This window comes from Oxyura jamaicensis, chromosome 3 (genome assembly GCF_011077185.1).
Source record: "Oxyura jamaicensis isolate SHBP4307 breed ruddy duck chromosome 3, BPBGC_Ojam_1.0, whole genome shotgun sequence".
NCBI lineage: Eukaryota > Metazoa > Chordata > Aves > Anseriformes > Anatidae > Oxyura > Oxyura jamaicensis.
In genome coordinates this window covers 82,529,448-82,817,805 of record NC_048895.1, presented here as the reverse complement: position 1 = coordinate 82,817,805, position 288,358 = coordinate 82,529,448, and the positions used below count along the sequence as shown (strand labels likewise).

General features: G+C 39.2%; 4 protein-coding genes and 3 long non-coding RNA genes across 16 annotated transcripts in view; 3 read left to right on the top strand and 4 right to left on the bottom strand.

Annotated features, from left to right (window-relative positions):
• DOP1A (DOP1 leucine zipper like protein A) overlaps positions 1-52,682 on the top strand; it is a 64,722-nt gene extending 12,040 nt beyond the window's left edge. The window contains exons 4-39 of one of the 6 annotated variants that reach the window (XM_035320529.1): positions 1,914-2,084; positions 3,582-3,771; positions 4,309-4,407; positions 5,500-5,599; positions 8,036-8,118; positions 9,958-10,066; positions 11,694-11,814; positions 12,533-12,652; positions 14,340-14,454; positions 14,872-14,901; positions 15,292-15,525; positions 18,319-18,943; positions 22,002-22,276; positions 22,710-22,862; positions 26,610-26,710; positions 27,918-28,177; positions 28,865-30,872; positions 30,982-31,093; positions 32,054-32,233; positions 34,800-34,925; positions 36,907-37,041; positions 37,572-37,627; positions 37,816-37,920; positions 38,635-38,701; positions 40,263-40,407; positions 40,664-40,743; positions 41,288-41,397; positions 41,556-41,705; positions 42,136-42,197; positions 42,792-42,944; positions 44,019-44,155; positions 45,459-45,514; positions 46,404-46,568; positions 48,016-48,145; positions 49,985-50,044; positions 52,088-52,682. In XM_035320529.1, the coding sequence (XP_035176420.1) occupies positions 1,914-2,084; positions 3,582-3,771; positions 4,309-4,407; positions 5,500-5,599; positions 8,036-8,118; positions 9,958-10,066; positions 11,694-11,814; positions 12,533-12,652; positions 14,340-14,454; positions 14,872-14,901; positions 15,292-15,525; positions 18,319-18,943; positions 22,002-22,276; positions 22,710-22,862; positions 26,610-26,710; positions 27,918-28,177; positions 28,865-30,872; positions 30,982-31,093; positions 32,054-32,233; positions 34,800-34,925; positions 36,907-37,041; positions 37,572-37,627; positions 37,816-37,920; positions 38,635-38,701; positions 40,263-40,407; positions 40,664-40,743; positions 41,288-41,397; positions 41,556-41,705; positions 42,136-42,197; positions 42,792-42,944; positions 44,019-44,155; positions 45,459-45,514; positions 46,404-46,568; positions 48,016-48,145; positions 49,985-50,044; positions 52,088-52,393 (7,129 nt within the window). In that variant the 3' untranslated portion in view covers positions 52,394-52,682. Of the gene's footprint in view, positions 1-1,913; positions 2,085-3,581; positions 3,772-4,308; positions 4,408-5,499; positions 5,600-8,008; positions 8,119-9,957; positions 10,067-11,693; positions 11,815-12,532; positions 12,653-14,339; positions 14,455-14,871; positions 14,902-15,291; positions 15,526-18,318; positions 18,944-22,001; positions 22,277-22,709; positions 22,863-26,609; positions 26,711-27,917; positions 28,178-28,864; positions 30,873-30,981; positions 31,094-32,053; positions 32,234-34,799; positions 34,926-36,906; positions 37,042-37,571; positions 37,628-37,815; positions 37,921-38,634; positions 38,702-40,262; positions 40,408-40,663; positions 40,744-41,287; positions 41,398-41,555; positions 41,706-42,135; positions 42,198-42,791; positions 42,945-44,018; positions 44,156-45,458; positions 45,515-46,403; positions 46,569-48,015; positions 48,146-49,984; positions 50,045-52,087 lie in introns of those variants that run through there. The other 5 variants (XM_035320528.1, XM_035320533.1, XM_035320530.1 and 2 more) reach the window with 5 other exon arrangements.
• A 1,008-nt stretch (positions 52,683-53,690) lies between these two features.
• PGM3 (phosphoglucomutase 3) lies at positions 53,691-63,884 on the bottom strand. Its single transcript, XM_035320534.1, has 13 exons — positions 63,804-63,884; positions 63,162-63,367; positions 62,314-62,498; positions 61,835-61,902; positions 61,396-61,529; positions 61,033-61,228; positions 58,498-58,655; positions 57,537-57,620; positions 56,912-57,010; positions 56,463-56,579; positions 55,671-55,793; positions 54,453-54,626; positions 53,691-53,906 (listed from the first exon to the last, which is right to left on the bottom strand). Exons 2-13 carry the CDS (start codon positions 63,363-63,365, stop codon positions 53,820-53,822), a joined length of 1,629 nt encoding a protein of 542 aa, XP_035176425.1. The 5' UTR covers positions 63,366-63,367; positions 63,804-63,884; the 3' UTR covers positions 53,691-53,819.
• Positions 63,885-65,149: 1,265 nt separating this feature from the next.
• On the top strand, positions 65,150-67,438 carry LOC118163854 (TOX high mobility group box family member 3-like). Its single transcript, XM_035320885.1, has 3 exons — positions 65,150-65,153; positions 65,418-65,519; positions 66,345-67,438. Exons 1-3 carry the CDS (start codon positions 65,150-65,152, stop codon positions 67,427-67,429), a joined length of 1,191 nt encoding a protein of 396 aa, XP_035176776.1. The 3' UTR covers positions 67,430-67,438.
• Positions 67,439-80,740: 13,302 nt separating this feature from the next.
• On the bottom strand, positions 80,741-255,563 carry ME1 (malic enzyme 1). The gene is made up of 14 exons (XM_035321390.1): positions 255,332-255,563; positions 208,001-208,134; positions 200,533-200,682; positions 178,662-178,737; positions 176,386-176,547; positions 152,329-152,432; positions 115,390-115,499; positions 105,413-105,510; positions 103,571-103,684; positions 93,291-93,396; positions 90,582-90,724; positions 88,091-88,264; positions 82,514-82,612; positions 80,741-81,101 (listed from the first exon to the last, which is right to left on the bottom strand). The coding sequence occupies exons 1-14, from the start codon at positions 255,434-255,436 to the stop codon at positions 80,943-80,945; spliced, it is 1,734 nt and encodes a 577-aa protein (XP_035177281.1). The 5' UTR covers positions 255,437-255,563; the 3' UTR covers positions 80,741-80,942.
• A 13,260-nt stretch (positions 255,564-268,823) lies between these two features.
• Positions 268,824-269,993, bottom strand: LOC118164888. The gene is made up of 2 exons (XR_004749722.1): positions 269,889-269,993; positions 268,824-269,023 (listed from the first exon to the last, which is right to left on the bottom strand). It is a non-coding gene; the product is annotated as an uncharacterized LOC118164888 (long non-coding RNA).
• LOC118164886 lies at positions 269,945-277,236 on the top strand. 3 transcript variants are annotated; one of them, XR_004749717.1, is made up of 5 exons: positions 269,945-270,232; positions 272,917-273,369; positions 275,600-275,775; positions 276,035-276,149; positions 277,148-277,236. It is a non-coding gene; the product is annotated as an uncharacterized LOC118164886 (long non-coding RNA). The 3 variants fall into 3 exon arrangements; XR_004749716.1 differs by having other exon boundaries at positions 269,947-270,232; positions 272,987-273,369; XR_004749718.1 differs by having other exon boundaries at positions 269,948-270,232; positions 273,192-273,369.
• Positions 277,237-277,647: 411 nt separating this feature from the next.
• On the bottom strand, positions 277,648-287,050 carry LOC118164887. Of its 3 annotated transcripts, none has more exons than XR_004749719.1 (3): positions 286,917-287,050; positions 286,261-286,320; positions 277,648-277,669 (listed from the first exon to the last, which is right to left on the bottom strand). It is a non-coding gene; the product is annotated as an uncharacterized LOC118164887 (long non-coding RNA). The 3 variants fall into 3 exon arrangements; XR_004749721.1 differs by lacking the exon at positions 277,648-277,669 and adding an exon at positions 278,790-278,858; XR_004749720.1 differs by lacking the exon at positions 277,648-277,669 and adding an exon at positions 283,058-283,188.
• Between the last annotated feature and the right edge of the window lie 1,308 nt (positions 287,051-288,358).

The following is a 288,358-nucleotide window of genomic DNA, read 5'->3' as shown; positions in this document are numbered from 1 at the left end:
CATGTATTTACGTAATTGAAGTAACTGAAATGCTAACATTTATTTCAATGTATTTACACTTTTCTGTGATTTGAGTGTAGCTAATCAGAAGAAACTGTCTCTTCCAAGCAATCAGGGCAACAGAACTGAGATTAATTGTCTGTTTTGTTAGAATGATGCGCAGGTGCAAAACTTTTCTTGCTGTCAATCTCTAGAATCGACTGTAATGAAAGCAAAGGGTAAGCTTAAAAATAAAGTGTACTGAAAATATACTGATTTCTAAACATCCAACAGGTTCTTGGGTGGGTGAGCGAGGGCAAAATATTAAGTTGTTTATTATGCAAAGAATAGAAGGATGTGTGCATAGGTGTATATTAACAGTCACATATTGATCTTTAGCTATCCCTACATAATAATTTTTTTTTAAATTTGAGAAATCATAGACTTAAAATTGAATTCTGATTAGGTAGCGAAAATGTGTATTAATGCTTGGAAATAAATTGTGTACCTTAACTTCAGTTATTCTGTCTTGCATTGGCAATACGTTTATGTATAGTTACTTTTGTGGAGGGAGAGATCTCAGTTTTCTGGTTTTATATATTTTTTTTTATTTCTATTTTTTTTGTGAATTCAGCTCACAATTTTTTGCTTGTGTGGTAATTCAGTAGCTGCAGCATCTTGCTAACAGGAAGTTCTAGGATAGTGAAAAATGCTACCTTGTGTAATGTAACTAAGAGCCATTCTTGCTGATGCTTTGGAGGAGTTGAAGACATTCTGATTACAGCATTATCAAAGATTCCAGTATTTTTCATGTAAGCAGAATGTGTCTAAGCATCAAATCTTAAAGAATGATTAGTAGCCTCACAAAGAAAGACTGTGGGTAGTGTTACTGAACAAAAAGGCATTTTCTGCAGAAAAACAAACTCATTGACAATGGCGAGACTGTAAGTCTTGTAGATAAAGTCAAAATAAATTTTACAAACGATTCTGCTATTTGCAAATATTTTCATTTCTTTGTGATGTGTGCAAACTTTATATCCAGAATGATTTTTTAATAGTGGATCTGTAGGTATGTAGTTTAAGTCTCTTGTCTCAAACGTATCTTTTTTACTGTTTGTTCTTTTTTTTCCTCTACATGTCAGGAGTATTCTAACTTGAGTGCTAGCTGACTGAGAACTAAAGTTGTGTTCAAACACCATTGATTACTGGTGTTATTTGTAATAATTTGTTACATTTAGTTGCAACAGCAGAAATTATCTTAATATGTAGGATAATCTCCTTTATTTAGCTGATCACATTTTTAACTTCACGAACCTACGTTTTCATGGTAAACTCAAAAATATACTCTTTTTCTAATCCTTTAAATATTTCAGTGTAAACAGTAGGCTTATTTTTAGGTTGAGAATCTTTCAGACTGAATTTTGAAGTAAATTTTGTTGCTACTTAACAGTACAAAAGCCTTAAAAATGTATCTTCAGATTATTTGGTGAAGTAAAAGGTCATTGTTTTTATTTTATTATAAAAAATATTTTTATAAACTACCTCAAAGGTTTCCATCTATTTTTGTTTGTTCTTAATAAGTGGAAAGAACGCATTTTAAAATAGTTTTTCCATTGTGATGTAGTTTGACAAAATTAGCATTCTATCTTGCATACTTGCTTCTAGTTTGATATTTGTGTCATTAGTGAAAGGCACGTTCATTTCTTGGCCTTTGGTGCTTTACTGTTAAAGCTCATGATATTAATCTTGATATACCAACCTGTCAATCGGGGAGGCAGTTGTACAGCATGGTAGTCTGTGTCAGTGCTACCTTCTGAGATTAAAAATGTGACATTTAGAACTAAATTGGGCATATCTGCAACACTTTTATGATATAAATGAAACTGTCTCATGTGAGCAGCTTCCTAAAAGAGGTAAATTTTATTTTTCCACAGTTCTGGGCTATTTCCACTCCTTGCCAATGCCGCTATGTCTGTCAAGCCAACATTATTGAGTCTGTATGAGATTTATTACCTCCCTTTGGGGAAAACATTGAAACCAGGTCTGCAAGGACTGTTAACTGGGATTCTGCCTGGTTTAGAGGAGGGGTCAGAATACTATGAAAGGTAAGGATACATATGTTAATAAAGCAACATGACTATTTTTTTCCCGCAACTTTTCATTACATACATATTTGTGGATTTTTTAAAGATAAACAATACTAATTTAATTCAGTCATATTAATTGCAACTGAACATTACAATGTAAGATTCCAAAGAATAATTATGGTAAATTAACTGTTAGTTGTTCCTGATATTGAAAGGGAATTGACATTAAGTAAACTTAGCATTATAATTTAGTTATGGAGGTATATAGCATGTTAAGAACAGAAACATCAGGAAGCACTTCTTTACTGTGCAGGTTGTGGAGCACTGGCACAGGTTGCTGAGAGAGGTGGTGGAGTCTCCCTTCTTGGAGACCTTCAAAAGCCACCTGCACGTAGTCCTGGGCAGCCTGCTCTGGGTGTCCCTGCTGTGCCAGATGACCTCCAGATGGTCCTTCCAGCCTCAGTCATTCTGGGATTCTGTGAAAATACTGCCTGTTTCTTTTCATGGGTTGTCGCTGAAGTTATATTTGCTGTATTAGTTTTGGTTTAAGATACACAGACCAAGCTTCCATGGTTAAGATTTGTTAGTTACCATATCCGAGTTATAATTAAATCACCTGTGTGAGAGACAGGCAGCAATGATCCACCAGTCTGAATGGATTATTAATATGTTTCTAGCAGAGTGGCCTGAGAGGTAATAGCTCTTCTTACACTGACTGGGGCTTAGGCTTGCTGGTTATTTTGATCATAGTAGCTGGGGCACTGGTGTAGACAAAGTTACAGTCCACAGCTTTGAGGTTTTGGAATTGATCATGTGTTTACATATTCTTGATATTTCCATAGAATATTGCTTGGAGCTTCAGAAGCTAGAATTTTGCAACTTGTATCTGAAGAGCAATTTAACCATACCTCTTACCATTTCTGTGTAGGCAGCTACAGCATAGTTGGCATACCAACTACAGTGGACAAGGTCTACTTCTTTGCTGTGCAGTTTCCATCACTCTCCAAGGGCTGCTCAGCTTGCCTCTCAGGTCCTGCCATACTGTGTGAAGGTGCTGCCCTTGACTGGGGAGAAGTGAGGGCAGTGAAAGTGATTGCTCTTGCTTAAAGAATTGTTACACCTTGTTATTGCCAGAAGTGCCTGGTGCAAGGCATCAGAGGGCAAAGCTGTTTCCTTCATTCTTTTCTTCAGTAGCTGTGCTTTCCTGTTCTCTCTGTCTCTCAGCCAACAGTTGGCTTCAAGTAGCAGATGAAAAAGTTATTTGGCCCATTGAACGTAAAATGTTTGTAAGGTGAAGCTGTGGGCAGACAGAAGTGCTCTGTAAGCCAGGCTGGCCCAGGCTTGCTACCTGGATTGTTGTGTTCAAGCTGCATTAAGAGGTTCAGGATCAGGGCTTCTCTTAGCCACTCAAAGTAAAATGCTGATCTTCCTGTAAGGCTTGATTATTAATTTATTAGAATTAGGCAAGGACTGTGATGCATGACCTAATTCAGCTGACTTGGTTTTATTCTGCAGAACAAACACGCTGTTGGAGAAGGTTGCCTCGGCTGTGGACCAGTCAGCGTTCTATAGTGCTCTCTGGGGTAGTCTGCTCACAAGCCCTGCAGTTCGCCTGCCTGGAATCACTTATGTCCTCTCCCATCTCAACAGGAAGCTTTCAATGGAAGATCAACTCTATATAATTGGCAGTGACATTGAATTAATGGTAATGTTTTACTGACAGCAGTAACATTGGTGTTAGACTTATTTACATACTAAGCTGCTTCTGGGAGTTTTAGATATCTTCCATATCTTTGAATGTAGCCTTTGAAAATAAAAAATGGGCATTAGTTTGTTACACCTCCAGTTAAATTGATTTTTTTGAGTATGATGGAAGTGTTGTAAAGCTGAGTTAGTGTTTCAGACCTGCTTAGGTTTGGTATAGAACTTTATCTCCATTCATGACTTCACTTAAAAATGGTGATTTGTATTTTTTTTGAAAAATATTGTCTTACATTTAATATATTGTTATTTAAAGAAAGCAAAAGCTTAGTATTTATACTTATATAGTTCAGGGAACCTGCTGGTTGTGCTTTTTCATGTTTTCCTGTTTTATTTAATTATTCAAAATTCTAAAACAACTTTATTTTCATACATTTCACCATACTTATAAGCAACTGTTCCTATTTTGTGAGAGTTCAGTTATATCTACCTACTTAAAGATAGAGCAAATAACTTATTTTTTGTCCTGCTGTTACTTCAGGTGGAAGCAGTAAGCACATCAGTGCAAGATACCAGTGTCTTAGTACAACGGAGCACATTGGACCTTATCCTTTTTTGTTTTCCATTCCATATGAGCCAGGTAGGTTATTAATATAAGAGATACTCCTAAAGGTACTCTGTTTCTTAATCAGTAGCAGTATTTATGAAGTGTTTATTAGTGATTTTTCTCCGAGTTGGAAAAGTCATCTATAAGACATTCTCTTACAAGTTTGGCTCTTCTCATGTCATGATCCTCTACCATTGTTCTTTCTAACTTGATGTGTTAACTTCCACTTATGCATACCCAAACCCTAATATACGATATTGTGTCTAGTCTCTGAAGAAGCTTTTAATTTGCTCTAATTTGATTTGAAAACAAATAATCTGTTTATGTGCAAGTGTCTGATTCTCAGCATTCAAAAGCAGTGAAAACTAATCCTTTTAGCATAAGTGCTTCAGAACATGAAAGAATTAAAAAATAATTATTGGTTTTGGGTCAGCCCAGTGGAGCTGGATTAGTGGGAAATAAGACCTAGAAACTGTAAGGTCTATTTTTTATTTCTTTAGTTGTTTTTTTAACACAGATACACAAAATTGTCACTTTGTTAGAAATTATGTAAAGCCTGCACTTTCCTGTATGAAGAACTGTGTTTTTTTTCATGTGGAAGTGTGTTTTCACACGGAACAGTTAGTATAAGAATATTCTTTGTGTCCCTTTTTAGGTGGTAGGATGATGAAATTATCTATACATTTTTATTTTATTTTTTTAAATATTAGGACTTACACAAACCTTCAAAACAGTAACAGATGGAAGTTATTTAAAATTCTTTCCTCTGATTTCTTTTTATCTGGGTTTTAGTTGAATTTGCTTTCAAGGCTTTTGTCTAATAAAGAAAATTAAAGTACCTTGTAAGAAAAACAAGTTGCTGATGAAGTCAAGTATTTTTGCTATTGATGAAGTGTATATATATTTTTATATACTACAGAGTGTTTGTCTAAATAATTGTTTTGGTTTCTTAAAAGCAAGATTGTGTTCTTGTCCTACTCTGAATTCATATATGAATTCAGAAATAATCCATTAAATAATAATCCATGAAAATCCATGAAATTAACGATGTTTTAATGTACACTAAGCTGCTACCATAGGAGTGTTACTTTTCGTAGTTAAATTAAGTCTTGTTTCTAACTTCAGGCAACGCGTCCAGACATGATCAGAATTTTGTCAGCAGCCCTTCATGTAGTACTGCGCAGGGATATGTCGCTCAATCGAAGGCTTTATGCATGGCTTCTGGGTAGGTTTGCACTTTGATTTTTGACTGAAAGTAGAATAAAGATTATACATTCGTTGGTAGTGTTTTGCTATGTTATGGAGAAAGTTGCTTGCAAAAAATGAAATGCATCATTTGTGTCATGAGGAAGAAAAGCAATCTGTCTCTCTGGGCATAGATGAAGAATATCATGCTGAAACTCCTACCTGTTACATAAATTATTTGGATGTTTTGCTATAGCAGCAGTTAGGGGCTGCATTCAGGCATGCATAGACGCTGAAAAGCAAGTTTTGTCTCCCTAAAACCTTACAAAGGAAAACCAGAGAACAGGCATTGTAGACCGTGACAGTTGGAGGGTAACAGGACAGAAGGGATGAAAATAAAATGGAATGTTAAAATATGTTGATACTATATTGGTAGAGGCTTGAGCATGCAAACCTTAACTTTAAGCTTCATTAAATATTTGCATGATTGAATTAACAAATCACCAATTATTTTTCATGTCTTCCACAGGCATAAAACATTATTTCAATCCCATTTTGGGGTAAAAATGGATTACTGAGAAGACAGACACTTTTACTACTACCAAATGATAGATTATCATATATTAATTTAGGCTTACTCTTCTGTATGAAATCAGTTTGTAATCAGAAAAGGATGAGAGAGAAGAGCAGCTATTTAGAAGACTTTAGAAGCTACCTAGGGAATATTTAGAAAATTAGAAAATTTTCTAAATAAATAAAAAAATACTCTTATTCAGCCTTTTTATTTTGAGAAAATGAAATCTGCGGTCACATGTAGCTGGTCTGTTACTCTTGAAAACCACTTTCAGCCCACTTTGAGAGAGAATTCAGGATCTTAGACGTAGGAGTTCCTAAGTGTGTCATAGAAACCAGAGACTGAATGGAGGGAAACGTTTTCTTCTCTGGAGGGAAGACACTTATGCTATGCTCTTACCTCTTTTGTTTGGCTTCCCATCTCACCAGCAAATACAAATGTACTACTCAGGCTACTGAATAGTACAGAACCCTTCCCAGCAGCTGTAATATCTTTCCTAGCAGATAGATAAGACATCAGAGACAGGTAGCTTGTGGGTGAATGGGGAAAATAAGTAGCCAGAGGACATAAGGGAGAGAACTGAAGGTACTAAGGGAGGGATGAAGTAAGCAACACTATTTTTCATGAGGGAATTGGTTTTGTTGTAGAAGTTGCAGGGATTTAAAGGATTAACATGAAAAAATCTGGGCTTCTTTAGTTTTACTGGGTTTTTGTTTGTTTGTTTGTTTGTTTTTCTGCAAAACTACACGGATTCTTTGTTTTTAGTACTGCATATTAAATTCACACAACTTCTTGCCAGATGGATGTCATCCATTAGATGATTAAATATGTCAACTTCAGCAAAAATCTTTTCATGCTTTAATCATTTTGCAAGACCCTGACTTGCAAATTATTCATTTTTTAAAGAAAGACCATGAAATGCACTGTCATGCTGCATGCCTACATTTTCCAATTTAGATAAGTTTTGGGGGGATTAGGTATGTCTTCTTCTGTCATTGAAAAAGATATTTATGCTTTTAAAATTGCTTTTTTCTTGGTTGTGGAAGCTCCTACAGCCATTGCATGAGTGAGGTTCCCACTGAAAGATACTGGAACTTGAGAAAATAGTTTCATAATGACTATTTCTGGTCCTGTTCTGCAAATAGTTAGTGCCTCCATTAAATATATTTTCAGAGAGACTTATTGGCATTTTGGCTTTCTCTTTTTACACTATGCTGCTTTTATATTACCATGGTATTCTGCTGCTAGCACATAGTGTATGTGTAGGGGAGTCAGTTATGTTTGAAGACTCTCTGAAGTCTGATGTTCTGCACGGATTATTTGATTCTGGTGTTAGCTATTCCTTCTATTGTTTTATAGCTGGCAGTGGTCTTAGTAACATTTTCTAGGCATAATAAATGATGTTCCATCTCTTTTAATTCTGGTTAGCTTAACCATTGATAACTGGTCATTTTAGGTTGCTGCTGAGCAGAAGTCTCAGACTTCCCTTTTTTCTCCTTTTGTCAAATCAATTGTGTGTCCTTGTAATATTAATATTGACATATTCTTATGGGACATAGTCCTAGAGTGTCTTAAAGCTATAAAGTTTGTGCTGTGGTATTGAACACTTGTTTATTTTCTGCAAGAAGTAATTTGATTAGCAGTGTTGAATAAAGTTAAACTTTGTAATTTGTGTGCAAACTGCTTGCATGGAAGTATCACTTAGTTTCCTGTATTAAACTCTCTTTTAAAATCATCTTTCTCTTGCCAACATTACCTGGACATCATCTTGGTAAGTTACCAGTGCTAATGTGTTAATTTGTAATTTAAAGAAGTTGATAAAATATTCTATTAAGAGACAAATACTTATTTGCCTTCTCTTTTGTTTGCTTGAAGGTTTTGATAACAACGGTGCCCTTATAGGACCCAGAAGTACAAGGCACAGCAATCCCGAGGAGCATGCTACTTACTATTTCAATACCTTCTCTAAGGAGATGTTAGTCCAGGTAGCTATACAATATTTTATTGTGGCATATATCTTCATAAATAGATACTAACTGAAGTTGCTGTCTTTGTCATGTGACTTGACATTTCAGTGTGACCGTGTAATTTCTGTCTTATTGTGGTATTATATCTTACTCTTCTAAAACCTTCTCAGTGAAAAATGTAGTAAAGATATGAGACAATGTGTTTCTTTACAATAACAATATGATCAGGCAGGACATATGTTAGATTTCTGCTTTTCCTATTCTTCCATGAATGCAGCATACATGGAAGATACTTGATTATAAGCCTAGCACGCTGAAGCCTTTCCTATCACAGAATAGAACAGGGGAGTTCTTTTCTACTAATGTAGATACAGACAATTCCTCTATTTTGGGAGTTGGAAAATTGTGATCAGAGAGTCATTACTCAGAAGGCCTGTGTAAGAAGGATCTTATTCCCCTCTAGGCAAGGGGAATGTCTTTTCTACTGCCCACTGGCAGTCAGGAGTAGTCAAGCAAGTTGGCTGTCATACCGTTTGACCCTTCAAACCTTGCTGAGTGTGTTGGGATCGCCTTGTCTCAAGAAATGTGCTCCTTCTCTCACAGTAATTAAAGTGTACAGACTTCTTTCAAAATGTTGTCTGACCTTGAAATCAGGAAGATGTTTTCTCAGTAAGGCAAATTGATAAGGTCAGGATTTTTCTGATATTCAGTTAAATTGCAGTACTATGTATGGGAATTAGAGTGGGGATTCCAAGATTAGTAGCTGACAAGAATATTTAGCTTCCTGCTACTTGAAGCTGATATCCAGCAGAGAGCTGGCACTTCTCAGTTTTATCTGAAGTTAATGAGAACTGCTGATGCAGTGATGAGGGAAAGAACTGAATTCCCATAAAGCAGGGAACTTTATGGCCCTCTTTACCCTTTTCTTGCCTCTTCTGCTTTCCAGGGCAGATGATGAATACCTAAATCTTGAGGAAAGGTTTGGATGAGATGCAGTTTCACCCATACTATCTATACAAAATGTAGTGATCTTTTACCATCCTTTAGGCACTTGTTCTTGTTCTCCTTTTAAATCTGTGTGTCTTAAGGTCATTAAAGTTTTTTCTGTCTGAAAAGACTAATGGCAGTGTAAAATTGAAACAGTCCATTTATTATTTATTTTTAAGCATACAACTACTGTTACACTAGAATGGAGAGTGGCTATTTTTGACAGTGGGGATGATCCATTTGTTTTTTGTCTTAAAATACTTCAAGGGCTTTAAAAGCAATGGTTTGGTCTAGAAAACATATATATATTGTTCCGTTCTGCCTTCTTCTCTAGTAGTCTCTCAATGAATTGTACTCATTGAGAAAAATTATTGAGAGTTCGGGCCTTCTAAAGACATGTTAAAGTACCAAAGCCTTTCTTTTCAGGATACCGGCTGATACCACCTGATTTGTAGCAGATATAAAAGTGGTCTGCCACGTAGGTAGGCACAGAATATGCTAGATGGACGGATTATTATTTATTCAGTCCTTAATTCTACATGCCTTACCTTCTCAAACAATTTCTTCATTACTTTTTATGTCTTCTTTTTTATTCTCAGGATTGGTATCTATTTGCAGTATGTTACTGGGCATTCTCTATTTCGTTTTGAATTTTAATATATACCTATTAATATTTCTGTGGATCAGAATTTGATCTGAGGCAAAGCCAAGAGAATAGTTAAGCTTGGAGAGAATGAGCTGCACTGAGATAATGGTTTCCACTACTGAGAATTTTCCCTTTTATATGCGCAACCTTTATTGCGTCTTTCTTTTGAAAGCTATTTTCTGGTGTTCTTTTTCTTTTTCCTGTTATGCTATTGCTCTTTGTAGGCCATGGTTGGAATATTACAAGTTAATGGACACGGAGAAGAAAGCACATTAATGCAAGACTTAAAGCCTTTTCGAATTCTTATCAGTTTGCTGGATAAGCCTGAACTAGGTAATTGTCATATTACTACTCCTAGTCTTTATTTTGTCTCACATGTTTTGCTTAACTGATTTTTTTTTCTTTTGGTGGTCAGATTGAAAAAAGCTTTCTTAATGACAGTGCTAGTAATGTCAGGTTACTGGATTTCTAGATTTTCCAAGCTAATAATTTTAAATAGTTGTTAGATTTACCTTCATCCAAATGCAGTTTCTTCTACTTTCACCGCATGAAATAGGAAATTAAAGTCATAGGCAGAAATGACTGCATGTTGAAAGAAATGCTCATAGGATCTTTCTCATTTCTTTAATTGAACAGTGAATTTACAGTTTCGAATCTCAGGTGTTGCTTTTGGGAATAATCTCATTCTGCTAATATGCACATAGAGTTCAGATGTTATTAGCAATAAAACAATTATTTTATTTCAGAATTATCAATAAGGAAGCGAGTATTTTTTTAATTATTTATTTTTTATTTTATTTTATTTTTCCTTTCTGCTCTTTGGAGTGTTAAGATGCAGTTTTTCAGCAGTTTAAGGGCATGGGACTGAGACAAAAGTGGATTAGGCAAAGTATTGACAACAATTAAGACTCTTTGTAGTAACAGTTTGGGAGGTGATGATAATTACTGAAATTCTGTATGTCTGTCCAGAGGTTTGGGGGCAAAATAATAAAAGCATAAAAATACAGCAATTGTAAGAGTACAACTTGAAAAGGAAGTGGTTAAGACAGACTGCAAAGAACAAAATATCTGATAAGAATTTGATGTCTTCCTGGTAACTTGTGATTTTGGGGGTTGGGGGGATCAGTAATGTTTTCAGAGGCAATGTGAGCACATGAAGTTTTCTTGAAGTAAGCAAAGCTGTGAGCATTCTTTCAGCAAAGTGAGACAGAAGAAGCTAGTAGGATTTCAACTTGACTCAGTGACCATAATGTCACTGAAGGTAATTCAGTAAGGCTAGGAGGCAGCAGGAGAAAACAAGGGATATTTCCAGCAGGATCACTTTGGGAACTAATCTCAAAGTTGGTTTTGGTTGTTGATTTTATTTTTTTTCATCTTAAAACTCAGGATATAGCTCAAATCTGAAGGAGGCGCCATTTCAAAAAATATCCTGTAGCTTGCATCTGAAATTAAAGAAAACCTACCTACATTTAAAAGGAAGATACTCAAAATATTTTATCTCGTATTACTTACATTTAAATATTTGAGTGTTTTCTGTATGATAATAGTATAAACTAGCTTCTGGGTAGGTATTCTAAAATGGTTGTTTAAGAGCTACCTTTGATTAATAATCCATGTAATTATATGTAATAACACCTCAAAGACAGTGTTTTGGCTTGAGCATGGTCCATGCTACTGTGCTTGCCTAGATTTTCAACTAGATGTATTTGTGTTGAGCCACCACTGTACACATATGGACCAAGAATTCCCTTGTGTTTTAGGATACTCCTAGTTATAGTAATTACCTGTATGTTTCTGGAAAGGAAAAAAAAAATTAATCTGAAATTGTGGTAGTTTACAAAATTGAACAAAATGACTTATGGCTTCAGTGACCAAAGTTAATTAATGATGTTTAATTTCAAGGGTGGATTGTTGTGCTGTTATAACATATAACACTGTCATTGCTGGTATTTCTCTTTAGGCCCTGCCATACTGGAGGATGTATTGATTGAAGTGTTTCGAACATTATATACACAGTGTAAAGCAGAACTGGAGCTTCAGGCAGAGCCTTCTTTCAACAAAGATCACACCCAGCTAAGCAGGTAGACAGTGTATATAATGTATTTTACATTTGAAAAGAAATGTATCTTTCTGTTGCTGAAAGCATGTTGTATCTAGGCCATGACTGTGAAGCCTTTGAGACTGTGACCTTGTTTTCTTCTTGATACAGGTTCTATTGATACTAATTGCAACTTCTCTGTTCACTGCAAAGGTCTGCAGGGCTCTTTTTTTTTTTTTTTTTTTTTTTTAACATTTAGAATGCAAGTGATATTTTTTATCCATGACAAAATTGCTTGTTTGATACAGCTGAAGTTCAGTATTTTGATGGTATAGATTAGTTGTGGCATACTTTACATCTGTGTTTTTCTCACTTCCCTGACCCTCATCCCCCACTACCCTCTGAAAAAAAAAAAAAGTGTGGGCTGATGAGCTTTCTTGTAGAAAAAAAATGAAGATAGGGAGAAGCGTTAAAAGTATTTTAAGATTTGTGCTGAATACCTTAAAATACAGAGGAGAAGAGTTCAAAGCAGGGAGGAAACAACTAAACAACTATAGGAATGATAATGAGAAAACAGTCAGGAAACCTGGGAACCATACAGAGACATTGGTATGCAGAGCCTGCCCTACACCTAGCCCTAGAGCAACAACTGTAGGGATGGGGGGAGGTGTTTTGTCAGTGGTGACTGGCAGCAGATAAACTTGGTGTAGTTATGTAACTTAGAAGTAAAGTCTAAAAATTTAATTTTTTTTTTCTTTTAGCAAACTGAGAGAAAATAAGAAAACAGCAGAATTGATTAAAACTGCCAATCTTCTGTTTAATTCCTTTGAGCCTTATTACATGTGGGATTATATTGCTCGTTGGTTTGAAGAATGTTGTAGGTAGGTTATAATGCTCTGTATTTTTCTGTGTGTGTGTGTTCTTTGTTTTTTTCTCTGCCTTTAAAGCAGTTACCCTAGTAAGATCTAAGCTGTAAGTCTGACTAACCTGATTTCCTTCTGTGATAAGATGACCTGCTTAATAGCTGAGGAAGAGGCTGTGGATGTTGTTTATCTGGATTCTAGTAAAGCATTTGACACAGTTTCCCACAGTTTCTCCTGGAGAAGCTGGCCACCCATGGCTTGGACAGGTGTGCAGTTTGCTGGGTGAAGAACTGGCTGGATGGCCAGGCTCAGAGTCAGAGTGACTTGAGTTCATTCTAATTGGTGGTGCGTCACCAGTGGCACTCTGCAGGGCTCAGTCTTCGGGCTAGTTTAACGTTTTTATCAGTGATTGGGATGAGGCGACTAAGCGCACCCTCAGTAAGTTTGCAGATGGTACTGAGTCTGGCTGTACTTTGGTCTGCCTTGAGGGTAGGAGAGCTCTGCAGAGGCATCTGGATAGGCTGGGTAGATGCACGAGTCCAATTGTACAACATTCAACAAGGCCAAGTGCTGGGTCCTGCATTTGGGTCGTAACAGCCCCATGCAGGGTACAGGCCTGGGGAAGAGTGGCTGCAAAGCTGCCCAGCAGGAAAAGACCTGGGGGTGCTGGTCAGAGGCTGGCTGAGCATGAGCTGGCAGCGTGCCCAGGTGTAATTTCTGTTACATGCAAATTTCTGAGTAGCAGCAGAGAATGTTAGCAAGAATGTGTCACAATTTACACAGGACTGTTTCACTGAACTAAAAAGTTCACTGATCTAAAAAGTTCACCTGATAGAGGTGTGGGTTGAGTACATGTTTTAAACATATGTCAATGACATAATGCTGTTTGTGTTGTTATTATTTAATCATTTGATAAGTACTTACTGTCAATGTTTTAGACTTGTCTTCTGTGATATTTCTATTTCAAATAAATCACTTTTTCAGTCCTGGGGATATATGTTCATGTGCTCTTCCAAAACCAAAAGGAAAGATTAGCATAATTAACTATTATTGAGAATGTGACACTGCCCTTACCACCACCCCCACGAATGAGCTGGAGAAACAAATTCCTTTGTTCATATCCTTTGTTTATAATATCTTCAGATTGCAACATGTTTTCAGTGTGTCTGTGTTCTGTCTAACTTTATTCAGCAATGGCGCTCACCAGATTTTGAATTCTTGTTGATAATAAAACAGTGCTGGCAGTTGAAGCTGAAGTGGACATTTTTAAAAGCCTATCTTGTTTTTATCTTGCACAGCTTTAAAGCTTCGTGGGCCTTTTATTTCATTTTTGGTTAACTTAAATATTTAATGCCTTGGGTATAGATCTCTTCAAAATGACTGCTTCCAGTAGCCCTGGTCCTTTAATTCTATCACTGGTGCCTATGCTCATACCAGAAAATATTGCTGTATGTGGTGGAGTCTCAAATGCATTTTTTTTTAGCCTTAATTTTGTTATTTTATGAATGAAGGCTGTGTTACAGGGAGGCTGGTTGCATGCTTTCAGAAGAAGCCACAGTGGGGCAAGTGTGGTACCAGGAATGGGAGAGACTCCTTTTTATATGTTTATAAGAATTCTCCTTCATGTGTACAGCTTTTTATTAATTAACAATGTGGTCAATGTAGTGGGGAAAAGATGTCATGAAACCCTATTTGAATTTTGCAGGAGGACATTACATGCCAGACTTCAAACTGGGCCTGGAGGTGGTAATGAGCAATCTGAGTTACCCCTGACAAATTTCTGCTTATTAGTAGATTTTTTGTTGGATATAGTGTCTTTGGTAAGAACTGTTTTATTTGTTGCTAATCCTGGCATACTGTCTGTTTATAGTCTACAGAAATACCTACTTCATTAAATTTTCTTACCAAAATATACTGTCATAAATTGGTAGGCACCTTTAAAAGAAATTTTTATTTCAGTGCATGATTTTTTGATGGGCTGGTTGGATATTCACAAACTTCTAATGATGCTTATACCTGAAACTGTTTTGTTTGTCCTCAATTTTGTTTCTCTAAAACTGCACTGTATTAATTACAAGCAGTCTTTTGTAGTGTCATATGCAACTTTCTTTTAAACCTCTTTTAAATGTCGTGATAAGATGTATCTTTCTGTTGGCATTGCTTAATGTAGCAAAGACTGTTGGAACTGTTTTTTTTCTACCTGTCTTTCCTCAATTCTTTGCTTTCTCATTTCAAAGCCTACTAGAAGTATGAGAGTGCTGTGTCAGGTATGGCAATCAGCCTGTTTTCCATTTACTTATACTTACTAATGATTTATTTTTACATTATTTTCCATTCTTTAGTTTGTATGTTAATAATATTGAAATAATAGTATTTTTAGCCTTACAACTATATTTTGTAACTTGTACGTAGTGAACAAGATGTAAATTTCTGAAAGAAGTTAAATATTTATATTTGTTGGTTACCCAACTGTAAAGATAATTTTGTAAATTTTGGGAAGGATGTAGTTCTTAGTCTCTGATATTAAGATGTTCATTTTTCATTTTCCATGTGTTTAGAACACAGTTAAGCAAATGATAGGTACCACTGTTATAGCTAATAACTTTTAGGGTGGGATTTGTCTTACAACTCATGAGCTGTCTTATTTCTTTTTCTAGGAGACTTACATTGAAATACAGACAGAACACTTGCCTCAGCTGTTGCTCAGAATGATTTCTGCACTGACAAGCCACCTTCAGACTTTGCACTTGTCTGAGCTTACTGATTCTCTGAGACTCTGCTCAAAGATCCTTAGTAAGGTCCAACCTCCACTGCTGTCTGCAGGTGCAGATGGTACCCTGCAGCTTCCTAGTGGACACAGTAGCTCCATCAAAGAATGGGAAAATAAAAAGGTAACTGATTACAGCGTGCAGTGTCTTGGAAAAATGATACTTCTGTGTGTGTGTCACTTTCCTTTAATGAAAAGTGGGCTTTCTAGGTCGGTGTTGGACTGCTTACAGGCCTTCATTGGATTTAGCTTAACATACAACAAAAGGTCCACATTCTTAAGGGTTTTTATCTATATTTAATAGTATACGTATATAAATCACTTCAGAATCAGAGAATTAGAAAACTAAAACTCCTGTTTGATATTTTAATGCACTTCAGAAGTCTGATCTCATAGAATAACTGAACTCAGAAGAATTCTTCACCTTGGTTATATATGAGGCATATGTTAATTCTTCTGTCACCCAATTTATATGCATCAGATGAACATCTATCAATTGTTTTACTGTCAAGTTCTTAGAGTTATTTATTAAAGAAATAGAAGTACAAACCAGCCAGCAGTTATTTCTTTTAACAGTTTGTCTAACGTGTTCCAGGCAACCATGGCAGTGGAAATTATTTTAAGTGACATGCCCTGAAATTGTTGATCTGTGATGGATCCAGCTGAAGAAACTAGAGGAACATCATAGAGTGGTTTAGGTTGGAAGTGACAGTTGGAGGTCACTGCTTTGGAATTGCAGGGATAATTTCAAAGTTAGCTTGTACTTTAAAGCTAGGTCAGGTTGCTCAGGATCATATCCAGCTCAGTTTGGGGTATCTCCAAGCACCAAGTTCCCACAACTTCTCTGTACATCCTGTTCATTTGCACTGTTTGGCTACATTAATAGGGTGAGGGATTTCCAAATACTTGGTTAGAATTCCCATTGTTGCAGCTTGTGTTTGTTGCCTCTTGTTCTTTTACTGTGGATTTCTCAGCATGCCTCCATCTTTTCAGCTAACTAATGGGAAGTCTTTGCAATAAAGATGCAACCCTTAGCATTTTTTTTCCTTGAGACTGAGCAAATCCAACTCTCTCAGCTTTCTTTGTATGTCAAGTGCTCCTCTGGCAGCCCTCTACTAAGCCACTAGTTCATCAGTGTCTGTTTTGTCCTAATTATCACAAACTTGGGTACAATATTCTAGCTGCAGCCTTAAAACTGATGAACAGAGGGGAATAATATCTTCCCTTGACATGCTGCTAATACGTCTGCTAATACAGTCCAGCAAGTGGTTTGTATTCATCTCCAGAAGGGTCCTCTGCTGGCTCACATTCAGCTTGTTCATTAGAACTCGTACATCCTTTATGTAGGATCCTAGCCTTATCCTTTTTAGCCAGCTGACACCCAGCCTGCAGTGGCTTTCTTTTTTTATAAAACCTGGTATAATGGAGTGTTTTTGCCCCTTGAACCTTCACAGGCCTTTTTCTTTCAATTACAACTGACTGCTGTGTGACCATAGCTTTTACTAAAGAGAACAAAATTAATTCCTTTGTTTCTAGTCTCTTGCACAGTGTAATTCAAAAGATAGCATCGCCTATTATCTCTTCACATACTTTTTACTGTGTATTAACACAGGAAGCAATGAAAGCTATCCCAAACAAATTTTATTTTTGATTCTTACTCAGTCTCTGGTAAAGCAAGATGTAATGCGCTATATACAGAACAATGTTTTTATTTATTTATTTTTATTTTTATTTATTTTATTTATTTATTTATTTATTTATTATTTTTATTTATTTATTTTTTATTTATTTATTATTTTATTTTATTTATTTATTTTATTTTTTATTTATTTTTATTTATTTATTTATTTTATTTATATTATTTTATTTATTTATTTATTTATTTATTTACTTGCTCAGATCTTTAGATTATGCTTGAGACTTGTACTGATTAAGAGATTAGACAGCAAGACGGAACTTCTGGGCCTGATGGATCTCAGGCAACATCTGCTGTCACTGTTAAAACAACTTGGTGACAAGTCTGTAGGCATGTACTTTACCTGCACTTACTCCCTCTGATCCATGCATTGCTGTTTGAGCTGCATTCTCCTCATACCAGCAAGCAGAGGCTGTGCCAACAGTTACCAGCAGACTATGGGAGGTTAGAGCAGTATAGAAAGCCGCTGTGAATTCCTTTTTTAGTAGGAATCATTCATCAGTTATGTGCATGTTCAGAACTGATAGGTATAGGCACTTCTTAGATTTTAATGATGAAGTATCTAATGTAATTATTTACTTGTGCAGTGGGATTTTCAAAAGTGTCAACAGAGAAGTGTATACTTTTTTACTCGTTAGTGTTCCCATTCTTCTTTTCTGACACCTCCTTTTACCTCGTTTGCCCGCAGACACTTTTTATTCTGTTGCGATTGCAGCAGTTTTCTGATCAACAGATAAATATTTTTTCCTTTTGTAGAAGTACATGCTAAAATCTAAAGTGTTAAAATAATCTTGCTGGCTACAATGACAATAAGCAACATCATTTAGTGTTCTGCTTCATGCTGGAAGTGAGGGTGTTTCTTTGGTGTATGAATATCTCAGTTTATGATGCTGTAGTAAATACCTTTTCATATGCATTTCAGATTCTTTAAACATTATTGCTGTTAACATTTTCTTCCTATCATGATCATGTCTGTTTTTAATTAAAGTATTCTGCTTGTTAAACAGTGTTTTTAATTGTTTTTATTGTTTGCTATGTCAAGCTTACTGAAAGAACTCCTAAAAGAAAAACCCAAACATTATTTTTGCATAAAATGTGGTTATATGAATAGATTAAAAACTGGGGGATAAAATTATTGCTTTCAAATGGAGAAGTAGATAAATAGTTTCATACTAATAAATAACCCATTTAAAATGGTCATTAAACTTTTATCTCAATTAGGTGCCATCAGCTTCGCTTGACAATCCTAATGACGTGTTTGAAGATGGTGAAAATCCTCCAAGCAGCCGATCGTCAGAAAGTGGATTCACCGAGTTTGTGCAATACCAGGCAGATACAACCGATGACATTGACAGAGCACTGAACGAAGGTCACGGTGCACCTGGCATTCCGATTATAGGTAGCACATCCTCAGAGACTGAGACGGCATCAACTGTGGGATCTGAGGAAACCATTGTACAGCCTCCTTCCGTAGTAATGCAGGGGACAGCAACTCGAAGCGGGAAAACGATACAAAAGACTGCAATGCAGTGCTGTTTGGAGTATGTCCAGCAGTTTTTAACCAGATTTATCAACCTGTATATCATTCAGAGTAATTCCTTGTCTCAGCCCTTGGGGACTGAGCTTCCAGTAGACCCCAGCAGAGAGCAAGGACAGACCACAAAATGGGATAGAGAATTGCATGGAGATGCTAAGGCAAAGAAAATAAACAAGAAAAAAACACCAAAAGAATACCTTCCTGCCTTTATTGCTGCTTGTCAGCTGTATCTTGAATGTTCAAGCTTTCCCGTTTACATTGCTGAGGGAAACCGTACTTCAGAATTACATCCTGGGAAGCCTGAAGTTGGTAAGCTGAACTCTTTGTTCTTCTCTTTTAAAGAACTTGTTTTCAAAACACTTTTAAAGTAATATTATTAATGTTGTTTTTGTGTTGCAGCTTGCCATTCCTCTTAGAAATATGTTTTCCTCTTCATCAGTTGGTTTGCTTTTTGAAAACTAAATTATTTCCTGATAGATTTCCTCAAGAACAATGCCAGCATGGGGTTTGACATTGATAACTGTCACACCAATATTAGTTAATTATACAGACTGAAGCCTGAGAGTAGAATTTAGACCTTTAGATGTTCCTCTTTACTATATGGAATGTTTTGTTAATAATACAGCTTTGTCATACCTGATATCAAGTGTTGCTATTACAGAACATGTTTTTAGCTTCCTTTAGTCGTTTTGGACTGATGTGCGTTTTGATTACTTTGTGGAGTATATGGAAATATAAGATTCTGACCACTAAAAGTCATACCAGATAAGAAATTCATTAATTTTACTTCACTCCTATTAAAGGTGAAGTAGTTGTTTCCTTGAGGGACAGTTTCACTAACGGTTCTTCTAACCGCAATTGCATTATGTGCAAATAAAAAAGAAATTTAAAGTGGTGGGTTTTGTGAATGTGTTCACAGGTAGGTGTCTCTGCAGATACAGGAACATGATTAAACTGTTGACAGTTCAGGATTACTGTAGAAGTGTGACCTTTTGATGGATAATCCTTTTGGCAGTTTGTAAATTCTTCCATTTACAGTTCTAATTCTGGCTGTTCTTCTGGTCTGTAGCTTGACAGTTGTATTAAATTGATATCTTGGTGAATAAGCTTGAAGTGTGCACAAAATTAGAATTACAAGAATTTTGGCTTTGGTCACGTTTTTTCTTGGAATCTTCATATTGGCAGCTTTTTGTTCTTATCAATAACTTTTAAAAGCAGTTGGCACCTCTTGGAGGATTATAGTTTTTGTGGTTTGGTGTTTCTCTGTTTTGTTTTATTTGAAACAGGCACACTGATTTAACATGATTTCTCCTGTTCCTGTAGTCTTTAAGATGAATTATATATGCCTTAGCCAGGAGCGGATTGTCACTATAATTTTGTGAGATCCAAAAATATCCAATATCTGGATATTGAAGTTGAAGACAATTTGGTTACAGTTGTTTATTAACTAAGGGTATTGCAATGCTAAAGGCGTTCTACCTTTTGTAAACGATCTAAGACGGGTTATCATCTATAACATGACCTTGAGATACATAATTTATGATTTTTTCAAGCTCTAGCAGCCTACAGATGAGTGTTATGTCAGATGACTGAGAAAGCTTAAAAATATCAGCTGTCTGCTTATTGCTTTTCTGTGGATTTAACACTGGATCATCACTGCCTTCTGAGCTCCATAGCAGAAAGCTGGTAGAGCTTGAGTAATAATGTGTTCTTGTGAAGGCACTGATCCTAGGAATCGCATTCACTTTGCTAAATGTCTTATATTTGCTTTGCTTATTCGGCATCTGAATTTTCCTGTTCGCAGTCTATTAAACAGTTTGAGGAATAAGTATGAATTGTAGGTGGTTGGAGTCAGCTGGAAGGGTTTTGTTTCAGATGTGAACAAACGTACCCAGTGGCAGGGCAGACAGGAACAGCAGTGGGAATGGGACTGCAGAGCTGGCCAGGGAGTCCTGCTTCCCATAGCTGCTGCAAGTGGGATGGAGAATGGGAGAAGGTAGTCCCCATAACTTGCACACCAGCCTTTGCTTCATTTATTGGTGTGTTTTTCTGCTGCAGAGGAATCTGTTTTATCGAAGGGTTCCTAAGTTTGGAACATGTTTTTGAGGGGTTGTGTTGGTGATGATGACTCAATTGCCTTTAATCAATAGAGTCATCAGTCCAATGTGAAGGAGCCAAATTAATCTGGAATTGATAGATTATAACTGTGCTTAAATTTTGCTATATGCTTATTTTCTCAAATGTATCCTATTTTTAATTGAAGAAATTTAAAAATGGAACAGTCAATCTCAAAAAAATGTTTGTATCTGTAAACAGTCGAATATTATATGGAATTTTTGGGTATATTTAGGCTCTAAATTGTATTTTAAAATTATTGTGTATATAAATTAGAAATCATATCCTCCTGTTCTTAATTCTAAATAGATGTTGTATTTATGCCTAATATAATAGGCATACACGCACATCTTCATCTGTGTCCGGTTGTAGAAGCATTTGCCTGTCTTAGGAATGCAATCAACAGAGTCTTTCTGTTTTAAGAAAAATTAGTTTGGTACCTCTAAGATAAAAGGGTGCATTACTCACTTGTAGAGTTGACTGTAAACTGAGTAAAGAATCTGACTTCAGAGAGAGACACTTAGATTATCAGGTTTTTGTATGGTATTACGTGAGGGGACAGGTATAACAGGGACAACAATACCCTACAGTGAAAGCAGAGTATGATCTAGTAGGATCAATTTTCTCTCACCCAAAACATCAATTTTTGAAGATGTTTTTACTTAAGTTTAACGCTTTTCCTGCAGGTTCTCTGTTTTTTGCCAGTTTAGTTTATATATAATAATAATAAATTGTATTATATACAATATATATTAACCATATATATTTTATATGTAAATATCATATACTTAATACATACGCACACATAAATAATATTTATATATAACGTATAATATTTATATTATTACTATTTTATAATTTCTGGTTACAAATTTCCTGAAGGAGGAAAGTGAATGAAGGGTTATGCAATCTACTAAAAGTCCAGCCTTGTCTAAGCATGACATTGTGTGGATGCAATTTCATACAATGTATTTTTCTCTTCCTTGTTCAATTTTTCCCATTTATTTTTAGTTACTAAAGCTTTGATTGAAGTGATACAATATTGCTTTCTTGATTAGCTAATTTTTAAGTCAAAGATACATCAAGAAATATTTCTGTCCTGTGTGTACTTTCCTAAACATGTACGGTGAGCAGGTTGAAATATGAAAGATAAAGGACAAATGTACATATGGTTCTGAAATGTAAGATGAAAAATGCATAGCATTTAGAATTTTTGTTAAATGCAAATAACGATCTCTGATTTCTATTTCAGACTGTGAACAAGTACAGCCTCCGCTGTGGCTTCAGACTTTAATGAATGCTTGCAAGCAAGCAAGTGATTTCAGTGTTCAAGGTGTTACTATTTCCCTTGTGATGGACTTGGTTGGATTGACTCAATCGGTTGCTCTTGTCACTGGAGAAAATGTCAACAGTGTGGAAACCGCTCAGCCTCTTAGTCCTAACCAGGGAAGAGTGGCCGTGGTTATCAGACCTCCTCTTACTCAAGGCAATCTGAGATACATGGCTGAAAAGACAGATTTCTTCAAGGTACAACACAGCATCTCACTGATGTTTTTCATCCTTAATTAGCAGGGGCATGAAATGGAGATATACATAACGTAGGATTCTGATAAGCCACGCTCTGCATTTGAAACTATGTAAGAAATAATTTGCAAAAGATAATCAATATATTATGTAGTTAGTTATATCCCAATGGAAGTTTATTTCTGGAGATGCCTGTGATCTCCATCTCTTAACAGGATTTGTTTTGTGTAGTTAGTCATTGCAGTGTTTCAAACAGTTGCATAAGTTCATACAAAGAAAAAAGAACAGTTTCATAGATTGCCTATATGACTGTCATATGCTGTCATCAGATGTAACATCTTCCATCATTGCAAAGAGCTCAACATAGTTTAGAAGAAAACAAGGCATGACACTCATTCACTTCTCTGTCTTGCAACTTTTGTTTTTATGTCCAAAGCATATAGCTTTAACTCTTTGGGACCAGTTGGGTGATGGAACTCCTCAGCATCACCAGAAGAGTGTGGAGCTCTTCTACCAGCTGCACAACCTCGTTCCATCTTCTAGCATTTGTGAAGATGTTATTAGTCAGCAGCTGACTCATAGAGACAAAGTAAGTTGTTCGTGTCTGTGGTTGTTGAAAGATGACTAAAGTATATGGTTATTCACGGAGAAATATATTTGGAAAAAGGATTTGGTGCCTCAGTGGGTATTGTAAATAACTTCAGTATTTTAAAAATGTTGCATTATATTGGTAATATTCTTTTAAATGTGAAAAGTATCATCTTTTACTTGTATGCAGAACATCAGATTTATCCACTCTGACACTGCCACCCTTTCCTGTATTCCAACTCACAAAAAATCTTAACCATATCTCTATATTTGATGCCTGTTTTTATGATATTTTGGTGTTTCACAAGCCTATAAAAAATGTTTGCAGTGCTAGTAACTGAATCTAGATTTTCTGTATTCCATGCCAGTTCTCCTGACCACTCTTCTCTCCCTGTACAGCTTCTTTAAATCTAAGCACACTTTATTTTGCTGTGCCCTTACCAACTGTAGTTCAGCTTTCTGTTTCATCTGATTCTTGTGTCTTGGTCTAATGCCCTCTGTGCCTTTCTGCTTCACTTCCTCCATAAAACTTGGAGAAGTTTTTATTGTTGCTGTGCTTCTGCCACTTCTCTTGATAGTGAGGTTGGATTTTTTTTCTCTCAAGACAGAAATGTGTGGTTCTTTCTCTTTGGTGAGAGGTGCCCTCCTTAACTGCCTTTCTTCTTGTCACCGCCTTTCTTGTACAGTATGAGATTTGCTTTCAGTTCATTTCTCTTTTTGTGAGAAGCATCCTTATGAGTCTGCTGCATTTGACATCGTTACTTTGCTGCTTCTGCCTTGATATCCTTTCTCTTTTAGGCAGCAATGAATTTTTCTTTTGTCTTTCTGATTATTCATATGTTACCTGATTCTGGTTCTTTTTCTGAGAATAGATGTAAATAACAAACAAAAGAGTAGCTTTTAAGTGCAGATTCCAAGAGCTGTGCTATGTATTTCTGAGCTCCATCTTCTTGACACTTCTCTTTATTTCCAGCTAAAGTGTTCCTGTGAGATTTTTTTCCACTGTTGGGAAGTAGAGGAATTGCAATAAATAGATTATTTTCAATGAAGAGTCTTCCGTACAATTTTATTCTTTGATCTCACGTGGCCTCTCTCTTCTGTAGTAATTTGTCATTAAAAGGTTTGAATTTTGAGTGTTCACGTGTTTTTCAGTTCCAGAGGTTTACTAATAAACTGCAACAGTAATTGCTAGTTTTCTTTACATCAATGCCTGTGGAAAACACAGTCCTTGTCTAATCTACTCTAACAGATGTGGCAGCTGGGTTGTGAGTTGTCTGTGCATTTCTTTTCAGTATGCTACTAAGGCTGCTCTTTCCTTGAAGGTCTTTACTTGCCATCTCTCTCTCCTGTCAACAGCCATGCCCTTATAGTCTGAGTAGAACCTCTTGAGTGATGAGAGAGCTGTTTCTCTGCTTCTACCATAAGTGTTTGGTTTCTGGTTATTACTTTGTTACTTGTCCTGTCTCCTATTCTGCTGCCACAGGCTATTATGTTTGCTCATGACCCAGCTTGGTGGATTTCTTCCTTTCCTTCTTGCTGTTCAGAGGTCTATTGGCTCACTGCTGGCTGTTTTTTAGAAACTAGTTTGGCTATTGTATTGACAATCTGTTTTGCTGTCAGTTTAGCTAGTGCAAATCAAATACATTTTTAAAAGCTTTTGAAGCTGGAAGGTGCTCACATTGCAGTTTCTTTTATGTCTATGTGGTCCCATGCTAGAAAATGGGGCTTTTCAGTGTTAAGAGACATGTAGACATTATGTAGGAGATTTTGTCCCTTATCAAAAGTTATGTTCTGCTGCCCACTATATAAAGCAAATGGTTAGCTTTTGGTTAATAGGTATTCTGTTTGTAATGGTGGGTACTTTTTTTTCCTAGAAACTAGTTCTAGATAGTGGCTGTCAACATTTGAGTTGAGGCCTTTGTACCATTTAAAATTTTAAGCATATGAACTGTGTTCACGGCCCCAGCAGAATGAATGGTAGGAAATTACTTGCTTAAATGCTTTGACATTTCTTGGCTCTGTCATTTAGAAATAGTTGCCTTTTTAACTTTCTACGAGAGAGTAACCAGATCAACAAAAGCAATTATGAGCCAGTTTGTCAATCACTGCAGTTCACAAGTTGTCATATTGATAAAGCTGCTAACGATTTATGTTGTGTTGGTCTGTGAGTTGCTGTCACTGCCAATGTGGTATTCACTCATTTTTGTCAATCTTACTGTAAAGACAGTAACTTCTTACATCTTACCAGTATGGATTGCAAGGACTTACATGGAGTCGTCTGCATGTGTTGTAGAGCTGGAATTTTCACTCTTTATTTAGCAGACAGGAGGGAATTGTTTTTGGACAGCTGTATAGATTTTGCAGCAGTTTTTTTTTTTTTTTTTTTTTCCCTGAGAAATATGTTTTTTTCTTTCTAAATACAGGTCACTTTTTTTTTCTTTAAAAAATTCCTTTGTTTCTTTTCTTTCTTTCTTTCAGTATACCTCTGTATCTTGTATCCGTTCTGTAACTTTCAGATTTATTTATTTTTTTTCTACCTTTTGCTTAAAATTTGTGATATTGTGGCAGATGTCAGTTGTGTTAGTTGTGGCAAAGCCTCTCAGGCTGCATGTTGTAGTTTAAATCTGGAATTATGCCAGATTATCACAGTTGCATTAATAGTTTGATTTGGTCTCATTTTGCTAAGAGGTAAATATACTTACCTGTTCTTTATAAGCACATATTTTAAAAACAAACAAGTGAAAATCTTCATCATCATCTTGTCTCTCTTTATCATTCAGTAGCTTAGTTTAAACCCTGACTGCATTTTAAATAATTTTGCCTGATGCTTTACTCAGTGTACCCATTCTGATTTTCATGTTTTGTTCAATCCTCCTAGTGCTTAGTAGCTTCCTTGTCTCTTGGATAAAGCTGTCTTTAACAGATGTACCTGTGTATTACAGTGCATCATTTACTATTGTTTACAGCTGTGCTCAACAACTCTTTCCCTTGATCAGCCACAGTAAAGAAATGAAGGCATAAACATTGTTAAATACCATTTTCACCATTAAATATTCTCCATGTTATTAGCAGTCATACGAAGTCATCTGCTGCTAACCATGTCCTTTTTGTTACAACAAAACTATGAATTCCAAAGCAAGAATTGGCATTTTATTGATAAACTGTTCTTTATCTAGCTGGAGAATTCTTACATCTCTCTTTCTAGCCAACCTATTTTCATTCCCTTGTTTCCTTGGTTACTGTATTTAATCCCATGATTCCAGACACGACCAGCTGGTTAACTATCTATAAATATTTTTTCTCTGTCTACCACTTTTCTCTGCGTCTGTATCCTTGACTGTTCAAAAAGCCCTGCATGTTTCTTCCTGTTCTCTCCTCATGATCTCTTCTAGTGCCTTGATATAGATAAGCTCCATGAAAACAGAGCCATTCAACTCATGAGAGTAAGACAAGTATTGCTCAAGTTACAGCATTAAGTGTGGCTTAAAAAGGTTTAAAGTACTTGGAAACTAAAGCAGCCAAGATCTAGAGGGAGAGAGAGGGAAGAATCTTTAATGTTGCTAAAATTGTTCACAAAGATCTATTGTTGTCTATTGTTTTTACTATTTGAAAATAGGATATGAACATGCAGTTAAAGGTATCTTTAATAATTTCTTGTCATCTTTTAGGCTGCTGTATAGCTCTGTTTTCCATTTCTTATCAGAGGCTGATGTATCTTAACAGAACTAACTTACAATTTTGTCCACAGAAAGTAAGAATGGAAGCTCATGCAAAGTTTGCAGTGCTATGGCATCTCACCCGGGACCTTCATATTAACAAGTCATCTTCCTTTGGCCGTACCTTCGACAGGTTGGTGATGGCAAGCATGATCCAGTGAAAGACACTGAGGCAAAATTATTTTAACTATGTCATAGTGGCAGCATATAGTGTCCAGAACTTAGAGAAATACACTGTGACTGAGATCCAGGAAAAAGGCAAAGAAATTAAAGGTTAGACAAAATGATTTTTGCCATGAGGATTATGTAAGCTGTGAATTGTTGCAATAGCTACAAACGTTAGGACAGGAATGGTCATGTGATGCATTGACTAATGCTGGTTAAAATATTTCTGTATTGAACATACTATCCTATCTCTTTGATTCAGTAAAAACAAGAGAGAGAAGTGAACACAGAAGTATTTCGCTTCTATTTCATTATATGAAGCGGAAAAATAACCATAAAGAGGAAAACTTAAGAACAATTGCAAGTTAGCACAATTAAAAAGTTATTTTGTTTAATCTGTTTTTTTTTTGTTTGTTTGTTTGTTTGCTTTAATATAAGATGTCACTTATACAAGAGCAGGGGATTTCCATTTTGCATTCTGGTATCAGACCACCTTCCCAGAAGAAGCTGAATGATCTGGACTCTGAACTAGTCTCATCTTCCTAAGCTAGCACAAATGCTGTGGCGAAAATGCATGTTTAATTTTCCAGTACATACTTGACCGTAGGAAGCAGAGTAAAAAGGTTATTTTTTTGGCTTGACGCTGTCACTCATTGCAGAAGTTGTAATAAATTTTGTATTTAGAGTTAAGAGCTTATGAACACTGGAGGACATGAAACAGTAAAATTTAGTCATAAACACATACTGTTTTTCCAGAAGTCTGGAATGGATTTGTTGGTTGAAAGGATTTGAGTTGTCAAATACATTTATCCTCCCGGTTCTTGAAGGAAAGATCTTTGAATAAGTTATCTTCTTGTCCATGCAGCTGTGTGAACTGGCATTTTAAGGTTTATCATTTTGTGCTGCAGTAACACTTAAAGGCAACCAGTCCTTGCTATGTTAGTAGCTGTACAAATACTGTAACACTCTGTACTACTATTACTACAGCAGCTGTGTTAACTGACTTTATTACTAGCTTTTCCTGGCAATTTCTTCATCAGGCTGTAATAAAATATAGAACTTCAGGTTGCACACTGGAGTGTATTCTGACATGTAGAAATTTATCATATCAGACTGAAATGGAATTATACTGAGTTGTATAGAATACGTGAGATTCATTCTTCTTTCTGTTCTAGATCTTTGTTCATCATGCTGGACAGCCTTAACAGCTTGGATGGTTCTACGTGGTCAGTGGGACAAGCCTGGTTAAATCAAGTACTTCAGAGACATGATATTGCAAGGGTTCTTGAACCTTTGCTCCTACTGCTGCTTCATCCAAAAACTCAGCGAGTTTCTGTTCAACGAGTACAGGCTGAGTGTTATTGGACTAAGTCTCCCTATCACCCTGAAGAAGAAAATGAAAAACACTTTATGCAGAAGTTCAGTTGTGCTGATGGTGTGTACACAACAATACTCTAGGAAGTTCATTAATGAATTTATTAATTTGCTATTTATATGCAGTATTAAAAATACAGATTTTTTGAGCATAACTAGCAAAATAAAGTGCTAGAATGGCTTAGGTGTGCTTTTGTGCACGTTTTCTTATTCAAATCTAGGTGTCCCAAGTATCTTTAACTGCTCTCAGATTAAGACAGTATACAAGTATTGCCATGCAGAGCGTGTTATTATGTCTTACATACTTCAGTAGAACTTAAGCATATGACCTGAAGCTTAACCAAGAAGTTAGATGCTTTTTCAAATTAGGAACACTGATGTGGGGCTGACTGAAAACATACTGATTCAGTTTGAAGGTGTTTGCATGCATTCTGTATTCTTAGTAACATATTACTAATTTTTTTATTTTTTATTTTTTGTGAAAACACAAGTAGATAAGACTGCATAAGGCTTCATGAGGGAATTATGCTTTGTTAAGGTCTACTACTAAAGTAATTTTGGCTTGCTTATGAGAATGTGTTACTTGTTATTTACTGTTTTTTCCTGCTTTAAAGTAAAAAGGAGCTATTTACTATACCTTTATTTAATTCGAAGCCTTGATAATAGTTTAAATTCTAAATATAAATTCTAAATTCTTTTCTGAAAGACAAGGTACCATGTGTATAACTTTTTCATGTTTTTCTTTAAGCATTTTCCCATGTGCCTGTAAGCCAAGGACAACTTATTATACCTAAAGAAGGCAATGAAAAACAGCTTGTTATGGATGAAATGGAGAACTTCAGCCTGACTGTCAACCCTCTGAGTGACAGGCTTTCCTTGTTAAGTACCAGCAGTGAGACCATTCCAATGGTTGTGTCTGATTTTGACCTTCCTGACAATCAGGTTGAAATACTGCAGAGTTCTGATTCTGGCTGTTCTCAGTCATCTACTGGAGACAACATCAGCTATGAGGTGGAAACAGAAAGCCTGAGTGCTCAAGATAGCTCTCAGACTCTGAGAGAGGACTCACCTGATGAAATTGTGCAGCAAGTCATTACTGACCTTATCTGCAGGGTTGTAAGCAGTCTTGGAGAAGAGAATGATCCAGTTAAACATAGTCTGCACTCTGAGGATACTTCGTGTAATTTCAGTCCTTTGGATAACCCTGAAGAGATGACTAAAAGTGAAGATCAAAATATTCAAAGTAGCCAAAGTAGTTTGCTTAGTAATGACAGTTCCCAGTTATTGTCAGCCTCAACTGAGACTGGACTTGAGAGCTTAAGAGATGAAATTTCAAGAAATAACTCCTCACCCTGTATCGCAGCAAGCCAGCAATCCCTGTCAGATCTCACTCTTGCTTCCACAGAGTCCAAGTCCAGAAAGCGGAGCCACAGTAGCATTCAGTTCAGCTTCAAAGGAAAACTACCGGAAAAAATGTCAGAAAAAGAAACAATTGTAAAAGAGGCTGGTAAGCAACCAGGTGCAAAACCGAAGGTGAAAATAGCCAAAAAGAAAGATGAAGAGAAGAAGAAAGCACAAACAGAAAAGCTTAAACAAACAAATGTCTTTTTTAGTGATGGCCTTGATTTAGAAAACTGGTACAGCTGTGGAGAAGGAGAAATTTCAGAAATAGAGAGTGATGTGGGGTCCCCAGGAATGCGGAAATCTCCCAATTTTAATATCCATCCCTTGTATCAACATGTACTGCTTTATCTCCAGCTGTATGACTCCTCAAGGACACTGTATGCTTTTTCTGCAATTAAAGCAATTCTGAAGACAAATCCTTCAGCTTTTGTAAGTGCTATCTCCACTACCAGCGTCAACAATGCGTATACTCCTCAGCTCTCACTGCTCCAGAATCTTCTAGCCAGACATCGGATATCTGTTATGGGCAAGGATTTCTATAGTCACATTCCAGTTGATTCTAACCATAACTTTCGGAGTTCTATGTACATAGAAATTCTTATCTCCTTGTGTTTATATTACATGCGGAGCCACTATCCAACTCACGTTAAAGTAACCTCACAAGATCTAATAGGAAACCGTAATATGCAAATGATGAGTATAGAAATTCTGACACTTCTCTTTGCTGAATTGGCAAAAGTTATAGAAAGCTCTGCAAAGGGCTTTCCTAGTTTTATTTCGGACATGTTATCCAAGTGCAAGGTTCAGAAAGTGATCCTGCATTGTCTGCTGTCTTCTATCTTTAGCGCACAGAAATGGCACAGTGAAAAGATGGCTGGAAAAAACATAGTGGCTGTAGAAGAAGGTTTCTCTGAAGACAGCCTTATAAACTTTTCTGAAGATGAATTTGACAATGGGAGTACTCTACAGTCACAGCTTTTAAAAGTACTTCAGCGGCTGATAGTGTTGGAACACAGAGTAATGACTGTGCCTGAGGAAAACGAAACAGGCTTCGACTTCGTCATAACAGACTTGGAGCACATTGGTCCCCAGCAGCCAATGACTTCTCTTCAGTATTTACACTCCCAGCCAATAACCTGCCAAGGCATGTTTCTCTGTGCAGTGATAAGAGCTTTACATCAACACTGTGCCTGTAAAATGCATCCTCAGTGGATTGGCCTTATCACTTCCACTTTGCCTTACATGGGAAAGGTTCTTCAGAGGGTGGTGGTTTCTGTGACTCTTCAGCTCTGCAGGAACTTGGATAATTTAATTCAGCAATATAAATATGAAACAGGATTATCGGATAATAGGTATGTGCATCTAGAGGTGTATAATCTTTTTAAGCAAATTTGATTATGTTGAATTACTTTGCCCCTGGATGAGCTCATTTAAAAAAATAATAATAATCTTTTATTTTAGGCCTCTCTGGATGGCATCAGTCACTCCCCCAGATATGGTTCTTACTCTATTAGAAGGGATTACAACAATAATTCATTACTGCCTGCTAGATCCATCTACACAATATCACCAGGTAAATTTACTTGGGCATCTGAGAAGTTCCTATCTATGCAGTGTATGTCAAATTAAGGACTGTAATTGTATTAACGTGCTTGTATTAGTTGCTTGCACAAAGCTGACGGTCTGAGTGGGGAAAATAGTAGCAATGTAGTAATCTTGGTTATAAATGTGTTTTTCATGGATAGTGTATACATCTCAATTAAACGGAACAATAATTTTCTACTAATTATACTTCAAAGAGAGTATTCTTAGGCTTTTCTGTTGTTATCATTATTCCCCTAAAACAACTAACTTTCGGACCTCTAAAATGCAACTTTTTGGAACTTCATTGCGACTTCATTGTGGAACTTTGCAGACTGATGCATATCTGGCACTTTCTGGCTGGATTATGTTCATCATGCAATATGTCAAAATGTTTTCTTTCTGCTTCTTAGGTATATTCACAATTTTTCTTAAGCAATATTTTCAGATCTGATATTAAGAGCATAGTCTCTTTAAAGAATTTGGCCTAGATTTTACATGAAAACTTTTGTTCTGCTGTCTATCTTGGTTTTGTCACTTTTGTTTTTATTCCCCTTTGCCTTCCATTCATTTGAAAATAACCAAGAAGTGTTTATTGCCTGTGCAAGTAAATAATTTTACTTAGTGTATTAGTTAAACCTCGAATTCTGAAATAATTATGTTTTGCAAAGGTATAAGCAGATGATACAAAATAGATTGCTGTAGCCATGATGTACCACATGTTCAGAATACATTCCATTCTTAATGACTGAGAGTCAGAAGATTAGTTAATCAATTATTATTTGATAAACTCAAAGCCTGTACATATTGAAAAAATTACTGAAAAGCTGTTTTGAAAAGGAGTCATGGTTTAAAGCTTTCACATACATTGTCTCAATTTACACTATTTTACTAATGTTGTTTGTGTAGATATTTAATGCTGTTCTTGCCCTCTTCGCTTGAAATGTTCTAGCTTTTGGTTAATGTAGATCAGAAGCACTTGATTGAAGCACGCAATGGGATCCTGTCTATCCTGCACATGATCATGTCTTCTGTGACTTTGTTGTGGAGCATCCTTCACCTTGCAGACTCTTCAGAGAAAACTACTGCTGCTGCAGCATCCATTACCACTATTAATCTTGGGTCAACAAAGGTCAGAATATCAGGGATAATATTGTTTACATTGTACATAAATACCTTCATCAAACTAAATCCAATTACATTCCCTTAAATGTAAATTGACTTCTAATACATTTGTCCTAATCTATCCACCCACCTGAGAAACAAGACCCAAGAAAATAGGTATTGACTCTGCTTTTAAACTTAAATGTATCAGCTAACAAGTTTCCAATTTGCTTTCTACAAAGAAAATTAAATCCATCCTGAAAAATACTTGAACCATTTAAGCCACCCTTTTATGTCTCAAAAGTTGTAAAATGCTCACATAAAATCTTAACAAAAGAGAACTGTCCTCTTAGAACGCGTTGTATTCCGATACTTTTAAACCAGTTCATTTACTCATTCAGTGCCCATACTGTGATATCCTTATACATGGGGAAATAGCCCAGCAATCACAAAGATGAGAATTGGAGAGGGTGTTAAATACTGAGAGTGCTGCCTAGCCTTCTCATTGGAAGCACTTCAAAATTCAGATGTTGCACATTTTAAAATAGGAAATTCAGTTAAATCTGAAACTTTTTAAAATATTATTTCCTAATAGTTAATTTGAATATTATCAGGTACTGTTTGTGATGATGCTGTTTTACGGCATTTTCAACGTTTGTCATTCAGGTTGAAGGAGTGATCACTCCTGAAGACTCCATGTCTTTCCATAGACATTATCTGTGGTCATATTTGTGCTGCCAGTAGGGCTTCCTGCTCAATGAAGGGGGGTCTGTACCTGTGGATGGCATATGATGTTATGCTGCTTCTGTGAAAATAAGATAAGCTTTTTCACGCTGGTTCAATATTAACTTTTCTGTAAGTCCTAGGTTTTCTTTAGTTTACCTAAATCCATGCTATTCAAAAGAGCATTCAACATGTGCTGTCCATGAAAATGTCCTTTATAAAGGCCTTTCCAGTGACTGCAACCACGCTCTTGGCAAGTGTATGAATCACATAGTCAAGTTCTCGGATCCTATATAACAGTCTTCTGCAAGATTAGACAATTCCTACTCAAATATATCAGACCAATGTAGAAACGGCTTCCAGAAAACAGATAAAGTGCAGTTTTCTCTGAAATCTTCCTGTCATAGAAAACAGGTTGAAGAGCAGGATGAGAAGGTGGCTTATGAAATAAATGTCTAAAGAAATGGGGCGTGCTTAAAAAACCATGATGTTAAGAGTTTCAACAATGAATATTTTAGTCTCACAGAGTAGCTTGTTCTTTCTTCTGTGTTTTTTTTTTTATTTTATTTCCTACTAGTTATTTTTTCTCTCACTTCCTATAAGGCCTATCCCTATTTGTAGCATACACATCTTTCTTTTGTCATAATAATAATAAGCACTTGATAATTGTCATAATTTTGTCATAATAATAAGCACTTGATAATTGTTATATTTCCACTTAGCCTCTTGCCTCCTGCCTATACATACCCAGTTTTGCCTCTTCTCATAGGTCATCTTCTGTATCACTAATCTTTCTTATTTTTTATGGTTTGAGTTTTCTCAGCTTGTGTACATATCTTGAAGTAAGGTGTCCAAAACTGGACATGGTACACGGTATCTTCTTTCAAGACAAATATTTCATGTCTGTCATGAAGTGCTGCTATTTATGAATGCTTTTTTCCACTTCCTTGCAAAGTCGACGCAGTGAGTTTGTGATCCACAATAGCCCCACAACTTTATTTTTTATGCAGCACTGCTATCTTAAATAGTTTCTCATCCTGAATAGGTAGTTGTTTATTCCCTACCTTTACATGCAAAGCTCAAGCTGTTATTGCTGCTTATATTTTTCAGGACATTTACCCAGTTTGTCAGATCACAGAATCACAGAATTTCTAGGTTGGAAGAGACCTCAAGATCATCAAGTCCAACCTCTGACCTAACACTAACAGTCCCCACTAAACCATACCCCTAAGCTCTACATCTAAACGTCTTTTAAAGACCTCCAGGGATGGCGACTCCACCACTTCCCTGGGCAGCCCGTTCCAATGTCTAACAACCCTTTCAGTAAAGATGCTCTTCCTAACATCCAACCTAAACCTCCCCTGGCGCAACTTAAGCCCATTCCCCCTCGTCCTGTCACCAGGCACGTGGGAGAACAGACCAACCCCCACCTCGCTACAGCCTCCCTTGAGGTACCTGTAGAGAGCAATAAGGTCACTCCTGAGCCTCCTCTTCTCTAGGCTAAACAGTCACAGCTCCTTCAGCCGCTCCTCGTAGGACTTGTTCTCCAGGCCCCTCACCAGCTTCGTAGCCCTTCTCTGGACTCGCTCAAGCACCTCGATGTCCTTCTTGTAGCGAGGGGCCCAAAACTGAACACAGTACTCGAGGTGCGGCCTCACCAGAGCCGAGTACAGGGGGACGATCACCTCCCTGGCCCTGCTGGCCACACTGTTTCTTATACCGGCCTTATACATCACCTTGAGTTCTGTACCTTTCTATCTGTTGCTTCCTACTTCATTATCACTTTCAAACTCGAAGTATATTTTCTTAGCTGTTCTGAATGTAATGCTGGGATACTTAACTAAAAGTGTATGTGTTCCTCCATGTTTCAGAATCTGAGGCAGCAGATTCTTGAACTGTTGGGTCCAATTTCAATGAATCATGGTGTTCACTTTATGGCTGCTATTGCATTTGTATGGAATGAAAGAAGACAAAATAAAAATGCTTCTAGAACAAAGGTATGTTTATACTGCCATGGTCACTTTAAATTGCAGTAATAGCTTTAAGTGATTTGGAAGCATTAGGGATAAGATTTGGGCATTCCAGTGAATAATACATATTATGTAATGGAAAATATTTATGTTGTATTTTTAATTAGCAACTGTACTGTTGGGGTGTTACCAATTTAAAATTGATTTTATCTAAAACCTGGTATTACTTCCCTGTACTTTTCTGGAATCTAGGACAGTGTGTGCCACCGAAGTTGCTCTGTAGCAGAGTAATAGAATGATGATGATTTGTGCAGAAGCTTAGGGACATGAATGCATGCTAAGTGTCTTCATGAATAGTCAAGATTTTAGTTCATATATACTATTTGCCACAGCTGGTTAAAAGCATGATTTTGTTGAATAATTTAGTTCGCTGTGTTCATTCTCAGATGTTAGTTTAATTACTACGATTTTTACTCATCTAGTTTTGCAGAAATAGAGTATTTGCTGCCTTTTTGCTTTTGAGGCCACAATTATAAATTTGACCTCTCTGCATATGAATTATACTTCGGGCCTTATTTATGTAATTATCTCATACATTGCAGCAGAATATGTATTCTTTGCCTCAGCACCCTCCCCAACCTCTATAATGCATCTTTTTAAAATTATACTGTAAGTTCAGTGATGACTTTGTAGGAGCTCTCAACTTGCATCATGTCCTGGATAGAAACAAGTTACATAAACTCTTGTGTAACATCTCACATATAGCATGAAGGTGAGGTAAACATTTCACAGAAAAATGTGTAGTGTTTTGTGAAGTGGTGTGTTTCCAGTTGGAAACCATGTGGTCAAAGTTCAAATTGTAGATGACAAAGCTAAACTGATGCTTCCAACCTTGAGTTTCAGATTTTCAGATTTTGTATGCTTACCTGCTTGATTGCTTAAGGTTTTATTGAAATATCTTGAGCTAACCTGAAGACTACCACAGAAGTAGTTGAAGTCAACATGTATTCTTGAAGGAAGCTTTAAGAGTTATTTTTACTCTGACTCAGAAATTTGTCAGGATGCTCTTCGTCACTTGATAGAAATCTGCTCATCATGAGCTTTCTTAAAAGCATCGCTCACAATTGTACTGGGTCTGGCTGGGATGTTAACTTTCCCTGCAGCAGCCCATACAGTGCTGTGCTCTGCACTTGTAGCTAGAACAGCAGTGGTATCACACCAGTGTTGTGTCTGCTGCTGAGAAGTGCTGGCACAGCATCAGGACTCTCTCTGACCCTCCTAGGGGGTGGGCAAAAAGTGAGAAAGAAACATCAGCAGGGCAGCTGACCTAAACCAACCAAAGGGATATTCCATACCATATGATGTCACACTCAGCAATAAAAGGTGGAAAAAGGAAGAAGAGGGGAGGGGTGGGCTCCCATTGCGAAAACGTCTGTCCTCCTCCCAAACACCGGCTACGTGCGTTGAGGCCCTGCTTCAAGGACGTGGTCAAGCATGGCTCATTTGTGGGAAGTAGAGAGTAATTTCTTTCCTCTGCACTTCCACATAGCCTTTACTTGTTTTGTTTAGTTATTCCCTTTCCCCCTCCCTTTTCCCCTTTCCCTTTTTTCCCTTTAGTTGAATTGTTTAATTAATAATAATATTTCCTTAATTATATATATATATATTTTTTTTCCCCTTTTTAATTAAATCATCCTTATCTCAACCCGTGAGTTGTTCTTTCCTTTACTTCTTCCCCTCCTCATCTGAGGAGGGGGAGTGAGAGAGCGGTTGTGGTATTCAACTGCCTAGCACGGTAAAACCACCACAACAATATAGGCAGCTTTCTAAGATCCCTTTCATAGTCTGTAAAGACATGTGGCTCTAAGAGGCATTTCAGGTCTGGATCCTCTTGATCCTTCATAGTAGTAGGTCTCTTTCCATTTACCTAAGAAAAAAGCCTGTGAGGCCTTAATTTTGGGATAGGTATTGCCTGTGATGGTAATGTGACATACATTTTTTCTTCTAGGTTATTCCTGCAGCAGGTGAAGAACAGCTTCTGCTGGTTGAGCTAGTTCGCTCAATCAGTGTTATGAGAACTGAGACTGTTATACAAACAGTGAAGGAAGTTTTGAAGCAGCCTCCAGCCATAGCAAAGGACAAGGTATGAAAACTGTAGAAGTGCTATTGATTTATTGAATGTCTTCTTAGTAAAGTTTAGAACACCGATGTAGGTACTTGGTTGGCTTTGTGCATGAAGTAATTGTGTACTGTACTTAGTGTGAAAATTTTGAATATCTAGTAGATAAGTGAGCTTTTGGAGGGAAGTCACCTAAGTTATTACAATTTTTTGAATGACTCCAAAATCTTGTTTACTGCTTCTGTTCAAAAAGTGTTTTGTGGAGATAGGTTACTTGTTACTTACATGAGGGAACCCCTAGTATAAGGTTGATTTTTCTTTTGGGTGGGAAAGAGAAGTGAGGAAGAGAAGAAACAAGAGAAGAATAATTTCATAAAGAGATACCTTATTGGGTATTCATAATACCCTGTTAATGAATTAAGTTGCATCTTCAGACACTGCAGTAAAAGTGTTTTCATTTTTGCTCTAGCAAAAGGGGGGAAAGTATTTTGTTGTTGTTGTTTTTGTTTGTTTGTTTTTCTTCCTTATAACTGTTTTCTTTCTTTTTTCCCTAGAAACATCTTTCACTGGAAGTTTGCATGTTGCAGTTTTTCTATGCTTATACTCAAAGGTAAGTCAAGAAGTTAAACTTCATTTCCGTCATCAAGAAGCAGTTGGGCAATCTCTAGGAAAAGAAATGGCTTGTGTAATATAAGTCATGAAGAAAGACATGACAGGAGACCTGTGAGGTAAAAAGAAAGTGGGAAACGCTGAGGGAGATGAAGCTATTTTCATTGCTGTTATTGCTCTCTATTTTAGGATTCCAGTGACCAGCTTAGTAGATAGCTGGGCAGCACTGCTGCTTCTGTTAAAGGATTCCATCCAGGTTGGTCTTCCAGCTCCAGGACAATTCCTCATACTTGGGTAAGGGTTCTTGATATTTGTAGATTCTAAAGAAGCTCAACGTAAGCGTGTGAAATCATACTGAAGTGTTGTTAGTGTGTTCACTCAAAAATAAGAGAAAAACATCTGAAAATGAATCCCTGTTACCTCTGTTCTGTTCCTATTAGCTCCTTCTCTGAGGAATGGTTATGTGTAGAGATTAAATTTTGTATTAGAATGTTACATAATATTTTTTTATTACCTTACTGATTATTGGAGCCATTCAGCTCTGTAAACAGTAGATTAACATTTCTCATTTTACTTACGCAGTAACTAATAATAATGCCTATTTTTTAGGCATTGTAGATTTGCAGCCTCCCAGAAAGGATTTGCAGCCTCCTAGAAAGGATTCATTTCTAGCACAGAAGCTGTTTGTGGAGCATTAGAAATAACATGTTGGATATGGTTTTCTGTATAAAGCATCAAGCACCATTTTCTTGAATTTATGGAATTTAACTTCACTAGTAAATTGTCTCTAAAGATACTTGAGTATATTCTAGTAAAATATGTGATAAACTTTATGGTATAATCAAAACTAACTTAAACTTGCAAAGATGTTTTCTAGAATTTTGATAAGGAGTAGTGACATTAAGGTTTAGTAAACAAATACTGTGCATATAAATTTCTTCAGATTTGTCCTGGCTTTCAAAATTACTGGTTAACTTACAAAATCCGAATTTATTTCAATTTTTTCAGTGTTCTTAATGAATTTATTATGAAAAATCCAAGCTTGGAGAACAAGAAAGACCAAAGAGATCTTCAGGTAAGAAATTTTTGTAGGTTTGTTGCTTTGAAAATACTGAACAATAAATGCCTCATTTGATAGAATCACATGAATAACAAGGCAGTACCCACATTATGTTCCTTGTAAAAGTGTTTTTAAGCAATTAATAAGTGATAAACAAATTTTAAATATTTATTGCTGGTATGTTGACTGTTTCATTTAGTGTAGTTTCTGAAGGAAATTAGACCTATGTGCTGTCCTTCTCCATTCAGGCCAAGGATTAATGCCCAATTTTGAGCCAAGTCTGATCAAAGGTGTCCTAAAAATATTACTTTAATTGACTGTTGAAGGATAATAAGTGCCCCCATTGAGGGAGAGACAGCAGCTGGACAAGAGCCAGGTGCTGCTAGTTTTCCAGCAAAGCAGGAGGGAGCTTTAGAGGGAGGTCACAGGGTGGGGGAAGAGAGAGAGGGAGTTGTTAGAAAGGTGGTCACAAGCAAAAGGGTAGTGGGACTGGAAGGCAGACTGAGGAAGAGACAAATGTCAAACAGGTTGGTAATAAAACAGCCTATATTGAATTTGCTGGCTGTGAAATAATGGAGTCTTGACAGTTTTATTTGATACTTATTTTCCTCAATTAAGTGTATCTTCTTATTTTACGTTTTTTGTCTGGAGTGCTTTCTGTAAGCAGGGCCTTGCCTGTTCCTTTAATTTTATGTCAGTATTTTTCATTCCTAAACTCTCTTAATGTTACTGTGTTTTCTGAATTCTTTGCTCCTGAGAACAATGGTTTGAAAAATTCTAATGTGGGGCCACCCAGGAAAGAGTAGTTTTCTTGCTAATCATAATAGGGGTCCTGTTATTATTAAAATCATAGAATTTATTCTGATGTGTGTAGCAGCACTGTATTACAAGCTCATGTTCAAATTATGCTTTGGCTTGTTCCCAAATACTTGATTACTAATCAAAATTATTCCTGCTTAATGAGCAGATGTGTGTAGTTAGATGTGCATGTGGTTTGGTTCCAAGGTGATGTAATAATATCTTGTTGGAAAGCATGCAGAGCCAATCCTGAGTTAAGCAATTGTTCATAGAATATAACTTCCTTAGTCATTTTCCAGATACTAATTGTGTCTGTGGAGTAAGGCTTAGATATCTTTTTAGATGTCCTTCTTATCTATTTTGACATGTATTTGTGAGAAGGTTGCTACCACAACCAGATGTGTGTTCAGAACTGTGGTCAGCATATGTGGGAGGAAGGATTATACAAAAATGCTTCAGTCCTTCAGGATGTGATAAACACAGTTTTTTATTCTGTTGACTTCAAACCTTTTCTTGAATGTACTAGAATTATCTTATATATCAGTTCTGTACTATGGAAGAGAGCTGTACTGTCTTCTACTTAGTACTGTTTGTAATCCATTCAAGATGATCTCATTTTCTGTGGAGTTCATCATTGATAATATTGAGCAGAAGTGATTTAAAGCAGTTCTATACCTGATTACTTAGAGATTTTCAACAAAAACGTGTCAGGACAACAAATGTAGCCCTTCTACACAAAGTTCTTAAAAGCTTTTTTTTCTTTTTTTCCCCCTATCAGGATGTAACACACAAGATAGTGGATGCCATTGGAGCAATTGCTGGTTCTTCCTTGGAGCAGACTACTTGGCTAAGACGAAACTTAGAGGTCAAGCCTTCCCCCAAGATCATGGTTGATGGAAACAATGTAGAATCAGATATTGAAGGTGACTTCACTTTCATCTTTTATTGGAAATAAAACTTTTAAATAAACATTAATTATCACACCAAAATTAGCAAAAGCGTAGCTTTATTATTTGTATGTTTGTATTTGCTTCAGTATTGTTGAGGCATTAGTGCCTTACATGGTGTATCTGGCAGTCTGTACACGTTCAAAACATAGCTATTAAAATATGCTTGCAAGGGGAATAATAGCTTAAGAACATTAACTTTGAACTTTTTACTATTATTATCTTCATTTAGACATGTTGTCTCCAGCAATGGAAACTTCAAGCATAACTCCATCTGTTTATAGTGTCCATGCATTGACCCTGCTTTCTGAGGTAACTATCTCCTCAAGTGTAATAAATACTGTCTTATAATAATCTTTTATATCGTGAAAAGCCTGGGGAATGCGCTTTGATGGGAAACAGTGGTATGAATGCATACTGGTTCCTATCATATAACAATACAACTTTGTTGCTAAGCTAATTATAAATATTCAGTGGGATAGATGAGAAGCAAAGTCTGCCTTTTCAGACATGTAGTATAGGGAACTGTTGTGGTGGCCCACTTCATGTGTTGTTAGTTCTATGTGTTATTTACTACTGATAATCACAGTCGATCCCTGGATTTTTTTTCTTTTCTAGATTGTTTTGTAGAATGATTTGTCCGAGAGTTAATGGTTCTGTGTTTTTACCTCATTTTGTTTTAAAAATGAAGGGATATTTTTACTCTGGATTTTATATAGTACCTGAAATTTGATAACCTCTATCATAAACTTGGAACACTCAGTGGAGGACATTATACTAAAAAAAAAAATTGCTGTATAGTAAATAACAAGCAGTTTGGGAATTCATGGTAACGTAACTTCCTCACCTTTTGTAGGTTTTGGCTCATCTCCTGGATATGGTTTTCTACAGTGATGAAAAGGAGAGGGTTATTCCTTTGCTTGTAAATATTATGCACTATGTTGTTCCCTACCTCCGTAATCACAGGTATCTTTACAATGTATTTATGTAGATCTCTAGCACCAATTGAAACTTGGTGTGTTTGATACTTCAGTTGAAATAGTCATTACAAGGATTAGATATCTATTAAAACTTTATGTAAAGCAACAATTTTAAATTCTTTCGTGTTGACTTTTTTTGTTTAGTGCTCACAACGCATCCAGTTATCGAGCCTGTGTTCAGTTATTAAGCAGTCTCAGTGGGTATCAGTATACAAGGAGAGCATGGAAAAAGGAAGCGTTTGACCTCTTCATGGATTCCAGCTTCTTCCAGATGGATGCTTCTTGTGTTAACCAGTAAGAACTTCTTTTATCTGCTTATATCAGTGTTTGTTTCAAATTTTACATAAACCATTGAACAAGGCAAAGGATGATGTGGTCCAAAACTTCCCAACACTGGGATGTAGTTCTGTTGAGAGAAATTAGAGGGACGTAGTGTGTTTTAGATTACCACTTAAATTATGAAACTCACTTACCTAAGGTGCATTTCTTGTGCAGAAGTCTGTTTTTTCAATATAATTATTTTTCTAAAGTAATTCCTGTGAGAAAGAGGGGCAACCATTTTATAGTTTCAGATCAAACTGCACCAGGTAAATGGTACCTATACAGCAGAGAGCTTGGATTGTAAATAGTAGTAAAAATGGCCTATGTTAGTTAAAAGAGCAGAAAAATACTTCCTGTAAATATTTCTTGCTTTTCTGATTTGTATACAATCTTTCTCTTTTAGTTGGAGAGCTATTATGGATAATTTGATGACACATGACAAAACCACATTCCGAGATTTGATGAGTAAGTATTCATTGATGTAGTAATGACTTCTCTCCTAGGGAAACATTAAAAAAAAAAAAAAAAGGAGGGGGGAGAGATAAGTATCTTGAGGAAAACATTCGTTCAGTGCTGATTCAAATTATTCCATTTTGTTCTTTTTTTCTTCAACTGCTTGTTTCTAGTGATCTGTAAATAAGATTTCCTGAAGTGAGAGAATCTGAGACCATCCTGGAGCACAGTGACTTTTGCCTATATGACACAGTTCATTAAGCAGAACAGTTTTTTTTTTTAGATATGACAATAACTCTGTTTCAGGAAAAAATGATTCTGCACAGCTTATGAGCATCTATACCTGAAAACTGTCTTTTTAAAAAAGCTACCTGGTCTGCCTCCCAAAGCCCCCAAACCCAGCTGCACTGTGTATACCTCTGAGTTTTCTTTCAATGTATATTTTAAATTACTGTTGTTAAAAGCACAAATTGCAAAATGTGTGTCGTCTTAATGGCTGCTTTTAAGCTACGTTAATGCAATGGAAGTAACAGTTACTTGCTCCTTCAAGTGGAATGGAAGGGAAATTTGATGTTAAGTCTGTGTGCTGTTCGTTTTGTCTTTCAGCACGAGTGGCTGTGGCTCAGAGCAGTTCGCTCAATCTGTTTGCTAATAGAGACGTAGAGCTGGAACAGCGCGCTATGCTCCTCAAGAGATTGGCTTTTGCGATTTTTAGTAGTGAGATAGACCAATACCAAAAATACCTTCCAGATATACAAGGTCAGTAAAAATGTAGCAGTTCACCGAGTTCTGGAATCTGATTTTTGACTGAGGAATATTTGTATCACAGGGTAACATAACAGTAGGTAAATTTGTCCCCCAGAATATCTGTGTGCAGTACTGTTTCCATGGTTGAAGACAAAACTTCTGCAGATTTTGTTCAGAACTCTTTCAGTCTTAAATGATTACAAAGCACATGAACTTTGATTAGCAGTTACCTAGATTATTTCACTGATTTGTCACTGTATACCTTGGTTGATGTCCTTGGGCACCTGAAGGGTGCTTTTTGACATGACAGCTGCTTATACCTTGAATGTTCAACTAGGGATGAATACGAAGGCTCACGTTGAAGAGCTTTGGAATTGTTGACTCTGTTGTGCTTTTTGCTGCTTTTCTGTTTATATGTCCTTTTTATCACTGAAGAATATCTCTTCCACTGACCCTTTTAAATGAAGAGATTGGGAATGGGGTCTGGTTGATTTTCTAAAATGATGCAAATAGTTACAGCAGCTTCTGAGATATGTTGTCTGCTACTGCTGCCAAGATGGCAGCAGTAGCTGCATTTACTATGTTCAAGATAAAAGATGCTTCTCACTGATCCAAACTGCAAAGTGCGTGTGCTGGCTTGACTGATAAATTTGTTTGCCTCTGTGTTGAATGCTTAACCATGCTTATGGTTAAATGTGAGCGTATTATCCCTGTGTAATATTAATGTACTGTGATGATGCAGCCTTTTAATAATATATATTCTAGCTGTTTGAGCCCTTGTTGTTTTATGTGGAATCTGTTAACTCCTCTTTTTAGAAGGAATAAAACTGCAAAACTCCCAGATGCAACATTGCAGTAGCGTGGAGAACTTGATTGAAAATACACAACTGTTATGAGGCTTCTTGCTTTTGTTCCTTGCCCAGTGAAAGTGGTTATTTGCTACAGCTTTATTCTGTCAATGTAAAAAAGATACTGAAAGAGTAACGTGGCCATACTTCAAAAAAAAAAAAAAAAAGTAAAAAAGGGAAAAAAATGCTAGTTGGAATTATTCTGAACTGAGAAAACCTTCTTGGCTTTTTGTTTCAGAAAGGCTGGTAGAAAGTCTCCGTTTGCCACAGGTGCCCACCCTTCATTCCCAAGTGTTCCTGTTTTTCAGAGTATTGCTCTTAAGAATGTCCCCGCAGCACCTTACTTCTCTTTGGCCTACCATGATCACTGAACTGGTGAGTTGCAGATAGCATACATGATTTGGAAAACCGGTGCAACTTTGAGAAACAGCTCAATTCCATAGTGTTTAAGAAAATTTTTTCTTGATAGCATGCGTGTAACTGAAAGCTAACTTATTTTCATAGTCTGCATGTCTATTTTTTCCAGCCAAATAGAACACGTTAGCTTGTATTACTGAAGTTCAAATGTCTCCTGAGTTAAACTTGCATTTATTTTCATTGTTTCCTACTGACTCTTTCAATTTCTGCCCATGTATGTGTACTTAGTCCAGCATTGCCAGTCCCTGTAGCTGCTTTCCTGGTCATTCAGCCTTCTTCTTCCAACAATGAGGCTGAGAAGCCCCTTAAAGGAGTCAGAATCCATGTTGTGCTGCTCATTCAGATCACGTAGTGGCTGAAATATTGTAACTAGCTTTATACAAGGCTCTGTTCTCAGCTTTTCTGTTTCTCATTTTACTCTGCCTAAGACAGGATGAACACTTGTTTTCAGAGCTGCTAGCTATGGAGCCTCCAATGTTGACCATTTCACATGCTCTTCTGGGTTTTGGCTTTGGGAACAGGAATGGAGGAATGCTTGGTGCAGCCCATGGTCCATTTAGCTTGTTAGTAAAGCAGTTCCTAAGGGGCTAGCTAACACAAATAGCAAATTGGAATAACTGCTGTGATTTTTTGATATCTGTTGGTGCCTACTGTAGCCCTTATTTAACCACAGATTTAAGCAATAGATGAGAAAAGCTGTATATAGTATTTTAAAACTCAAGTGTATTTTTTTAGCCATACAGGCATTGAATTTTAAGCCTGTGAATTAATTGTATAACTATCAGAAATTCCATTCTGCCCTGTAAGATCTGCTAAGAGCTGGGAGCAGCGTGGCTCTCCTATTCCTGTGCTGTCCCCTGGCGTTTATGCAAGCTACAGCAGTCAAGGAACTGCTTCCAGTGAGCAGCACTGTGTCATCTCCAGGAAATCACACCTGAGCTTGACTGCTTCTTTATGTGATTCTTTATTCTCATTTCCTTCAGGCCTTGCTCTCTGCTAGGCACCCTTTCTAAGAAGTGGAGGGAATTAGCCTCTGAGAGCTTCCCTGGCCGTAAGAGAGCCAAGTGCTACTTGGGCTATACATGAGGGATGAGTTTCAGAGTGTTCCTGTCCACTCGTTGTTCAGTGGGCATCACCCAGAAATAGAAATGAAGCTCCAAACAATAGTTCCTCTAAGGCCTATTACCCACACTTCCCTACAGCGTTTTCCTGGGTCGCAGTCTGTAAAAAATGGTATTAAAATACAGCATTTGATCTTCAGGTACAAGTATTTTTACTGATGGAACAGGAGCTCACTGCAGATGAAGACATTTCCAGGTAATTTATGAACTTCCTGCTTTTTTAGCTTAATATTGGTTTCCTGGCACGTTGATGGATAGATGAGCCATTCTTCAGAGTAGTTTGTCTTAGAAACAATTGTCAAGCTCAAATGAAAAGGGCAAGTGAAGAGTGTCCAGTCTGACTGCAGTACCAGGAACACATTGTTCAGGGCAAAACAACAACAACAATCTGTTAGCTTGCTCATAAACATCTAGGGTATATTATGCGTTTACAAGAATGTTAGTTCTTAGTGTCTTCCTGCCTAAAACGGCCCTGATTTGTGATTAAAACACATGACATGACTATAGTTTTTCTGTATTATACATATATTTAGAATAAGATTGCGCCTTTCAAAATGACATTTAAAAGGTGGTTTCTTCTAGTGTTAGAAAGACACAAAGATTAGGTAGAGCTTTTAATTTTGTTGTATTGCCTATTTCTATTGCAGCTACCCTCTGTGTAGTGTGGTCTAGTTTCAGTCAACGTTAGCAATAGACTCAGATTTCTCAAAAGAACAAGAGGAGTTATTTGCCCAAGTGGTGTTCTTCACTTTTTTCCTAGCTCTTTTAATTCTTTTGAAGAATTTTCTCTAAAATAAAGTAATATCCACATAGTGGGCAAGTTAAAACTCCCTCTTAAACTGGATGACTGACAGGAATCAGATACAGTTTAATGTTTTTATTTTTATATATATATAATATAAATAAAAGATAAAATTTATACACACATATACTAAACTCCAACCATAACACAGACTTGCAATGTTCTGTTTTGATTTATGGATGCTGAATTGCTTTGGTAAATAAAGAGTTGTGCGTTTATAAAGGCAAGCACAGAAGGAGGATCTTACCATGATGACTTACCTGTCTGCGGTACTTTATTTTAGGACTTCTGGCCCATCTGTTGCTGGTCTGGAGACAACATACACGGGAGGCAATGGTTTCTCCACGTCCTACAATAGCCAGAGATGGCTGAACCTGTACTTGTCTGCTTGCAAATTCCTGGATTTGGCCCTAGCTTTACCATCTGAAAACCTTCCTCAATTTCAGATGTGAGTAAAAGATGCTATCATCTGAGTTTCTGGACGTTTAACTGTGCCTCTTGGTAAAATTCCAGTGTTTAAAATCTGAATTTTCCGATTTCTTTTCCCTTTCTGGCTTTCATCCAGAGTAGCCCACAGTCCAACCCCTGCCAATGTCAGAGTGGCCCCCAGAGCAAATGACACTGCACAGCAGATGATTTCAAGCTGTTTTGATTTAGCCTGTGGCAGGAAATTCTCCACACCTGCGAGCTAATCAGCAATAGAGTCACTCAAATATTTTGTTTTTCAAGTATTTAGTTGCAGTAATGTCTGAGAACCCAAAGTACACCCACATGTCTCAGTGACTAAGTCATCAGATCAGATGACTGTATGATCTCAGTATGATTTCACTTAAATTACTCCTGTGTGAGCTGACTGGAATATGCAGCAACAAACCTGCTTGTAGGGGGGGCTCTCTAGGTTGGTTTTGAGCAGCAGCATTCGTGCATGCAAACTGCCTGGCAATCCTATCCTAAACAGTGCTGAAGACTGCAGAAGTGAGAGGCAGCACGGGACAAAACCAAGTATTTCGTCTCTTCCCTTATGCTGCATGGTGGAGATATTTGGTCAGCTCTAATTGACCCATCATTCTAAAGATCCTTGTGTGTGCTAGAAGGTGGAAGGACTTGCATGCTGTCAGTTTGTGTCCTGCACTATTCATAAATCTGAAGCTAAACTTAAGGGTTCCTTGATTTGTTTTATTTTCTGGGGGTTTGGCTCATAATTCCTGCCAAGCTCTGTATGCTGTCCTCATCTCCGCTATTAGTCAAACCAGCTTTATTAAGGTCACTACTGCGCCTTTCTGGAAAGACAGCTGCCATGCTGAATCACGCTGACTTGTATAGCGTTCTCACAGAGGCTTGGACAGGAGCCTTAAGGATGGAAACTTCCATTGCCTTTATAGCTTACAGTGCAGGTAGCCAGTCTTGGCAGCGCAGTGAGCAGGAGAGGGAACAGTTCTTTTTATCCTTTTGGCCTGTGAATAGATAAAATAAATGAATTCCTGTTATCAACATGGTATATAGAGAATATTCAGTGTGTTATGCAAAGTATCATGAATGTGCAAGTGTTTTAAGTAACATACATATTTTATAATTCAGAATTACTTTTGGTTCCCTTGCACATAATACAGATGCAAATATTACTACTTTTGGCTTTGCTGCCTTATCTTGATTTTGACATCCTTAAATACTTGAAGAAACTCTAAAGGAAAAAGACAATGTTACCTTTCTCAGCCATATTACCTTCTGCTTTTCAGAATATGACTTTGCTATTCCTGTCAAATACTGGGGTTTGGGTTTTGTTCCTTTTTCTTTGATATTTAACTAGATTTCTTCATCCTCTCATGTTCTTAGATCTAGCAGAAAAGGCTGCATGTTCGGTAAGCATAACGTCTGCTTGTATTATCTCATGACAGGTATCGCTGGGCTTTTATTCCAGAAGCATCAGATGATTCAGGCTTGGAGGTACGAAGACAGGGTACACATCAGAGGGAATTCAAACCTTATGTGGTGCGTCTGGCAAAACTGCTGCGAAAAAAAGCAAAGGTACGCCACTTTTATTCAGCTCTGCTTTTCAGTGGGAGCTTAGTGCTACAAGTTACTGTATGTCTGTTTGTTTATTTCAATGGAGAATGGAGAGGAGTTTACCTAGCATGGGAAATTCCTGCTGGTGTAATCTCAGGCTAGCATCAGACAAAAAAAACATAAGTAGGTATTAAAAAAAAAAGTGACTTTGAAAGATATTTTCTATTCACTCAAATAATACTTTTATTTGGAAACACCAAGGTCTAATATGAACATAGAAGTCATTTTCAGATAGCCAGTCATGTATGTAGGAATTTGTGTAATTACCTTTTGAAATAGGAAAGCGTTTTGGTTATAAAAATCACACTTACGTATCTAGAAAACTGTTTTATTTTCAAAAATGACAGAACAGTTTCAAAGCTACACAGAGCCAGGGCAAGTTGGGTTTCTTCCCCAAGGCAGTCACCTTGAATGGAAGAAGGCAGAGAGTGATGGAGGTGGTTCTGGAGGGAATCTCAGCTGCTGACTTTGAGAGTGGGAGCAGAATTAGAGCTGTCGGTGCGTGAGGTGTGTCAGAACCCAAGTCTGGCTGGGGTAGAGGCCTGGGCCGCTGTTGGAAGCTACCAAACCCTGTCCAAGGGAGCTCCCATCTACTGCCACGAAGACAGACAATCACTGTCAGACACTTCGCTGCCCCCGCTGCCGGGATAGAGGCCCCCAGGCAGGCACTTCGCTGGGAAAGGGCCCTGGGTGGGCCAGGGAAATAAGGAGAAAGCTCAAAGTCACAAGGGAGAAAGCTTTGAAGTTTCATTTTTGGGGATCCCTCCAAACAAAAGACATTGTCAGGGCTATAATACAGGTACCTTACTGTAGTCACTGTATTTACAGTCTGTTATGAAAGGTTTTTGTTGAGCAAATAAACTATTACTGATGCACAAGTGGCTACATAAAGCCTAGTGATATCTTAGTTGCAAGCAGACCTGAACTTTTCCAGCAAGGCTCAGGATGATAGGGGATAAAACAAATATCTGAAGCATACTCATATTCTTCACTGTATTGTCCTTGAACAGTGAAGATTAAAATTTTCTTCCTCTCACCTGTGAAAGTGAGTAATAGGCTGTAACTGACTGCTAGTCAGGTGTAGCTGGTAACCCTGATGTTTGTACTGTGCTGTACCTGCTAGAAAGTTGTCATGCTCCAAATAATCTCTACATGAGCTATACAAAATACACATGCTGTATAAAATACACATGCCGGTAAGTACTGTATGTTAGGATAGATGTTTGAAGTCAGGACTTCCATAGTGTGCTTCCAGGATATAGAAAACTTCCTGGGATTTCCACAGCCCCCTGCTCGTGGCAGCAGTTGTATGTTGTGAACCCTAACTCGGGATACGGGGTGAGATGACCACGAGGTAATGAATATGGATTTCCAGGCCATTTCTTCTTGGTGCAGAGGAGGATACTGTTGCGTATGGCTGTGTGTTTTTCTTGGAAAATACTGTTTCTGAGCAAAATGTTTCAGTTGGCTTTAATTCTGCCTCAGGGCGCTCTGACTAATGCTCTGACTGATGCAGCGGGGTGTTTCTTAGGCTCTGTTGTCTGAAGGGAATGTGCTTTAAAACCTCCTTCAGCACTGCTGGCCATAAACAGAAGAACAAACTGACAGTGCTGTTACTGCCTAGTAGTGTCTCGGCCCCATGAGCCCCCGTCTGCCGTTCCTGGCCAACGGACTCTTGGGGGCAGGTAACTTTCCCTGCTGAAACACGGCACCCAACCAAGCAACGGCACAGCCTTCATGGCAGCGTATGATTTCCATATATGAAATGCAGTCTGAAAGTTCTCCTCTTTCCTTCCACAGGACAAACAGGAGGACTTTAAGACGGTGGTTTTGGAGGGATTGGAGATGGCCAAGCATCAGGTGAGGGTGGCCTTTGATGCTTGAGTTGTGAAATAAGCTCACCATAATAACACCATCACCTCGAGGCCCTGGGTAGCATTTAACTTTCTGTAAGAACTGAAAGAGAGAAGTCTTTTCAGAGGACAAAGGGAGCAATTTTTGAAGTGAAGTAATCCTAAGGGCCCTCATCTTTATAGATAACTCCATAAATTTATTTTTAAATTGGTTTCCTACATGAAATAGATCACAAAGTTTTCATTCTAAAAGGAATCATCTTCACAAATCCTTGTGAAATTAATTATGCCAAACAGAAAGCAGGTGTGAAACAATCCCTAATGCTGTCTCCGTCAAATTAACTGTTGCTTTTAGTATCTGAGGAGTTAGTGGTGTTCACAAAGATACTGCTGTGAGGAAATGGCTTGGACAGGTTGTATTTCATTGCTCAGAAGCACCATTGGTGTTTGCACGTGCGCCCACGTAGTTGACTGCTGGGTACGCTGCTGCTGGCTGCATGCTGGAGCCGCTCAGTGCTCATCGAGGGACCGTACGGAGCACGGTGGAGAGTGGTACTGAAAAGTCTCCCTTCCATGAATCTGACAGGAAACTTTTAAAGGAGATATTACAGACTAGAAATTTCTGTAGAAGTAGGAGGCATCATCAGCTCTGCAACGCAGTCTTCCCTTTGTTCAAGCTTATTTTGCAGCCTTTCTTTTCTAGAAATACTGTAAAGAATAAGCAGTATAGCTGCAATAATTGTGTCCTGTGACAGGGAGCCAAACAACCAGACTGAAATACTGAATGTGTTCGTATTTAACCTAATTGCTTTGTGAAACAGATGTCACGGGCTCCTGATTTGGAACAGGCAGTTGCTTTTATTTGAAGGACAAAAATTGTATTTGTAAAATACCATATCTTGAAATCTGGTTGCTCAAAGGCTGTGCCATCACTAATCCTTACTTTATGCTTCACTCCCCTTCGCTCTCCCTTCGTTACTGAGTCTGCTCCTTGGCAGCAGGGCCCATACCTGCGGTGGCTGCACAGCCCATGGGGTTCTTGGATGCAGAGGCAGGGAGGAGCAGCTCGGGGCAGGTCAGGATGTTGTGGCCTTTGTGCTGCTCTTCCCCTGCCTTGCAGAGTAAAAAACTGTATTGCTGGAACCCTGCTTTCATGGTAGTAGCTCTCCATACTGGTTTGTCAGTAATTGTCTGAACGAGGTATTTCCAGTGTTGGTATTGCCTTGCTGTCTGGATTTGAATTGTTTCTTTTTTGTGAGTCAAAACAAAAGAGTAAAGATTCCTGTATGAGCAGCTGGGTGTTAGTGCTTGGGTATTTTAGTGTGCAGACATTTAAGGCGACCCTAAACAGTTATACCAGGACACTGACTGCAAGCATTTGGTGTGTGACTGCTGCCTTCACTGGCGGTGCTCCTGAAGTTCTCTCCCTTGAAATTCTCCCCGTGAAGTGCAAGGTGTGTAATCGGGGTCTTGTGGGAACACGCGATGAGCAGCTGAACTGGTTTGCATTGTGAGAACTTCCTGGGATGTTTGTGAGGTGTCTGCTCAGAGCCTCCGGATGTGTTAGTTATATTTGAAATAGCACTGCCTTTGCTCTTCTGAAAACTTGGAACTGTAGCTTCAGAGTGAAAAATGCCTTATTTCCATTCTAACACCCTCAGGGGTGTATTGTCCCTGCTACTGGCCCATAGGATGCAGCCTGAGGGCTGTCATCAGAACGCAGCCTGCTTTACAAAGCAGCTAGCCCACGGCTTCCCAGGCAGCCCCACCACTGGTCTGCAGCAGCTCTGGAAATTGGCATTCGCTGTGCACATGGGCCTGGGGCAGTAGAGGTGAGCATTCACCTGGTGCCACCTTTCCCAGGCTCCAGCTGAGTGGTAACAGGGAGCAGGTCTGCTCCAAAAGCTGCATAGCAGCCTCTGCGTACTTTGTTGCTGGGATAAATATTTCTAGAATAAGGAAAGATACTTTATCGGGCATTAGCCTCTTATTTGTGCTTGTGTTTCTTCTGTTTCGTCCTGCATTATGTCCTGTTTCTCTGTATTTACAGAAAAACCCAGAAGAGGACAGCTCAGGGAAAACACTAAGCTGGGAGCCAGGCCACTTGCTTTTAACCATCTACACTGTTCGCAGCATTGAGCAGCTTTTGCCTTTCTTTAACGTACTCAGCCAAGTTTTTAACAGCAAAGTCACAAGCAGGTGTGTTGGACACTCAGGGAGCCCTGTCCTTTACCCCAACTGTTTCCCGAACAAGGACATAAAGATGGAGAACCTCAAGCAGTTCTCCAGCAAAGCGAGGCAGAAGATAGAAGAAATGGTGGAGAAAGATTTTCTTGAAGGGGTCATAAAAACATGAACCACAGCGGTACTGTTCAGCCTACATGTAATGTACCTATTTAAAAGAAATACTGTATCTTTCCCAGCTGTATAGTATTCTTTTCTTACTTTGTATGTAATGAAATACTTAATGTTGTATTTAAGTTAAATATTTGTAAATAAGAGTTCTGGATGTGGCCTGAATCAAGTGTAATTATTGGTGGCTCATTGATTACGGTGCCTACTATTTACAGTACACATTTTGTTGTCTTGAGTTCTGTCTTTAAAAAAAAAAAAAAATCCTAAAAAATACAAGGTGCACTTTTTTTCACTTTGTTTCCAGTTTATTTGTCTTGGCGTTTTTGATCCGTTGAAACTTGTGCTTATTGAACAGTCTCCAAAAGGCCATGCTGAAAGTTAATGCAGTTAGTATCTTTGTCCGAGGTAGGTAACGGAAAGATGTGGACGAGCAATGCCTGTGTATTCAAAGTGTTCCCTCCCATTAGCTCAGCCCCTTCACAGTGAGGGGGAGTAGGATAGCTCAGAAATCAGACTTAAAAATGATCATAAACACTATTACTGCATTTTTTTAAACCATACATTAATTTCATAAAAAGAAATTAAGCTATTATTGCAATAACACATTATTTGCAAATGCTCTCTCATTAGTGCTGCCCCTGAAGTGAACTCAGGCTCCAGCCCAGCGCTGCCTTGTGCTGCCTGCCTGCAGGTGACACGGGTGTGGGGGCAGCACAGGGCCCTCAGGGTGGTGGAGCTGGCCTTCAGGCACAGCGTGACAATCTGTGAACTGGGGAGGGGGGCAGGGAATTTGTCACAGTAACACTAAAATATGACTGCAGCAGTTAACTTATGAGAGTCCTGGTAATCAGTGAAAGCTGGTCCCTTTTAATTAATGCCTTTTAATTAGTCTGAGTACCAGCTGCTGAATGCTGCAGTGTCATTACATACCTGTTACTACCTCATGTTAGAATACAGACACCGCTGTCTGGCATGCCTGGCTGAAGGATGAGCTGCTGGCTCCCGTTACAGCTTTCCTGCCGGACAGCAGCCAGGCACTGTAAGGCTGAAGGGAGCCTCCCCTACAGCAAGCCAGGCTGCTGCTGGTAGAACACATGGTTTGTCGGTCTTAGAAGGCTGGAGCTGCAGCTCATTTCTGGATGCGAACCACCCACTGGATGCTGAGCAGTGACACACGGAGTATGGTTGGCACTGCTAACAGGTCAGCTTTAGGTGTCAGACAAACAGAGGAGGGGAACACCCAGCAGCAAGAGCATCGCAGTAAGAGGTAAGGTGCCAGAGGTAAGAAATAACCGGAATAATATTCTGCTCAGTTCTGATTAATCCTTGTGACAATCAAGAAGAGTTCAGTACATCCACGTTAGCAAATGGTAGGGAAAATAGTATTTTAAGAAGTCCCATTATGAACTTCAGGTGCAGTTGTATTGTTATAGTGGCTGGGGTGGTGCTCCTCTTCCACCGGCAAGGTGGTAAACGGCCAGGCTTACTTCATGGGCAAGGGCATCAGCATTCTCCTGTGGAATATTATAAAGTTAGTTACACCGGTGTCGGGATTGGAAGTTTAAAGACGCAATGCTACAGGCAGAGCCTTGAACAGCCAGTTCATGCAAATAGTGTTGTACCCCTATTTTTGTGTCATGTTGTGCTGCCTTATGTGACTGGGCGTGTGAGCTTCTGACTGTGTGAAGAGCTTTAGGTGGCAACTTTGCAACTCTTTTACGTTCGTGTGATAGAACTAATAGACTAATAAGACTAATAGACTAATTCTTAAGAGCATCCACAGTTTGCTTTTTTTGCCTCTTAAGAAATCATGCAGCTACTGTCTGCCTACATAAATTTTGTCTTAGTCCTCAGTTCTCAGAAGGCTGACTTTCTTTTCAAAATAAAGTAGTGTCTAACTTTCAGAGGTAGATGTTAAGAACATTAAACATTGCTTTTATAAATAAAGGAAAATCTGAAGAGATTTTCTTTTGATCACTAAGACCTTTTCTAAATCTAGTACTTATTGCATTTGATTTATTTTCCATCCCCCAGTGCTTACACGTTGCTTAAGTTCTGACCTGTGTGTCTGCCTCGGCGTATATCCTAACAACATCTTCTGTTCCCGATGGACGGACAAATGCTCGTGAGAACTTGTACTTTTTCACCAAGGCATCAATTTTCTCTTGTAGCCCTGGAGGTGTAACTGCCCGTCTTTCTGCGTCTGTTGTGTCAATAACTTGTCTGTCGGCAACCTGCAACAGAAACAGACTTACTGCTACAGCATGCAGATGGACTGCCCTGAGGGCAGAATGAAGCAGGTCACCCGTAGGGCTTTAGGCTTTGGTGTGTGGCACTGTCGGAACGAGAGCTCAGTTTGTCCCCTTGTCTGGGGCTACCTTAAGGACACAGTAAGAGAGCTCTGCGCTCTAAGCCTCACGCAGAGCTACTGCATGGAAGCCTGTTTTGCTCAAGCACTTTGGGAACTGGAGAAGGTAAGAGGAAGAAGAGCTTAACCACTGGAGTTCTTCTAAAGTGGCACAGAGCAGCACTTGAACCTGCCTCTTTCACAAATGTTCTGATCTTTTCAGCCACAGGCAAAGTGAAACAGAAGCACTGATTTACAAGGTAAAATTCTACCTTCACGTAAACGTATTCCCAAGAAATGTACAGCCCTTGAATGTTTGAAAGAAGAGCTGCAGCCAAGCTGCAGTCCCCTCCCTAGCACTTAGGTCCTGCTGAAGAATATCAGACAAAGCACTCCAATTCTCATTTTATGTACAGAAAGCTACTTGCTGGAAAACATTTTATTTTTCCTTGTGGCCCTGATGTCCTAACCACCTGCTCTGGTTGCTTCCTTTACATGAAAAGCGTAAGTTCTATTTTTTTTTTCAGGTGAGGAATAGGAGCACTGTTAACAAAGCCACTCATCACTAAGGAGAGCAGGCAAGACAGCACTATGAAACACCAGCACTACATTGTGTAACTCATCACGTTAACTCACCCTGACTACTTCAAAATAAATAACGAGCTACTTCCCTGCCTCGGTTTTGGGCAGGTTTTTCCATTTAACAGAGGTGACTATTACTTCATCATTTGCTTAAGATGTTTTTATTTGAGCCTAAGTGAAGGTCTCATCCCTTCTCTGGGCTGTTTCATGGACTGTTTGGCCTACCCCGATCCCTCTGTGGGCCATTTCAGCTCTAAGATTAAGATCATCTCTCTATACACAGGCAATACCTGCTCAGCACAGGGCCCCAAGGCACTGCTGTGACCCGAGGCAGCGCACTGTAACTAACCTGAACTTTGAGCAGCCGGTTTGGGAAGTCGGTGTAGAAGGCATCCCACTGGTGCAGAGTCAGACCTTTCAGAGCCAGGATGGCTTCGATCACCAGCATGTCTGAGATGGCATCACCCACTGTCTGTGAGCAGGGAGGGAAAGGGAAGAACTGGAGAACTCAACAGTGCAGAAATGAAGGCATGACACGACCAGTAAGTTTCCACCTGAATAAACATGCAGGCAGCTGACTTGTGTCTGGGGAGGATTTTTTCCTTTTTTTTCCTCCTGTTTTTCTACACACTTTGTGGTAAGGAGAACTGCAGCACACTTGTGCAGTTTTCCTAGTGAGAACTGGCACCTCACCACTGTTCTGGTGTTAGGATGCTTAAAGCTGGCCCGTGAAGTGTGACTGGTCCCTACTCCTGGAAAAACACGGGCTGTGCTAGGACACATGGAGATTCCCATGGCTGCATGGACATTGGAATGTCTCTGGCCTCCCATACCAAAAACGTCAGTGAAGAACATCAGCTGAAAGATTACTTGCTATTGAATTGTGAACAAGTCCCATACTATCACTAGGTTCTCCTGCCATCCTATTCCCTCTTTTGGTTCTGAACCCTGAGGCCTACACCAGATGATAGCAATACACACCCATTCCTGAGAAAGAAAGTATAACATCTTCTGAAGACTGCTACTGCCCCTTTCCTCTTGCCTTCCATCATGACGTGCTACTTCCTGTTCCAGCAGTCCCTGAACAGTGTTAGCCCCATGACCGTCCTCATAGTGATTTATTATTTCCCTCAGCTTTTACCTGATTAATGAGGTCAATCAGGTTTTCAAGCACCTTCGCTGCTTCTCTTTTTGCATCATCTTTCTCTTCTTTTGCCAGCTGTCTTATTGTATTTTCAGCAGCTTTACTAAAGAGTACCTAGAATTAAAAAAAAAAAAAAAAGCTTGTCAAGACCAGCCCACATCAAGGAGGAAAGCCTATATACCAAGGGGGAAAAAGAGGAAAGCCTTCTATCACTTAGGCCCAAATAATTGTCATTAAGTTTTGCTTCCATGAATTCACATGCCCTCACAGAACAGAAAAGGCAGTGGCACTGCTTTGATAAAGAAAGGAGAAAACAAGCCTGCTCTCAAACTAGGAGAGAAAAGTCTCTTAAGTGTAAGCAGATAGTGAAAAGAACTTTCTCAGGCTAATTTGACATTTTTGTATGTCTTGGCTGCATATAAGATGCACTGCATGCTCATACTTACTGTGCCATGTCCATTTGCCTCAAAATAAACACCGACATCAAACTCCTGAGCTTTGTGATGCAAGTGTTTCACTCCAGTTTTCACACAGTGAACAGGAACCTACAACCGAGAGACATACAGAGAACATGAATGGTGTTACAGACTCACTCTGGTCAGCAGATGGTAACTGCAGCTGAAGTGACTGGTAACAATCTGAAATATAGGAAGGGCCAGAAACTGGGTACCAGCCCAGGTGGGCTGTTACTAACTAACCAAGCTGCGTTTCACAGCTACTAACTTCCAAGAGCTTAAATTATCTGCTACTTCTGCAAGCTGCATGAAAATGGGGATTTAATTTCTAAAAATGGAAATAACGGTTGATTCAAAGACAAAAAACACAACCAAGAAAATCCTGATGTTGTTTAACTTTTGCCAAACTTTTTTTTTAATTAGTAAATGCTGACTAGCATTTTTCAGCTTTGCCCTTTCAAATCTCCTTTCCTGCCACTAATTTAGTAACTGCTGCAGGTTTTAAAGAGTCATTTGTTTTAGCATAGGTTAAATTCTCCCAATGATCACATTACAGTAACACTTACTAGAAAAGTAAACATCTGCAGAACACCACCAGGGATAAATTAGAGAATACCTGCAGCGTTTCCTCAAGATACCGTGTTGAACTCCCATTGGCATAGGCTGTTTGTACTACTGCCATCTTCAAAGTCTGTCCCACCTGAGCAAACCAAGAAGGAAAGCATTTTACTGTCCCCAGGCACACAGTGAGAGGGGTAGGGCAAGTGGAAGGAGACTCAGTATACTTGTGCAGGACCGAATCTACGTTCTCCTACAGACCCTTAAAACTACTGGGTATCAGGGGAATGCACTAGCTCACAGATCAGAGAGCATCCACACATTTAAGGCAACACAAATCTTATTCAACTCTTTGTGTATGACAGTTTTTGTGGCTGGCTTGAAGCAGCTCTCCACTCAGGGACCTTGGGCTTTGCAAACTGAGCATCTATTGTTAACACCAAGTCTAGGAGAACTTATGAAAAAGCATGTTTTTCTGTTGATGTTGTTGTTGATTTTTCCTCTCTATTCCCTGGGGACGATGGGTGTTGTGCTACAGATACCAGTTTTGGAATGATGTCATACAAACCCCGTGGCTGTCCTAAGTTCTCATGCAAGTGGAATGCATGACATGAAAACATTCTTCATTTCTTCATGAAAACATTTCTCAAGTTTCATAGCATATCAAGTTTCAAGCTGAGTACCAAACCCAAAAAAGTAATGAAATATATCAGAACAACAGAATGGAATATCAATTGATACTGATATCACATTCAATACAAAGTGGAAAAATTCTCTCACCAAGAAAAGCTCGAAGGCTCAAATTACAGTGCTCAGACTTTTATTTGGAGCCTGGAAGTCACAGCCTTATAAAAGTAACATTTTTGCCATGCCAACGAGGTACAAAACACCTCTGAAGTGGGTTCACTTTAGGTAGATGTAGAAAAACTACATGAGTACAAACTAACATAGCTCTTTTCAAGTATTTTACACTTTTCTCTATTCAAAGCATGAGCATTCAATTCATATGTTAAACTTACCTTGGCAAGAAGTTCTTTAAGGAAGATACTAATCAAAGTTGCTATTTTATCTCCATCTATGAGGTGAAAATGGCCAGCTGTGTCCGTGTAGTAATACACAATTCTATCTGCATCGCCATCAAACGAGCAGCATCTCTCATTAGGCTTCATGTCTAGCCCTAGTGCACAGTTAGAAATGCAAGTTAGCGATGGAAAAAAAGGTTACAAAACATTTAAATTAGCCTCAGCACAGATCTCGTCCAGAAATTAGCTCTGTGCAGACACACAAAAAATCAATGGTCAAAAACTGATACTGCATTTACCAAGAAACTTGCAACAGTGACGCCGTACTAAATCACAGAATCACAGAATAGTCTAGGTTGGAAGAGACATCCAAGATCAGTCCAACCTCTGACCTAACACTAACAAGTCCTCCACTAAACCATATCCCTAAGCTCTACATCTAAACGGCTTTTAAAGACCTCCAGGGATGGTGACTCAACCACTTCCCTGGGCAGCCTACTGCAGTGACTAACAACCCGTTCAGGAAAGAAGTTCTTCCTAATATCCAACCTAAACCTCCCTTGGCACAACTTTAGCCCATTCCCCCTTGTCCTGTCACCAGGCACGTGGGAGAATAGACCAACCCCCACCTCGCTACAGCCTCCCTTCAGGTACCTGTAAATGGCAGTGGCAAAGTCCCTGTTCATGTCTACAAACAGTAACATCAAAAAGGCAGGCTCTCTAAATATTTATTACGCTGCACCTTCTCCCTAGCAGCATACAAAATCAGTCCCAGCAGCACCACTGTGCGTATCTTCACACCTCTAAATGGTGGCAGAAAGCACAGAACATGTGACGATACAAGGACAAAGCCCGTGCAATGCAACCACCATGGCCTGCCTGCACAGCGGGTCCCCACAGAGCCTCCTGACGGGCTCCTGTCACCCAGGGCCAAAGGCAGATTGCTCCATACAGAGCAGGGTGAGCCAAGGGCTGCAGGGACACCCAGAGGAGGAGCCTGACATGGTAAGCAGCCCCTGGCTGCCCTTGGTAGAAGCCAGGCGCTAACCCAGCCCTCCCTCAGCACACCCTGTGGCACAGGAGGGCTCCAAATCCGCCCTGTCTACTGTTCCCAACGCCTGGCAAGTCTGCTGTATGCTCTTGGTGTAACATTGCCACATATTTCCAAGGCACGTGGGGATTAACCACAAATCCCTTACCTCAAAACCCTTTTTCTTCAAGATACGGACTTCTTAATTGTATTCTGTTCCCACCTGACAAACCTGTACTGCCACCTCACTCCCATTGGCACCCGAGGCGCTGTCCCAGCAGAAGACACACACCCCTCAGCAACGCTGTCACCACAGTAGAGTTGCAGCAAGAGACAGCCCACAAACCCCAGCACTGGTACAACAACCCCACTCCAAAGCAACCACCAGCAACTCTCAGAGCTAAACAAAATGCATACAAGTGGAACCGGTGGCCTGAGAATACCTCATGCTTCGCTGGCTCGCTATTCAATTTATTCAGCAGTGTGCGTAACACACAAGGACTGCCGGCCTCAAAACCTCTAGGCTTAGTGCCAATACAGAAGTGGCTAGGAAGCAGTCACCGTATGACAGAGCAATGGCACACGAAAATGAAATGCTCTTTTATTAAGGTACACCTTTTTTTCTCCAAGATGCTGAGCAAGACCTTTCTTCGCATTAACCTCTGTGTTCACTTCTCAGAAGCTCTGCAGCTGGCCATCCCTAGGCTGATTTCAGAGTCCAGTAGGAGCTTAGCCGGGAGCTCCAAAGGATGCTCCACACCCTGCAACCCCCTCTTGGGGGGAACAGATTTGAGTATGCAAGCAGACAAGAAAACCCACCCACGCTGCTGACACCTTCTGTCCTGCAAAGCACAGGAACCCCAAATGTGTTTCTGCAGGCAGCATGCAAAGGGGGCAATGCTGCTGTACTGCCGTGTCCAGATGTGGCCAACAGCTGCGGTGAGGGTGCAGTTGTTGACCGGAGAGCCCAGTTTAGCCTCAGATAATCTAACATTCAAAGTGGCCTGTTCTCCCACTTCGGGGATTTTCCTTTCTGCACTCTGCAGGCAGATGGTTCGAGTCATCTTCCCCTCAGGTGAGGTCAATCTGTCACTTTGCTGGCACCAAGGAGTTAATCATGCCAGCTCTTCCTCAGGAACCTGGGAAAGCCTCTGCGAGCCCAGCCCACAACGTCAACATTTCCTGATAACAAATCCCCACAATGTCAACATTTTCTGATAACACATCGGGAGATAAAGCTAAGCTAGTGTCCTCACTGATCCTTGGGCTCCACCAGCTTAACATTCAGGTTATGTATCAGCCCATCACAGATCTCCAAACAGTTCTGACCTAGGTTTGTGCCCAAAACAGCCAGAGGATTCCCTCTTTCCATCATGCAAGCAGAACCATTCGTACAGTCACTAAGTAAGAAACAAGGGAGCTCAGCTCACCTGCAACTGCTACACCCAGCACTTTCAGATCTGGAGAGGAGATAAATGGATATAAAATTACTGACTACGTACCTTTAGGTGGCTTCTGGTGAACTTTTACAAAATCAGCACCACACAGGTGATTGAGTTTCTCCTTGGTTCCGTCATTATAGATGTGAATTAGCATCTCCTTTGGGAGGTAGGGCTGCATCTCCGACAGTTTCAGGGCTCCAATACCATTGGCACAGTCAATCTTCAGATACCTCTGACCCTCTCCAGAGCTGGGAGACTTGGCACACAGGAAGAAAGGCAAAGTGAACTCATACCCCAGTGACACCATAGGTGCTCTCACCACACCCAGAAACATGCTGAATTCAAAATTTCAGACCCAAACAGACTAACCAACAGGAGATACCCATTTCATACACTTGCAAGAAGACAAGAACCAGTATTCACCTTTTTTATCAGTTCCATAAAAGCTTTGGATAGTTTTTGGTAATAACCTTCCAGTGTTGGTTTCCCATACTGCCCCCGGGTGTTCTGACAGCAGACCACATAATGTAGCTGCGGTGTGGTCACCAGACCATAATCTAACATAAAACAAAAGGGCACAATATTCAAAAATAGAACACTGAGTTAATTCCTCCTTAAAAGCAGTATGATATTTCCTATTCTACAGTAACCAAACACAACGCAGGAAACACACAAGAAATTTTTCAAGTTCTGATAAGAAAAGACAAACCCCCTTGCATTAAAGCAATCCAGCTCTTCTGAAAGAAGAGTGTTACAAGCAGAAGTGGAAATGGCATCAGGGCTACTGCATTAGGTCTACACAGCAGGGTCACATTTACACAGAAACCTGAAATCAGACTAGAACTGCAAAAGCTCAACATACCGTGGTACTGACCACCTAGAACGGAGACACCATCTACTACTGCCTGCGAAAGCTTCTTGCTGCTTGGTCTGGAAAACAACAAACACAACTGGTAACCTTTACAGGAAACATTTATGTGTGGTTTGGGAAGGAAACGCATGTGGAAGATGACTATGAAAAGCAAGTTTCCGGTCAAGGGACTTAGATTCAACATGAAGAAATCCATACCTTTCTCTACTAAAGGGATTAACAATAAAAAAGTTTGACGGTCACTAGGCCAAAGAATAAAAAGCATCCAATTTAGAAGCAGTACTAGGAGGTTCTCGTAACTATCAGAGAAGCTAATGCAGAAACATCATTGGAAAACTTCTGTTGATTGCTATAATCACAAATCAGCGCAAAAGGCACAATGTGGCTGCTGAGTGCTTAGCTCTCTGCAGCCCTCAGGAACAAGCTGCTGGCACCTCTGTAAAAGCAGCATACATCTATTCTGTAATTACCTGGTGTCTCTACCAAGAAACACTGAAGCATCTTTTTGCTGGTTCACTGCTGCTTTTTGGCAGATCTCAGTTAGTGTTTTCTGTAATTCTTGCTCCTCTGCATTTGCGAGTTGGGTGGCATATTCTTCCCAGGAAGGATGCAGCATTTCACCGAGAGGATCAACCAGCTTCACACCATTATCTTCCTTAGAAGGAGAAAGAACAAAACATACTAAGCCTAAAAGCGGGAAACTTAAAAGCTCTTTGAAGATTACAAGCTCCTTGAAGATAACTGTCACAAGACTTAATCACATTGCTTCTTTAAATATGAAATGTTTCTGGAAAGCCATAGCTTAGCTATGTATTTCAACATCCAACAATCCCCCAAAATAATATAAGCAGCATATTAAGTCACAGATTCCCCCTCCCCTATAATTTTGGCATCAAGTTCATTTGACATTAAAATGTCTTAAGGGATACTCCACAGCAACAGAAGTCTAAGTGTTTGATTTGTAACTACTACATTTTACTTTTTTTTTAAAAAAAAAAAAAAAAAAGCTACCAGATTTTGCTCAAATGTTCATCTTTTCAAGGGTACTCCTGGCCTTGCCCATGTTACAAATTTCCTACATTACAGCATTTACCTTTCCACATGACAGCAAATGAACCCTCCCACATATATGGGAAAAAGTAATGTTAAACATGCCACAGATCACATTTCAAGGAAGCAGGGTGAACACGTCCCTTAAGGAGGTGCAGGTACCTGCAGGACGTGGCCTATGGGTACTTTTTGTTACCATTATTGTGAGGAGCTTGGATTCCACCAGTGACCCCATCTGATTTCTTTTAACATAAAAGGTTATTCTTACTTCAGGATTGTGAGATGCTGTAACCATGACACCGATGGTAGATCCTGTGGCTCGGGACCTGAGAGCTGCCAGCAAGCCCATGCGGAACATGACGTGATCGAGCTGCTCTGCCTTGCTGCGGAATCCGGCAGTGCCATACTGAAGAGTAAGTCCAGCAGGCTTAGGATGCAGCACTGAGTATTTTTTCAGTGCTTCAAAATCCATTGCTAGAGACGGAAGTAGCAGAGATGCCCATAAGAGAAGCAACTCATTTAATTTAGTTTCACAGTTTGCACTTCATTTAATTTTGAAGGCTACAAATATCCTAAACCGAGGTCAACACAATACCATCAATAGCCCATAAACCCCTTGGAGGGACTGTGGCAAGGACCACTACAGGAGCAATCCATGAAGGAGCCTCTACTTTCCCAGTGCAACACTAAATAAACAGAGCAGGGCCAGATTCCATCAGCTCACAAGACAATGCAGCAATTCAGCCGAGGAGATCCGAGATGCTCAGTTGTCTACTGGCAGGGCTCCCAGCAAAGCTCTGGCAAAGGGCTGGCCGTTTCCCACTTCAGCACTAGCCACCCATTGCGCTTGGCCACGACTCCACGCACCAACCCTTGAGCCCTGATGCAGCCTGCAAGTCCCTCTTCTTACCCTCGCAAATTGCAGGGAAGCTCCTGGCGGTGTTAGCGGGTATTTTCTTCGGACTGCGGCGCGTGAACACGGACAGAACACGGACAGAACACGGACAGAACACGGACAGAACACGGACAGAACACGGACAGAACACGGACAGCCCTCGCGCCACTCCCGGGACCTGTAGCGCTGGCGGGCGCTGGGCCGGGGGGAGGGCCGCCCGAGCACCCCGACAGGAGCAGCCCCTCGGGGGACGGCCGCGTTGGTTACAGGGGGGCGGTACCCGAACCCACCGCCCTTGGCCGCCGCCGCCCTCCTCTTCCGGGCTCAGCGCGGCCACGTAGCAGCCGAGCCCCGCCCGCTCAGCAGCCGGTGCCGCACCCGCATCGCGATCGCTTCCCGGGGGCCGACTCCGGCCGTGGGATCCCCTCGCGGGGACCGGCAGAGGCGCCCTGACAGCCCCTCTCCCCCCCCCCCCCCCCCCCCCCCACGGGCTGGGCAGAAGCCTGCCTGTTCCCTCTAACTGGGCAACGCGGCTACCGCTGACGGGACGCCCTGCAGCGGCTCCGAGCCCCCAGCCCGCGGGGGCAGGAGGGATGGAGCCCGCCCCGCCTCACCTCAGCGAGGCTCTTCCTCAGGCAGCCCGCGCGCCGCGACCGTTAAGCTTCAAACGGCGGCGGCCGTTGGTGCTGCCCCCCCCCCCATCCCCAACGGCCGCCGCCGCTGCCCGGGAGCCCAGTGCGCGTGCGCGCCCCCGCCCGCCCCATGGCGGCTCGCGCTGGCGGCGGCCCCTGAGAGAGAAGGTGGGGGGCGTAAAGGGACTGGTGCCTCAGGAGCTGAGAAATAAAAGCGCCGTGGGTTTAGTTACGTACTCGAGTCCCGGCTTCATTCGGGCGGGGAAGGCTTAGTCAGGTAGCTGGCATCCGCACGGCGTTCACGAGAGCTTGGCGAGGGTCGTCCCTCAGGGGCTGCCAGGTGATGGAGCCGTGCCTTACAAAGGCAGCGCTCCCCTTGTTAGGGTTAAGGGACATGTCTTGGTGGTGGTGTTAGGGTTAAGAAATGTATCTTGGTGGTGGGATGGGAGATTCATAGCCAAATAGTATCGTGTGTATAGTAAAGGAAAGCATAAATAAATGATAAAAGGATAGAGAAGAGACAAGAAAAGCCTCGAGAGATAGAACAGGAACAACTTGAGCCTTGATAAGGAGTTAAGATGGATGAGGTGGGTTAGGACTGAAGCCAAGGACTAATTAAGAACTGAAAAAGAGCATGCGCCAAGAAGAAGAGGTGAAAAGTTTAACCCTGAGGATGACTCCTTACTTCATCTGGACGACCCTCGGGACGACCACCAGAGAGCACCACGCATGCGTGAATGGGAGGAGAGATAATTAGCATGCGAAGCGAGGCTGATGTCGTAAATATTAATGAATACTAATGAATATGCATCAATTATGTAACCTGTGGGATTATAAATAGCGATCGGGGGTGTAACAGGACTTGGAGGCCATATTTGGGCGCCTGCCCGTGGTTCCCAGCGCTGAATAAAGCACCTTCATATAATCCCGTTGTGGCTGTGTGCCTGCTACGCGAACACTGCGGCGACCCAGGTGGGACGGCGTGGGCGCTGCTGAGGCGGGTCGTGTCTCCATTACGCTCCGGCCGGCACCGAGGAGGTTCTCGGGGAGCCATCGACCCGCCACCGACCTCCGCTGCTCACGACGTGCCGCTGGATAGGTAAGCAAAAGGTGCTTTCTGGTTTTCGGTACCGATCTGGTCTGGAAAGCCTGCCGGTCAGACGCGGCGAAAGCCACGCTCGGTTGGGCAGGGAGCTCCCGGGGTAAGCCTCGGCGCCGTCCATTAGACAGCGGCGAAAGCTCTGCAGGTTCGGCATTGGTGGTCTGGTATACGCTGCAGGGTCAGCCTCTGCTCCGGCCAGCGTTGCTGCGGCAGCAGCTCTCTCGGTTTTAACTCTTGCGTGGTCAGTGCTGCAGGGGCGGCACCTGGCCTGTGGTTACTCTGTAAAGTTATATTGGTAATGGACAGGTTAAAAGGGATTGGGGGAAAGGGTGCATCTATCCCACGATCGCCACCATTGGGATGTCTATTAGCCCCTTGGAGGGAAGGAAGTTCTGGGCAAGAAACGTGAAAAGGGAAATTAATTGATTATTGTAATACTTGGTGGCCGCAGTACAAATTGGAGGATCAGGAAAAATGGCCTGAAAACAGAACTTTACAGTATAATACCATTTTACAGTTGATGTTGTTTTGTAAGCGGGAGGGAAAACTGGATGAACTCCCATATGTAGAGTTATTTTTCTATTTGCATAGGAAACCCGAGTGGCAGCGTGCTTGCGGAATAATGGTACTAGAAATATGTGCTAATGAATAATGTGATAGCTTTATTACGAATCAGAATAAAACCCAGAAGTGGAATGTCCGTAAGCCCTTTTGAGATTATGTATGGAAAACCTTATGAATCCCCTGAGCCAAATCCAAGTATGCATACTGGTGATAAACAAGATATTTATAATTATGTTTTATCTCTTGGCAAAACCTTAGCTCGACTACGCAGCGTCCTGGTGTGGAACCAACCATTGTCTCTGGAAAATCCTGTGCATGATGTCCAACCAGGGGATACAGTGTATATTAAGAACTGGAATGAAGAACCTTTAAAGGAACGGTGGGCCAGATCCTATCGGGTCTTACTGACAACCTTTACAGCTATCAAGGATCAGAGTCACACAAAAGTTTCTCAGTACCGCCAAGACCATTCTTTGATTATGAGATCCATTGTCCACATGACTGATGCTGCTCATTCAGGAATTATGCCTCCCTCTCAGCTCACCACCATTAACCAGTCTCAGCGAAGGACACAGCTGGGGCTAAATTTAGGAGGCACTAACTTGCCACACACTTCTCCCTCCCCTCCTGCAAGTAAATCAGCCACTCCTTCCCAGTCCAGCTCTATAAATGAAGAAGATGCAGATGAATCAAATAGAGCTACTGGAGAAAAAAGAGCTGCCCCAGATTCTGGCAAGAAGCCCAAGACTCCAAAGAAGAAGAAAAAGAAAGATCCCAATGAGCCACAAAAGCCAGTGTCAGCATATGCCCTTTTCTTCAGAGATACACAAGCTGCAATTAAAGGGCAGAACCCAAATGCTACGTTTGGAGAGGTTTCAAAAATAGTGGCATCGATGTGGGACAGTTCAGGAGAACAAAAACAGATTTATAAAAGAAAAACTGAAGCTGCCAAAAAAGAATACCGAAAGGCACTTGCAGCCTATAGAACAAGCCTTGTTTCCAAGGCTGCTGAAGAGTCTGCTGAGGCCCAGACAATTCGTTCTGTCCAGCAAACATTGGCATCCACAAATTTGTCTTCCTCCCTTATTCTGAATACTTCCCTCTCTCAACGTGCAACAGTATTGGCGTCTCCTCAAAGTCTTCAACAGTCCCTTTCCAGAGTAATTGCTCCAAAACCTCTAACCATCGGACTGCCAATGATTGTAGCGTCTGTTAACATTGCACCAAACATGCCAACAAACATTGCAGCTCTATTGTTAAGCTCTATGGGAACAAATATGGTAGCAACACCATCTTCATCTCTGTCCTGGTTTCAGTTAGGACAGAGTTATTTTTCCTCCTAGTAGCTGGTAGGGTGCTATGTTTTGGATTAGGATGAGAAGAGTGCTGATAACATGCTGATGTTTTAATTGCAGCAGAGCAGTGCTTACACTAAGCCAAGGACTTTTCAGCCCCTCGCTCTGTCCTGCCAGCGGGCAGGCTGGGGGTGCAGCGGGAGCTGGGAGGGGACAGACCCAGGACAGCTGACCCCAACTGGCCCAAGGGGTATTCCATACCATCTGACGGCATGCTGAACAAGATATGGGGTGGCTAGCTGGGATGGGGGGCTGGCTGCTCGGGGTTGGGCTGGGCATCGGTCAGCGGGTGGTGAGCAATTGCATTGTGCATCACTTGTTTGTACATATTATTATTTTCTATCTGAATAAACTGTCTTTATCTCAACCCACAGGCTTCACTTTCCTGTTTCTCTCCCCCATCCCAGAGAGGGAGGGGGGAGGGTGAGCGAACGGCTGTGTGGTGTTTAGCTGTGGCCGGGTTAAACCACAACAGTCCTTTTGGCGCCCAACGTGGGGTACGAAGGGTTGAGATAATGACAGATCTGACCAGAGTGTGTTAAACTTAAATTGGTATAAATATTAGACCTGTTAATAGTTGCTAGTCGGAATGTTGATTGCTTTAATCTCAAGTCTGCTGTGCCTGTATTCCAAACTGAGTTTTATAGCTCGTTACTTGCTGTATGTGATCCCTGTCGTGCTGTTTATCCTTTCCGGGCCCTGGTTTAAGATCGTTATGGTACTGTGCTGTGTAACAATAGCTTACGATATGATGAAATATCTGGCCATGACTCTAACTTGGTGTTTGTACGCAGCACTGTCGTCGACTCTGTACTTTGGAAACTATATCTCGGAAACTATTAACAATTACACCTACTGCCTTTTTCCATCAGGGAGCCAGTCTGTGAAGGGGACAGGGAAAGATATTTTTCCTTACTTGTTCACTCTCCCTTTCTCCTTCAGCACCCTCTTATCCCCCGAGCTAGTTACGATAGCTCTCCAAGATGTTGAATATCCTTGGGATACTCAGACCAGCATGTTCTTGTTGTTATGTCTCTTGAATGCGCTTCAGGTTTTGTTCAAGGTTAAACAACTACTTAGGAATCTCATGCAGAGATCTGTCCTGAGGCGGGATAATTGTGAGTGGCAGGGAGTGTGGGAGGATATGGGCAGGTGGCTAGAGCAGTGGGCACCTCCGATGTTTTGTAGATTCACCCCTGAACAACTGCAAAATCCTAAAAAACTGGTAGAATGCTTGCAAAAAGAGTGTCATGACTCTGGCAGTTCCAAAGTGACACAACTCACTGTAGCATGTTGGGGCCTGGCCTATGCCTATCGAGCTGCAATTGATGCTACTATGAACCGAGTGACAGACCCTGCAGCCGCCCCAGCTCCAGCTCCTGCTCCTGCAGCCGCTCCAGCTCCTGTGGCTGGGCCAGAGAAACGAGCCGTAGCAGTGCAAGTTGCCCCTCCAGAGGGTATTCCAACCCCTGTGGCAGACCCTGTGGCTGAGTCAGAGAAACGAGCTGTAGCAGTACAAGTTGCCCTGTAGACAAGGTGAAAAAATGGTATAGAGACTCAGGCCGTTTAGAACACAGAGTCTTGAAACAAGCAAGCAAATAGTTAAATATAAAAGAATGCTTAGCTAGCTAGACAGTAGGATGAGTCATTATCTAAGTACTAAGCTTTGAATAGAATATTTACTCAATATTATCTGTTAGTCAAGGAAGAAGTTAAGTCTGAAAAATATACTATCAAGGGCCAAGAGGTGAAGGATGTGTGAAAACTAACAAAAGCTTGCCAGACCATCACCTCCCAGGCAGGAAACAGATGGACAACAAGGACATAAATTAGCTCAGACCAATAAGGACATTGCAAGCTTGCAAAATCGCTACATTCTAGGTAAAGGGTGAAAAGCATACTATGAGGAAGACATACAGCCTTCCTCCCAAAGACCACTGCCCACGTCCCGAATACCCCTGCCCACAATTCTTGGAAGAATCTGTGCAAGCGCAAAGGATTGATAAGCTAATTAGCATACAAAGCGAGAGTAGGTGGGATTAGGTAATAAATATGTATAGGCGTTAATTGAATATTCATTGCTCTGCTGTATAAATATGAGATAGTTTATCACTGCGGGTATGCACGTTAGGTGGAGAGATCCCCCGTGCATCCAACGCTGTCAATAAAGAATACCTTGTTACTAAGAAGAAATTTTGACTTCGTTCTTTAAATCAGTCTTCTGCTAGGTGTAGGTATGGAGAAGACAAGGCTGGGCCATCAGGGATGCAGGAGGATGAAGATGAGGATGTTGAAAAATCAACAGTAGTTACCTGAAACCTATACCAGTATGAGCTACGAGATGGTGCGAAAAGATTTTGGTCTCTGCATAAGTGAGCAGCTTGTCACCTGGCTGCTCTGGTGCTGGGATACCGGAGCCAATTGTGTGGAATTAGAGGGCAGGAAAGCCAGGCGGCTGGGATCCCTTGCTAGAGATGCAGGCATTGACAAAGCAATTGGAGATGGAGCACGATCTCACAGCCTCTGGAGGCGTCTCCTGTATGCTGTAAGGGAAAGGTATCCCTACAAGGAAGAACTTGTATGTCTGCCAGGCAAGTGGACCACTATGGAGAAGGGAATCCAGTACCTGAGGGAATTAGCTGTACGGGAGGTGATTTATGAGGACCCAGACAATGGACAAGTACTCACAGATCCAGATGAAGTCAAGTGTACACGACCCATGTGGCGGAAGTTTGTACGGAGTGCACCATCATCATATGCCAGCTCATTGGCAATAATGGCCTGGAAAGAGGATGAGGCACCCACAGTGGGTGATGTGGCTAAACAACTCCGGCAGTACGAAGAAAGTCTCTCCTCTTCCCTACAGGCCTGCGTCTCGGCTGTGGAGAAACTTTCTGAAAGCGTCCATCAACTAAAAGAGAATATTTTAGAGAAACTTTCTGAAAAGGTCCAGCACCTTGAAGAGAGATTATTTTCCTCCCCACCTGAACGAACCAGGGTCCACCAGCTAAAAGAGAATACTTTTGAGAAACTTTCTGAAGAGGTCCAGCAACTTAAAGAGAGTTTATTTTCCTCCACTCTTGTACAAACCAATGTCTCTGCTATTAGGGGTAAGCGCTCATCCATGCAAGGAAGACGATATGGTGGATACACACCTCGTGCCATCCTGTGGTTTTACCTACGTGACCATGGAGAGGACATGAGAAAATGGGATGGAAAATCCACCGCAACCCTAGAGGCACGGGTACGTGAGTTGCAAAAGAAAACAATCAGGAAAAAGGGGTTCTCTGAAAAGTTTGCTGCTCCAACTTCCAGCAGGCAGTCCTTTAAACACAGGAATGAAGATTCTGACGAGGATTAGAGGGGTCCTGCCCCCAGCCATGGGGAGGAAAGGGACAGTCGAGTTTATTGGACTGTGTGGATTCGATGGCCTGGCACATCAGACGCACAGAAGTATAAGGCTTTAGTAGACACCGGTGCACAATGTACTCTAATGCCATCAAGCCATAAAGGGCCAGAGCCCATCAGTATTTATGGAGTGATGGGAGGATCCCAGCAATTAACTGTATTGGAAGCTGAACTGAGTCTAACTGGGAATGAGTGGCAAAAACACCGTATTGTGACTGGCCCGGATGCTCCGTGCATCCTTGGCATAGACTATTTTAGAAGAGGATATTTCAAGGACCCAAAAGGGTCCCGGTGGGCTTTTGGCATAGCTGCCTTAGAGACAGAGGGCATTAAACAGTTGTCTACCTTGCCCGGTCTCTCAGAGGACCCTTTTGTTGTGGGGTTGCTGAGGGTCGAAGAACAACAAGTGCCAATTGCTATTACAACTGTGCACCGGCGGCAATATCGCACCGACCGAGACTCCCTGATTCCCATCCATAAGCTAATTCGTCAACTGGAGAGCCAAGGAGTGATCAGCAAGACTCATTCAGCTTTTAATAGTCCCAGATGGCCAGTGCGACAGTCTAATGGTGAGCGGAGACTAACCGTGGACTATCGTGGCCTGAATGAGGTCACACCACCACTGAGTGCTGCAGTGCCGGACATGCTAGAACTCCAGTACGAACTGGAATCAAAGGCAGCCAAGTGGTACGCCACAATTGATATCGCTAATGCATTTTTCTCCATCCCTCTAGCAGCAGAGTGCAGGCCACAGTTTGCCTTTACTTGGAGGGGAGTCCAATATACTTGGAATCGGCTGCCCCAGGGGTGGAAACATAGCCCTACAATTTGCCATGGACTGATCCAGTCTGCACTGGAGCAGGGGGAAGCTCCTGAACACCTGCAGTACATCGATGACATCATTGTGTGGGGTGACACAGCAGAGGAAGTTTTTGAGAAAGGGAAGAAAATAATCCAAATCCTTCTGAAGGCCGGTTTTGCCATAAAACAAAATAAAGCTAAAGGACCTGCACAAGAGATCCAGTTTTTAGGAATAAAATGGCAAGATGGACGTCGTCAAATCCCAATGGACGTGATCAACAAAATAACAGCTATGTCTCCACCAACTAGCAAAAAGGAAACACAAACTTTCCTAGGTGTCGTGGGGTTTTGGAGAATGCACATTCCAAATTACAGTCTGATTGTAAACCCGCTCTACCAAGTAACCCGTAAGAAGAATGATTTTGAATGGGGCCCTGAGCAACGACAAGCTTTTGAACAAATTAAGCAGGAAATGGTTCATGCAGTAGCCCTTGGGCCAGTCCGAACAGGACCAGATGTAAAGAATGTGCTCTACACTGCAGCTGGGGAGAATGGCCCCACCTGGAGCCTCTGGCAGAAAGAACCCGGGGAAACTCGAGGTAGACCCCTAGAGTTTTGGAGTCGAGGATACAGAGGATCTGAGACCCGCTACACTCCAACCGAAAAGGAGATATTGGCGGCATATGAAGGAGTTCGATCTGCTTCGGAAGTGGTCGGTACTGAAGCACAGCTCCTCCTGGCACCCTGACTGCCAGTACTGGGCTGGATGTTCAAAGGAAGGGTCCCCTCTACACATCATGCAACTGATGCTACATGGAGCAAGTGGGTTGCACTGATTACTCAGCGGGCTCGAATAGGAAACCCCAGTCGTCCGGGAATCTTGGCAGTGATTATGGACTGGCCAGAAGGCAAATACTTTGGGATGTCATCAGAGGAGGAGGCGGTCCATGCTGAAGAAGCCCCACTGTACAACAAGCTACCAGAAAATGAGAAGAGATATGCCCTGTTCACTGACGGGTCCTGTCGCATTGTGGGAAAGCATCGGAGATGGAAAGCTGCTGTATGGAGTCCTACACGACGAGTTGCAGAAGCTGCTGAGGGAGAAGGTGAATCGAGTCAATTTGCAGAAGTGAAAGCCATCCAGCTGGCTTTAGATATTGCTGAACGAGAAAAGTGGCCAGTTCTCTACCTCTACACTGATTCGTGGATGATAGCAAATGCCCTTTGGGGGTGGTTACAGCAATGGAAACAGAACAACTGGCAGCACAGGGGCAAACCCATCTGGGCTGCTGCACTGTGGCAAGATATTGCTGCCTGGGTAGAGAACCTGGTTGTAAAGGTACGCCATGTAGATGCTCATGTGCCCAAGAATCGGGCTACTGAAGAACATCAAAACAACCAGCAGGTGGATCAGGCTGCCAAGATTGAACTGGCTCAGGTGGACCTGGACTGGCAATATAAGGGTGAACTATTTGTAGCCCAATGGGCCCATGAAACCTCGGGCCATCAAGGCAGAGATGCAACATACAGATGGGCTCGTGATCAGGGATGGACCTGACCATGGACACTATAGCACAGGTTATTCATGATTGTGAAACATGTGCTGCAATCAAGCAAGCCAAACGGTCAAAGCCTCTTTGGTACGGGGGACGATGGCTGAAATATAAATATGGAGAGGCCTGGCAGATTGATTACATCACACTCCCTCAAACCCGCAACGGCAAGCGCCACGTACTTACAATGGTGGAAGCAACCACCAGATGGCTGGAAACATATCCTGTGCCCCATGCCACTGCCCGAAACACTATCCTGGGCCTTGAAAAGCAAGTCCTTTGGCGACATGGCACCCCAGAAAGAATTGAGTCAGACAATGGGACTCATTTCCGAAACAACCTTATAGACACTTGGGCCAAAGAACATGGTATTGAGTGGGTGTATCACATCTCCTATCACGCACCAGCCTCCGGTAAAGTTGAGCGATACAATGGACTGTCAAAGACTACACTGAAAGCAATGGGTGCTGGGACATTCCGAAATTGGGATGCACATTTGGCAAAAGCCACCTGGTTAGTCAATACTAGGGGATCTGCCAACCGAGCTGGACCTGCCCAATCAAACCTGCTACGTACAGTAGAAGGGGATAAAATTCCTGTAGTGGCATGTAAGAAACATGCTGGGAAAGACAGTCTGGGCTACTCCTGCCTCAGGAAAAGGCAAACCCATGTGTGGGATTGCTTTTGCTCAGGGACCTGGATGCACTTGGTGGGTAATGCAAAAGAATGGGGAGGTCCGGTGTGTACCTCAAGGGGATTTAATACTGGGTGAGAATAGCCCATGAGTTGAGTTGTATTATGTTAATTATTATATAATACTGTGTGTCATCACTACCATAGATGAAAATAGTGATTAACTAGAATGTATTGGAAAGAGTGTAACCTGAGCATGACATAAATGGTATGGAATAAGGGGTGGATATATGTCCTGGTTTCAGTTAGGACAGAGTTATTTTTCCTCCTAGTAGCTGGTAGGGTGCTATGTTTTGGATTAGGATGAGAAGAGTGCTGATAACATGCTGATGTTTTAATTGCAGCAGAGCAGTGCTTACACTAAGCCAAGGACTTTTCAGCCCCTCGCTCTGTCCTGCCAGCGGGCAGGCTGGGGGTGCAGCGGGAACTGGGAGGGGACAGACCCAGGACAGCTGACCCCAACTGGCCCAAGGGGTATTCCATACCATCTGACAGCATGCTGAACAAGATATGGGGTGGCTAGCCGGGGTGGGGGGCTGGCTGCTCGGGGTTGGGCTGGGCATCGGTCAGCGGGTGGTGAGCAATTGCATTGTGCATCACTTGTTTGTACATATTATTATTATTATCATTATTATTTTCTATCTTAATAAACTGTCTTTATCTCAACTCACAGGCTTCACTTTCCTGTTTCTCTCCCCCATCCCAGAGAGGGAGGGGGGAGGGTGAGCGAACGGCTGTGTGGTGTTTAGCTGCCAGCCGGGTTAAACTACAACAATCTCAAGTAAGTCCCTCAATGCAAGCCAGCAGCACCATATACAGCAGCTCCAGCAGCAACAGATGCAGCAACAGCAGCTACATCAGCATCAAATGCATCAGCAAATAAAACAACAAATGCAACAGCAGCATTTCCAGCACCACATGCAACAACATTTGCAGCAGCAGCAGCAGCATCTTCTGCAGCAAATTATTCAACAGCAAATGCAACAGCAGCTTCAGCACATACAGCTTCAGCAAATGCAGCAGCAGCAAATGCAGCATATGCAACACCAGTCACAGCCTTCTCCTCAGCAGCACTCTCCAGTAGCCTTTCAGATCACATCTCCCATCCCTGCCTAAATATCTTCAGAAAAACAAATGCAAGTAACTGAACTTAAATGTTTGATCCATCCTTTCACTACATTTCTCCAAATAAAGGTACCATAGTTTGTAACAAAATATATATTGTCAGTTACCCTCTTACCTTAATTCCAATTACAGAACAAATGTGAATATTATATTCTGTGTCAAAGTGATGAGTTTCAGATTTAATACACTGTATTTTTAAAAGGGAAATGCACTTAAATAAAACTATTATTACAAAAAGCTAAGATGAAAAATGCAAGTTTTTAATATCCTGTAAAACCAGTAGAATATTTAAAAGAAACTCCACAACCGAATAATCAATGTAAATATTTTCTTTAAAAGTTGTAAGTTTTCATATCATGTGTTGTAAAGTTTTCATAAATGAGGCTTTAATGTAAACCCTGGTAACATGAATTATTAATTGCTACATTGCTTATTGTGTTTTTATGCTGTTTTATACTTTTTTATGAGTTACGATAGCAGCAATTAAGTTGTTTGTATTTTGCTTATCTAAAATAAATGCTATATAATTTGATGGCACAGGTGGACAGATTGGCAAAAGTGACCAGGAAAGGATTTAAAGATCTAAATCTGCAGTTGCAGGCCACTACTAAAATGACCTTGCAGAACAGAATGGCTTTAGATACACTTTTAATAAAAGAGCATGGAGTATGCGGATACCTGAGAGATAGGATAGATCATTGCCCCAGTAGAGTGAAGTATTTTCAAAGGGGGGAAATGTTAGGGTTAAGAAACATATCTTGGTGATGGGATGGGAGATTCATAGCTGAATATTATCATGTGTATAGTAAAGGAATGCATAAACAAATGATAAAGGGATAGAGCAGAGATAAGACAAGCCTCGAGAGATAGAACAGGTACAACCTCAACCTTGATAAGAAGTCAAGATGGATGAGGTGGGTTAGGACTGAAGCCAAGGACTAATTAAAGTCAAAAACTGAAAAAGAGCATGCGCCAAGAAGAAGAGGTGAAAAGTTTAACCCTGAGGATGACTCCTTACTTCATCTGGACGACCCTCGGGACGACCACCAGAGAGCACCACGCATGCGTGAATGGGAGGAGAGATAATTAGCATATGAAGCAAGGCTGGTGTTGTAAATATTAATGAATACTAATGAATATGCATCAATTATGTAACCTGTAGGATATAAATAGCGATCGGGATGTAACAGGACTTGGAAGCCATATTTGAGCACCTTCCCCTGGTTTCCCAGTGCTGAATAAAGCACCTTCATATAATCATGTTGTGGCTGTGTGCCTGCTACGCTAACACCCTCGTGGGGATGCAGACATCGCACTTCGCATTACACCACCTTACTTTTGGTTGACAGTCGGCTGAATATGAGCCAGCAGTGTGCTCAGGCGGCCAAGAAGGCCAGCAGCATCCTGGCTTGCATAAGAAACAGCGTGGCCAGCAGGTCCAGGGAAGTGATTGTCCCCCTCTACTCGGCTCTGGTGAGGCCGCACCTCGAGTACTGTGTTCAGTTTTGGGCCCCTTGCTACAAGAAGGACATGGAGGTGCTCGAACGAGTCCAGAGAAGGGCTACGAAGCTGGTGAGGGGCCTGGAGAACAAGTCTTACGAGGAGCGGCTGAGGGAGCTGGGACTGTTTAGCCTGGAGAAGAGGAGGCTCAGGGGTGACCTTATTGCACTCTACAGGTACCTGAAGGGAGGCTGTAGCGAGGTGGGGGTTGGTCTATTCTCCCACGTGCCTGGTGACAGGACGAGGGGGAATGGGCTTAAGTTGCACCAGGGGAGGTTTAGGTTGGATGTTAGGAAGAACTTCTTTCCTGAACGGGTTGTTAGTCACTGCAATAGGCTGTCCAGGGAAGTGGTTGAGTCACCATCCCTGGAGGTCTTTAAAAGCCGTTTCGATGTAGAGCTTAGGGATATGGTTTAGTGGGGACTGTTAGTGTTAGGTCAGAGGTTGGACTGATCTTGGAGGTCTCTTCCAACCTAGACTATTCTGTGATTCTGTGATTCCCTCAGAAGGGGCTGCTACGTGTGCTGGCATTCTGATTTTTTATTGCTGTAATGCCCCAATGAGATGCTGTAATGTCAACCAGCCCCAAGTGTCAGGATGTCGTGGAGAGGAGTGGCACAAACGCTGACAGAACCAGCTGTGAACTGGGGAGCAGAACAGTGTAATGAGTTCCAGGGGGCTATCCTGCTGGAAAAAAAAAGGTTACACGTGGCAGCTAAGCAGTGCAAACAAGTGCCTAGAGTAGTACGGCCAGTAGTGTAGGGCTGATTATAAAATAGGGCAACAACTGGACAAACTCAGCCTAGAAGAATATGTGTTTTCCTTGGAATAAGGGTAATTAAACATTAGAACAATTTACTGGGTAGTGAGGTGGCTTCATGATGTTTTTAGAAACTTATGTACAAGATCAGGTGTCTTTATAAAATGCACCCTTTCACCAATCTTCAGAGAGGAGTTCTGTGGGCTCATGTAGGATTGGAACGGGCTGCCCAGGGCAGTGGATGAGTCACCATCCCTGGAGGTCTTTAAAAGACGTTTAGATGTGTAGAGCTTAGGGATATGGTTTAGTGGAAGGCTTGTTAGTGTTAGGTCAGAGGTTGGACTCGGTGATCTTGGAGGTCTCTTCCAACCTAGATGATTTTGTGATTCTGTGATTTTTTTTTTTTTCCTCATGACAGATTGTCAAGGTAATTAGTCATTTCATGATAAACCTCTCTTTTCAGGACTAACCATAGACTTGGAAACGTTAGTGAAAATTCCCTCCTGCTGTGCAAGAGCCTCAAGCGCTGAGGACACATGAATCCTCTCCTGCTTTTTGGCTGCAGTCAGAATTTTATTTCCAAAGAACTGAAGTGCTCCATTTTAAACTGAAGTGCTCTATAGTGTGTTTTAAAGAGAGAAATAAAGAGAAATTCTACAGCCCACGCTTTGTAGGAGATCAGGCAAGGTAATCTCAATTTTCTCCTGGTCTAAAATGCACATATGCTTTTTATCCTCTATAATCCTGAGAATGCGTCCTCTCTTAAAGTGAATACTTGCTTAAAATAATAATAATACCTCTATATACAATGTGTACAATCATAAATACTTTGTAAAACGTTTTTGTTTTTCATAGATCCAGAAATCGGGCTGAATGCATTGATCAGATGCCCCTTTGGTAAGGGGCAAGATTCTCAAAAACCACTTTCCCCTTTCCTCTGACATTCTAACATATTAATATGGTTTCTGATACAAAAGCTCATCCTGCTGAAGAGAGTCTTACTGATACAGTCAAGATTTAGCACGTGCATCTTTTACTGCTTTATGAATCCTCTACTCTCACTTCATTCCACAAACCCATGAAATGCAAAGACTTCTGTGCCCAACCGCAGTATCAAATTCTGTATAATACAGTGGATTATCATATTTAAATGTTATCCATATAATATGTAGATGAAGAATGTGACTGAAAATTCTGAAGCAGCTGTGCCATAAAGAACCACCAGCAGATGTCTTCTGCTTTGTCACTTAAACTCCATAACTTGAAAATTGGTACAGAGCAATAAAACCACACTGTTGAGCTGTTGAGGCTTGGCTGCTCAAATCTGAAAATCAAACCATTCTGACAGGGGAGTTTTAGGTTGGATGTTAGGAAGAACTTCTTTACCGAAAGGGTTGTTAGACACTGGAACGGGCTGCCCAGGGAAGTGGTGGAGTCACCATCCCTGGATGTCTTTAAAAGATGATTAGATGTAGAGCTTAGGGACATGGTTTAGTGGGGACTGTTAGTGTTAGGTCAGAGGTTGGACTTGATGATCTTGAGGTCTCTTCCAACCTAGAAAATTCTGTGATTCTGTGATTCTGTGACAGCAGCTTTTTAATGACTGTGTTTCAGTACACTCTGACGATGACTACAAAATTAATACAAAATATATTTTTTTCCAAATAAATCAAGGAAATTTTAAATATTTTTTTTCATTAGGCAAATGCAATGAGGCAGAAAGTCTCTCTCTTTGTGAATTCAGGACCTGCAGTCTGCAGCTGTGGCAGAGCTGAAGGTCTGGACAAATAAAATTCATTTTTGTAGAAATACCTCTAAAGCATGAGAGCAGAAAAAAAAATAAATCAAAATATTCATGTACACTTTGTTTCCAGAACTGTCCAGAAAGCACATTACATTTTTCATGGAGTGGTAATTCTGTAACAGTGGTAATTCTGGTTTTGTTTGTTTAAAACATTGATGTGTCAGCATGTCAATGGTCAATGAAGTTTCCACATGATCATGACTTAAAAACAATAAAAGAATTTGCATTCGGTCCTGTTGGGAAGCTGTCACGTGATAAAAAATTTCTTTTGAAGCAGCAAACCAAACTGATTTGGAAATAAGCCTTATCCACGAGATTTCAACCAGTAGGAAATTTGAATGGCAACATTGACATAGATCAGAAAATCCGTGCAGGAGAATGGTCAAACAATTGAGTTAGAGCTGGCTAAAGCTTTAGTGTGAGCATGAGCATTATTCACTTTTTTCTAAAGGAGAAAAAAAAAAAAAAAAGCTGATAATAAAATCCAGTCATGATTCCTCGTAAGAAGAACCACAGACTCATGACTTTTATTTCTGGGTACACTAATCATGAATCCAGATCATGCAGGTCACGAGAGCACCCACAAATGCTTCCGTTGAGGTTTGCAGAGGGAGTCACTTTGTAGAAAAATAAAGGTCAGGTATCATTTGATAACTGGTTGACAGATTAGAAGGGGTTTGAAAAACAAAACAAAACAAAAAACAGAAGATACCTTCAGTTGAAATTAGTGGGTAGATAAACATATTCAACATGCTGAATTATCAATGAATTTCTAAAAACTTACAAAGAAACTGAGCTAAATAATACTTAGTGAGAGAAATGTGGAAATAATGTGTTTGCTTCCTCCATAATGACGGACTTTTTTCTTATAATTATTATTCATTTAGTAGACATCAGCTGGATGATTTGGAAGTTTGTTACAAAGAATAATACTTTATCATAACTGTGTTTAAAAACATATTGGCCTGAAATACTCAAAGGTTTCTATGGTGTGTATAAAACAGCAATTCATAAGGTTTAAAACATGAGAAGCCTACTAGCCAGCTGGCTGATACTTGTAAGAAAAATACTTTGACAAAGAGCAGCTTATTCGTAACATTCTGATATTTTCTCTTTGTCGAGAACATGAAGTGCCACTAACTCCACAAACTTTAAGCCAAACCATTGCAACGTATCAAAACGGCAGTTATCTTGATGGGAAAGAATGCAATCAGTGATAACTTACAGGATTTCAGTTTTGTTGTTAAGTAACACTGAAGTATTCTAACCATATGTGAACACAAGCTTCTGCATGTTCAGGTCTCATTAGAAAACTGTCATTACTCCACACAGGAGTGACCACTCAGGTTTCTCTTTGGTGGAAAATGTCCTAAAATTACTGTTCTTTAAATTGCTGTTTGTTTTTCTTTGTTTGTTTTAATTTGCTTGACAATTTATACAAATTTCATTATGCCCTGTAATGGATTGAACAGTCATTGTATGTATTTCCTAATTTTCCACCGTACCGTTTGTCTGCTTAAGTTCTCATTGACACTTGTGACAGAACTCTGAACTTAAGGTACAACCACTTATTGTGATGACAAAAGGATCTGTGAAACCATAGTGTAGGATATTTCAAGTGCAATTACAATAATAATAATAAAAAACCAACCACAATAGATTTCTCAGATTAATTTTTATTTTCCCATGTATAATTAATATGACTTCTTAATCTGAGTTTCTAACCAAATATTACAATTTAGAAAAAGTTTTCTCCATCTTAAAAAATTAGCTATTCTTAGGCTCACTAGGTAGAAATGTTCTGAATATTTTAATGCTTTTGCTCTCCTGCTAATTTGTTTGTTCTTCATTAAATATTTACAGTTTCACTTTCATCGCCTCTTCAGGCCAGGTATATGAGTCAGCCACAAAGCTGTTATAATCAGTACTGTAAATGTGAGACTGGATGAAGGCTTCTAGGTCCTTGGGCTGAGGATAGGTGGAGGCAGTGTTATTCCTGTAGGCTTCCTCTGCAATCTGGAACGATATATTCAAATCCTAATTAGTGCTAATAAACTATTTGAGTACATTTAACAGGATTTAAAAGTAGGAATTAGTTCAAAATCAAGATAACAATTTATCTTCTCTGGTGTTGACAGTCATCTAAAGTTACGCTGGATCCAGGCTAGTATACAGTGAATAAGATTAGGAATATTGTGATGGCTGCATTTGTTTAACTTAGTCTGACTCATGCTGCTTTTCAACTCTTACAGGATTACATGTCTATTCTGTTATAAATAGTGTTTCTTCTCATCTACTAATACTTAGGCTTTATTATTCAGGTGGAATAAAATATTCCACAACCCTCAAGCACAGAGATACAATTTCTGCTTTTATTTGTGCAAGTTACCCTGGTTTACCATCTTCTTCAAAGCACTGTAAGACAAGTAGGATTTGCTCAAAGCCTCCATGCTCCCTGCATATGAGAGAAGTTTATTATTTGCCATAGTGAGATAATAGATTTCTCAAAGGCAAACAAACAATACAAATTAGTCCCACACAGCACACAGGTTTTATTCTAAAGATGGTTGGGGGAAATACCTAAATTCTCTTGCTTTTTTCTCACCCAGAAATCAGCAAGCCCAGAATCAATTGTTGCATCCCAGAGATAGCTGCAACAAAAATGAAGTCTAGAAGGGGTTAGAGGCCAGTTAACACGTGAAAGCAGCCTCCCATGTCTGAAGAACATCCATCTACCTAAGAAAAATGTCTTTTATCTGGACATTCATCTGTGAAACAAAAGACGGTTGACACGCTGGTTGACTGAGGGACGAACTGGGATAGGTACATTATTTGAAAACTTCCTCTCCCCAGGGCAGGCAAATTTCTTGGTAAACTGCAGGTTTAGGTCAGTTACTGAAAGTCTATTCACATCCTCTCTGTATTTGCCAGTAAAAAGCAAACTAATCTTCCTTCCCTCTGGAAAACCTGAGCCATAAACAGAAAGCACCCCCTGTAGTTAGTTTTCCTGATAGGCCAGAACGAATGAAAACAGGATGCAGGATGAAGGATGTAATTTACTCTCTCAACAGGCAACTGATAATTAGGAAGGGCCAAAAGTCTGCAGCTGTGTGGCTCTCATGATGGTCATCTTGGGGGACAGTCAACTGTGCCTACCTGGTGGACAGCAGTTTGGGCTCTACAGACAGCACTCCACTTTCACATCAATAAATAAACACTTGCCGTAGTTCCATCTCTTTCCTTTGTGTACTGGGATTAAATCTGGGGTTACCTTTATGAATTTAAATTTAATTTAGAAGCTACTCTAGACCAAGATTGATGTAAATCAATTTCAGCTTGTGTAGAGTTGTGTTAGCTGATCTAATTAAATGCTCAATTACATAGAGAGGCGGGAACAAAAGAAGACAGAAAAGATGGAAATGACTTACCCTCACAGCAATTTTCAGTGACACGTGCTGAATTGTGACTAAAGGAGGGTACAGGCGACCTTCCTGTAAATTCTCCTCTGAAACTTGCTCAGCTATTACCTAGAAATAAAGCAGATGTGTTTAACTTCAAATGAGATACTGCTGTAGCTTTATTAGATGGTGATCTAGTCTTACACAAAGAAATGATTCTGCATTCGCAAATTATACAGGTACTGCTTGATCCACCTGGGTAGTGTTTTTAACAACCAGCCTGACCATTAGGTACAGCTACCTAAGAGTTAGAAATCTGGGGAGTTATGCCCTTTTCTCACTCAGACAATGGGACTATTTTGTTATGATTATACTGAAGCCTGATTCAGTCATGTGTTTGTAGATAGGGTGGAAAGAAAAGAAAGATTTGTTAATATAAAATTAACAGAAAAAATAGAAAAACAATAGAGCTGAAACCCTTCACTGTAAAATGCTTCAGATAAAATGACTAGTAGCTGACCATACTTCTTGTGCATCCAGCTCATCCACCTAGCTTGTATGAGATTGTAAGGAGAAATACTGTCAACCACAGAACACAGTAAAGTCAAAGATTATCCAGGGTCTAATGCTAAATTCTGGCTTGTTGGGACAAAAAACCTCACTGCTCCTAAAGCAAATCTGTCCACTCCACTTGATGTGGGTCTGTCGTCTCATACATAACAAATAACTAAAGAAATTGTTTTGGTCTCTGCTTGATTTTTTTACCAGACTGATTAGGGAAAACAAAGAATGATACAGAAGTTCTGATTTGCATCCAAGAAGACCATCTCCTCTACGGCCTGAATATTCTTGCTTGTTTTTTCCACCAAGACTGGAAGTGTTTTGCAGTCATCTCCAGCAATGAACAGATCTGGAAAGCACGGCTTGCTCTCTGAACAGCTGGGAGCACGTAACAGTAACAGGAAGAGGAGGTTCTTCATAGAGTTCTAGCTCTGGCTTCTTAGATCTGTTACATTTTCTAAAGTTTCCATTGCAGTTTAGTACCTTAGGCTTGCTCCTGGAGTGTACCCTTCCATTTTGTTTCACCCAGAAGGAAACCAGTCCCCCTCCCTGCCCAAGCCCACACTGCACTGTGGACTGAGGTGTTGTACGTAGGGAGAGTAGGGAAATTTGCTCCAGAAGAACCATTTTGATCCAAAATAAAAGCATAACGTGGAGGGACTTTAGTGTTCCCTTCAGAGGAAACAAGAAAGCGTTTAGGCACATCTTTGTGCAATTAACTTAGCCACCAGAGGGTTAGAACCACACCACTGGGAGGCCCAGGAGTGCGGGGTGTGATGTGACCTGTGGGGGTACGTGGTGGACAGAAGGAAAATGCTGGCCACATAATGTCTGGTGGAAGCACGAATGGCCCATCCAGAGGTTCTGGAAACAGCAGAGAAGTCCAGGGGACTGGTGACACGGCTGAGAGAGAAAGCATGAAGTGTATTTTTGAGGGAAGGGACTTAGCAAGATTCTTGAAACAGAGCAACAACAACCGCGTCCGACATTTTCTGTTGCACGTGGGAAACAGGACCTTGGGTAATTTGCTCGCCAACAACTAGGCCTGCTTCAAAAGTGATGCCTGGCTATCATCAACTTGTCCTCCTGGAATAAGCAGGTGAAAAGTCTGAATTAAGTAGCTAACACTACGGTAACTCCAGGTTCACAGAGGAACTGCTCTCTTCTGTAACCTACCCAATACCCTGCGGGGTGCAGTAAGGTTTTTGCATTTGGAGGGCAAATGGTAAGAAGTGCAGTGAGAGATTAAGAAACTCCCGTTCAGTATAACTACTGAAGGCAAACTACTTGTTTACTTTTTAATCTGATATTGAGAAATACAGCAAAAAAAAATCCACTAGGTGGAGCTATGATAACATAAGATCTAGTCTGCTTTCTGTAACAGAAACGAGGTTATCTGAAAATGGTGCACAGCCCTTTGACAAAACGAAGGGTGCATCTGAAGGTGTAAAGAGGGGCTTGGAAGAAGATATTTTTTCTGGTAGCTTAATAGGGCTCTGCAGGAAAGATGAAATCTGAAGAGATCAACAGCAAGTTGCTCTTAGTGCAATGAAGTGCTGAGAAAAAGGCTCAGGAGTAGGGAGTACTTCTGTCTTGTGATGGGGTTGGCAGAAAGCAAGCCGTAAAAGATCAGGGTGGTCCTTGAAGTGGGAGAGGTAGCCAGGCAGAGCCTATATAGGTGGCATGCTATTCCTTCTGATATACCCCTATAAGGAAAAGCACAGAAACAAACATTTGCAAAGGGAACGACAAATGTTTCATGTGCTTTCTGAAAATAATAATAATAAAAAAAGCTCTGAGAACTTCAGGTCTGTTTGGATCTTAGGTCTGACACAGTACAGTCATTTTCACCATTTAAAGTTTAATGAATTTAAGTTTCTAACAGAGAAATTAGGTAAGCCTTATTCCAGAATCTAAGTGAAAGGCAGCCAAGGCTGGACAAATGGTATAAAGCAAGTGGGGGCATCTTGGCTTTTGGAGGACGTTTCCTACAGTGAAAGGATTAAATAGCATTATTTCTGGAGTAATTTAACTGTAGGCCACACATGCCAAGAATATTTCATTAGTTCATCATTCCCTGTCCTTCTTGTTGTGTTTGGTAGGACTTAGAAGAACAGGTAATGTCCCTTGTCATCACAGAGAAATCACCTGCAATTAAGAGGTATTACAGCTCACGGTACCTTAGATTTGTCAATCAAAATTCAAGTTACATTCTGTGTTACTTGGCATGAAGAGAAGAACACTGCAAGTAGAATTTGTGCTAGTTATAACAAGCTATTCATGACCTTTATCAGATCTAACTGGAGAGGTGGCAAAGCAAGAAGAAGCAGTTGCAGGCCTGCAGCCTGGGCCGCTTGTCTTCTATAGTTTTTCAGGTAAGATACCACTACAAACCAAGAAGGTCCTTTTATTTAAATAGCATCTTTTGGGTGCTTTAACTTCTGCAGCCTCTTGGGCACTTCCATTTCTAATGGAGAACACTAACAAATATTTTAAAAATGTGAAACTGTTTTGATTTTTCCTTTCCATTGAAAAAGTCCAGGAAAAAGAACAAACAAACAACATTTTTGCCTTTGCTTTGTACTGAAATTTCAGCTAAGGGCCTCTAAGCAGCTCTCCTGGCCTTAATGCCTCTGCTACCTCTTCTGGAAAAGACATTTGAAATCTATCAGGTCAGAAACTGCCTCGAGCTCACTCAAGCCCCAGTCACATACTGCCTCTCACACAATGAGGGAGAACAGATGTGAACAGTCTTAGTTCTAGGCATATTGCAAATAGCCACCCATTGAACTTGGTGCCAACAGAGATTTTCAATGCAAGAAAAGGTTTTTTTACATGTCAAGCTTTACTAGGGATTTTACCAGAGGATGAAACTCATTTCAAAAGAGAATTTGAAATCTTCAAAATTTCTGATACCATTTCACTTCTCTGACAGTTAAGTTTCACAATGGATTTTAGGTGACTTAGCAGACGGCCACTTAAAACACAGTTTGACCTACAGATGTGTCACCTTTCATCCATCAGCTTTCTATATACAGGGGCCATCTCACCCACACCAAAATGAAGCAACTTCTAGAATGAAATAAGGCAACTGTTTAACACAGCAGTTTAGACCAGCAAAGGAAGATCACCATATCCAACTGAAATTACAGGGGAGGACTTAAAGGGAGGGTATAATTATCCCAAGACTTACAAAATGGATCAGTGCCCTCCTAGGATGGTTAAAGCCAGTGGAGACAGTCTGGACCTTTTACTAATTTTAAAGATGGAAATTGTGAATGTCTTTCTCATAGAGGGAAAGCTGCTGGCAAACATTTAAAAAGATGCCATACTATGGACCTTCAAAAAACTTCAGAAATCCAGCTATGGCAGCGTGCAAGCGCCCGCCTTTCAGGAAAGCTTCATATCACATCTGAAGCTCAGTCATAGGATCGTGTTGCCTATGAATTGCCTCAGGGTGATGGTAAAGGACCACTTTCTTTCCTTTAATCCATGAAGAAAAACACAAGGAACAGGAATCCCGGAATGCAATATCCCTTAGAGAAGCTGGAAGAGTTGCATCAGGCATTCCCACTTTTGCAATCTGGTGTAACCTTTCCTCTCTCTTTTTTGATTGTTCCATAATAACCTCTAATTGCATTGCTTTTAGGCTTCCTCTGTGTGCTACCTACACTACTGATGTATTCTCCAGCTACTCACACAGCTTCTTTGAGGATCAGGACACTGCACTTTCATGAACTAGTGTGGATTGTAAATGGGTACAGACTGCAGTGGGTAGAAATCAGGGAATCACTGCAGGGAATCTAGAGTAATTACATCTAACTTGGTAAACTGAGGCTAAATTTCTTCCTTATTTCCATACCACTAAAAAACATAAAAAGCACCACCCCTAACACCCTGGATATAAGGAATCTGAGTCCAGTGAGGCTCATCATGCTGATGCCATCCAAGAGCAGAACAAAGAGGTGATGGAGGAAACAGGAGCATCAGGACAGCGTGGGAAGTCAAGGATTAAGAAAAGGTCAGAGTAAGAAGAGGTAAAGGTACCATCTGGATGAGGAGCAAAGATGCTGGGCACAGAAAAGCACAGAAAGCTGCAACCTTAAGTGAGAGGCAGCTACAGAAAGATTGTTTTACAGCTTTGGGGGATTTAAAAAAAAAAAAAAAAGAAAAAGAAAAAAAGAAAAAAAAAAGTGTAAGGGCATTTGATTTCAAAATCTGCAGGTAATTTATTTTATTTGATAAAGGGATTCTAAACAAAGAATGATAGATCCTTCTGCCATATGTGCTGAAGATACAAGCCTGTGAATTTATGAATACTGTAAGACAGCAGATGTCAGATTTTGAACAATCACTGGAACCAAATGTGCTTGCTCACTGTTTATCTCTTGTCCACTGAGTGGAGATAAAGGAAGACAGACCAATAGGTGGATAACATCAGAAAAAAAAAAAAAAAAAAAAAAAAAAAAAAAAAAAAAAAAAAAAAAAAGATCATTAAAAAATGCCTGAGGAAAGAGAAAAACCAATGTAGAAGAGGATATGAAAGAAAATTGGAAGAACAACATCACGATTTTGTCAAACTGAGGTGCAAAGAACCTGAAGGCAATGGAGCGCTTTTGATAAAGGAACTCCACAGAAAATGATGCCAACAGCTCTGTTCAAAAACAGCGCTTAAAGAATTAAAATAACTTTTGCAACCAAAGTTGACAGAAGTCACCCCAAAGCTACAAACATCAGAATAGAGTTCCTTTCAATCTAAAATTAAACTCGTGCACATGCATGCAAACTGTACACCGAAGTCCTGCTCTCACTTCCCTTGCAACAGAAGGTGACGTTTCTATCAGACGACCTTTGGAACATTTATAAACTCTTTAAAAAGGAACAATATACCTTGCAAAGAAAGATCTTAACCAAAACAAAACAAAACAAAACAAAAAAAACCACTGTTTTTCCAATTTTAAAGAGAATGTTTCGGTATTTCTGTTTCATTGGTCATTATTACCAAGTTACTAAATTAAGAAATGTAAATGATTTAAAATACAATACCTCAGCAGTTGTGAGGAACACGTCCTCACCAATATGTTTCAGTCCACATGCAATAACACCAAGGGCAACTCCTGGGAACACATAGGAATTGTTACCCTGTCCAGGATACAGAGTTTTTCCATTTGGAAGAGTGACAGGATCAAAAGGACTTCCACTGGCAAAAATGCCACGTCCCTGTGTTGTAACAAGAAAGCCAAAGAAATAATGTTATTTGAGAGTATGTTGTTAAAATATTTTGCACAACCTTTAAATATCTACCACCATGGAGGCTGGGTTACATCTATTTAATCTCTCTTCTAGGAGAGCGTTAGAGCTACGCGATTGAGTATGTTTCAAGAGCATCAGGATGCTGATCCTAGTAATTACTGGCGATGCTCTGTGGCTACCTGATGTCACAGAGTAAATGTTGCCTTATTCAGGTAAGATAGTTGTATCTACAATTTAGAGGATGACGAAGTGAAGGCCAGCACCAATTATTCCTTGTGTGTGTCCATGCCAAAGGAAGGGTACATTGAAAGAAAGTATACAAATAGAGCTGTAAAACAGAATGGAATGGTATTGTCATGGCAATGCTGGCTGATGCTACTGGATTTTTTTCCCAAAACAACAGCAAATCTTACACAAACATAACACCAGTGCCACTAAGTGCTGCACCTCTGGATGGCACTTGGGCACCAACACAGGAGCTGGCGTGTGATCACCCAGTACTGATAAACCTATGCATGTTTCCTAGCAGATTTCTGGGTACTGCCAAGTGTTCCAGGCAGTGCTGCCGTCCCAGACAGGTCCCAGGCACAGGCTGGCCCAGTAGGCTATATGGAAAAGCCTGCCTGTCTGGGGGATTTAGAGAGCTTAGCTGTATGGATATATTTTATATATACCATACCACTTGTCCTGAGGACAAGAGACGAGACTCTAACTCATTTGGTGTTGCAGCTCACACGGGACCTCCGAACACGAGCACGGCGTGCTCCGGGGCTCCCTTCCTCTCTGCACGGAGCAGGAGGGAGCTGCACGGGGCCAGCTCTGCACAGGCGCCAGACGGGGACAGAGGAGTACGGGGTGGCCCAGGAACGAGGACAAGGCTCAGGTTGCTAATTGCTTAACACTAGCTCAGCAGAGCATTAGGCCAGGTATCGCTCAGCAGCACACAGACAGAGTTGTGATGCTATCGGAGCACTGAGAGACGGGCTGTCAGCGAGCCTCCAGTCTCACTTTTCACTTGGGTTGAGAAAGACCCTGACCAGGGCCGGGGCCAGCACAACCTGGTGCCGTTCAGGGGTGACAGGAGAGGAACCACACAAGTGGCTCATCTGCAGCACTGCGTTCGGAGACTTTCAGGTCATTTCTGATACGCAGGGAGAGAGGAGTCACTTCTAAGGCAGGCACAGCAGCTTCAGAGCATCGAGGGAAGAAATAAAAGCCCAGAGGCTCTGCGCTGCCAGCCCAAAGGACCTAGGGAGGACCCTAGAATTTAAGCAGTAAATTTAGGTGGAGAAGAGAAGCCAGCCTTTATTTATGCTAGCACCGCTGAAGTGATAAATGTCACTGTTAAATACTTGAGGCACTTTGTATCAGAAATATCTGTATGCCTATTTTAGAGAACTGAAAACGTGCATTTTAAAATACATCACCGTTGCTATTCAGCTCTTCAGAAGAATATTCTGTTTAGTTTGGAGTCATGCAGTATTTTCCTGACCTGCTTATTATATGCTTTGGTGACAGATCAAATGCTTCAGTGTATCCTTTGCTCTGCCTACCAGATGTTGTTACCCGTTATAGCCAAGCCTTCATGCAGCCCACTGCACTGTAATTGTGTACTTCTCAGTGGGGAATGGGCACGCTAAACTTGTCTTTTAAACACTGAAACTGTCATTTAAACTGCCCTGTATTGGACAAGAAATCCTAACATAAGCCATTATAAAACATATAGTCAACTACTCATACATGGCAAATTCTAGACTGAACTACAGGATAATGTGTAAGACAGTAATAAATAAGCAAACACAGTTCTCTTTCACCTGTACCTCCGTAATAGAAATCCTTGTAAGAAGTCAGTCATTACCCCAATTCTTAATAATTATTTTAAAGATTCTATTTTTCTTTACTGAAATATTTTCTTACCCTATAGAGTATTTATAAAATCTCAAATGAAAAGAATGCTGATGTGTATATATATTTTATATACAGTAAAGTTGAAAAACAGGCATAAGGCTTTAATGACGGAAAGTTACTGACACTTCAGTAATAATAAATTCAATGAGTCTTGCCTTACACCAATAAAATCTATTTTTTTTTTTAATGAGGATGCAAGCATGTATTAACTTCAGTGAAACTGTCTCAGTAAGATCTGAAAAAACTGTTACTTAATCTATGTTTTAATCTACAGAGACACTATTAATATTTGTTATTTCACCCTTTATATTTCTCCCATTTAAAATTTAATATTTAATTTTCATTACAGGTACCAGACATATTCATCTTTGGTTACCTCTGTATATTTGTAGCACTGCTCAGCAGTGCACTCTGCCTTGCTGGTAGGGTTGCTGAGAGCAAAAATAATAGGACGTTTGTTGAAAGCAGCCATATCCTGAAGAATTTCTTTAGTAAAAGCACCACCAATTGCAGCAACTCCTAAACAAGAAAAAAAACACACAACAAGCAGACAAAGGCAATTAGTTCAACATAAGTTATGCATGTCACACTTAGAAGAACAGTTTCTTTTACTGCATACCTCCCTGTTTAAAATGCAGTTCAACCTCTTTCCTAACATTTACGGTTAGAAAAAGGTTTTCAGTACAGCATTTTGCAACAGTGAACCCCAAGTGTTAACCCTAACGTAAGACAAGACCTATACACCCCTGTACTGTTGGGCAAATTTCTCACTTCATTTTTGTCTGACCCTTTATGTATGATAGAAATGTATCACCTAATTGCAGATAGGTGCATCTCTGGCTCCTAGTCTCTTGCAATAAACTAGATGGTTTCTCTGAAATGCAGCGTATCGGTTTGCAGTTTTTTGTGATGATGAGAAGAGAATAAAATAAGGTCTGCTTCCTACAGACGGTCATGCTGTCATCTCCAACCTCAACCGATGAATAATTCCAGTTCCAAGTCTAAGGCTTCCCTGACAGCAACGATCTTTTAAAATGCAGCCCTTTCCATCCCACCAGAGATTTAAAATAATGCTTTTTCTATTCTCCAACACTGTCTGCACTTATAAATGTTTTTCACAGGGACTAAATGACAGTCTTTTGTTACGAAAGCACCTCATTTAAGTCAGATTCTGCTACAGGGTAGAAGTGCAGACACTGCATCACATTTGGAACCTCAGATGTTTCACCAGCCAAAAGGGGGGGAGTGTTGTGCTTTTGAGATGCCAAGTAACCTTGTATTTCTGTCTCATCTACATCAGCTGGGAATCCAAGGATTGGTTTAGCTGTTAACGTGGGCACAGTAATGCCTAAGGCCCATTTGTTTTTGAAGCTGACCAAGTCTCCTCTGTTCTTATTCCCTGGCTAAAAACAAACAAACAAACAAAATTTTGCAATTGGTTGCAAATGTATGACTTCTCCCAGAGTTTAAACATTTCTTGCTCAAACATTTATGTCCCATAATTCTTTTTAATTTTTGCTATGGATAGGCAAGGATGCATAGATATAAAAGCTCTGCCAGATCAGCTGGGCCACTCTATGTATAACGAACAGTTAGGACAGTCGTGATTTTGATCCACTTACATAAGGACCTGTTATACATCTTTGTTCCTGGTTAAGTCTGCAGTTGCCAAATGTTTAATGTCTTCCAAAACTGCTTCTGGACAACCATTTGTAAGAATGACAATATTCAAGTTAAAATAAAATGCCCAGAACAATTTGTATTTCTCTTTCTGTCCTTGTTATTAAAATAGCAATTTCTTTGTATTTGATCCAGCTAGGTTAAGACTTTTCCCCAAGCAATTGCAGGCAATGAAATATATCTGGATTAAAGAGACAGAGTTAAGTCAAATATTGGGAAAAGGAGTATCAACGTATTTCCCCATGACTCCTGCTGCCTAGGGGAAGACACTGAATAGTTAGTCACCCAAACTGAAAAAAAAAAAGGATTAATTTTCATTGCTATTTCTGTTGGAAGATCCTTCCCTATACAGCCTTGAGGGAAAGTGCTGCATAGGTATAAGTATAAAAATATTACACGCAGTAAACATCCTTGTTTCATTACAGCAAGTATTCCTTAAGTATGCACACTTGAGTGGGTAAAAGTTTTTCTATATAACTATTGCTGATTTTTCATTCAGTTCTTCAGTTCCACTAGTTTTTTCAGACTTGTATCCTCCTAAATAAATTCTGTAGACTACTTAGTCTCCACCTTGTAGTCTTACATATTTATGTAGCATCTTTCTTTTATATTTATGCAGCAGAAAAAACATCAAGCCAAGTTTCATTTATCACCATTGTGAAAAGCTGATTTTACTGAACAAGGGTCTCACGGTCAAGGCATAGGCAAAAAAGTAGCTCTTAACATGTAGCATAATTTTCACTGTGACATTTCAGATTTTCTAGCATCTCATGAATGATTTTACTAGGCAGATAGATAAATTTTCAAGTCTTATATATATAAAGAAATGGTTCAAGTGTATTTGCTGTTCATTCCTGAAACTGTCACTGAAATATAATAAACAAAATGTAAAGAGATGAACAATCCTTTACTGAGATCAAAATCCTGCAGCTTTTACAAAATAAAAGTCTTTGTAAAATCTGTGTTTTCGTCTTCACAAAGTACTGATGGCAAGGGACCCCAATATGCAGAAAAAGAAGATTCAGATGCAACTGGCTCATAATTACACAGCTTTGCATGTGCTTAGCTCTGTTTTCTCAGTCTAAGTTTGAGGTCATTTGTATTACACTGTCCACATCAGATCAGAAGTAATTTAGGAAGGTGATAAGGTTCTCCATTAGATGTTTAAAACAACTTGGATTATCCGCCCTGTAAAATGGATGGTTTGGAGTGAAAACAGTGTTACATGCTTGGATAGCTACTGTTTAAGTGCTTAATAGAAGTCCATTATGCATGTAGTGTTTTCTAAAATAACACAAAGGTAAACTCTGTTCAAAGGAACTTGATCTTGTCTTCAGATGAAATCACGTCCCCAGTTTTTTTCAAAGGAAGAATAAGGTCATTGCTTTAAAGTACAAGAAATTACCTATTAACACAGATGGTTTTATATCTTTAACAATATCTTCTAGATTTTTCATTTCAGCATGTTCATGTGCAAATCGAGTTTTCTCAGCTGTTAATGAGGCACGCCCCTGAGTGAGAGAAAAAGGAAAAGGACATTTATTATAAGCTTACTGGAACCTAATATCCTGGGATAATCAGATTCTAAAGTATCTCGTTTAACGTGTCCTATTTTCGTTCCTGCTTTCGTGTCTACCTACAAAAAACATATTAGAAAAAAGTTACTTTGTATACAGCTAACATGCTTAGAACAAACCTATTTATCTGAGAAGTAGGTTAAATTAATTAATTTTATTTTATATTCATAAAAGCTCTAGAACACAACTGAATTAACAATTAAACAAAAAAGTCACAAGTTTCTTCTTTGAAGCATTCTTAAAGCTGTCATACCCGTTAACATTTGGTCAAAACCTTGAAGTTATTAATGATGAAACATAAATATGTTTATATGACAAACAGCACAGAAGTGCTGGGACAGGGGGATTCATAACTTATCCTACCTTGGTTTCCAAGCTCAAACATCTCACAATTTCAGCAAGTAGTAGAGGATGTAGATACATAGGGAAGTACATGAGGAAAATCAGACGTTAAACATAATTTTAACCAAATAGCTAAGAACAGATACATAGAATCATGGAATCACAGAATGGTCTGCATTGGAAGGGACCTTAAAGATCACCCAGACCCAACACACTGCTGTTGGCAAGGACATCTCCCACTAGACCAGGTTGCTCAAAACCCCATCCAGCCGGGCCTTGAACACCTCCAGGGATGGGGTAAGAACAACTCATCCACATCCACAACATACATATCCTTGTATCCCTAGCTCCATCGTAACCAACTGATAAGACAAAAATTTCCCTAATCCCAGCAAGTTCACTAAAACTACGCTGAAGTGCTGGAACAGAATTCTTTCCATGATTCCTCTGAAGTCTATCAATCTGGCAATTTTGACTCGGCTTAGGACTCTGTACACCGTTGGATTCAAGCCAGGATTTACTTCTTAAAAGAAGTTTCTCTGGCATTTTTTGCTTAGTTTTAATGAGAATGTGTGATTTGTTATTGCACTTCAGAAGAAGATCCTGCAATGTGTCACTGTGCAAATCGCATCACTGAAGCTCCTTTGCTGCTCCTCAGGCAGTAACCACACGAGTTGGTATACTGAATGGGAGGCAATTTTTCATTTTCAACTGCAAGAAAGGTTTCCAGAGGGTACCACAGGAAGCTGGGTACGTCTGTTATGTGGTCAGGACCAGCTGAGCTGTTCTGCCTCACAGAATACCAGCTTTTATTGACTCAGCCCTGATTACAAGGAATTTCCAGAGATTTATCCTCCTCTACAGATATTTTTTTTTCCATGACCAAAATACATCATTTTCAGATTAAGAGGGTTATGTCTGCATGTATTTATACAGGTCTTAAGTGTCCTCTTGGAAATATTACCACAGAAATCCTGCTATACAGGCACCTGGTTTCCTTTGTGGGTAAAATGTAAACTGCTCAGGCTCAAGAGAATGCCACAACATTAACAATTTTTGGCATAGCATTGCTTGAATCACTCTATCAATACAAATTTTGAAATCTGCCATGTCCCACTACTCCAGCAGATGTCACCACAGCCTATGCACACACATGCTTTAAACAGGAATTCCCCTTAATATCTTTAAGGGAAAAAAATAAAGTTTTCCTTTTAGCCACCAAAGAACAAATGCATGTGCAACTTTCAGGCCCAAACCTTGTTGCGAGAAATAACTTAGAATGCTATAATAAAAGTTTATTATTATTATTATTATTTATTTTATTTTATTAGAATGGGCTGCTTGTTGGAAATTGAAGTGTTCCTCCATGGAGTCTGACTTTGAGGAAGGTTTATCCTGGGGATCTGGGAATGGCTGACTTGGAAAATTGTCCCACCCTCTGTTACTTTTTCAACTGGTTTCTTAATTGCTTATCAGGAAGATACTGGGGTGGCCAATTTTCAATCTGCTCTTAGAATCCAGCCTCCAGGATGCTGCCCAAGAAAAAAGAAATCCCCTCTAAGAGCTGCGACGTGGGGCCAGCTCACTCCGCTGCCTGCCTCAGGTGCTCTGGGTCTCTAGAGTCTTCAGCTCTGGGCAAGGGAACAGGCAAATTTTTGGGACATCTTTGTGAAAAGTATGTTGGCATCCTTTTATTTTCAATTTTCACCAAAGCAAAAATGAAAACAACCAGAACCTTGCATGAAACAGTTACTTCTTTGTACTGTCTTACATTTGGTTGGCTTTTGAAGGAGGTACTTCAACATTTCAAAACCAAGATGATGGAAGAGCAGTTCACACACCTATGGATACAACACCAAGGACTCAAAGCCCCATTTCCTACTGACCATGATGACCATGTCTCATTAAATTAGCTAAAAGGAGAACTCAAAATGTAAGCAGAATGTGGTCCACTGCAATCCTTCACGGGCCATTGGCTCCCAAAGACTATTGCTAACCAGGTGGGTCAGCTTACAATCAGATTCCCTTCTGCCCTATCTTAATTTCACACATTTAATTTCTACCATTCCAATAAAAATGAAAAATGAAAAAATTAAACTTCTTTATTTGGCTTTGGTCTGAATTAGCTTGATCCCATTACTCAGAATGAATCATGTCTCCAAGTAAATATTTTTCTAGCCTATTAACTAAGAATGAAATACTAAATTCTGTGGCTTAGCAAAAATAACAACAGCTATGTACATAGAGATTTTTGCTTGGAAAATGCCTGTAAAAGAAATTCTAGGGTTAGGGTTACATACACACACACACACACATATATATGAATAGCTTCTAAGAACTATATTTTAATTGTAAAATCAGTGATCCTAAGGGAAGCTACACAATGCTTCCCTAAAAACTACGAGATCTGGTTTCAAAACTCTGCTAATTTAGATGACAACGTTTTAGATATGAATTTGCCAATTTGGGAAATAAGAAGTTCAGTGCCCTGCCAACTAGGCAATCTGTGGCTTGTAAGAAGGAAGAATCAATTTGGTTCTGCATGTTTGGCCTCAAACTAGGAGGCTGCCAGTCCATTTAGTAAAGGCCTCCAGGCATGCCCCCCCCTGAACACCTATGGACGAAATGGGAATTGACCAAGCTTTTGTCAGACAGCAGAGAGGAAGGGATGGAGCCAATAGGCAGAAGTCCCGACTCTGGCTTCTGGCCACTTTCTGCACTCTGCCGCTCCTGACTCGAGAGAGAAGCCCCGCGGACAGACCTGTCAGCGTGGAGCAGCACTGGCTCAAAGTCCTCCCAGAAGCCGCGAGTCCATCTTCTGACATTTCCCTTTCCAGCTCTGTCTTAGCCAGCTTTTGAACTCTGGCTATCTGCTGCTGGGAAATGAGCTGGAGAGGATCATTGCACGACAGCATAAATCAGAAACTGCTCTGGTCTGCATGTGTCTCCATAATCCTAGCACATGAACACGGCATGCAGCTCATTGGTACTTCCCTTCTTCTTCCAGTAGGGGAAGGTAAAATTCAAAATACTCTAACACTAAATAGGAATTTCAATGAGCTCTGGGCTTCCGTACGACGCTCTGAGACTCCTACATGAAAACACCTTTGGTCACGTTTGTATTTGTCTTCTGAGTCCACTACCTTACTCATTTAGCATTATTAAAAATCATTCACCTAATGGAAAGGGCTCAGAAAATCAGTGATCTAAATCATAGAATCACAGAATACCCGAGTTGGAAGGATCCAACAAGGACCATCAAGTCCAACTCCTGGGTCCCCAAAGGACGACCAAAAAATAAAAATAAAAATCTAAAGTTGCATCCCTTTCAGTACGCCAAGCCTCAATACGTTCTCACTGTTTTACTGTGGGACTCCATGCTTGCCACACAGGGGAGGAATTTTTCCAGGAGCAAGTTATCGTGCTGTTTTTCAAAGAGAGGTACAAAGAATCATCTACTACAGACAGCAGTAGTCTTAAATTGTCTTAATATGTTTTCTGTGGTGTATTACAAGAACATTTCCTGCATCAGGCTGTATATCCTTCTTGCTTCAGCTTCCTAAATGTATACCACATCCCAAGAATTGAAATGAAAAATAAATACACAGAAAAAGAAGAGAAAGACAACATTTCATTATATAAATCTCACAATGCTATATACTCCCATATTATTTCTTAACTTTTATAGAAGAGGTGATCTGGTAGGTGCATCACAAGAAATTTGCTTGAATAAAAAGCCTCAAACTAAATACTAAAACACCAGGAAGACAACCAACCAGAGCAGCTTTAATGTGTACACAGCCTGCCTGGATAAACAACACAATACACCTTCACTAGACTGCTGAAGGTGAAGAGTTAAACATGCTCAAAAACATTAATAACACCTAAGTGCAAAGACTCAATGAAAATATCAGAAATGACTTCTTTGGGGAAAAATATCTCCTCTATCACAGTATCATTTTGTAGCAAGAAACCTACGGAATATTTGGGATTTGAACAAAAGAGAACAAAGCAACCTGAAAACAGATAGGCTGCTATGCTAGCCGTGGTATCTCAGATGGAAAGTAATATGAGCTAAATTCTTTATTAGCAAATGAGTTACAATGTGGACTGTGTTAAGTTAGCAGACAAAGTACAGAGATAAAGAAACAATAGCAGCATTCTCTGATTCTCTGTGATATTATATACGAAAGATCTTGGCAATCCTAAAACATCTCTACTCCCTGAGGGGTAAGAGAGGGCCATTGCTATCAGATATTAGTATTGTTATTATTAATAGTAAGACATAGTGACTTGGACACCAGGATTTTGAATCCATAAGCAAAATGAGGTAAGAGAACTCGGTAGTTAAGAGCTTTATGAAAAACTGCTTGTATTTTTTATTTGAACTGAAAGAAGTTTTTAGATTTTTTGTTGTTGTTTGTTTGTTGTTTTTATTTTAGTTGTTAGCAGCACAGGTTGATAAGCAGCACAACACGCAAAGGAGATGCTGGGACCAGGCCTCAAGCAAGCACCCATCAGTTTTCTCAGAAACTTACTCATGTCATCATACTATAGAACCAAACGGAGGGTGAGATAATAAACAACATTGACCCATCAAAAAACCCTGAGAAAACTCATAGAAAACAGCTGTACAAACAAGAGCCCAGGCTGCACAACAGATTACATATACGGGGTACTGAAAAAATGAAGAGGCAAATCTTATAAATGCTACCAATCTGAAGTCTAAAGCCATGGCATGTTTGAGCTGGTCTCCCAGGGGCTGCCCCATGTACCAAGGCTGAAGAGCAGCGAGGCGAGAGGCACGGCTGGAAGCTCTCCAAGTCTCGCTGTTTCCATCAGCTCGGAGGCAGCTGAGAATAAGCCAGAGCACCCTGACGACTGCACTGTCCCGCATTAGGCGCAGCGCTGGCACTCGTCCCGTCTCTCAACCAGGGAGGCACAGATCTATTTATATAAACACTTGCCTCTATTTGACTGTGTCAACTGCAGCTTATTTAAACAAGAGAACAGAGATCAGTACACAGATAAATTAATAAATTCATCTGAGGTTCTCAAATACTGAAGACATGAGAACCACAAAAGAACATGAGAACTGTAAGACAAAGAGCAAAGTGGTTTATTAGTAAGCAGAGCATTTCCAACTGGAAAAGTTTCTGGGGTTGTTTTTAACTTGCATGTTTCCTGTGAGTTCCTTATTGCGGAGTTTAAAGCAGAAGAAAAATTAAAACATCAAGGAAGAAAGGGGAAAGAAGACTTATTTAAGAGTCGTGGGAGAGGCTGGTATAACATCTCTCTGTTGGGAGATAATCTCCACACGTCTTCAACTCTTTGTATAGGTTGCTGGTGCACTATATGGAGGGCTGTAGGCAGCAACCATGAGATGCCCTCCACAGCCAGACCTCAAGGAGAATATCAGTTACAACAACGAGCAAAATGCAAAAAAACTATGAAGGTATGGATAAAATTCACTGGTCACATGCCACTGAAGCCCAAGGGCTTGCAGGTGACAGGCACTCCTGTGTTAGCTCATTTAGGAACTAAAAATCTTGAAGGCAGAATTAAAACAATTTGCTACCAATTCTTAAAAAAAAGAAAAAAAAAAGAAAAAAAAAGAAAAACAGCCAAGCAATAAAAATCAATCAAACAAACACAACAACAACAACAACAACAAAAAAAAAAAAAACACAACATTTTGACCAGATACTGCCGCAATTGTTGGCAGTAAAGGTAAGAAATATAATTCTGGTGTCGACTTAAAAGCACACTGTTAGAAAATTTCAGTCCTGTCAAGCATACAAAGTACACTTCCCATATAAATAAGCACACAAGGGTAACGGGCAGGACAAAGGTTACAAAGACAATTATTTTAAGAAGATAAGATCTGAGAAGCAGAGCAAGTTAGGAGCCCACAGAACAGAAACAAAATGGAGCAAAACAATCACTCATTGCAATACCAGAGGGTGGGTGTAAGAAACCATAAACCACCCAGATCAGGCCATCTTCTCATCAGAACATCTAAAGAACATGGTGTCAAAGAGGAAATAGCTGCATGCTAATAAATTTAACACCCCAATTTTTGGTGGTTTCACTTTTAGAGAAAATAACGTAGGTATTAATTGAACACACCCAACCCATCATCCTTTTGCCTGGTCTTCAGCTGTTTTCATAGATTACTGTTCAAGTATGAGTGAACGTTGCCACAAGTGTTCAAGGACAAATTCACGCATTTCCTTTCTGCAAAAGTTATACTTTCTATAGATCAAGATAAATTCAAGATGAAATTGCACGGACTAATTCCCCAGACAAGAGAATAACTGAAAAAGCAAACAGAGTACTTTGCTGGGATAGTACAGGAGTAAAACAAGGCAGAAGCTGCTTTAAGTGATGATGGTGTCTTTCAATTAAATATTAAATTTCTGTCTGAATGGGATAGGTAAGACAGGCATTTCACGAGGAGTGATATCTGTTTCAAAGAGTAAATGCCTACTATTCAAGTGACAAAATTTCAATCATAATATGACCTGCAACCCTTCCTCATCCACTTTTGGAGAACAATCGTTTCAAAAGGTGTATAAAGCATAATGAACAAATGAACAAGCAAAAAGTGCCCTCTTGAATATGAGCATTATAAGGTCTCCAGAATGCATCAGAGAACAAAACTATAGACAGTATAATAAATGTAACCTTCACCACTAACTCTTTAACCACAACATAGCAGAAAAGTTGGTCATCAAACTCGGTTTAATGAAGAAAGATGGTTCCCAGGGGAAAAGAAAAAAAAAAATAAAACACAGGAAAATGAAAACACAGCTGTACTTGAACAATTAAAAACCCACAAAGGAAAAATCAGCCTCAAAAGCCTACTAAGTGACTTCGTGGCAGCTTTTGGGGCTGGGGGAGGGAGAAAAGGTGAAAGCTGTTCATACTCAGGCCAACAAAAGTTTCAAGGTTATTTTTCTTTGGTTTGTACTAGTTGAAGTGCTATGCAAAGCAGATGAAAGGAAAAACAACGATTATAATCATACATTGCAAAATTAATGATCAAAGGACAGAATAGAATAAAAATGATGTAAAAATAATTTAGTTGGAAAATGTGATTGCTGAGTCTTTGGATGCTCTCTTATTTCTCATACTGCTAAAGCAACAGCGCAGAATATTTGTAGGACTGAAAAGATCTCCCTGTTTGCTGTATGCTTCTTTGAATCAGACAGTTTCTGACAGGACAAATCTTAAGGGACTCTCACTGTACAGGTTTCCTTGATAAGCCTTTGATAGCAGTAAGAAATAACAGTCAGTTCGGTTTACGCAGAAGCTGTTAACAGGTGAGATATTCTGTGGTTCGACACATCTTCTCCTGGCAATACTGAAAAGGTTTCTGATAATAGAACCCTTCCCATTGTTCGGTTTTCTCCAAAATGTTCCTCATTCTTTTATCTCATTTCTAAGCGTTTGGAAAGTTCCTTGTCTTGCAGAACCTAAAGCCAGAATAATTTCCTAAATCAAGGCATCTCCTCTCAGGCCAGAAAGGGAATCAGGAAGAGCTTAATTATTTACTTGCTGTAAGCATGACATCTTGGCAGCTAAATCACAAGCTTTAAGAGGCTTAAGTTCTATTTCCTTTTTATTTGGGAGGACTTTTTAATGTACTTTTTTGGGGGGGGAACATCTAGCAACAGAGGAAACCCAAGATGGGACTTGCGGAGCCCTCAACCAAGGATGTTTCCTCCTGCCCAGCTCAGGCTTGGCACTGAAGTGTCCCCAACATCTAGCTCCAGCTGGCTCTGCCATCACGTACACCACAGCTGGAAGTGGCCACCCCTTCTCAAGCTCCCCTCCAGCTGTGCCAGACTTGGAGGCAGACACTTCCAGGTCTTCCAGGACAACCAGCAATGACTCGAAATGTGCACCGTCGGCTCCCACCACTTGCATCAACATCTGGTCCCAAATTCCAGAGCAAGCCAAGTAGTGGTCAGCCCTAATCTATCTCAGACAACTGTTATGTCTGGCTATCACGAACAGTTCACAAATATTCTCCAGGCAGGACATGAAATTTAGTGGACTGCTTTTTGGACAAAACCCAAGTAAAGGCCCACCAGAAAGAATAAGCAGGAAAAAAAAAAAAAGGAAGGTACAGACCGTGTAAGTAACTGATTGGTTTTGGCCCTGCTTGAGAGCACTGAAGCTAGAAGGTGGTGAGGAAAGTATACCGTCACCAAAGTACTGAAAATTTGGAAACTGTGAAGGGAGCGAGGTGCTGGGTACCAAGAGCAACAAGCAAGGCTTGTCGGCTGACTAGCAAATTAGCAGCAGCAGGAGGGAACAAGAGTGAGGGAAGAAGGGCTTCCTAACCACCCCAGCAGGACAGCCACGCTGCTGAGACCAGTTTTGCTGCTTTAGGACTGTGAAGCTCTTCTGTTTCTGCTCGTGTCTGTCAATTTTTGTAACACCACCAGGAGGTGATTTTAGCCCAGTTGTATTATTTTTTGTAATCAGATTCCTGGTCTCTGCAGTGGAGGAAATTGAGCAACGCATCGTTCTTGTTAGGCAACCTCTAAATTTCAACAGCCACAGAAGATACATAGGCCTTCACTAGTCTGTGTTTGGTCTCAAAGCACATTACAATTATTCAGTGAACACCAAAGGCATTAAAAACACTCATTAAAAACCCAAACAAGCAAACAGAAAACCATCTGAATCTTAGACAGTAGCAAGTTCCAGCTTTCTTTTGTACCTGATCAGACTACTTTTATGGTATCTGGCAAGAGGTGTCCAAGATGACCTTTACAGGATTTTCCCATCTCGGTGCCTATGATGCTACTATTTTCCCTGTGTCAGAATGAGTGAAAGGTGTTGTGATGCTGTTTAATAAACCAGCACAGATATTGACTGCAGAATGCATGCTCCTGATGCGAAGGCATGTGAATTACAAAATATCCTAAATATCAGAGAGCTAAAGAACACAGCACGAGTGTGCAGTACGAACAAAGATCACCATAAACAATGCTAACCAATATGTAAGGTGAAAAAGCAAAGCCAACAAGCCTTTCATATATTTCTTTTAAGTAGCTCCCAAACTATTAAATACATAACCACCTTTTAAAACATACCAGTTTCTTTATTCTGGCACATGGAATACATATGTTTCTTTATTTTGGCACACAGAAGGAATGAGGTAAGGGTGACTGATGAAGTCTCTCAGCAACTTCAAATTCTGAGCAGTGTTGATAGTACTGCAGACCGCAACATCTGCAACATGAGCTATATCACTGTGCATAGAAGCTATTTGATGCAATACATCTCAGTTCTCACAGAAGGATGACATGTTTGCAACACCAGGAAAATATTCTCTTCAAAAATATTTTTGTTCCTTTTAAAAGAATCTTGAATGCTATCCGAATAGCATATATATGAGCATCTTCATACAAGACTGTGCTTACAAATAATAATTGTGTTAACATGGGAAATATTAAACCCACAAGTTGAACATTTCTTTCCTTACATATCATTTTAATGAACTGCTGAAAAAATCTCTTTATTGTGTGATCGTCCCTAACAGAAATGGTGCAGGAACTCCAGGCACAATCACATTCCCCTTGAAGTAACAGGGAAGTCTGTCATTCATTTAATATGCTTTAGAAAAGAAAAACTGCTTGCTGAGTCAAGAGGGAGAAACTGCTGTAGTTGTTTTTACGAAGAACATGCTCTTGCCTTTATCTACAGACTGCAAATAGCTATCACTAAGTTTCTAAGAAAATTGTATTACCTTCACTATCAAGCCCTTTGAGTCAACCATCCATATCCTTTTGACAGCTGCATCTTTAGATACTCCTTCTTTTTCCATGGCCATGACAATGAGGTTTGCTATCCCCAGTGCAGCCTGAAGGAAAAAGAAAAGAAGCATATGAAACTAGAAATGAAAGAAATCCCTTGCTGTCTTGTTTCCTCTAACCATTATTTTAAATAAATTATTTAGTTTTATTTAACCATAAAATTGAATTATTTTTTTCATGAAGTAAATCCTAATATTTGGTAGTTAGAAACCATACTGAAAGGTATAGATAAATCTTAACAGCATTTGCAGCGTGGATAGCATAACAAACAAACTCTAATGTTACAACTAACACTTATTCCATATAATAATACCAAAATAATTAAATATTCTTTCTGCTTTGAAGGGTTTTTTTTGTTCATTAGATTTTTATTTCAGAATTTAAACCAAGGGAAACCACACTGCATGCCAGAAAGTAAAATACAGTCCTAAATGGACTTTTGCTCCTTATCTTTCTTTAAAATGTCCATCAAGAAGGTAAGCCTCCTTTTACCTTGTTCATGTGTTTTGTAACTCTAGACTTGGCTGTGCTCCCAGTGAAAGCAGGGGCAAGAAAAAAATCACTTACCAATATTTTGCTGAAACATATCATTCTTACTGGATTTTATATTTCATCCAACACACCAAAGACAGGTGTAGATTGAAAAGCAGGCAACAAAATGAACCAACAGACCACTCAGTATTTTGGATTACTAACACATAAATTTTAATGGGGTTGATTCTGATTCTTGTTCTTCATTACTCATTTTCACTGAGAATCAAGTGAGTATGATTCCCCTATTTCTACCTACCAGTTAAGAAATAGGTAGTTTTATTTAGGAAATACTTAGTTTATTTAGGAAAGAGCTTCCCAGGCTGGAATGATATCTACCATTATCTCTTTGCAGCAACAGGCACACTGACATTACTATTACTACTACTAAAATAAAATAAAATAATAAGAATAATAAAACATTAGACCATAGATTCATGTCTGTTGAACATGGAACAAAATCAGGGGAAGAAACTTTAGAGACTGACAATCTTGGTGTAAAAATGTGTTGACATGCACCAGACATGGATGCAAACCATTCTGAAAACTACAGACCTGATCTCAGTAGCTGCAAATTTTGAATCTAATTAAAAATACCTGGACTACACAAAGCTGAGTTATTCTACTGCACCAATCAGGGGGTTTTGTGACTATGAATAACATTTTTCAAAAGCCTTCGTGGGACTGCAGACTTACCTCATCTACAATGCGTCTGTCATCTGGTATGTAAGTATAGCCTTCACTTGTGTGTCAGTAGCTTAGAAATTTTTATTGAAAAACTAGTATCAAAAACTAAATGCATTAAAATCTTCAGAAATAGATGATCTTGACACATAGAATACTAAAGAGCTGTATTTAATGACAGGAAAAATCAAAGGGGAACTGCTTCTTACTAAATAACACTGACACTGGTAAATATTTTACTTAATTTCCCTTTGGCTGCCTGATTTTTTTGTTTGCTTGTTTTGTTTATATTGAGAGCAGTTCAGTAACTTACAGCTCAAGAGCTAAAATCTGAAGTAATTAAGAATAGATCTCCACAAAATTTCTTATAAAAAATACGAGGCCTCACTGGATCGTCAGAGAGGACTTTTTAAAGTTTATGTTCAAATTAAAAACAACTTTTAGCAGGCTTTGGTGATCATTCTGCCCATTTAATCTTCTTGTGAATTGAATACATATAAGTTGAATCAATATTAAGAAAATATTTCAGACTAGAATTTCTGCTGTATAAAAGCACATACCTCTCCAGCTCCCTGGAACAGCACTGTGTGATCTGATAGCCTGTTCTTAGTGATACGCAGAGCTGCAAGAAGACCTGCAACAGCCACAGATGCAGTTCCTGAAAAAAAAAAAAAAAAAAAAAAAAAAAAGTTTATCTTTGATTAGTCTAGAAACAATTACATGGATTAGGCATACATTTTAAATATTTTCACAGCATCTTTCAGCTAAAAGATACAAATACGCAGGCTAATATGGCAATATTCAGTGGAACTGGAATTTTCTGTTCTTTTTTTTTTAATGAAAATAAAATGCAGGTGGGAATATCTTCAGAGTTAACAGTAAAACATGGTAGGTTGATTCTATTGAATAGGTGTCATGACTGGCGCAATCAAACTGTTTCAAAATATTCTAGTTATTCTCTTTTTCAGAAGGAAAGGATGGGACAGCGCAGAAAGAAGCATATTGAAGGACTCCAGATACTGGAAGTTAAGAATGGTCTCACTATCGAAACAAATACCTGCACTGATCCTACAGGAGGTGACCATTCTTCAGAGTTCTTGAGAAATGGCAATCCTGTGATGGCTATAAACCTTCACTTCTCACGTAGAGGTTGTCAAGTAGACAAGCAAATTGTGAGCATTTACAGAGAAGCCAAGGGAACCAAAAGAATAGGACCAGCTTATTTAAGACACTGACTCTCCTACTGCATCTGAAAACCATGAAAATTTCAGTCCACTGTGAAAGGGGTTTCAATTTATCAGCCTCTAAAACATAAGAAGTACCTTTTAAATCTGTATTTGAATAACACCACAGGAGAAAAGGTTAAAAATTAGTTTTATGATTTAGCCTGCAGAGGCCTTTCTTCTCTAAATCAAAACTACAGAGAACGAGAATTGTCTGTCTTTGAATAGAAAGATTTTGGTCCTCATTGTGAGAAACACCTAATAATAAAAAGTAGGGCAATAAAGGGACCTCAAGCAGGCATCTAACCCAAACTTGTTCACAATGACAGGACCAACAATACCTCCGTTATCTCTGACAGATCTTTGTCTAAGTTGTTTCTGTCTCCTGAGAACCTCTAGGATGTCCTCAGCAAGCTATTTCAGTGCTTCAATATCCTTTTTGTTGAAAATATCAAATCCATTTTTTTCCTCTTCTATCTTAGCCTCTTATCGTTGGAAAACCTGACACCAGTAGTTGAAGACTAACGGTGTCACAACCTGCTTTTCTTACGGGGAACAATCCCAATTCTTCCACCCTTTCAGAAAGTTATGCTTTCTGAAGCGCTCATCACTCATTTCTCTCCTCCGGACTTTATCCATTTGTTTTGTATCCTTCTTGAATTGCAGCACCCAAATCTATACTCAGTATTTTGGATGGATCATTGGCACTGCTGAGTCTAGCTGTCAGCTTCTGTCATGCTGAAGACAGCTGTAGTCAGCAGCACCTGATATCTGGCTATTCAAATGCACAGACCAGTTGCACCTTCTCCCCTGCCAAGCCTACTGGGAGGAGGAAGGCCTTCTTCCCTGGATACCAACTCCAGGTACCAAGCTTACATATTTCACACATTGACACTTTGTCATTGTCACTAAAGGCCAGACACTAAATGGACCAGAAGAACCCTTATTCCTGCAAGGAACTTGGATCCATTAAATACTGAAATCACACCCAAGAAAGCAGATCAGTTATCAGCAAGTTCACATATAAAGACATCCTACGGACAGGGATAGGGTGGTGTGGTAGATGATGCCAGCATAAAAGTTTTGCTAAAAGTGTTGTGTTTTTTTAGAGGTGATTCTGCAGAACCAATAGCAGACAGCATTGATTTAATCAGGACTGAAAAAGCCATATCAGCCACTAACAATTAAGGGTTCCAAGTGGAAAAATGGGTTTCAAGACTCCTTGAAGACTTACAATGCCCATCTGATTCAGAGAGAGCCAAACCATGGAAATATGAACAAGGGCCCTAAGAATTCCCTCTTGTTCAGTTCTGGGAAAAAGAAGGGAACTCTTCTTCAGGCAGTGGCTATCATTGACTGACCCAAGGCTATAAAATGATTTTGAGAAGCCTTAGGTAACGTGTGGGGAGATCTGCTGGATCCTGAAACTCTGTTTCTGATCACCATGGCACTAACTAAAATAACCTACAAGCCACCTCATTGCTTTTGAGGGGACGGCTCATGTTGCTACAGATTTTTTCCTTCAGAAGTGTGAAATAGGTATAACTAACCTTCCAAAAGCACCTGGCCCAGAATCTGCACGTTGGACATTTGCCTTCAACATGCAGCTCCCCTGCATGATGTGCTTTTGCTATTTAGTCTTTCTCACAAGCAAAGCCAAGTTTAAAACTCAGCTGGCAGTAACCTCTATGCAAAACTCCAGAAGATGCTCAAAACAGGTCTTTACAGTGTGGGCACACAAACCACAAAGTGTCAAACACAGGTAGCTAAGGATCTGAAAGAACAGCAGTAGTAAGGAACACAATCTTGGGTAAATCTCTCCTTAAAAGACATCATTTGGGTGTTGAAAGCTGCCTTTGAATCAGTGGCTTATAGGTTGGATTATCTAAATGGTTATTTAAAAGAAAATGGTTGATTAAAAAAAATAGTAAAATTTAAGAAAATGTTTTAAAGCTAGAAAGTTTGTTGTAGAGTCACTTTGCTCACCTGAACAGTTCAAAAAAGTGTGTCTGTAGAGCTTTAAAAAAGTTTCTTATGTGCTTTGTGATTATGACTGTTCCCTTCGATCGTCAGGAATACAGGACACCTTGTTCTTAGCCCACTTAATGTTTAGACCATATAAATTTGTCATTTTTAGTCATTTATATTACTTGCTCGGAGCTGAGATCATTTACTCTCTTCTCCTGCAATTCTTAAAAAAATGAAATAAAATAATAATAAAAAATGGTTCCTCTGAGGCACGGCTTCAGGAACACCAACTGTAAGGCTGAGACGCTTCCCCACCACAGTGTCCAAGAGTTAGCTTGGTTCTTTCCCAGACGAAATTAAGTCTTCCTCTGGAAAGTGCCAAATTGGCAAAGGCCAACAATGGCAAACCAGAGAAGTCCGACCGCCTTCTCAGTTTCCCTTGGTACTCTACCAAACAATCCTCATAACCTTCAATAAAACCCCATCCTCTCTTTGGATGCCAAGTGCTTGCTTCTATTTTATGTTACACAGCTGTGTTTGCAGGAGAGAAGGAAGAAGCTGACATAACATGGCTTATCCCTAAAAGCATCGATCTGGCCTCCTGAAAAAGCAGTCTGTTTCCAGCCCCCGAAGTCCCTTCTGTCAGGCAGGAGATGGCCACAAGTCACGGCCACCTCACCAGAAGTGCTCTTGGAGAGCTGGGAAAGTGGCTCTTCAAGCCACTTTCTGGCAACGGAGGAAAAAATGAAACCCTGTAAATTTGTAGTGAATGGGAACACTGGGATCATGCTTATCTTTGTGGCTGATGTCCTGCTAGGTTTGTTAGCTGGAAAAATGAACAGCAATTATGTATGAGCAGTCAGAGACTTTTACACATTTTACTACAATACCATTTTGTGTTTTAAGGAAAAAGAGGAGAGTTATTAAAAAAATTGAATAAAACACTATTTTGAAAGTCAACCAAATTTTGCATAAATTATTTGCAAGGTATTTCAGTTATTGTTACCCACATGTTCATTATCAGCACGATTCAGAACAAATTTTAGGAGAGCAATATAGAAAGGTTTTTGTTGCTCATGAATCACCATTTGTACAGAAGAACTGCTCTAAAAATGGTATTTTAAAAGTACTCCACGTTGGTTTTATTCATCCATTTGACTCTAGAAAGCATAATGACCCCGTTTATTAGAGCACTGAATTCTCTATCACCGCTTGCTGCTGGCAGCAGCTGTCATCACTCCTCATCAGCAGCTTCCCTTATTCTCATTCCTCATGAAAGAGGGGAAAGCTGGCCACGTGAAAGGCAGATCTGTTTAACCGGAACTGCTCTGACTAATGGCGTGACCTTAAATTTCACCGTGAATACCGAGTCGAGGTATTGAAAAGAATCAAAACGCAATTCACATCCAACTGCCAAGGCCTAACCGGTTCTGGTGAATGTTACGGCTCAGAAACAGAATCTCGCTGCTTTTCCTACTGTCATCACTGTATGAAGGAGAGAAACTTCTTTCCTTCCCTCTCCCACAGAGCGTAGGTTAAACCCACGGTGTGCAGAATAAAATGGACACTGTTCAAAGGTACTGTTTTCACATTTCTAGAATAACCATAGCAGGTTTATCAAAGGAGAGTATTTTTCTAAAGAGGTGTAAATTTAGATGTGAAATTTCAAAGTGTGCTATTTTTTATCAAGTCTTTGTGTTCTGTCCAAGATGCTCTAGCCTTGCCTGGTACTGTATGCAGTATCATCGAGCATGAATATGTCACAGGAAATCCTAGAGACCGCAGCCTTTTGGGGCTGGCACAGGGTAAATACTTTTAGAAGGAGCAGACTTCTTTCAGCAGATGTAACAATTAAAGAAAAAAGGAGGGAAAAAGGCCCAAGACACAAGGATGGAGAAGTTATTTTTTACTGCTTGCAGTTTAACTTAAATGAGAAATAAATGGTTTATGGCACTGAAGTTTTTTGAAAATGTAATCAAATACGAGCATTTCCTTCATGTCATTTTCTCTACATCATCTTTAAAAGCCAGCAAACAGAAGGAGAGGAAGCTTTGCAGCACATCCTAAAATCTGAATTATTCATTCTTGACTAAAATATTAGGAAGTGGTAAAACTAAGACTCCTATTTCGCAGTACACAACATAATGGAAATCTTATGTCAACAGTGCCATTCTTCCAAATAACACACAGTGCCAGAAAAAGAAAATGCATTCCCCTCTTTTACTCCTTCTGGGAGAAAAGATGAGAGTAAATATCCTACCTAAAGGGTGTGATCTCATTTACTAGTGGGGTGAAGGCTGTGGGTAGCTCACATCCCATAGAAATCCAAAACCCTGATGTTTTATAAGGCCCTTTCCAGATTCATCCCCGACACGCAGCCCGTTCAGCTGAACTCCCGTGCGATGGCTTTGACTCTTCTCTCCACTCTCTTTGCTTCCCTCCCCTGAGCACGGTGCAGCAGTGCCCGTGTCCCTGCTCTCAGTGCGAAGGTAAGCAAGGGCGGAAGGAAGCTAGCATTGCTGCAAAGCAAAAGGCCCTTCATTTAAAAGCTGGAAGCTCTCTCCTTGCCGTAAGCTGGCTTTTCAAAGCTTAACACACACAGGGCCTGATGCTCTGCCCCACACTGCAGCACAGAGTGCAAAGAGGGGAAGTTTCCAGGAAAGGAGAAACGGAGCCTTTTTAAAAGAGCAAATGTTTGGCATCTTCGAAAAGGGATGCAGCTTGGGGTCTCAGATGGGTAAGGTCATCAGGGCCCTCTGCAGGTCATTGGGTCCAAGCCCCTGCTCAAGCAGGGACACCCAGAGCAGGCTACCCAGGACCGTGATGAGAAAGGATTTTTCTTCACCCACAACAAGAAAAAAATGAAAGAGGGGAATCCTCGTATGTGCACATCCTTGTATGTGTACAAGGAAAAGCATACAAAACCTAAAGCAGGAAATTTACTTGAAAGCACGTTGATTTCAATGTGAATTTACCACCAAGAAATGGACAGTTGATATCACGAATATACTGGAAGAAAAATATATTTCACAGAACCCTATAGTACATGTCTTAATAGGGTTTCTATTTTTTTAATTTAAAAAATCCCAAGGTTTGATTCACTTGGAAGTATATTTCACCTCATATTAGGAAAGAGTTTTTGCACTCTTTTCACTTAGCATCAGAGTTTCAGACATGATATCAATGCTTGAGCTATTAGATAGCGTATAACCAGCATTTCCCAATTTTTTGGTCAGAGAAGATGTTTGACCCCCATGCCCTTCGAAACAACAAACTCCAAACCATTCTTCCATTTGATTTCAAAGACTGCAATTTCCAGATACTAAATGAATCATTTTCAATGTTAGCATTAAAAATAATTAAATGTTAAAAAGGAGAACACTTTTGACAGGGAAATTCAGATTTGTGAGAATTGCACTGACTTAATGTTAAGTTGGACATAACATAACTTTCGGGTATAATTTTCCTAATTATTCAAATGTCAGCCTGCTAAAAACTTAGCTTATATTTTAGATCAAAACACAGAAGCGAGATAAAGTAAAAATCTTAAATTGCATGTGTTCAACATTTTTAAGGTCTGTTGTTTTTAATAAAATGTTGGTGCAATTAAACAGCACAGCTGTTTAAAACAAATGACATCTAAAGTCACGATGAATGCTGAAGTTATTTGCGTGGAGAAATTACACTGTACTGAAATTATTTTTGTTGGCATAAAATACAGGTTCTGTGCCCATAACGGAGGGAAGCACTGCACAGTGAAATCAGGCTATATTGCCAAAATAAAAACTTACAGAATTATACTGCACGCAGCAATGTCTTATATAGATTGACTTATACTGCAAAAGTTTGTCATTTTCCATTGAGGCAATATTAAAATACAGGGGTGGGGAAAATCCAAACAATTAGCTGAAACAACTGGCCTGTATAGAGGCAGAAAGGCTAGAGAAATTTACACCAGCATTTCAAATTTGTCCACATCTTTGATGACTGAAAACAACTACCGTGTGATGAGCGTTGGGAGACCCCATGTAAAATAAACGCACAGCTCCTAAGATGTGGAAACTTGCCTTAAGCCACTGACTGTGCTTGAGTAGCAAAAATGCTTTCAGCAGGCACTCCAAAACTCAGATGGGAGTGGAAAGGGAGCACTACGGCATCCTATTCTGCCCGCAGCTAGGTTTTATAATGGCTACGAAGCATTGCTCCACATTGCAGAGGCACTCAGGAGTAAGGTGTGAAGCCACCCAGCCTGCCACAGCTGCAGAAGCACAACTGCAGGCACCCAGGTTGCTTCCAAGCTCATACACCACCTGCCACCTGCTCGGGCACTAAGCAAATGGATTACAGGTTTTAGACTCTGTAATTCTGGACTTGCACATGTGACTTCTTCTTAAACCAATTTTAAGAGATTTGTCCATCATCCATGCAGCAGGGAGTGGTAAAGATTAGTTTCTCCGAGGGGATTTTCAGCCTCCTAAACCATGGATCCCATCCTCCCTCCTTCCAGGGAGGCTCACCAAGCAGAGAACATCTTCCACCTTAAAAAAACAGCTTTGTTTTGTGACACAAGCCCTGCTTCATTTTCTGCCATTGGTCCATTCCAAGGCAGGACTTTGAGAGAGAGAGAGAGAATAAAAAAAAAAAAAGTCTCATATCTTAAAGAAAACTCCACTCTGTCCTTATGGTCCTTCCTTCCTAAATATATTGGGAGATAAAGTTATCAACATAACTTAATCGAGACACTTAAAATTTTTGTAAAGCTTGACATTAAGGTATTTCTCCCATATATGAAATTGCTATCAAAAACAAACCAATGTTGGAGAATGCTCTCGAATGATTAGAGAGCCACATAGATAAAGGGATTTGTTTTGAAGGGTTTCACTGATTCTCATTTCCAAAAATCATATCCTCCCTGTTTCAGAGAAAAAAAGATGAAGCAAGCTGACTTGTGGCCAGAATAAAAACAAGCAAGAATCCGAGAAAATAACTATTTTTTTTCGTAAAGCAACATCATTGTTTTTGTGATCATAAAAATATTCCAAAAACATAAATATGAAGAAATTATCATAACAGACGAAAAAAAAATCACCACCCATCCAAAAACCAAAATGCTCTCTAGAATGATAAAGCCGGAGTAGTTTCATTATTCTTTCTAATATAGAGCTGTTGAAGTCGGTCACAATTCTTTTTCCTTGAGTACAAAATTGGGATATAGAAAAAGTCACAAAGCTTTTTCCAAAGAAAAGGATGTGATAGAGACAAAACTATTTCCAGAAATTCTTGAATGTGCCTACAGGCTACCCTTAATGGCCAGTATTTAGTGATTTTATATGATCGGTGTTGGCAGATACTTTGGCAAATGCTCTGCAATGGCATCAGTCAGGGGCATGGCCCTACAAATAGCTCCGAGCTAATGGAAAACAACTGCAATTGTCCAAGTTACTACTTGCTAATAGGTATTCGGCTTGCCATATTTTCTTTCTTTCTTTCTTTTTTTATAGTGCCTGGAAAAAGTCAGGATCATATATCAGCTTATTTTTAAGATTTGAGTTATGTTAAGATATCACTAAGGTATATGGAAATCTGATGTCTGGCTATCCTATGATTGTGAAAAAAGCTGCAAGTCTTTCTATGAACCATCAGAAAAACTAACTTATTTCTATCCTTAAAGTAGCTTTGTCTCAGCAGATATTTGGACTAAAAGAAACTGTTTAATATGTTGTACAATCACTATCTTTATAAGGAGATGGCAAACAACATACAAAATTCTCCTTGCTTGCTTTTATTGTCCTTATGCTACCTGTCAGGTTTACTGCTCTAGGGGTAGAAAATATAATTTGGAAACAGAGAAGGCCAGTCTTTGAAGTATCCTGGAAAAAAAATCACACCATTTAGAAAAGGAGAACCTTTAAGAAGGATTGCTAAAGAAGTTCGTACCACCTACCCTCAGTAATGTTGTCAAGGTGAGAGATCCTTAGGCTTTATACACTTGGAACAGAAAGAGCGAGAAGGGAGAAAAGATAACTGGATCTATATTTGGTCATTATTCTACCGCCACGTTAGGGGAGAAGACGACATCCTACAAAAAAGATGCTGAAGGTATTTATGGAGATAGGAGGACCAATGTCAGAGCTAGAGCAGGCTAAATGCATCTGCTTTCACCTGCTGGAAGCTAAACAAGCATCAAGGCTGGAGATCAACAAAAAGTCCCAAATATAAGTCATGAAAATGCAAGAAGACCCACAACCACAAATCAGATCACAGAAACTGAATAAATTTAAAGACTCTACGTGGCTGCACTTCTAAGGAATTCATGAGTCCCTGAAATAGAATGACTCAGGAATGACTTCAAAAAAACTCAAGCACCTAATGCTTGACTTGAAGTGTCACTGTTAGAAATGAAGATGGTTAAATTCCCATTTTTGATCTCACCAGTACCAAGGACCTCCCTTTACCCATGAAATCGTGAGGGGACAAGAGGCAGCAAAGGTCACAGGGCCTACCTGTGGTACCTCTCTCCAGTTCTGAACTCAAGGCTCCTGGCAGGGATGGAAGTGAGTGTGCTTAAGTTCCTAGAGATAGTTATTTTCCAGAGCTCTTTTTCTAACAACAAATTGGACACGAAAGGAGTAGCTTGTCTCTCTTCTTGGGAGCAAAGGTACATATGAGGCCTCTCTATGCTGAGCACGGAGGCAATCTCCCTCACTTACAGACCTAGGCAAAACCCCAAAAGCCACATCAGAGCCCAGTCAGACAGGCTCTGCCTTCTGCTGTTGACTTTCTTCATCCTAGGTCTTTGTTCTCATGCCAGATCTTTTCCTTTTGCCCTCTGCTACAAATGACTCAGATGGGAAAGCAGTCATTTTCCCTCTAATACTGAATGCAGCCCTGGGAGTGCAATGCAAATCAGAAAGGTATTTAACTGAGCTGTCAGTTTCAGAACTGAAATAAAATTTGACATTTACCAAGAAAGCTCTGTCACACAGAGAAATAGTGGACCAGTTGTCACTGGAGTGATAAAAAAAACCTGAGGGATGTACAGTCCAGGCTTGAACTTTGACATTTTCCCAAAGATCTGAAGTTAATAATTTATATGAGAAAGCTATTCACACACTGAACTATTAAAAAAAAGAAATGAAAAAAAGAGCGAACATCTAAATAAAGCATGAGAGGGAAAATAAATGAGGGGAAAGGTTAAGAGCAAAGACAGCTCATCATAAAGCCATGCTTGAGGAAACCCAAGGCAATACGTGACCCCATAATGGACATCCTTAAGTAAAATCCTAAGGAAAATCTGTTTTTTTCTGACTTAAAAGCATCAAAACAGAAGAGAAAGAGTTTGTTACCTTGAATGTCATCATTGAAAGTGCAATACTTGTTACGGTACTTATGCAGGAGGCGGAATGCATTGGCATTAGCAAAATCCTCAAATTGAATGAGGCAGTTCATGCCATACCTAGAAAGACAAAAAAAAATACGTAATTGTATATTATAAAGCTATTAACATTTGCAATCAGATTTTAAATACAAGTATAATAGGATAATGACATAATACGATATCTACTGATCCATTTCTGTGATATTCTGTATCTTTATATTCATATAAATCATCTAGAAGGAATAATTGGGGTACTAATATACTTTACTCACTTCTAAGTTAAGATTAAAAGATTAGGAGAAAATGTTCTACAGACATCTCAGCAGATATCTCTCTGCAGACATCTCTGCAGAAGCCTTCATTGAGTAATCAGCTAATGAGTAAAAAAAAAAAAAGTCCCCATAGTGAAGATAATAAAGAAGTAAGAATAAATCCAAAGAACATGGTTTTTATTTTAATGTTACTATGCAGGTCAGCAACTCATCACTCACAAGGCAATGCTTGACTATTCTTATTATAAAAGAAACATTTAGTAGAAACACAGTTAATCCAGACAAATGATAAACATGTGAGAGCATGTTAAGGAAGGAAAGCAATAGCTGTAAGTTTCAAATGAGTTACACTTGGTAAATATACACTAAAACTTTGTGTATACACTGAAAGGAGGTTATCTAAATGCTGCATCTACTGTTTGATGGTTGTCAGAACTGATTGGCTGATATGAATCCTAAATATTTCTTAAATAGTATGCTCTGATCAAAGTTATCATGCCTTTCAATGTTTTCTCATGCCTCTAGCCGATGAAAGAATTCAAACTGGCATTTCCTATAGCAATTTGAAACCTTCAGTATATGCTATGTGCATATAACTGTATTTTGAAAATATAGTATGCGATTGCATCAGATGAACTACTTATTTAGTCATATTAGCTAAGTTATATAAGACAGTTCAGCTGCATGGATAAGTACCTTTTGGTGAACCTTATGGTAACAGTCTCAAAGTTAACGCCAATTATTACATTTCTTGGAAACAATTTACTTCTTTACAGGCACCACTACTGACCACAGAGTCAAACAAAGAGATTTTAAAGAGATTACTTGACTCCCTAATCTCCACACTTTAATGTACATTCTCCCAAACTACAATCCACAGCAACTACAGACAAGAGCATTTGCAAGACTGTGACACCTGGATGCCTTGAACATACTGCATACCAAATCTGCAACACCAGGGAGCCATCAGCAGGATTTCTCTAGTATACTTAGGTGCCTGTGTTGACTTCAACAGGCATTAGGCACCTTGGATACACCTAAAATCATCTAAGAGAGGAATACAGCAGTTTTGTGGTTTTAATTCCGGGTATTAGACTCTAAATACCTCCTATACTCATATGCCAGTGTCTAATAAATAAAAGATTGCCCTGGTGTTTCAGTACGGTTACTTCTAAAACAGAAGTTACATTAATTTATTATTATTATTATGCATCCTTCAGTCCTTAGACTTGAGTAAATTCAAGCTCACACTATATTAGCAACAGGAAAACAAACAAACAAACAAACCCAAACAAACAAGCAACAACAAAAAAACATCGTAGAGTACTGAATCTCCTATGTGGAAAAAAAAAAAGTACAATGAGTATTTTAAAACTTAGGATCAGTACTAGAACTGCCTGTACACGTTTGGCTCTGGAAATATCATAAAAATTGTATCCCACCCTGGAATAATGCTACACAAACGTTCTTAAAAAGTGTTTTAAACATTGGTAAACCTAATGGCAATTTGCACAGATGAAGGGACCATTTGATTAAAACTTTTTAAAAGTACTGAAGTAAGGTTTTGCTACAAAATTCTTACTAGAAAAATTGTTGCGAGTTACGGTTCATAATTTTGTTACGAAATTATTATTAGAGACTAACCAGGCAAGATCTCAAGCATTTCCTGCTTCATCCAGAAAAGCAATACATCCCTATACTGAGTGGTTCACTATAAATACTCCACTCCAATGGTAATCGAGTTTTTCTTTAAACTATACATATGTTTGGCAGCCATATTAATCAAAGCCATCGATATAGAAAAAGCAAAAAATAAAATAAAATCCTGTGACTAAATTAATTTCCATGGAAATCTCATATTTACAGCCACATTACAATTAGCCAGAACTACTGGGATTCCACTGGCAGGAACTGCAATCCCTGCTGAAAATAAATACATCTTCAGGTTTTACGGAAAAAGCTGGACTTCTTCAGCAGCAAAATGACAGGCAACCATTTGAAAGGGAATTTGGCTAGTCAGTATTTGAGTATAGTAGATCATATAGTAGATCATATCATATAGTAGATATGAGTTCATATAAGAAAAGAAACTCCAGCTACTTTTCAATAACTAACTTAAATTTCTAGCCCTACTCAGTATCTGACATGAATTTCTGTGATTCCATAAGGATCCAGGAGCTGACAGTTGGCTAATAATTTGAAACTAATGAGATTAACACTCTCAAGCCCTGGAACTTGGTTGGAAGTCTTTTTTCTGATGTCATTAAGCCAACGTCTGTTTCTTTATTTTACCATATATAACATTCCATTTTCTCATCTGCATTTGATTTTTCTCTATTTTCTAGACACATATCAAAACTCCCAGTGAATTATATTAAATTAGAGTCCCTGTAGAAAGCTCTCAGTCTATACTGGGCACGCTACCATGTAATATGGAACAGTAAATCCCCGGCATTCCAGAAAATCCCCTTGCAACAATGAACTGGCCATGATGGTGCCACACTTTGTTCTGGAAGCAGTGACCACACCAAAACTGCCACCGATTTCTAGATCAATTCTACTGTGACTTCCACGTTACTATCACAATCACTTACAGGAGAAGCTTGAGCCAAAATCTAAAATGATGTTTGCATCCACAGCTCAGTTCCACTTCCCTTTCCATGTCCCTCTGCAGCTCCCATAGCGTTCTGAAGGACGGATGGTGTTAGTTTTTGATTTCTCCACTATAAAGGGAAACTGCTTGAATCACCACTCATGAAAACAGAACAATTCTCCCTCTTTTTTTTTTTTCTTTTTTTCTCTCTCTTTTTTTTTTTTTTTCCCCACCTCATACCATATTTTCACCACAAATTTTCAGTTTGGAGATATGCCTCTTCATAGGTGGGTATGGTAGACAAACGACTGCTGGATGAGAAGGGAACCAAACGCTTTATGGCTTGCCCACGTTAAGTCATCAAATCCTGTTTTGCCTTCCAAACCACAGACATTCCTGAAACTGTGGGCCACTGCAGTGCTGTAATTCATATCATTTTTCAAACTTTACGGAAAGAAAAACCAAAGTATGCAACTTCCTAAGACATGGCAATCTTAACATCTGTTCATCGATGCTTTATACAGATATGGTGCAGATTGACCTCACTGTGTTCCTCAGATGACGTACAGTGACTCAGGTAGGTCCAGAAGGAAAGAACTGAGGTCTGCTACAAACAAAATAATCAGGTTTAAAACAAACAAACAAAAAAATCCACACCATTAAATGGTTATGGTTGACCTTATATGGGACATGTTAAAGAGAAAAGGCCTGCAGTTGAGTTCCAGCAGCTTGCTGAAGCAGGACAAGAAGTTTAGGAGGCAAAGACCTTTAAAAAAAAGACCTTTAGAAAAAACTCTAAGAGATAGTTCTCTGTATTTTAAAAGTAGTGGACTCTATATTGCCGAAGTGTGAAATAAAGGTGTTAACCAGTGTACTGCCTATCTAAGTAGCTAAACTCGATCATCGCATTCCTTAGGAGGATTTCATCTTCATATTCGAAACTTTAAAAAGCACAATTTAAAATGTAACCTAGTATCCTTTTATTTTGAATGCATCCCCCAAAACAGCCATGGAAGCAAGCAAACATTATATGTGGTTATAATGCTGCAAGCATGAGTCACATTTAACATATCACACCTCATCACTTGCCCAAAACAAAGGCAACGCTTCTGCAGCTACCACTACATTGGACCCAGGGATAGATAGTGAGTACTGGGGAAAGGAAGAGGCAGGTAACTGCCATGCAGGTTCATATTGGAAGGTGATACAAATAAACCAGAGAGAACATACCCAGTGGGCGTCAACTGCCTTCACCAGAACACTTGAAGAAATGATGGGCCTAGGCCCGACTACCAACGCTCAGAAAATAAATAAATATCAGGAAGACATTCTTCCTCAGTGCAACCACAAAAAAACGTCCTACAAAATTCTTAACTATTTTCTCGCTCCGCAAAAACACTTCTCCGATAGCAATAGCCTGGCTTCAGCAGTCTGGCTAGGACTGCTGGATTCCTGCCGCAAGTGGTTTGTAGCTGTGAATTCCTCTCTTCCAACTGCTTGGGATCTGTCACTGTGTTAGCTGATTAAACATACATAAATCGTCCCTAGAAGGCGATAATCCAGTCCACCATTCTCCCTTGTAAATCCTGTTTTGTCACCCACATCTTTTTGTGTGCTCAGATCTTAGCCTCCTGCTCAAAGGCACACAGGCAGTCTGAATCACAATGCAGCTGGGCAGAAATTCAACGTCATCTACCCTTTTTCAGGATAGAAAATGCAGACAAGCAGTGGCAAACATGCAACTGCAGATTTGTCATTGAGCACTGAAGGCAAACACTGGACAGTGGGTGAAAAAGAACCAACCCACTAGAATAATGTGTGGCTGATGGAAAACACTAATACTGCTCCCTGTTAACAACCTATTTTGGGTAACAGCCATACCTTGGTTTTTGCAATTTTATTTATAAATTTTTATTGAACTATCTGTTACAATGTTAGTTTTTCAAAATAGTTCCATGGATTAAATTTTTATGTAACAGTCTGGAGAATAATGTCCTCAGCTCCTTAACTCCACTAAACACATCATGCTAGCATTTTGGCAACCCTACGCTCCTAAGAGCCTCAAACAAGGAAAACCCTCAAGAATCCAATGGGAGCTATAAAAGTTTGGGCATCATTTTGAATTCAAACCATATGATCAGTAAAATCCATGCTAACTTCTACAGTGAAGAAATTTTTCTGGAAATATATTTGGATCATTTGTTCTTACTGCCAGCCATTGTTTTGGAAAGCTTCCTAAAGGAACAAGTGGTTGCTTTTCAAGCTTTTAGAGCTTTCGGAATCCTATTTGACTATTTTCTTCGTTCATGTGGGTCTGGAACTAGAAAAGCCTTGAAATCCATAAGAAGTGGTTGCTGACACCCACTCCTAAGAAGGAGCAAAACCAAAATGATAGCAATGTTGGCATTCTCTCCCTTTTCTTGTGCGTCACTCAGCCCCTCTGCCAGCCAGAACCATTTACAGTGCACCAGGACAATGTGGAAACCAGCTCATTCCTCCAAGTGCTTTACGCTTGTTAGTTTCCATATATCCCATTGCTCAAAACAGATTTAAAGCATGACACTGCTACAGTCTCCTTCTTGTCCCAAGCCTTTCAGGAAGGGATGCCTTCCCACTTTCCTGACCGACTCCTCTTCTGATTTGGGTACCTTCTCTTCCTGGGCTTTTTACTTCATTTCATCCTGCATCCACCCTAGCAGTTCTCCTAATTTAACTCATTTTTGTAGTCTACTAATTAATCTTTAAATTGAAGACTTAGGAGTCCATCCTTCTGAAACATTACATTGAAAACACTTATAAAGCTATCCTATTTTGTGTGTGTGTACATTAAGTGTTATTAAAGGAATAATATTAATGGTCACTAGAGAACCTGAGGTAGGTTTTCTCTACTTCAATAGCTCATTGAATTAGCTATCGGATGTCTCAGGGCTGTAAAATATAAAGTCTATGAAATAATTAATTTAACATTGTTGTAAATACGTTTTATTTCTTCTTGTAGCAAAAATATTAATATTTCAAAGTTCAGAGTGAGAACACAAAGACAGAGTGAGACACAAAGTGAAGGCAGCAAAGTCGTCTGATATTTATGGAGACTGAAATAAGAAAAACCCCGTGGAAAAAAGAACAACGCTAGTATAGCTGTTGGACCCTACAGGTACAGAAGACCTGTACTACATCAAGTTTGTCATCTTCAGCCACAAGGAACCCACTGCGGACTTGACAGCCAAGGCCCTTTTGCCTTCAGTGCTGCATAGGAGCAATCCTGGCAAGACCACCTGCACACGTATGTCCTGAGGCTTGTGAGTAAGCAGGTATGAGACTGAGTGAGTACAACCAACTTGTTTAGAGGTTTTGCAACATGAAAATAACTCCGTCTTCTGCATAACCATGTACTAAGTGCTGTCAAAGTCATTTCATATGGGCAGACTCCAACAATCTGCCTCCTCTCTGCTGTGAAAATTATTCAGGTCCCTTCAGCAGGAAGGTGCCTGGATGACACAGCAAAGAGATAGCCTGACGCTTGTTATACAAGTAATTTACACTTCTGAAATTTCATGAGATGAGCCAAACTCTTACACCCCATTCTTGACATACATAAACATCAGCACTAACAGATTAGATTATTGCCATGAAAAAACATACCACAGAGAAACTTCCACAAATGCAGAGGCATGGCTAATGCTTGCATTAAATCAGAGGGAAAAGAAAACAAACAAACAAACTCTGTGTTATAAATTTTGACAGTTTTCCTCCTTAAAAAATAGTTAAAAAAATACCAACTTTCCTTATGGACTCAAAGTAAACACAGTGAATTACAATGATATTTTCTCAAGAATTTGCATTGGCTCACTTGTTACCTGATACTGAGCCCACCTAAGTCAAAAGTAAAACTCTTTGAGCCTGAAAATGTAATTCTGCCTCTCCTAGCTATTCAGCTTCTTCTCTCAGTGATACTGCTCTAGCTGCTTTAACTGTGAATTTGACCAACCAACAAGCTCAAATTACCTTCAGTTTTATATTTACTTAAGAGAGATGAGTGTAGATTTGAGACAGATGATCTGAGATTTTATTTTATTTTTTCTTCAGACTCTTCAGTTCTTCTTTAGAGACTTGGCACTGTCCCACCTTGGCAAAGAGAGGGAAGGGTACTGAACAGATGGATTGGTCAAGTTTCTGGGCAGACTAAATCAGAAAAACAGAGAACCAAGAGAAAAATCCATTTCATCTGGAAAGAGTGAGTAGCTTTATCCCTCCTGAATCCTCAGCTGTAGCTGAAGGTGCAAGTCACAACTTGCCGTCTCAAAATACAGAGTGGTCCCCAGTAAGCCCTTCAAGCTTTCAAAATATAATGAGTAGTCTTAATTAAATGGCTTTACACTAAATCAGAAAGGATCTGTTATCAAAAAAAGAGCATATGAAATCCATTACACTGTACGATAAGGCACCCTGTCCAGCTTCAGCCATTTGCATCTGATTTCAAATGGGTGTGTTTGCTGGTCACTTCATGACTGCGATCTTTAAACATTTCTTAAAAATTCAGTGATAACTACTGACTTGCTCAGATTATCAGGAAATTTTAATTTACCAAGAAAAGAATCAGAAAGTCTCAGTTCTAGGCTTTAACCTGCACGAGTGCATGCCAACACACTTTGCACGTAAAAGATTTTTAATGTTCTAAATTTTGGCCAAAAATATCAAAAAAAAAAAAAAAAAGTACAGCAGCTCTTGAATGCTGGTCAGCAATAACATAGGAATGTCACAGGGAAGCCCTACATAGATCTCCCAGGATGAAAAATGTGGTATTAGATATATATTACAATTAACAATTACTGTGATTAGGAGAACCATATACTCTGAGAAGCCCAGGTTCCTAAATCTGGACATGAAATGTTTCTCTGGGCAAGTTCTCAGAGTGCTGTATTAAAGTGAGAGCTGCACTTGGAAAAGGCAGAGGTTCCCATTCATTTGCACAAATTAAATTTGCATTCACTGTGTGTGTTTTAAGATGGAATTTTGCAACGTAGTGCATAAAAACTAGCTTTGCTTATAAAAGCTTTATCTTCTCTTGAGAATAAACCTTCAAATGTTCACTGCCCAGATCCTAATTTTCTCCACTTTCCAAAAAAAAGGGGAGAGAGTTTGCACTATAAACAACAGAAATAAAAGGAATTCTTGGCTGATAATTTTACATCAGAATCTTTTTTTTATTCCAACTGTATTTATGTGTCCGTACTAAATACATTTAAAAATACTTAAAATTAAAGCATTTAAAAATAAATTTTCAATAAAGGCTAATTTATTAAGGTTCTTAAACACATAAGGATTCCAGCTTGAATCAACAAGTTCATTCCTTTGCTTTACCTTCAGCACATTCTTTGATGCCTTACCGAATTAGACCTGAGTGATTTAGAGCAAACGCAATGCCTTTTGGAAATGACATTGTATCTTCTACCAGATCCTAAAGATTGCTAAGTAGCTTTAGGTTAAAACAAGATGTCTGCATTTACTTACATATTTGATTATATTTGTATGAGTTTATAATTATTTTCTCTAACATAAAAGATGCAACTGGATAGCAAAATTAGTACAAAGCCTGGGGCAGTACATCTGTTCTTTTCAGCTGCTACTTAAGGTATAACGAGCAGATGGAAATCACTTCCATCACTGGCAACTTTCACCTTGAATGTTAAAACGCTAGAAGTAATGGCCTTTCAGATATGTCTAAAATGTTGGTGATAGGAATTCTTAATGTATTTCCAGAAGATTGAATACACTCCACAACCTGTGTACTGTCTGATCATTTATGAAACAAACCACACCCTCCCCAAATCCTTGATAGTCTTTTTAAAGCAAAGTGTCCTATTTACCCGCAACACAAATTACACTTGAAAAAAATTACACCTTCCCTCCAGGTATTTACAGACATTGGTGAGATCCCCCCGAGCCTCCTCTGCTCCAGGCTGAGCAGTCCCAGCTCGCTCAGCCTCTCCTCACAGCAGAGGTGCTCCAGTCCCTTCCATCGTCTTTGCTGGGTTCTCTCCAGTCTGTCCATGTCTCTCTTGAACGGGGGAGCCCAGAACCGGACACAGTACTCCAGGTGTGGTCTCAGAAAATGGATGATAAAATCTAACTAACTCTGTAATGAGTAGGGCATTAATTATTTGACAAAATGCAAAGAGTGATTTCTTCTTCTATTAGGCAATGCAAGTATTTGCAGTGTGACAAATAATGTATTGAAACCCAGTGAAAATGAAGATCGGATAGAATTTGATTTTTTTTTCACTGTTTGTGTTTACACTTACATCTTTAGAACTAAATGTAGGCGATTCGTACTATAGTTATGAAGAAAATCCTTTACCATGCACAACATCACTAAGTCCATTATGCCTAGATTTCACTTGACATTTCTAATTAAAAGGGAGAAAGGGTTTCTTCTGCATACACAAAAGCCAGAATGATTACATAGCTTCAGCTTTCATCCTGTTTGAATTAAGACCTCACTGCCACACCGAGCTGTTGAGCACTTTTAAATCTCAAAGATGCCTCAAGTCAGAGGTACCTGACATGTCACAGGGCTGGACCTTAAGAACAGTCTTCATTCTTCCACAGTTGTCCTCCAGTTGTTTTATAATGAACTCAGCATGCTACGCTGCCTTTCCACTGTAATCTCAATTTTGTATGATACCTCAAACAGGAAACCCCAGTACTTCATAATGGAGCTATTATTCTATGATGTAGAAAAGATTTAACTTTATTACCTTTATTCCAAGATCAGCTTCAATGGAGAATTGCCAGAATCAGACAAAATCCTGGGACTTTGGGAAGGATATTTAAGAAGTGGTTTGGGACCGCATACTCTCATGGTACTTGATGATAAAGAAACCAGTTCTTTAATTCTCTCCTCTAACTCCCCTGAGTCAGGGAAAGTAGGTTGCAACAGAATGTTTTTGTAGGTTTTACAATTACTGATTTTAACTTCAGGTTTCTGTAACTAAAAACATGAGAACTTGCAGTCCACCTTGGACACATCAGAGATTCTTTCCAAAATAGCTCATAACAAGATCAACTGATCATCATCTACCAATGTGAACAGTATTCCATGTCCCTAGCTGGATAACATGGTACATTTCTTAAGTCAATCCCTATTTTCCTCTAGCATATTTTTGAAGGGGAGGGAAGCATATAACAGAAATTTATTCCAAGCATCTAGGAAAAAGAGATGGGACTTTTGAGTGCTAGAGCAACTAATGAATTCTGTACTATGTCCCACCAGCCACTGGTAGCCAATATATTACACCAACGATAATTTAACCAAGAAACTGTTTTAGCATGCATCCATTTCAAAATCAGGGAAGTAGAAAAGCTCAAAGTTAATTTGGAATCCCGTCAGTCAAAGCCAATACTGCAGACTCAGGAAAAGAGGCTCTGTCATATGAAATAATTTTGCTAGATGGGTAAACGCATGCATTGAGATCTAAGTAGCATTTCAGTGGGAGAAGATGGACAGGAGGTGAACAGAAATCTCTCTTCTCTTGAGCATGCTGGGACTGAATTGCATCTTATGCTTGGGGTGTACACCACAGTCCTAGGCACTGTGGATTGAATTCCTTTGCAATACACAAGGAGAGAAATACAGCAGTATCTTTAAATGCTAATAGTGGGTATATGGACTTCTGTATTTTGGACGGAAATATATATGCTCTCTTGTGACACAGCTTCCTTCCACAGTCAATCTATAGGACACCTGCTTAATAAACTACCCTCTCAGGGGCTTACAAGGAAGAACAATCTCAGCTTCAAGTCACCCAGGCTTAGAGCAGATGCTGAAGGGCCACATCTCGGGAAACTGGCAAAATCTCTGTGTCTGTGGCTTACCAATTTCCCCAGTATGCAGGCCAGATGCAGTCTCAAAGACTACAGCCAGGAACCATGGGATTCGAAGCTTTCTGACTTTTCTTCTGAGAAAGTCAGTACGTTCCGTGTTCTTGAGAGCACTGAACCTTAAACATTTTCTTATTCTAGAGATGGAGAGAAGATGACCTATTGCAAGCAACTCTCTTGAGTTCAGTTTCACTGACTCAAAGGAGAAAAAGAAGCACAGCAAGTTGGAATCAGGATCACTTGCAGGTTTTATGGCTAACACTGCATTAGGAAAAGAAGTTTGCCCAGACGAAGTCTGAACTTACTCTCTGTGACAAATTCTTTATGATCATGCTGTGATGATACAGTTCCTGCCATCATCATGGTCTGACATTTTTTTTACATACCAAGAAATAACCTTGACATCTCCAATTGCCTGAAGTGAATCTCAGTGTCTTAAGAGACGGAGTTACTCTGGAAATGACCAGATCACTGTTCCACAGCTCTTCTGTTGTCTAAATACTGTGTCAGATATAGAAACAAAGGTCATCAAACTTTCAGTTGCTCTTTTGACTCCCTTGCAAGAACTCCACCTACATGGGCTCCAGGATGTTTTTCTTCAATATATCCTAAGAATTTGATATTTTTTTTTCTTTTCTATTCCACTCTATTTACATTTGTAAGGTCATTCAGATAACTAAACTATATGTCTATGTCTACTCTCCATTATATACAATCTAAATGTCATGGGCAAAGACAGAAATATATTTAATTCAACATGGCCAAATGTAAATTGATAAAGCAAGGACCAAAAGTGAAGAACTTGACTGTCGAAAGATGTAATTCAAAGAAAGCTATAGGCAACAGCACATAGCATTGCTCGGCAAACGTCACAGCCAAAGTGACTACAGGTAGAGGGAATATCAAATATGGATGGAATAATCTTACCTTTGAATTTGGTATAGTACAACCAATGTTATAATACTTTGACCATTTCTGATGTCTATAATTAAAAAATTTAACATCAAAACCAATTGACTGTAACCAAAAGCCCCATTTTATGCGAGAGGCCAGACTAGCTTACAAAATTGTTTTCTGCCTTTATAAACTTGCAGTACAGATGGGCAGCAAAATGTTTCAATAATATGCTACAAATCTCACACTCATTTCCAAACAAAACAATTATATGTACACACTTAGTGCTCTGTGGAAAGGTTGAAAGGATGTACACAAGGTAGGTTTTGAATAGACATCTGAAAATTGAAAAACAGTGAAAAAATTCATTGCAGACGATGGGAAGGCACTCCTCACTGACGATTAAAAAACATTCTCTTGAGAAGAAAAAAAAATATGACGTGGTGAGTGGCCGAGCTGGGTAACTAAAGCAGAGATTAGATAGAGGTAGACAGGAAGCTGAGCAGAACTATGAAAGAACAAAAACTATTTTGGTGTAGTAAAGCAATGCGCATCCAATGAGAAGACTTGAATAAAGAGGAAGTGTGAATGAAGTGCAGGAGAGGAAGACAAGTTTGGCAGTAGCATTTGGATGGCCTGGAAGGAAACCAGGTGTGTACTGAGAAGGCCAGAAATTACTGTAATCTAAGGTGGAGATTATGCAAGTCTGAAATGCGTTGAAATCTTTCCTAATAAAGAATAAGCATAGACTCATAGACTCATGTCCAGGGAAAGACATCAGTCATCTCACACACTCTTGTGAGATGGAGAGCACCCTTACTTCCCTTACAGAAGCTGAATGGGTTTGGTTTGCATTGCCAGTGCAATTTATTTTTCCAAAACTATGCTAGCAAAGCAACTGATGAGTCAGCAGAAGTTAAACAGCAATAGAATTAGGTAGCCACCAGCGCACACCACACAGAAGCTACCCCAAACTAGAAAATATTATATAAACACATGTATGTGTGTGTTCAGCCCCATTTTTGGGGTCCTGGGCATGGTGACCTGCCCTTCCTTGGGCAGTTACATAGAGCAGTAAAAATGTAGGTAACAGCTTCCAAACCATGCCTTGGTGTAAGAGGATCAAAGATTCTCAAGAAAAATAAATGTACCACTTACTTTTGGGTCAGAAGATTGCCATTCTGTATTAATAAAAAGGTTTTCCAATAAGCCTTTTAAGTGAAATAGCAATGCAAGTTAATAAATTTACATGTAAACTGCAGCAGTTGGCACCAGGGAGCTAAAGTGTCAGTATCTTGTGGAAGATGACAGAAATTAACACAAGTTCAGAAGGGTTCCACAGGCTTTGTGGAGTTGCCTCTCAGAAAAATTCTCCTTACTTGTAATAGCTGGTCTAAAACCTGAACACTTCACCCTATATATGAAGTGTTTTGCAGCTCCACTGGCATATGTGACGTTCTGAGCAATCACACCATTGTTACAAAACTGGGTTGCAACTGCTTGCTGCTCTCCATTTTTACCTATGATGGACAACTCTCCAGTTCTTCTGGACCAGGGGAGAGAGATTCACAAAAAAACAAAAATACTGTTAGACCAATAACCATGGAAAATTAAGGATTTGTGATAGGTCTATCAACTAACAAATTTTTTTACTAAAGAGATTCAGTATTACACATGCAGAAGAAAGGGAAAATAACAGAGAGTACTTTTCTGAAGTGCTTAAGTAATTCATTGTTTTGAAAATATTACTCAGAATTTAACCTAAACTCCCATTTTATTACTACCAACAAAACTTATTTTTCTACAACTTTAATACACCAGTTTATATGCATCACAATATTCAAAATTTCACACAAAGTAAACCTTCAAGGACTAGCAAAAACCCTTTTCATGGCTCTTTGATACTACAGAAGTTGCCACCACTATTAATATTTAAATGAAGAGTCAAGTTTTCACATATTAAGTTAGAAATCATCCCTAATTGGATTTATACTTGGGAAAAGTTAGAAGAATGTTTATAAACTTTGCCATAAAAGTGAAATACTCAAGCTCAATAAAATGGTATATTTATAAGAGTAATGTTTTTTCCAGAAGTCATCATAAAGAAATAATGGCCTCTCTTGCTTTCATTGCAGAAACAGGAGCTTTCTGAAATCCCTAGGGAGAAAGTGAAAGTATGTACATTGCATTTTACATTGAAAAACTGGCAATACTTTCAGCTGACCTACACCGGACATATTACTGCAGCCTGTGCTAGTGGCTATGGTTGTGTTTTATCATCATGAATTTAGGGTTTTGAAAAATAGCCTTTGAAGCAAGCTCAAACTTTTCAGTCCAAACTGTCTCACTGGTAAACTTATATTTGAATATTTATTAACAATGACTGGAAAAAAGGTTAATTGGAGACTAAATTAAGGTCCCAGAAGTGCTCCTACTCCATTTTAACACATTAAACAGGTGGTTAGGTGTTTTAGATCGTTCTTCCTCATAGTCTCTTCAAACATTCAAGATCCTGGGGATTATACCAAGGATCTCAAAAGAGTAATGCATAAACTTACAGCTCTTATAACTGGGGACCAGGTGAGAAAAGGAAGTGGTTGCGCACACTCCTCAGATCTGTTTATAATCCTCTTCTAAGCCTAACGCTATCCTTTCCACAGTATTTTTAAGGGGGCCTTAAAATTTTCATCAGGGAACCTCAGACATGTACCAAGTGGTCTCCCAGTTTCTGGTATAGAGTGAAGTAAGTACTGATATTTAACATGCTAATTTAGATTTTAGAGGCCTCACACCAATGAGATGCATTTTTTTTCTCAGATTTTTTTTCCCTCAAGCTATTTAGAAACTAATGATATATATATACCAGAATCCTTGGATAGGACTGTAGCATAAAAGCTTTGAAGAATATACATGCACTTGCCTGTGACACGCCTAACACGCATGACTTCTTTCAAGGCTATCAACCCCCTACATGTTGGGATGACCCTGAGCTCAGAACATCCCCCATATACACTGTGTGACCCTAATGAGGGCCTGTAAGCAAGTGAACCTGCACACCCTCCTCCCTCTTTGATAACTCTCAAAATACATATTTTTGCATAAATGCAAGGAGGAAGTAGATGGAAGATGCTACAGTCATTTTTCTTCCAGTCATTAAGAAGCAAATATACGTATGCATATTACCATTCTGGGAAGAAATGTTTACAAGGGAAGGAATTTCATGAAGAAATGTGAGTTATAACAAAATTAATAATGCCTCCAGCTTACAGAGTATCAGACAGATAACTAAAGGTATCTCACTTTAAACTTTCGCTGTGTCCTCTGAGGTGGCCCCAAAATCCAGCCCTCACTGTCTGGTTGCAGTTCAATGGATGCGTATCATCTGTAACATACTAAGTGTCATCAGAATTACGCTATCAAATGCTGTTCCTTTCACACAGACCAGCATGTACTATCAAAGAAGCTCATCTGGACTCCATGAATTAAATATTACTTACTGATTTATATTTTCCTTACACAAGACTGACTACTGTATTTCTCCATGGCCACTAAGTCTCCAAATTCCTTATCTTTCTGAGTTAAAGACTGATCTAAAAGTTGGCTTGATTAGCGTTTTTATTACTTGGTGGGCTTTAGTAGCTAAAAACATTTAAAAAAATCAGAGAGATTCTACTATGAGATTTATACATACTGACAAGATCCTCTGTACATTAAAATAAAAATGTAAATAGCAAATGCTTCTTCTAATTGTCAATAAACAAAACAGCTTTTTAAAAACCATGTATCGTATTCATTCATGCTCAAGCAATAGAGAAGATAATGAAGAGACTATTGCTTCCAGAAAGCTAAAAATAAGAGGCTAAATAAAGAATAAGAACAGCACAAGAGAGAACACGCACTATGCTTTGAAACTGAGTATTTGCCTACAATGACAACATTCATTTCAACAGATGAAAAGGGAAGCTCATAAAGGAGCAAATGGGAATGACAGACTGCCCATCTTCTTTGCTATTAGGGTATCATGCACTTTCACTATTTGTTTTTGTGAGCTTTAACAATTGGCAAAAGATATGATTTATACAGTTTATTTAATGAAAAGGTCAAATTGCAAGAGGTAGTTTTCAAAAGCTTTGGAAAAGCTGCCATGTGCCCCATGCCTATTAGTGAGAGCACAATCACTGCTCTCAGTAGTAGCTTACATTACTATTACATTACTATTACTATTACTTACATTACTATTACTACTGAATATCCTCCTTCAGAGTTGTGAAGGAAAATCCTCCAGAATTTAGGAAAATTTCCTCTTCCCAGAAACACAGCCAATTAGTTTTTGTTTTAATTTGTCTCAGAGCTCTGTCAGGCAACAATAAACTTCACTGAAAATTAGGATCAGATGGTGAACTGAGATTAGCTCTGTACACTTCTCAGTTTGACACCACTAGCACAAGCAAGTCTCTCCTCACCCTACATCTCTCCCCTACATGATTTAGGAAGCTAGATCATATGGACTAGGCCATTAGCTACTGTAATCAGTTTTTTTTTTGATGAATTCATTCAGTTTCTCATCCAAATGCTCAAAAGACACTGACACTAGGATGGATTTCTGGTCAGGAAACATATACCCATTACACTGCTGCTCTCCCCTAGCTTCCCCAGAGAAGGCCAGGAAAGATGTACAATAACTGTAGCTGTCTGCAAAGTCTCTTCCCCAGAGATGGGAATAATAAGCTCTTGGAAATGCTTAAAGTCTACTAAATAAGAAAAGCATCTAGCAATGATCTGGTAAAACAGTTTTAATGGCATGAGATTCCATTCAATATCTCCAGTACTATTATTTTTAACTAAAAAACTAGGACAACAGCCAATTTCATACTTCTGGAACTATTATTGTTTTATAAATGTATACATATATAATATACACACGTGTATCTTTTAAAATGTCTACTTTTCCTGGCATTCAATGTAGACAGCTAGTGCTTCAAATCTTGACAAGATTCAGCTAAATAATCATCTCCACCCATATCCAAAGGCTTAAAGTATAGATGCATCCAAAATACTTCCAGCTTCTCTCCCTTTGTTCAAGCTATTAAAAAAAAAAAAAAAAAAAAAAAAAAAAAAAGCAGTAAGATTTTGCAAATTCATAAATATTATATCAGTTCTTGGACAAGAATTCAGAAGATTGAGAAAAGACTGTCTCAAGGGTCCATGAGGTTCTGGGAAGAGAAGCTTAGGCATGTGGGCAGTGCTGTGCAAATAGTTACCCCCTTCAGACACAGGGAAGCGAACCCAGCTGGTGCACTCAAAGCCACAAAATGGCTAGCGGATAGGAGCTACCGCAGAACATAAAGACTAATGGTCTCCACACAGAGAAACCCTACAAATAACAGCTCCGGAAGTCCATTCGTTGATGTCCAGATGTTGTTTCTTATCCTTCAAGCATCAGCAGAGGCTAGAAGCATTGTGAAAACTAACATGCACTAGCGCAATGTGCCCAGAGTTGAGATCTTAAGTGCAGCACTTGGCAGCTAAACATTTTCAAAGTTTGGCTTGAGTTTCCAGCAGAAATCCTAGAAGAATTCTGTAATCAGGCACATGAATGTCATGACCTGAGCTCCAAGGAAACTCCTTTGCAAGAGGAAAAGGGACATTGTGGTGGCTTTCACTGTAGTACTATGAAATCGCTTCACTAGCTCTCAGCTTTTGTCCCTAGTCCAAGAAAATCCCTCCTGCCCTTTTTGCAGTTTCAAAGTACTTCAAAGAATTTCTCAATAGATGAAAATGTTTTTTAGATGCTGGAGTCATATTTTTCCTGAGATTCTTGCTGTTTTTGCTCAGATTTGAACATCAATATAGTAAGCAGTGCTGTAGGGGACAGACTTACCTTTACGCTGAGAGGCAGACAACGTACTGTCCTAAAGATACAGGCTATACCCTAACCAGCACTATCTGGGTCATGCCTGATGTCTGAAAAACCTGCATACAGTAAAGTACAATTTTTCAAACTGCAACATTACAAACTATGGGATTTACATTTACATGAACATTGAGAACACCACCATACAAATTGGAAAGTATGTACTTCTCTCAACAAAGAGAAAGATCACCTAACGTATTCCTATTTGGGCCAAGGCAACAGCTAGGAAGGAGAAAGAAGCATGTTAGAGCTGGAATAAACTGCCACAAAATGTAACGTTCAGCTGGATCACTTTAAATTCAATACTAGCTTTGGATGCCATTGCTTGACTAGAGCAAACTTCACTGTGAAGCTGTGAGAAAGGTGGCTGCAACCCAGGTATAAAGACAAGATGTTTTTACATGGAACAAGTGAGATCCATCCCTGGACAGGAACAGCTACACGTACAAAAACACACAAAAAGGCATGTGGAGCAAACCTGACTTTCTCAAAAATATTCACGTCAATTTACAGCATACGTTGCTGATAATGACTATACTTTTGGCCATAATTTCATTTGCAAGTAATAATATAAATCAACTATACAAATGCTCACCAGGTTTTCACTTTTTATTTTTGTTTAGTAATAGAGTATTCAACTCCAGTTTTAAAGTAAGTATGACAGATTTGGAATTGTACCAGCAAAATTAATAGTAGTGTAGGAGCAGTCCTTGGGACAGTAGGATACGTGGCGAAAGTCCTAAGTCAGTGTTCACCACACAATCTTTTTTTGGATATTTTGCAGAGTTTAAATCATAAACAGATGTTTGAGGGAAGAAACTCTGTCTCCTCGTTCTTACATACAATGTATTAATCACTTTAAAATAAGACTATAAAGATAGTATCTTGCTGAGTCCTTATTACTTAGCAAGGTTACCGAATTCTTCACTTACATCCCCTTTGGGACAAAGCTGAAGAAGAAAAATTTGAGATGATCAGCAATCTATAAAAACAGTTATAAAAACTAATTAGATATTTATACTCCAGAGGCTTACCAAAGGACTGAAGACCCACCATGCTGGATGGTGGCAGAAGACAGAATCTCTGCCTTCAAGGGGTAAGGGTCTACAGAAATGAAACTACCTGGTGCCCTTCCTGAGACTGGAATAAACAAAATCAGTCTGAGTAAGAATGAACACAATTTACTTACATGTGACATTCCTTTCTTATTTTTAGTGTGAACAGTGATAGCAAGGAAGTAGTAAAGAAGTTGAAAAGCAGTAGTTATTGTTTATTATCATAAACAAACACACAAACAACTGTTTATCTGTTTTTGGCAGGGGAATAGGTTGCCCAGCGAAGCTGTGGATGCCCCATCCCTGGAGGTGTTCAAGAAAGACCAGGTTAGATGAGGCCCTGAGCAACCTGATCTAGTGGGTGCTGTCCCTGCCCATGGCAGGGGGGTTGGAACTGGATGATCTTTGAGGTCTCTTCCAACCCAAGGCATTCTCTGATCCTATGATTATCCCTTATGAAGAGATGTTTTTTTAGGCTTTATAGTAGAGGAGAGGTTTCAAAAAAACTCGAATGGCAATAAGACAATTGTTGAATTTCTGTGCATGAAAAATGCAAAAAGAAGTGTAAACGTCTTTAGCTGTAAAGGTGACACATCATGCCATCAGCTGGAGGCGCAGGTGTCTGCACTACAGATAAAGTTACTAGGTCAGGTAAATAGAGAGGGCCTAAGGTGTCAGGTACCTGAGAAATACAATATGTCAGGTTATGTTTACACAGAAATAGAAGGGACATGGTCAGAGATGTCAGTCAAAATGGCTTTCTAGAAATAGCAGGACTAGTGGAAGAAATGAAGCAGTAGCTATGTTGCACCTCAGTTGATAAATCCTGGATACCCCCAGGGATACTAGATTGGACAAAGAGAAATAGCTCATGACTGCAAAGAAAGGCTGTCATCGTGAACTCTCTTTGGTCTAGTGACAGAGCTTCAGCCTTCAGCCTTAGGCTCTGAAATTGAATTTCCTAACTTCCTTAGTACCGCTGGAAACCTGACTGCTCTTAGGGCAGTCACTTCTCCATGAACGGGGATGACAACATTTTGGTCTCTGCTTGGTTTGTGAAAATGAAACCGCAAGAAGCTTGAAAGTTAGTGTGAGACGGAAGCCTCTGTATACAAAGGAAAACTACAGGCAGTGAAAACTAAGCTTTGAAAATGTTTGTAGGGAAAGAAGACAGTTGTAGCCCTAAAGCAGACACTGAAAGAGAAAGAGATATCAAATGACGGAGCCATAATAGAAAAAAGACAATACCAACAGTGCCAAGTCAATCAATTATAACTAATAAAAACAAACAAAAAAAGAAGATAACAGTTCAAACAAAAGCCTTAAAACTCTTCTACAGAAAGATCATTAGAGATTTTCATGATAGTTAATGCCACGAGGCAAACCCATGCTGCAATGCACACCACAGCTCTGCTCCCTAAATATATTCACTGTGATTTCATTGCTTGTGGGTCATGGTAGGATGTGATCTTAATGTGTGCTCTCTCCTCCCTGAGCCTTAACTTCTGCTGGAAACCTAGGCCTGGGAAGGGTGGGACCCGTGCTGTGCTCCGACAGAGCCTGCCAAGGAGCCATGGCTGTGGGGCATGCCAGGAAGCACTTGGGTGCTATGGTTTCAGCCAGCAGAGGCAGCAGAAGTTATGGAGATCGTGAAGTAATTAATAGCAAAACCAATGCTTCTAGAAAAACAGACTGAATTGTGAATCAACAATCCAGAAGCACATGGAAGAGGGAGCAGTTGTGACACAGAAGGATTAGAGACAACTTTAGGTAATATCTAAAATGAGTAGGAGCACAGGTGGGAGTAGGACTCTATGCATCTCTCCAGAGAGAAGTGGACAGCAAAGGAAGAGGCAGAGATGGAACTTACAAAAGTCCATGGGGAAGAAAAGGCAACAGGATGCCTTCCACCACATGTAGAAGGCAGCTTCAGGAGGTAAGCAAAAACAGATATATAATGGAGAAAAACGTGGAATGAGTGAGTCAATGAGTTAGTACAAGGAAACGAGTATTTAAGAACATTTAGGTCTCATTTCCACGATGACATAAAACTTGGGCCCTGCTCAGACTGCTAGCACGTTGCCTCATGCTAGCAAGCTGCTGTAGCTGCTCTGCGGCATAGACAGCTGGATGGTTCCCGTGCTCAGGGGCTGGTGAGGTGGGATGCTGCTGTGTTAAGCAACAGATGGCCAAGCCACATCAGAGCAGACAAGGTTATTGTCTTTTACAGCTTTTACCCCTCCGGGAAGGAAAAACTTCAGCAGACCACAAATAATTGTGCCATGACATTTAAAACTTAACTAAGGCCTATACCTTACTAAAGGGAAAAACTTTTGCAATTGGTCATTCTGACATCAGTTGCTGGACCAGGCATGCACAAATCCACCAAATCTGGCACTTTTTTTTTTTTTTTTTTTTTTTGGAGGCCTTCACTATTTTTAATCCCCAGCACTGCTGTGATAGAAGTTGCAGTCACTTAGTGGGGCCGTAGTTCAGTCACTCACCGTGCTCCTTACAGTCAGGAAACTCAGCTATTGTTTAAAAGCCGACAAAAATACAACCCACTGGTTGTCCTCTCACACAGCATGTAGCAGCGCAAAGCCTAGAAAAAGGAAACATGGGAGTCTGCCCAACAGGGGACCAGCTCCTTCACTACTACACCCTTGTTTTGAGGATATAAATCATGCTGCATTAAGGCCTCGAAGTGACACTTCTCAGCAGAAAAGTACTGGACTGACTTTGCTACCTAACAGCTAGATGAGAAAGAAGAGAAACCAAACATGAAGTTTATTGTAAATGAAGGAACACAGGTTGCTGAAAATGCAATGATACTTAAAACACAGCCTCCAGCCACAGGCACAGTCTGAATCCGAGAGCCAGCCACTGCAAATGAGGAGCGTCCCTAGCACGGATGGTGGTTAAGCTTATGGCTGCTGTGAACTGAGTGACATTTCACAACGATAAAAGCAATCCATGCCAGCTCTATTCTGGTATCAGCACTGTTCAGAATTGCAAAGTTAGTATATAGCTATTTACTCTTTGCCACGTATCTGACAAGCAAATAGCATGCTAGAACTTGTTCTGCCTCCTAAGTCTCCCAATTTTTTAATGAAAACAAAGTTCCTATTACTTTTGCAAAAATGTACTACACAAAACTACCTAAAATCAAGAGAATGACAATTCTGGATGAAAATAATTTTAAAAAAAAAAAAAAAATCTTCCATTCTTCAGTCATTCTTCTACAACAGAGGTATTTTCAATTTTTTTGTTAAAACACTGAAGATTCACCTTCTTTGGCCTATGTGAAAAACAACTATACATTCTTATTTGACTTCTAAAATTGGACATAGGAGTACAGTTTGAGGTCTTTTACAATGAGCACTTTCTTCTTCGGGAATAATCAGAAGTCAGCCTTGGGTGTTTCTCTTACAATGATTCAACAGCTCCCAAGTCACTTCTGTAATTCAAGAGAACAAATTGAATAGAAGTTTTTACTACTAATAAAGCCCAAAGGCTTACCATCCTACCAGATGAAGTTAAAAAACACCTCAAAAAAAACAGCAATCAAAAAACTTTAATTATTGCTTGTTTTTAAGCTTAAGTATGTAGAACTGGGCCAGTGTTCTAAATTCTCACTACGTATCTGTCACCCTCCTTAGCGTAGATCAGCTCAGTTAAATTACATACCTGAAATCCCGTGAAAACACCTACATGCAAGCAACAGCTCCAATGATAGAAATGCTAAGGCACACACATTTCTTAAAATCCCAGTCCCTCAAGAACTCTATGACTACGTTTATCAGCCAAAAAGAGTCCCTTCATTAGGACTTTCTCTTCTTTATCAATCGCAGTAAGATTTCTAACTGAGAAAGAAGGGAAGATGACAAAAAATATGATGACATTAAAAAACTTCTATATAGTACAGTGTCACAGTAGTTACTGAAGCTGAAACCAGCGTAGTGGTTTCCTTTGGAGCCAAGACTTTGTTCTTTGTCAAGAATCTATTTTGTCCTGTGTTCTGTGAAGTGGTTATTTGACATTGCCTCTGGTCCTTAAGCTAAACCTGCTGCCAACAAGCCTCAACTGAGAAAACACTACAGTCCCAGAAACCTTTCCTACTTCTTCAGTGCATATTAACTCCTCATTCTCAACAATCTAATCCCCTTCTTCCAAACACTGGCTAGAAAAAAACATTTTAACACCAAATTATGAAACAAAAGCATATTGTGCAAATTCTTGAGTCCTATGGAACAGCCATTTTCTTGTCTGCAACTCTCAAATTTCCTCTATAACATGCTCTTATACCAATAGTTGCCATTACAAACTCCGCTATTCTGATATTTTGTAATAAAATAAAAGCTCAGAGAACTAGAATTAGCGCTACAGAACTACGTTTGGGAGATCACACTTTCCAGCAGTACTGAATATTTGCATGAGAGGCCTTGAGTTCACTGAGAGCTTACAGGGAATGACTTGAAAGAAAGCATGACAAGATTTTTTGTTATGAAGTGAGAGTAAAGTCAAAGTGATTTTAAGCAAACCACTTTTTTATCTGCTGCAATGTTGCTATTGTTCATGTACAAAATTTCATGCATGTCTCCAAACTGTTCAATAGATCTTTTGCAAATAAAAGAAGCAAACAATACTACAGCAGAATGTGAGGTTCATCAAATCTAGCTTTTAAAATTTCTTAATTTATTGAAGTTTGTATTTAAAATTATGGAAAAAAGTATCAAACACTATTTGCAATACTTACGAAGCATGGAAATTGCATTCTGACCTAGCAAGCTTATTCTCAATTGTTTAAATCAAAAGTGTAATTGCTCCCTGTATCTGTATGTTTAGCTTCTTTGAACAGTCCAGTCTAGATTTCTTCATTTATCATCACGCTTGCTGTAAAGGCAAGCCTTATTTAACACATATCCTACACTCCCAAGGAATTAAAAATAACAACAAAATCGTATCTCCCACCTCTTACCACCTTCCATCCCGTTTTATTCCTGCACCAAAGCATACCTGTCTACAGCTTCTTTTGAAGCTGCTTCTTTTGAAGGCATCTAGGACAAAAGCAAAGTGGTGCAAGTTCTCCTGTCCACAGACCTGCAAACAGGAGCTGTCCGCTCACACGGTGGTAACTGCTGGCACAATCAAAGAGCTCAGCTGCAGGTTGATTAATTCAGGTGAAAGCTTGTTGAAAATGCACAGTGGATGGTCTACACTAGGATTCCCCCTTTAATTTTACTTTGGATTTTGTACAAACAAGTCACTCAGATGTCTTTAGGATAGGGGCCGACAGCATTTGAAGGTGGTGCTGTTACTGTGTGATAGTACTTGGCAACTGAACACGACATCAGGATCACATCCATTATTCCCCAAGTATATCATTTTTTAAATGGCCATCTTACGACAATCAGCCTATGCTGGCATTTTAGCTAAGAGCAACATGTGAGCAGCTGGTTCCCATTTTGAAATCTGATTTGGAAAATATACCAAACCAGCTGCACTCAGTTCTCTTATCCTGAAAATGCTGTTCTTTAAAAATATTTTCCATATATAATTTACAGCTTCTGTACTTTTCTGGCAAAGAAAAGAAAACAAACCCTAACACTGTGTAGTCTGGCTTACACTGAAAAATCATTTTTGTTTAAACAAATTTAGAATCATTAACAAATTTAATAGAGCACTTCTTCGTAGCTGCTGTGACATTCTTAAATCGGCTGGTATTAATGTGAAGGATCAATGATTTAATTAGCTTTTTTTTTTCAGTATAAATCCTGTGGAATGACTGCAGTCAGACATCTGAAGATATGTAGTTTTCCAGAAGTCAAACATATGCTCAGATCATAATCAATTTTTCAGAAGAGAAGATTAATCAAAGCCTTTTTAATAAAAATTCAATACTGTAAAAAGATCTCTAAATGTCTGGACTGTTATTTCCAGCCACAAAAATGGACTCCATAGGTCTTCAGATGTCTCTATTGCAGACAAATGCAAAACCTCAAACGGGGCAGGGTTTCTATTCTGACTGTATTGAAAAAAAAGCTAAAAAACAAAACAAAACAAAAAATTAATTTCAATGTCGCATGACCATAATATATGTAAACAATTGACTTAAAAGTATTGCCAAATTTGAATAGTTTCAGAGTTTGCTAAAATGTGAGATATGAGATTACTGTGAGAACTGTAGGATTTCACGGACTTGTACCACAAGTGTTTTCTGTCCTTAAGTACAGAACTATAAACCCAGATGACAAGTAGGAAAAAATATGTTGGTTAAACACGCTCAAAACTTTTACAGAACCCAAAGTTAATACAAGTTTGATTATATGTAGCAGTTAATCACTTATTAAAAGAGTATTTTTTCCTGCATTTTTCTTAATATGCTTTCGGATTTGTAGACTCTCCTGATATTAACAACTGTCAACAATGTTTCAGTTTAACTAATAGGCACTAATAAGCAGGCTCCTATTCATATGTTTTTAAAAGGCAAAATAACTCCTGGGCGTGTTTTCTGGATCAGAGGTCTATCCTGAGCAGGAGCAGTGATGCCAAATGTCTATGACATTAAGATCTTTAAAATAACAAGAAAGAAAAAGAAGCAATTGACTTCTAACAGTACAAATTAATTACAAAGCAAATATAATAAAATCTATGCTATCATTTAAGTAAATATTTACAAAAAGAGTATCTTCTGGAAAAAAAGCTTAGCTTCTTCTAGTAGTGTATTTACGTTTAACTCCATTTTTTATTAAAATCTGCATAGTTCATTTTCATCTAACCCTGCCAGCACTCTCCTTCCAGTAGCCATTTAGGCTTGATATAAAGCAGCAACTGAATGAATTAACTTTGATGTTAAAATCCACCAAATTCTGAAATAAAGTTAGCCAATTAAGTGATACTTCTCTTGCAGTTTCCAAAGTGTAATGTTTGAAACAGATAACTTTCTGGTTTTGTACTAAGCTAAATCCCATTTTTAGAAGAAGAAATATCAAAGTAATGCTGTGCCAGAGATAAAACTGTAAAGAATTTCCTTCTGCATGAGCCAATGCAGGGACAGCAGCAGATATTCTCACCCCTAATTATTCAAACCTTAGAAAAATCTAAATGAGGAAGGGGCTAGAAGAAAAAATATACATCTGAATTATAGAAATCCTAGTACATTTTTTAAAATGTTTTCCTGTTCTTCTCTCATGTACACCCCCAGTTACATAAAGATAACCTACCAGTTAACTGTTATCTGCTTCTGGGGACACAATCATCAACTTTGCAATTCCAGTAATCCAGTTGCTCATACACATTCCTCTAAAATTACAAAGAACTTTTGTAATTTGGTAATTAAACGCATGAGCTAAACATATTCCATCATTTATTCAGGCTTTGTTAGCACTGGCACCACCGTGGGCGTCAATGAAGTGTCAGTTAACTGCACTTACATATGGTAGTGGGTCTGAAGTGTCCTATTTCATTTTTTAGCTATTTCCAGGCTAATATTTTTTACAGTGGTGTATAAACACTAGTGATTGCTAATGCAGAAATAAGATGTGCATCTGGAATTTCCAAAAAGTGTCAAAAATACAGCAGACACCAAATACTGTCTCATTACCTCTAGGTTAAATAAAAAGACAATGAAATGGTAAAATAAATAAATTGCACTGTCTTGCAGCTCAGAGCAGCAGTCTTTAGCTGCCTTCAATTTAGCAAGCTCTCAGTATGCCTTGTTGGCAGGAAAGCAGTGTAGAGAGACTGCAGAATTAGGAGAGAGGTAGCTCTAAGCATTTAAAACAAGCCAAGTGCAAAATCTGCACGCAACATCAATTTTTACCAAAACTATAACCAAATGTTTGTTAGGGATAGTTGTATAGGTGGAAGGCTACCCCAAAGGATAGTCAGGGTTCTCCCCTATTTGCCAACAGTCCCCTCATGCAACAGTAGGAAGGTTGCTTAGAGCCAGCGTTTGAAAGCCTTCAAGCACCTAGAGATAGAAATAGATGCTGGGGCTTGATACAGATGTTTAAAGATGGGAACACAGTGCAGTCTGAGACACTCGGGTATCCACGGCACCTGCACAGAGTTGGCAGATGTGACTGAGAGTGTGTGGGACAACTAAAGTACCTGGACCAGCAGCTGGATGCCAGAAAGGGTACAACACTGGACACTTATGTTTAGGCAACTGGATTGTGCCCAAGAGGACATCTAGTTCTGATTTTGTCATCTAATGCTCCAGTTCCCACCTATAAAATGGAAAAAGTATTACTCTGCAACAGTTTTAAAGGCAGTGTGACTATAAGAAGGCCAGACCGCAAAGTGGTTGGGCAGATTTGATGGAGGACACATCTGAGATATTTATAAGATTGAAAAAGAAAAATGTCTTTAAGTAGGATGTTCTTAACATAGAAGAGACTTAAGTTAAGGTACTCTACATTATTTTTAAAAGGATCATACTTACGGATACTGACAATGTATTCAACTCAACAATTCATCTCTGACTTGCTTTCTGATCCCAAATCCCTAGCACACAGTTCTTATCATAGGATTTGCACAGCTGAAAGACTAATAGGGCCATAATCTCAGGATAAGGTTAAATACTTTCATTTTACAAGTGCCATATCATTTGCAAGCTTCAGTCAGTTATGTTGCTATGGAAGGTCAAAGGGATTACTGCTGTAAGTTCTAGGATAGAAAGGGAAGTCACTGAAGTTTCCACTGCAATTTCTGCCAGTGGCAAAACAAGTTAGCAACATCCAAATGATCAATGTGATTACGCCAGTGATATTTATTAATGGACTATTATTTTCAGGCAATTGGGCAGCAACAATGTTTACAGAACTTGGTAGACATAAAAAGAGGGAATTATTCTTCAAATATATGCCACAAGGGCATTGCTCCAGACAACGACTGACACTTAGGTGTTAGATCCCATCAAATCATAGGAAAGTTCTTAGATGTTGTGGATCTGGTTAAGCCTTGTGCCCTCCTGAGAAATGGATAAATTGTGCTTAACTTTAAAGCCATGGTCCCATCAGGCCTATAGCAACATCTCTTCTATATCCTCTATATGTTCTTAAATGTTTTGTATTCCACATTTCATCTGAAAAATGCTGTTTATTTTAAAATAAGTGGTCAACACACTGACATCAACTTTCCACTTAGCAGAAACTGCACTGCCTTAACCATTTTTCTATCATGAAGCACAATGGAGAAAAATACTTGCAATTTCAGGAGAAAGGGCAGTATTGCCGTTTACAAGCTTTCTTCTTATTCCTGTGATACATAAATCTGCCTGTTACTGTCACAGAGTAACTCTGAAAGCTGTACTCAGGCAAACTACAAGTACTAGTACTATCTGATCTATGTCACTGACCCAAGGTGGTCAACAAGTCCTATGTTAACCATGGCCGTCCGTGGGTCCAGGCCCTCTCATGAAGAGCAGCACTGGGTTGGTCAGGGTAGAACATCCAGTTCAGTGCAAGATGAAACTCTGACCTCAGCAGCATCTTCTGCCTCCTGCCCTCACACAGCAGGACTTTATTTTACCAGCAAATCTCATGCTATTGAAACCCTGCTGCTGTTAGCATCCTGCAGGCCCAGCTGGTGAGCTGCAGAGGCAACCCATGGGCTGATTCACTGCAGTACATCAGGAAATTTAGGTGGAAGCACGAGCAGTTGAGGTGGAATACGCTGAATAAAGCATGGCAGCATCACAGTCGAGCAGGGCTAAAGGGACAGGGAGGGATGAAGTGCTGAATCCCATTAGCCAGACTGACAGTGAAAGGAAGTTCTCCTGAGAGTTAAAATCTAGATAGAAATAATTCTTACCATTTAGTAGGAGAGAGACAGTGGTGGGATAAGAGAGACAGATATCTCATTATACTCTGATGTGAATTTAAGTCAAAAACTTGATATTTAACTTTACTAGAGTTTCCAAAGGGGGAAAAATGAAAAAGGAAACTGCTGCTTCTGACAGCCTGGAAAACTCCTATACTTCTGTAACAACAGTATAAACTGTGTTAAAACATTACATTCACACAAATTATTCAAATAAATCAACATTCAACCCATTTGCCATGCAGTTGCACCAGCTAACTTCTACTTGAGAATCCTGGCACCATTTTCTACAGCTATAAAAGAGGAAGGAACAGAACTGAGATTACCCAGGCCTCTTCCACTTTAAAAATCCCTTCTTAAAATAGTTCGGAGAAGAAAAGCCTGAGAACAGTGTGTTCTTCACTTGCTGGGTTTTGTTTGACTGCAGTGAGTCTGGGACATAGCTGAGCATTATTAGAACATGGATATATCCTATTCTGAGCTCAAAAATCAGTTTGGGTACAAGAGGCGTATTAAATATACTAAAAATACTCCCCCGCTCTCTCTATCTTGTCCCACAAAAAACAAAACAATATCCTTCCCCCTGAACTGTTTGACCATCTTACTACTTTTTCTTTTTTTTTTTTTTAAGGGATGAATGAGGTTTTATTTCTTCAAGACACCTCTGCTGATCTTTGCTAAGAATTTCTCTGTGGTCTAGCATTATAAACAATAAATAATAACACTCTTTCTACAAATAAACTTGATGTGAGTAGAGTCTGTCTATCCTGCTACGATTTCACTTCACTAACAGACTCACTTTTCCTTACGCCATTTACTGGGTTGTAAATCATATATTTGTGTCATTTCCAGCAATCAGATACAATTCAGTTTGCAGGAAAGAATCACAAAATATATATGTAGTAGTCTTTACGGCTGTCAAAAGCTACCAATGACAAAATTCCCAAGAGACTGTACGCCAGAGGCACAGCTGTCAATGCAATGTCTGTTCCTTGTGCTCTGCCTGTTCTGCAAACTGAGTAAAGCAAGGTGCTAGGAAAAGCTTAGTAAAAGGTTATGCCTCAAATGAAGGAATAACACATACACAAGGAATACCACTGGTTTAAGATTTAGATTTCCTATCTTTTCCAAGCTAGATTTTAGAACTAGAATAGTATTCATTAGCATAGATGTACTTTAATTTCAATTTATTTAAAGGCCAAGAAAATAACTGTAATATTTGCAATTGCAAATCTCCCTGAGCTTCCACTGCCAAGGGCTTGAAGCTTGGGCATTAGGCAGTACTGTACAGACTTATCTCTTGTGAGCAACTAACCAGATTATTTGGCAGCAAAAAGCAGCATTGCAGGAGATCTAGAAAGACCTTTTAATTTTGTTTCATGAGACTCAGATTAACTCTCCACGTGAAATGCAGAACCTAGTCTGACTTAGCCTTCATTTTGCCATGGGGTGACCCGTAAGAAAACAAAATGGCTACCGAGGCCTCTTCAGCTCCACAGTAAGGCAGCGCATCCTGCTTCTCCGTCTTACCTGAAACACTCCCAGCAGGGTCCACCGCTGCTGCTGTTTTGACTGTCACCTAAACCCTGACTATGGCATATTTATATTTATTTATTACTGCTCTGGCAAGCCGTCAACATTTTTCAAGAGTGTGCAAGAGAAAGGAAGTGATGAATCATAACAGCTTATATCGCTGTGAAAGCTGATTGCGGTTTTTGATGACAAGGCATAGGCCCTTCCCTTGCCAAGGACACTGATGGAAGAGGACTCAACTTCTGCACAAAACACGGGTGTTTGGGAAATGATGACTGTTCCTCTAGTGACAAGAGAGAGGGTCTTATTTTTAGCAGAGACACATTGTTTTGGGCTACTTATATAACAGAGTCAAACAAAAGCCTTAGTCGAGCTCAGCTCCATTATGTTAAGCTGTAAAAGTGACAGGCCCTGAGATGCAACTGAAACTAAAGCTACTGAGAAGGATGGATGGATAAAAACATTTTGGATGTAAGATAATATATTTTCTTAGTTAGCTGAGGCAATAATCAATCCAGCAACACCTGCAATCTGTTTTCAGGTTCCAGTTCATGAAAGCACAAATGAGTTTTAAAGAAAAATGTGAAGGTAGATAAGCTAGTAAGTATCACAAAACAAGTATTTTCACATTTCTAAGTCCGGAAAGAAGAAAAAGGACAAAATTTCATGGTTGGTTTTGGCATTAGGACCAACCAAGGCAAGACAAAACCCTGTGATGTAGATTATGGCATAAGAGAGAATGGTTTTAAGGTGTGATTTTAGGAAGGAAGCAGAATTCAGGTTTCACAGAATCACAGAACTGTAGGGGTTGGAAGGGACCTTGAAAGATCATCAGGTCCAACCCCCCTGCAAAGCAGGTTCCTCAGAGTAAGAGGTTCCTGCTGCGGAGTGGCCTGGTTCTGCCCCTGAGTGTCAGCCAGCTATCACCCAGCAATCCAGTCTGGAAAACTACCACCAAAAGAACTAGCAGGACAGAAATGGAAGAGTGCTACAAGGCAGCAAAAAACAAGAAGAATTATCTGTCTACATTCTTTTTATGTTGGATTGTTTATAAGGATATTAATTCTGGGGGGGAATTAATTAATCTGGTCCCCATTACTTAATGGAATATACAGAAGTAGAGGCCTTCTACCCAGTCTTCTTTTCCCATCTCAGAGTCCCCTGGATTTGACAGTACAAGGAACAGTAAATGTGCACATGATCTCAAAAAATAAAAAATAAAAAATGTAGAGATAAGTTACTTCTCTTTTTCTCTGACACAGGCAAACAAGGATGACTCCAAACAGTGAACCTCAGCAAGCACCTCTGCCTGCGGAAGGGTTCAGGGCTCCTTAACAAACTTCCTAGCAGTGGTATCATCTCTTGAGAATTTAAATGTTGCAAGCGATAATAACTACAAATCATGGTTAATCATAAAAAATGAAGATTTTCCTCAGGCAAACCAGTGCAGCTGCTACAATTAGGAGGGCTATGAAGATCGTGAAGGGCCTCAAGGGGAAGATGTGTGAGGAGTCGCTGAAGTCACACGGTTTGTTCAGCCCAGAGCAGAGGAGTCTCTGGGGACATTGCATGGATCTGGGACAGGGGAGGGTCGGGCTAGGTGTTAGGAAAAGGTTCTTCACCCAGAGGGTGGTCGAGCACTGGGACAGGCTCCCCAGGACAGTGTTCACAGCACTGAGCCTGCTGGAGTTCAAGAAACGCTTGGACAGTGCTCTCAGACACATGGTCTGATTTTTGGGTGGTCCTGTGTGGAGCCAGGAGCTGGAGTCGATGGTCCTTGTGGGTTCCTTCCAACTCAGGATATTCTAGGATTCTAGAATTCTATAACTAGGATAAAAAATAAACCCTGATTATCAAACTATTTCCGTTTTCCTCTTCCACAACACCCTCCACTATCCAAAGCAATAGGCCACATTTTTTTTGAGTTTCAGGACCTTTTTCAATAGGCAGATAACCTTAGAGTCCTCCTGAACGGTGTTACTTTTATAAAAGCAAAGTCCACCTGAGAGGCTATGCTGGGCAAGGAAGCCTGACTCATGGGACCAGGCAGTTTCAGGAAGAACATAAACACATCAGTGACTGGAAATTAAACAGAAGGTGCATTCAAAGAGCAACTTTAACTGCAGTCAAGGCAGTGATAGGGTTCTGCCTAAGCATCTACCTTTCTCCTATCCTGCTGTCCACAGTGACCTTCACAAGGACAGTAATGTTTACATTTCAGAAATATTGGCTCAATGGGCCTGAATCCCACTGAGGGACAAAATCTCTAAACAGAAAGATCTTCACCAAGTCTGCCATAGGAGGGAGTTGTTGCAGCAGTATTTCTTTCTGTGTTCTCTCTGAACGTCACTTTCACTTGAACTATATGGGAACATAGAGGCACAATGCAAGTCTTGGTCTTGCACTACCACAATTCACAAGAGGACAGAGGCACCAATGTCCTTGTACTCACAATCTGTGCCTGAACATACTGTCAGAAGAACTGTGTTGTCCAACCACCTCCTTCAAGACGTACAGCTCTAATTACCTTTTATGTTGATGTCTTGCCAGTATGTGCTCTTGCCAGAAGTAAGGTCTGTTTAGAATTAATTGTTTATAAATTGAATTATATTCCAATGTAATCTACTAGATGAAAACATCTATTAAATATTTGTGTATTTTTCTCTTGTTGGTTTATAACTCTTACAGTTGTTTCAAAGTTAGATAAACCTTACTTACTATAAAAGACTGTTGTAAAGTAACACGATGCGAAATGGAACACTGCTACCATCTGTGAATAATGTAAGCAGGCAAATGAGGAATAATGACTACATCATGGTAATTTAGGACAGAACATACTGAATTACAATTGTCAGCAGCTTGGTTTATAGATCACAAGCTTAAGAAAAGCACAACATATAAAAGGCACGGGAAGGGTTTAATTAAAATATGACTACGCAATGGAACACAAATGACCCGTGATATTACTTTTCAAGGATCCACTGCTATTGCACCTTGAAGTGAAACTGAAAACTGTCACCATCATATGCATACAAAAAGTGTATTTCATCATATGCATACAAAATATGTGTTTCAGTGATATTTCAGTATGCATCATAAATCCACAGGTTTTAGAATAGAATAAGAGTTCTGTGCAACTCTTAGGTCGACGAGAAAATAACCTACCAGAGTTACATGATACTACTTTTGATTTTCATAGAGTTTCTTGTCTGTTCACAGGCTAGAGGTACAAGTCAGTATTGTCCCTATCAGTGGTGGACATTTCCTTCCCCAGTGCACAGTAGCTTCCATTGGGCATGATCTGTAGCAAAGCAAGTTGCTAGAATGCTATTCTTCCCTGCTCTGGCTTTTTTCCGGGGAGTTCAAGATGGAGCTATCTTTACCAGATGTGTGAAAAGGAAGTCTCCTTCAGAAAAAGGGAAAAAATTTTCCAGAGCCTTTAAATCCACTTTTTGCATCAGACGAGGAAAGTCCCTGTTATTAAAAAGGTGCTTTTGTCCTCTCGCCTCATTTCTTGTTCCATCTCTTAGTCTACATATTTTCCTCTCAAGTGTTTCCATAATCCCTTCACTGTTGTATATGAATACCTCTTAGCCATTGATGTATTTCTATTTGCATCATTGCAGGCAAGTAGGAAAGAAATAGAAACTGGAATGAAAAGATTGAGTTATTTCTTCTGGTTATACAGGAAGTCTTGGTGCATCGACCCCAGCTACCGAAGTATTGTTTAGCAAACCCTCCTCTTTTTTTTTTTTTTTTTTTTTTTTTCTTTGTAAACACAGATATGTAAGAACAACTTGTCAATTGGAAAAACTCACTTCTGTATAAAATGGTTTTATCACCCATTTCTCCATAGGGTAGAACATAACAAACATTTCTGAATAGCTTTTACAGTTTGATTTACGTTATTCAGAGATGAAAATATCTGTCTGTTTTTTCTCATGTTATAAAACATTCCTTCCATTTAGGATATTGTTATTCCCTTAATTCACCACACCAACACAAAAGCAAGAAACACCTGGTAACATCCCCAGACGTTCTAGCACCTGCCTACAGAAAGGGCAGCTGCTGGCACTAGTAATAAATAAGTAGACAGATACAGATATAGGTAAATAAATAAAAGCTGTTCACTGGCTTTAAGCCAGCAGAAAACCAGATAATTTCCATATGTTTCTGCCTTCTCACATCTGGGAAAAAACACATTGTGCTAGTTTCATTCTGCCATGATAATACACTGGATACTGTACCAAAATATTTTAGCAATGGATGTTTTAAACTTTGTTTGATTTTTAATACTGACTCTTTCATAAATAATTTTGATTTAAAAGGGTTTTCTGGAGGTGAATAGCAGTGAAGGCATGAAGGGGAAAGTATTATAGTTCATGAAATTATACCTTCATATTACATGCTTCTTTATAAAGTACTTTATTACGTACCATAACATTTTCTCTGTAAAGGTGGTGTTTCACCATGATACGCCATAAATGACGCTGCACCATCTTATAAAAATGCAGATTTTCAAAGTTTAACAACCAATCAAGGTGATACACGTCTAGGAAAATTCCCCTGGAAGCCAGTAAGAAGCCTGTATAAAATACACTGCCCTGTACAGCTGGCTACTTCCACACATTCCCAGCAAAATGGCTGAAACCTCACTCCCATTTCTAATAGCATTTGGCTTCTCTGGAGAACTGTGAGCATAAGAAAGTTCTAAAGTAGTTATTTATTATAGTATTCCAACTTGCAGTCTTTCCTCTTTAATATATGTCATCACCTTTAAAGTTTGTCTTTAAATTTATCTCATTACGAAGACATGACAACTTTGTGCTTTGTAATGTTCGTGGTTATGTATGTCTTAGAGGTAAATACCCCATGGTACCGAAAACATGACAACAGGTTGCCCTGGAACTTCTCCCATTCTCTGAATTGATTAGGCAATCTTAAATAGGAAAGCCTCTTCTGGAGCACCATGGCAATAACGGCCAATAAATATGGCTAACCTAAAACATAACAGACCAAACACGAATCTAAGACTTGTAAAGAAAATGTGAAACAGCCAGCAGGAGGCTAGGAAAAGTGAAAAGAGGAAAAACCCAAGAGAAACTTTCACAAGGGAAAGATGAGCAGCATTCAGGCAAAGTATACAATTACCTAGATCACTGCAATAGCTGGCAAGAGAAAATAGTGCACAATAAAGCAAATCACAACCTGCACCTTTAACAGTCAGACCCACCATAACAGAACTAACTGCAAGCACTGAGTCTCCTAGTGACAAGCCAAGTAGAAATCTTAATTTAGGAGCATATGAAATTGAACAAATTTCATAGGAAATTTGAACAAATGGACTTGATTTTGTCTTAGCTGCATCACTTTTCCCTTCATCTTAGCAAAAGAGTATCATAATCAATTTGGATGTTGTACTACAGCCAAAACAACTTACAAATAAAACATACAAAGTTTGAATTATAAATGCTCCACTTCAAACATGAAATAAAGGACACCATTGTAGACCATGACAGATTTAGATGAGAACGAAGTGATCTTTCAGAAGGTCAGGCTAACATAAATTGCTAAAAAATTACTCAAAATTACAGTTTTAAAGATGCTTAATTAAAAAGAACAAGTCAACCAGACCTTCAGACATTATTGAGATAATACTATGCTTGACCCTGATGATTTCCTTCAGTGTATGATTTAAATGATTTAAAATGAACTAAGTTTGATTTTAAAAACAAAGGGTGAGTTAGGGAATGCTTTAAGACAGAAATTCTCAAAACTTGGTCCACAGAGAAATTTGTAATGATCCAAACCTTCTGTGAGGGAGGTGGAAATACACCATTTTTATCTGAAAGAGAACATTCAAAAGAGGAGCAGATGCATTAGAGGGCAGAGCCAAACCAGCAAACCATAGATCAAGAGCAAGGGATTCTCAGCCAGCTGAGGGTGATGGGGAAGAGTAAAGTGATATGTGGAGGAATCTGTGCTTCAAGCATGGGAATTAATACTACCCACTTGCCCAAGTTTCTTTTACACAGGAACTAGGGCAGGAAGAACAGAGGTTGTGCATATCCAGGGAAGGTCCCAGCATGGAGTCAAAACATGGATGGGACACAAGTTGAGACCAAGGAGCTGGAAAGTATTTAGAGGTCCCACACCTGGCTTTACAGTTCACTGCAGGCATAGATAGAGCGCATGTTTTGCTAAGGATCCTGGTACTTAGGCTATTTTAGGTATGCACACTGAATGCAGGGCTAGAACTCCAAATATTTTAATGAACAAGGAAAATGTGAACAAATGTGTTATTGACATGAAATGTAGTATTTTATGCATCATGTTCTAATAATAAATGTAACTACTTTCTGTACAGGAGAAAAAGAGGCAAGAAAAAGAGATGATTTAGTATAGGTCTATACCATGGCATTTAAAACCAAAATACTAGAAACTTAGTCCTGATTTGGTTTGTATCAGGGCACAAGCACGTGTTTGTTTTTTTTTTGTGTGTGTGTGTTATTTTTTTTTTAGAAGATTAAATTATCACAACTGCAAGCAGGCAGCAGAAACAGCCTTTGCCAGGTATGATAGCTTCTTTCAGACTGCTGACATCTCACACACAAAGTCAGGGAGACAGTGAAAAACATGTAGGCACTGCACTAAGCATAGAAAATTATTAGGTAAATACAGTCCAAATCTCATAAAATAATTTGAAAAACTAGGTCACTTATCTCAAGATAAATGTTACCACTCATGCAATGAATTCATAAAAATACAATATTTAAGGCAAGTTAGAGAGAGCTGATCATCTTATAAAATAAAAAGATCAGGAACCTAGCAACTCTGTTCTCATCGTTCTTTCTTCCTTTCATAGCTAAGGACATTTATTTCTCCCAAGATGAAGTTCACAGTGAAATTCTCCAATGAATAGCACAAATATATCACATACCTTGAAGTCACAGCTTCCATGAATTCATCAAGGAGATCATCATAGGCTTGACCTCTGATTCTCTTGTGTCTTAGCCCAATATACAAAGGATCTTTTAGCAGTGCCTGTTAAAAAAATGTTTGAACTACTACATGAACAAGTTACACTAGTACATTCTACGTTAATAAGAAGGGGGAAAACAATACAGTGTTTGAGGATTAATCCAAGCATATGAAGTACATATCCATTTATCCACCTCTATATAAAGACTGAAGAAATGCAACAAAGGGATTAAAGAAACAACCTTTTGTATCAAGGAAAATGGATACCCTAATATCAAAGGAAGGGTATTGTTTCAAAGTGAAAAAGTAAAAGTTTAATCTAGGAAATCAGGTTTCAGAAGTATCTTTTAAAGTTAGTTCTTTTCTCTTTTTCCATTACATCTTGACAGCACTCTGACATTAAGAAAAAAAAAAAGAAAAAAAAAAAGCTGTTTTCTTTACTTTTATCATCATGTTTCACAAATGTCTCCCAAAGACCACTTAGTCCATCATTTCAACTGTGTTGACAAGCTGATATTCAGATAATGTGCTGCTTTCTAAAATTCAATATGCAAAAACAAACAAGTCATTGATCTTATCCTTACAGCTTTCTAAAGTATCAGTTTAGACTATAGCATTCTTCATTTCAGTTATCCATATCCATCATTTGGATATGGTTTCTGAATTTTTCTATGCTTAAAACTTGCAGTTTTTCTTCTTTGAGACCTATGATCCAAACTTTGCTCTAGGACCACAAAAACACCCAGCCCATTTTACTCCATGCCTTCACTGCTGGATAGTTTTGTTTTGCTCTGATCTGTTTCCACATGATAATTTAGAAACTTACTAAACGTATTCAAACTGTTTTGCAATCCCTTTTGACAATTCAGTCTAGCTACAGCAGTTCCCTGGCTCAACACTTTCAGTGGCTCTCCCAGGATCACACACACAAAGACACTCTTTGCTATTACATTTTGCAGACCTCTGAAAATGAGTAAGATAATTTCTCTGCTGTATCTAGTATACAATCCTTCAACACGTGGCCAAACAGCTTGCAGAATCATCCAGGAGCTTGACTAAGCACTTGTCATCAGAAAACAACTTCCAAACCCAACACGGCTGCGGAAACCTGTACACCAACTTCAATTAGGAAGACATCATAAAGAAAAATACAGACTGCCTCTCATTGCAGGAGAGAGCCTTCAATGACAAACACAAAATTGCATTGGGTTTACCTGGAAAGGTTTTTTGCAATGGAGGGGCTGCAGGGGTGGCCTCTGTGTAAAGCACCCAGCAGCTGCCCCATGTCAGAGCAGAGCCAGCTCCAGCCGGTTCCAAAAGGGACCTGCTGCTGGCCAGAGCTGAGCCAGGGAGTGACGCTGGGTGGGCCTCTGGGAGAGCAAACTTAAGGAAGGGAAAAAACCTGCTGCAGAACAGCAGCTGGGAGACTGAGGAGTGAGAACCTGCCCTGCAGACCCCAAGGCCAGTGCAGCAGGAGGGCAGGAGGTGCTCCAGGCAGGCAGCAGCAGTTCCCCTGCAGCCTGTGGAGAGGCCCCTGGTGGAGCAGGCTGTCCCCCTGCAGCCCATGGGTCCCACATGGAGCAGATCTCCACGCTGCAGCCCCTGGAGGAGCCCCCGGTGGAGCAGGTGGATGTGGCCTGGAGGAGGCTGCAGCCCATGGAGAGCCCCCGCAGGAGCAGGCCCCGGGCTGGAGCTGCAGCCCGTGGAGAGGAGCCCACGCAGGAGCAGGGGTCTGGGGGGACCTGCCACCCGTGGGGGACCCGTGCTGGGGCAGTTTGCTCCTGGGGGATGGACCCCGTGGTACGGAGCCGTGTGGGAGCAGGTCTTGAAGAGCTGCTGCCTGTGGGCAGCCCCCGCAGGCTCAGTTGGGGAAGGACGACATCCCGTGGGAGGGGACCCCACGGGGAGCAGGGGCAGAGAGGGACTGTGAAGGAGCGGCGGGGATGAAGCATCAGGGACTGACCACAGCCCCCATTCCCTGTTCCTCTGTGCTGCACAGGGGGAGGAGGTGGACGAGGGTGGGTGGGGGCAAGGTGGTTTTAGTTCGCTTTTAGTTTCTCACTATACTAGTCTGCTAGTGACAGCCAGTAAATTGTATTTGTCTCCCTATGTCGAGTTTCTTTTGCCTGTGATGATAATCAGTGAGTGATCTTCCTTATCTCAACCCATGGGGTCATTTCATCATATTTTCTCACCCTTTTCCTTTGAGGAGGGGGAGTGATAGAGTGGCTATGGTGGAATTTAGCTGTCTAGTAGGGTAAAACCACCACAGAATATTTTAAAGAAGTGCCTAAATTCTTTTTACAGTTCTTTGATGTAGTAGAACTGAAAAACCCTTGGGTCACAAGCCTCAGCTGAAGACTGATAAGTAACAAACAACCGTTCTGGTCTACAGACAGTGATGTTTGTTTCTGCCTCACTTTTCTTTCCACTTCAATAAAACATAAAAGACATCACTTACAAGGTTAAAAAACAAACAAACAAAAACAGGATTAAAATATGATTTTTCTGAAATGATGCTAGACACATCACCATTTCAAAACAATTCCTAATGCATTATTTATAGATTTTCAGAAGATACACATCATTAACTCAACTGATTGAAGTGAAGAACACAAAAAGGTTAAAACTAAAAGTAATTTGTAAGTGAAGGTAATATCACTATATATGAATACTTATTTTCAGTCTCTCCTTCACCCATTCTATGTAGCTTTCATGTTTAAAGAGCATATTCTTTGGCTGAAATAATTTTACCTCCTTTTTTACACTATTCTAGCTGTTCTAGCAGTAAAACCAAAATCATAATTATGTATCTATTCCAGGTACTGCAGGAAAATCTGGCAAGAGCTGGATGCCGTGTACCTTCTAAAAGTAATTTTCTTTGTTGCATGTTCTTCTATTTTTATACAATCATTTCCAATTCTGGAGTTAAGAACTATTTCTGGAATGATTTTTTCATTCCCATCTTGAGTTTGCCTTAGCTATGTCAAATAACCTCAGGGAAATCTGACATATCAGGGATAATTTTACTTCTCTGGGAGATAAATTCATATGAAATGCAAATTAACTTTTTTTTTTTTTTTTTTTTTTTTTTTTATCAATGTGAGGCTTTAAGATGAGTTTGGAAACCCTGTGGGAGCTGCATCATGCTTCCCACCAGACAGAGCAAGCAAGGCTGGAAAGCAGAACTGCCAAGCAGCAGAAGCCTCCCCGCTGGGCACCTCTATCAAGAGCATCGCAGGGGTGCTGAGAGACAACAAGCAAAATCCCACTGCCACAGCTTTCCCAGCCAGTAGGTGTCTGCTGCTCTGTGTCCTTTGCAAGCACATCGCATGCTCCCTGGTCCAATCCAGATTAAGGCAAATTGTTTTTTCCTAACAGGCAAATTGATTTTTGTTTGTTTATTTTTTTAACACACTGCTGCAAGACTTTTATCAAACAGTCAGTCTGTGTTCTAATTTTGCAAAATAATACCCAAAGAGGAGGAAAGGCGGAATGACAGAAAGAAGGGAGGAAGGGAGGAAGGAAGGAAAAGAAAAAAGAAACAAAACATATATCTTTGCCCCTTTTATTTTTAAAATTCTCAAGACATTTCAAAAACTTCACAGCCAGACTGAGTCATACTGATTGCATCAAGGCAGCTTATGCTGGGCAGTAATTCTGTAAAAGTTCAAGAGAAATATGTGTTCACATTTATGCTGTCTTTAAAAAGTGCTAAATAAGCCACAGATCTGCCTTGAAACATAGGCTCTTATCTCTCTTATACCACTTTTTTCATCTTAAATATATGTAGGCATTTAAATCTATAGTTAATACTAAAACTCGGAACTCCAAAACAGCTCTACTTATAAAGACCACTATAGAAATGTATTCACCTATCTTTGGAACAGAAATTTCATGTGGAATATTGAAAAAAAAAAAAAAAAACACAAACAAACAAAAAAACACATTTAACTCAGTGTTTCTGGGGTATGTTTAAACTTCCATCCTGGGAAGTCTCACAAGTGCAAACAATTAATTCAGCAACACATTGCTGATGAAAAGGTTGGCCAGCTATGTACCAAGAGCCTGAAATTCCTTTACAGCTCAGTGCCTTCTACTTCACAAACGTTACAGTTTGACAAGAAATAGCCCAAAAGTTCCTTTATAGTCCCATTTGGAACAACCTATGAAGAAACCCAGGGCGCAGACAAAAGAATTAAACATTTGACAAGTGAAAAGAACAGTGGTCATTTCTGAGCTCCGAGTGGCAAACCATTGTGGAGCTTCTCTATTTCCAAAAGGCGCTGAAGAATGAATAAGCTGCTTAAGCACATTATCCTGTTACTCAGGTCAACACCATGCAAACTGGGTCCCCGGTTGTTTGGTGTTTTTTTTGTTTTTTTTTTTTTTTTTTAGAGTGTTCACACATCTTGAGAGATTAACATTTACTATTGACTATTTCATGGCTTTCAAAACAGATCACTGGAGAGAAAGTTCTACACCACAATCAAGTGTGTCAAGCTGACATGATGATTAGGTACTTTTCCTCAATGACTTGGGTTTCTTTTGTTCCCCAACTTGTTGTCAAAGCTTAAACTTGGTTTTGTTCTTTTGGAAACCTAATCTCCATCGAAACACAACCCTGCTTTTGCTGGTTAGTGGGTTCGTTATGCATATTAAATAACACTGGAAAGAGTGGCACAAGCTTATTTTCAGGCACGCTTATTCTAAGGCTAAGAAAAAGGTCCTAAAATATTAAGGTTTAGCACTGTAGCACATTGAAGCTTTAATAGAAATGAGAGTTTACAAGAAAGGGCTTAATTGAGGCTCTGGTACTAGAAAGATCATATAGATCTATTTAGAATTAGCTGTGTAAAATAACAAAGAGTCCTTTGAAGCACCACCTGAGCATATTAAAACCGTAATGACCTTTGGGGCTTTAACAAAAAGGCAAGTCATTTATACCATCTTACTTGTGCACACTTACAGTAAAGAGATCAGCAAACCATCAAAGTTCAAGCAAGGCTTGAGCTGTGCACCTGGCTTTAATTTATCTACAAAAGCCAAAGCAGAGAGAAACAGAAAATTGCACACATATATTTCATCAGGAGAGAACAAACATGCGGAAATGTCATCTATTCTCAAACTTGGCACAAAGAAGTCCTTTGGAACAGATACATATTTTAGTGCATAGCTTCATGGAAAATTGGAGGTGAAGAACCCAGAGCAGCAAGACACTGAGCCTTTCCACTCACAAAGATGTCAGCAAAGAGTGTCCAGACCTCTCAATGCCACCTAGAAAGTATTTGGTGTACGGTAATGCTTCAGAGCAGAAATTCCCCCCATGACATTAAAAATGTCCAACCCCTCCATTTCTACAAATGGGAAATGATGTGCATAGAGCCACAGTTATAAAACTGAAGGGGAATGACAGTTGTAGGGAACATCAGAAGCTTTGGGACAAAGACATGCCACATCCCAGAAATGAAAAGCATTTCATTTGGTCCAGTGAGACACACAATAACCTAGAAAAAATGGAGGAATGCTGCTGCTTTTTCAACTCTTAGTATTTTGTTACATTAAAACACTCCAGATTCTTCCTGTAAAGTTCTTTTTGTCTCAGTTTTCACAGATCGGGGAAGGGCTGATGAGCACAGTGGAATTTCTGTTCTCCAGAAAAGTTGGACACTTCAGACATCTTTTTTGTTTCCACTAGATTGAAATTTCACTCTATGTGAAACTTCTTCCAATAAAAGAGTTCATCAGTAAAAAATAATGTCGAAGTTTTGGACTTACTACTCGCTTCTATCAAAATTAATTGTGTAGTAATCAATCTGCATTTGTTTAAATATGGGGTTTGCAAGCACTAACGTGCTGAATCATGATTTTCTGCCCTGCAAGAACTGCTTACAGCTGCAAAGTGTTTTTTATGGCATTAGGAAGAACATATAAGATTTCGTTTCCTATTAGACTAGGAAGCCTTTTCTCTTTAAACAAGCTTTTTTTGAAGTCTGAAATACAGGATGATGCCCTTAAACCAAACAGATTCTGCGTTTCCAAATGCTGACTGTGTTTTGGATGCACCAAATCCTGCAACTAACACTGACATTAATTGGGTTTGAGGATGTAGAGTGCTTTGTAAAAAGAAGCTTCATAATCAGGTAACTTTTTTTCTTTGAACTACACTTCCTCCCTTACATATTTACTAGGAAGACACCATGGCCCTTTGTGCGTAAGTAAAAAGGGTCCTTATCCTTTCTTCCCAAAAGAAGGAGACGTCATCTTTGAGATGCACTAATGTAAATTTTAGCATCAGCTAGCCCTTTATCTGGATATGCCCAACAGACAGGTACCACCTATAGTACAGTTGAACTATAATGAATAATAAATAAATAGAAAACCCACCTGTAACCCTAAAAAGGTCTGCCCATTGACAGACCTGCGACTTAAGACTTAAGCCCATTGCTCGTATTGTAGAGCTAGCTCCCACACACGCCGACAGCTTTGCCTGGCTGAAAAATTGTCAGTTCCAGTGAACTTTAATTAAAAACAAAAAACAAAAAACACAACACTATAATGACTGGAAAAAATGCTTCACGAAGGAATCTTGTAACACTCTATGAAATTACCACAGCCTGTCCCCGAGCAAGAGGCTGCACAAGACCAGACCGTGCCAAGGTCATTCTGTGGCTGGCTTCCAGTGCATGCAAGTGGCACAAGATAAAGGGCCCAGTGTGCGAGGCCTGTGGCCACCGGGCGCGACGTGTGATGGGTGGCTCCATCCACGGCCTGTCCGCCTCCCTCCTGTCCTGGTCATGCAATGCGTAGCTCCCAAAAAGCTCTCCTGGGAAGCCAAACCCCGCAAGGCTAAAGTTTAAAATGTCAAAAAAATACCACAGCCTATGAAGTACAGAGTCTAAGATAAAATGTTGCTGCAGCCATGAAGTGAAATGCAGCTGATTTTTCACGAGGCTGTTGTGCTGTCAGCTCTTTGTCAGGCAAGACATGGTGGTTTTGTTCAGGAGCCAGCTGGGGGAATCAGGCAAGCTGTGAAAAGCTCAGAGGGTTGTTGGGGTGCTGGGGGCTGTGGTGTTGGTTTCTGGTTTGAGCCTGCTAGGCTGAGTCACTCTGAGCTTACTTCTAAAATACTGGAAAGGAGAAGATACATTTCAGAAAGAAAAAGCTCACCTCACCATTTTCAGGTGTAATTCAAGAGCACCTTGAATCTCACAGTGCTGGCTGCAGCCAGGTGTCAATCAGAGATGCACTGGCCTTAGGGAGTTCCTTCCTAGACTGACTTCCCCATTTCCAAAACCACAGAATTCACAGCGACCCTTGAACTTCTTTCTGGATTGGCTCTAACATTACAAGCAACACACTGCAGCTACAAAAACTGTATATGTTGTCATCCTTTATACTGAATGCTAAAAATGATTTTGTTTAAAAGGCAACTATACAAGTGAATGATATATTTAAAATGATACAGTTATTCCAGCAAATTTCCATTGCTATTAAAAATGTCTTGCAGTAAACTTCATTGCAGAATCCAGTTTAAACCACTCTGTACACTACAGCAGCTTCCAGTTAGAGAAGAGCTGGGAGTATAGCTCAATACTGAAGAACACTCCAGATTACATCACTGTCATTCAATAGATAGAGTTTAAAAAAAAAAAAAAGTTTTTCCTGGAAATTTAAATGCCACTGGAAGTTCTTCTGGTGAAACAGCTTACATCATTGCCTCTTTTCAAACACAGAATCTAACATCTAAAAACAATCAGAAGCAAATATCATTGAACTGCCATCACTGACTTTGCAGTACAAGCTGTGTATTGTTCCTAAGGAGAAAAGCAGATGTTGTCTTCAGGGCTGGATTAGATGTTATTTATGAAAGTACTGTAACTGAAGGAAAAAAAAAAAACCTCCTTCAAAGCTATCAAGTTAGTTTGTCAAATCTACATATTAGAAAAATAAAAAACTAAGAGAGCTCCCCAAGGAAATAGAAATATGGTTGCACCAACATCTTCTGTTAACTGAATGTTAGCTTTAAAACTCTTAAAACTCATGAAATCCTTTATAAGCCACTCTTCTGATCCTTATATCACATTTACTTGATTAGCAGTAGAATTCTTTCTCTTGGTATGTCCTTGTGTGCCACCACCATCCAGATGCATTGAGTCCGTTTTTTAGATCTACATTTAACTTCTACATTAAACAGCAACTATGCCAAGGTGCTCATTACTAGGACACTGCATTGTTAGGAGGATGAGCAAGGAGAAAATTTCTAATTTTAGAATTTCCTTAATTTATACAACAGAAAATCTAGAACGATCTATTTTCTGTGTGACTTGTGCCAATCCAAAAATAAAGGCATGCTTTGTACAGAGGGTGCATGTGGGTAGAACACAGAGGCAGCTGTATTCCTGGGATGAACACTATGTGGAGACAAGAAATGTATCTGCAGTAACAACACTTCAATGATCATTTCATTCGCTCTTTACTGGAAAACTCTTATAAAATGCTGAATTTATATATCCCAACAGATGCCCTAAAGTTTGGCAGGAGTAGGAAAAAACCTCCCTGAATTTTTTATTTTATCCTTATTTATTGTTTGAAGGATCCTAGATAAATTAAGGTAAATTTCAGCACAGGTTTTCTACTCTTCTCCCTCCTCTTCATCTGACCATATGCTGTCTTTTTCTCCATAGACAGAAATATGATGGCACACAAACAGTCAAACAAGTTGCAGGTTATTACTTCAATGCATATCTCCTGGTCTCTTTTTTACTATTCTAAAAAAGCTCTTCCAGTTCCTCATCTTGACAATCACCTTTCTAAAGAGTTTTGTAAATGAAACTGAAACAAAAAAACCCCTCATCTTTCATGTAACAGGATGAAGTCAAGAGTGGCTGAAGGCAGCCCCAGGGTTAGCGTTAGGGTTAGGATAAGAGCCCTTAAAAGGAAGGATTTCCCAACTACGTATTTTAAAACTCAATACTGGACAATTCCTAGAGGCCCTGGGAAGTTCAGCTTTCCAGTAATGGAGCTCAGACAACAGCCTGCTCCTCTCCCTGTAAATTTTCTCTCTTCCTTAGATACAGCATATTAGTCCCCATTTAATACTGCTTTCTGTCTCTTCCTCTTAAGAGATCACAACTGATTTGGTAACAGAACAGCATCGCCCCAATATCTAATGTTAGGTACTGCTGCACTAGTTCAGGCTAGCATGCTCCATATGATATGCTGCCAGAACGGCATCTAGCAGAGCTGGTAATGAGATCAGAGAGGCCTAATTCATTGTGTATTTTAGGATACACAAAAAAATAAACAGCAAGATAGAGACACTGCATTATGTTTAACAGTCTCGGAGAACTCTCCTAATGTTAACATCTGTCTGCAGGGATAGGGATGATGCCAACTCCACAAATGCCTGTAATTTGAGTTGGAATTTGGAAGACGCTCAGAACCACGGTTTTGGAGCAAGATTTCATCAGACGCAATTTCAGGATGCATAACTCTTTTATACAGTAAAACTGAAAACAAATGGTTGTCTGCATGCCAGCGGCATTTCTTGAAAATCTTAATCTCTTGACTATTGAGAAAACAATAGTCCTGAAGAATCTGACATTGTTTAGAACTTTAGTAGATTATGCTGCATATAATAAATATTTTAAAATAGAGATAATAATCAGAAAGCAAAGAAATCTGATAAATCTCTTCCATTTAATACATGTAATTATCAGACCACCTAGCAAGACATCTCCTACAACCACTGACATCTATTTTATATAAAAGCTTTTAGTGAATCCCCCAAGAAGCTCAGACTAACAATGAAGCACTCTACACAACTGACTGTCAGCAGCCCCCATGCAACTAATGACCATCATTTCTTCATGAACTTCATCAACTAAACAGCTAACATCTCCATCTGTATGTGCTGTCACACAACCCAAAACATTTAATAATATCCTTCATAATACAAAATATGGAGAATGGGAACAAGCTACAGAAATAGATTAGCACCACCAAACTTTAAAAGTTTATTGTTTTTAAAAACGTGAAGGAAGATATGAATCCCCACCCAAAAATGCTGAAATAATGCTATGGACTTGTGGGTGCCACAGTAAGTGCTTAAAATAAATTATGGAAGGTATTCAAACAACAATGTTTAAGAAGGGCTAGAATAGTATCCAGAGTAATCTACATAGTACCCTGAAAAAACAAGTCTAACTTCAATGCAACTTTTTCTAGAAATTGGCGACATTTTATTTTTTTCAACTCACAGTTTGACTGCACACAAATTGTGCCTTCAATCCAACATACAGTAAACTGAACAGAATTTTAACATATCCGCAGATATACTGTTTATAAAATTGAAAATCTTATTCCATGTTATCAGTACGCCTTGTTTCTGTATCAACAGTTCTGATATTTTGCTTTGATTTTTTTTTCTTTCACATGTAACTACAAATCTCCATCACTTGTTGTATTCTTGTCTTCTCAGTTCTACTAAACCTATGGTGGTCATTCACCAAAAAACCATCGGGTCTTACGGTCACCAAAATGTCTTTGACCCTGACATCCCTCTGTCCTGTGCTGGCACTCAGCCATGATCTTCGCTGGAGCTAAATGGGTTGGGTCTCTTCCTACATAAAGAAGTCACATCAACAACCAAGTTTGGTGACATTCTTCCAATGCTGACAATTCTGCTGTTGACTATGTCTGTCCTAGCAGGCATAAAAAAAAAAAAAAAAAAAAGGCAGAAACTCTTCTGTGCACCTAGTGCAAGGCCCAATGTTTGTAGGAGCACGCTTACCGTTAACCGGTGACGTTTTGTCCCAGACACTAGGCCTATTTCCATGAAAGCAGAAATGATGCATCTTATCTCACATTTTGTACTAATAGCTATATTTATGGCTCATTCCCTCTCGTCTCCTCCATTGCCGGTCAAATTGCTGAAGAAGCAGATAGTTAGCATTTACCGTTTCAGAAAGAATAGAAGCCAACAAAAACAAACAGTATCTGTTGCTGTCTTCTGAGTTTGAAGAGTTGGAAATGTTTGATGTATCTTGAAATAATGTCTGCCATCAGTTTGGTCTATGGATATTCATGCATACTATCCAAAATAAGCATTTCCAGATATTCATTTCTGCCCTCTTTTATAGATCCCCTTTGCTGAAAAGTGGAGTGAAAAGAACTGAAATGGACTGACAGAATTGCTGTTAAGACCAGTATACAGCTCATGCTTTTTTAATATGAGCTGAAACTGAGACTTAAATCCAGTGCCAGCATTTATGTTCTTTCTCCTAATGCCCTTTCCTCCTCAGCTTCTTCTCAGGTCCTGAAAATCCCTGCAGATATGCTGTTTGGTAAATGTGACAATCCGAAACACCATCTGGCTTCATCACATTTTCCATGGTCTAATGAAGTAGAATATTTCACAAAAGAAATACTCATAAATAGCATACTTCATAAAAATAAATTAACAGTCTCAGAAAAAGAATACTACACTCTCCTAGCCAAAATGGCAAAGTTTAGAGGATGACAATGGAACAACAGTGAGAGAAAATTGTTGAGGTTTTCTCACACACTAAGCAATAGCATGACATTTCTTAATGATACGAATTGTTTGTTTAATAAGAGGTAGACATATGTTCAAAAAAAGTTTTAACCTTTTTACAAGCCTTCTGAGCAATGCAGCAACAACATGTCCGAGTAGAGAAAGGAGAGCAAAGCAGGTATGAATTCACGTTATCTAAATTAAGAAACTGTATTGGATATTTCAACATCTAAGGTTGTCTAAGCTCTTGTCTAAGCCACTCAACAAAAATAGATAATTTTAAGATACAGTTCATTAAACCAATTTGAGACAGCTACTCTACAAGAAATGTCCACTTTTCTTCATAAAATTAGCCTCAGATAATTAGTTCAGGTCTGGATGACTTTCAAGCTACTCATCTCTTGCCCAGCCATGTGGAGTTTATTGAGTTCAGCAGTGGGGGCCCAGGTTATTAAGATGAATCATTCAAATATGAGATTATAATTGCTCATTCTGTTGAATCGTAAGTATGGGAAAAATAAAAGAAACAAGCAAAAATGTTGCTGGCTATGTGGGTATAATAGAAAAGTCTAGATTTGGGTCTAGTACCCATACAACGTAAGAAGTCTGAGTGGTTACAAGGAGACTGTGAATAGTGATCTCCAGTATTTGATGGCAGTGTAAGAAAACTTTATGCACAGGAAATACAGGAAGATGGTGAAGTTAAGTCTGGTTTTGAAATATATAATAATATATTGTACAATATGAAAATTTAAAATAGAAGATTTAATTGAAAGTCTGCTTTCATTTAATTGTACCAAAACAATCATATGTGTTTTAAAGATTATAGTAACCCTTTGTTGGACAATGATAACAGTAAAGCCCAGGTGAAGAAAATTAAGACTTTACTCTTGTTTAATTTTGTTTGTTTTGTAGTTGTTGTTGTTGTTTTACTATTATTTTAAAAGCATTTTTGCTACAAAATGTAGATCAAGATAGGTTTTATACCTACATTAGGACAAAAAGAGACAAACACTGTAACAGAAACAATTTTAACACAGGATGTCTTTCCACTGTTAAGAAAGAAGCCCATTACAAGTGAATACACAGGTAATCAAAATGCTGTTAGTATACATATTATGAAATTGAGTTAGAAAAATATTTAAACTGAATATATGTTTAAAAACCAAGCCTGTTTATATTTGAGTTTTATTGATAAATCTGCCAGTACTCATAGCTACTAAGCTGTGCCTAACAAAATTTGAGAAAAGCATCTAAATGAAAACAAGGGAGGTGATGTAACACATTCCTTGTGTTATGCATGCAGTGGTAAAGAATAGCACATGATATTCTCCATTTGCAAATGAGTCAAAACAGTTAACAGCTCTAAATATGGTGAGGAAATGCTGTTCCCCTTTGTACACAATTAGTTCATAACAGGGGTAGGCGATGTTTTCTTGTTCAGCTCTCCTAATGCACATTTAGTGAATCCCCTAGGAAGCACAAGCCATTTGTACAGTCTTCTACCAACTGAAGAATTAGAAGGTTTAATGCAAACAAGGAAACACCTAAACACGTAGAAATAATAGTAATTAAAAGACCAAAACCAAAACAAACCAACAAAACACTAATAAAAGAGAACAAAACAAACAAACAAAACAACACAACAACAATTTGAAAAATACTATGGACAAAATAGGAGACAAACTCACAGATTCTCCAAGACACCATTTTTTATAGACTGAAACACACTAGAAACTTCATTATCTCTTCATGAAGTCCCATCTCAGGAATACTCTGTAGTCACTTCAAGAAAAGTCTACAGAGGGTTAAAAATATTCCTGGCTAAAGAATTATGTACCTTTGAGGATACAGTTGGAAGTAAAAATTAGGAAATTTAATTATTGAAGCATTCAGTAAAAACCTAACGTGATTCTTGCAGAAGTGAATTCTGAGATGGTAATATTCACTGTTAAAAACAATGAAAATAATTGTGTAAAACACATCCTTTCCAATTTCTTGCAAGGAAATCAACGTGGAAGAAGTCTCCTTAAATGACATTGAATTGCATTTTTAAGTCTACGTAACAGATAACCTTGACTGATAACACTGATTTCCTCAGCATTCTCTCAAAGCTAAGAGGTCTACCTCAGCAGGACTTGAGCTCTAATTGGGTCACTGGAAAAAGCCTGGACTGGAGAATGAACCTTTTTTCCATTCCTAAGGATAAAGACATCAACTTTTTGACAATTGCCTGATGCATCTCGTCAGTGAGCCTTCCTGCACACATCACATTGGATATGTTTGCAAGAAAAGAGTCTGTGAAAATTGATTATAGTTCTCAGCGTAAATCTGGAACATAGAAACATATGGAAAAAAAAAAAAAAAAGAAACGGACAAAAGTCAGATGCAAACGACCATGCAGTCTGACATATTTAACAAGATTAAAAGAGGAAATGTGGTTTCCAAATAAAACACAGTATTCCAAAATACAGAATATTCTGTGCAACAGAGACCTCCGTGTTAAGTAACAATTTACCATTTCTGTTGATGACAGGGCCATGTGAAAATATGGAATTTTCTAACATCCCACACATATTAACTCTGTGTATGATTTAATGGACACATCTGCATGAGCACAAAACACTTCCACATAAGTGAATGTAAAGTTGGAATATGCATCTACAGTTAGAGATAGGAAAAACTAGCATATACTATGATTACTGGAATTTAAAAAATAGCAGAACTCTGTATTACTTCAGAATATCATGTGAAAAACACAAATTTACCAATAAATAGTATCTAACTTTGTGTGATGAAATACATTGAAACCAAATATTACTAAGAATTTGGGTGGATGTCTGATTAGAGAGACATTTGGAGACTCTTATTTGACTCATTATTCGTAATAATGGATATGTCTGTATTAGAATAAAACAGTCACATGTATCAAAATTCATGTTTTGTTTTGTTTTGTTTTTCCACAAGATTCAGAAGAGCACATCAAGAATGACAATTCCTTCCCTGTCTGTATTCTCTGAATAAAGTCAAGGAAAGTCAGTATATACAAGAAAGCACAGAGCAAGAGTTCTAACAAGCTACAAAAGATGACCTTGGATAAGTACTCATTTAACCAAATCTATTGCTACCATCAAGAGAAGAATTTCAATATTAACTAATGCCAACTTCAGTAATAGTCAACAAAAATGTCCCCACACAGCCAGCCCTACTTATTCACAGAAAATGAGGCAACATTCTGAAATTCTGATGGATGTTTGCATAGCAGTTTGTTTCTTACTTTAGGTAACATAAAATCATGTATTTTGAAATATTAAATTTCCAAATAAATTTGGTGGAAAATTCATAATCAGCTCTATACGCTGGTAAATATTACCATGTTTCCACTCGCTCACTTCTCTGATCTGTATGTAAAGCGCTGTGCCAGTGGACATATTCCAGGGAGTATCTCACTAGCTCAGGCACATGGGAGCCAAGAAGTTTCTTAGGAAACTGCATCAGGCTGAAACGCCTGATCTACAGAGAAAAAATAATGAGGCATGAGAAATCCAAATGAAGTTTTAGAATTGGCTCCCCCGCCACCAAATATGTAAAGTAAACCCCCAAGCTAGTCTATCACAACTTATCAGTGTTTCAAGAACTTCATGTACATGTGAATCCTTGGAGTAAAGGAGGTTTATATTCAAGTTTGAAGTGGCTTGTAACATAGGGGATGTATTTGACATCTTTCTTTAATGAAAAAAATAGAGTTTATTGTATCTTTTGAAGGATTCATCTCATGTCTATAACAAACAGAAAGCTGCTGTGAAAATATTAATAAGAAAGAAATAGCAATGATAAGATATGACTCACTAAGAACAACATGAAAATGTTAACAAACCTGAAGAAAACACAGGGAAGCTGATGTGTATAAAAGCCCAAGGAAGGCCTGAGAGACATTGGCATTTGCCACTGATATGCTTCTAACATGCAAACAGAGGAACAGAAATACCTAGCTGAAACTGCTCTGTGATTTAACTAAAAATGCCACTCTACTTGAATATTTAACAACAATACAGATGTAGTCCTTTAATTTATCATGAATTACTTTTCCAGTGTGTGTACTACATGACTAGATGATTAACTAAGTCCTTTGCTGAATATGTCACCTAAAAACCGTAACCCAGAATCCAGAGCATTTTTGGCAGTAATTGAAGTTTTAGGTTAAAAAATGAATACTTCATGATAAATAGTAAATACTTTTTGTCACTATATTACATTTGTTTTAAAATAATTGTATCTTTAATTACATGTGTAAAAACTGCTATAAATTATCCTCTAGTTGGGATGAAATTTAACAATTTAGATCAGTATTTCCTTCTGAGAGCAGACTTGCCTTGTCAGGCTATTGATTTGGATGTACTGTTCACAAGAGGACAGATATAAACCTTTAATTTTCCATTTACTTCAAGTTCCATTAAAAGTGAGCTTATTTAACATAATTTCTTGTCTGTTGCCTAAAGCTGGGATTTCATTTGTTCTTCCTCTTCTGTTTCATTATTTTCTATGTGCTTTCCTGACAATCCAACCTCACTTGATCACAAGTCTCAAAATCTGAGAAATATAAAGCTATGAATTCACAGAACAGGCTAATGGAAAACAGTATTTTACAGAAATAGCAAGCTGCAGGTAAGTCAAAAGACTGCTTCAGTTCTACATGTTTCAGTAACAGATCAGCAGCATATGGCAGAAACATATTCAAATGGTAAATCTAGATTTATTATTACACTTATGAATTTTTGACACTTCTGAGTTAAAGTCAAAATAACTTCCAAAATTTTCAGGTTGTGAATGTTCCTAAATGTATTACCAGAACTGTTCCATAAGAGACCACTAAAGAGTGAGAAAGGGAAAGCTCTTCAAAAAGTAATGAAAAATAGCAACTATTGGATACTTGTGATAAACTCAAGAAAGTTGTTGAAAGGACCCCGCAATAACAGACAAGTGGTGACTGTTGTAAGTTATATCCTTTCCCCAGCTCACTCCTTAGGTCTGCAAATATATTATGGATGTTGGCACAGTTTGGGGTGTTCCTGTTGTTTTAATAAAGCATGTTTAGCAGTGATGGGCAATGCTGTATTTATTTTAGAAGTGCAATCTTCTGGAACACAATGGAGAAACAATTATTCTGTACTGAAGCAAACACTCTGTATGCTACTCTTTTGTCCCATTTAAGCTTCATATCACTATCAATGCAAAAATCTATATTCTACCTAAATTTCTCTTTCATTAAAATCACGGTTTGAAGGACAATTTCAGATCAACCAGCAGCATCCATATCCCTTTCTGCATTTTTGGGAAATGCCAGACATACTCAGATTCAGACTTTCCATTTTCTTCCCACTACATACTATAAAATCTAGATTTGAAAAACCCTTAATCCTTTTTTTTTTTTTTTTAACACTTTCTTCAGCCTTTAGACAGTTAGACACATTAACCTCTTTATCTTTTCCACTGTACCCAAGCCCCTTAATTTTAGAAGAACCATCAATAAAACCATCTTGTATTTGTCCTCTCCCTTCTCTAACACAGACTATGTCCACTCCAGATAACTGAACAGATTTAAAAGGAGACTACCAATGTCTGCAGATTATTTTTTTTCTTCTGCACAATGGGCTGGACAGAACCATAATTCAGAACTGACTTGACTTTTCAGTACTTCTGAGCAGTGAAAAGAAAAAATGACTCATGATTGACTCTAGGGAAAGTAATACCCTACCACAATATTTTCTTGCCATGTGGAAGGGTGAAAGGGGTGGAAAGAGGAATATTTACGTATTTTCTCATTTGTTGGAGTGCTGGCAGTGCACTATCAGGAAAGGATCTTGCAGCAAATTCTAAGGGGAAATATTCCACTTGTAAAATAGCACTAAATTTGTGAAAGAGAGCACAGACCGCAAGAAAAGCTCCTGAAAAGGCCTGGAGGTTACCTCAGCTATCTCCTATCAGAACAGCAGGGATAGGAGGTAGGCTGAACCATAAGAAAAGCACAGAAGATTTACGCCAGCAATAGTTTTACAAATGTCTGGAGTACAGCACGATTGGGCCACAGCATTACCTTTGAGCACCTGGCCTGGCCTTGCTGCTCTGTGGAACAGGGAAATGAGCCCGTCTGTCACAGCCAGTCAGGTTAATTTGATCAGATTCAACACAGCTACATGAGAAGCTGTGTATCTAGAAACCTCCGGCTGCATCACACTCAAGTGTCATTTGCATGTCAGAAATGCTCAAAGCTACTAGTGAGCACAGTGCAGAAAATAACCTAGAAATGAGACAGACCCCCATAGCCCAGGCTACAAAAGTAGCTTCTTTCTATATTGACATGAGCAACCTCTATTTGTGGAGCTCAGGAAGTGCCATTATTATTTTACATGAACACTATCACCGAAGTGCTGGCTCTACTTCTAACAGCCATAATTCAAGGGCCAGGCAAGAGGAATATGAGCTCTTTAAATTCAGAGACCGCAACCATTTTATAACACATTAACTACACAAAATACAGTGCGAAACCACAACGAATGCCAATTGTGACTAACTTATTTAGAAATTCTTACAGCTGTACACAATATACGTGATTTGTTTGATATGTTTATATCTTTAGTTTGATAAGATTAGAAATTGCAGTTTTCTGCTACAGTCAGCTTTCCTCTGTCCAAGTTTCTATTTTGGTTGGAATACGAATAATAGAAGCAGGTTTGTCCCTGTGTTTTATCAGCAGCTTCCTTTTTCACATTCAGAGATACATATTTTGGAGGAATATGAAACCTGAAAGGCTGGTACCAGTACTTCTGATGCTTGGAAGTAAGTTGAGGAAATGCAGAAAGCTAACTGCAGCACCATGTTGAAGAACTGAGCTTGCATTTGCACCTCTGCTTTTCTGGATTGAGTCTTCTACCATGGATGCCTGTCATTCCTCCGGAAGCATCTGAACTGCCAGCCCAGTAATGCTCATTGACCTATTTAGGACAACTGTGAGAGCTGCCACATTCCTGCATTTAAATATTTGCAGCAAGTTAAGGGAAAAATATTCCAAAGCAAGCATGCAGGAAATAGCTTGAGACAACAGCCCACGGTTCCTTACAGTCCCAAAATGTGGCAGAAAAAGAGAAGTAGCTGCTCTAGCAGCTGCACGTTTCTCTCTCATGTGCACTGTTTGGTACTTACATGTATGTATTTGATAGTTGTATGAATAAAGGAACAACGTCAGGTAGGCATTTGCAAAAAGAGAACTGACAGTCACGATTCATCTGTATGATGGTGTATATGACTGGCCAGCTACTTAGCTGTGTCTATCCAGTGCAAGAGAAGGTTTGCATGCTCAGCCTTCTTGAAGCCATCCTGGATGGATCACAGAATCATCTGGGTTGGGAAAGGACCTTCATGATCATCCAGCCCAACCATCAACTTGACCTACTGAGTCCTGACGGCTGCCTGCAGGACACGGAGGCTTGCTGCTAGAAACTCCCCACGTAACAAGCTCTTACAACACCACTTGACTTTCCTGCACTGTGGGAAAGTACCATTTAGAAGAATTGAATGCTTTCCACCTAAACAGAAATTTATGGTAAATGCTTTATGTTTAAATGCTAATACACACCTAATCCATCCAAAGCTCCCAGAGCTGGCCATTCCCAGTACCAAATTTACACTGGCAATCTGCCTCCTGAGTACGGGACTGCTCTGTCAGCCCAGAGCTTGCCATAGCTTTTCTTCTAAAATACCAAATAAACAGAGTGCTGATTTCTCTGTTAAGCATGCATTATTAGGTTAAGATTTTTACAGTCAGAAGAAACCCTTTCACCACTAATTTGACTTCTATATAACAGAACCTGACAGTCTTCCTAGATTTCATTCCTGCTCTGGTTGGATAACACTACCAAACCATGGCTTACCTGTGACCCTTGGAAACTAAAATACTACCTCCAAGACATTGATAAAGATATTAAACATTGCAGAACTGAAAATAAACTCTGAAATACCACAGAACCAAAACTATTTTGTTGTTCCTCGCAGAAATATGTTTTAAATAGTGTTTTATGTAGTAACACAGGTCTGGATTGTTTTTTCATTGGTCCTGTTTCTTAAGTGGAACAGTATGAATTCAGATGTGTTACTGAAGGTAAAAATGAGAGTCAACCAAAAACCCATAAATTCATTTTAATGCTAGATTAAATCTGTTTTTAATAACATGCTAATCAGGAATAGTTATTTTACTCTTATTGCTTGATTAGTCAATCTTTCTAATTTTACTAAAGCTCTATGTCAGGTTACATAACCAGGACCACAACCAGAACCATTTTATTTTAAATAAGAGCCTTAGCTGTAATTCCATCTTCCTGAACTTCTCATTTTTTCCCAGATACAATTAAACAAGACAATACTTCCTCCCCACACAGCGCAGCTTGCTTTCCAGCAAGCAAGTTCCAGAGTGTTTGTACCACAGGGTTTTTTTTTTTGTTGTTGTTGTTGTTGTTTTGTTTTGTTTGTTTGTTTGTTTTTAAGAACTGGAATTATTTGGACATTCTGATTCAAGGACTTTGACAAATTGTTACGGCTTTTTTCATTCACTGTTAACACAATGGAAAATAAAACTTCTCACCAAGATAGATAAAACTGTCATTTACAACTTATCTACCGTATTTATAATGACATGGAACACTTCTACAAGTACCACCATTAAGGTGGAGTTTCAGGAACAACAGAAAATCTCATTCTTGCTCTTCATAATTAATAAGGATAAAGTTCTTTTCTTTAGTGTCTTTTGCTTTTTAACTGCCTGTTAACTCTGTTTCTGATAGTTTCTTTGTGCTTTGTTTTTAACCAACAGGTTTGCCTCAATGCAATTTATTTTGTGAGAGTTTAATAACAGTTTCAAGTAGCAAACAATCATCATTCATATTTTAATGTTGAAATGTTTTCCCTTGATTCAAATGGATTACTTCCATCATCCTGAAATCATCCCACTTCTAGAGGCGAGTACACGTTTCCGATAGGTCACCAATGAGTTGCAGTTGCTCACACCTTGATAACCATTCATTTTTCTTTGGAAAGATGTTTCTTTAACCATTGCAAGGCAATTAATATATACCTCTCTAATGTCTGATGAATGCCCAGAATGCAGAAATCATGTCACCTCAGCTCTCCCAGCAACACTTTCATATCAGTACTGAGACTGCTGCATGAGTACGTTTTACTTGGATTGCAATCCCACCTGAGAAGTACCATCTTCACACCCTACAAATAAATGACTACTGCATAAGACACAACTTTCAGGGAGACTTTCATGGTCTGTTGTAAACAACTAATAGTACTAGATAAAATGTTTTAAAATGTTTTGGATAAAAATGTCCCAACAGCAATTGTTTGCCTCTGGTTTGTCAGTGACTTACAAAACAGGCATATTGTTTTTGGCAGCGGTCAACACCACTCCTTTTGGATGCTCAGTCCTACATTGATTACACAGAGTAATTCACTACTTCAGTCAAGCAAGCCTTTCTACTAGGTCAATTTTTACTAGTAAGCAAGTAGGTTCCATTTCTCTTGCTTATTATTTGGGCAATTGTATACAAATTTGCTTCCCTTCTTAATCCCTACCTTTGTGAATAGCATGCTAATACCACAGCTAAAATACCTCTGCTAAAACTAACAGTAATAAAGCACTTAATAATTATCAGAAATTAAGTGGGTTGCTGCATAGAGTTCCTGTCTTGTGTCCTGTGCACAACAAAACAATACAGGATGCAAATTTGTGAAGTTTTTCTTGCAATCTGCTTTAAAGTAAGATTTAATCTTTCTGGAGAATTTGCAGGTTGTGCAAAACAGGATTACAGTTGCCAAAAATACTTATTTTGAAACTTATTTTAAAGCACTGAGGCCCCCACAGAAAGGGAGAATGAACTAATCTAAATGGAAAACATCTGCACATTTCAAAAAACATGTTCAGCGTAATTATTATTTATATATGCTCAAGTTATGAGAGTGATTTCTATTGTGTCTCATTATAGAAAATTCTGGCTTGGGCAAGAAAATATAGCATAAAGATACAGTTATTTTTCCAAAAGATTTAGATTATAAAATAAAGAATTGACAGCAGCTTTAACTAATATAACCAGCTTAGCCAGCAAAACGTGATCGCTTTGTGGCCACTTTGGTTCCCTGAAGTGGTGACACAAACACTGACAGTGGGGAGGGAACAGGAGCTGCTGGGGCAGAGGCAGGGTGTGAGAGGGAAGAGATTAGGGGTGCTGGTGCCCCAGTATCACTGACTGTGACTGAAGTAGCCAGAGAACTAGAGCCAAGAGCCAAAGGAGCAAGGAATAGAAGCAGGCCCATGTGGGCTCTTCAGTCATGAGGCCGCCAGCAGAGCCCAGCTTGCTCATAGTCCTCCGGCAGAATTCCGGAGTCTAATTCCCAGTTAAACCTTTAAGATAAATGCTTAAATACCTGAGCACCCAATCCCTACTAGAAAAACAAACAAACGAACAAAAAAACAACCGTCTGCTCTTTGAAGTGCAATCTAACACAACCCCAAAAGAGCAATAGTGCTGCCTCCAGAGCAGACCCTAACCCAACTGTGATTCAGAGCCTTCATTTCTCACATGCTGTTGACTTCTCATCACCTCTGCAAAAACTCAGATGAACATGAATGGTACTGAGTTATAAACTAATATAATGATTTCTTGCAACTACTACAGCAGTAAGGAAACAAACAAACAAACAAAACTCTTCACCAAGCCTCCCGTTCATTCAAGTTAAGTTTAAGGTCTCTTGCAGTGGTAAATTTGGAATTTCGTTGGGGCTTTTACGCTGTTGAGCAGCAGGTGCACATCTGAGCTAGATGTACACTTGGGCAGGAATGAAAAGCATGCCAGCAGAATCAGTTCTTTCCTGCGCTGCTAACCACAGTGCTGGCTGGGGACTAAAACATACTGCGCTGCTACGATTAAGTAGACTGTACAACTAAATTGAAGGAGTTCACAATATGGTCCTAAAACAACTATCCAAGTGAAAAAACAAAAGCAACAACAAAAACCATCCTCCTGATAAGAAGGTGAGTATGCCAGAGCACCACTCAGCTCACACAATTTGTACGCATCTTGTAATACTTCAGGTTGGCCACCCTTCCAGACACCTTGATAGAACTCACTGTTTAGTCACAAGAAGAGTGACATAAAAGTGACGCTAGTAGTATGTGTATGCTTTTTTTTTTTTGCTATTTGTAGGTATATATTACGTTTGATATATTTCAAGAAAATAATACCCCATGAAAAACTGAAAATGATGGTGAAATTCAGGCATTAAAGCAAAATGCAGTATCATAAGTAGCTGATGTAATTTACTGCCTAGAAACATTCAATAATAAATAACTGGCCCAGCTACTCAAACCAAGAATACAGCTAATGAGACTTGTATGTGATTTGATATAGCGATGTGCTACAGTGTTCAGATGCATTTTACAAAAAAATCCGTCCACTTTCAGGAGAAGGTTCTTGGGGGATAGAGAGAGAGGGCAGCAGACTATTCCCCAGTTCAGTAATGCTTTCATGATGCATTGTCTAAACTATCCCAGTGGGGAAGGGGCGGAGGTGTGTGTATAAAGCTGAAGTTGCACACACCCAGCCCAGCAATCTAGAAATCTCTGCTAAATTCACTGGTATGGAGGTGCTTTATTTAGCTTTAATACTCATAAATCTCTGATGCATTTATCATGCACAAAGTTTAATGCTTGCATCATTTATATTGTAACTTCTGCTAAAGCATAATGATATTGCTGATGATATTTGACATCATTCAGAGTCACTAATTCAGATGTTCTTTCAGCAGAAAAGAGAAACAACAGGGGCCAAGTAATTAACTAGTAATCCTGGGAGGCCTGGAAATAACAAAGCCAGTTTTCAGCAACTGTCTGTCTTTAAATCTCTCCACTTTGTACAAATGGGAAGCCAAGTAAAAGAGGGTAAAGTCCACTTACTTGAAGCACTGGGACTTCATTTGGGGAAAATTCATTGGATTATAGAGCTTTCTATAGCTGAAGTCAATGTACAGCTGAAGTACATCAATGTGCACTCCTAAGATATATCAGGCTATACTTTCAAGCTGCTCCCCCAAAATGAATTCACATCTGAAATCACTGCAGAAGAATTCTGCAGCAGAAGTAGAGAAGGAATGCATCACAATTTTAACTCTTGTCCCCCTCTTGAGATCTGATTTCCCATGCCACTTTCTAACATTTACAATGTATGCAGTACGTTTTTGCAGACAACATCTTCCTTATCTACTCGAGCCTTACCAAACAATCTACACAGTGCATTAGGATGAGACTTTTTCCATAAGACTTCTTAGGTTCCACATAATCGAAAAATATATCATAACAAGGAAAACCAACAACTTTTATACAGTTCCCTTAAAACTGCTACTATTACACTTCAGAAAAGGATTTACCTCATTATCTGTTCCCACATCCAACATCACTGGCAGGCACTCGTGAGGTTTCACTCCTCCACATGCAGTATAAAGTGCCAGTTTACCAACCGGGATGCCCATGCCATAACAGCCAAGGTCTCCAAGACCAAGAATACGTTCTCCATCTGTCACCACAATAGCCTGGAGGAAGAAATAAAAGCACTGTAATAATCACTTCTTTCTGATACAGTACTGTATATACTAAGTATTCTGTTATCATCTTACAATGGTCTTTTAATTTTCACTTTAAAATCGCAACAGGTAAAAATAAATCAATAGTACAACAAAGGCCATGAATTGCTTTACTGTATTTCACTGTGCTTTTGTTACACTTTTTTAGACTCTTGCTTCAATGTAAATGGGGCTTTCATGTAAAACTTTTAGAAATACACAAGAGATGTATTTAGTATTACATTACAAGGTTCCCTCTTACATTTTTCTGTCAACAGTATCAAAACAGAATAGGAAAGGAAAGGTAGTTATCCACAAAAAGATGAACCCTGGACTCCTGGGTTCTGCTGTAACAGTTTTCAGGAGAACTAGAACCAGCAGCTTCTCCTGCTGGCCTTTCACAGGGCTGCCTACAGGGTTCTTAACCCTAGGAAAAATGTTTATTTTTTCCTTTAAGCAAATAACATACTCTGTGGTATTTATACATAGGAGGCAGCATGTGTTTCCATTGATGGAAATACAGGAACTCAGTGAAACCCACGAAGCTGTCTGCACTAACAAGGAAGATTTTTCATAGTAAAGAAGAGAAACATCATACCCTGTGTATTCATAACAAGCACAAGACTACAGTTAGAGACAACCTAACGGTAACCTTAAACGGTTTCATACAAGATAAAATGTTAAAAAATAGATAAAAATCCACTGCTGTAGCTGCAGCTAAATTGTCAAACTCTTACGTTAGCATTTCAATCACAACGAAGCAGGTAGCACCACAAAAATATTCTTGTAGCAAGAGCAATGAAGTACAACTACTACAGTAAAGACCCCATGGCCTAGCAGAGGCTGTTAAAAATTTTACAATGCCTACTGCCAACAACGACATCTATCATAAATACAATGCGTGATTTTTCTTTTCTACTTTGGTGGAATTTTGGATATTACAAAGTTATATATATGTATTTCAAAATTCAATACATTTTCTGGTTACTTTTTTTTTTTTTTTTTTTTTTTTTAAGAAAGAATTGTGGATATCCCTCTGTACAACTTCTAAATCTTGATTAAATGGAATTGGCTAAAACACAGATCACACTCTGGAAGAAATAAAAGAATGCAGTAAAGGATCTCTTTCTGTTTGTGAGCAGCAAATTGCAAACTGCTTTTATGAAGACAGTGGTGCCACCCCTCCAAGATCAGATCAGCCAGGGAGCTGGGAGAGAGAGCTCCACGTCCATAACCTTCTTGTCCAAAATTTTCAACACTGCCAGTGACTTCTTAATACCAAAAGAGGAAATGGATTTTAATCTCATCAAAATAAAACACTCAGACATGACTGCCCAAAATCACACTATGCAAACAAGAGGCTAAATGCATAGAACTGATAATGACAATCCTTATTTACAGCAATGATTATTTCTCAGCCCTGAATATTATGAGTGCTTGTCTGGTTTACGTGAGTCAGCACCCAGACATTCAGCTTCAAGCTCAGTATGGGAAGCATCTGACAATGTAGTAATTCCCTTCTGTGACAAGCAATTTTAGCTGAAAATATAGTAGTTTTGCTGGATTAACCCAAACATGGGAACAGATTGCCCAGAGAGGCTGTGGAGTCTCCACCACCAGAGATCTTCAAAACCAAACTGGCCTTAGCTTAAGCAGGGGGGTTGGACCAGATGATCTCAAAAGGTCCCTACCAGCCTCAGCCATTCTGTGATTTTGTGAAATGCAGAAAAAGAATTCCATTTTTTTTTTAAATGCATAACTTTCAATGTAATTGGCCAATTAATTAATACAATAAAGGATGCCAATAGGTAAACAAGTAAGGATGGAAAAGCTTCAAACTATAGCTGTAACATCATTGTTTCTATTTATTAATTAATAATAAAAAAACTGAAACAATTGAAATCTAACTGATAATATGCCATCTAATCTGAATAATATATTTCACTAGAAAAATACCTAAAATATCTTAAAGCATCTAAAATATCTTTTTTGTTGAAAAGATATTTTTCATCAAAATATCTTAACCAAGTCAACCCAGGTGCAAAATGGTGTCAGCTTTGTCAAACAAACTAAACTGAAATTACCTTGATGACATTTTCTGGCCAGGACTTCAGCATTGTAGCGATGTGTCCCCGGTCATGGATAGTAATAAAAAGTCCTCTGCAAAGAAATTAATACTTTTCATATAAACAAGCAATTAAATATTTCAGTGCAAATAATTAAAATAATAAAATAACTCTATGCAAGTACATTTGCAACATACATGGGTTCAGTTCAGTAAGTGCTCAGTTTTGTAGGAACAAATGAATTAAGTATCTGCATTTAGTAGAAGTCAGAGAAAATGTAACTGAGACAAAATGTAACTGCACAAAGATTTATAACCTGCAGGAATTATTTCTGCAAATTGCTAAGTTTGATTTTAGAGCTCCCCAAGTACTAGACATGTTCAAATGTATTCATGAATTATCCCAGACCATGAAACACATTCATCTTATAACAGTGATCACCAATGCTAACGCAGTCCTAACATTTATTGGTACGAATAGGTCAAAGTTGTAATCTATGAATGAAAACTGAAATGTCATATATTATTATTATGTAACATACCTCAGGAGCATTCAGTGATGTACTTGACAACAGTCTGCCTATTTCATTAGATTCTCCTCATTGACATAAACAAAAGTGGGAAATAATCTAATGAAAACCTCTTTGTTTTGAAGGTACAAAGTACTCCCTATAGTGCTGAGCGTACTGAATTTTTACTTTGAAGAGTGTTTCTAAATTGCCCTTTAGTTCCACTAATACCTAAGAGTTTAAAGTAAACTGGCAGAAATAAAGATGTAATTCCAATTTCATTTTCTATTATAGAAAAAATTCAACATAGTATCTTAACCTACTCTTCAGCCCTTTAGTCTTCATCTATTTCACTTGACATGCAGATATACAGCCAAATCCACTTAGACTTAATTTAATTCCCTTTCTTATCTACATTTCTCTTGTGAGATAGCAGAAAAAAATCCCCCACTGAAGTCAATCTCTTCAAAAACCATGGAGAAAGCAATAATGAAGAAGTAAATGCCAAGGATGCCTTCTTTTGAATAAATTTTGCAATAATAAGCATAAGGAGTTGTCTTCTAACATCCTTCTACAGCATTTCATCCACTTATTTCAAGATTAAAATTATAAAGTAAAAATTAGAGAAAATTGCTAAAAAAGAATTTAAATCTAAGTCCAGTACAATATCTCCATTCATCTTGGCATATCCATAATATTGGGTACATGCCCATGTGGGTCTAAATAAAACTGGTAACTGAGGGAAACGCTGGTCAGATAGGACTGTGAGTATTGCAAGTCAAGCAAAAAAATTTCCCACAGTGTTTAAAAGTATAGTCAAGAAACCAAAAGTCAGAAGTTAAAAAATATATTAATTAATAAATATACCTAAGGTCATGTGTTTATATAGTTAATACATACTGGGTCATTTATATAGTATTAAAATATTATTCCATGATATATATATATATTTATATTTATTTTTATATTTAATTTCATAATTAACTGTCTTCACCTCCCTAAAAAATATACAGTCAAACTCGTTTATTCTTTCGAACAAAAGACAGTGTAAGATACATTGCAATTAACCTTCTTAATTATACTGAAACAGAAATTACAACCTCACATAGCTAACTAAGCAGGATAAAAATTGTGATGTTCTTCAAGAAAAATACATATGCACTGCATGAAGGAGTATGCACTGTATAAACAGCCATTTGTGGTTAACTATTACATAGCATCATAGAATATCCCAGGTTGGAAGGGACCCACAAGGATCATAATTTTAACTGTTTAAATTTCATTTTATGCATTTTCCCCTAGAATTGGGGATTGTCTGTCCCTGGCACCCCTATTTCCTTCCCCCTGCCCCAGGCTCAGCCCAAACGCAGCAGGCTGGCCGATGTCTGTCACCATTTCTTAGCAGTAATGCCAGCCAGCAGATCTATTGCCCCAGCTCAGTGGAAGCTAGAGTCTGCAGCAGTGAAAGGGTCAATATTTAAAGGACTTTTAAGAAGTTATAGAGTTTACAGTACACAAGCATTTCTATTTGCAACTGGGGTACCTGAAACAGAGAGTGCTAACTGAACTGCTGTAAAGAAGCAATGCAAAATAAATGCTGATGCTTCCTCCCTGACGTGCTGTATAATAAGACGTTTTATAAAATGCTGTGTAAACTGGTTATATGAAGCATCAAACAGAGTTTATCAAAACTGCTAGCCTCGGAGAGAGCCAATGTGGAGACATGAGCATGCTAAAGAAAATGAAGAGTGCGGGAGGAAAAGCTACCCGAGACATCACCCTTCTGCTTCTCCCTGCCCTCCAATTTACACGGACCTCATAGCCCAGTGCTAAATGAAGCGAGATTTTGGATGGATTTTCTAAAGCGCCCGAATCCAGCCCAGTGTGGTTAAATGACCTCTTTCTTGCAAAGCAGGGAGAAAGGTCTCCACGGAGTAAATTCCACAGCAGAGGAAAATAAATGCAGGACGGCGGCTCCAGGAGGAACTTTGTCAGGACATTTGTAAGGATCTTTGAATAAGTATTCAGAGCCTGTTTCAGAAATCTGTCCAGGCAGGATCACATTCAAACAACAATGAAAAATACGGGGAAAGTGTAAACACAGTCATGTCAAAAGCATTTCGCTCCCCTCCTTCCCCCTTTCCCTCCATTCTTCTCTATGTTAGTAACACGTTTCTGGACACATTGTCCTAACAGAGAAGATGCTGCTGATTTTAAGGGCACAGCTTCCTTATTCTGTAAGAACATGGAAAAAGATAGGAATCTCTTATTCTTCTATCTGGACCTGCTGTCCTCATCCTTCATTTCTTCAGTTAAAGCACTTCTCTCCTTTAAGGTTTCCTCTGCAAGAAGCTGTGCTGCCAGGTTGCAGCGCTGCCCACCACGAGAGCATTCAGCCGCTGAACTTGCTGGCAACGCTACCTGAAACCACTGAAAGGCAGTGCCACATATTTTTTCTTTTCCATGAGACCTTGCTATGGCCAGAAACAGCACCAGCTGCACACAGTTATTACAGGGGGGCTAGGGTGACACAAACAGTTGAGGCAGCCAGCCAGCAGACACGATAGTTATTTTCTGGCTGTCACAGCACAGCCATGCGAGGAATCAGGAAAAGAGAGTGGCAGCAATTTCTAGCCACAAAATACTGTAGGCTGGAAGCTACGCAGATTAAATGGGATTAATTTATTGATAAGCTCTATGCATTCCAGTGCAGAAATAAGCCAGTATTGTCCCTATATGTATGACATTAATAAACATAGGTTTTGTCCATGGGTTTGACTCGGTACTTCAGGATGGGCTGCTTCTGCAGATGAACAAGTAATGTGGCACAATGTAGATCTACGCACAACATGTCTTGGAAAACGTGTTCAAACATGCTACACGTTCAACAACTTGCATGCAGGCACCAAGACCCAACTTTACTTCTTCTACCCCAGTTAGACTTCAGTTCAGCACTGGTTCTTGCCACTCCAGCCAAAGGGATCACCTCTACCCATGCCCATTTTGAATACCCAGAAAATACATGAAGCTACAGTCCAGGAAAAGTTATGCAAAGAAGTAACTATTCCTCCTTTCTTGTCACAACAGTAAGCCCACAGCCCAAAAGAGCGATGCCGGGACATTGGGATCCACTCACAAAAGGGTGGATTTTGGGGAGGCTCACTGAGTTCACCATACTGTCGTAGATTATGTGGAGGTCGTTCTGCATCATCTAATTTGACTTTGTTTTATTTTACTAGAACTCTGAGCTATTAGAACAAAGTAAACAGAATTAAATGGAGTATTTTTTTTGTTGTGCTTCAAGGAAATAATGTTCCACCAGCAATGTATTTGTCTATTTTCTATTAAAGCGTAGTTCAGGAAAATGTGTCAGAGTAACAAAACAATCCTTTCTTCCCTCTGCTTATAATAACAGGAGGTATTCTAACATGTCTCAGAAAATGCCAAACATTTTTTAATGAAAAAAGTTCAAACTTTTCTCACAACCCTTCATGTTCAAAACTGTTATTTGAATTATGAACTGTATATAGAATTATTATAGAGGTGGCTTCACTTTCCCATGCTGCCTAAATCAACAAGCTTAATCATAATAATAATAATAAAAATAATAAAGTCTCAGGGAGCGGCTTCAGTTTCTTTCTGAACCTGCACTTTCCCAAACTCCCGCACTTTGCAAGAAAGAGGCAAGCTACTTCCCTGGTTCCTCTGTTAAAATTCCTTTACATAAACATTGTACTAGAAACTAAGACTACCTAAATCCCCATAAAAGAATAGTTTACACTTTTTTTTCACCCTGAGATAATATTTCCCATTGTAACTGTTCAGTATGGTCTCCTGTCATCAGATAAAATGTTCTCAAAGTTTTAATTACATCTTAGTGTTCTAGGGTCCTTTCCATAGCGATGCTCCTCCCAAGACCTCTGTGACCTAGTAAATACTACTGATGGGCTGATTAAAGAAATCAAGCTGTTCACAGATTTTTATTTTTTTTTCAACCTTTCCCTCTGTACAGGAGAGAACTTCATTACTTTACAATGCATGAATATTAATCCAATCAATAAAGTAGTTGCCACTGAAATTTCAGCTGCTACTGAGTTTCATCCTGAATTCATCAGTATAAAGAAACCCAGGCTTTAAATTGTCTAGACACTGCATATGCAAGCCATATTTAAACATAAACGTTTGTAGGAAGCAAAACAAAGACTACATCCAAAACAACAAAAAAAATGGGAATAGCAGCATTAAGAGAACAGCACACACTCTTAACACCCCTGAAAATTTGGACTTGCATAGTAGTTCATAAAACAGGTTAAGTAGTAACAGTATGTAAAAGACAATGGAGAATAAGATATTGACCTGGGAAAGACATAACAGCTTGTAAATAATACATGTGTTTTAATGTTTGGCATACGGATAAACAGTCCTAAATGATTGTTTATAAGTAGTTATTTTGTGAAGAAGCTGGCTTCAAGTATTCTGGAAGACAGCAGATAACATCTGCCAACTCCAATTAGCTAAACTTAGAAGAATAACAGAAGCATCATTATAAACTTTATAGAGATTCAAAAGCTTTATTTGTGTAGGAGTGTAGGGAGATAAGTAAAGAAAAATATATCACTGTAAGTGCTTATGGCAAGGGGTCTGACTATTCACTCTTTAGCTACAGAAGCAGATCAGAATTTAGTCTCATTTCAAGGCTCCCTTTCAACAACACTGCCTCATGGCACTATTTAATAGTGCTGCTGGCAGCCTGTGTAGCACTCTTTCAAGGGCCCAGATCCATCAAAGCTATTTATCAATCCCTGTTAGTATGTGGACTGCTTTAACAGTTACTTCAGTTAAAAATATCATCTAAGTAGCAGGGATGGAAGTTCAAGGCACTTAAAAAACATTACAGTCTGCAATACAAATAAAGCCTGAAAAGCATAAAAGCGTAAAAAAAAAAAAACAAAACACCCAAAAGACAGTAGCTCTAAGTCTGTCATCTGAAAATATGACCTCAGGAGGACAAGGTACAAAACTGTAGGGACACAGATGCTGTGGGATTTTTCAATATATACAATAATCAATATTTAAATATAAATAATTATGATGGCAATAATAATGAAGTCAAGTGGGTTAAGTAGCTACTTGGTGGAAACAATGTCACAACCCAGCTGGACTGAAATTTGTGAATGCATTTTCAGATCCTGTCAAGGCTGCCAAAAGAGCTGACTTGAGGTCCCAGCTCACCCCCTTTTCCAGCCCATGTGGGATTAGGGAAGAGGGGAACCACAGGCTGCTCTTCAGTAACTTGCAGTGCAGCAAGCCATAGCATCCATCCACAGCAGGCCACCCCTCATCCATGTGTGGGGAGGAGATCGATAACACAAGCATTGCCCAAGCCACCCTTGTGCATCTGAAAAAGACTCCAGAGCTTATACATAGAGTATATTTTGCAAATGTAAGACAACAGAGTGGGTGAAAGGAAAAAAAGGCAGCAAACTGCCTACAGCAATATAGTCTGAAGGCAAATAAGAAAATTAAAAAAAAAAAAAAAAGTGGCAACATGGGATGCTGTTTTACCATTTTTCCACAAGTCTGAAGTCTTCCAGTCCTTTGAGAGCCCGACTCTTGCTATAGAAGTAGGTAATCGCTACATTACTACTTCAAGTGTATGATGACTTCTATAAAAGGAACCCATTTTGCTTGAAACATACTGTTTCCACTTTTTCAGAATGCCATTGGAGTAAACTCTGGCTCCATAACTGTATAAAGTCAGACCTTTGTACAATGAAAAGCAACACGATGAACTAATTCCTCAACTGCTCTCACTCAATGCAAGAAGACATTTGATTGTTAAAACAATTAGAATAAAATATTACAAGCCTTACACAGCAAAAATTTAAAAACAAGACTCTTATGTGGTACCTAGAGCAAGTACACCTTGTCTCTTTGCTATGTAATCCACAATTCTGTATTTAATTTTGGAAACCATAATATGCACCTCAGGCTATTTCAGAAGAATATTAAGATTGTGTCACAGTAAAAAAAAAAAAAAGAAAGAAAAACAAACAAAAAACCTTCATAGATTTTGTCACTGAAGGCTTTTTAATCATTTTTTTTTCAATTATATAAAATAAACATTATTGCTTATCTAGATAAAACTGTTTTTTAATTAGTGTCTCACCTCTTTTACTTACAAAATCAACAGCACAGCACCTCATGGTCCAAGTATTCCATGAGATGGAATGTAATGATGTATAAATAGAATGAATGGAATAACTGTAATGATGCTTCCTTTTCCCATAACAACAAAGTAGATACAATGATCTCTCCTTAATATTCATTTCTTAAAATACAAATTTGCTGATTTAGATCTATTACAAAAATCTCAGGTGTCAAGTGAACAAGTTCCTATGTATTCTTGCTGAACCACAGCAGCATAATGGCAATTAAATGGGATGTGTCTGTTTGAAAAGGAGAAGGCAGACTTTGAGAAATACTGCGTTTTAAGAGCCAGAGCTGTTTTGCTCCAGAAGCTGCTTAAATTCTTCTGACAGTTGCTCAATAAATAACTTAATTACTTACACCCTAATAGACACAAATAGAACTATTTCAAGATTGTGAATGAGAACGGTCTACCAGAGCCAGACACATTCATTTTTAAGACAAAAAATAACCCCCTGTTCTGCTTCAACAGCTATCCTGATTATTTTATTTTATGCTGATATTAACTGCATAAAGAACCATCAACACAGCATCAGGCCATCAGACATGTATTTACTAGGAATCTTGCAAAGTTAATGATGTTTTCAAAAAAACTTTTAAATGTTATTTAAACTGTGAAGTACTCAAATAAGTGAGATCACTGTCCTTCTATGTACTTCAACAATTTCTACTGTCCCAGCTCATTGGAACATGGAAAATTTCCAGTCTTTAGACAATAGGAACCTTTAAGCCAGTTTTCATTGACCTTTAAATCACCATCATTTGCTCTCAATAACCATTAAAAAGGACAAAAGTGAGGACTTGTTAAAAAGGCTGCTATTATGACATATCCTACTCAACTTCCACTTTAATGAAGAAGTCACCTCTGAAAACAGACACTATCTTCCATTTGTAAAGCTGACCTCAGCAGCTAAAAAGGAACCAAGGGCACGGCTAAGTTCATGTCCTAGTGATAAAACAGCTCTCCATGAAAGGAGCTATAGTGCTAAGAGGCAAAAGTCAGAAAGGAAGGCAGACTAATGTAGAAAGCACATGAGTTAAACTTATACGAGGCTGTCAGTGAGCTGCCAGGCACAGAATAGAGCTGGTTTATCCATGCTTGAGCTGCCGGCGTATCACACTTGGTGACATCTCCAAGACCCACATCCATAGGGCACAGAGATGACAGAATTGCAGCATCACCGAGGTTGGAGGGGACCTCTGGAGATCTTCCAGTCCAAGCCCCGTTCCCAGGCACAGTCAGCTAGAGCAGCTATTTTGCCTTGTCTGTCTCTAAGGTAAAAATTTGGTACAGGCCATGAATTTTCCCCAGGTTTTAGCAACTGTTAGCAGTAAAAAGAAAACATCCTTTCTAGCAGAGTTTGCTGGTCCTAAGACTTTTTGGGTTGTACTCCACCTCAACATATACAAAAACCTATTCCTGCTTTCAGTGGAAATTGTATCAGAAGATAGCTATAGAAAATAGGCCTCCTGCATTTTAGCACAAAGGTGAGCATCAGACACTAGGAAAGTAAAGTTTTCAATTTACTAATTGCACATTTTAAGATAAGCTCAAACTCGTTAATCTTAGGACAAAGCCAAACAAGCCTTCACATCACCTCTCACTATTAGTACAAAAAAACACTTTATTCAAAGGGCACCACATGCAATCGTACTTATTTCTGAAACAGAGAGATGATAATGAAGTTATTGGAGCTATATTTAAAACCTGACAAAGTAGACATTTTCTTCCTTATAAACTTTTAATGATGAATAGAATTGAATATAGGTATATCAAGACTACTGTGTCCTACAATCGGTAAAATAGTAAGAGCTTAAAAATAATGGCACTTGAATTGAAAAGTAAACAATTACTCACCCTCGGTTATTTACAAGACTATTTTCCTATAATTCACAGAAATTACATTCAAATAATTTTCTGCTTAAATTTTATTTTTAATATTTGACTAATACCAGTTACGGACTTCTGATTCAAACTGAAGAACAAAACAAAAACAAAACAAAACAAAACAAAACAAACAAAAAAAAAAGGATGGGCTTGCATTTATTGCCTGCTAGAGCCTACAACTTCTTCCTCGGGCTCTCACAATGAATCAACAATTTCTTACAGAATCATCAGAGGGAGAAGCTTAAATCTTGCTAATGCAAAATAATCCGTGTGATTGGATTCTGCTACACCCACACTGTTTTCAACATTCCTCAAAGTTATTTGTTGCAGTGGTTAGTAGGACTTACAGATGCCTCAGCTCACCGCTACACCAGGTAAGGACAAGCACAGCCCAAAGGGACCCACAGGAAAGGTAGTTCCCCGGAGAGAGCAGCAGCAGGACGCACCAAAGCATACCTGACCTGGTATTTAACAACCATCTTTACTAAAATCAATTATTTTCAACAAATTAATTCACCAAGCCAACCAAGCTGCCTGAAGCACAGCCCTGCTTGCACGATCAGGTGCCGGAAACACGGTGGAAAGGTCACAGCAAAGTCATTACATGCCCACCTCCTTTGCTGCCCCTGTTGAGTTTGGGGCCTCCACCACATCCTCATATAAGACCCTGAGCTCAGCTTTCCTGGGCAGGACCACTGCTGAATGGCCTGGAAACTTATGAAATACTGCAAAATGGAGTTTTCGGGAGAGAGAAGGGAGTTCTGGATGTTAGTTCGCTCAGCTCACCACTCCTGGAAGGTGCTTAGTTGTTCACCTACTTTTACGTTGTCCATATCTTTGCCTCAAGAAAATAAGGATTTAACTACAAAAACTATATAAAGACATTCTTGCTTCCAAAATACAGTTGATATAAAGACAATGCTTTTGCAACTGTTGCTCCACATTTCACATACTGCATAAACAGAAACCACAAATTCCTCAGTGGCAAGGCCTTTCAGCCAGCAGTCTAGATTTTTACCTCTAACTTTGAGAGACTGCAAAATATTTGGTTTCTGCACAGGCTAAAGCATAGTTTGAAATCCCGGAACACTGCTCTATTCCACTTCTGCATGAAAACAGACTCTGTTCCGCCCTCATGACGAAGAAGCCAGGCTTCGACAGCCACTGGGAAACACAAGAAGCCTTCACAGGGGATGAGGAATTTCAGGGCAGCGAGTCAGTGCTTTACAGTAACACAGAGTTTCTCTCCTGACCATTGATGCTATCACAAAACTGACTTCTCAGACTAGTCATTTGTTTTCCCACATGAAAATGAATGACTACTGTTTATAAATCGACACAGAGAATATATAAATTATTGTCTGTTGACAACGTGACTAGTTTCGTATGAAAGTTAAATTCCAATTTATTCTCACCATAAGAAGTCAGTCATTATGCATTTTTGCTGGTATTTGGTTCATTTCCCTTCTGTTGTTATTTTATTGAGTGTTTGGGATCACTCAATAACCAGATAACATCATTTAAAAATTTTCTTATGAAACTTACAAACTGCAGTAGCTTTAACAATGTTTTATTTAGGCTACTGACTGCCTATGCATACCAAAAATAACTTTCTAAAAATCACATCTGTGGCTGTCTACACTCCAAAACAAACAAGAGTGTTTGACTTTTATTGAAACAATCATCTTTAAAAAGGGTATAGCAACTGTAATCTCCTAGGTTAGACTCTTAGTTAAAATCTGAACAATTTTTAAACACAGATCTTAATCTAAAATATTATAGAATTGAATGGAATGTTACAACAGCAGGTCAAAATAAAGATCAATTTAGTTTAACTCCAAAAAAGTGCTCTGGTAAGTAGGCCCTTGGCATACAAAGGGTTCAGTTGTACATCCATCAAACAGTTTTATATCCAGTTTTTATTGTTTTCTTTTAGTCTCTCAATTTTAGGTGATTTGTTGAAATCATTGCATCGATAGCATAGCTACAATAATTTCCATCGTTTTATGTCCATATTTTCCACTATCAAAAATATAAACTTTAAAACCAGTAAAATGCAAACAACCTGAGCAGCACTGGTTCTGGTCTTATTTCCTACTAAATTTACAACATGCGTGAATGTATGAGCCAAACAAAAAAATTATGACTGTGTCCAACAACAGCTTTTAACATGGGAAAAAATTATTGAAAGTCTACAGTGTACCAACCATACACCACATAATCGAGGTTACAACCATCCTCAAGAAGAATTTCATTTCAAGCCCAGCACAGTGTGTGCTGTGTTATGTGTCAAACTGAAAATAGGAATAGGTACATTGCCAGGAGCAAACAGAAATAGGGCAGAATTTATTTTTTTTAATGTATTCTATTTACTTGGGAAAAACAAATTCCCACATGCCCATATCCTAGTTATCTCTGAACAATCCATTAAATAAAGAGAATAGGAAATATTTAAATATTTAAATAAAGAGAAAGGAAACAGTGTTCTGTGTTGTCATTTTCAGAAGCAAACATCTCCATGTCATGTTTAAGGAACTCATTCCAGATGGCTGAAGAAAATAGTGAAAGGCATACTCTTTCCTGGACTGGCAGCACGAACAACTTGCCACTTGACATACAGGCCAACAAATGCATTAATTCATACATGCTTAAGTTAAATCTAAAAAACAACTCCAGGAGAAAACAAAACAAAACAAAACAAAACAAATAATGCCCTCTCACATAAGAATGCTGACAGAAAATGGTGAACTTCTCTAAGTGGAAACATGGTGCTGTGGCTCTGCAAGGTACATCACAGCTTCATCTTGGCAACAGGAAGCCTTGGATGGCACACTCTGTCACCAGAAAGCCCAACATAACAGTTAACTTTCTTATTCTAGAGTGCACCTACAAAACTTTTTTTTTTTTTTTTTTTTTTTTCCTTGAGACCAAACAGAAATTAAAGTCAAACATAGCCGTTTTGGGAATAAAGAGGCAAAAATAAGAACTGGATTTTGACCATCATTACATCAAACGCATGGGTTCTAATTCATCATAAACCAAAGCTTTCTTTTTTTTTTTTTTTTTTAGTTTTGTTTATTTGATTAATGCTCCCAACAGTCTCTCATACACCTACAGCTGCTTCCTAAAATATATATATACATATTAATTTTCCTGCATGTAATTTAATATCCTAATACTCATTAGCAAAAGAAGGTCATAACATGAAGTAGAAGCCACTTGCAATGCCACCACTTAACTCTGAGACCAGTGATCAGCAAGACAGAAGCCTCACCCAGCTTCCTCTACTGAACTGCAGATCACAGTACATTAATCCCACTTCTGCTATTCACTTTGTGAAGTTATTACCTGGACTTTTAATGTTTATTTTAAGCTTATGCATAATGCACACTGGGGTCACTTTTTTATTGAAGAGCACACATAAAAAAACAGTTGTATACAGAACTTGGCCAAAAAGAATGGAAACGCCACGCAAGAAATTAAAGGATTTCCTTCTACCTCAAAACTTTCATCTCTTGCCTTTTCCAGAAGCTCCTTAACAGCACAGGCATATGGCTGTCTCAAAAACTGTGTGCAAAAATCTTCAGAACTGATAACCACCTGGCCACAAATACAGAGAAACAAGATATTTTAAAACACACAGTAATTCCATTGTTGTGCTCTTGAAGGCTCACAATCTTCATGAATTCTCTTCACTTTAAAGAATCCATTTAAAGACCTGACTATTTAGAAAGCTTCTGGACAGAAACAGAAAACGATGATTTTAGAATATCCAAGCTATGGCAAAGTTTCGTTGGGGTTTTTACTTTCTCTTTTTGACTTCACCAAATATAGGATTTCTTTTTTAAAGCTACTGTATCTTGTGTTAGAAATGCAACAATGGGATGATGCTGGACTGCTGAGTAATGAGAGCATTTTGAACAGAGAAGCTGCTGAGTAGGTAAGCAGGGGATTTGGGTGGTGCTGAAGGACGTGCAGTAAATGTACAGAAAATGCGAGCTGGAGAAAATCCAGTGTAAGCATATCCTGAAGGAAAACATCCTCTGGACATCGGCTGAGATATATTCAGAATGAGCTAATAAGAGCATTGTAATGTTTCTGAATCACTGGTGTTGTCTCATCTGCAATACTATTGGCACCTCGTTTTGCAGCATTAGGAGACAGTAATGGGAATTACTGGGGACTTGCAGAAAGCTCTCTGCACTGAGGCAGAGAGTGGGATTCCTCTACCTCTGCAAAATTCTCAATATAAAATAACATATTAAATGCTTATCAACCACCTCTAATAATTCTTTGCTACATGCTCGTGTTGCCTATGCAAACTTCGCTACTGGTGATGATACCTATTTGTAAACACATGCAGCAAACACCATTTCTGTTTTATCCCACTGATAGCTACAAGTATGCCCTTTCTCTTCTACAACATAGTCCTAGAAAGGAAGAAAGAAGCACATACCTTTTTCTCCGTACTCCTCAAGCAATGAATTGCAAGTTTAGATAAAACTCAAATGGACAGGTGAGAAGGCGCACTTCAGATCTCCAAAAACAGCCACAGAAAAATAGTACATTGTTGTCCTTTAAGTGTTTTTCAGTTTTTTAAGTGTTTATCAGGGTGTGTTAAATGCACCCTGATAAGTAGTTCCTTGCAATGTGTTCAAGAGGGTTTCTGAGTACCCACTTTATTAAAAACAGAGAGTCTGCCATCCAAAATTCAAACAACTCTGTAACTCCCCAGCAACACCAAGTTCAACAAAAATGTTAAATAGTCATTAGCACAGGTGTCTACTATAGGAACACTCGGCCAAAAAAGAGCAGACCAAGAATCATGCATCAGTCTTCCTTGTGAACTAAACAAATCAACAGCACTCGAACTGAATCTGTATTTTTGAATAGATTAAGACCCCTTAAATGCCAAAGTCTATACTTAGGTTAACTTTTTTTATAACTAAAATGACAACTATAAAAACAAAAAGTAAAAATAACGATGAAAACATTTATAACCATATGATCTAATGACCAATTATTACTCAACATCCAATTACTTTTGTACTTCCTCCTGAACAATCTATAAAAAGGGTCCCTAAGAATGGACAGAAAAGGAAGCTTGGGAGGTGGCAATTCTGAAAAAAAAAAATAATACAAAAAAAAATACACAGTCCCAAAGAACAATGTCAAAAACCTACACAAGATGTCCAACTGACGTGTTTGCTAATGTTTGATAGTCTGTCATTGAAAAGGTGTTGAACTAAGGAAAGTTATGTCTCTCTTATTGAAGCAAGTGGCTCTTAAAAGGTTTGCTTTAGGGCCAAATGATGTTGACAGCTGGGGGGCTGTATAAATCTGGCAGGTTGACAGAGGCTGTTTCATGAGGAGAAAAATGTGGTAGATAAATATTTTTGAACAGAGTAGGACAGAGCCAATAAGTAGACCTCTCTCTCCCTTACAGTATTACCTGATACTTTAGTGTTGCTCACAAGACTTTGGCCAAGTCGAGGTGTGAAAATTAAATAAAATTACTGCCCTTAAAGTACATTTTATTAAGGAACATACTACTCTGTGAAATCTGGAAGCTTGTAACCAGAAGGCTGGCGCAAAATCAAAATCTCTCTAAAAAATCAGGAAAAATGGAAGACATCGAAGAGTAACATGGTTATATATTGGTGCAAGTCCTAATTATTAATAGGAAACTATAACTTGCCAAAAGAATATCACTATTTTAAAAAGACACTGATATGTCTATAGCTCATTTGTTGAAAATAATATAGCCTGCCTTTTCACATGGTATTGGCACTAGACAGAAAAGACTAGTCAGAGTAAAGACATTTAACTTGCGATCGAGTACTTTCTGTCCACTCTCCTGCATGCAGACCTACAAAATGACTGTTTTAACAACACAGATGAGAAGGGTCTAACAACCACTACATTAATAACTGTCATACAAACTGGCCTTCCTATGTGGTGAAAAGTTTCAGAGGAGCTTTCTAATAGGATATATAGGGAGGAAGATAATCATCATATGCCAAAATCTAGAGAAGTTTTAATTCACACTGGCTCAGAGTTCAGATGCCCTAAAAAAGATAAATTTGAGTCCTCTGAATTTATGGAGGAGAGGGAACTTTCTACTCTAATCTCACACAAGAGATGGTGGAAAAGTAAAAAATAACAGTACGAACAAAATGAGAACAGGGATCTCCTGGAAATATCCAGGATGGTGTAAAATAAGCAGACAGGGAAACAGATAGGATGACCAGGACGTTAGTTCTGGCACTGTTGCACAGAAACCACCAAGGATGTTGTAGAAGGGCCTTGGGGTTTTCTCAGAAGTCTGTGCAAAGGGGAAGGAAAATGACCAAACACTGATTGCTGCCAAGCATTTTGAGAGTCATGTTTTGAGTATGGATGGCCTCATTTCCTCCCCCACACTGTACAGATATACTCCCTCCAGAAAAAAAAAAAAAATAATAATAATAAAAATAAAAAAAGAAAAAAAGAAAAAAAAAAGAAAAAGAAAAAATAAAAAAAAATAAAAATAATAATAATAATAAAAAAAACAGAGCAATACACCATTGAGAGGTACAAACTTAGGACTGAAAGCCAGAAATTCCATGCTCATGATGTATTTTAGGACAAAGCTTTTACGACCTAGATTCCTAGATTACCTGCATAAGAAATCATCTGTGCAGCTTGTGAGAGTAGGAAGAAGCTAACACAAGTAATGTTCCAACTCTAAAAGATTAAATGAAAGACTACCTCAATGTATGACTTCCAGAATGACTTAGTAAATCCTATCCTTCTGCTATTGCTGTAGGTAAAACCTACATGCAAGCACAAAGTACGTACGAAAAACAGCACCACATGGAGGACATGATATTTCATCATGCTAGATCAGGACTATCTATTTTCAATTTATCATAAGCTAATCATTCAGGTTTCTATTCTAAGGTGCAAGTTTAATAAAAATAATAATAATGATAAAAAATCACAATGTAACCAAATGGCGTAACCTACTGTCAATAAATTAACAAAAGCCATGAATTTAACATAATTGAAGAGAGACTAGGTGACTACATATATATAACCTAAAGAATATACTAATGTTTTCAAAATCAAAGTATGACTTTTTTCATTCATCTATTTCTTAGACTCAGAACTGACTTAATATTTACAGAGCACTCTTAAGACCAAATAGAGGCCAACTGACATCTGTGCAAGATTCTCACATCTTCCACTTCAGCATTACTGGCTGCAACATTACTGGTTTTTAGAAGACAGTCTAGGAGAAGGGAGGAATTTAACATTCTCATGGTGTGCCAATTCTCTTTTTCCAGCTTTTCAGAGTATGGTAAAATGCTACACTAGGAGAACCTATTAGCCTTTTAAGCTGAGAAAGCAACAGCTTGCTAAGCTAAATTTTAGCTTGGAGCACACTGGAACCATGCCGAAGAGTAGAATCACAGCGTATCATTAAGATGTCATAGTGCTTGAAATCAATGGATAAGCTGTTTAGTATGATTTTATGCTATAAAATTATCAGTTAACTAAACGAGGATACTACTAAGACAACAACTATTCACAGTAATAATCAGACTAATAATGGCTCTAAAAATAAAACTGCTTTGCCTGGGAAAAAAACACCTAGATTCTCTAAAAAAAAATCTATAGAACAGTTACGCTGGTGAAGATGTTAGGTTAAATGAAGCCAGGCCTTCTGGTCTCAATCAGGAAAATACCATAGATCTATGCATGAAACAGGCATTCACAAAGAAGCAGCACCAGGAACTGAACTTTATTGGCTCTTGTGATCCACAAGAACTTGACAAGTCTCTGGCCTCCTGGAAGCTAAATCTGTTTTCTGAAGAGATTTGGATATCAAAGGCATCCAGTGGAATTAACAAAAAGAAAAATGCAGTCTCCACTGAAAACCTCATTAAAACCCACGATAAAAATTATTAAATGCACTGCAGGAATCAACCTTGTGCTGGCAAACAGATCGCAGCTCCTGCCGCCAAGTTCTGCAATTTTGTAAGTTCTGTCACAGGAGACAAAAATTTCTCTCTTCTCTAATTCCATTTCCTTATTAAAAAGTATCTTGCAGCTGACAGTCTGAGTATGTTTGGTAAACAGTGTCAACAATAAAAGAACTCACTCTTGCAGCACTTGCATTCAATACATTGCATATGTAAATGCATGCAGTAAATGTAAATGGATGTGTTCCCTTTGAGAAATACGAGGAGAGGAGCCCATCTCAAGTTTATATGTGCTGATGCAGTCACACACTTCAATATGGTGGCAATCTGGCACAACAGCAGCACTTATAAACTGAGTATTTGGCATGATAAATTGCCCTCTGAAACATGGGCATCAACAACCACCAATAGCATTCTAAGTGTTCTTAAAAATTACTGAAAGAGATAAAACTTTACAATACTTATTAAAAGTTAATTCAAAATGCAATCTTGCTTGGACTTCAGGAGAATAAGAGAATCCTAGATTTGCTTTTTCCTAGAGAATCCTAGATTTGCCTTTTTTTTTTTTTTTTTTTTTTTTTTTTGCTGTTTGCTTTTTTTTTCCTTTGTGAGGAAGGAAAATAAGAAAAAAGGACAAAGTCAAATGAATTATTAGACAAGAAAACTTCTGTGAGAAGACTTTACTGACAAGTATCGAGAAGCTGGGGAAGATCCAATTCTATGTGTAAAAAAAATAAAGAAAAAATATTAAAAAAAAATAAATAAAAAACAAGGCTGACATGCCTTGCCTCTTACGTGACTTCATCTGAATCTTCAATATGGAGCATCAATTTTGATTTAGCTACTTTTAAAATGGTTCCCAGTCAGACTAACAGCAAGTGACTGCATCAGTAAGTTATTTCAGAGGAGCTCTGACATGCAATAGTTACCAGGGCTTGCTCTTTCCATATTCTCTTTGAAATGGGTTTTCCTTCTAGGAATGGAAATACATAAACAGACACCTAACATTTTACCAACATCCAAAGTCTTCAGCATAGCTATACTTGTCAATTTTTCCTCCCCTCTCTGAAAGTTGAATTTACACAAGAACCTGAAACTCCTCGGTGTTCTCTATATGATGTAAAAAGTTTATTTTGGATTCTTAGAGAAAATTTCCATTGAGGTTTCCCATGTTTATACTTTTTGGATGAATAAAGCAACTGAAAGAACTGTTATATTTTAGAAATCAATTTATAGGAATAGATTGTTTCTTGGTAAGTCAGCAAAAGTTTTCATATGTATGTGTAAGCTTTCTGCAATTAAGGAATCTTTTACTTTATATATAAAGTGATATGTAGAAACTCTTCACCAGAAAGCTATCTCATAGGGATTCTGAGATAATGTTCTTAACGGTAGCATGATTGCTGCAATAAAGCCAGAACTCCGCTACATTCCCAACATAAGCCTTTAAAACTTTTATCTGTACATTTTTTAAATCCCTGGATATGGCTACAGACAGTCCAACAGTAGAGTGAGGAGAATCCTTATAGAGGTCTGAATTCCTTCTCTGATCTACCTCTAGATGAGCCTCTTTGTTCCCGCATCCTCCTCAATTAGTTGTTACAGATCAGCTACCAGATCTGCTATCAGACCTGTATTATCTATTTCTAGAATGTAAGACTCTTATTCATTAAAACTGATGGATTTTAAGCTGAATATTCACGGTGAGTAATGCAATCTTGAGTTGAGTTTTAATGTTACAAACAAATGTCAATTACCCAGATGAGTTTTCAACCAGAGAGTCAAGTTATTTTGCAGCTGGTTCTCTTGAGAAATGTTGCTTAAACACATAGTCAGCTGATCGGCCAAGAATGTTCATTCTATAATTGCAAAATACTGATTCAGGATGAAAAACATCTCTCGTTAGCCACAGTGTCCTTCTGTAACTCTAAGTACATCATGTGAGCCTATATAGTGTTCTAAAAACATGAACGGGAGGTGCAGATGATGATCTTATTTTCTGACCTTACTAGACACCTATCATTGAACTTCACATTCATTTTCATTAACTCCTTGTCTGAATATGTAACTATAAACTAGAGGGTTTAAACTTGCTTTACAACATACACAGATCTGACCGAATATTAAAAAAACCTTTCAGATGTAAACTGGATAATAAGACATTGCATTTCAGCTTTCATTGTTATAAATATAAGAATGACTAGAATGGACCAAACTGTGTGTTTGTTACTCCACATTTTGCATGCTGAAATGTTTTTTCTTGTTCTTTGCAAGTTCAGCTCACAGAGGGTGCTGTTTATGAGGGATGCCAGTAAATAATGCTTAATACTATACGAGTCACACTCTAGAACATAGTTTCAAAGCAAATGAAGTTGACCGCTTTGCACAATTGGTTTTGGAATAATTTATAAAAAGTTTTATTTAGGGAAAAAATGATTTCTGTAGCAGAATGCAGTGGAAGATGACAAAGGATAGGCATTTCTTAAGTAGTGAAGAATCTGTCAATGGGGACGCTCTATATACACCTTTCTTCTGAGACCTCTGATGAACACTGGTATCAGCTAAGTGGTTGGGGAAAGTGGGAGACCAAGAGTAAGACACCATGAACACAGCTATTGGAAATTTTCAGTACAGTAAGCATCCAAATTGACTGATGATCTTTCTTCTTAAAAATAAAAAATAAAATAAAATTATGAGATTCTTAGGAGGCAGAAGACGACTGTGGATGTTTTTCAGCCATCTTTACTTAAGTGAGTCATTAAAACACTTATTTGAAAGTGGTGAGGCAATCCAGCAGAACTAGTAATAAAACAGACTTTTAAATATCTTACATGTCTCCAAAGCCAGTCAGTCATGAACATAAAGCTGACATGTAGTTGGGGAAGCAGCAGACAGCAGAATACAGCCAAGGCTGATTTCAGTAGCTCAAGAATAAAACTGAATACCAAAAGACACGTCAGTTAAAACATTACTTAATATTGTTTAAAACGTCATTCATTCATTAGCAGTTGAACGGAATTGAAAAAACTGTCAAATACCAAATAATGGAATGTCCTATAAACCCAAGATTGCACAATACATGTACAACTGCTATTATGCTGTGCTTTTGGAAGTGTTTTTGAAAGCTTTCTATATTCTATTTGAAATGAAATGGAAAAAAATAAGCTTGTTGTGACATGCATTATCTATGTAAAAAAATCCATAAGGTTTTACAGTCCTACTCGATTTTCATTACAGGGTAGGCTAGCGAGTGGCTTAGTTGCATAGTGGAGAACTCAGAAGTTCTTCTTTCCTAGTATATTTGTGCAAACTGCATGTCTGTAGTGTAACTTGATTCCAACTGTAGAAATCCATAAATGTATTAGTGACAGAGTGACATGATAGAGCAGTCAGGCATTGAAATGGGTTGCCCAGGGAAGTGGTAGTGTCACTGTCCCTGGGGGTGTTCAAGGAAAATCTGGACATGGTGCGGTGCGTAGGGACATGGTTTAGTGCGTGACATTGGTGGTAGGGGGATGGTTGGACCAGATGATCTTTCAATCTTAGTGATTCTATGATTCTATGGTCTACGAGTTTAGTTTTAATACATAATGTATTAAAAGACTTAGGCCATCTCTCTAAGTCCTCAGAAGACAAAAATTCCACTACAGGAAAAATAACAAAAAAAAAAAAAAAAAGGAAGAAAAGTTGAAATATTTCCTCTCCCCACCTCTACCCCTCATATCACTTTTTCATGTGTCTTGAGTGTACTTAGTATCTGACCAGAGAATGGAGTTAAGGAGCTGATGGGCTGTTTTTATTACTGTAGCAATCTGCCTCACCAGTTCTGACTGCCACCCAGCAGAACTGTTGTCTAATTGTTTTGTGTTTTTTCTTTTTCATTTTTTGTACACAGATGCATCTGGGAATAAAGTGCAGAGTACAATGTTTATCTCTGTGATCCAGCATGGGCAGAGGTGCTTTTTGTGCAATATCCTATATGGCAATAGATATCAACACAAGGAACAATGAGACCAGTTTAGGCAAAGATTTAATCTACCGACATGTTTAGGACTCCCTGGAAGGACAATAAAATCACCATGGTGATAATACTGAGGGGAAAAAAGAAGATGACTTCTCTTTCTAGGGGAGTCACCTAAAAGCCACAGATTGTTAAACAGGTTTAAGCAAGCATTCTTTAGGTCTTTTTGAACTTCTTAATGTCTACAGAAGTAGGAATTTTTGTTTTTTGTAAATGGCCAGATGGTCCTGACTCATTCAGTCACGAAGCCAAAATGATTTTTACATTAACAACAAGAAAACCTTGAAGCCATAAGTCTTGTTTCTTAAATATCTCCTCCTGAAGACAATGTTAGCAGCCATTTGTTCCCTATTGTCTCTGCAGGGGGACCCTATTTGTTCCCCTATATTGCAAAGGTCTTAATTTTGATCAATGCCTTGAATGTAAAAAAGCCTATTTCTGTTAACAGAGCTATACACATACAGCTCATATCTCTCTTCCTTTGCCAGAAAATAGCACAGAATGTTTGAAAGTGTTGCTACATTTTGCATTTGGAGCAAAGATACAGCATCCTTCACACAATTCTCAGGAACTGTTTTAGATTGAAGCAAAAATATTGCCTTCACTATAGAGATTACCAGCTTCTACGGGCCCCGAAGTCTGAGTGCTCTCTCCCATATACACAAGATCCTCAAACAGCAGCCACTATAAATCTCAAACTCTGTGGGCTGATGTTCAAGAGGCATGAAACAGAAGCAGACAGAAGTTACATCTGCCCCTCTCTCACTCCACTTCCCCGTCACTCTACAAATACAGATACTGTATACAGAATAAAAGCTCTCCCATAGCCTATCAAAGCACAACTTATTAAGCGGTGATACAAGTGCCTTAATTATTATTATTTTTCATAAGATGTCTTAAGGCACGTACATAATGCATCATATTGTATCATACTATTTATATTTTTGTTGCATAAAACATCTATAATACAAATATATCTGTAAAAGCCAATGCTCTTAATAATGCTAAAACAAATTTAAGACTCAGGACCTTTTTTTATGCTGCTAGGATTCCAAGAAAGTCAAATTCAGTGAATGAGATTAAAAATGTACCCATGTTCTAACATGATAAAAACAAGTACTTACCTTCTTAGTGCAATACAAATTATTGTTTAATGTAGACTGAATGTGTAGTTTGATTTATCTCAATTATTACAGTTTTGGCTTACGTTCAGCTATGTTAGGACCCCCCTGCAGAAATCCGCCAAGAAGAAAATAAGATACAATTACTTTTATTTGAAGTATAAACTTACATACCTTGGCCTCCGAAATGCTAAACCATATTGCTGGCAAGCCAGTCCCACAGTGGGAGTATAAACAATAGGCATGAACCTTTCTATGTCAGATGTCAGCACTTTATAGAAAAGCTTTTCATTTCGATCCTGAAGACTCATTAGTAGAATATATCTGTGGAGAATTAAATATAATTAGATAGGCATCAAGTGAATATATAAAGTAAATTTAGAAACAGTGTTTAGAAAATAAATTAAAGCTACGTTTGTTCTACAAAAGCCTCTCTCTTAGTCTCCTGTATTTAAATTCCTTCTAATCTTAATAGCACAACTTTTTCAGACATAAAGGATAATAAACTGGTTGAGACAGAGAGAAGATGAATCTGTCACAAAGTTGACATACTCTACACACTCAGGAAGCTGATCTGGAGCTCATACGGGCATAAGAGATTATGCTGCAAGAGAATATTTTGTCTGCCAGAACCTAAATCACACATATCAATTGTTCCATCTGAAACGAAATGGGCATTAAAAGAAAAATTAAACAAACTTACTCTCTTGCCCACAAAATTCAAACTAGAAATTTTAGCTTCTTCTATGCTTGCCTTAATAGAAATTTATTCCAAACCCAGATGAATACTTCAAGTAAATATTTTACCAGAATGCTGCATGACAAAGCTTTCAGAAACAAAGCAGACAGATATGTCTTCTGATGCTGAATTTTATGGTTGTAATAAAATTTGCATTGTTTTATGCCCTAGCAGAAATCAATTCTGGATTGCATTTGAAGAAGTTTTCTATTTATTTATTTTTTTTTTTTAAAAAAAGTCAATGTAAAAAAATCATCAGAAAAATGACAGTGAAAAAAGTTCATGCTTAGCTTGATCTGCTTTTGACTACCATCGCCCTAACATTGAATAAATATTCAGCTGCTCCAAGAGCCCAGCCAGGAAGCTAAATTTCAACAGTGAGTATGACACTGCAGGTGATATGAGTCTACATATCCAGTGACTTCAAGTTATACTAGTTTACTCAGGTACAAGCGTGGTCACTTCATCAACACTTGATAGTTTGGAATTTGATGAGCCTAAGCAGGTTAGCAAATCTGCAATTATTTTATTAAAGCTTAGCTTTGTCCATCAGGTAGAGAAGCCTTTAACCAGTCCAGCGCAGCCCCTTTGGCAACCCAAGACTGCAACGAGGTGGCAGGTAGTGAGAGGCAAACCAGTGTCCCTCCCCTGGGTTACTCAGGGTGCCTTTAAGGGTGCCTTAGCCCCTACACAGATAAAGATTTTGAAACCCAAGAGTTGAACATGTACTCTAAATATCAGCATTGTGAGACATCCCGAACCACCTTCCCTTATACATGTAAGTTTTGAATGTTCTCCAAGGTTAAATTATACCCTACGCTTGCATTTCTCAGCAGCAAATACATATAGAGCAATTTTCCCTCATATTATTACATTTCCCTACAACCTTTAATTTTCCTAGCACTTTGTCATGATACGGCGTGTCTTTCAATACCCTTGTTATCCTGGATCATTTTTCTTTATTAAAACCTTTCAACTGAGAATGATTATCCCAGCATTTACCTTGAAACACAAGCTCCTTCACATATAATTGTAAATACATTTGAGGGCATTCATTTTGTTTCTAGAGGATCTCAAAAGTGGTGTTAGAGACTATCAAGCGTACTCAGGACTGCTCTATACCAGAGACTGCAAGCACTCAGACAAACCAGGTGATTAGGTTTTGAAGCAGTTGCCAATATATTTTCTCTCCTTTTTCCTACTGTTATTTAAAATGAGAAGCAGCTATTTAAAACTTTAAAATACCTTTTCATTATCCTTTCTTACTACTCAGAGCAATCCTGAATTGCAAATGCAACTGTAAATTGTACAGAAATCTTTGAGAGAAGAAACTAAAAAAAAACAAAACAAAAAACATACGAACTTCTTCAAGGGCTTCAATTCAAAAAACTATTAGCTAAAACTCTCAATTTTGGCATTTTGGTTTTACTGTTCTGAAGCATTAAATTGGATTTTTATTTTCATATTGATATTTTTCATGGCATTTTTATATTCAGGATATAGCAGAACAATTGTGAAGATAACAATGGTATAATAGCTATCATCATGGTTTAAAGTATTACATATTTGGCCATATCCAACTCAGCATAAGATATATTACTCTAAGGTGACAAATATTTCTAGAGAACAGCAATTTTGATCAGAAAGCTAATTTTCAGTGGCAGGTATAAAATACTTCTCCAAATTCATTCAAACCTTTCTTAGGACTATCAGCTTCATGAAAAAAACCTTATTGAGAAGAAAGATCCCTTGACCTCAATGTGGTGTTGGTTATAAGGCATTAGACAACAACTATGCATCCTGTAGCAGCATCCAAGTATTCTACAGAATTAAAACCATGAAGTAGTTTTCAGCATTGTGTTTTAAAAAAGATACATTTAAAATGCAGCATTTCATGGAATCTTTTACTAAAACCCACATTTAATTGAAAGCAGTGAAAACAAGCAATAAAACACTGAGAACAATCATTTGTGCTATAAAAAGGGAGAAAAATATTATCTGTTCTCAGAGCAGGAGTCTTGAATGAAGATTTCAGGGAAAATGTTCAGAAGAGGAAAACCAAGAACTAGCAACTAAGACAGTGGGGACTGCCAGGCAATCAAATTTCAGTATGTCACTTTGCCCCCTTGCCTTTCCTTCACCTAAGAACTTTCAATGTTAGACTGCTGTTACAAGGGGGAATAATTACAGTAGCAACAGATGGATATAAACCAAATATTATCCAAAAAGAAAACTGTTATAACTACTGGAAAATTACAAATAATTTCTTAGGATAAATCTCCCTACATTTGCTCTCCTGGCCTGCATTTTACATGGCAAAATAGAATGGCAAAAACAAAAACAACCAGCATTTGTTTGCTCTTGTCTTGCAAGACATGAGAGGAAATGAAAGAAATTGGGAGGAAATGCTATTATTTCTAATAATAGCTTGTAAAACTTGTGTAACTTGTATAAGGCACATCCATTACTTGGAATATTCAGTGTCTATAGAGAAACATTTAAAACAGCAATCTTAAAGAAAAAAGAGTTACACAGCATTCTCAGGAAAAATGATCTCATGGCACCTCGCCTGATGTTCACCTGTCAGTAAAATATTTTACCAATGTAACTGTTTGAAGAAAGAAAAACTCATATAGAAGAGATGTCTGTCTGAGGGGCAATGACTTCAGTGTCAATACAGAGCAAAACTAAAGACAATTAGGAACATACGGGCAGAAAAAATCAAATTACTTGCAGAATACATTGCAGCTTTTCCAAATTAAGTTAGAGGAACAGAATTATTTTCTGTTATTGGCGTCCTTTTTGCCAAGCATACCAGGCAATATATTTGCTGCTGTCTCACATTCATTTTGTGTATGAACTCGTGGTATTTCGGAGCACAGCAATTCCATGCTGCAAGTCAGTGAAGAAGTTTCAGCCATGCCAAAACATGCAATGCCATGGTACTATAAGCTCCGCTTTATGAACTTGCACACATCCCCTTTCCAATCAATGCCAGGGCAAGCTACAATCCTGCTGGTGTACAGTGCTGTCTTACCCAGAACCAATCAGATGATAGATAACCTTCTAGGGTACTTGGTAGCTTCATCTATGCTGTTTCCAAATCCTCATACTTAATCATTTGTGTTGGGACATAAAACACACTGATACATACCCACTACCAAATCCCAGTTTTAGGAGGAAAACAACAACTTCTCTTTCTCTCTTTTCAGTCACTGCTCTTATGGGAAGAAAGACTAGATGGTTGTTGGAAGGAATATTTTTTTCTATAATTAGTACCTTCACCTTCACTAGAAGGCAGTGGATGCATGCTTTTACACAAGATTGTCCTTGAGCACCTTCCTGCCTCGGGAGCGCTGAGATTTTCTTTCAATATCCAGTTAAAATAGTCAACGTCCCCTGACAGTCTCCATCAGTGAGAGGATTCAAGCAGTAACGGGAGCAGGATCACATTCCTTTCTCCCTTTAAAATATTTCAACACGAGTGTGAGTACAGGGGACCAGCGTTCTCATACAGCCTTGAAGGACGGATTTTTTTTTTTAATTCAAAAAACGACTCTGAGCTCATACACATGTAGTGCACATGTTCGTAGAGCAGGGTGTCTACTGACACACTCCAATAAATTTTTTCAGACACTTGACTTATAAACACAGCTGCAAATCACATTTCGCATGCACAAGTTTTTCACACTCAATTCACACAAGCATTTTAGCTCTGAAAGGAGCCCAAGATGTCACAGTCCATAATCTTTAAAGGAAGTGTCTCCTGCATGCAGATGTTACCACGTCTGTCAATCAGTTGTCTTACATGTACAAAAACACATGTAACACACAACTGATTTTATTTTCCTAAAAAATGGAGAAAACAACACAACAATACAAATATTAAAATATTTCTTTATCAAAACACAGCATGACATGAAGAGCCAACTTAGGCCTGCTGGGTGTTCACAAATAATACAAATATGATTTCTTAAAGAAACAATTTCATTTTGGGGTGACTTCTGGGTTGAGAATTTTAAGTGCTTAAGGGCCAACTTGATTAAATTTACACAAATTTACATTGATCCAAAATTACCCTCGAATGCTTATTAGTTAAGTGCTATGGATCTGTGTTATAAAATGATAGAATGGCTGAGGCAAAAAAGCACCTCTGTAGACTGCCAAAACCACTCGAGGTCCAAACAGTGCCAGTGAGAGCAGGTTACCCTGGACTGTGTCCACTTGGATTCTGATCGTCTCCAAGGATGGAGACTCCACAATCTCACTGTTTCCGTATTTGGCCACCCTCACAGTGAAAAAAAGGTGATTCTTCTTGTGTTTAAATGGAATTTCAAGTATTTATGCCCATCGCCTCCTGTCCTGTCACTGGATACCCCTGAGAAGAGCCTGGCTCCATCTGCACTCCCTCCTATCAGGTATTTATACACACCTACCAGATCCTCCCTGAGCCTTTTATCAACCTGAACTAAAAGACACCCAGGTCCAGGCATGGGCATGCAATAATCTGTATAATTATGCAGTAATCATTTCCAGGCTTCCTTTGACCCAGGCCCTGGGCACATTTTGTTGCCACAGGCCAAAGGACCCCAGCCAGCAGCTTGTGTGAGCACACTGCTGGGGGCGAGGAGGGAAGAGAGGAGGTGGGAAGAGATGAGGTGGGGCTGTACGCAGAGGAGCTGTGCTGAGCCAAGCCCTGTGGCACCAAGCAGCCCCCAGCCTGGTTTATCTACCAGTATAAATGTGGCCACACTGCTTCTTCAGGCTATAAGGGGAATACGACCATCAAAAATCATGGTTGAAAAAATGCCACTAACGTGCTGCAGAATACTACTTGATAATAAATACAACTTAAAAAAGCTGTATGTTAATTATGAAAGTCTTTATTAAAGTATTTTGACTAGTGATCACATTAATGAGAAAAAAAAGCCTGGCTTTTAATATTCTGACGTTATTTTTATGACCAGTAAGACTTTTTAGTTTTCTCAGCTGAAGCATTTTGCTAAGATCCTATTAAAAACAATAAATTTGTACTTCAAAGCCACAGAGCACAATATACCCTTTATACCAAAAAAAAGAGGTTTTATACTAAAAAATGGCTTCATAGATTTAATCTGTTCACATGGATGTAACCTTGTAAGGTTTGTGCTTCTCTGGTGACAGGACCAGGAAAGCAGTATCTTCCTTACCCAAGTACTTACTTCAAAAAGAGAAACTGCAAAAAAAGACTCATAGGTGGGAAATAATGATATTGAATTACTGTTTAATTAATTATATACAGTCATTAAGCTTATCAGAGTACGATAAATTTGGAAATAAAAACTCTGAAGCAAATGGCTTCTATAAAGACTTATTTATTTCTAAATATATTTAATTAAACTTGCGTATTGTTGGTGTACATTGTGTGTGGATTAAGTGTAGATTTTAGAAAATACATCTTCCCTCTCCTACCCCCAAGTCAACAGATTTTTCTTTCCTTTCTTTTAGCATTATAAAGCAAGCTTTCTGCAAAGCACTCCTACAATCATGGGAGATGCCTATTTATTTTTTTCTGATGAATCCCACTGCAATCAAAAGTTCAGTATATTGTGTTTTCCTGTGGTTCAAATGGCACAGCATTTAAACATCCCTTAATCTAGCTTTTAAAAGTGATTTGATTTTTTTTTTTTTTTCCCCACAGAATTTTTTTCATTTTGGCAAAGAGCTATTTAAATATCCAAAATTTGGGGCTGGAAAACAAAGAATTAGGATTTGGATATAATGCTAATCTCCTCTTGAATTCCACATTGTTAGATTTGTGACTTTCAATCTGTGATGATTTGAGGACAAGCACTCTTTTCCTGCGACCTGAACTATGAGTAAAAGTTCCTTGCAGCTTAAGAAACACATGCAGAAATGGTACAAAAGGCTTTTCTCCCTACTTTTAAGTTACAGGTGAATAGAAAATACAGCAATTCTAACAGAAACAAACAGCTGAAACAGTCATAAAGTCTTAAATGTATTGTCCTGGAATTAAGAGACTTCTTCACGATAGAGTTGCAGAGGAGATGGGGACAGGAGGACAGAGGAAGTTATGTACTACAGTAATGTATGTGGTTAAAGAAGGTACCTCCATGAGAGTTTATGCTATGCTGCATGCAGGGACTCAGACTCAATCATTCCAGCCTGGGAAGTCACTACTCTGTGACAGCTGATATTGTTCTCCCTGAGATCGCTGCAGACTAGCTAATATAGAAAAGCTACCAAAACCATAGACTCTTCACTTATAAAGAGGGCTGTGCTAGTATCGCAACTGTGAAAAACTAAGGTTATTGGAACTTCAAATGATAAGAAAGCCTTGGCACCAACAGACAGATATCTAAAAGCCATTTGTTATATACAGATAGCAAGACAAGCCGCAGCAGAGAAAAGCAAGGCACAAGGAAAAAAATAATAATAGAGGAATACTGCTTTGTTCTATAGCCTATATAGCACTTAGAAATAAAACCGTTAAGTATTCATAAATATTAAGAGTCTTCCCCAGCTTTTTACTTTAAAAATCTGTATTACACAACAATTTTATAATGTTTCATGTGTTTTATATATTTTAATGCATATCTATCTATATACATGTAAATACATTACTGAGTTTTTAGTTTTGCATCAGTTATTTCCTTCTGTTGACCTTGGTTGACATTTGGTTATAGAAGTAAGAAATTAATGTAAACAGCACTAGAATATTTAAATTTAAATTTAAATTTGATTTTTTGAAGAAAGCACTCTAGAAAAGCTAAGAACCAAGCTGAATGTTATGTATTTATCTTAATGATTCTCAATTGTCACGAAACTACAGCTCTAAAAAAAAAAAAAATCAAATGAGCTACCATCAAAGAAATAAAAAAAAAAGTCATGGTTCAATTTTACCTGTCTAAGTCGGATGTCAGTCTTTCAAAATTCTTAAGAATACTGAAAACTTGGACGTCTTGACCAAGAAAGCAAGGTGGCAGTAGTCCATGAATATTCAATTGTTGCCTCTCTTCCAAGGTAAAAGCCATTCCCTGCAATAAACAGATATATATAAATAGAGATAAAGATACTTATCCATATAATATACCTTTCAATTCCTCAGCAAAACGTAACACAGGTGAAGTCAGCATCAGAAAAAAATGAACGATTTAATACTAAACAGAATTAAAAATCATTAAATGATTTTGAGGAAAGTTTTAATTCAGTACAAGAGAACAGTTCTGTAAGGTGCAATATCTCCATCCCAGCACAGAATTAGTTAAGGTCTTCCAACACTGCAACGTTATTCCCTGCAAAGTAATTAAGCTACAGTTGAAGTGGAGAGGTTGCAGCCCATGGGCTTTGAAAGGTGAATGAATGTTCTCAAACACTCCTTTGTTTGGTTGTCTTCTAAATACAGAGCATGGATAATGTTCATTTCAGTGTAAGCATCAAGCTCTTCATATCTGAAAATTTTTCAAGATCTGGGTTATGTCAGATGTTCAGACAAATTTTTTAACAGAACACTGTAGTACAATAAAGTCATCACTATCAGTTTATAGTCAGAGGCTGATCCAGCACCTAGTGAAGTCAGTCAACAGAAACATGGCCATAGTCAGTTCAGTGCAAATTCTGATTCGAGTCTGTTTTGTTTTTCAAATTCACATTCAGTTACAGCAAGAAAAATCATGGTGCAGACTCAGTGCCTTTCTTCGTAGCAACCAGAAAAGACATTTAGAAGTACTCAGTACACTAAGAGGACTGTCATAAAAACACTTAAACACTTCTATCCAGATTGCAGATTGGTATGCTGCCAATAAGCTGCCAAAAATCTGCTTTTTAATGAGATCTGTTTTTCTAAAGCATCTTCAGAAACTACTCAAGCTATTGAAAGAAACAGAATGCCTTTACAGCAGAGCCATGATAATGCGTGTAGTACACCAGTACCAAGCACCCTAACTGCTGAGGTTTTGTTTTGCTATGGTAACTGCAGCCAGTCAGGACTGTTGGATGAAATCAGGTTTTTGATAGTTTTAGGGGATAAAAAGGAATGTGAGAGGACTTTCATCCATATATGACGTATCAACTCTATGCATTTTTTTCACTACCCATGTTGTTTCAAGACAACAAATTCACAGTCTTTACACAATGCCATTACTGCCTTTTGCACAACAGCTAGTGATACAATGTGATACGTTGATATTGGATAGTTTGATTAGACAGCCAAGCTTTCATTTTCAAAAATACTTACAGAACTTATTCTCACAGAAAAAAATATACTGTAAGATCTTTCTGTCTCTTACTACCCTACTCTTCTTACACTAATTTTCATTGATAAGCAGGAGTTGGACTCAATGATATTCTATGAAGCAATTTTTTTAAAGCACCAATGACAAAAGAAAAAACTACAACAATCTTACCATACTGTCTGCACTAAATTGCCGTTAACCAAAGTGTTACTCCTAAGTGAAATGATGGCCTCAAAAAAAGGAAAAGAAAACATTAATGATGAATACCAAACAATTCTGGATCCATTGAGCATGCTCCTTCCGCACACAGAAATGGAATGAAACCAAGTTTAATAAAGGCCAGTGATAGTTCTGCTACAGTTTCCCATGCATGCAGGATTTCAAAGGCTTCAAAAGTGTACACAAGCCTTGTTTTTTCTTGACCCTGCATTAATTTTCCATTGTCCTGTATGTGTCTTCAGCTGCTATTGCATTTTTAAAGACTAACAAAGAAGTGAGTCAACACTCCTCAAGAGTTTCAAAGTTTCAAAGCTGATCCTTCTACCGTCAGTAGACTTCTTTACCCGCCATAAACACATAAAAGCTGTGCATGTGTGCTCATGCACACACACACACTTCAGCGTCAGTTCCCAATGGTTGGACTTTAGAGAGCTTCATGGTTTCAGTGCATCAGTGTTAACAAAAAAGCAGCAAGCCAATTATTCCCTGCATCCCTCCTCTCCCTTATTTCTGAAAGATAAGTTTTCTGCAAGAAAAATTCAGAAAGTTTGTGTTTGCCTTCACTGTTAGGAATCAGCTATGGTCTTTAATTACTACTATAGGATTTGTGGTCCTGCTGGAAACTGTATCTTATTTTAATACAGACGCAAGAAAAGTTACTGCATCTTGCCAAGTGCACTTTTTAAAAACATATTTTGTCCTGGAATATCATACTTTCCACATGTTGCTACAGCTCCTACAGTAAGTGTTAATTTATTTTGGGCAGTACTGCAAAAACACAACACCCATCTACACCTACTCTGCTATACATTGTTTTAAAACTCTTTACTTGCATACTCCTCTTTGGCACAGACGTTATAATTTTTTCAAATTTTTAAGATGGAATATTAGTTTCTTTTTTCTGAGATACTATATATGCTCATAAGAAAATAATTTTGATTGAAACACACTGCATGATGATTTAATGAGAAAGCCATTTCATGTAACAAATGTACACTATTTCAACTGCTTATAATAGGAAGAGCTAGACTACATAAATTTTGTGGTTTACGTCTAGATTTCTTTCACTAGCTTTTCTTATTCACTTTTCTATCTCAGAATTGTTTTTTAATGATTAAAGTGTTGTTTCCCAGCCATCCAGCAGAGAGTGCTCTAAGTTCAGCTTGGTTTACATGTTTCATCTGCTTCCAGAGAGCTGATCTTGCACACACCTGGATAGGACTTCCATCTTCTAAAGCTCAACTACAATAAAAGATATGGACATTTTTATTTTGCACTCTTTATTAGAAATAATTTGCCCAAGAAGAACAACGGTGTGACAATTTAAGAGCAATATAAGATTAAGAAACTCCATTTCTAAGCATTAACCTTTACAAAATTGTGCTGCTTGCATTAATTGCTTTATGCCTTCAAAAGGTAATAGTGATCAGAAGTAGAGTTATTTTTAAATCTCCCAGGTAAGAGTTTTCAAGTCTTATAAAGGGTTTTGCTTCATACACATCTTTTTGTGTTCTGGTTTTGGTAACACCATGAGTTGTTCTTCAATCACCTAATTACCTGTCTTTCTCACTAACCATTTGGTGAAACTGGGCTTTTTTAAATAACTTTTTGCTCCTTAAACACAACTTCCTACTCCTATTCTCAATTGTAGAGAAAGATTTCTGAGTCTTTTTTCTCTTTTTCATTTTCAAGAAGTTTCACTCATGGCAAATACATTTAATTCTGAATTCATCTCTCCATTTGCAATGTTGTGAAGTCATGTACTTGTAGCAGTGATTTATATTACTACACTCCGGTATCATTTTTTTATTTAATCTTTATGAGTTTATTAACTTCTCTCTTAAATATAATGTCCTCTGCCCAGCCTCTCTCCTTTCCCTCTGAAACCCCCCATTACAAGGTGCACATGTCAATCCTCTTGTTCAATTGCACTCCTGGAAAGCCATAAAATAGGACAAACAGCAAAACACCATTTTATATTGGGTAGTGTTTTGCACTGGCTTTCAACTGAGACTCAAGACATTCTTGAGAAGACAGAGAGCACATTGAAAATATTTCAAGAGCTATCTCTGTCCTAGTTCACAGCCAGCAAAGAGACAAATCCTATCTCTTACTACAAGTTAGATTGCAAAGATTACATAAACTTCTTAAGAAAAAGACAGTGCACCAAAGTCATGTGTGCATGCTGTCCATGAGCTGATGAGATTCAGCTTCAATAAAGGGTAGCCAGAACCATCTCCACAAAACATTCATTGTGGGGATCCTACTTCCATTTCTTTTAAGACCTAGCCCTCTTTCGTTCTAATAGGCCAAAATATCCATGTTTGGGAACCTGTACTCATTCACAAAAAAGCTGTTCTCCTTTTGTAGGCCTCACAGCATGTTGCCACACAGCTCCTAGCGTAAGAGCACACAGGGGAACGCTGCCTTAGAAGAAGAAACCATGTTCACATCCAAGATTTACAGATTCAGTGACTCTCCTCAGCTTCTGGTAGGAGAAAACCAAGCCCAGTAAGACTTCAAGACATCCCTGGGCCTCAGAAGACAACCTGCAACACCAGCATCCATACTCCAGTGCCAGCATGTATATTTGAGCAGAATAGATCTGTGCAGGAGGGGAGGAAGAAATGAAGAAGGCGGCAAAAAGGTATAGGAAGAAAGTGTATCTGGAAGTGCCATCTGTTCTAGAAGAAAATATCTAGATTGCTGATCTAAAATACTACCAGAGAAATACCACAGTGTCTAAAATATTTTGCTGACAACAGACAACGAGGTTCATCATTGTCTCAGAGTTCACCAAAAAGTAAAAAACCTCTCCATTAAAAGCTCATTCTGTATATCTAAATCATAACAGTGAACCAATTTCAACAATATCTGGAAAGAACCACCCAAATCTGAGGGACATGGATATGCATAACATCTGTGGCTGTGGCTGGAAGGAGGAGAGCTGGCTCCCAGCCACCTCCTGCAGCCTCCCGCTGGAAGAGCTGGTAACTGGCACAAGCGCTCTGGCAGAGAAAGCACAGAGAAAGCCCACAGCTGCCTGAAACACAAGTCTGTGAAAAGATCTGAATCACTTCTTTGAACAAATAGGCTTACAGAACCCTGTAATTCCATATTCTCTTAAAAAAAAAAAAAAAAAAAAAAGGAAAAGAAAATGAGAAGAACGCTTCTGAGAAGAGTTTTCGCATCAAGATTTCCCAGGTATGCTCTATTGGTTGCCAGTCCCACACCTTCCCATACTGCTCACACCATTTTATGCAATAAAGTTGTCTCCAGAAGTTCAACAGAACGCGATGCAGTCCTTAGGAAAATGTGATCTTTGGTATGTATAACTGTTTGCAAGGAAACCTTTTTGCTCTTCAAGCTTTTGCCTTTCCTATCTTTGGCTCCTTGTACTACTGTAGTACTGTTAGGGCAGAATCCAAGTCAAAGCAAATAAAGCAATTTTATTTTGCTCTATTTTAAGGAACACTTCTTATGCTGAGAATGCAGCAAAAATTACACATAGTCCTGCTGGATACAGACTATGTGAAAATTTTCATGGGCACATGAAATATCATGAACCACCTTAAGATGAGAGCATTCAAAAAAAATTCAGCAAAATTTTATATGTTCAAAGAAAGGTTTATTAAAATATTCACAAAAATATGGCATACGTGAATTTTCAAGTGTTTAAAGCTACATTTAAGAGTGTAACGATCTGCAAATCCCTTTGAGATATTTCATATTATTTGCATTAAAAAAATACCTTATGAGCAGATAAAAATGCAGTGTTACAAGCTTTCCCCCTCTACTTTGCACTTCAGAGAAAAAAGATAAATACTCTAAATCCTCCATACCTAACACCTGTTTAAAGGCGCAGCACTCCAGGGAACAGATAGCAGAATTACTCTGGGTACGCACTGAGTAATAAACTCATTCTGCTAAAAACAAATGTGGTTCGTGGCAAGGCATTTGGGTCTGATCATCATGTATGGCTGAAGATGTTCCTGCTAGCTTCTTTCACCATTCTTGTCATGACTGCCAGAAAATGTTACAAGCACAGGCAACTACTGCAGATGTCTGAGTCAACTCCTCTTCTCCGAACAGAGGTTTAGGCCAGACCGGCTGCAAAGTGCCCCTGTAGCTAAGGAGAGGGAAAAAATCTTTTTAATGCTGCAAATTCAAGCAAGTTTTCTGTCATCAGGGATCTTCTTTTAGACCTCCAGGAAAATAAAATAAAAAAAAATACCCTTGCTAAATATCTATTTACATTCACTTTGAGATCTACATTTCTTTTTAGGAATTGTTGTTAAAAATACATGCAAAAGAAGGGCTTCAACAGCTGTATCCAATTTTGATAAAGAAAATTCAGAATTATTAAATTTTTAGTGAATAAAGATTTGAGACTGTTCTAATGAAGGCTAGCTGCTACGAGGAAAGGATGCGCTCACCAGCAGAAAGTTACTGCAGCTTGGAGATGTGCAGCATGGAGCTCAGACATGAATGCTGACCATGAAAACACCAACTTTGGGTCACGGCCCTCAGATAACCCTGACAGAAACAAAATCAACGAATTTTCAGAAACAAAAATCTGTAAGCGTTTGTAATGCAGCCAGTTTCTAAGCTAGTATTAAGCTGCAGGTAGGAAAGGCACTGACAAAACAAGACTTCGATCTTTCAAAAAAGTGCATCTATCTTCTCCCAAAACTATGCACAGACCCCCACCAGGGCATTTAGTCAGGCACACACAGACCTACTTTCTGACAGCTGGCATTCATAATTTCTAAGTTGTTTTTCAAGGGTCATAACAGAACCAATACAGCATATTGCACATACAATTTCTTAAGGATTTAAGGAAAGCTGGGAGACCTGAAGTACATTCGCATTCCAATTCTATGTCCCCAGGATTTTCAAAAGCAAACTTAAAAAAAATAATGTCACCAAGGGGAACTGAGACAAAAGTCACAAACAGCTTCCAACAACTAAAGCATGTAAAAATACAGTAGCTAATAAACACACCCAGGGACTCATGACTCAAAACAAATGCAGATGGCCAGAAGGAGATCAGACTCCTCTTGGCAAACTCGTCATGGGAACGTGTGGGCAGCTTGGCAGGGAGCTGATAATGGTGATTGCATACGAGCATGATTCAGCCCAACACACTAGAAATGACACATCATGGCATTCTTATTTTGGCAATCTTCCTTCAGTCTATTGTAAACAATTATCTGAAAGTAAGGAAGCAAAACTATTTTAAGAAAGTTTGTGTGTACTTGTTTTATTACACACATATATAAGCAGTAAAATCTTTTTGCATTGCATAATCTCTCCTCACCTGAACTTTGAAATGGCTGCACTACACAAACAGCAGACAGTAATAAGCTGAACAGCAAAACAAGTCATCAATACTGTATAAAAACACACATAGCCTGCTGTGGTGCTGTGGTATAATATAGGATGGGACTGAGTTAAACACTAAATTTAGACATTCATATGCAAGCGAGGTACCTATCCATCCCCTCATTATGTGATTAGGATATGTAGCGGTGGTTCAAGAATGATCCAGCTCACCCTAGAATAGACACCTTGCAGTCAGTAATCCAAATTGCCCCCTAAACTTCTCTGACTGTATTGCCTACAGTCTGAATTCAGATATGCACACATAAGCACCTACCATCATCTGGGAGGCTCTGACATATTGGAGAAATCAACCCATTATGGCAATGATTCAGCTATAAATCAACTGCATAGGAGACCTGGGAGCAACAGGTAAAAGCCAGACACAACACCAGGCATAACACTCCTGCGTATCTCAGGTGGAACTAGCTGCCTGCATGTGGGCCACTACACCAAGCCCCAAATATCCTTTTGACTCTCCAGTCCATGCATTGCACTAAACTCACCTTACTCTAAATCCGTCATTTTTTTTATAGGAACTTTTAAACTCAAAGAAACCCCAAAATTGCTAGGGCTGGATTTGTATGCTTTCAATCAGTGCTGGTTGCCTTAAATGCAGATTTCATGAAATTCTGAAGCCAGAAGCTCATTTACAAAAGGCAACAGACAAGGGAACAGAAACCCCCAGCACCCCACCTCCCAAACCGACAGACCTGCACAGCATTCCTCCAACACCTGCAACTGAGATAATTAAGATGCTAAGGGACAGTCGTGTTAGAGTAAGATCTGCAGAGATACTTACCCTACCTATTACGTTTAATGTCAGAATGCAGATGCTGCAGTTTAGCACGTTGCTACATAGTAATTACATTTCAGCACCAACAACATTTTTTTTGTCCTTGTCTATTTCTGACCCACTTCTGTTAGTTTAAAACTAACTCAGGTATATCTACCCTCAAAGATGGATCGATGCCTTGTTAAAAAATCTCTGCGTATGGGAAACATTCTGGAAAAAATAAAACACCTTGTAATATCACCTGCAAACTTGTTGAGTGTGTTCTTACCACAGATGTCAATTTTCAACACAGTTTACCTACTCTATAGATTGTAAACACTGGTTGTAGGCAACTTCAGAGCTCTGATCCCCTTGGTTTAAATTAATCTTAATTACTACTTGTCCTGGTTTCAGTTAGGACAGAGTTATTTTTCCTCCTAGTAGCTGGTAGGGTGCTATGTTTTGGATTAGGATGAGAAGAGTGCTGATAACATGCTGGTGTTTTAATTGCAGCAGAGCAGTGCTTACACTAAGCCAAGGACTTTTCAGCCCCTCGCTCTGTCCTGCCAGCGGGCAGGCTGGGGGTGCAGCAAGAGCTGGGAGGGGACAGACCCAGGACAGCTGACCCCAGCAGGCCAAAGGGGTATTCCATACCATCTGACGGCATGCTAAACAATATACAGGGGTGGCTAGCTGGGGTGGGGGGCCGGCTGCTCGGGGTTGGGCTGGGCATCGGTCAGCGGGTGGTGAGCAATTGCATTGTGCATCACTTGTTTGTACATATTATTATTATTATTATTTTCTATCTTAATAAACTGTCTTTATCTCAACCCACAGGCTTCACTTTCCTGTTTCTCTCCCCCATCCCAGAGAGGGAGGGGGGAGGGTGAGCGAACGGCTGTGTGGTGTTTAGCTGTGGCCGGGTTAAACCACAACAGTCCTTTTGTCAATATTGTATATCTTCTACAGATGCACCACAGTATAGTTGTAAATTTGGATAATTTGTAACTACAGAATTAAAATTTAATGCATGATAGTGTTTTCTAAATAAAGATGACACTAGTTTTTACCAGACCTTATCTGAAATTCTCATTCTACTTAGAAATTAACTCCCTTGTACAGTGGATGCTGTAAGCCAGTACTGGTATAGTTGTAATCAAGGATGCCTGCAGTGTTATCGGTGGAATAACAAACAAGGTATCTTTATTTATGAAGGGAGTTTAGATAATATCAGCTGACATGTGACATGTATTGCTAACCAGAATGACTTCAAATGAAATGTCAAATAAGAGTCTTTAAATGTACTAATTTTTACTAATAAAGGATAATCTCCAAGTGTGCAGCACCCAGTATGGAATATTTACAAGTGCAAAATCAGATAGTATTGGAGAGGCAGTCAGATTTCCATGTAGGTAGATGAGGAATTTCAGTGACTGCCAAAAATTCCATCTGTTTAAAATATCCACTTATCCAAATACAGGTTAGTAAGCCCTGAAATCCTGAGGGGATTTGATAAAAGTGATACGCTTAGCAGACTTTATTGTTGCCTTTCAGAGACTAAACAGATTACCAACTACTGTATTCTGTGCTTCTCACAGGGCTAAATAACAAGTTTCTCTTCAGCAGCATAAGCAACAATTAATAATAATAAATATTTTAAATATTATAGTACAGAGCTGCCACAACAGTAAAACTGAGATCTAGAGGAACAGTCTAAAATAATCTGATGCAAAAGGAAGCAAGCAGGAAGAAACAGTAGCTGGCATGTTTCTGCAGAACAAATGCAGAGGAGGTACAGACCTGATGTTGGGTTAGCTGGCAATTCACAATTATACTTGGTAAGCATCTTCCTCATCATGGCAACTCAAAAAGAAGCAAGAAGTGAGGAAGACCATAGACCAGCCAGCCTGAAGACCTAAAGAGATTTGACCCAAAAACTGATGGCACCAAACTTGCTGAACCTAACTGGCATAGATTCTTAGATGACTGATGTGCAGCACACTGTTTCTACTCAAATACTTTGGGCACCCTACATAGACCATGGAGAAAGACTGAATTGACCTCTAGGACATACCCGTTTCTCTTTTTCAGACTGAAAGAAATATAAACAACTATTTCAGACTAAATACTTTCCAGCGTCATAGGCAACCCAGGATTTCTATTACCACGGTCTATCATCTGTAAGTCTTTTTGGTCATATGCAGTCAAAGCATATATTGCATGCATATCAGTCATTTTTCCATTCTGCGGATTGCAACTTATTTTTCCTTTTATCATCTCAGTCTAAGAGCTGGAAATATCTAAATTAATGAAAATAGCAAAGATTACCCAAGCCCCTTGTCTGGGGAGCTTGCTCCATCCAATCTTGGCATTTGTTCTCAGAAGCCAGCAGTACATTGAAACCAAACTTACTCTCTGAGGCACCTGTTTTATAAGCACAGCCTTAATCCAGCAGGAAGTTAATTTGTCTTTTTTTGCCCAAAAAAATCAGTGTTCTATTTGTAATACTTGCTTTTAAGTAAAAATCATTCCCTCCTTGCTGAGAAGTCTCTGAAAACTATTTTTATCATGAAGAAAGTGTGCCAGCCTTTAAGACAAGTTAATATCTTTCTTTAATGTACCTTGACGTTTTGCAAGAGCATGGTGCCATATGGCACATCAAAATATCCTGTCAGCATCTGCTTTATGCCTCTTAGTTAAACCTGAATTTAGACTTGCATGTTGAAATAGAAGAATTACTCAGAAGTAGCCACTATAAACCATTGTCAAAAAGATCTTTTTAATGAGATGATATTGCCTATATTTATTTTCCTTACTTGATTTCTCAGTGCTTTAATTCATACCAAAATAATGTAGTTTAACTAACTGGCTTCAGCAAAACTATTGTAACTGCTACAAAAAAACTGGACAGTTGAACTTCATATTTTCTCCTGTGACTTGGACTAAGATGTAATTCATTTCTTCAACATTAACTTAAAAGGGAAGTTTTCTGGCTGGAGACACTCATGGCCGTCACTCTAGACCTTCCTACTTCCCAGTGCCTGCGCAGGGAGGTGAGGCAAGTAGCACCCCTTCTGCTGCCAGCTCCTCAATGGGACTGGGATGAACTGGGGAACACAGGTGACCTAGAGTAAGGCTGAATCAGGCAGGACAACACACATGGTAAGAAGCATGACCAGTACGGGATTAACAACTAATACACCCCTTTTGTGGGATATTGCCCAGTTAGACTCTTTATACCTGTTCCCTAATGAGCTAAGTTGAAAATAAGATAACGTCTTTTAAACTGTTATCTAGCCTCTTAAGGGAAGATTTGTTTTCTATATAGCCCAGATAACTTATTTTACTACTGTCAGCATTGAATTGGACCAAACAGGGTACAACAAAGACTTTTTCCTGTTGGAACTTCCCTCATTTGAAATATGTTTCCAAGACACATCCAGGCTGTGAAACTTACTAGCAGAAATAGGTGGCACCGGTGCCATACATATGGACAGTTAACATCAAATACCATAAACTAATAAAATTTATGTACAACTGATTTCTTGCAGAGTTTCAGCAGAGCAAAGTCTAAATGAGCAGTGCAGCCTTGTAGACTAGGAGCAAGAGGGAATAGCTCTTAAGTAACCAAGGTATCCTCATCTTCAAAGGAACCAGCCATGGATGGGTTACTCCCCTTACCAACTTGCCTATTTGTCAGTACTGGAAAGTTGACAGGGCTATCTATCAAGGACATTTCAGAGTCTACTCAAAAAAGTAGAAAAGTGCACATGCAGAGTTGCAGATCTTTCCTTGAAACAATAATCACCGGTATTTTGTTTTTCTGTTCAGTGTTGCCAGAATTTGTTGCTCTCAAAAGCAACATTTTTTGCCCTCATTCTCCCCAAGATGAAAAGGCTCTGTAAAGACAGAATCAAAACTTCTAATTATATACATTCAGAAATGAAAGACAAGCATATCATGATACACTGAATAATCTTGGAAAAAAACTGCAAGAGATTATATTGTATGCAACTGCAGTAGTAAATCACTCTGCTAACAGCTGACTGCTACCACTCTGACATCCCAAGTCCAAGCAAGCAGCCAGGCCTTGCAACCTGCAGAACCTACCCAGTTATTTTTGGATCAGCACTAGAAGTCATTAGTTTCTCTCTTCTTAAATGTAGTATCGCATAACCAATAACTTCTAACAGTAAATTGCACTGCTTTCTTCATTAGTAAGTAGAAATTTTAGACATCTTAATTGGCTTATACAGAATTAATAAAAAATACGGTGAAATATTATATTGCTAAGTCATTTTACTTTACTATCTGATAAACTATGCTAGACAGACTTATATTACCTAAATTATCATTTAATTTCCATGGCCTCGACTCCTATTTTCCAGGCTATGTCAGATGGTTGTTCAAGAATGTAGAAAAGAAATCTGTGCGGATATTAATTGTGAATGTTTTTATCAAGTTTAATGCAAAAAGAAACCCAAACTTTGCTGTAAGCCTTTGCCAAATACTAAATCCTTGAGAGTTTCATTAAATTTTGAGTGCTATTGTACCACTCTTTTTCCTTTAGTGAGTAGAATATAGTATAAGCATGAAAGCACATGGCCATTGTAGTCAAGAATTCAAATATTAAGAAAAAAATTCAGATAATGGACCCACCCCTAATACCTCTGAAAGGGCGTATCATAAAGGGCCTCACAGGATTCTTAGCATGCATATATCAAAGCATTCATTAATGGAACAGTCTTGTTTGGAAGCAAGACTTTCTTCTAATTATATACATATAACCAATATGAAAATAATCAAAACCACTCTATTTTAATAATTTCTTGTAGTAGTTGGTAGCACATTTCCATACTTCATTGTCAGTAATACCAAAAATTAGTGAACAAATATACACATAGTCAATAGTTTTCTTTTCCTCGCATATATTGTCTTTGAGTTTTGTTAAGTATGTAGCAGTGAAGCACCTGTTTCATGACAGGGTCTGTTTTCTCATTCTGAGTTCTTAAACGCTCAGTGTAGCCATCAGTAGCCATTGTCATTACTAGAGCCACAGGCAAAGATTATCTCAGCAACGGGCAACAGCAGTTCAGGAATAGAAGAATGCACATAACTTTGTCATAAAGTTAATAGTTATATAAAATATGATAAGCTTATCTGAACTTTGATACAGAGACCAAATACTGATTTTATTTGTTTCTATCACTTAACACGAGGAAAAAAAAAAAGCAAGGACTAGATTGACTAAGAAGGCAAACTCTTAAAATGCAAAGTCAACAGGACAAATAGGATGCAGTGAGTCCAGAATCTTAGTGTGAGTTCTGATTTTGCTATCTAAAGCTATAATTTAACTCACTATAGAGAGAAAGCAAAGTTATGCAACAGAATACGGAAAAATTTAGCTGATCAAAGGAAGACTGTACAGATGACAGAATAATTCAGTTTAAAACAGATATACCCAGTGGATACATACAGCTCTGCTTTTGCCAGAATACAACCTGCATATCAGCTGTATCTGCTTAGTGTGGGATAGATACACAGAACAGATCAGATTGGAAAATGTCATGGAAAAACTTTGACAAAATGGGGTATATAATTTTATTTACTTTTGACTGGCCTCCAAAAAAGCTAGACTCATCAAAAGCAAATACAAGATTAAAGAAAAAGTGAACATTATGGAAATAAAATCTGAATGGTAGTTAAGGAAACCAGCCAATATAAAAGCATCTGAATTTGCTATCAGACACACAAGACTTCTACCTGATAGAAAATCTGTGAAGGTGAAAAAATGCCAAGAATCCCCTCCCAGTAAGCCTGATTCTTTCCAAGTTGCTACCATTTTCAAAGCAAACCATGGCTTTACTCGCCCTTTTGTCTATCTGTGTCACTCATAGAAATCCTTGTCCAAAAATCATGAAAACAAAACAAAAGAGCAAAGCAAAACAGAAATAGTCTTAGGCAAAACTTTTCTTGCACTGACATTGAAAAACTCACCCTGGCATTAAACATTAAACACGAGTGTACTTGATTGAACTTGAAGGAAATGTTGCCACTCTGTTCCCACCTTTCACATTTTCTTGTGTCTAATTATCCAGCCCCATTAAAAGGTTTTTCTAGCTACGTTAACGACCACAGAGGGAACTGTTGTGCCGTATCCATCACTCATACAAAATCAGAACAAATATCTTGTTTAAACCTGATTATAATCTGGAGCTGGCGTTCAGCACTGCCCTTGGCACAAGATTGCTCTGAACTCAAAGAGCTGGCAGACCCTGTAAACACCACATCTACACGGCATAGAGCAGCACCCTCGGTAACACAGAAGAGGAAATGGTTTTGAGATAAACCAAGTAACTACAAAATTCAGGGGTTAACAGCTAAAATGTTTCCAAAAAAAGAAAAGAAATATGCAATGAAGATGAAGACTGTGACAGATCTAAGGAAATTTTCCTAATAAGCTCTGGGGTCCTTAAGCTTAAAAGACATATCTGAGACGTATTTTAGGCAAGAGTAAGAAGTCTACTCAAGACTATGAATGATGAAAGATCATCAGTTTTCATCAGTTTCATAACCAGCTAAGTATGAAAAAGTCTGCCCAATATTTGAAATATTTCAACAGTCCACAGTAACTTGAGTCAGACCACTAACACCAAAATCAAGTCAATTGCAATCAAAATTTAAAAAAAATACTGTGGAGAAACCAACCCAGAACAGTTGTGTTCTATTTGTTTATTAATCTCCATAACACAAATCAGCACACTAAACTTACTTTATTATTTCCTAACTCTCAAATGGCATATTCTCATTACTCATTTGCCTGAAGACGGAAACATACAAAGAGGCCCTCAAATAAAGAAGCCACATAAAAAACCAAGACTCTCCACCAAAGTCTCCCTAGAGGCATGAGAGGCTTTGCAGAGGCATCTTACATAGAGTGGAACACTGGGCAGTTAGTAGCGGCATGAAGTGCAGCAAAGGAAAATGCCAGGCACTGCACGTGGGACGGAGCAATGCCAGACACAGGCACAGACTGGGAGCCACGTAGCTGGAGTAGTCCTGCAGAAAGGGGCCCGGCAGTGCTGGTCGGCAGCAGGCTTGGTGTGAGTCGGCAGCGTGCCCTAGCAGCCAAGGGGCAAACTGTATCATGGGGTGCATTAACCACAGTGCAGCCACCTGATCAAATTAGATTATTCCTCTGCTATATTTAGTGTTGGTGCAGCCTAACCTTGAATATTGTGTGCAGTTCTGGGCTCCAAGATATAAAAAGGATGTTAAGGTCCTTGAAAGCATCCAGTGGAGGGCTCAAAATTAGTACAAGGGCTGGAAGGCAGATGTTGAGGACACCTGGGTTGGCCAGTCAGGAGAAAAGGTGGCTGAGAGGCGACGTCGTGGCTCTCTCTATCACCTCCTGAGCAGGGGAAGGCAGAGGGAGGTGCTGGTATCTGCTCCCTAGGGACTGAGGCAGGACGTGAGGGAAGAGCACAAAACTCTGCCAGGGGAGGTTCAGACTGGACATTAGGAAACGTTTTGTTACCATGAGGGCAGTCAAACACTGGAACAGGCTTCTCAGACAGATGGTTGATGCTCCAGGCCTGTCAGTGCTCAAGAGGCAGTTGGACAACGCCCTCGTTAATGTGCTGTAACTCTTGGTTAGCCCTGAAGCGGTCAGGCGGTTGGACTCGATGGTCTGTGTAGGTCCTTCTGACTGGACTATTGTGCTCTGTTCTATTACATTCCAAGTCTGCAGTGGGTCTTGAGTGGAGTAGATCTTGACAAAATGGTAGTTGAGCAAGCATCATTTCTAGCCTTAACCTTCCTGAAAACCCCAGGAAAAGCTTCCTTTACTGTGCATTACATTTCTGGACATTGTTATGCTACACTACATTTAGTTATTTGATTTGGGGGGTTATTTGATAGTATAGCTCTTTCTTTGCTGTTGTTATGAAATGAAGTTTGATGCTCACAGGCTACTGTGTGGCTAGAAGCCTAGCTGATGAAGAAAAGGAAAGCAGAGTATAAACATACATTGCACTTGTAGTTCATCTACTGTATGCTGTGTAATTGAAGCCACAAATAAGGACTTTGGTTTATTACTTGCGCTATTTTTACCCTTATTTGAACACTTTTTCTAAGTGTTAAGCTTTTTCTCTAAAGGGTGAGAGAATCCCCACAAAATGGCTCTAAAAATTAAACAGCAGAATACATATACTTCCTTAACTCAAACGGCAGAACAAATTGAGCCAGAAGTGTTTTAACAAGCCCATCAGACTGCTATTTAGCTTGTCAGGCAAGCTATCTTTGGGGAATTTTAAACAGCTTATAACAGAAATTTTAAATGGAACAGCGGACCAAATTCACAGCAGTTGTCTGTATCTTGACTACCTATACTGCAATAATATTGCATATACTATTCAGACCTCTTCACATAAATGTATAGAAACATTCAAACATTCACAGTTATTTCTGATGACTTGGTTTCTGGAGCCTGATGGTAAACTAAAACGTTTGTTAGTTCCCCATTGTCCTTGACTGTTTTGCCAAACCCACGACTACTTGCTGTGTGAAGTAGAGACGGAAATCTTCTAAATCAGCATGGCTCTTTTCTAGAGGGACTACTCTGGCTCTTTTGCTCCAAAAGTATTGGTCTCAAAGCAGTTTCTGGTACCGCACATCAGTGTCAACTTTAAGTCTTTCAGCACAGCAACGCAATCCTTAGAAAGAACAGATTTCTTTCATCAGTACTGGCACTCAAAATAAGACCATATGTCTAAGCTATAATATGCGAAATTTTCCAATGGCAGTTTATTTTTCTAGGAGGAAATGTGATTTACATAGATAGAACTTTAGGATCCATTTACAAGATTCATGAGAAAAACTGTTTTCCTTATAGGAAAAAAAAACCAACAAAAAAAAAACTCTTCTCACTGCTCGCAGGAAGCAAACCTGAATACTGTAGTCACTAGCCTTCTTGGGGACACTGTCCCAGTATAGCTATGGCCTTCTGCTTCTCGCAGGAGCCAAAAGAAGTAGCCGACTTTTCTAGGAAGAAGTTAAAACAGGGAAGGCACAATAAGGAGCTGCTGGAAGAGCACCACAGAAAGCAGAGCAGAGGAAGAGTGCAGAAGAAAAGAGAAATTATGTGATTAAAAGCAATGGAAGTGGAATAGTTCGGCAGAAGGCCCAAGCAGATGAAGAATGAAAAGCAAACTAAGGAAGTGAAACAGTGACAGGATTTATTTTCTATGGATAACTGAGAGCTCAAAGGTAGGAGTCATGCACAATATCGAGCAAGTGCATCCTGTGCGCGGAAACACCAAAATCAAGGGAACAGGCATGAATGCAGATGTGAAGGCTGAAGAAAATGAGCTCAGAAGAATACAAGAATGAAAAACGGGTGCTGTGAGTAATTGTGCCAAAAAAAAGCTTTGTGCTGCTGTAACCTATTTCACGCACAACAGACACACGTACAAGGCACCTTTTTTGCTGTTTGCTCCTATAAAAAACAGCTTAACTCACACTGTAAAAGGTTACATCTCCTTTGCCAGGCAGGGAAGGGCAGCCTCAAAAGTGGAAGAGGTGGGAACTATACTGGCAAGTGAGGCAGGGCTCTCCAGCAGTGCTGAAAAACTGCAACCCGGTGAATGAGTGGCTGGTATTGATTACACCTTGCTACAGACATTCACTAATGCTGGAACTAATGGCCTTGGTCAAGTTATGATTCCGTGATTCTATGATTCTTACTAAACTAACCATGATCTCAACAGCTCTATTGGCTCCAGGCCCAAAGGCAGCATCTCTGATATTCAACTTGGGAAAAGCAATTACTTTCTGCAAAAGGCACCTTAGAAACTATTCTCATGTGTTGCACTATCCCAGTGAAAGTTCACAAGTGTGAACCCTGCAACCCAGTCAGCCTTCAGAAAGAATTACAAACCACAGACCTGGGGGGAATATGAGGGTGCCTTAAACAAAGCAGGTACTTGAAACACGTCATCCACTGGAAAAAATCTCCCAGCTTGGCAAGTTTTTAAACCTGGAATCCTTAAATTACTGCATTGAACTGTAACTATTTAACAATCCTTTGCAAAATGAATGCTTTTGTTTAAAGGCTTAAGCAAGTCTATTATTAGCAGTAATAGTTATAATAAATAAATAAATGAATGTTCTAGATACTCTAACATTTCCCACATGTGGGAGAATGACATGAGCAACATTTAAAGATTCCTAACCTTTCATATTTTAAAGTAGGGACACAAGTTACAAAAGGTACATATGCAACTCCAATACACATAGCTAATTATGAAATTCTTGATTTGCATGCACAGAATCCACAACGTTTGCCATGTTGCATATATAGATATATTCTCGATGAACAAGACAACTTCTTTCATGGACTGTAGTGGGTTTACGTGGCAAGGTTTTGGTAGCTGGGGGCCATAGGGGTGGCTTCTGTGAGAAGAATCCAGAAGCTGCCCCTTGTTAGGTAGGGCCCCACTGCTGCCCAGAGCCAAGCCAATAAGCAATGCTATTTGCGCCTCTGGGAGGGCATATTTAACAAAGGGAAAAAACAGCAGCTGGGAGAGAGTGAGTGAGAAACAGCCTTGCAGACCTAAGGCCATTGAAGGAGTGGGAAGAGGTGCTCCAGGCACCAGAGCTGAAGCTCCCCTTCAGCCTGTGGAGAGGCCCCTGGTGGAGCAGGCTGTCCCCCTGCAGCCCATGGGTCCCACACGGAGCAGATCTCCACGCTGCAGCCCGTGGAGGAGCCCCCAGTGGAGCAGGTGGATGTGGCCTGGAGGAGGCTGCGGCCCATGGAGAGCCCCCGCAGGAGCAGGCCCCGGGCCGGAGCTGCAGCCCGTGGAGAGGAGCCCACGCAGGAGCAGGGGTCTGGGGGGAGCTGCCACCCGTGGGGGACCCGTGCTGGGGCAGTTTGCTGCTGGGGGATGGACCCCGTGGTAGGGAGCCATATGGGAGCAGGTCTTGAGGAGCTGCTGCCTGTGGGCAGCCCCCGCAGGCTCAGCTGGGGAAGGACGGCATCCCGTGGGAGGGACCCCACGGGGAGCAGGGGCAGAGAGGGACCGTGAAGGAGCGGCAGGGACAAAGCGTCAAGGACTGACCGCAGTGCCCATTCCCTGTTGCCCCGTGCCACTTGGGGAGAGGAGGTGGAAGAGGGTAGATGAGGGGAAGGTGTTTTGAGTTTTTTAATTTCTTGCTGTTCTAGTGTGCTAGTGATAGGCAATAAATTATCTTAATCTCCCTACTCTGAGTGTGTTTTCCCCATGATGATAAATGGTGAATGATCCCCCTGTCCTTATCTCAACCCTTGAGCCCTTTGCATTCTATTTTCTCCCCCTTTCCTTTGAGGAGGGGGAGTGAGAGAGTGGCTGTGGTAGAGCTTGGCTGCTCACCCAAGTAAAACCACCACATAGACTTCCAAGATTTATCAAAGAAAAAAATCTACTGCAAACACCAAAAGCGAATTGCAGTTTTTTAGAGTGCAGAGTAACTAGGTTCCACTGCTTTTGTTATTAGCTATAGGTAATGCCTATATGGTTGTTACCTATGATAATTCCATGGTATCTACTGTTTGTCATTTCTGCTGTGTCAGCTCTCAGTGACAGCTATATTCAAGATCTGTTACCCAAAAGCAGGTCACCAGAACCTTCTGGCTGGGCTCACGCAGCACTGCCATTTCTCTTCCAGTTTCCTTTCCCAGTGGATTTTGTGTTTATAACTATGAAATTTGAATGCCCTTTCACTCTTTGCTTTAATTACACTGTTAAGGAAATCTGTCAATTAAGGAAATTTGTCAATTCCATAAATAATACTGCAGTCATCTTGTATTAAACAGTATCCAAGTAACATCCAAGTAACAGAAAACACGATTATTAAACTTCTCTCCTCCCTACCACCCCCACAGTCCCAACCACATACTGGGCTCTGAAATGTCAGGCCAGCTATGGGTAATATCTACGTAGGCTGGCAGTATTTGGTAGGTAATTACCACTGGAGATGGAGCAGGTCTAGACTGGTTTCTCTTTTATTTATTTATTTATTGTAGTTGTTGCTCCTTAAGACAGAAAACCACAAAAAAAAAAAAAGTTGTTTTTTTTTTTGTTTGTTTTCAAAATTTGATGCCAAAAAGCCCACATTAACAAAAGACACTTTCAAGGACCAACAGTTCTTTTGCCTTATATACACCCATTCTTACAGTCATATATATTAACCAAAAAATATTTAAATGTTCTTTTCCCCTCTGACAAGAGCACTCAAAAAAAACCTTTCATTTATAATTTTGTATTTGTAGTGAACTGTCATGTCACTAAATATTTTCCTGGCAGTTTAAGTCCACAGGAAAGTAATTATAAGCTTTATTTCTGAACTGTTTGATCTAGAAAAACTTTTCGTCCGCAAGCTGATAAAAGGTGCATGAGAGACCTAAGAACACGGATGACAAAACTTTAAACTAGTCTTTAGATAGCACTTGTAAAAACAAGCAGAAATGTTTTCAGATCATGTCAGATGATGAAAGGCAGGGCAACTAAGAGGAAAATGGGATTGCTGGGGTTCATTTCCCCTCATAGCATCAACAGCACTTTGGCTGTATTGAAGCGAAAACAGAGAGGTTGCTTTTAATCAGATAATCTATTGCACTCTGTTCTCATGTATAAAACCAGCAAGTACATATCCAACAGTCTAAATAGTTTTCGTAGCTTCCTAGAAGTCAAATGTCACTATTTTTAAGTATAAGCCAAGTTGAGCAAAACCTTTTTAGAAATTACAGGAAAAAGGTTTAGATATTGTTTTAAGAGACGAAAAATATATAATTTAGTTAGCATTAAATCCAAGCCTCTACTATATGCATATAGTTCATAATAATCGCGAATAAAATGGAATTATGCAGGTGGGAAAGGACTTCTGGGGGTCTCCTGGCCCAACCCCTATCCCAGCAGGGCCATCTCCATCCAGCTCTCCAAGGATGGAGATTCTACTTCGCTACAGGCAGCCTACCACTCTGCTTGACCATCTTCATGGTAATTTTTTTTTCACATCTATTTGGGATCTCCCATGTTCCAACTTGCTTGCATTGCCTCTGACTATGCCACCATGAACCTGCAGCTACACCATCACATACTTGTAGACAGCAGCTAGATCCTCTCTCATCTGAACAAACCCTTTTTCCTCAGTCTCTCCTTCACACACCTTCTGCTCCAGCCCCCAGCCATCCTGGTGGCCCTCCACTGGACTAGCTCTAGCAAGCCCACATCTTGTGGTGGGGAGTCCCAAGCTGGATGCTGTACTCCAGGTGCAGTCTCCCAGGTACTGTATGGAGGGGAAGAGTCACTTCCCTTGACCTGCTGGCTATGCTCCAGCTAGCCAGCCCTCTTTGCAGTTGGCCTTCTTTAGCTGCAAGAGCACACTGGTAACTCATGTTTAACTTCACCAGGTCTTTCTACAGAGCTGCTTTCTCTTCACGTGTTTCCCAGCCTGTATGCAGCCTCAGTTATTCCACCCTAAACACTGTTCACTTGCCTTTGCTGAGTTTCATGAAATTCCTGGCAGCCTGTTTTTCCAGCCTTTCTATATCGGTTTCAATAGCAGCCTGCCCTCTAATGTATATAGTCCTCCAGCTTGCTGATGGTGCAGCTTATTAATCAAGATGATATCATCTTGATTAATCATACAGCTTATTCATAAAGATGCTAAATTGTTCAACCCACCATGTTTTAACCATAATATTTAATTTAGCTTTGTTCTACTTTTTAGCTTTGTTCTACTTCCCAGTGGAACAGGAAACATGAATTTAAGTAGAGCATAAAAGTATTGGTCTGAACCAAATACCTCTCAACACGGTTCTCCTCTCACACAAGCAGAAGTCAAAAGAAGCCAGAGGTAAGTTGCTCCCCTGCAATAGGCAGTGTTGCAGGATCACTACCTAGTATAATTTTATCAGTTAGAAACCATTCTCCTTTTTAATTATGATTTTGAGCGTTCTTTCAGTTTCTCAAAATCTGCTAGACACCCAAACTGTTTTTTTGTTTTGTTTTGTTTTTTACTGTATATTTTCCTCTAGTCACAAATGAGAAAAGGAACAAATCCCCTTTTCTCTCTGTAGGTTTTTCCCACTTTCTTGAGATGGTTTTCTCTTCTTATCTCCCCTGGACTTGGTCAGCACTTCTTTTTACCTCTGCTCCCCTGTGGTCCTTAACAGAATCTGTTGGAGTTGGATTTTTTTTTTTTTTTCTAAATACAGGTTTTTAGAAAGCGAAAGGATCAGTCTGCAATAATTCTTCAAAAAGACACACAAACACAAAAGATTTGGAAACATTTCTCCGAAGACAGTTGGAAGCATTTATTTTCACATTTTCATCTCGGAAAATGAGCAAGAGGCTCTAACAAATGCTTCCTCTTCTAACCACATCATTTTCTGGACAGAATCTAGCAGCTCATTTGTTTCTCTGCTCAAGGGGTGAATACTCTTTGCAACAAAAGGAAATATAACAAATATCTGCTAATGTGGTACTGGCAGCTTTTCTGTTTTTACTTGAACTGAACTTTTTCATTTTAAGACCATTTTTTATAGTAGCATCCACTGGTGTTCTATGGGAACCTTTCAGACAAGATTATGAAAGGTAGAAAGATTCATCTAATCTCACTTTCTCTAATTAACAACCTCATTTTGTTCATGGCTTAATATAATTGACTAACGGCTGAAAGATCATCTCCTTTTCTTTGGACTGTCCTAAATACAGTTAATATTGTTTCTAACTTAGATCACAGAAATATTTATAGTACCAATGAGAATTTTTTCTTTCAGCATTGCTCAGATAATTAGAGACAGACAAGTATTTTTCCTTATTATTTCTAGTGTGTTTACTCATCCTACACTATTTGGCAATTTAGAAATAGTCTAAACTCCAACCTTTTCAAGAAAGACATTGCTGGAGGGTTCAGTTTTCACCGTGAACATTTCTTAATTAAAACAAAACAAAGAAAAAAAAGCCATTGGACATTGCAGCAACTTCTGTGTGTACTGATTCCATGAGGATCATCAAAATGCAAATATTCTGTTGTAACAGATTGATTTTTTGCAGTTCAGCTATTCTCTCCAGAGTGTTTCTCAATTGATTAATACATTTCTAATGTACACCAAAAAGACAAATGGGACCATTTTCACTGGCACACAAAAAAGTCATTCAGAATCAAAAAAAATCTTTTTTTTTTTTTTTTTTTTTTTAAACACTGCGGATGATAAAAAGTTACAGCAAGGTTGGGGAGGGAGACAACCTTCTCTCTCATGTTGTGTTTCAGCTTGAGCTCTTCACACACCAAGATCTGGAAGACGTCTGTGCATGCTCTAAAAAGCGATCACTAGCACCTGACCCAACGAAGCAGAGCCTTGTCCTACACAGGGCCAGTCCCAGTAAAGCAACAGAGAAAGTTGTGTCAGCCTGGCTCAAGTGGAGGAAGACACAAACCCTGGCCAGATAGTTATGTGAGCAACCACACCGATGTACCTGCCAGCAGAAAGATGCTCTTGGTAGTTTAGTTCACATTGCCTAAGACAGTAGCAAAGCTCTGCTGACCAACAAATCCCTCCTGCAGGCATGCATCCCAGCTCCATGCGAGGGCTCTGCAGGCACAGCTGCATCAGCAGAGGCTCTGCTGCAGCCCTATGTGTAATCATCAGCCAGCCCTCCCCGAGAAAGCCTGCAAGAGCAATTCTCCACATCATTGCCATTAAAAAAAAAAAAAAAAAAAAAAAAAAAAAAAGTATGCCTGGTTAAATAATTTCAGTCAATCTATCTTGTTTATGTTGAACAGCATGTGCAAGCAGTCCTTTAAAAACATGCACACGCTGAAAACTTTCAGTCTGGTCGTTCATTTGTGACAAGTTTTGTACCCAATAAAATGGAAACTAATACATAACGCTGGTTAATATAGCACCAGGGCTGAAATTAAAAGTGGTGTGTTATTCCCCTTACTGAGCAAGAGCAGATAGCAAGGTCACACAGGTCGTTTCTGAAGCGAGGAAAGGGAAAAGAGTAATCAGTCTGGATATTTTCCAAGTAGAACATATTTACAAAAACGGAACCGTTCCAGTTCCTTGAATGAGGTGATTCTTGCATGCACTTCATCAACTGTAGAATGTAGAAATTCAAGAGAAAACATAACTACTTTTTCAATAAGAAAGCTTTCTGGAATCCTCCCAGGCTCTGACATACTAGGAATGCTAAAGCATACTGTTCTTGTTCTGCCTTGCTTTTAAAATCTGCCTCAAAATCCCTATCAAGACCTGCTCTTTATCCTACAAATTAACCTTTTTAATTCTGCCAAGCCATCAGAAAGATTTACATAACTGTCCAAAGACATTTTTCCAGGTGATAGCCAAATAAAAGTTTTTTTTAACTGTGTAAGGAGTTTCTTCCAAAGTACACGTACATCAGTGAACTATAACAAAAATTGTGGGAAATGTCACTGATGTAAACAAATAAGAATACTATCACGTGTTCTTTTCCAATACTTTCTAGGACAATTCACAGAAAAGCTATCCTATTGACGGTCTCATGGGTTAACAGAAGATGCTTTACCTAAAAAGCTGGTTCTTTTCTCTCTGTTGCCACATTGTGCTGAAAGAAGCTTTAATGATTTGTTTGTTTTATGGGTTTTGTGCCTTGAACACATACACAGAAACAGGCATAAATGGGAGGAGCTGAAAACATATTTCACCGATAGTGAGATTAGGGAATTTCAGTGATGTATCTGCCTGCCAGCACAGGGAGCTGCAGCACGAAACGCATCCTTGCAGCAGGTCAGCAATGGGTAAGGCTGGGACAATCTGCCCCATATGAACATTAGTTTGGATTCCACTGCTTGCATCATATTCCACATTAAACAGTAAACAGAGAGAGACTTTATAAGGTGCTACTAGTAGCCTAACAGCATAAAGGCAGTTAGCTAAATTATTGTTTTTAATTTTGGATATGAAATAATACTTTAATAAGACTTTACACAAGAATATAGCAGTAGGCATCCAACAATACAAAGAGCCATAGGAATTTCAGCATTAGACCTTGTGACTGTATGTTACCTGCTCCATAAAAGCTCTTCTACATATTTTTTTTCTTCCGGAGTTTGGAGTAAACACACAGAAACGCATTGACCCAAAGATTATCTATCCAAAGTGATTAGATAAGAGGCAAGGAAATGAAGCTGAAAATATGCTTGCTAAGGGTTTAATACATAGTGTACACACACACACACACACAAAAAAAGAGTCTCAGGAAGGAAACAGAACAGCCAACTCTGCTTTTCTTGAAGCTGAAAAGAAACAAATGAGTGATTGCTGGCACCACCAAACTCTAAGCCAGTCCTGAAGTCTCAGGATTCAATGCAGAACCACACTTGATTGTCAGAAAATTAGGTAAACTGAGTGCGACAGAAATATTCTCATCAATCAGAATCAGAGCACAAAACATTTTCATGGATATGAAGAACTGGACCCTGCCTTTGTATCCACACACATACAGTAAGCACTGCTCCCAACCATCCAAGGTTTTCCCTGAACTATTTCTATACGTAAGTGGAGAAGACACAAAAACAGTTTGTACACGTCAATTGCTGGTCTACATGTCAATTTTTCACTCTTCCACTATTAGATTCTATAAATAACATATATTTCTACACCAGAATGTCTTGCATGGATTTAAAGCATAGCATTTATCTATATGCACTTAAAACATGAAACATTTTTACTGCAATCAAAGCTGATGGGATGTATAGAAGTGCTTCAGCACAGATAATTAAAGGGTCTGAATCCCTTGTTTCTTTAATGATATATATATAAGTTGCAGGCACTTCAGGTTTTTTGTTTGTAATGGGATGCATGCTTTTGAATCAAGTTTCTTGATTGTCCCCACTTTTTATATTTGGCTCATATTATGGAACAGCCTCAGAGCATTTGAACTGAATTCTTTTTGGATAAAAAGTAATTAGAAGATATGTTCCAGGAGTTCACCTAATATGCCCCAGCTGTTAGCAGGCATTTAGACCATAGGATCAAACTACAGTTAGCCAAAAATTAGGAAAACAAGCAAACAAAAATATCCAAATCTCTCCATCTCCAAAGAAAGAAACATAGACAAGCGTGACCAAAAACCTCAAAAAAAAAAAAAAAAACACAACAACAACAAACAAACAACAAAATAAAAAAACAGTAAACACACACACACAAAATATAATACAGCTTAAAAGAACTCCAAGATCAACTCTTCTAAAAAAACACTTGAAGTTGTATACTGTGGTCATCTGGTTGACAGATTAGCACTGTTTGCTATTGAAAATACAGGTCATAGAGGGCAAAGTGTTTATTACTTACTTAAAATTTGCAAATCTATTTACATAAGCACACTAAAGATATAAGAGATTGGATTGGAAACTATTCCAACATGAGCATGGGGTACTGTAAATGCTCTGCTTTTCTCTTCAAAAGAATACAGCAGAGAAAAATGTCACATTCTTTTTTATGTTATACTTGTTATATTTCCACTGACACATTAACATCAGCAAGAATAATATGATTAAATTATTCTGAATTGTGCAGTCATAAAGAATTACACGACTCAGAACAACTACAAATTGAAAAAACAGCCTATAATTCCCAGGGCAGAAACAGCAGCAGATTTTGGTTTTCTCCCTAAAAAAAAGTTCCTGGTCTGTGGAGATTCTGAATTACCAAGATGCCTTATGCTATTTCTACTCTATTATATTTGGTTAGGTTAAGTGCATACCCAGTATATCTTATCATTAGCCAAATGTTAAGGCTTCCATTTAGAATGAATAATAGCCATATATATATAAATGAATATGAATGAATGAATATATATGAATGAATATGAATGAATATAAATGAAAATGAATGAATAATAGCCATATATATAAATAGCCATAAGGCTATTCATTCCTATCTCTTGCAAGCTCCATAGCTAGTTTAGCTAGAGAATATGAGTTTCTTCTCTGTTCACCGAGGTGTCTGAGACTATAGAGCTCCAGACAGCTCGAGCAGGCCAAGAGCCCAGCAGGGAAAGTGAGTCAATGCCATGGAGATTGCTTTAAACCTTCTTTGAAGTCGATGGCATGTTCAGCAAAGTTTCAGTGCAGTGGGACATGCTTTCCTCAGGAATCCAGAAGTAAAAGCACATAGGCATCCATGTCATGCCAGCTAGACATCCAGACTTCATCTGGTTTCATTCCATTCATACAAGTTGCAGTAGTTTGAAGTTGTCCCTGCCTTGAGCAGAAGGCTGGATCAGAAAAGTACCAAGGGTTCCTTCCAACCTAAATTATGCTGCGACTCTGAGCCTTAGTTTCCAGGCTTCTATTAGGGCATTCAAGCTGCAGAGTACCTTTAAGAGAAGCTGAAAACAGATGGGAAAAAAGGAGAACAAATGATTCCAGAAACCAGACACAGAAATCTAGCAAGCTGAACACAAACTAAGTTTCCTTCTCCAAGTGAGAGAAATCAGTTATGACAGCAAGACAGACCTACCCTTCTACCTGGCTGGAAATCCCATCTGCAGCAACCTACCTACAGGCAGCTAACTAGGCATGTTTTAAGTAGCTTTTGTTAGCTTTCATTCTGGTTTATTCAATAACAGATGTAGGACTTAACTTTACCAATTTATTCACCTAGAACAGAGGACAACTTTGATCAGTTAGTGTGGAGGCTTTTCAAACCTTTCACCTATATGTCTCCTCTACAGCACACTTGCATGTGGTTTCCAGTTTAGTTTCCATGAGCCAAAACCTCTGAGAGACCTGAACCACCACAAAGAAAGGGAAAACAACAGGAGTATGAAAAAAAATTAAAATAAATAAATCAGCATAGTAATTTGCTCAGTAGACCCAACTAGGAGGTTTCTAACTTGTTTTTAAACCAATTGCTTTTGGTTTACTTGGCAAAATATTTCCCAGTTTCTCAAAGAGCTGCTCTAGTGCTCTAGTTGTACTCTAATTTCTTTACAGAAGGATTGATAGCTCTTTGAAAGCCACAGAGATATGTGATAGCCCCAGAGAAATAAGAGATAAAATAGCTTTTTTTTTTAAAAAAAAAAGTATTCCAAAACTTGTACAATATTGCCAAAAGACTAGTATTCAATAGTTAGTGAGGTTGTGCACGTGCTATTTTTATGCAGATATTTCTTCCTCCTCCTGTTATTTGCATATGGAGAATATAAATGGTTAGCTGAATAACAAACAGAAATTTTTGACTGCAATAGATACCAATGACAGTAACCAAGTATGTTTATCAGGCTGATAAACATACTTGTTCTTTGAGTATCTACAATATAAGCCCCTAGATCACAGGCCCCTATTCTTATAGTAGACTTTAACCTCCTTGGCTTGTGCTCAAAGGGCAACATGACAAGACATGAACAATCCAGGAGATTCCTGGAAAGTGTCAGTGATGATACATAGATACTGGGTGAGCCAGCCAGGGGTGATGCTGAGCTGGATCAGCTCTTCACAAATAAGAAAGTTCTGACTGGGGTTGTGATAATCAATGCTAGTCTTGGGATAAGTGACCACGAACTCATACAGCTCAAGACCCTAAGAGGAGTGAGGAAGATAAGTAGGACATTACAGACTGGACTTAAGCTAAGGGTATATCATCCCTGATCAACCTGATTGCCTTCCACAATAACAACAACAACAATAATATGACTGGGTTTATGGATGAGAGGAGACAGCAGTTGTCATTTCTCTCATCTTAAGAAAGGTTTTCAAAACTGGCACCCAAAAAAAAACAACCCTTGAATTCAAGTCCAAAAATCCTTGTATTACAATCTAGGTAAGTGGACAGCCAGATGGGTTAAAATTTGCTGTTGCACCGTGGAGCTCTGAGGGAAGGAGGTAAGGGTTATACTCCACCTGGAGGCCATTAACAAATGGAGCACTGCAGGAGTCTGCAATGAGACCTGTCTTGTTTAACATCTTTGTTAGTGACCTGGAGAAGGCAATGGTAGGCACTCTCATCAAGTTTGCAGATGACACCAAATAGTGGGAACCATGGATAGAGTCACAAGCAAGGCTGCCATCCAAAGGATCTTAGCCTGGAGGAATCGGCTAACAGGAACATTATGAAATTCAACAAGGATAAATGAGAAGTGCTGCAACCTGGAAAAAAACCAGTACAGGTTGCAATAGCACAGGGTGGTGACTGGCTAGCTGGTCAAGGAGCAGCTCTGTTGAAAAGGAGCTGGTGGCCTTAGTAGACAGCAAGCTGAAAACAAGCCACTAGTGTGCCCAGGCAGCAAGGAAGGCCAACTGTGCTGTATTAATAGGAGCATACCATACTAATAGGAGAACAGATGGAAGGAAGTGATCATCCTAATTTACCTGACACTCATTAGACTGCTGTGGTGGTTTTACTCAGGTAGGCAGCTGGGCTACACCACAACTGCTCTCTCAATCCCCCTCCTCAAAGGGAAAGGGGGAGAAAATACAGTAAGAAGGGCTCAAGGGTTGAGATAAGGACACAGAGATCACTCAGCAATTATCGTCACAGGAAAAACACACAGCATAGGGAGATTAGAGAAATCCATTACCTACTACTAACAAGCTAGAGAAACAAGAAACAAAGGAAAGAAACTAAAAACACTTCACCCCCCCCATCCACCCTCTTCTACATCCTCCCCTCAAGCAGTGCAGGGTAATGGGGGGCTGCGGTCAGTCCCTAACGCTTCATCCCCGCCGCTCCTTCACGGTCACTCTCTGCCCCTGCTTCAAGTGGGGTTCCTCCCACATCCTTCCCGAACTGAGTCTGCAGGGGCTGCCCACAGGCAGCAGCTCTTCAAGAAATGCTCCCACATGGCTCCGTACCACGGAGTCCATCCCCCAGGAGCAAGCCTCCTCAAGTCTCATCCACCTGCTCCACCGGGGGCTCCTCTCCACGGGCTGCAGCGTGGAGATCTGGGACCCATGGGCTGCAGAGGGACAGCCTGCTCCACCAGGGGCCTCTCCACAGGCCGCAGGGGAACTGCTGCTGCCTGCCTGGAGCACCTCCTGCCCTGCTGCTGCACTGACCTGGGGGGGCTGCAGGGCTGCTTCTCACTCCTCTCTCTCCCAGCTGCTGTTGTGCAGCAGGTTTTTCCCTTTCTTAAATGTGCTCTCACAGAGTGGCAAACAACATCATTTATTGTCTCAGCTCTGGCCAGCAGTGGGTCCCTTTGGAGCCGGCTGAAACTGGGCCTTATCTAACAAGGGGCAGCTTCTGGATTCTTCTCACAGAGGCCACCCCTGCAGCCCCCACTACCAAAACCTGGCCATGTAAACCTGATACAACTGCATCCATAGAATCCAGCTTTGGGTACCCAATACAAAAAAAGGCATTAATAAACTGGAGTGTGTTCAGTAAAGGACCACCAAGATGATCAGAGACTGCAGCACTTCCCCTGTAAAGGAACTGGGCTTGTTCAGCCTGGAGAAGGGGGACCTAACAGCAGCCTTCCAGTAACACAGTGGAGGCTATCAAGAACACAGAGCCAGGCTCTCCACAGCAGTAGGCAGCAGAAGGACAAGAGACAACAAGCATAAGATGAAACGAGAGAGGCTCAGACTGGATATAAGGAAAAACAGTTCCCCACAAGCACAAACACAGGTTTCCCACAGCAGTTTTGCTACCCCATGGTTTTAAAACAATATTCCACTCACATTCCCAGTGATGCTATTACAAGCTCCATCTTCCAAGTAGCCCTCAGACAGCCATTCAGATAGACATCTTCATAGTTTTAGAGAAAAAAAAAAAAAAAAAAAAAGCACAATTTCAAGAAGCATTATAGTATTAGCACCACAGCCATTGTACATAAATAACTCATGTTCGGGAATACCAGGTACTTGAATTGCAAATGGTTTGTATTGTTGCTGATATTACTCTTTGAGTCAGGCAAGGGAAAAAAATGAATACACACTGAAGTTGGTTTCACACATCTGTGTGAGCCAGCTGAATCTGGGCCAAAACATTGGAAAAGCTTATTGACATAGGCCAATTGCAGTGCAATAAACATACACAAACAATTGTTCCACAAAATCAAACTAACATGCTTTGACAAAACTTACTAGACAGATAAAATGTCAGAACGCAGACTAAAATGGGTAGTTTGAGTCATGGCAAGAGCTTATATAATACATGACTCTTTGCAAGTCCCTTAGCGTGGAAAACTAAAGGAGAAGAAGTAATTTTGTTTAGAAGGCATTCTTTTAAAACCCATGACATACTCTTGTGATTACTTTGAGTACTTCTGTCCCATATGCTGCATCTGACAAAACCTCTGAATTGTTAACTTGCCTTTCCTCTAACTATTCATCTTCAGGCATAGAGTGGAAAAGCAGCGTACATGATACAGAAAGGCTGAGGCTCTCTTCACACTATGATTCAAAACAAGTTTCTAGCCAGCACAGATTCTGCTCATGCAACTATGTATTTGGTGTTGCAAACCAAAATTCATTTGCCTATAACATGTATTATCAACAGAAAAAAGGACGAGGCAGGTGGGAAACTAGTGTTAGTCACACAACCTTCAACCCAAGTTGGATTTCTCACAGTGCTAGTACTTAAACTCCAACACCCACAGGACCAAAATGAGATTAACAAGATTTATCTTTTAGTTTCAAGATTTGCTGTGGGTAACACATTCACAGAATGCATCAGTGTAGCAGATCCAGCTTCAGTTTTCTACAGCCATATGGGTGACTACTGCATTATTGCTGTTCTCCACATAGCAGCTTCACCTTTATGAAGTAATAAAGTGTAAGTAAAAATGCAAGTACAAAATAAATGCAGTTGGTTTTTTGGTGGTGGTAGTGTGTGTTGTTGGTTTTTTTGTTTGTTTTGTTTTTAATGTATATGTCACATTTCTTCATAGTACCTGAGGGGTCATTTCTATGTATTTAAATAAAAAGAAGCAAGTAAGTATTTCCAGTGCCAAAAAATGCATTATCATTGTATACTCTGAGAGTTGCACTGCTGGCAATTTGGAGCACATCCAGACAAGCACCTTTCTGTAGATACTTATATTATTAATTATTTTTAGTAGTAGGTTCATAGATATTAATTAATCAAGTGCACTCTCTGGTCGCTGTTGAAATCCTGTAACAGAAAAAAGGAATCTGTTTTAAAATAACAGGTTATTAAAAATATGGGAGGATTAAGACCCTGATCAAATTAGCTTTTAAAGAAAATCTTATTTTGCTGGATATTTACTCTCCAGAACCATAATTTGTGAGAATGTCATCACAAATATATAAAAAGAAAGTGTAGCTCCTTCTTTACAGATGACACACACACATTGCACTGTTTCAGCATATTTTAAAGAGAAAGTAAAAAAAGATACATTTCATAATCACGTGAATTTAAGTCCTAGAAGCATGAACTCTAGCTTCTTGAAGAAATTAATTTCCACTGAGTTAGAAACTACCAAGTAGTGGTTAGCTGTCTGTATTGATCTGTGCTTCCTCATGCATTCACCTCATAAATACTGAATACTTTCTCACCTCTTCCCCCAACTCGGCTGGAATGGATGCAACCCTTACCAGCACTGCCCAGGACCAGAAGGCTCAGAGAAGGCAGCCAAGGGTCAGCTACCACTTCATCTAATTGGAACTAATCTGTATGTGGCACAGCCTGGCCTGAAGCCAGGAGCAGGTTTAGCTACACAGACGGATGATTTTTTCCTGCCTATTCAGATCTTCCTTTTCCCTCCAAGCATTCAGGACTGGCTATGATTTGCAGTCCTATTTAATAAATTTCCATGGATCTAGAAAACTGTATTTGCAGGAGACTGCACATCCACTAATACATCCTCTGTGTAACTGCAACACGGCAGTAGGTAGAAGGACACAGACAAAATATATCAGAACTATACAGATTAGACATGGATCTACTTAGATATGACTTTAAAAAGAAACAGGCTGAAATGAGAAGACAACTTCTTCTATAAAAGAAAAAAAACTTGTAAAGAGAAGCTACAGTATAGTATTACACAAGACAATGTGCCAAAGCATTATGTAAAAAGTCTGATTATAAACAGTTTGGGCTTTCTCTGCTTTAAACCAAAAGTTACTTGAATTCTTACTACACTAGTTATTTTGGCATATTTTGGGATTCTTTGCATTTGTTATAATATGAATAAAAGCATCTGTGCAGCAGAGAACAAAGATTATAAAAACATACAACATGCTTCGTTATAAGACATTAACAAACAGGAGAATGAAGCATGGTGTCTTCATGTACTGTTTGAGGCTGGGATAAGCAAAAGATTTTTCCTACAATAGCATGAAAAGGTACGAGAACAGTGGAACTCCCAGGAAGATGATGATTGCAATACAAGCTTTACCTCACAATACCACGTACTTTACATTGCTATTCATTCTCAAAATTTCTCAAACGCTGCTTGCCTTTTCAGATGAGAAAACTGAATTACTGACCTAGTTTCCAGTTCAGTGCCCAACCTACTACAATATTTTGTCTCCCTTGCAGTAGATCTCACTAATTAAAGGGGAGAAAAATGTACATGCCCATACTCATTAAATAGCCCTGAAGTTTGTATGACAAAGAAAGCTTCAATCATACGATGAAAGATTCGTGAACACACCTCAAAGCAAACCACACTGTTAGTCATACACTGTTTGAACTGCTAGTGGAAGGAACATTATGACAAATAAACTGTACTTTCAATCTCCATCTATTCTTACATGTTTATCTGCTACATCTTTACTGCAGAATAATAGAGGACTCAGTAACTCTAGTACCTGAAGAGACAAACTACATGTGAGGAAGAAGTTTAGGAAATAGCCTTAGTTCAAAGGGTGTATCTCTTTACCCTACAGATAATTTTTTGTTAAGAATTACACCTTAGAAGGACGCACTCACTTTTCACTTTCTATTTCGAGTTTACCAATTTATTCCAAGAAGCCCGAGACCTTGGTACTTCAAACAGCATTTGTCTCCAGCCTGGCAGAAGAGCAGAGGCTCCAGTTTCATGCAGACTCCTGACCTGGAACACTTTTGTTCTGCTGGCAAGCCCAACGCCAGCGGCTACGAGGCCAAGCCGTACTGGTTGTTTCCCCAGGTGAGATGCAAAATGAGATGTTCTACTTTTCCTGAGCTGAGATAAAGTGTTGCTTTCAAGCAGCTGCTGAGGGTGTGTAGTGAAAGCTACCTTCAAAGCAGAAAAAAGCAGTACAGCAGGTAAGTTACCTTTTCTAATACCTGTTTATACAGAGGCAATTAATATATTTACTCTCATCTCCAATCAATGCATTTAGTTCTTGCACTGCAAAGTTTTAAATCTAAGAAATAATTTGTATGCTGTAAACAAAGGGAAAGATGTTTCAGAATTATCAAGCTATATTAAGGAGCGTTCCTTATTTCTATAGCTGACCCCCTTGAATGACCTACTAAATAGATGACCTTTACAAATCCACTATCACATCAGCAAGAAGAGGCTTTATCCGGCTTCTGCTTAGAGAAGACAACACAGCTGATAAACTTCACCTTCAGAGAATTTCATATGTAACCTTGTCTTAACAAAAAGCAACACAAAAAAAAAAAAAAAAAATGAACCACGTTGCTTTCATGCTGTCCTAAGTCTATATGAATTTTATTCCTTAAAGAAGAAAAACAGCAAATGTCTTTATGTCTAGAACACTGTTAAAAATTGTACTACCTCAAGCTCTTTGTTACACACAAGTTATGTATAAAAATAATAACTAAGTGAACTAAGTTCACTGACTTCATGAACAGATGTTTGTTACACACAAACTCTAGTAGATTTATGTGAAGAACTTGAATGCACTGTGCAGAGGTAAAGCCAAAGCCAAATCACAGCAAGACACCAGCTCTCCTTAACCAGGCCCAAAAGTTTTAGAGGAAGCCTGTAAAATGACACCTACATTTGGCAGCCAGACAAAAACAAGCACTCTGGTAAGAAGATGCTGCAAAGGGGGCACCACTGAGCTTTGAAGTGCTCCTTTGATGGCAGAGACCTGCAACGCCCCAAGAAGAGAGTTGTGTTGGAATTAGACCGGTGTCCCGTTTGGGTTCAGGACAAAAAACGAGGCAAGAATTTCCAAGAAACACTGGGAATGAACATTTCAAGCAGTCACCTAAAATGTAACATCTCGAGAAGAATGAAAAGCCTGGGCAGAGGGAGGAATGAACAGTTCCAAAACCTCAGTCCTGCAGAAGGTCTACGAGCCTGAATCCCTGGACTTGGCAGAAGGCTGTTCGTTCCTCCCCGGGCACTTGCTCCTTTAAGACCATGGATAGGTGAGAGACTTCTAACAGTGCCTTATGCCTGTGTAACACCAGAGCTACAGAATCCTAGTGTCTTTAAGGAATTACTCCAACTACTGCTGAAACACACAATCGTGAGTTTGAAGTGTATTTTCATAATAACTTCAGTTTGTGTATAAATAGCAACAGATGAATTTATATTTCAATAGCCAGCATCATGAAATCCAACAAGGATTTTATTCCATGGATTTATCGTGGACTTGCCAGCATTAGTATTCCATATTCTGTACTTGAATGAATCTTATAACATTTTTTTCAGCTAATAAATTACTCTTTTACTCTATATAAAGAAACACAGTTGTAATTTCAACAAGTTTAATAATGGCAAAAAACTCCTGCAAAGTCTTGGAACGTTTATTTAAGAACCATACACTAAATCAGCAATCATCTCCATTTCTTTAGCATTCAAAAAAAAAAAAAAAAGACATGAAAAATACATTAGCTATATCAATTCTTCACAGACATCATGAGAAAAAGCAGAAGAAATTTAATTTCATTCAGAGATAAAGCAGATCTACTTGTCACTAGCCCCCCTATTCCGTGGTATACTTTCCCCTCAGATTTTTTCTGAGGAGAAAAATAGAGTTAGAAAAGACAAAGCATAAGTGAATGTTTGCAACCTGTGCTAAAGATTCCAAAATATAAATTAATATCTGACCTTTGCCACAGCATATTTTATAGGTGCATACAACAGTTTTATTTACTTCCATGCTTCAGAAATCTTGTGCTAGGGAACTACTGTATCATTACTTACACATTTTAGCTCTATTTTCTTAGAACTTAAGAAATTTACGTCTAATTCTATCACAAATGCAACAAAAAAGAGCTGGAATGTGCTTTTGCAAACTGAAACGTAGAAAATGCAAAGTCTGGAAATGTGGAGTTCCAGTTTAAAGTCATTTTCCAGTTGGGCTTGTCAATGGGTTTACCCTTTAAAAAGTGCATGGAGGTATCAAAAATCATGTTTGCTATCACTTCCTACATGGTCAAAAACTTCTGACATATACTTAAAGTATACTGACAGTACACTCCTTAGAGGAGAAAAAAAAAGATTTTTGAACACAAAGCAGCATTTCTTTTGAACATCCCTACTCTCTCATTTCCATTCAAGGCTGAACAGGGACAAAAAAATAACAAGCTAACCATGTCTTTCAATAAGCTTATTCTAATCATTCTCACGTCTTCAAATGGAAGAAATATCACCTAGAGCAACTACTTTGGTGGCAAGTGGCAGAAAAAAAATACTAACGTGTCCAACTGAAGACAGTAATAACATTCCTATAGTTGCTCACCAACTGTATAACAGCTTTCTTATTAGGTTACTTTGTGGTAAAATATTGCATTTCAACACCTGGTATTTTTAACCTAAGTTTATTAACTATAGTATTCTCTCCAGATCTTAAGGAGAGACAGAGTGGAGAAGCATGCGTAACGAACAAAGATGCAATGCCTTTATAAAGGTACTAATATAAAGAGGCTTTCCCTGCATCAAGTGCACCTCTCCTGTCCAACCCCTCCAAAAAACTTGATATAGGACTTGAGGAGATTCCAGGCAAATCGACTTTCAGTACCTTGAAGATTCAGGTCTGTATTACTTTAGCACTACAGTATCCACCCATTTTGACTTCTAACTGTAAATACTGAGCTCATTTGTACTATTTAGATAAAGACGTTTTACTGCCTCTTTTGTAAATACACCTCCACATACTAATCTGCTGTCTAAGGTCAGATACCAGCAGAAAGAAATCCACTAAGTCAGACAGAGACTATTACTGAAAATATTATAATATACTTCGTCATCACAGATATGCACTTACTGCCAGTACATATTTAAGGCAAAGACTTTTTTTAAAGTCATTAGTGAAAGCCAACATTATTTTTGCCTTTGTAGAAAGGGGAATGACGTACTTCATAACAACTATTGTTCTCCTGAAGAAAGCGGTGATGCTATACTATCGTATCTCCACGCCAAAAGCAAACTTGAAAATGTATCACTCGGGGACAAGAGAAGGAAAGCTAATCTGTGGTATCTCATCTGAACTAGGTGCGAAAATCATAGCATAGCATGTTCTCCATTACAAAGATACGCACTATCCATGAATAAGACAGGTGGATCTAAAATACAAACTCAAAACTTTAGATGGAGTGCATTTAAACAAAGTTACATTGAACCAAAGGTGTTTGTAATTTTTCAAATCACTTGTACGGACTTTTAGTTTATGAATACATAAGAAAGAGAGGCAGAATAGTGACTACAGTTTTAATACTAACTTCATTATTAATGAATAAACAGTTTTTCTAAGCTAGAAATAGGCAATGGTTGCCACCTGAACAATAAAGTAAGCAAAACCTAAGCATAAACAAGCAATGATAACATTCATTTGCTGCTCTATGCCTCTTTCACATTTTAAGAGCAAACCAGTGATGAGTTAGCTTTCTGAACTTATATAACAGACAAGCATGTCCTGATATATTTCTAAAAGTCACAGCTATTCAAATCATAAGACAATTATGATAGATTTTTCAGTGCTACATTATGTGTTCCTTATGCATATAGAAAGTGTTTACTCTGCACTTCCTCTGCTTCCTCTACATTGTAAACAACCTCAAGGAGTATTGTGTTTCACACAGGAATAGGCACTAACAGTATCCAAGTAAACTACAGATACTGATTTCAACAGAAAGCACGCAGTGCTTGCAAGAAATGTCTCCAGGGTGCCCTGTGACCTCCCCCTTCTTCTAAGTCAGGATTTTTGTTTCCTGAATTACGCAACACATTACATTAGCAAAGCTTAAACTTTGATAAGACCAAAACTTGTTTTGTTATGCGTACAATTCAGGGTTTTGCTATTAACTTAAACTGTAAATTCGTGAAGTTTTAATATGGTTGATACAAACACCATTTACTTCTGAATTAAAGGTATAATGCTACTTATAAAACTGATATTAAGGGGGAGGAAGGGAAAGGCAAAGAAAGGAGTGACTGACATAAAAGTTCAATCTGTGAGGGCTAAATGGGGTGAATAACATAAATGATTCAACAATAGTTTGACACTTTTTTGAAGTAACAGATGGTTTCTCCTACCTTGCTTGACTTCATACATGACTTTGTTGTTGTTGTTGTTTAAGTGAATAGATTCACAGCATGTTCCACACAGAGCTTGTGCTGTAGCAATTCCAGAAGCCCAAGTCAATGGATGTAGGACACCCATAACAAATACCATGTCTTAGAGCATCGATTGGATAAAGTCAGTTTCTCATGTCTGTAAACCCTGCTAGGAAGCAGTGCTGCTGACAATGCACTACACCCCTGGATCCCCTCCTACATTTATTCCAGTACCTCAGTGCTCAAAATTACCCTTGGCACTGGGCTCCATCTACCCTTACTAGCAGGCTGTCTGAACAGCCCCAGCACAGATCTGGAGCGAGAACAAGGTCTGGTCACACAGGCAGGAGGCATGAAGCCACTCTGCCCTGAGCAGAGGGGGTGTCATATGGTGCCACATGGCCTCAGAGCCTCTCCTGGGGGCATCTGGTTTATGCCAGCAGAGATGAAGCCTGTATGCCCACTTCTATATAAGTTAACTCTGTGGGTGGTCACGGGGCATCTTCCCAAAACTGTGTCTTTCTTAGCTTTGGATTTCATGAAACTTCCTGCTGAAGACAGACAAGTATTTATGTTCAGAAGCTGTAGGACTGAGCCTTCCAGTAACATGGTAACTTGACTGGAAGAGTAGAGTCTTTTTAAAAGAAGTTCATAAATCAACATCTTTTAAACAAAGATCAGGTATATATACACCAGTATAATCAAATAAACCACCGTTCATGGAAGTTAAGGGATCCAGCTTAATTTATGTCCATTTACCATCTAACTGATGCTTGAGACGTCTCAGTTCAACTATGACACCGCAGCAAACACAGAATGAAAAACACACACAACTCTTCGTATTTGGTTCCACGTACTCAAGCCTTGTTGACAGGCATGTAGGCACATCTCTGGGTCAGAAGTTCACAGGTACTTGTCCCAACAGGGCAGATCTAACTCAGCGCTGAATGACGAGGATGGAAACACGAATGGACGCCCATTATTCACCAGCTGACAGTTACCAGATGTCAGATCCTTCCTGACACTACACCTGTACAGAGGGAATGCAACTGGCCTGCTCGTTTTTTTAAAAGCATCCCACCCTGCCCAACGCTACAGTCTAGCAAAATAAAAAGAGAAAAACCCACAGGTTACAGCACATCCTGTATGTTTAACTCCTATGAATGCACACAAAACACAGTTTGTTCTTTGTTTCAGGTACGGGGCAGTGAAGAGACCATCCTGTACACACAGGCACACAAAAACAGCAATGCTCTTCTTTCTGTTCTCTCCCCTTTCTCCGTTTCTTTTGCTACTCTTCCAGCCACAGTGGGCCACAGGGCTCTCTGGGATCAACATACATTTGGTTCAGACAGGGAAGCACAAAGAACACCTTACAAACCTCTTCAGGTTTGCAGGGAGCACAAGCCATTTCCTACTGTGGATGCAATCTCAGAATCATATTTTCCAGCAAATGCCTCTTTTGAAATTTCTTTGAAAGAACTATTCTACTGAAAATTCTCTAACAAGTTGGAAAATCCTACAAAACAGACCTAATTTAAGGGTATCAGCACTCTGTTCTGCACCCTCATCAGTAACATACTTAGCACAACGGCAGATAGCCCCTGCCATGTAGACATCAGAACCTGGAGCAAAGAGACCTTCAGCATGAAATCAACCGCTATAGGCCTGGGCTGCAGCCACCACGAGCAAGTTACACGTCAAATGCACGGCTTACTTCTGAGCTACTGAGCAGGCAAAGAAGGAAGGGGAAAGATATAACAAAGCAAAGAATGCACATGCATGAGTACTGAACCACCAAGTGCTTTTTAACTTGGGGTGACAGGTTAACAAAAAGCATCGCCATCACACACGTTCCACTTCCTTCTCCCCTCAAAGAGGGAAGCAGGGCAGGAAGAGAGAAGTTTGTGCCTGCCACAGCTGTAAATTCTGCCTTTCTCAGAGACAGTTCAGTATGAATGACTGACACAGCAGAAATTAATAAAGTGAAAAATGCAAAATAAGTACTTATATACCCTGAGACATGCTTTCTCCAGAAAGCACAAATAACCTTTTCAAGGTGTTTTACCTAGACAGAAGTACAGCTTCTCAGCAAGCTCTTATCCTACTTATTATAAGCATTCAACAATTAAATCAAAACCTAGTGTAGAAAACCACATTTAACCTGTTTTAAATATATAAATCCTGTTTGGAAGGTGCTTTATGCCAGGATTGCTTCTACTTAAGAAGTCTAAAGAAAAAGAGGTTGTATTTTTTTACTTGTTTTCAATTACTAAACTTTACAATAAAACTATACAACCAAGAAGTATGTTTAATGCCTGAGCTTCACAGCAAAACAATTCTGTGTTTCAGTTTCTTGTGACTATTCATACCAGCTTTCAGTTGCTAGCAGCTCACTGCTATATAACTTACTACATAACAACTTCTCATTTATTTTATTTGCTTTTAATTCAAGTCACAGAACTTTGTTCCCACCATGCTGCCTCAGCATTCTTTTTCATAAATGCAAGCAAAGAACCGGAGGCCAACAAAAAGAAGAGAATATAATACTAACCACAGCAACTTACCTACTTGATCAGGAGCAAAAGCACTAGAAGGCAATGAGTGCTGCACATAAAATAGAATATGATGGAAAAATAATCTGATTGAAATACTTTCTGCTTTTCCCCAATGACTTCTTCCTTATCAACAGATTGTTTTCAGTCTATTATAGGCACCTTATTTCCCCTTTTGAAATACTCTAGTGCAAACCAGCAAGGTCTACTACACAGGGCATCGTGAAAAGCTTTGGCTGTATTAAATATCTATTGACTAAATTGACTAATTATCTAAATCAACTATCAGGACAAAGTATATGTTGTTGAACAGATTCTATGAAGCTTTCTGGAGTTACCCCAAAGCTACCCTACCCCTCTTTTCTTTCTTTCTTTTTTTTTTTAATGTAACACGTGTCACACTTATACATATGCACCTTACAAAGATTTATGTGTACCCTTACATTCACCAACTCCTTACCTCTCCTTTGGTAATATTTGTCAACCTTTCTCCTCACAGAAGTATTTTACAGCAAAAAAAGGGCCAGGCTCTGTCCTGCTCAGCTGTCTGGACTATCTCACCTTCTAGCACAGACTCTTTAAAGTGGAAGCTATGGTGGGAAAAAGCACTTCAAATGCTAGCAGGGCTTCTGCCTTAGTATTTCTAGTCTCTAGGTTCATCCTGAAGAACTGCACCTCTGGCCTTGGTTGGCTGCTTGCTTTAGCAGGTAAGCCTGGTCTCCCTCAGGGCTGCTGCGGCTGCTCAAAGAGCCCTCCACTCAGCTCCATTCAACTGCAGAAGAAAAGACAGGGTGAGAGAGGAGGAGACATCACACAGCCAGCTAACCCTTCTTATGCAGGGCGCACCCTTGCAAAGCCCAAAACAGAATGGAAGGCCCTTCTCCACAGCATCCTGCCTTCAACAGTGGTCTAAAGAATGTAAGCGTGGGGTATGTTTGTAGTTTTCCTTCCTTGGCACATCCTCCCAATATGTGGCTTAGAAATTATGTCTCTTCTCTCCCTCAGAAGGTGAGAAAGAAAAATTCCCCTAGGTCAACCATCTCTCGCTCCCAGGCCACCCTCCCTGTGTCCCAGCAGAGGGGCTGTCTCTCACATGCTGAGTTGTTTTGTTCAGACAGGGAGGATCTCCTTGTAACTCAGGTAAGGCAGACACCACAAGCTGTCCCTGCCCCAAAATTATAATGTAGCACTGCAGGGTGTAATGGCAGTGATGGGAAGTTACCCGTATTTGAATGCATAAAAGGTTGCTTGTGCAGGACAAACCTGTCTTAAAATAAGAGAGTGAGAGAGGTAAAACAAAGGACAGAAATCATTTTTAAAACTCTTCCACACATACTGTAAATACAGGGGCTCATACAAAAATGGTCCTGCATCACGACTCCTCTCTCACACCTCACAAAATTCAGTAGTTTTTAGTTTTTCCTAACCACAGCAAGAGAAAGCAGTAAAAGACCAACAAAAATGAGGGCATGTTAATCATGTATGATTCGAGACAATTTTATCTGTAGAGAAATGAGGTTTCAAGAAGGAAGGATACATTGGTAATGTCCTAACCTCTTCACCCAACCCTGTGGCAACACATGGTGGGCTACCACTGAGCTCACCCCCTTACTCAAAAGCCAAGCGCACAAGGTAGTCGCAGTTCTGCCAGCCTACGACTTACGGCCGCGCCTGTTTAAAGGAAATGGCCCTGGTATGAACTAAATGCCCACCTGGAGAACCTCCTGTTTTAGGTTGCCATCCCACGTAACTCGTGTTTCACAGACCCTTGTCATAGATCAAAAGTGCAATACTTGCATAACACAAAGGCAGAATCGATACAAGTTCACTCTGAAAGGTTCCAAAGATTGTATCGATCCAGCTTTCTGTGCTAGCACAGCCACTGTATCATTTACTCTTGTCAAAGACAGAATAACAGCATGCGCTTATCCCTATAAAGACCAGAACTGCTCTGCTAGGTGATCAGGAAATACTACTGTTAAAAACTACAATGCTGTAAAGGGAAAAAACGATTATAGGAGAAAAAGAGGACAGGGAGAATGATCAGCACTTAAGAAAAAAAAATAATTCCTCAAACAGGGTCATGCCTACCAGCACATAACATGAAATCATCCTAGCAGTATTAAGTAACCTCCAGAAAACCTATTTTGCAAGTTAACACAGACACTTCTAACACACTATTTCAGAGAGCGTTTTCTTCTTTTATCTCAAGATTTATCAGTTTTCTTCTCAGAATATCAGTTAAGGCAAAAAGTGAGCAGTGACCACTGTACACAGCCAAAGTGCTCACAGGTTTGAGAAACGGAGATATGAACATTCCCGGTGGAAGGAAAAAAAATCTACTGCTCAGTATTTGGTTCAGGCATAGATTTATTTAGAGGAGATTCTTATACGTTTATTCTCCTTCACCCAGCAGCCAGATAAACCTCACTGGAACGCTTCTGATTTTTCTTAGGGAGGTCTGGGTTTTCTAAGGCCTATTACAATGTCACCAACAAATGTCAGTTATAAGACCTCTTTCATATGTTGCCCACACAAATTACATGATACATTGTGTTACAGTTTCTCAACATCAAAAATGGTTTTAGCAAAGTAAACCAGAGCAAAATACATCTATATTTCACAAGCATGCTCCTCCCACTGTCTGACATGGAGAAAAGCAGGAAGTAAATGTTTCTGTTCAACTCAGATAATGATTTCACTTATTTATTTTTTTTTAAGTTTATGATATTTTCAATAAATTAGCACATAAAGTCTGTGTAGTCCAATAGCAAAAACAAAGCATTCATATCTTAATAACCCCATCATAAACCGCTCATTCTCTCAGCCTGGAATTGATTATTCTGAGAAAACACCACTAGAAGCTCCTTTCCTAAGTTGGACTAGATGATTTTGAAGGTCCCTTCCAGGTGAACTAATTATTCTATTCTATTCATTCTTTCACTTTTCCTGAAAGATCCGTTTTGGACACTGTCAGAAATACAATATTGAGGTAAATGGCCCTTTAGTCTGTTTCGGTATGGCTGCTGTATAGCAATTTCAGTAGCGAGTCAACAGACTTGCAGCCTACTCGAGCCAACCATTATCATCAATGCTTAGTAAAAACATGCTGAGGACTCACCAAGATCTAAAGGCTTAACTTACAGGAGGTGGTAAGGATAAAACACCTTTGCAGGTGGGACGGAGATCTGGGACTCTCAGGTGTTCAGCAGCCCCATCAGATGGTCTGATCTGAAATTCTCCACTGTTATAGTGCAATTTGAATAAAGGGAAAGACAGAATAGGGACCAACAATTCACAAGCACGTTACACTTAGCAATGCTGACAGTGGTCAGTCAGAGGACAGTGGTAAAAATTAAGCATCTGGGGAGGGGAGAGAGCCCTCCAGAACTAAGGTTTAATAGAATCACTTATATTCTGCTCCGTGAACTGCTCTGCTAGAGTATGAAAGCAGCCAAGAAGCAAGCCCCGCCCCCCCCCCCCCCCAGTGGCACAGTTTCTCCATTAGGCAAGCATTTAGACTTGGCAACTAATAAATGCTATTTGAAAGGCTTGATATTGAAATTCATGTTTGCATACCTTCACAGGAAGATTCTAAAAATAAGCAACTTACGGGAAACTGACTTGTTTAAATATTAAAAGGTAAGAAATAAAAGATGAAAAGAAAGTTTAGCGTAAAGTGTCCCTATGATTTGTGGGCTTAAAAATAGCATTCATACATTGAGTAAAGTATAAATGAAAAGATTTACAGTAGGAGAGAGCCAATTGCATTCACACTGCTGTAACTCAACAGCTTAAAGAGCATATGACTCACTGCCAAAAGTTCCTAATGCAATCTATTTCAATGAAAAGAAGTGAAACTGTGTTTGTTTTCCTTATAATTCCTACTTACAATGTGTTTAGTTGCGCAAGAGGGGGAAAATATACTGAGAAAGCTGTAGTGACAGTTTTAAACTCTGTGGACCTAAAACCTCAGATGATAAATGAAATCATGATTATTGTTTGTAGGCTTGGATGTGTGTCCTCATGTAATTAGACTCAGTGCATTAAGATCCACTGTCCCACATGATTTTTGATGCATCACACCACTGCTGAGGTAAGGCAAACTGCTCAGTGATCTTGTAAAAGAAGCAATGGCTTCATTTGTAGGAGGAATACCTCAACAGGGGAAAGAAAAAGACATTAAGCTTTTCCAACAAGCTTTTCCTCAGTGAAGTTTGTACATGTTTGTGAATTACACAGAGTGAAATATACCTTAGATCTTAGAACTACATTGCCTAGGACTTCAACTTATTTCAGTGGTAAGTGTGCTTCTACTTCTTGCCTGGAAATTTTGTCAAGGTAGAAGGAAAGGGAGAAGAGAAAAGAAGTTCAGGTGTTTACCCTGACATTCCCACAGCCCTCAAATAATAAATTCCTTTCATCAGACAGGTTGAATGGAAAATTTTTACAGGGAATTTATTATTTGAGGACACAAAGCACAAGCTTCCACACGTTGTATGCACATTTGAGCTTTACCTGCTTGCCAGGCCAATTGCCTTGGCTGAAGAAGTTTGCAGTGTAAGTTATAAAAACTAAATTTTACTTATGGAAGAGAAGCAAGGTTACAAGTATCAGACAAGATTCAGGTAGTAACCAAACATGATTTGTCTTATTTTTCTACAGGTCACAGCTAGATACCACTACTTGGTACTTACAGCCTACTTTTGCCAAGCGTATGCAAATAGGACTATTAGAACTGGAGCAGTATCTAAAAGAAAGTGCTGATACCAAGCAATTGCAGCTCTTACAGCCATGAGATAGCAGAAATTTCTGGCACTTCTTCAGTACTGCAAACAAGTCTTGCACTTTAGAATCATTAAAGGAGATATTTTGTCGACTTAAAATTGAAATCTGTACAATCTGATGCTTGTTTAACAGCCTTGGCAACAGCAAGTGAACTGGGAGTACCAGCTCCCATGCTTGCAGGCACATCACAAACTATTAAAAAGGCAACCATGTTGGCAGTTCTCAGCATTTTTTTTATTGCCCTTATGTAACTTGGGGGGTATAGTGCATCTATACTCACCACAAATCACCTGTCTCAATCAAAAAAAAATGCTTGCTCATTCTTGACCAGCCCCAGACCTGACTTTTCTTACAGCAAGCCCAGGGATTTTGGCTGACCTTTCCTATGCCATTCAAAACCCTCCATTAGCTGGGTAGATGCGGCTGGTAATGAACAAATACTTTGCCCGGCTTCTCTGCTGTACAGTGCACATGTGCCATAGTACAGCTGGGGGGGGGGGGGGGAGAATAAAGCCTAAGCCATGAAATCAAACAAGAGCCTTCATCTTCAGCATCTTGTCTCCAGCTACGCTGTTCAAGGGCAAGATGTATGAAATTTGAGGGAAAAAGCCTGCTTGCTCTCTGCTCTTTACAGACCATACTTTACAAGAAGCCCTATTTTACTTCTAAAACAATTTTGTTTTTGGTTGGCTTTCCTTGGTTATTCTGAATCAGTATTTTCCATGAATGCTGCAATTGCTTAGAAGCAATCCCAAGCACAACAGCCTCACATTCATTCCTTCTGGGATTTTAACTTTTTTTGGTTAGTTTTCATTTCACCTGACCTCAAGAGACCTCCTCAGGCCTGCACACACACAGACATAAGACACCCTCTGAGGAAAATTTGTATTCAAACACCCACACTAATAAAAGCACTATTCATCTAACTAATACATGGAGTTTTTACGGATGAGTCAACCTACCCGGTAAAACTAGACACAGTTTTTGTCAATTCATATGACTTGGCAATAAGTAAAATGGCTATACGTGCATTTGAATGTAGTGCTACCAGTCAGAGCACAAACACAAGCCAACTGGTAAAAATAATAAGAACAAAGCTGGTGCTAAGGACTTCTTGGAGGTTTCATATGCTACGTGTGGTTTATCATCTACCTTTGACTTCACCCATGTTTCATTCAGGCAGCGAATCCAGGGCCCGTTGAGGCAATAAGGAATTTTACAATCTGAACTCGGCAGCTGAGTCAGAGCTGTGCGAACACTTACATACTCACCTGTTTTGTTTTCCTGTGTCAGAGTTTTATCCAGCTGAGTGAGCCCTAAGTGAATGAGAGATGCGATAAGGGGGCTTTGCCGTGCTCCTGCATCCCTTAGGAGATCGCACTCACTGATGCAGGGCAGGGGGGGAGCTGGGCTTGGACTTTACAGCATCAGGTGGCAAGAAATGGTGGCAAAGCACCTCTTCTACCTGCCGGGGGTAACACACGCACCCGGACGGGAAATAAGGGCTGGAAGAGATGGCTGGGGAGCAGGAGAAGCCAGGCAGGGCAGCGGGAATTAGCAGCCCACCTGCAGGAGAACTTCCCTCTGCAGCATCCCCGGGCTGCCGCTGCTCTGCTCGGGGAAAACAAAGCGTGGGGAGCCCGGGGAGCGGCCGGGGCTACCGCAGGGCCCCCGCAGCCTCCGAGGAAGAGGAGGAAGAGCCCGGCTCGGCTCGGCGACAGGTGGCGGAGGGAGGCCGGGGGGAGGCCGCCGGGCGCCGCAGCGGGAAGCGCTAGGCAAGGCAGGGCAGGGGTCTGGCAGCCCGGTGCCCCTGCCCCTACCTTGTTGAGGTGAGGGTCGCGGAGCACCTCGTAGCCCCTCTTCATGGTGAGCTGCAGGGGCCGGGCGGCGTCGCGGCTCTGGGCTGCCTTCCCTGCTCCTTGCATGGCGCGGGCTCGGCGGGGGCGCGCTGCCGGCAGGTCGCGGCGGGAGCGGAGGCGAAGCGGTGGCGAGGCGGCGGCGGCTCCTCCTGCCGAGGTGACGGCCCGGCGGGGTGGGATGATCCTGCGGCAGGGAGGGAGGGAGGAGAGAAGGAGGGAGGGGGCAGAGCCGCGGCAAGGCGCCGCCGCCAGGCGGGGGGCAGCGGGGCTCCGCCGCTGAGTCACCGCCGGCCCCGCGCACCCCCACCCGGGGCCGGCCCCGAGGGGCGGGGGGCGGCGGTGGCGGGGTCGGTGCCGCCCGGAGCCCACCCCCGGACCCCCGCCGGCTTCGCCCCGAGCCGGGCCGCGGCTCCCTGCGGTCCTTGGGCCGAGCCAGGGGCGGGCAGGGAAGGCCTCGGCCTCCGCGTTTGGCCCTCGCTACCTCGCGGCCCCTCCGGGTCGCCCCGGTCCCGTTAGCAACTCTTCAGTAAGCTGCTCGGGAAAAACGGGGGCAGCGCTTCTCTGTCATCATGATTTTTTATGTTATTATTTATTTTGTGCAGGGCCTGGTGTTAAGCTGCCCCGGGAGCACAGCTGGGTAACGTGTCCGAGCGTTAGGGGCCTGTGAGGCCACGCAGATGCGCTCAGGTGGGACCCCGAGCTGGAGAGCAGTCCTCAGGCCTCGGCCAGACACAGAGCTGGGGCCTGCCCCCGGGACCAGGAGCGAAGTTTCGCTTTCATTATGTTGTTAAACGAGTGTGAAATCTAAGCTTCCCCAAAGGGGATCAGCTGCACGCAGTCCTTAGCCCGAGCCTGATGTGATTAGCTCTTGGGGGTGGAGCTGTGCGCCGGTTTAAGCGGTGCTGTTCGGGGCTGTGTCTGGGAGGGATGGGGAGTATTACCGAGCACATACGGAGCAGGTGCCCGGCTGTTCTGTGCCACCCTCTGCAGCATTTCAATGCAGTACGTCCAAAATTCATGGCTGTAAACAGAAATTACTTTCATACAGGTACTGTAGCCATGCTAAAGGAATGACACAGCTTTAAACCTAAGTCTGGGACTGAGGTTTTTGCTATTACTCACATGCTGCAGATGAATTAAATGTCAAGCAGCAACAAACATAAAAATTTTGTAGCTATGTTAAATTTATCTCCTTTCATTTAATCTGTAGGCCACATATCCATTCTACTACTTCCAATTCTATAAAAAAAGGCTTCCTCACAATCTGTCCTTTCCTGAATTTCCTGTTAATTAGCTCCAAAAGAATCATTTGGGGTTAATTAACAAAGGAAATTTGAAAAGCTTCCAACTTCTGTTTCTAGAAACTTGATTAGCAAGTAAGCAGAAAAATCAGTAAATAAACCTCTACCTTCCTCAACCATATCGGAAAGTATTATGAAAAGCAATATTAATAAAACATTTTAAACAAACTTCAAAACTAGAGTCTCTCTTACTAATGATCTACCCTTCCTGAGGTGTGTCCAGATGGCTGAATACCTATCCAAGTCCCGAATTTTACCTTATATAGGTATATCAGGCATACCAAGTTCACATTTCAGGTCTTTCTTAGTCATGATAAAAATAAAAGGCAACATGGAAACTTCCATCTTTCCTTTCTTTGTAGGTACACTGAAACTATTCTGATAGAATGGTAACCTAAGTGCCATACTTTTGTCCAAGAGAGAGCCATGTGTAGTGATGTAATCTTAGTGTTGCAACACTAGCTATAAAAAAAATCTGCCAAAAGTCACTCTAACAGCTATGTGTACCTTTTCCGAGGTATGACCCCTGCTAAGGACTTGTCCTGACTCACCTTGTACCTGCTATTAATGAAGCAGCTAATTCAGGTGAAGTTAGTGTGGCTGTACTTTCTTTTATGTAATCAGACTTTAAAAACAGTTTTCTACAGTATTTTCCATACAAATTTATTCCTCTGTGTTTTTCTTGAAATAGAATTCAGTTCTGCTCATTATGTTCAAGCACCAATAGAAACAAACTCATACCCATCTCAGAACAGTTTAGGTTGGAAGGGATCTTAAAGAAAATCCAGGTGTAGGACCTTGCACTAGGCCTTGTTGAACCTCATGAGGTTTGCACGGGTCTATTTCTCAAACCTGTCCAGGGGTTTGAGAATCTCTTCCCTCCTGCATGTCGACCGCACCACACAGCTTGGTATCATCTGCAGACTTGCTGAGGGTGCACTGTCTGTGTCACTGACAAAGATATTAAACAGCACCAGTCCCAAGACAGACCCCTGACGGACACCACTTGTTACTGATTTCCACCTGGACATGGAGCCACTGAGTGTGGCCACCCAGTCAATTCCTTACCCAAGTGGTCCATTCATCAAATCCAATTAATCAAATCTCTCGCATTTAGAGACTGAGGTCAGTGTCACGTGCTTTGCACAAGTCCAGGTAGATGATGTCAGTTCCTCTTCCTCTATTCACTAATGCTGTAACCCCATTGTCTAAGGCCACCGGATTTGGCAGGCACAGTCTGCCCTTAGCAAAGTCACATTGGCTGTCACCAATCACCTCCTTATTTTCCACATGCCTTAGCAGATCCTCCAGGAGGATCTGCTCCACGATCTTGCCAGGCAGGTGAACAGAGGTGAAACTGACTGCCCACAGCGGTCTTCCGTCCAGTCCCAGTTCCCTGGGTCTTCCTTTTCCCCCTTTTTGAAAGTGTGGGTTATGTTTCCCCTCTTTCAGTCAACAGGAACTTCATGTTGACTTCATGTTGACTTCATGCCACAACTTCTCAAATATGATGGACAGTGGCTTAGCAACTACATCCACCAGTTCCTTCAGGACCTGCAGATGTATCTCATCAGGTCCCATAGACTTGTGCACCTTCAGGTTCCTAAGCTGGTTGTGAATCTCTTATGATAAATGTGTCCCTGAGTTGCAAGAACAGCTCTGCACTGGGAACAGACCTTTTCAGCTCAAAAGGAAATGCAAAGAAACAGGAAAAAGTGTTATCTCCTGTCACCTCTAGAAGTCTTTCACTTGAGGCCTGGAGCATTTTGGCATTAGATAGAGTTAGAAGGGATTTATTTGCCTGAGTCTGCTGCTAATTATTTGCTTGCTAGAGTTTATAACTGTCTGTTAATTTTGTCATGCATTTGTATTAATTTTGTTATTATTATTATTATTTTTTTTTTTTTTATGGCTACATATGAGATACGGGTATTTTTGCAAGAGTTTACCCTCATTTAAATAAATTAGTAAGGGTCTTACACCATCAAGGTGTTTCTGAGAGAAAATACAGTGGCTTTGCCCTCTCTTGGGACAGGCACCTAATCCTATTTCCCAGATGGTTTTCATATGGCACAGTTTTAAAACTCCTACTCAAGCCTTTTCACAAGTAGCTGTGCTTATGATTTCCTCCCACCTTCCATATTCTATTGTTTAACAAATTTTTCTGTTGGATCTCTCAGATTTCCCCAGATGTATTATGGATATATGAAAAACTCTATTTGAAATAGTCCTAGAAAAAAACTGCTAGAGGGAGCATTGAATGTCATCTCATTTGCCTTCATGTCTGAAACTATTGTTAGAAAACTCCAGTATATGAGTACAACCCTCTGTGGCAATCCAACAGTAAGGAGGCTGTACAGGAAAGGAAAGATTTCCCTGTTGCTGAAGTGGTTAAGATGGCTGGCTCAGTTTAAATATTTAAGACTGGAACTTAGGAAATGTCCTTGTGTCAAGCTGTAGCTGCTCAGGGGATTTGGACCCTGTCAGACCATTGTTTGAACCATGGCAGAGTCTCGAATCTCTGTCTCCTGCACTGCTGCTATGGCACTGGGGAGACATTAGCTTCCAGGGCTACCAGTTTGGAAGAAGAAAAAGAGAAACCCTACATCCTGATGAAAGCATCACATTAACTACTATTTTGTTTTGTTTTGTTTTTTGTTTTAAAGACTAAACTTGTATTTCATGTCTAACTTGCCCAAATCAAGATCTTTAATCAGTCCATTACCAACCGACATGGAAATAAATGTAAAAAGTTTCTTCCTCTTTGAGGAAAGAGATGTTTTGGAAGATTTTTCTCCCTGAATTCCATCATATATTTATACCCAGGCCAAAATTCTTTCAAGTTGTTCCTCCCGAGTCACATTTTCTGCCGCTTACCATCCTAACCATGCTCCTGAAAGTGCTGTTTAATGCTCAGTACAGGTCACATTACTCCAGTAATGTGAGGACCTCACCAGTCCTGAATCTACTGCAAGGTTTACTTCACGTGTTTTACCAATGGCAATTCTATTTATACTTCTCAGTAAAATGTTTGCTTTTTTTGCAATAGCGCAACACCATCAACTCATGTTCAGTTTGTGGGCCGATATAACCCCATGTTCTTTGCTGCAGGGATGCAGTCTGAATGAGTTGGCAGTATCAAGTCCAATTTGGCAGAAACACAAGGCAAACTTTAAAAAAAGAGGAATTGTTTAATGATTTAAGAATAGAACTGAAGCATTTGTAAAGTTTCTATTATGTAAACATTTCACAGCAGCATTAGCAAGCCAAACTTGTGCTTGGTAATTTGAAAAGGAAATTCATTTTTTGATCATTAGGAAGCACATTTTTAGTTAGTTAAGCTGAAAGAGAAGTAAAAATTAAACAGCATTATTGTTTAATTTTGATATTTTTTTTATAAACTGAAAGTGTTTGTAATACATAGTTGATTTTTTTTTTTTTTTTAATTTTACTTTAAACTAGGTAACGTACTCTCGAGGTTGAGAGGGGAATCTAATGGTAGTTTTGAAATGCCTGAGCTGCCAGCACTCTGAGGGCCTAACAGGGCTTGGTGACCCTGCCCAGTTCCCTTGTGGTTCCCCCCCACCCACCCCACAGCCCAGGACCCCACATCAGCCCCTCAGGGCCATCAGTCCCTGTCCTGGTTCCTCAGTTTGGCACAGCTCTGCCTGTGTCTGGCCATGGGCCCTGTTGGCCTGAACCCTGACCAGGTGGACCCAACCAGCATGCTGACTTCATAGCGTGACCTCAGCCCAGCCTCGTCACTATGGTCTCATTCAGCAATCACGGGGTTGTATCTGGCCCCGGCTACCCTCACCAGGCCTGACCCTGGTTCGTGTTCCCAGCATGACCTCAGGCCAGCCTCAGATGGACCTGGACAGAGGACTGCCCCATGTTGCCCCCAGCCTGCCCTGCTTCTTCACTGAGTGTGGTAGAATGGGTGCCCACTGTTGAGACCCTGCCATGCCAGCTCACACAGGGAACACCCCAAGTCCCAAGGGGGCCACCAGCCCCTGCTGCACCCTGGCATGATGGACAATTGCAAAGGGGGAAGAGCCATGCTCTTCTTAGAGATGATGACAACAAACAGGAGAAGCGAGGGGCACCTGGAGAACTTTCAGTTGGGCTTAAGGACATTTTCCACCAGAAGGTTTGTGAGTGCTGGAGCAGGCCACCTAGAGAGGCCAAGGAATTTTGTCCCTGAAGATTTTCAAAACTTGATGAGACAAGGCCCTGAGTAACCTCATCACACTTTGAAGTTAGTCTGATTCTCAACAGGAGTTTGGATCGGATGACCTTCAGATGTCCTTTCCAACCTGGACTTCTATGGGATTCTCTGGGTAGTACAATGCTGAGAACAACAAATTATATGAACATAAAGCTATATCTACAGGAGTTGCATCATGGCCACTAAAAGCTTTTCCTCCTCATGAATTCAAGTTCCTGTGATTTTGCTCCTCTATTTCTGTCTATGTGTCTTCTTGGCCAGGAGGACTTTTACCCGGAAGAACTGTCTTTGTATCACTTTCCTCCTTTCTTGCAGGAATTTTATCCTATGTGCCTTTAATCTAACCGAACTGTTTAACTTCATCAGCTGGTGATAAATATCTTAAGACTCTGTAATTTTGGAAGCTGATGCTGGAGTCATGTAAATACTAAAATTATGTCACTATAATATATAAATAAATTATATATAAGTATAATAAAACTGTAAAAATTGCTGTTGTCCAGGCATTGCAGAAAAAAGTCATACCTGTCCAAAACATGTTGGTTGTGTTGAAGCACTGTGAAAGGTTTTTCGACTTAGATATAGTACAAAGAACAACTTCCATCAGCTCTCAAGACCACTGTGAGGCAGGGAGAAGGACAAGTAGGTGTAGTTTCATACCTGTATAGCCATTCATTTGTGCTGCACGATATGTTGCGGCAGAATGAGAATTGAATTCTTTGTTACGCTTCTGACTTGTAGGCCACATCCTTCTTATTATACTCAAATCTAGTACAAGGCAAATAAAATATATGTACTTCAGGGCAGAGTATTCTCAGAAGGTATCCTGGCCCACTTTGCAATCCAACGAGATTAAATAAAGTAAAACAAAGTAAAAACAAAGTAAACATCCACACTTTTTTTTTGGTATTTAAACAAGTAGTGCAGAATTTCCTAAAAATTTCCGTTCTAAATTTAATTTTAAATTTTAATAGCATTTCTTTTTCTTCCTTTTTTTTTATTTTTTTTTTTAATTCAAGCTGTAGAGACTTAACTATTTGTTGCTTTAGTTGTCATTCAGTCACTCATGAACAGATCTAATGTGAAAAAATCTAGATTTTCAAAGTTGATGTAAAATGCTTCTATTTTGATTATACAGACACTCTGGAATAGCTTAAATGACCTACGCAAAGTGGAAAATAATGTCACTTCTTTTCAAACTATGCAGAAGAGATTGAAGCAAGACTTCCTTGAAATATCCTTTTAAAATTAATTTCCTGAATTGGCTGGTGATGAGGAATGTCAACTATTTCTAGAATACCAAGTCCGCTTGTCTAAAAGATATGAGATGTTGTTAGTACTATCTTCATCACTAAAACAAATGCCTTCATTTTACACTTTACATAGCTTTAGAAACTTTAGCATGCACACATATTTCCATCTCAGATATTTTAGAGATAATATGGAAGAATATTTCAGATTTCTAGAATTTAAAAAAAAAATAATCAACTGTTTTGTTAAGTGTTCTGGAACAAATTTTTCTTGGCCTCATTTTAGCTACACTAACAATGAATTTGGAGCTGAGGATTATTCAATGCCAAAATGAAATTGCTATGACTTTATGGTATGATTTGTATCTTAATACTGGGAATTCATTGTCTTGCTAGGAATTATAGGATTTAGAAAAAGGCCCCAAACAGCATTTTTACTTAAATTACTGTATCAGATGTATGTTCTAGCAATAAGAGTGGTAACTCTGAGTCTCCATCCACTGTTTATTAGAATGTGGTGAATTCTTTCACCTCTGCCAATTAGAGGCATAATTCCAAATAGCTTTAACAGCTTTAGGATAATTTTGGAATATTATTAGTGAGTGTGTTTCTGTTGTTTGCTTCCGTTTGCTCCCATTTTTGACATGGTTATGTTTGGCACAGTAATTTTAATGGTTTAGCAACAGACAAAGCATGCTTAGATATTTTCTTCCTTTACTTCATCTCCTATGCAAGAGATTTGGTGAGGCTGTTAAAGGCTTTTTCTTTTCCATATGTCCTAATTACCATAAGTATTTGGGAGATTGTCCCACAAAGTCCATTTTGTTTTCCGAATCATTAGCAATGTTAAAAACAAACCTTCTCACAGAAATGTTGGCGTAGGCTCAAGCACAATTCCTAGTTCATCAGTAACCCTTCCCTGAGCAAGGAAAGCTGTGTGGGGTCCATTACATGCAGTTCACTTGCCAAAGCACTGGAGGTTTAGTGTGTGAGATTCCAACTGTGCTTAGGTTTTTCATATACAAATACTTTAGACAAGACCAATTAAAAGTTAAAATCTGCTAAATCAGCAGGGAAGAAGAAAGAGGCAAAAGTTTTTGAGGTAATGAACTGCTACCTGCCGGTGCAAAGAATGGCACTGTGCTTTAACAAGAATCCCTAGACCAGGTTCAAGGGAATCATGGACATCTCTGTCTATGATGCCTGGTTTGTTAATAGCTGTGAAAGACCTAGACACCTTCAGCATGAGTATAAAGCATAAGGGAAAAATAATATTGTTTATAATTTTACCAAGCTTAGCACTTAGACGGGAACGTTTGAGTAAAGTCTCATAAGTAGGCTTCTGGTATGACTTTTTTCGGTTCCCACTTCACCAAAGGATATAGAGGAGCATTTCTATCAAACCACTTTTGACCGCTTTTGATATCAAACCACATTCTCTGCCTCATGGTTACTCAGGTGGTAGCAGTCAATGGCTCATGATTTTTTTCAGTGATAGACCTGTTCACCTTGTCTCCAAAGAGCCATTCCATCGAGCTCTGCAGACCCTCAGAGGTCTGGATGTTATAAATTTTATGCAATGGCACTGCATACCCTAAATTCTTAATATGGAGCCAACGAGTTTCTATCAGGGATAAAGCAAAATATATTCATCCACATAAAACAGTAACTTGCTGTACCAAAAATCCAAAAGTATGCAATATTTCTAAGAAAACATTTTCAAGATCAGCTAGCTTGGTCATTTTGAGTATTGACATTATTTTCCAAATAGCACTATGTCCTTTTAAAATGTTAAGACTACTTCTGCTGAAACTTAATTTGTAAAATATCTAGTATTAACTTTCAGACATGACAAAGGAAGGAAATAACAGAGAATTTGTTTAAGCAGCATTTTTTGTGATTTAAACTAGTCCTGCACGAGATAATTCACCATTACTGTGGGTTTTCAGTTACAGGACAATGATGACAGGGTTTCAGAAATAATGTGGTGTTGTTGCCTGTGCATAGCAATTAGTTAGTGGCCTAGTTCAGATGAGAGTTTCAGTGTTTTATAAAATGTCTGAAGAATAGCTGTCCCAGTTAACATAATTAACTGCAAGGAACAGTTGAAGGGTACAGTTTATTTATTTCAGGAAACATATTACTGAAAAAAGTAAATAAATCTGTGCTGTAAATGAGCTCTAGGGAGAAATATGAGTCAATGGGAAATTCTAGGTAGAGTACATGGAGTGGACCGATAATAACTTCACTATGCAGCACCAGTTATCTTTCCTGGCAAATAATCAGATACCTTCTTGCTTAATTTTGTGTTTATTGGTTTGTACTCGTAAGAAGCAAGAAGAGACTTCTCAAAGAAAAACATTACACATCTAGGACTGTTTATGTTAAAAATAAATAATCAATAAATAAACAGCTCTACAATGGTTTAATCCTAGCAGGATAGAACAGTATGTCTAAATAAAGCTACATACCACTACTTGTTACCCTGTGCTACTATTACTGGTTGTAGAGTCCTCATAATTCTTTAGGGAATGTTCACACCACGGATTTCACGTCATTACTCAAAATCTCTAAATCCCCATTAAAAACAGAATGTTATTTATTTTCAGTAAATTCCACCTCCATATAGCCCTTGAAGCCTGTGCTGCAACATTTTTCAGAAGGAAGGCACTGCTGGGAGAAAGAGAACAGCAGAAGTAGTGCTGAACTTTGTGCCAATAAATTATGGGGACCGGGGACTTCCTGAGCCAGAGTTTACCAGCCCACTATTACAATTAACAGCCATAGATTTTGTCTGATTCTTTTTTGAATCCCTATGCTCTGGTTTATATAATATCCCGGTAAAATGTGTTTCATAATTAACAATGTATTGTTTGAAAATTTTGTATCTTCTCAGCTCTCATCAGGTGTTGTTTTTTTTTTTTAACTCCTACTTCTGAAGTATGATAAATAATCAATACCCATTACCTATGCTAAAAATCTTTGGGGTTGAGATGACCAGTAATGCAGACAGTATCCAAAATGCAAGTGTACTATGTCTGGCTTTATGCCACATTGATATTCTCTCTTTCTTTTCCAGTTTTTATGCATAGATAATTTCTGAAACGCTTTTTGCTTTTCTTACTGCCTCTAAAAGTCTGTGCCAATCTTTGGTCTGTGGCCTCTTTCCTAAGTGGTCTTAAGTAAATTAGAATAATTCATTGTTTGTATGTATAATACTGGGATTAACTATTTAATCTGCCATTTCACTACCCAGTCACTTGGTATTGCGAGGACTTTTGAAACTGAATCTCACTCCACCCCCTCCTGTAGCTGTGAGCATACAGACTCTCTTTTACCAAGCTCTCTGACCATAAGGACATAGCTTTGTGAGTAGAAAAGACAAGATTTTTCTCATAATCCTGACATCATGCTTCTTTTCTGTAATTCTTGGAACAGTTCTTATGCACTTGCCCTGATGGCAAAAAAAAATGCTGCAGGTGAAATTATTTGTGGTACCTGAGTTATGGGTACGAGTATTACTGTCACTCCCTACAAAGTGTGAGCTCCCCATCCTCTGACATCTAGAAATCGTCGTACTTTTGCTGCCCACGATCCCTGGTCAAACCACAAAACCTCTGTTGCCACAACCGTTTTGGTGATTGATTGGCCAACACTAAACTGGATTGCAGAAGATTTATATGAGTTACATGTCCATAGCTATAATTTGGAGCACAGTGGCAATTTACCTCTGCAATAAATAGCTATTCAGGCTCTTACAAATCAACAAGTCTTTTAAAGTCAGTATAACAAAGTGATCCTGCTGTATTCTGCTTAAGCAGAAGGAGCTTGTAACAGAGTTTGCTGGTTTACACCTTAGTAGGAATGGAAAGAATCAAATAAAAAATGTAACACAAACGGTTTTGACAAATGTCTTAAATTACAGCTACATAACAGACGAGGAAGGCCAAAGGAGTTCCTGCAGTGCATACTGGTCCTAAAGCAATTCCAGTTAATGTGGCAAAATAAATGTGGGCCATGTTCCCAGAAATCATGGAATAGCTGAGATGCTGAAAAATATTAATGTAGACATATAAGGTTTAGTATGTACTTGCCCTTGGTACTGCAAAGGTCCAAGTGGTGAATTTGGACATGTGGAAACCAAAAAGGGATATAGGTGGTACCATTAATATATGTTAAAGAGAAATCTTGCCTCCTAAAACAGTAACCTAAGGTGTTTTTTTGTTGTTGTGTTGTTGGTTTTTTTCCCCCCTTTGTCACAAGAGTGAAACAATGAATTACTTCCAGTGCAAGAGTCCCCAGATCTATTTTTTTTTTTTTTTTTTTTTTTCACTGTGCAATGCAGACAGGTGAGCTGGTGAAATTTAGGTGGTCTGGAAAGGAGTTCTGCAGAAGGCAGAAATTCGGGGTCCTCACAGTGCATTCGTAAAAGAGGTAACTGGGTAGGCAGCATCTTTCCCTGTAATTCTTACACTTGTATTTGATTGTGGACTTTTTCTATAGGTTGAAGTTATACTATATACATACTTGCTTTAACTTCTCTGATCACATGTGCCTCAAAACTGAGCTAACTTGATTACTTTCCTGTGAGAAATATATTTGTTCTGACTGAGTCAGAACACTGTCCGTGCTTTAGAACTGGATCCAGAAAGGAATTGTTTGTTATAAGAACCATTTTTTGGCCATGCACTAAGTCTGGACTTGGGGCTTTGAGAAAGCTGCTCATCCATAGGGAAGGAGCATATCTTCCCCACATCGTGAGATGTTAAGTTCTCTTTAAACAGTTTCTCTTATAAAGAATTCAAATGGTTTAAAGTGTTTGCTCTCAGCAGATGTTTTTGTATGCTGAGTAACATCCATAAGAATATTTTGCGGTTGGGTCAGAAACAGAAGCTGTCAGAAACTTAATTTCCATATCATGACAGCACCACTGCAATTTATATGTCATAATGAATCTGACAAGACAAAGATGCAATGAAAGCATGTTTCAGTAACAGATAGCCTTTGCGTAACATTTAATCTCCAAAGTATTTTGTAAAGACCAAGTGAACAATCTTTATGTCATCTATCTGGAAACATGTAGCTGCACATTTCTACTGTCGCTTTGCAAACCAATATGTCAAATAAAAAACTGCCCATCATACAAAGTGCTGAGCACCAAGAATTTCTCCTGTTTTACGAAATGAACCCTTCTAAAACTGGGCCTTTAAATGATCTAGCGGCTTTTGTAGGGAATATTTTGATGACTATTCTTTTTGTTGTTGTTGCCTTTGTTTGGTTTTGTGGCATGGAGGACTGTGATCTGGAGTCAGGACATGCTGGTGTAAACTAAAAGACATAGTCCCCACCCCACTGTTTTCAAAGCAAGGTCCCAGTCCAGCAAACATTTGGGTGAGTATTATAATTTTATACGTGCGAGAGGTTGCCATTAGACTTCCACTGGGAAAAATTTACAGAAAGACCACACCTGCTGAGCTTCAGTCTTCTGGCAAGCACTGCACAGAGGCCTAATGGGAATGTGCAGGGAAGAAAGGTTGCCTGGATTATAAAAAAGGGTGTGAACCTTCCAAACTCTCAGGGTATGTGCAAGTTTATATTTGGATAACCCAAAAGCTATGCATGCAAATTGTCAGGGAAAATAAATGAATGGTGCATGTGCAGTATATCAAACGTCTTTGTGTCTCAACCAATATTTTCATATGCACCAAAGCGCACATTCCTTACCGAGGGTTATATACAATGAGACATGTTTAGAGTTTGGAAAGCCAAATGATTTGAATGTATCTGAATGCAGAAAGCAGTAACTCACTTTCTTTAATATCCAGGAACAATTTTTGTATTCAGTTATGGCTTTCAAAAGAAAGTAAATGATTTTCTGATCTAACAATCATGAGACACTTAATGCTAGAATTTATTTTTGAAGTTTAGAATAATGAAAATGGAAATGCTGTCTCAGCCATTGCTTCAGTTTCTACTTTGTTTCCTTTGGCCACATTTTTTTTTTCATGGAAACTCCTGTAACGTATTTTTTAAGAAACTATGTCATGTTTTATATATGAAAAACATCATGAATGAGCTATATATCCTTTACCTGATCTCATGGTTCCACTCTACAACTGTAAATCTCGTGTTTCTGTATTATTTCTTTCTGATGACTCATAAATCTCATCATACTAACTTTAGCGTGTTAGGTATATTTATGTCCTAAAGCTATTATCAGTTGTCTTAACCCCTTAACTGGCTCTACAGCTCTTGCCAGCTTTGCAGGGACTCCCAATGCTCTCCCTTTGCACCGCAAACTCCTCAACAGTCTGTGACAGGTCTAGTGTTTCATCTGGAGTTCAGGTACAGCATGTCTATAGGTGTAGCTTCTGAATCTTCTCCTTTACACCCATAGGTGGCATTCGTACCAGTTTGTAGCATGACGAGCCTTCCCTGTGCTTTCTGAAAATATCTGACATCTCAAAATAATTTCTCTCAAATGGGCTGGTAATCCAGTATCCAAGACACTGTAGATTTAGTCCAAGATATATTTAAAAGACTCTGCATGAAGTAAAGACTTTAAATCTGCCTTTCTACTCAGCCTTTTTTTTTTTTTTCTTTTCCCTGTTAACTGAACCATGCAGTGTAACAGCCTGCTCATTTCTAGCAGCCGTGATCCTGTCTCCTGCTCACTACAAGCTCCCTCCTGCCAGGTGCTGAGCTCTCCAGCCATCATTCATCACAGTCTTTAGATGCTTTGCTGCTGGGTGAAGATCAGTGTCTAGCACTTTTCAGGATAAAGATCTGCTCCAAGTAGGATCATTCGTCCTTTGCTCCTGTCAGAGGATGGATCCCAAATCAAGGAGTTATCTGTTCTTCCTGGTGCATTTATCTGTCAAGAGAGATATGATTACACCAAAATGGGGGACTCTGAAATTAGCTAAATTTAAATATCCCATCTGCATTGCTCAGTAATTAAGCTAAGATTATGATAAACTCTATATATCTGCATAAAACTTAAATTAGTAATAAAAATAAATTAATAATCTAATGGTATATAGACCACATTTTAACTTTATTATTTTTTCATCAAGCAATAATGAACTAGGAATTTGTCCCAATGCACTAAAAACCTAGCTAGTAACTCCTAAATTATTTTTGAATTAAGAAAACAGAGGCACATGGGCTGCACAGAAAGACAATGAGAAACTTGGTTCACATACATACTGCAGTAACAACAAAAAGCAAACATTTTCTGGGAAGATAAGGATTCACACAGCAACCTTATGAGTGGACTGAGAGAAGGAGAGGGACAAAAAAATTCAAATGTGTAAATTGGCTACACCTTGTTTCAAAGCATAGCAGTACAGGCTGTACACAACAATACTCTACAGAAGTTTTATAATCAAAGCTCTACCTCCCAGTGTGATTTGCATTAACTCTGCTGGAGTCGGTGCAGTTGCATGCACTTACAGTGTGGTGTACCAGCTGCAGTGAGCCTGAAGTAGCTGTGTTTCTCTAAGCTGTGTTTTGTTGTACTGCAACAACTAAAGCCGTGTCCTGTCCCATTAAAGAAAAGAACTTTGCCATGTCTGTGCATTGGAGGGGGACAGCTTTTCAGGCAAGGAGAAGATTTTGATAACATTACTGACGCTCCAACACTTTTCTAATGCATCTTGTTGTGAAAAAGGAAAATTAATTTTAAGCGTGACCTTCTTTTTTAAACATTATTCTATTATTCTCCCCACACATCTTACCTAATGCACAAGGCATGCCTTACTTCAGCCAACTGAAGTAAAGGTTGAAAGCCTGAGCCATTTCAGACAAGCTGCAAAGACAAAGGACCTCTCGTCTTCCCTCTGCTCTCCTTTGGAGCCAGGATCTCAAAGTCCCTTTCTAAGGAGGACCAGAAATTCCTGGCTTTCACTCCAGCACCCACTACATTACTGTTGCTGCTCTCAAGAGAATGAATTAATTCTCCACAGCTGTGTTGTCTTGTAACTTGTTCCTCCAAGACAAACCACGCTTGTCCTTTCTCTAGCCCTGAGAGAGGGAGTGAATGTTACGTCCTGCTGATAATCCGCAGAAGCGACCCATTTCTGTAAGTACTCGCTCATATCACTAGCATATGCTTCAATAACAAAGATGGGCACAAAGTAGCGTGCACTAGCTACGGTAACCAAGATTGTTTCGACGTGCAGCAGCGCTGACCTGAACAGCTTGCTTGTATACCAGCATGTGTAAGTGGTGCAGAAAGGCTAGGGGGAAAGCCAGCAATAATTTAATTTAGTGGTTGTACTGGAAAATTAAATATTAAAAGAACCATTTTGAGGCAGAAGAGCTTTGCAGTTCCTACCCTGAAAAGGCATTGAACTTCCACCACCAGATTTGCCTGTGGACATGAGCAGTCGTTCAGCTCCTTGCTGCCCCACTTCTTTATCTGAAAAGCCCTTGATGTACAGCATGTTGCAAACACACATTTCTCAATTCTGAAAAGTACCAGAGTGAGGAAAGCTGGACAGAAAAGAGGAGCTGGACTGGAAATCAAGAACATTCAAAAAGCGCTGAAGTTTTTAAGGCAGAATGTAGAGCTGTACCCGTGTTTCTTAGGAAGTGATGTTCAAGAGGTTGCAAAGATTATTTGCTAACTATCCTGAGGCGATGGTACTTGCCTCCTAACCAATGAATCCCACCTTTCCTTTCAGTTCTCCTGCGACCTCCTGCATTTTCCCAGTACAATGCGTTATTAGCAAGTCCAAATTTATTTGCATCTGATAACAAATGAAGTCTGGCTATGCTGCACCTACCAGTTGTTTTTAGATCTGCCCAGCTAGGTTGAGGTCTGCTGAGTACTTGGAAAAGCAAGAGCTCTGAGGCAGCTCTAGATGCTGCATGAAGTGCCTTTGGTAGCTCTGATGAGTGACTCTTTCCTTTCTGGGACTTCTGTTACTGTATTTGTACACACGGACCCATTTACGCATAAGTGGGACAGTTCAGAGATGTATGGTTTGGTTTTGGTTATCCAGTTGGAAGATAAGGTACACAGCAAGTAAGGAGACATTTTGTAAGTATAATCTTTGACAAGAAAGCCTTTGCAATATGATCCCAATAAACTGTAGTGATCTGAAATCCTACTGTAGGTTCAGTATCACTAGTTACAGTATTTGATTAAAGTCCAACAGGGCATGAGAAATTACTTTTGACTGATGAAGAATGATTTACAATTAGTTAAAAAAAAAAAAAAAAAAAAAAAAGTAATAAAGGCATTAAGGAATGTGCCAGGTTCATTTACTTGACAAATGAGTGTAAAGCTACTTACAAAACCACTTCAGAACATAACAGCACCTGGACTGTAACATATTTTGTAGCAGCATTGAAGAAAATAAGAAGCTTAAGAATTATAACAATAATGCCAGGAGGTATAGCTAAGATACAACACACAAAGGGTACAGGGGCAGACTTCCATACCTCTCTGCAGTTATGGTGGTGGATCCTCCGCGTGACTGACACAGTAGTGACAGTGGTCAGAGGAACCAGCAGGTAGGGAATGTGTAGGCAAATGCTATACTTATGGGTTAGAGCATGGTTTAGTGGTTTTTAGTTTGGGTTTTGCACAAGGGGCTGTAATTCATTTGTGTTACAATAGTGGCCAAAATCCTTGACAATATTTAGTGCTTTTTAGGGGTGGAGAGGACAAAACACGATGCATTCCTTACCTTAAGGTGCTTAAAGGCCTTCGTTCAGCAAAATGCTTAAGAGCTTTATTCTCTTTCTTCCCAAGCTACAGTTAGAGAAAAGGGGAGCAGAGCAGCAGAGATGATGTGAGCTGGCACAGGTACACACTTAGTCACTGGAGAAGGTGAACAGAGAATATGGAAAACTCTTCTCAAGATCTCCCCAGTTTTCAGTGCATGCCTCAGCTAGTTAAGAAAAGCATAACTGCATGCATAGACAGTGAAGAGGCCATTAGATACTTTATTTCTCAACATTTTTATTTAAGCACCTTCCCTTCATTTTCCAATAACGTACAGTGATTTTCCCTCAAACTTCAAACAAAATTGATTTGTGATGAAGCTGAGAAGGTCCTTTTTAATTCTCACAGCTTTTTGACAAAAAGCCTTTGCAGTAGAAAAAGAGATTCTGAAGTTGACCAGGAAGTGAAATCCTTGATGCCATAAGCATTAATCCTATCTTGACTATTGCTTTGCTACATTACATAGGAGTGAATGAAGGAATTAATTGATGGTTTTAAACTGGTGTGTTGCAAATGCCAAGCTTTTGTATTTTACATTTCAATAATACTGCAATAATTTTGACATCTAGCTTTTTAAAATACTACACTTTCTCAATTTGTTTATATTGGCGATGTTCGGCATTTCACATTTGTGTAGGAAACACCTACCGGTGGCTGATTTAAGCCACTTGCTGACTGTTTTTAACTTGGTAATTATATCGCTTTGTCAACAGCATTCAACAGGATCAACAGCAGAATGTGCAGTATTGCAAATATAAATAAATTATTTTAAAAAGCTTAATTATGCAGATTTATTTCTGACGTGTAAGATTTATATATGAGATCTTCAGATATTCCATATTTATTACACACCTTAGATAGTTATTAATTGTTTGTGTTCTGTATATTTTGGTAGCCCTAAGCATTTTAGTTAAATTTCCAAACTTTGAAGAAAAGGTTTTGCTTGGCTGCTGGCCACACTGAAGTGGGAAGACAAAGCAAAAATAACCCTTACCACCTAAAATATTGGATCATTTCTAGCTTCCATTGAGGGCAATACAGCTTTATCATTGACTTCTTCAGCACAGAGGTTGTAACCCTTATATCTGGGATTTCTTCCAGTATCTCTTCAGTGGATGGGAAAGACATGCAGATTATGAGACAGACAGCATCAGTGGAGGGTATATAAAGACTTCAGCTCATCTGACAAACGAACAAAACATCTTATTCTCATAGAAACCACACAGGCAATGCCTGTGCTGCTCTTGGTCTCATTGAGCGAAGTACCCTGCAGACACAGGGTCTGAATCCCTGCTTCTCCTTGCAGGCATTGAGGCTTGATGATGGTACTTGCTCTGACTCTCTAAAGAAGATAGCACTTCCCTTTTCAATTGTTGACTCTATTGGTAGCTGTGCTTCCAGAGAGGAGTAGAAATTATTTTGTTAAAAAGAGCAGCACACAGCTAAGAATGTATCAAGAGGCTGGTCAGGCAACTTCCTCTAAGGTATGTGTATTTATTTATTTCCCTAGTCTTTGCTTTATAATTCTTATTATTAATAGAGATAAAAGGATGGAGGTCTTGAACTACTCAAAGGCTCATTGTCAAAAGCAGAAGTGAATTGTAAACACTAGCATCCTCGTGGTTACAGCAGCTACCAAGTAACTGGGAGCCTTGGGCTCACCTCCCTTCTCAGTCTGGTGTGGCTTGATGGCTCCATGATGTCTTTCACATCTTCCATGTCTCAAAAGAGTGCTTAACTAGCTGGGCTGAAGCTTGAAACTGTGTTGGGGAAGGTAATGAGTACTTTTGTGTTCCTCCAAGTTCAGGTACCTCAGAAGAAGGCTCAAGTTGACAATAAGTGAGCAGAATTCTTCTATCTGCAGCTTGACCCAAATGTACTCCAAAAACTGGGTGAGCTCGCAAGGTTTTTATAAGTTGGAGTGGAGCTCGATAAGGAGCAAAGCAGACTTTAGTTCAAGTCTCTGGACTCTATCACACAGGAAAGCACTTAGACAAACAAAAACATTAGATCAACAGAACAGGGTCAGACCAAGGACCCACCTAGCTCCAAATACACTCTCCAAATGTGCATATAGAGCACATTAAATATTTGAAGAGCAAAGACAGCTTCCTGCAGCTTATGAAGGTGAACAATAGGAAGCACAAGAAACAAGCACTGGTGTTCAACTGAAATCTTATCCTGTACTCCTCAGAGAAGCATACTTTCTGATTACTAATGGCAAAGAGCCAACTGCCTCTAACTGCTGTGGAGGCAATTCCCCAAGAGTTCATTTATTCATGGTGAAGAAATACATGGCATTTTCACATTTAAAGAAATATGACAGATGGTAGCTTCTGTTGGAGCTGCATCTTCAAGATGCATGAGACCTCATCAGCTAATGTGCCCTCTGCAGAAAAATGATATGGCTTCTCCTTCCAGAGTGCCCAGAGCTGGTCTTGTTACACAGTTTTTTCATCTTTTGAGAAAGCTCACTGAGATCATCTGTATTGATTCTCATGTCTCCACTGAGTGAGGTGTTTTCATGTATAAAATATGTTGATACACATCTACTGTAAGGAAAACAACAACAACAACAACAGCAACAAAAAAAACAGTGGCTTCCAGCAAACTTTGTAGTGACACTTCCCAGAATACTCTTCTGAGTGAATTCTGGCTCAGGAGCCAACTGAGTTAGAGGTGATGCATTTAGTTTAGGGGTGATGCATTTGAGTTAGAGGTGATTTGTTTACATTAAAAGCCTGGAACAGATTTTGCTTGCATGAATTTGTCCAACCACTTTTGATTTATGTGAACTTTCAGCATCTACAACATTATGTGGAAAGGAGGTTCACAGGTTAAATATGTGTGCATGTAAAAGTACTTTCTTCTGTTTAATTTGAACCTGTCACCTGCTAGTTTCATTTAGTGTCTCCCCTGTTGGAAAAGACAGAGAAAAAGCAATCCCTATCCTCTGTATTCCTATCTCCTTGCCACTCAAGATTTTATAAAACCTTCTCTTGTTCTTCTATATCAACTCTTTTCCAAAATGAGTTGGCCATTTTCTCATATGGAACCTGTTCTATACTTTACATCATTTTTGCTGCCATTTCCCTTTTTTATTCAATTATTTCTGAGAGATGAAGAGAACTGCACAAAGTATTCAAGATGTGCGGACATCTTCATTTTATTGTGGCATAGTACCATTTTTCATTTTTTACTGTATTCTTTCATGATAATGCCTAACTTTCTGTCTGCTTTAATAGCTGCTCAACACTGAGGTGATACTTTCCTGGAAGTAACTGTGTTTATGGCATGATTTCAAACAAAAATGGTAATAGTCAAGTTGGGGTCCATCACTGAAATTGTTTCTTCCCCTACACATCACCTTATAGTAATCTCTACTGGATTTTATCATCTATTTTATTACCCATCACTCTTTTTACATCCTTTTGCAGCTCTTCATGGTGGTCCTCATCTTTAATTTACTCAGTGGCTACCTTTAGTACCCCTGCAAACATTCTGTGGTACCTAATTTGTTCCTGAAGACCCTTCTTGGACTTAGCTTATGTTGTGAGAGTTTGAAAGAAAAAAGTTCTGGCAGTGTTCAAAAAAAAAAACACTCTCTTCCTCCCCCTTTCTTCCTCTTCCACACTAGACTCTACTACTTTTAGAAATGGAAGACAGAGAGGGTTGCTTAGGTACCAGGGGTAACCTTTCCCATTTCTTCCCTAGGTAATCGGATCTCTTCCCCAGTCAGAGAGACCTAACACATCAGTCTTCATATATCATCTTCATGAGCTAAATTGCCAGAGAAGTTTATGATCTAAGTTACGAAAAACTCTCTGTGAAAACAAATCATTTATTTTTCCAGATGCCTGGACTGGAGAATGCAACATGTGACATTCAAGGTAGATAAGCAAACAGCTAAAGGCAAAAGTAATATAATAAAACTTGTTCTTGGTGTATTAAGTGGGAATTTGGCTATTTTTTTACTGAATGACACCCTCTCACAACCAGGCACCATGCTGCTGGAGTGCTCTTTCCCTTTAGGCACTCCCTGTTTACCCTCTGCAACAGCCACCCAGGTCTTTCCCTCCTGGCATAAATTTAATGCTGGCCATATACAGGTAAGCTAATTCCTCACACCTCTTTCTCTATTATCCATAGAGCCCTGCAACCTCTAACCCAAAACAATATGACTAAGATTTACACTACCAGCGGGCCTCTTTCTTCTGGGGGAGAGGAGCCAAGAGGGAATTTCCTACCTCTTCCTCTCAAGCAGGTATGTGTTCTCCTCATCAGCCTTTGCTAATCCTGTCCATATCCTCAGGCACAGATTCCCAGACTCGTCAGTTTTCTCTGGCTCCCTTGCACCAGGCTCTGCTGCATTCAGTGCTTGAACCAGTGTCTCATTTCACTAGCCACAGTTTTATTTGGCAAACCTGTAAAGGGTCTTAATTTGCTGATGTAATTTTTCTATTTAATCACTGTACTTTTTTCCTAACATTGACATCTCTGCCAGAGAGCTATTTCTATAGCTATTAACAGAATTACAATTAGTTAGTCCATTAAAATTAAAATTGTTGAAATGTTATAAATGGTATTCTACTCCTGTCCTTAATTATGAAAATATTTTAATGTAATTCCAAATCCTATGTTATTGTGAGAAGGAGTTTGATACAGTGAGAATATGAAGATTTTCCAAATTCAGATCAAAACCAATGCTGTTTTCATTGGAAACCTGAACTTAACAGTTCTAGTTTTGACTTTTAATTTCTTACTCGCACAGACAACTAAAGGATTAGTTACTTTGTAAAGCACGTAGATGGTTAAAACAGCTCATGAAAATCCCTGAACATATGTTATTTTGTGTCTTGTTTTCATCTATGGTGTATCTGTTATAACATGAAGATCTGACAGGTTATTTGTGAACAAGTCAAACCTTAGCTTGTAATGGTGAAATGGCAAGAAGAAATGTTCCACCTTGGTACAGTCTAAGGTAGAATATCTTGCAGATTTCTTTAGTTTGTCCTTCTACTATTTGTTTCTGTAAGAACAGGTCAAACATGAATGACACGTGGATTTTTTGCATTCTCCAAAATCACAAGAGGACTGGACAAGTCTGTAAAATAAAGATTGCTATTTAATTTTCATTTTGTTAGCAGCTGGATGTTAGGACATTTCTGAAGTTTACATAAAGCTTTCACAGTTCACAGTGTAACATCTGCAAAAGTTACAGTATCATATGCAGTTTTTCTTTTGTTTTTCTTTTGTGCATAGGATTATCTTGTACTGGAATTCCAGAACAGTGTGAAACAGAAGGAAGCAAAAGAAATACAAAACTAACATGGGAAATATGGGGAGAAAAAGTGGAAAGAAAGAAATCCTGCCATTTCTGCTAATCTACTTGAGCTTTCAAATACTTTTTGAGCTCTCAGATATGAAAGTTCAAAATTCAATGCCCCCGCAATAAATTTGGATACATGGCTTGATAAGGAGAATGGCAGCACAGAACTCTGACATTTCACTTTTCTCTGTAATTCATACAGTGGAGAACGGAATTTGTGTAAACAAACACCTCTTAGGTACTGGGATTTTTCTCCTCTTGGTCATCCCCTTTTTACCAGTAAAAGAAAGGTAAAGCCAATGTAATGGGAAATCAGAATGAAAGTGTTTTAGGTATATTTATACACATAGATTTAGTCTCAAGATTCAAAATATGTAGCAAGGATTGTAAAAGATAGATCAATGTGGATCCAGTCTTCCCATAAAATTCTACGTTGTACTTTGGCCCTGTCTTAGCTGAAATAAATAGATAAAAAAGATATGTATCAGGTGTAAGGTTTAGTTTGCAAGGAAACAGTTGACTGGGAACGATGACTGGAATGAACAATACCAGTGAGAAGTCTTATACTGGTAGTGCATTTTCGCCTACACTGATTTTGATACACTAGGCACATTAAAGTTGTAAGAAAGCCATCATCAAAATAGGAAGAGATATCTGTCATTAGTTTTTAAAGGCCACTGCATGTTTTTTAAATGCCACTGCATTCAATTTATTTTAAGAACCTCATTTTGATAGCATTGGATTGGTTATTTTAATGTTTTCATGTGAACTGTGGTTTATGACAAACTGTAGCTCCATAAATAATATAGCCTCTTATTCTTTGATGCTTAAACCACTATGATTTCAATCCATGGGCAATTTCATTTCTAAAGAATGCACTGGAAAACTGACAGCTACGATAACAACGCACTGTGAGAGAAATAGCTCAAATGAGATTTTTTTCCTTGGCACACGTTTTGATGACTTTATATTATATGGAGCTTATGTTGATAAAATGTAAAAGCAGATCTTTGCTATTAGGTCTTTCTTGTTGTTTGGGTATGAACCATACTGTGTAAAAATTCATGAGGCTCCTTACATTTTCCCTTAGTTGTTATGCCTGGTGCTGAAATGGGGCAACTGATAGTGGGTTTGTTCAGCTGTTTTCCAGTACGTTCAGAGAACGTAAAATATTTTGGGGGGGAATTAAAGACTTGCATTTATTCTTGCAGCTATTTCTGGGAGCTTGTGAAGGCCAAATCAGGCAGAAATGCACAACATGGATTATAGGGCTGTCAACAATTAGTTGAAAATAAGAGGCCTCTTTCTGTAAAGGCAGCCCTGTGTTCTCTCTTTCCCCTTTTTCCCCATGTTTCCGACCATATGATTACAGCAGTGAAGTTCCCCCAGAAATCATCCCAAACAGGGCTTCCTGTAGCTACTTGTGTTTCTCCATGAGAAGTGACCATCTGTAGCTGGCCTGTCAGATAGGATTTTGCCTTTAAATAAAGAGCTGAATCTCTACTGGTCAGCAGCATCTGAGACATACATACTTTTTGTCATGTACAATGCAAGATCCATCAAGTAAAGCACCTGGGAAGGACAAAGCGGAGCCTTTGGTCATGCAGGCTGAAAGCCTGATACGCTTCACTGCAGGTTCCAGCCCTGCAAGGTGCATGAGAACAATTTTATATAAATTATTGTGCTGTTTAAAGACTATTTAAACTGATTTTAGCACTTCAGTTAATATCTGTAACTTAGACCTAAAATCAACTATTTCACTGCACTGTGCAAGATATTTTAGCTGGGAATGAAAGATGAAGGAGAAGGTTTAGATTAAACCAACATCATTTTATTTGATCATCTCATAAGGGTTAATAAGGAATAATTATTTGTTCCTTTAACTTTCATGGTGTGATTGCCTCCTTTCTGAATTTGCTGATCTTTAAAAAGCTTGGCTTTCAGTAGCCCTGTGAATAATCTGGATGAGCAGTCTACTGCCCTAGGGGAGTTTTCCTATGCAGAAGATGGTGTGACCTCCACTCACAGAGTTTGCACATATAATTGTATTTGTGATGGGCTCTGCTTGTACATATAATTTGAAAATAATTAGAGGGTTGTGAATTTTCTCTTAAAATTTGACCCATTATATTTTCTTCTTTAGTTTCAGATCACTCATGTGGAATATGCAGTGCACTCTCGTGTCACAGGACACTCAAGTTCATCAAATGAATTAGTTAAATTAAGCATTCAGCAATATTACAGACAGGATATGCCTGAATTATTTGGTCTTTTAAAATGTACACATATGAATCATGTACAAAGCTCTATTTATGTGTATACTTATGCCAGAATGTAGACAATGATTATCATGTTCTAGGCCTGTGAAATCACACAGCTATGGAATTTTGAATAACTTGCTGCTTAATCTTCAATGGGTATTAAGCTTATGGTGTTTACAGATGGTAGATGTTCCCTTTCTAAATATTGCTAGCTGCTGAATCTCCACTCAGGTTCCAGGTAGCAAAGAATATACATTAATCCTCAGCCAAATGTCTCGAAGTGTGGAAAAATCTGGCATCTGGCAGGCTCTGATCATGTGCTATATCCAAGTCAAGCTAACCAGCTTTGTTGTTTAACTCCTGTGATTTGACAGATCTGGTAGCAAAAGTGCAGAAGAGTAGATTGAGACCCAGAGATCTGTAGCTTTGATTAGCTGCTGCGAGGGTTGTGCAGCCCAACACAGGCTGGAGTAAAAGTCTACAGACTGCAAGGCTCTCCCAGGGTGGAGAAAAAAGGAAATAAACTTGAAGGGGGAATTACAAATGAGCTGAGAGAAGAGCTCACTGACTTGGGAACCTCACTCTCTGGAGGAGTTTTACAATGTCATGGAAGACTCCGTTTTGTTTATTCTGCTAGAAACTGGGAAGCCTTTCTCCTGGCTAGGTGCTTATTTAACTTGCAAGGCAAAAGCCATTTTGTTCTGGAGTGAGTCTGTAAATTAGGCATATAGTTATCAGCATGTATCTGCCAAAGTAAATCAAAGAAACAGGCATTTCCATACGCTTTCTGGCATTCTATAGTTCTTTCTCTAATCTATGTGACTGCAGGCTTCCTACTGCTACTCAGCAGTAACTATTAAAGGGCAAGGAAGTACAAAGCTGATACACAGTAAATGATTTGTATTTTTAAAAGTTCATATTATGGATGATTGAAATACAGAACAGTGTCCTCAAAGGCAGTGCTGAACATGGAAAAATGAACGAATGCTTTCTAGAACAGCAACAGTATTATTTGTGTTCTTAGATAACATTCCTGAAGTAACGAAATAGGTTCAAACAGGAACTATTTCTAGACTGTAGCTTGAATGCCAATTTTCAACAAAAGATGTTTTTTCCATGCAGTTCATGAATTACTAAAATTGAGATTTTCATGTGGAAATGCAGAACAGTTGCTGCAGCAGTGTGGTGTCAGTAATTACAATTGAAACAGAAGAGGTACTGGCACAAGCAGAATAACTATATATATTTAAATCTCTCCCAAAACAACTATTGTGGCAACTGAAATAATGTATGTACCAGTCTATATTTCATCACCTGCTGCAAAAATTCATTGCTTGTTTGTGTTATTATTGCTTATAGAATCTCCATCCTAAAACAGGACTCTACAATCATCTGCCGGTACAGGTCTTTCATGGTATATGGGCAGAACGGACACTGTAGAGAAATAATATAGTGATAATCATTAGTGTGCTTGGTTCCAGCCCATCGATAGCCTAAGTGGGGTAAATGCTTTCTAAGCGTCACCGAGAGGGAGAGCTTTGAGGAAGGATTGGAAGGAGCATCATAAATTAAAAGCAAAGCTCCTTTCAAAGTGAAATAGAGAGCTGAGAGCCAACACCAAAAGCAAATGAACATTGCTCAAACATATAATGAGTAAAAGATACCAGATGATGTTACAAGCAGAGAGAGGAGTCAGCCCTGTAATAATGATCAGCGTCTTCATGAGAATGGAACGGGGACAAGACACAGATGAAGACAAATAGTTTACACTTGCTGTCATAGAGAAGGATTATCTAGGGAGTAGTCCCACAAATTCTGGTAACAATCTGAACATGTATAAGTGTTGGCCTCTACTGAAAATAAGGTGAGATCTGTACAAACACAAGAGGCAGACAAGCCCCATCTCAGGGAGTTTTGGCTATACGTACTGTTAACGAGGATTTGGTAACTGAGTCATGTGCAGTTGTTAGTTTAAAAATCTTGGCCGAGCAGAGGTATGTGGATGAGTGATAATTCTGAAGATGAGTATCAGTTTTCCATTACAAGCTGGGGCTATAATTTTCCATTTATTTTAACTTGCATGAAATTCATTCTAAAGTCAATCTTCTCGCATCTGTTTTGCTTTAATACGGATAAAGTATGCAAGGAGACTAGGAGCTACAGAGATAATCAGAAGCAAAAACTTGTAATGGGTAGAGTAAGAGAATCTATGTGATTATTAAATTTCCACCAACATTTTCATACGTCTCTCCTGAGACCAGATAATGAGGTCCATGAAGTGAAAAAAGCCCTCCCACTGTCTTGCTTGGGCTTTGAGTTTGTCTCTCATACCTTATCGGTTGCACCACCAAGTAGACCGAATAAATCTATGGGGATGAATATTACATTGGTATGAAAAAATCAATAGGGTTGTGGAAGTTGCCACCAAAGATGGATTCTGTAGTACAGTTAATTCACAAAGTCATTCAAAGCGAAAAGTGTGGGTGTTCAGGGATAATAAGGATTCCAATAAACTACTATAGATTTGGTATGGTACAAATAACACTTCTGAAACCACTGCTCTGATAGAAGCAGCTTCCAACTGTCATTAGCATTCCACGCTCCCCTACTTGCATTGCATGTTTCATTGCGAGCATAATAGCTTGACAACCTGCTAGAGAGTTTTGAGGCAGCAATGAACAAAAGCAGAACATTCTCTCCCCAAAAAATCAGCTCATGCCATGGTTAACTCAGCTCTTGTTTTTCCAACTAGCCTCCAGACTTACCCCAAATTTACAGTTTTCCCAAGCAGCTTCTGAACAAGACAAAATTAGTATATTTTCTACTTTTTTTTTTTTTTTTTTTTTTTTTTTTTTGGTCAGGGCAATTAACATTTTTTGTTAGTTCTTTGCCTGCTACATGTGGAAAAAATACATGCTGTAGCTTGCCCCCTTTGGTCTTGTCTTTGTCACTTTGCTACTCCTCTGAGAGAGGCACCGGTCAGTCTCTCTGTGGCTGCGTAAAGATGCATCTCGCCTGAAGCTGGGAGTGTAACAAGTGACAGTGAAAGAGGATGGGTTGAAGGACAATCTTAGGAGGACTTGTTTTGACTAAGAAAAAGGTCAAATTCAGGTCAGCCTTTTCAAAAAAAAAAAAAGGGAAGGAAGAAAGGAAGAAAGAAAGAGAGGAAGGAAGGAAGAAGAAAGAAAGAAAGAAAGAAAGAAAGAAAGAAAGAAAGAAAGAAAGAAAGAAAGAAAGAAAGAAGGAAAGACGGAAAGAAGGAAAGAAGGAAAGAAGGAAGGAAGGAAGGAAGGAAGGAAGGAAGGAAAGAAAGAGAAAGAAAGAAAGAAAGAAAGAAAGAAAGAAAAAGAAAGAAAGAAAGGAAGAAAGGAAGAAAGGAAGAAAGAAAGGAAGAAAGGAAGAAAGGAAGAAAGGAAGAAAGGAAGGAAGGAAGGAAGAAAGAAAGAAAGAAAGAAAGAAAGAAAGAAAGAAAGAAAGAAAGAAAGAAAGAAAGAAAGAAAGAAAGAAAAAAAGAAAGAAAGAAGGAAAGAAAGAAGGAAAGAAGGAAAGAGAAACTAAGCTGTCCCTCAATATCTATTCATATTTATTATGGGTTGCCTTTGAAGACACTTCTGCCTCTAACATTTTGGGAATGATGCCAGACCTTTGGAAATCCTTAGGACAATAGCATGGCCAGAATGACAGACAGGAGATGTGATTCTGTGCAAATAGTCCTGCAGAAGTCAACACAGAGAAAGTGCAAAGGGGTCTCTGATCAGGGCAAAGCACTTCTGCCTTCCCTTTTCTTGTTGAACCATTCACTGAGTTGTTAGCATGTGGAAATGTGGAAATGATTCCAGCAGCAAACTGAAAACCTACAGATGGCTTTATAACTATTAGAAATATGCAGAGATTTTAGAGCCACGAAGGACAGTAATGAGCGTTTACTCCAGTCTCCTGCATAGTATCACCCACCGAAAAGATTCCCGATTACGTTGCTGCAGCTGTACTTTCCCTCAGTTACTAGCATGACTGAGCCTTGTCCAACTCAGTGGAGGTGAGTGAGAATATTCATGAACAGGAGAGAACTATGTGGGATGTGAAACAGAAGATGGAAGAGTTAAAAATATGTCCTGGTTGTTGTTTGGCCCTAGATTCTCCTGCCAGCTTCAGAGACCCAAAGATAATGTTCGCTTAACACGCTCTGGATGGCAACAAGGCATACTTGGCAAACCTGAGGCTGTGTTCACCATGGGTTTTGGCAATAAATCCAGTGTTGTTTTCCTAGTCTGTAGATAGTAATTACAGCTCTGAGAGGTATAAAATGCCTGTGCTCGTTTCAGTGGAATATGAAGTTTGAAGTCTAAATGAAACCTTATAAATTTCAACATTACTAGCTATTAAACTGTTAATAATTTTAGCAGAAACATATGGCTATTTTAGAGTTGTGAATGGAATTTGAAAATAGTATCACCAGGTTTCTTTGACTCTTATCTTTGACTCTTACTTTGTACTGCGGTTTACTAAGAATAAACAGACAAAATTACCATTTGATGCAATACTATTTTGGAATGTGGTTAAGTATATGGCTTGTTTAAGGTATGGTTTTTCTCTCAGGTTTGTATTCAGTCTATAAGTCATGCAGCGATAGCTGAGAAATTAATCTTTTATTCTCCAAGGCATCTTTGTGATGGCAGTAAATGGTTTATGGTCACCTTCAGTTAACACTGGCCTCACATAAGACAATATTCTTTACTACCCATAGATCAAGGCCAACATCTCAATTTATATATAGAGAGAGAGATTTATTTATTTATTTATTTATTTATTTTTCTGGAGTTCTTGAAGATGTAATTTCTGTAACTTCTCCTTTACCTACTTTGACCGTACTTTGAGAGGAAAAGTGCTTCAATATCCTGTTTGCAAGTAGCATGGACACAGTTTTATGCTGAATGTCACTTTTTCTCAGGTTGCTGTTGATTCTTCTGATTTCTCAGACTTTTTAAGATGTGCATTTCACTCCCACCGACCCTCTGCTAGTTTGAATAGTGAGATTAGGTACAATGTCCCTTGCTAATTCCTCTTTCCCTGGAATCCCTTTCTCCTCTGTTGGGTCAATCACGCTGATGGTAGCTAAAAATCTTATTTTATCTAACATGTCAACATCACTTTATTAATTTTCCTCTGTGGTATGTTGTTTCCATTATAGCAATCTAAAGGCTTGCAGAGGGAATGAGTATTTGGCTTTAGCCAGGCAAAGTCAGTTCTTTTTCCAAAGCTTCTTCGAGTCTCTGGTCATGCACTTTTCTCCTCGCATCAAAACGTCATTGATGCATATCATAGTACTCTGTATACAATCTACAGTTCAGTGTATTTTCCAGTAAAACTGGTGTTCTGAATGCAATGGGAATGTCAGTTAGAGGAAACCATTTGCTTTGAAGTAGTAAGCTCAAAAAAATGGTGGGATTTTTGTTGTTGGTAGTTTTGTTCCCCCCCAACACAACTGTACCTGCCTGCAACTTGCCAACACATCATGTGTATAAAAATATTTGCCATCTGACACATCTCCAGAAATACCTCTCCTTGTGGATTTTTTCTGTAAGGAAAATGTATATATGTATATAATATCCATGATGCTACATATCAGGTAAAACCGTTAGGATTTGCCCTTCTAGCCATGTTGAGTGGACAAACAACCGTGATCTTCTACTAAACATATGAACCTCAGAGCAACGAGCCTGTCTGGCTTGCTTTTTAGCTGCTGTTCCTGGGGGGAGTAAAAACTAGGAAAGGCAGGACTTAGCTTGTGGCTGGGCTTTAAATTCACTTCCATTTTGCAGAGTTAGGCTCTCTCCTGTAAGTCACATGCTTATAAATTTCCACATTTATTTTTGCTTGCTGTCTCTCTGAAGAGAGCGTTCTCTATGTCACAAATTTGACATAGTTTTAACTCAGAAATGGGATTTTTCTGTTTGTACTATTACAAAGTGTTAGATTTGTATTTTTTTTTTTTTCCTCTCCTGGTCTATTATTTAAACATAAATCTAGTTCATAGACTCACATTGTGAAAATCAAGTTACAAACAGATGCCCCAATTTTCACATCCCACCTTTTGTTTTCATCTGTAAGTTCCTGCGTTGATGACATCGCCTCCATTGCTCTTATCCTTGTTTCTGGCACCATACTCCCTTGTACACCTATAACCAAGTTACAAGCAGTAACTATCTCACCAGCCTGCACTGTGATAGCCCATTGGTCTATGCAGAATCCTCCTGAGCTAGCGATACCATTGTCATCTTCTTTGTCCTTTCTGTGCACGCTCTTTAAAAATGATGCAGTTTATTGCAGTTCTTGCGTATTTTCCAGGTCCTCAATGCCAGGGTCTCTAACAGAGGTCTGTTTCATTCCATGTCTTAGTCTAACCGGTCAGCATTGTGTCACAGGAACCTCTGAGCAGCACAATAACCAACCCCAACTGGTCCACATAACAAAAGGGCTTCTGTGGCAACAAGCTCCCACAGAAGAGACACTGCCATGGAGACCATTCTTGATCGTGTAAGAAAGATCTATTGTATTTCACATCCCTTTGTTCGGAAAGCAGTAGGAATTATCTCACAACCATTCATCATGAGCCAATGAGTTATCCCAAGTGTAGTGTTGGGGGACTGGAAAAGTTTTAAAGCTCATAAAAAATTGCTTTCTTGGGGCAAGAAAAGTAGAAAGGAAGTGAAACATATGCTATCAGCTGAACTGGAAGAGTACCCCGATGAAGTCTGAGAACTAAAGTGTGAAGAGAAGGGATTTACCTGCACTATCCAAGTAATCACTTGTTTTGGAATAACGTGTACACATCAGTACTGGAGGGACTGAATAAAAGAAAGCAAGAAAGAGTAAAGCTGACTTACTCCCTACTCATCGAATATGGCTAGGGACTATGCATTGAACTTTCAATTTGGCTATAGGCATTTGCATTCTTTTTGACCTCCATGAACCATCCCCCCCCCCCCCCCCTTTTTTTTTTTTTTTTTTTTTTTTTTTTTTTCCTGAGTTGCACTTGCCTCTTTTCTCTTCCCACCATTCATATGTGACAGAGTAGTTTGTGGGTAGGTAGATCTTTCTGCTGAGGCATAATGCACTACATGGAGTACAATTCTTAGATAGTGGACATTTTCTTGTTATGATCAAAAATTATTCGCATGTGTGCAAGACCCGCATGAGAGCAGAATGTTAGTCCAGTGTCATAAGGCCAGACTGCATTCCAGGAGTGGCTGCCCAGCCGGTACGTCCACGCCCTGTGTATGCTGCCCAAGTGGAAAGTTGAAGCTCCTATCTCAAATTTCTACACGCAAAAAATTCCAGGAAAATCTTATTTGGAAACACTTTGTAGCTCATTTGGAGGATTATCTACTTTAAGCTAAGAATATTACAGTTCTGTGAATGCACTCAAATGAAAGGTACAAACCTGGTGGTAAAAACTTGCTTTATTTTCTTCATAGATATGCAGGGATGAATTTTGATAGAAGTCAGCAGAATCTTGTTGTTAATGCTGATTTGCTTTTCATTTTCACTTTCTCTTGTTTGTTTTTTAGGTGTCAGTCTTTCAAAGCTCAGTTCCAGCTGAATGTCTCTCAGTTGGTATATGATGTCAAACTTATTTTTGGAACATGTATAAATACCGTAAGGGCTCACTAATCTTCTAATGAGATAAAATTACTTCTGAAGGGTAAAATTAGCATGCTGGAACTTTTCCAACAATTATATTTTTACAGCCCTACCATATATATTATACAGTATGCTTCTAAAGAATCATTACCTGAAATATATATTCTTTGCTTCAAACTAGCTATTTTGAGGTAACTTTTAATATGAGAATTAATCCCCCCCCCCCCCAAAAAAAAAAACCTCTAAATTTGTACTAAGAATTATTCAAAATGTATAATCTCATTATTTCAAGAAAGAAAATATTAGTAATGAAACTGGATTCAAGAACAAGGTTAAAAAAAAAAAGGAAGATAAAACAAACAAAAATTATAGAGGTTATGTTCATTAACATAGTCTATTTTTTCCAAAATAACTTTTATGGACTTTTCATTTATCTTGAGAGCTTTCAGTGAGTGTCAGATATGAGATAGGAATGTCCTGATATGATATAGGAGTGTCCTGATATGAGATAGGAGTGTCCTGATATGAGATAGGAGTGTGAAAGCAGGAGTCAAATCTATTATTATTAGCTGCTTCTTCCACTTTTTACTGGAAAGCACAAAATAACCTACAGCAAATTCAGAAAGCAAGAGAGAGTGGAGTGATACAGCAGAAGCACACTGGTCCCATTAGTCTGAGTTCACTAAACAGAAACAAACATTTGATAGCCAAATTTTCTGCAAAATAGGAAACGTAGTACTAAGCAGCCAGTTCCTGTAGAGGTTACAAGTACCAATAACAACCTGCTGTGCCCTGCACTATTCAGCATATTCAAAAATGATCTGGAAGGGATGAATAGTTGGGTCACAAAGTCTGGTGAGGTTACCAAGTTACTGAGATTAATAAAGACAAAGAGCCAATCTTGAAGAATTGCAGAAAAAGCTGGTGAAGACTGAGAAATAAAATGGCAGATGTATTTTAATGTAGATAAATGCAAAATGGCCCACATGGGGAAAAATGATCCTTACTTCACGTATGAAAAGGAAGGTCATCTGGTTGATACTTCTCAGGAGAGAAAGTTCTGGAATTTTGGAAATGGTTCCATAGGAGCACCGGCTTAGTGCTCAATGTCTGTCAAAATAAATACATAAATAAATAAACTGCTACAAAGGTTCATGAAAACCAGCAGAGAATAAAACAGAGAACATCACAGTACTGCTAGAGAAATCCTATTTTGCTCCCATCTTGAGGTAAAGAATCATA

Bases quoted from the DNA above. Each gene is read 5' to 3' on its own strand.
- ME1 (XM_035321390.1), bottom strand. From the start codon at position 255,436: ATGCAAGGAGCAGGGAAGGCAGCCCAGAGCCGCGACGCCGCCCGGCCC. The intron at 152,433-176,385 runs GTAAATCCTTTT...TTTTTTTAACAG, and splicing joins ATGTGGGAACAGATAATGAG to GCACTGCTAAAAGATCCTTT. The intron at 81,102-82,513 runs GTAAGTCATTTC...ATATCGTTCCAG, and splicing joins CACTGAAAATTGCTGTGAGG to ATTGCAGAGGAAGCCTACAG.
- PGM3 (XM_035320534.1), bottom strand. From the start codon at position 63,365: ATGGATTTTGAAGCACTGAAAAAATACTCAGTGCTGCATCCTAAGCCT. The intron at 62,499-63,161 runs GTAAGAATAACC...TCTCCTTCTAAG, and splicing joins CAGCATCTCACAATCCTGAA to GAAGATAATGGTGTGAAGCT. The intron at 61,229-61,395 runs GTGAATACTGGT...CTGTGTGCCAAG, and splicing joins TTATGGAACTGATAAAAAAG to TCTCCCAGCTCTGGAGAGGG.
- LOC118163854 (XM_035320885.1), top strand. The intron at 65,520-66,344 runs GTAAGCAAAAGG...GCAAAACCTTAG, and splicing joins CACGACGTGCCGCTGGATAG to CTCGACTACGCAGCGTCCTG.